The 288,358-nt window shown below is 38.5% G+C and overlaps 14 protein-coding genes across 21 annotated transcripts in view; 7 read left to right on the top strand and 7 right to left on the bottom strand.

The window, feature by feature from the left end:
* vps50 (VPS50 EARP/GARPII complex subunit) overlaps positions 1-97,884 on the bottom strand; it is a 101,281-nt gene extending 3,397 nt beyond the window's left edge. Inside the window, exons 1-27 of one of the 2 annotated variants that reach the window (XM_055058920.1) lie at positions 97,745-97,884; positions 97,167-97,235; positions 89,515-89,637; positions 88,315-88,386; positions 80,990-81,043; positions 72,579-72,649; positions 71,959-72,076; positions 68,017-68,052; positions 67,607-67,689; positions 57,723-57,765; positions 56,026-56,124; positions 52,140-52,280; positions 46,860-46,992; positions 41,498-41,586; positions 41,268-41,362; positions 40,086-40,184; positions 38,874-38,964; positions 37,293-37,478; positions 35,950-36,071; positions 34,396-34,502; positions 33,225-33,346; positions 27,851-27,928; positions 27,340-27,420; positions 8,994-9,142; positions 6,827-6,923; positions 6,143-6,301; positions 2,834-2,955 (exon numbers count right to left, since the gene is read on the bottom strand). In XM_055058920.1, coding sequence (XP_054914895.1) covers positions 2,834-2,955; positions 6,143-6,301; positions 6,827-6,923; positions 8,994-9,142; positions 27,340-27,420; positions 27,851-27,928; positions 33,225-33,346; positions 34,396-34,502; positions 35,950-36,071; positions 37,293-37,478; positions 38,874-38,964; positions 40,086-40,184; positions 41,268-41,362; positions 41,498-41,586; positions 46,860-46,992; positions 52,140-52,280; positions 56,026-56,124; positions 57,723-57,765; positions 67,607-67,689; positions 68,017-68,052; positions 71,959-72,076; positions 72,579-72,649; positions 80,990-81,043; positions 88,315-88,386; positions 89,515-89,637; positions 97,167-97,235; positions 97,745-97,777 — 2,672 coding nt within the window. In that variant the 5' untranslated portion in view covers positions 97,778-97,884. The remainder of the gene's footprint in view (positions 1-2,833; positions 2,956-6,142; positions 6,302-6,826; positions 6,924-8,993; positions 9,143-27,339; positions 27,421-27,850; positions 27,929-33,224; positions 33,347-34,395; positions 34,503-35,949; positions 36,072-37,292; positions 37,479-38,873; positions 38,965-40,085; positions 40,185-41,267; positions 41,363-41,497; positions 41,587-46,859; positions 46,993-52,139; positions 52,281-56,025; positions 56,125-57,722; positions 57,766-67,606; positions 67,690-68,016; positions 68,053-71,958; positions 72,077-72,578; positions 72,650-80,989; positions 81,044-88,314; positions 88,387-89,514; positions 89,638-97,166; positions 97,236-97,744) is intronic. The other variant, XM_055058921.1, reaches the window with a different exon arrangement.
* Positions 97,885-100,134: 2,250 nt separating this feature from the next.
* Positions 100,135-112,415, bottom strand: hepacam2 (HEPACAM family member 2). Its single transcript, XM_055058923.1, has 9 exons — positions 112,214-112,415; positions 107,989-108,348; positions 107,614-107,901; positions 105,110-105,409; positions 104,043-104,162; positions 103,694-103,715; positions 103,583-103,617; positions 102,087-102,160; positions 100,135-101,960 (listed from the first exon to the last, which is right to left on the bottom strand). The coding sequence occupies exons 1-9, from the start codon at positions 112,269-112,271 to the stop codon at positions 101,850-101,852; spliced, it is 1,368 nt and encodes a 455-aa protein (XP_054914898.1). The 5' UTR covers positions 112,272-112,415; the 3' UTR covers positions 100,135-101,849.
* Positions 112,416-132,151: 19,736 nt separating this feature from the next.
* cdk6 (cyclin-dependent kinase 6) lies at positions 132,152-172,917 on the top strand. 3 transcript variants are annotated; one of them, XM_055058925.1, is made up of 8 exons: positions 132,152-132,365; positions 133,300-133,692; positions 139,580-139,715; positions 145,758-145,925; positions 161,519-161,628; positions 169,270-169,320; positions 169,455-169,590; positions 169,700-172,917. In XM_055058925.1, the coding sequence occupies exons 2-8, from the start codon at positions 133,469-133,471 to the stop codon at positions 169,850-169,852; spliced, it is 978 nt and encodes a 325-aa protein (XP_054914900.1). In that variant the 5' UTR covers positions 132,152-132,365; positions 133,300-133,468; the 3' UTR covers positions 169,853-172,917. The 3 variants fall into 3 exon arrangements, with proteins under 3 accessions (XP_054914900.1, XP_054914902.1, XP_054914901.1); XM_055058927.1 differs by lacking the exon at positions 132,152-132,365 and adding an exon at positions 132,374-133,162; XM_055058926.1 differs by lacking the exon at positions 132,152-132,365 and having other exon boundaries at positions 133,173-133,692.
* Positions 172,918-173,163: 246 nt separating this feature from the next.
* Positions 173,164-177,984, top strand: fam133b (family with sequence similarity 133 member B). The gene is given in 12 exon segments (XM_055058918.1): positions 173,164-173,295; positions 174,350-174,447; positions 175,186-175,264; positions 175,449-175,550; positions 175,636-175,668; positions 175,907-175,975; positions 176,470-176,568; positions 176,658-176,696; positions 176,780-176,869; positions 177,131-177,143; positions 177,146-177,192; positions 177,328-177,984. Coding segments are annotated over 12 exon segments (789 nt in total). The 5' UTR covers positions 173,164-173,271; the 3' UTR covers positions 177,424-177,984.
* Positions 177,985-179,085: 1,101 nt separating this feature from the next.
* LOC129378586 (progranulin-like) lies at positions 179,086-181,457 on the top strand. The gene is made up of 6 exons (XM_055058919.1): positions 179,086-179,200; positions 179,385-179,534; positions 179,618-179,920; positions 180,250-180,423; positions 180,831-180,962; positions 181,163-181,457. The coding sequence occupies exons 2-5, from the start codon at positions 179,385-179,387 to the stop codon at positions 180,957-180,959; spliced, it is 756 nt and encodes a 251-aa protein (XP_054914894.1). The 5' UTR covers positions 179,086-179,200; the 3' UTR covers positions 180,960-180,962; positions 181,163-181,457.
* A 2,146-nt stretch (positions 181,458-183,603) lies between these two features.
* Positions 183,604-187,179, top strand: LOC129378553 (progranulin-like). The gene is made up of 6 exons (XM_055058866.1): positions 183,604-183,697; positions 185,311-185,460; positions 185,574-185,876; positions 186,016-186,189; positions 186,386-186,529; positions 186,754-187,179. Exons 2-6 carry the CDS (start codon positions 185,311-185,313, stop codon positions 186,832-186,834), a joined length of 852 nt encoding a protein of 283 aa, XP_054914841.1. The 5' UTR covers positions 183,604-183,697; the 3' UTR covers positions 186,835-187,179.
* A 1,631-nt stretch (positions 187,180-188,810) lies between these two features.
* LOC129378551 (neurotrophin receptor-interacting factor homolog) lies at positions 188,811-193,634 on the top strand. Its single transcript, XM_055058863.1, has 7 exons — positions 188,811-189,065; positions 190,501-190,665; positions 190,902-191,054; positions 191,391-191,516; positions 191,649-191,681; positions 192,358-192,504; positions 192,594-193,634. Exons 1-7 carry the CDS (start codon positions 188,876-188,878, stop codon positions 193,295-193,297), a joined length of 1,518 nt encoding a protein of 505 aa, XP_054914838.1. The 5' UTR covers positions 188,811-188,875; the 3' UTR covers positions 193,298-193,634.
* Positions 193,635-194,245: 611 nt separating this feature from the next.
* Positions 194,246-215,683, top strand: LOC129378535 (serine/threonine-protein phosphatase 6 regulatory ankyrin repeat subunit A). 4 transcript variants are annotated; one of them, XM_055058846.1, is made up of 29 exons: positions 194,247-194,465; positions 202,440-202,523; positions 203,132-203,210; positions 204,614-204,684; positions 205,135-205,335; positions 206,080-206,167; positions 206,256-206,398; positions 206,997-207,104; positions 207,184-207,288; positions 208,330-208,408; positions 208,510-208,624; positions 208,729-208,811; positions 208,896-208,959; positions 209,095-209,163; positions 209,627-209,767; positions 209,867-209,978; positions 210,062-210,088; positions 210,184-210,258; positions 210,370-210,571; positions 210,683-210,770; positions 210,871-210,988; positions 211,753-211,966; positions 212,051-212,138; positions 212,227-212,310; positions 212,392-212,540; positions 213,144-213,226; positions 213,681-213,763; positions 213,836-213,927; positions 214,010-215,683. In XM_055058846.1, the coding sequence occupies exons 1-29, from the start codon at positions 194,439-194,441 to the stop codon at positions 214,306-214,308; spliced, it is 3,171 nt and encodes a 1,056-aa protein (XP_054914821.1). In that variant the 5' UTR covers positions 194,247-194,438; the 3' UTR covers positions 214,309-215,683. The 4 variants fall into 4 exon arrangements, with proteins under 4 accessions (XP_054914820.1, XP_054914821.1, XP_054914819.1 ...); XM_055058844.1 differs by lacking the exon at positions 194,247-194,465 and adding an exon at positions 199,715-200,479; XM_055058845.1 differs by having other exon boundaries at positions 194,246-194,465; positions 208,729-208,959.
* Positions 215,684-220,219: 4,536 nt separating this feature from the next.
* Positions 220,220-223,635, bottom strand: btd (biotinidase). The gene is made up of 6 exons (XM_055058770.1): positions 223,393-223,635; positions 222,695-222,844; positions 222,433-222,581; positions 222,164-222,341; positions 221,527-222,081; positions 220,220-220,591 (listed from the first exon to the last, which is right to left on the bottom strand). The coding sequence occupies exons 1-6, from the start codon at positions 223,588-223,590 to the stop codon at positions 220,319-220,321; spliced, it is 1,503 nt and encodes a 500-aa protein (XP_054914745.1). The 5' UTR covers positions 223,591-223,635; the 3' UTR covers positions 220,220-220,318.
* A 4,575-nt stretch (positions 223,636-228,210) lies between these two features.
* dmac1 (distal membrane arm assembly component 1) lies at positions 228,211-229,527 on the top strand. Its single transcript, XM_055058852.1, has 2 exons — positions 228,211-228,633; positions 228,712-229,527. Exons 1-2 carry the CDS (start codon positions 228,438-228,440, stop codon positions 228,777-228,779), a joined length of 264 nt encoding a protein of 87 aa, XP_054914827.1. The 5' UTR covers positions 228,211-228,437; the 3' UTR covers positions 228,780-229,527.
* Positions 229,528-230,040: 513 nt separating this feature from the next.
* On the bottom strand, positions 230,041-254,694 carry snx13 (sorting nexin 13). 2 transcript variants are annotated; one of them, XM_055058850.1, is made up of 25 exons: positions 254,512-254,694; positions 241,763-241,875; positions 241,572-241,674; positions 241,333-241,422; positions 239,654-239,775; positions 239,453-239,571; positions 238,935-239,039; positions 238,507-238,595; positions 238,233-238,316; positions 238,014-238,152; positions 237,783-237,871; positions 237,340-237,439; positions 236,788-236,981; positions 236,537-236,641; positions 236,284-236,454; positions 235,375-235,444; positions 234,678-234,856; positions 234,476-234,583; positions 233,936-234,046; positions 233,650-233,811; positions 233,082-233,153; positions 232,831-232,976; positions 232,678-232,746; positions 232,487-232,599; positions 230,041-232,316 (listed from the first exon to the last, which is right to left on the bottom strand). In XM_055058850.1, the coding sequence occupies exons 1-25, from the start codon at positions 254,626-254,628 to the stop codon at positions 232,081-232,083; spliced, it is 3,006 nt and encodes a 1,001-aa protein (XP_054914825.1). In that variant the 5' UTR covers positions 254,629-254,694; the 3' UTR covers positions 230,041-232,080. The 2 variants fall into 2 exon arrangements, with proteins under 2 accessions (XP_054914825.1, XP_054914826.1); XM_055058851.1 differs by having other exon boundaries at positions 234,678-234,820; positions 254,512-254,691.
* A 12,685-nt stretch (positions 254,695-267,379) lies between these two features.
* On the bottom strand, positions 267,380-269,499 carry twist1a (twist family bHLH transcription factor 1a). The gene is made up of 2 exons (XM_055058854.1): positions 268,718-269,499; positions 267,380-267,848 (listed from the first exon to the last, which is right to left on the bottom strand). Exon 1 carries the CDS (start codon positions 269,297-269,299, stop codon positions 268,751-268,753), a length of 549 nt encoding a protein of 182 aa, XP_054914829.1. The 5' UTR covers positions 269,300-269,499; the 3' UTR covers positions 267,380-267,848; positions 268,718-268,750.
* A 3,710-nt stretch (positions 269,500-273,209) lies between these two features.
* Positions 273,210-274,079, bottom strand: LOC129378582 (fer3-like protein). Its single transcript, XM_055058914.1, has one exon. The coding sequence runs from the start codon at positions 273,633-273,635 to the stop codon at positions 273,210-273,212; it is 426 nt and encodes a 141-aa protein (XP_054914889.1). The 5' UTR covers positions 273,636-274,079.
* An 11,490-nt stretch (positions 274,080-285,569) lies between these two features.
* polr1f (RNA polymerase I subunit F) overlaps positions 285,570-288,358 on the bottom strand; it is a 5,136-nt gene continuing 2,347 nt past the window's right edge. Inside the window, exon 4 of the mRNA XM_055058772.1 lies at positions 285,570-286,510. Within this exon, the coding sequence (XP_054914747.1) occupies positions 285,976-286,510 (535 nt within the window). The 3' untranslated portion in view covers positions 285,570-285,975. The remainder of the gene's footprint in view (positions 286,511-288,358) is intronic.

The raw sequence follows: 288,358 nt of genomic DNA, 5'->3' as shown, positions 1-288,358 counted from the left end.
GGCGGTTCCTTGTAGTCCTGCACAACTAGTATTAATGTTACTGTCACAACAGCTTAAGTTACCTCTTTGATTTCAGTAGCCAGGCCTGATTACAGTCTGACTGGGAGAAATCATCCAACTAGAACCTGACTAACAAAATAAAGCAGGTGAAAAGCGACTGGTTTCGGTCTTTTGTTTATGCATTTCACAGTTGCTTTCATCCAAAGTGATGATTTGGATCACAACACTTTGGAAAACCCAGTAACGACCAGTTTTTCTTGCAGAGCTCAACAGTTTATTTTATGAAACGTTTTTTGTATCTTAAATAGTTTATGAAATCATGCATTCAGATTTCCTGTTTACATTTTAAACTCCAGTTACTGAATGTCGCTGTCCATCTCTGATCACAATAAAATTCTAAATAACAATTTAAGTCATGTTTCATTTACAGTTTTTTGGAGAGAATTAGGAAATCACACTTTTACCTTTCTTTGAATGCACCTAAATGGTTTATTAGATTTAATGTGTTACCGTTAGATGAGTTGTGTGTGTGTGTGTGTGTTACAGCGAGTTAGCGGGATGTGTTCGAGGCTCAGCGTTCACATGTATTTCACTCCTTTGTGTTTGATGGCAGAGACTGCTGTCCTCATCAGTATGTTAACACACACATACACTGGTTTCTTTTAATTTTTAGTGTTGCTTTCTCTCATTTATTAGCCCTCTCCATTGCCTTTTCCTTCTCCTTCTCTGTCTTTTTTTTGCTTCTCAGGCTTGTCAGAATTTGTTGTGAAGTGTTGGAACTCCAGCGCAGAATGCTAACAGAGTCATTTTTGTGCGCCTCGATGGAAAGGGAAAGAGCTCTGGACAGAGAAATTAGATAAGAGACTGAGGGAGGCAGAGCACAAACAAACAAGTATGACCACTCTATCCCGGAGAGGGCTGGGAGGAGTGCGTGTGTGTTCCTGTGTAGTTACGCTGCTCGAAGAAGTGTACTGGGAGAAGCAGGAAGGCAGCAGAAGTCTGAGTCGTAATGGCACATTTACTCACTGGAGTGGGTTCAAAAGTTCTCTCACAAAATGAGAGGAAATGTGTTTAGCAAATATCCGGGGAGGTAAACATGTTTCCCCTTCGCAGCGGGTAAGGGCAGCCCTTCCACCCTTCCACCTACGCTCAATATTCAGTGTTTGCCCTCTGCTTGAAAACACTTGAGCGGCACTAAGCCATTTAGGTGAATTTTCTTCAACCTAAATCATGCTCTGCACCCGCAATCCCACCCACAGAGTCGCTGTAACTAGTTTAAGAAAAACCCCTGAAGCAGCCAACATCTACATTCTTTCTACATCCCATTAATGATGTGTGAAAGCCCAAGACAATTGATAGCAGGTAGCTCATCTCTTTGTCACCACCCGACAGAAAGATTTATCACACCTACCGTCTAAAAAGCCCACTTCACACACACATTCGACATGTGAGTATAAAGACAGTGGGGATGCTAATGCTCAGAAAAAACACACACACACACACACACACCCCCACACGCGCACACACCCCCCCCCCCCCCCCCCCCCCACACACACACACACACACACACACACACACACAAAACCATCGCTGCTTTCCGTCACGTCACATCCCATTTTTTCTCACTTTCAGGGGAGGAAAGTGGTGAAATGCATTACAAGGGACGTGTCAAGAGCAATGTGCTGTTTTGTGAGCTCAGGGCTGAAGTCGTCTTCTGATGGGAGTTTAGAGAGGCTTAAGAGAGGAAACCGGCACCAAGGGGGTTCCTGCAAGAGTGGAATTTAATAAATAGGAAACAGTCTGAAGAGCGTTAAGTGGTTTCTTTAGTTTAAATGTAGTTGATTTAGTTTACCTGAGATGATTTTGAAGCTTTACACTTCTGAGAAGTTACGATAAGAGCAAAAAAAAAAAAAACAAATACATTTCGTAAGCGGCGTGCTACAATAACTAAATTATTCCATAAAAAAATAACTAAAATCTGCATACACATTTTTAAAACTTGACTTGTCCATCATCTTCAGGCAAAGTTTTTAGGAGGCCTTATGGACGTCCACAGAGCCACAAGTTTCGAGCCACTGAATCACACCTTTGTTGATCAGCAATTCTTTAGGCGATTTGATTCTGATTCTGTTTTTATGTTTGGTCCACAAGTCTTCGCATTGGACTTTAAAATTCTTTAACATACAGAGTAGTTCATGTACGATCCAACCAATTTTTGTTTTTTGCTTTGGTTTTCACCAAACCCGAGATTGAACCTCATTTTCTAATATTCATTTAGAAAATGTTGCTTTCAAAATTGTCTTGTAATCCTTCCCTGATTGATCGACAGCAAGAGTTAATTGGTGATGCTTTTCCTCCTAGCTATCATGGTGATATACATCTGTTAGCCTAATTTGCATTTAATTACTCACACCCGGCTGCTTCTTTCCCTCCTAAATTCAATGAAAAACAAAATGCACATGCCTTCATTCAGGCACTTAAACTATTCCCTATATGTCAATGACCTATGTTAGTTTTTACCAGAACAGAAACTGGTGACAACATCACCTGACACTTTTGGTGTTGCCACTCTTTGAATTTACTTTTGCTGCTCAAACTCCTACAGCACAGTTCAAATTTATACTCGGTGACAAAAATAGTGCAACACTCAGAATGTTTGGTTCTCCTTTAGAGAATTTGTTCAGTAAAAAAACTGGAAAGAAAACAGAGGCGTTATTGATTCCATGTTGACAATATGTCACCACAAAATTGTTCTGACCACACAGTCCAACCAGAATAACCAGGGATCTGAGATGCTTGTGTCACGCAGAGGAACGGCTTCAGACTCTCTTACCCTTCAACCAAAGTCCTGTTAGCCAGGCGGATGCAGTGCTCCCAAAGGACGTTGGACACAGGCAGAGGAATGCGCACATGTCTGGAAACATCACCGAGCCGCTTGTTAAATTGCTCAAACTCCTAAGAGGATAGAGGAGATGGCATATGAGAAAAACCCCAATAAAAAACAGATTAATTGTTGGTATTTCGCATCCGACATGGTGGAGTTGCACACTGGGAAATTAATTAAATCGAAAGGTTATCAGCTTTTCTGATGTATTCCAAATTATGCTAGCAAAATACAACATTTTGCTAAAAAAGAAGTGATTTCAAAGCTAAAGACCAGGTATATTTCTTATTTAGCTCACTGTCTTAATTATGAGGTTCATTCAATCAATCATTGCTGCACATTGGTCAATTGAAAAAGCTGTAACACATCAAATGTTCTTCAAAAATATTAAAACCATTATTGAGAGGAAACTAGAGAAATCCATGCATCACTATTATGAAGGTAATGCTATTTTAAATGCTAGCAGACAGCTTGGGTACACATACTTTGTTCTATAAAAATACAATGTTACTAAACTGAGCAGGTTATTTTCATGTAAAGCAAATGCTTCAGACAAAATTACTGTACCAAATTGGAACAGGGAAAAGCCAATGAATCAATTCACTTGCTTTACTATTCTGATTTACTTTTTGGTTTAAATACCACAATACCATTTTATTATCCTCAATGCACTGTAAGGAATAGAGTGAAGAAAGGACTGGACAACATTAATCCACTAAGGAACAAATAATACACCAAGCAACATCCTAGTCTAATAGTGGGCTTTTAGAGTTCTTTCAAACTAAATTATAACTGCACAGGGATTTTAATTACGCTTCTAAAAGACATACTTTAAGTGAACCTTTGAACCCTTTCCACATTGTACCTTATAGGCAAGGCCAAATTAACCAATTAAAGCACAGCCACTCACTGCCAGCTTTTTATGTTTTGACACAAATCGTTAAGAGAAACTGTCCCAAAGGACGATGCAAACTGCAGGATATAAACATGTACGGTGCTGTTTTGGTCACAAGAGGCCATCAGCTGCATTATGTGTGCTGTGTTTTGATGTTTCTTGGTTTGCAGCCATAAAAACTCCCACAGAAGGAGTTTGTGTTATGTACTTTGCTGCTTGCTGAAATGTTCAATTATGGATGACAAACACTCGTGACATTACGTTTCTTTTTATAGAAGCAAAAGTAGAGGCTATGTAGAAGATGCATAGATAAGATGGATGCTCCTCAGCACAGGACTTTTCTATTTAGTAGGTGTTTGTTGACACATCTTACAACTTTAATTTAAGTCCACGTTTTTAAGTAAGCCATGAACCAAGGATTGTAAAGCTGACACAACTTTTTGACGAAAGAATTAAATGTAATGTATTTACAGAGCCTCATAATGACTTCTGGCTTAAGCATTTTGTCACAGAAGTTATTCAGAGCCTTCTGCATTTCTGCACCACTTTATATGCAAATCATCATGGAATGACAGCGATCAACCTGAGTTCATGAATAAAATATGCCTGTGTGTTTGCATGTGTGCGCAGTGCAACAAAATAGGGACACTATTTTCAATCAGTGCACCGTAACTCAGCCCATGTGCATTAGGTTTGTCTGACAGGTTGATGGCGCATGGTATTAGCACCTAATGGGGGGAAAATACACGCTTGATGCAATGTGCTTCATGCCGACCATCAGCTGTACTGGTTTGACACATTTAGCCAGTTAAAGACAGAGCCTGTGTGACAATTTTCCTCTCACAAAGCGTTGAATTAGTAGAATCGAACATGGAAACTGAGTCACAGCAAGTTTGAGTTCTTCTTAAACCAAACAAAGAAAAAGCATCTAACTAATATGCAAAATTTATTTTTTAGTTTTAAATTTATCTATCAGTTTGGTAGAGGTCTGCTCATAATTTCTAATACAATTATAAGGAGTTTATTTAACAATAAATAAAATATTCAACAAAACTTCATCTTTTGTTAGTTAAGTAATGCATTCTGGTTTTCTTCATTTCATATGGAAAGGAAAAAATGTGAAGTGGACTGTGTGTTCCTTGCCCTCCATGAAAAATGCATAAAGGAAGCAGGCAGCATGCAAAGAGACTTGCGTTCAGTGAAAACGTTTCACTCTAAAAATAACTGAGGGCAATGAGGAGGTGTATGTAACAGAGATGACACTCGCATAGATTCACACTTGACTCATAAAAGCTTCACAAAAAAACTACTAACTATTTAACAAAGTCAGACTGAAGAGTGACAACACAACTTTAGACAAGTCTGACAAAACACATAAATACAACCGTTTGAGTTGTTTTCTTAGACAATGTATGATTGAAAGAACAAAACCCAGGAAAAGGAATTTAAAAAGGCTGGAAAAGACAGTTGTATTAATATTAAAAGTTTATTAGACATGAGAAAATGCAACCTTTTACTTGCATTAAGATGTAATAATCTTAATGACTGGACCTCATTAAATAATAGTATAAGTTGTTGCACATACATCCTAAGACTTGTCCCTACTGCAGTACAAATAAGTGAAAATTAGGAAACAGCAGCAAGGCTATTTAACAACATCATTGAAAACAATCAATCAAAAAATGTCACTAGGGTTCAAAGGTTTACACATAATGGTGCATTAAGACAACGGGTTGGTTTGAATCAGTGCCTTAACACTTTTTTTCTTTATTTTGCCCTGCATTTTAATCACATTTGCAATCTTTATTATTACTTAATATTTATGTAGGTGTTTCTATTTGTCATGTAGCTGCTGAAATTTCCCCGGTGAGGCGTTAATGCATTCTAATTTAACAAGGCTCCAAAAAGTCCCGCAGGCTTTCCTATCAGGTTTTTGATTGAAAAATGCAAGACTGTTTTCAGTGAATTTTCCATGTAAAATAAAGACTGTTTAGATATTTTTTCACTTTATTTATTGTGTGCCTTTAAGTTTGTTTTTTGTCATCTGAATCATCACCTTTTACTGCAAGCAAGAACCCAGAATATATAATTTTTACTAATGTGAGAATATGAAAACAGATTCAGGAACACTCTCACATTGCTTGTTTTCAACTATAGCTTTATCTCTGCTGAAATCCTCAATTAATATTTCACTACAGTTTCATAGTCACCTTAAAATTGTATCACTTTTGCCAAAATTTGTCAAATACATCAAAATAAGCTGCAGCACAGACTCAACCTTTGCAAAAACTGATCATAAGCCACGAGATTATCATTTGACTCTTCACAGTAACCTTTACATACTGTATTACAACTACTGTTACCTTCAGCAGAACATCCACATAAACGTTGTGCTGCGACATTATCTCCTTGATATCCCATTTAACTCCGGCCATCATAAGCAGCATTTGCTCGTAGTCTATAGCCTTGGCTGCTACTATCCAGTATATCGGTTTACGCAGTTCGCTGGCTGTGGACACAGTCTGTGAGAGGAGAGAGGAAAAACAGATGTAATTTGGTTGTTTTGTTACATTAGGTAGGTCAAAAGTTGATGAATGTAAGCGGCACGTAGTCATCTGACAGGAGTCACGTCTCCTCGAAGGTGAATTACTGCTTAGCAATTAAATGCAATCAACATAAAATAGATGCATTTGCTGATGAATTATGATTAGACTCATTATGATGAAACATTTCTTGTGAAAATTTTATATAATCTTGTACTTTGACGGTTTTCAACAAAACCTCAGAAACGGGCCCTTAACAACACAGTATACCAGATATGTTATGCATGCTATCTGGTAACAATTTATTTAAATTACACTATGGAAAATGCTAGAAACAATTCTCATAATAAGCCCTTATTTGAGTTGTTGAAAAAATGAAAAGAAATAGTTAAACTCATGAAAGAAGAGTGGAAACGGTTAATGATGATCACGCCATCAAATTCATGGTGATAAATCTGACCCATGCCTGCAGATAGATAAAGGAAAAGCTGAAATTTCCAGTACCTGGGAATAAAACTGTTGCAGGAATGGTTTCTTGGCAGCAGGCATCATTGTGTCCAAATGAGACTGCAGGGACTCAAACTGCTCAGCCAAAAACACACTGAAAGAACACAAAGGTAACATATATCAGCTCTGTGGTGAAGTAATGCATTCTGAATGAGTTTCTCAAGAGCCTGATACCGGAAAATATTTATGATGCAAAGTCTTTTAAAATTTAAATGACACAGTTCTATGCAAAACTCTAACATTTTGTTTAATTAAAGTTGGATCAATTGTTTTTATTCACTTTGGGATTGAGAATTTGAACAAGTTTAATATGAGTAAAGATTTCTCTACGTTTATTGTCCTTTCTGTTTTATGGGTGGATTTAAATTTTCAGGGATGCTCACCAAAACCTTGAAGCTTCTTAGTTTTGCAGTCCCTAAAACATGTTTTTTTTCTACCCTGTTATTGCTAGACTTTATGTTATGTGGTGCAAAAATATATATTAACCTCTAACCAATTTCTTCTGCTTTTAACTTTTCTTTTAAAATGTTTTCAAAATAAATTCTTCAAAATGTGAAATATTTTAACTGGAAACAATGATTCTAAAAAGCACCCCCCATATTTTACAGACATGGAACTTTTATTCTAGAAACACAATTTTTTTGTTTTATATTAAATAAAGATGAATATGGAGTCTACATAGACAATTTTGTTTCAGTCATAAATGTATCACTAACACCTTACAATAAATACAAAAATAAAGTTACTGAAACATTTATGGCATTCAGATTGCACTAATTTATTCTTTTCCTAAATCAAGGCATCCAATTGGAATAGATGCTTCTTTGAGGTTTCTGTTTCCAGTTTTATTTAAATGAACAGATGAACCTGATGCTTCTGGCCAGACACAAGAAACCTCTCCAGAGGGCCATCACCACAGCCCAGAAGCTCATCATCTACCCTCTCTGCTCCCTGGATGATCAGCTTATTTTCCACAGTGAAAATAAAAACATTCTGTGAGTCCTATGTAACCCGGGCGTTCTGTGTTTGAACTGCTCCGCTTGGGCAGAGAGTTCAGGGCCATTAGAGCCAAAACAAACAGACTTAAGAGCAGTTTCTATGCCAATGCAAAGCACACTCACTTTTGCGTATGGGCAGTTCATTGAATGCTAATGTGCAGTGACCCCGGTTTGGTAGAAAATTTATTTAGAATTTCTTAAATGCATTATCTAAAAGATTGCTTTTCTATGTGTCATACTGTTTACAAAAACACATTTTCTAATTTAGATTGTGATTCAGCTCATAATGGGATGCACTAAAACAGTTAATACAAGCCATTTATGGAGAAACATCACTCATTAGAATCTCTACCTTGAAATGTCTTAGCATTCTACTTAGGTCATAAATGAGCTCTGTGAACTCTTGCTCTGATCGTAGAGTAGAGAAAACTATGTTACGTTAACCTGGAACATCTTGTGTCTTCCTCTGTTCGGCGCAGGGAAAAAATAGAAGCAGCAGCGCGCGCTACGGTTCACCATTATCTGATCACACTCGCAGAAATGTGACACCACATCAACAGCCGGAGGGCTCAACAACACCCAGACGGCCAGCTTCCTCAGTTCGGCTACCACGTCTAATTCCTTACTCCGATGTTTCTCACACCTCCTTAGTTTGCTCAACCAGAAAATTGCTTTTGCAGTTAAACGTAACCTATAAGGACTAGGTCAGAGGTCATCTGCTGCCATTTTGAGTAAAAAATTAAGATAAAATGATAATCTGCCTTATTCTCTTCTTTGCAAGGTTTTACCTAAGATATACTGTCATCTCTGTACCTTAACTTAACTCTTTTGTTTCCGTCATTATTGTTCAACAATGCACCGAAGGCACTAATGTTTAGATAAATTTTGAACAAATGTTCTATTAAGTTGTGCTTATGTTTTGGTAATAATTAAAGGAAATACAGCTACACAAAGAAATAGAGGGTGTACACAGAACAAAGAGTAAAAGAGTATAAGGGCTTCAAATAAAGTTTTGATTTGTCTAGGTATCGCAGTGCGCATTAACACAATACATCTGGGCACGATGATGCAGCATGCGTCATTGTGCCCCGACTACATACCAGATGCTAATACAATGACTTGTTTATGAAATGCTGTGCCGTAGTATGAAGTGATATGATGCTTACAGAGACTCGGTGGCCACCACTCTCTGTGCCAGCCCATAGAGAGTTCCACTGTCTGTGAGGATCACCATCTGGCTCAGATGAGGACTGGGGACTTTCTCCTTCCTGTCCTCAGGGGGGGCATGGACTCCTGCATTCTCCCCGACAGGATCCTGGAAAGAGAAAAGACACAAAAAGAAGCAAAGTTAGGGTGAAATCATAAATATCTCAAGAAACCTGCATAATCCAATAAATATTAAAGGACCACCCAACGAGGAATACAATACAAGGAACAATGTAACAACGCAAAGCGAAGTGAAAATGTTACTCCAGCCTTTATTTATAGATATCTAACCCCGTTTATGAATACTTTGCTGGAGTCAGTTAATGTTTAGACATGTGGCTGCTAACAGGACACAGAGGCTATTTGGATATTATTGTGTAGCTGACAGCAAGCCTGTCATCTAGTAAAGAAACAACGAGTGATACGATGACTTTACAAAGTAATCATATGGTCGGGTTCACACTGAATTATTTTGTCAGCTAGAGTCAACATTCAGATGTAAACTTGGAACTGCGAGGACGATGACAACACAGGGCTTCTGTGCTTGTGCCAACAGTTAACCTTCCAGTGATGTGGAGTTTCTTCCATACAGAATTGATTTTGAATACAATCAACGTTGTGGGAGATGCAGCCAAACTAAACAAATTCAATCTAAAAATCTGCTGACCAAACATTCTTCTAGTGGTCAAATGTATCTTCCTTTTTGGATATCTTTCAAAACACCTCTTTATCCAACGAGCTTTTTATCCTTTTATTTAAAAAGCAGCAGAAATAGAAAACGAAAGAAAAAAAAAAAAAGTCAGCCCCAGTCCCTTCCCATCAATCACAATAATCCGTATCTGCATAAAGAAGACATAAAGTGAGGCAGATCATCATAATATATCCATAAGGCACGTCTTGTTGCTGTAATGGATCATACTGGCATACAGAGATTCAACACTGTTGTTGCCGCAAGCCTCTGTAAAACTGCCACTAAAAGACTCGGAGAAATTACCCAGCTAGTTAACAAATAGGAGCTATCAATGAAGAGCCATATTGTCCACTTAGATACAGTAATCCTGTTCAGCCCGAATTTAATCATGACTGGGCATTTTTTGTCTTACCCCAGGAAGCTTTTATAGCTCAGGCAATTCCAAGTATGTTTTGCAGAGGAAGTCTATTTGAGGACTGGGGAGCAATCACGGAGCAGTTTAAAATAGTGGTAGGACTCGATGAGTGCCTAAGTAATTAATTAATTAATCAAAACACATATATGAACGACATAAGAAACATTTTCAAGTCAAAAAGCAATTTTTCTGCTAAATGAATAAATACACAAATGACGTCGACAAGATATTGTTTTCAATCTGTTACTTAAGTTATTCAATCATCAGGTTTATGAAAAGTGCCATTATACCAGCTTTCAGAAACCACTGGTCACTGAAAAAATACTTGTTTAGAAATATGGACATCTGTGCTTGCTTCAACATGTTTTGCATTGAGATGGTATTTTTTGCATGAATAGCTTTGGTGATCGCTAACTCTCTTTTGCACAACTCACACACAATGATAGACTTTTCCTGCATCCCATCAGGTTGGTTTTTGATGCAAAAATAAACCCCAGTGGGCCAAGGGAAGTGGATTTGTTGTTTGTTGATTATGGCACATTTACATTGAAGTAATAGATTTTATTAAGATGTTCAAAATTAGCAGTTGATTGTTAGTAAAAACTTGACACTTTGGAAATATGAGACTATCAAAACTTGAACAAAGTAATGCAAAATTTGCTCACTAATATTAAAGAATAAACTTAATATAATGCAATTATTTGGTAATACTATACTGATGTTTTCATTCTAAAAAACAGAAAGTTAATAAAGGGGATTCATTCTTGGGGAAATAAATGGCAATAACCAAATAATGAAGCTTGTATGGATAATTCAGATTGTTGCCTCCATGCCTCCATCCAGAATCACATCAGTCAAGAGTAGTCGTTTCTAAATTAAGATTTCAATATTTCTTTTTAAAAAACAATTTGAATAATACATATAACTTGACAGCGTTGTTAGTATCAACTGGAATGGATCTACTGAACTTTGAATCAGCCTCTATGTTTGGATTGAATTAACTTTTTTTGTAAAGTCTCTTAAAGCGGGTTGTCAATTGAGTTTATATGAAAATATAGAATTTAACTGAATTGTGTTTTTCATGCCAACTCATTTTTTCCAGGTTGTTTGTTAATGCAAATTATTCCCTGCAGTAGATGCTGAGAAAAATATGAATTTATTCATTCAATCATTTCCTTCATTCCTTTATTTCCTTTAAATAAAACTGCACATGCAGTCGAGATCTAGATATCAAGGGCATAAACTAACAAAGAAAGAGTTTTAGTTTGTATTACCAAATTATAGTGAAAAAGTTAAATGCCTGCTTGGGTCAAGCAGGCATTTTACTGGTATAAAGGAGCTCTTGGTAGAGATTAGACCGTGGAAAAAATACTAAGGGTTTGGGGTGAAATGTTGTAAATCAAGGAAGACAGTTTTTTAAAAATACAGCCTGTAAACCTCAAACAATAAAATAAGTAAATGTGACAGTCCAGCATACATACTGCATAAAAAATGAACGGTATGTAGCTCTGGAGACAATTTATAGCTCCGATCTGCTGCTGCCTCCTAATATGTGAAAACTTCAACCTTTCCAGAAACTTGAGGTTATCTCTCTGCAATTAGTCCAAACATGACTGCTGCACCATTTGGCTGGAAGTCATTCCTAAGATTAACATGTTGACATTTGTAATGATAAGATTTTATTTTATTTAGCTCGAGAGACAACTTTCTTCACTTCAAGTTGCTCAAGGTTTTTTGATGTTTGTGCATTCATCTGGTCTTAGAGCGAATAGTTATACATATTTTTTCTCTGAAGTAAGGCTTTTAATTTTAATGTTACAACTCATGCTCTGTTATAATTGGTAACTTTCCAATTTTAAAGAACTTCATTATTTATGCAAAGCTGAGAATAAACCCATGGTAAACAAATATTGATTCATGTCAAGTTTATAAAATCCCAAATGAATTTTATTTTGGAAACATTTCTACCTTCTAAAAATGCTTTCTACTTCCACAAAAAAAAATAATAATAATAATCTGCTTTATGCGACTGCAAATCTGTCATTTTGGTCACCTGATTCAGTAAAGAACCATCTCCACTGAGAAAGAACTTCTCAAAAGCATTTCAGATGTAACAAAGAAGATAAGAATAAAATATGTGCAATAACCCCTGCAATTGCCAGAAAGGCCATTAGTAAGATTATTGAATAATAGCAAATGACTCAACAATCTGGAAAATAAACAACAACTGGGGGCCATTTGTTCACACAATGTGGCAAACAGAAAGCAAGTGATATGCAAACTGTAAATCAAAGTCTAAAAAAAGAAGTATGTCTACTTGTACAAACATTTAAGTATTAACAAATGCTCAGTCCATTTAGCAGCTCATAAATTTATGCACTACACCAATGTCCCTATTAATGGCGGTTCAGATATTTCAGGGGCTTTTTATCTTGTAATTCAGTCAAGCAAACTTATGCGATCTTGCCTAATATCACCATTACAAAACAACAATTTACTTAGCTGCAATAAAACAAGTGGGATGAAAACACATTAACTTTATGAGGGAGGTTGTTTGTTGTGGACTAAAAGAGGAAGCTTCAAACAGTGAAACAGAATGGAAAATGGTTATACTGTTTGTGGCAGTAAAGACTACTTTTCCCATTAAACATGTCTTATTGCAGTTCTTCTATCAATGTTTCTGAAGGCTCCTTGGAAATGGATAAATATTTTAATGACGATTAAGAGGAATAAAAAGGAAATTTCCTCTCTAGTAAGTGGCCATTTCTGCTAAGCAATCATCTCTATTTCTACTAACTCTACTTTTTCTCCCTCTTTTTTACATCAAAGTATAATTCACAATGTTTCATCTCTTTTCCACAAGCATGTTTTTTCAAAGAAAAAAAGACAACACTTCTTAAAACCAACCACTCCTATTGGCTTTGTAAGGCACAGTAGTAAATAGTTTTTTGTTTTTTTTTCATAAACAGATCAAAAGTAATAACAGGACTCTTTTACCTCAGTTAAAACAAGCAAGTACTCAGGCAAACAAGGTAAACAAAGGAAAAAGCAAAAAAGAAATAAAAAAGTAATACATTTAAGATTATATGTACTGTTTTGTTTTTTTTAGTTCTGCACCAAAATAAAGACTCTTAATGCAAGACCAGACAACTTGGACAACTTTTCTTTTAAAAAGCTTTTCTTTTCAAAATATTTTGGACAAAATGAATAACTACATTTTATGCAAACAAAATGAGGCCCGATATCCAATATTACCTCGTAATATTACTGACGGATACTGCATAATTCCTAGGAAAAACATAATCGGACTATCTAAATCCTTTTGGGGATTATAAAGTATGCAAATTCTTAGGAAAATTGTTTATTAAAATATTTGAAGCAGACACTTAATTTACAAATGAATTCATCTGTCATGCACAATGAGATCAGGCAGTTTTTACTATAAATAAATTAACTTAAAGCTAATTTCTTGTTCAAATATTGAGGCAAACGGTTAATTTTTGTAAATATATTATTCCTAAGAGTACACTTTCTTTGCACATTCATTCGCCGGTCATATTTTCTGTATCAACCCCAGCAATCGTTGGCTTTGTTGCGGTGCAACAAACCACAGCTGGTGAATCTTCAGACTTATCAGAAATCAAATTTGAAGCAACAATTCCACCTTCCGCACTTTTTTTTTTAATCTTATTTTCTCAAATATAAAACTGCACATGCAATTATGTCTTCACTGTTATGACCACACTCAATCAAAATGGCAGATGGGCTCGATGGGGGGAAAAGTAAACCAACACCATGTGCTTCCGTCTTTGCCAAGTGTGTGTGCAGAAGAATGCCATATTGGATAAATTAAGTTTCTTCCATATATTGTTTTAAAGTCAGGCATGGGGCTGAGAAAGGGGAGATGAGACAGAACTTTCTAGATATCTTGACTTAGTAGGATGTGGCCTTGCCTTGGTTGGATTTATGTTCTGCAGCTGTTAAAGATATAAGCAGGAGTTTGTTTCTTTTAACAAAATAGTTAATTTTTCTTTTTCGCCATTAGCCATAATTTTTCTGATGCCTGAAAATATAATAAATGCATTGACTTTAGTTAGGTTAATTGACTTGGACCATGAGTAAACAGTGTAAATATGGATCAATATTTAATATAAAGTTGAAATGCCAATAATCATGACAAATTCAAGATCACTCATGGAACAAAAAGAAGCCATTGTGATATGGGTGAAGTTTGTGCATTATAAAGTCATGGCAAAGTACAATTCTTAATTCTTCTTTCGTTATTCATTTTTTTACTCAGGATAAGAGCCAATAACTCATTTGACCAAAGTAGGATTTTAGCAAAGTCAAAAAAACATGTCATCCTCAAATAAAATGTCAGGCTCAAGAATATAGTTTTAAAGTGAAAAGCTAAACATGAAACTTTGATCAAAAACAGTTTAATAATCCCCAGATGCTTATCTTACTGAACACTAATTGAATGAATCAAAGTAAAACTTTATTACCCAAGAAGGCATCTGGGAAATTGAGACACTGGGCTGTGTTAGTTCAGCAGAGCAACAGGAACATGCCACTATTTTTCTCACCGCATTTCTCACTGGGTTTTTACACACACACACACATGCACACGCGCACGCACACGCACACACACACACACACACACACACACACACACACACACACACACACACACACACACACCCCACACACCCACACGTATATTTCATTTTGCAGATGAAAAGTGTCCTTTACCTTACAAATTGAGAGCTCAGAACTTTTGCAATTGTGCATTGTTCTCAATACAAAGAAAGGAATGCATAACCACTCTATTAGGAGCTAGTGACTGCAGCAAAAAAAAAAAAAAAGACAATCTCTTAAAAAGCAGTAGAGAGAACTAAAGGTAGCATATAATGCTGCCTATGTTGAGATCCTGCAGTTCCTCAATCAACAAGCAAGGGAGTAAAGATTTTCAGGCACTTAAACTTTTAGAAGCCATTCCGAAAGAAGAGATAGCTCACAATAGCGAAATAAAGAGACCGACACTACAGGAGGTTGAGCAGCAGTAAGACTGGCTCTGAAAGAAGCAGTTCCTAAAAAGAAGGAGGTAATGTCAGATCAAACTACTGGAGTTTAGCAAGTTTAACTTTGAGAAAACTGCCTCTCATTGTGTTGTGCACACAGGTTGCCTTTTAAGGGACAGGGGTTCTTTAAGCAATTTTATCCTTCATTTGGCAACTTCATTATGTGGTAGTTAAGTCAGAGTCTATTGGAAGCAGTAGAGCTTCTTATTTGTCACAATAAATCCATGACAATAGTTTTAAAGAAGAATTCAAGGACTGCTGAGGTGCTGACCTATGGTCTTACATTAAGGTATCTCTAGTAATTGTTGTGTTTGAAGTAAAATTAGAAAAACATTTTTGGTACCATTAACACTAAACAACAGAGTTTCAAGTATTTCATTTTAATCTTCTGAAGTTGTGCTTATAGTTTAACAGAAAACAGCTGAAAGTCATCAAAAAAGGCAAATTGTGCCTCATTTTCCTTGATTTTATAAAACCACTAATGCTGTAAGTTTGCAGAGAAGCTAGACTTCTTAAGCAGAAAGACACTTAGGCAGAAAGACCTCCTTGTGTTATTTCAGTATGATGAGGACAGCAGCTCTTTGTTTCTGTGACAGGAACGCATCATTTTTACAGCTGTTTCATGACAAACTGCCTCTGCCTCCTTGCTTTCTATTGCAGCCTTTATCTGTGAATTCACTATTTATTTAATATCTTGTGTCACCATCGTCTCCAAACAGAAGATGCCTGACACCAATCAAGCTTGAAGCACCTCAATCTCTCAGCTGCAATAAAAAAAATAATCACATATATTGGCAAAATCAAAGTTAAATCTTTTGTAGAGGTTATTTGCAAAGTTGTGATTCAAATAATATAATTTTACAAGTTTCCTTAGAGAAACGGCGTAAATATCTGTGTCTTATTTTTTAGCAATTACGCCAGCCACGTTTTAAAACGTATTACAGACAAGCGTTTAAATCTGACCGATGAGATAACTGTTACAGCTGGTTTAGCATGGCAGAAAGGCACAAGCTGAGTCTCCTATAACCAGAACTGTCAAAGAATGATCCATCTAATGAGAACGCTCCATTAGATCATCCCCTGATCAGTAAGTGAGAAATAACTCAAGCTGAACTCAAAGTGATGAAACAGACCCTCCCCTTTACATTAGAAAAAGAACTTGGCAGAATGTGCCATGACACCATAAAGCCAAAACACACTGTGAGGTTCAGTGTGTTAATTATCTGTCTGGCACTGACACTCCGAAGTGGTTGTCTGGTTAATGAGCCACTTAAAGATCCCCTAAAATTTATAGCTTCTGACTTTTATTATTTTACTTATATAATTGAGGCCATGCTGTCTCTGAATGTGTCTGAATAGGAAATAACAGAAACACTTGTATAACAAACAAGTTCCTGGGGCCGATATTTATGTACCTCAAAAAACAATACAAAATAATTGCAAGACAGGTTTTAACTTCATTCAGCTACTAATAGAAGATTCAAATTAAACTAATGGCAATATTTTTAAAGGAATGTGTCTTACTAACATTTTTATATATAAAAAATCTATTGATTTTAATGATTCATAAATTTAAAAAAATATTGCTACTTTGAAATTATTTAAAAAAATATGAAAATAGAAGGATAAAACTAAGAAAACTGTATTTTGAAAGCTACGTTCAGCCTAAAGTATCTTAAGTTTCTCTAAATTTCTGCACACTGCTATTCAGCTGGCTGAAATAAGACAGTTTTATTTCCTTTAAAAGGTAAGATAAAGTAAGGTCATTTTATTTATATAGCACAAGTTCAGCAACAAGCCAATTCAAAGTGCATTACATTATTAAAAGGAAATACAAACACAATAACAAAAGACAAGAAAAAAAATCTAGATACTTCTATTCAGCGTTGCTAGATAAGTACAAATAAGTATTATCTGGACTTTCTAAGCATGCTCTAAATTTGTAAAATTAATGAGTACTCCGCAGTTTCTAAGTAATAATAAAAACTAAGCATTCCTGTGAATTTTTTCTTCAAGACAAATTTCCTATTGAGGTAAAAACTGTGAGAGAAGTACAGCTGCCCAGCAACAAGCTAAAGTCAGTTAAGTGGTCGACTGCATGGTGGCTGCCTGAGCAGGCAAACAGATTAAATAACTGGTTCATTATACCTGTGTTACTGTCGAAAGAGTAAAATGTATTCACTGCATAATAAGCACATAAAAGCAACTATTAAATTTACCAGGATGTTTGTTTTGAATTTGGACAACAGCGTTTGTACCCAAATCAAAATAATATGGCCTATTGCAGATAACACTAATATGAATGCAATAATATGCTACTTTGAAACATCCGCAGAGATACTGGTGAATAGCAACAAAAATAGATTAATTTGATTGCATCAATTCAGTTATGCAGCACATTAAATTCTAAAAGCGTTGGCCGAGAACTGGGATGAAAATTACAAATTGTTAGGATGGGATGAGAAAACTGTTTGTCTCCCATCGACTTCTATTATTTCGGTATGGTCAATACAAACCCAAGCTATTTCACAATTTGTCTTCAGATGCGTTTGTTAATTTACATTCATCCCTGCATAACACATCTCCAAAACAACAACACCTAAAGATTTGACTCTTTTTTAAAGCTGACAAATCATTTTTGCCTTCACAAGACCTATAATATGTTTCGACATTGAAGACACCAAGCGATAACGTTTTTCAGGTGTTACTCTGTCACCGACTCCCAGTGAACAGAATTACGGGTCTTTGACAGAGAGTTGCTGTTTCACACAGTTTGCTTCACAATTCTCAAGATGTTGTCTGGCACAGATCACAGGTGTCTGCAGCCAAGTCCCCTGTTTGGGTCTTCTTCCACATTTTTACCTTCATAATGTGCAGAGTATTGTCTTATAAATCTGACTGACCTTTACCAGGGTCACATGTACAGCCCACTCTCATCATGCCGACTGCCGCTGGCTCGTATGTCTCAGAACAAAATGGTCATTATACAATAAACAGCATTGAAAAACATATAAAAAACTAGTTTTTCAGTATCTAATCAATAATTCACAAGAAGGCTAAATATACTGACACTGGTAAAATGGTACAATTCAGAGAGGTTTATCATTAGGGACAGAACACCGAGCTAATTGGGTGATTCAGTCCCTGTTTAAGCATCTTCTGAAACATATACCTCTAAAGCTACCAAAGCAACAGGCTATTAGATGAAATGTAACCTTAATTCCTGTCATTTATGCACAAAAATTTCTAAAGATTTCTAAAATAATTTTATAATTCCCATTTACTTAATTCTTCTGATAACTACAAAAAAGCAGCACATCCTCTTCAAAGCTTAATGAAGTAGGAAAAAAGAAACATTATCATCAACAATTTAGAAAAGAACAATTTATTTTCTGACTTTGATGCCAGTCCTAAATTGTACCTGCCATTGTTTTTTTTAAAGACTTGAAGAGCTGAAATGACCTTCTTTTGCCAAATAAACTCAACGACCCTTAAAAAATAAGCATGCTGCTATCAATTAAAACCCAAAGCTGTGCCTTCATCTGTAAATTAGTCAACAAATGTTTTACTAAGGTCTTCTGTTCCAACAAGAGGGTATGAATAAAAATAAATCTGCAATAGCAACATAGTAATTTCAGGCAATCTCTGCAATTGACTGCAATTATTGTTTTGATTCACTTTCTTTGAAGCTGACTAATAGAGAGGAACCACAGCAAATGCTTTGGGAAAATATTTTGCTAAATCCTCTGAGACTTGATGCCATCCACCAGTTGAGAGACAACAAGCTGCTTAAATGTTTGCCTTTGAGAACCACAGTATTCTGAGCCAAATATGATATGAGTCCCAAAGCTTCAAATACTAAGATCTGCCTAGCTGAAGAGTTAGAAAACTAAGATTCAGAGAAAACGTGACCGAAAACTCATGAAGGATCGCAAAAGAGATAAAAGCAACATTTTAAATTAAAGAAGAAAAAAAAAACTGGGGTATTTCTTGATGATGATCTGTCCCTAGAGTTTTCTTTCAGAGATCAAAGGGACGAGGCTGGAATATTTATCCATCTGAGGAAGGATTCTTAATAAAGATAAGTTAAGACAAATGACTGTGTGTGTGTGTGAGACCATATTTTTGTAACTTTAGTCTAATGGGATCTCTTCGTAAATAAAGAAAAACCACATGGGACGTGTAATTCCTGTCAAGAAGCACCTTGGGGGAGAAGTAGCACCAAAGCACTGAATTGATCAAGCATAACATTTCTTTTCAAGAACAGAAAAATGTTGCTGCTGCCCAGAGAAAAACGCGAGCAGACTTGATATTTCTCATTCTGTATTTTTTTTGCATTGAATTGAAAAATGGATTGAAGTATTGAACAGAAAACCACCAACAAACATATGGTCAAAGTATAAAACATGTTCAGAAATCCTAAACAAGAAGCGTTATAAATGCAGCATGTTTTCGGAGCCTCAGCACACGACACACAGCAAAGACAAACAGTCGGCTTAAGTTTGTTATCAGCTTTAAGTCAAGAAACAACAGGGTTCATTTAGAAAAAATAAAACAATAAATAAAGCAATTATTTGAATCTCACTAGATGTTCTAAAGCCAATATTAATAATCTGCAGAACACAGTAATACTTTAAAATAGTAATTATGAGCAATTAAAAAAAAGACTGAAAATTTGACAGATTCAGGGAACCTGCGCGGTGTAGACTTTCATAACTCTGCTTTTAAGATTGCGTCATGCTGGGAGCTGAAAAGTTTTGTCTGACTGTGAGTGCCTCAGTCTTTCATGACTGACTCAAATCTGCTCTATGGAAATCTATATCCAAAGTCAAATGGACTGGCTGCAAGGCAATTACTGTTAAGTGGTTCCTATTGCGACTCTTTGTCACTCTAATTCTTGAAATTTGCCTTTTATTAGATAAATGTCATGAGGAATTAGACCCTTCATTTATTTTGTGTGACATCGGCTGCCTCTCTTAGCTTATCTCAGGTGAGTTTCTCTTCCCGCTGCTGCTGGTTCTTTCACCTTCTCTGGGATGACAAACAACCAAAACACTGAGACTAAAGCTCCCCTTGAGGCACATGGGATGAAACAACTAAACAGGGATAAATCAAAATGACGTGTATTGAGCCGTGGTGGGGAATAAACACAATGTAAAATACAAGTGAAACAATTTAAGCCGAAGCATTGGGCTCGATTCCTCAGAGTGTGTCACAACGTTATGTGTGAGGATCGAAGGTGAAGAGGGAAAGAGCTGAGTTAAATCCTCTGGCGGGATAAACTGTGACCAGGTCAGATTCAGAGATAAGCAGTTTGGCTGAGAAAGTGTCCGTTCCCAGGTTCTCTGAGTCAACAGCAAAGCGTAAGGCATGAAGATTTCCCGACAGGTACTGGAAAAACGTATCGACACTTTGGCTCTTAATTATGATACATAATTCCTGACCAAAATGGTCCTCTCTGGAATAAAAGACACACACTGATACATTTCCAAAAGAAGTAAATACTTTCAAGTAAGACTTAGTTTGAAATTTAAGGGAGATTTCAAAAGAATTTGCAGTGAGTATTTCCAAAGAACAGAAAATAGTCTACAGGTGGAGAGCAATTAAAACAATCGTCCAGATGTGGGCATCAAGCTACTTTATTCTGAAGGTAGACTGCAAGATGCTAAAGGAAGTCTCCAAAAGGCTGTTTATATTGTTGGTATTAAAGTGAAAGAGTCAAAACTGAAAGATGTGAAAGTAGGAAACAAGAAGTCAAGCCAAAAGTCTAGCAGAGAAAATCTAGATGAAGAACACAATTTTTTTGGAACGATGAAACTGATTTTATTTGGTTTAAGACAATATAGAAGGAAAGAAAATGCACCAATAACAAAGCTTGAAGTGTGATGGTTTGGGTATGGTTTACTGCAACAGGACTTGAGTAAAGTCCTGCTTAATATCATAGAATCTACCATGAATATTGATGTGGTGCTTAAAGAACATTTGAGTATTTCCAGCTAATGAGATTTTCCACTGAGCTTTTGCTGTTGAAGAAAAAAAGAAAAGAACTACAATCTCACGTAATTTCTGATTTCGAAGTTACAAATATAGCAATATAATCACACAGATGGGTCCAATAGTTTGCCAAAGAACAGATGGATCTTTCCTAAATTGAAAAGTCAATTAGCAATACGGAGTACGATGCCGTCTCTTCAGGAAATTAGTTCAATCATATTGGATAATGCAAAAATTGTGAGATAAAAATCTTAAGAGAGCATTCAATGAGCAGTGTGTGTGCATGTGTGTGTGCATGTTTACCCCAGAATAACAAACGCCAACTACAACACTGTCAGAGGACAAACAGAATTCAAATTTGCTCCAACTAACGTTCCAATTTGTCTGCTGACGTTCAGATTGTATCAGTCTGTGTTTCTTTTCTCGCCTGTCAATGTGACTTTTTTTGTGTGCATCTCTGCCTGAATCTGAGCTGCCAGAATGCTGATGCCAACACAGAAATCATCAAACTTGTTGCTACCATTTCAGTGCCAGCTGGGAGTGGGAAGGTGGATGCAGCCAAACTCCACGGAGAAAGTTACATTCCCACGAGCAATCAGACAAACGCATGGAGTCGGCTCATCAGACTAAACTCCAGCTTGCACAGAACTAAAATTAAACGTGATCTCGATTCATATGATCTTATCTTCTGTCCTGGCCTGATGACGAAGTGTGAAAATAAACGCCTCATTGTGCTTTCAGCCAGAAGCACCACCGGAATTTGGACCAATACAAGAAGATGCTTGTGAAGAGAGTTAAATGGCATGAAATCACTGGGCACACAGCTGTGGAAGAGCTGGCGATAAGACAAAGATAAGAAAGAATTAAAAGATGTAAAAAAGATGGTAAAACAAGTAGGAGGAATGAAACAGTGAATACATCTAATCCGAGAACCGAGAAAAAGTAGAAGGTTGGTGAACCCGAGGTGACTTCTGTTATCAGCTCCCTCCAAACGCGAGCCTTTGTCAGCTCTCTTCATAACGCTGCCTGCAGCAGCAGCAGCAGCTCTCAGTAGCTGCCATGGCTGAACTTTCTGGCAGCGTTAGTGTGACCACAGATGGGTTTCACTGCATTACTCAAACACATCATGGTCAGAAAACATGTCCTCAAGGAACATCACAGGACAGTTGGAAAACTCAGCAAGTATAGAAGTTGATCCACTGACGGACGATAGCTTCATCTCAAAGCATCACTTTTAGGTCCAGTGCCTTCCACAATTATTGGCTAATTTTTAATTTAAAAAATGCATACATCATTTATGGCAATAGCCTAAATTCTTATTGCAAAATTTGGAGAAAAAAAAATAATGATGAGAGAAAAAGCCCTAAAATATAAATCTAGATATTTTGTGATCACAGTAAATGACAAAGTCACTTCTTTGGCCATTCATCTTTGCATATTCTCTTTTCCTCTTTACCTCTATAAGAGAAACACCATCACCGACTGTCCATTTAACTCTAGAGTAGTCAAATAATGCTTTTTTTCCCCACATATTCAGCACATTCATGGGGAAAAGCATAATTTAAAATTTTTGTCTTGTCCCTTAACCAACAGATATGTTTTCACTTAAAGTCCCAGCAGAGTTCAGCAACCTGCACATGTGATGATTTGAAAGAAAAAAAAGCCTTTTTGTGGCTTGCCTTGCAAACAACTAACGTACAGAGACCTTTTACTGCAGTTCTCCAACAGAGTTTTTATCTTCCCTACCATCTTCTTTGCTATTTATCCTGCGGTAGTAGGATGAACATGGGTCCTCTTTCCCTTTTGGAAGATTGGCTAAGAAAAATGGGTCGCCGTTACACAATATTCAGAGAAATAGAAACAAAGATTGCTAATTAAAAGTACAGAGACCCACTGATAAACTTAAAGAAATTGTGGAGTGGACTGGACTGACTAAGTGTAAAAAACAATACTCAAGCAATTCAAATTCACAAAAAGAAGTGCTAACAACCATGGAACACACTGTACTAGATAACACAACACCAGAAGTTTCTCCCAATCCTCCTAAAGTTGTCCAAACAATCTACAAGTAATAATCAAAGTTCAAAGAGAGAAAATTTGAAATTAAAGTCTCAAACTCAGACAACCAAAAGGTTCTGGAAAGGTAATTATGAAGACAGCAGGCAGAGGAGAAAGCAGGCACATAAACTAAGAAATGTTTTTTTTTTTTTTTTTGTTCTCTGTGGACAGCCCAGTTTAAACTATAGCTACTCTGTACCTGAGACCAGATGAGATGAGATGTCACTCTTGTTCATCTGGGACTCCCGACTCATTACCAGCACATTGGCTCTGGAATCGAAGAGTTGCAACAGCAAACCGGGGAAACAAAGCCGCATGGATTCGGCGGCTCAACCGGCGTGCAGCGCGCAATTAACTCTATAATGTGTTTACAAATGAGGTCTACCCAGTCACAATCTCCAGTGTGTGACGGTGAGGTATTTGTATGCAGGTGCAGGAGCTTCTGCGTGCAGACATGACTCCAGAGTGAAAATTACAACATCAAGATTACGTTTGGAATGAGAAGGAAAAAAAAGTGGAATGTTGTTTTGGAAGAGATGTGCCTTTTCATTATCAAATCCTTTATTGAGAGGAGTTACAACAATTTTGCATATGAAATAAGACAGGCTAAAAGCATTTGCTAATGCACTAGAGAGAAAGGACAGGTGTGGTTACAAAGCCTGACTGTCTTTCCTCTGAGGAGGATTTCAAAAAGCTCCTAATCAGGCACAAAGTGATATGATAATGCTCATCTGAAATGCATGCTGGCTGCCATGCGACTTAGGTTTTAGCGCCAGAGAGAGCCCTCTCACAGAAACTCAAACATGTCTCGGTGCATTGCACTCCTCTCTCTGCTTCTGTCCATCCAGCCATCCATCTGAGTCCATTTGATGGGTTGAACAGTTCAGAGGGTTCCCATATTCTCTAAAGAAGGGTGCATGTCAGCTTCTGCTTGTCTATCATCTGAAAATGGCTCATAATTTACCCTGAAAATTACACAGGTGTAAATGGCCACCTGACGAGAGAGCACATATTGTTTGTTAAAGGAGAAAAAAGCTGTTTAAAGTTTTCAGAACTTATTTGGCTCCGGTATATTTAACTTGTGCTTGTTTTCTTTCACAACCAAGATGCCAGCTGTTGATTATTGGGTAGTCAGCGCAGGACAGCGAAATGATACTAATTTATAGAGAAAAATAAATCCTGCAAAGTAGTCATTTGAATCATGTGTGGGTAAAAGCTGTGGAAATTATTATTTATTATTTGATGCTTTGATAGAACAATTTCCAGATGCTTCTGATGTGGTTTGTTGTATTGATGGATGAATTTGCAGGTGTGGCTCAATAAATCAGAAGGTCATCAAATAAGTGAATCAATACAGTCTCATTATAAACAGATATAATTATTTATTATTATTTTAAGGATTATGGCCTACAGCAAATCACAAACATTCAGTTTTTGAGCAAATTTTAAGATTCACAAGTCATGAACTGCAGCTGGAGTTGATGCTTTTAGACACATCCAGAACTTTCATCACATCAGCCACTTCTGAACCAGAAACATCTGGGAGCAAAAGTGAGTGGACTGTTACTAAATGGTCTTATGCCCTCTTTTCTTTTTAAAGCACATTTTTCATTTCAATTTGAAATCGCAGTCCCACATTCTGGAGGAAAAGAAGAAAAACAGATGAGCTGAAGCTGAATCTGAAAGCCACTTGGAATTCCCTTGCAGAGCTAAAGGTTCATCATCTCAATCCCACACTGTAATTGCCACAAAAATGTGGTAATTCATGCAAAATGAGCCCCAATCAAATAATGAGTTCAAATGCTATACAGTACATGGTCATGCTTTTAATTAGGACTTTGTTTCTCTATATATTTATTCTTCTTTGGTCTTAGGTGATGTTTCTGCTTTTAGCAAAACTGTACTTTCTTTTTTTTTAATAATCATTAAATTTATAAAAATAAAAATCTCAAATATATCACTGTAATGAATCTAGATGTGATTAACTGACTTTAAATACTCAAATAAATCGACTTTTTGATTCTAAGGCTACAGAAATGCTTCTGTAACCTTCGAAGTGAGGTTTGCAATTTTGCTTTGAGGAGACGTTTTTTGATAGAGGAGGGAAACTCTAAGAAATAAAAAGGAAGCTTCTTCTGTTCGACTCCACTGAGTTGCAGAGAAAAATAATAACGATTTTGTGCCACACTGAGAAGTCTGCTCCTCAGTGAGTTGCTTGTTGAAAATTGTGTGACCTCCCCCACAACGAGCCTGCAAGACGCCACTCTGGAGCAAACAAAAAGACGAAAAGGGAGAAAAAAAAAACTTCCATTTATTTGTAAAGCTATCATTTATCAGCTTCTCACCCAACAGCTTCATAGAATATGGGTATGCAACCCAAGAGTTGCTTATGCCTCCATGCTTTAACACTATGGAAGTTGAAGGCAGATTAGTTGGGTGTGGCTAAGGCAAAAAACAAAACACCAAGAGGCAAAGGTGAAAACCCCTGAAAATAATAATATTTTGCAATTGTTTCTTACAAGTTTCACTGCACCACAAGCTGAGTCTCTTCCCTGGCCAGAGCTCCCTGCTAATGCCAGCCTTTGTTGGCTCTGTTTGTAACGGTGCCTGCAGCTGCAGTAGCTTAAGCTTTCAGCACCCACTCGAGCCGAACTGGCAGTGTTAGTGTGAACACAGAAGAGTTTCAATGCATTACTCAAACATGACATGGTCAGAGAATCTGTCCTGCAGCAGCATGAGAGAGATTGAACACTTTGCAAGCACTGACTTTAATCAACAGACAAATCACAACGTTTAATGGAGAGATGACTGATAAGGCAAATGCCTCTGTGCTGTTTTTCTCCAAGAAACGACCTCTGGATCACAACTTAATTTATTTCAAAAGGTCTAGTATCCAATGAGAGTCGGATACTAGACACCTTTTAAAAACAACAACCTATATGCAGGTCTTAAAAATACCTTTTAAGGAGCCCACATATCTATTATTTTTTTCTATTGGTCGTCTTCTGAAATATTTACAACTTAAACGTGTTTTCATTTGCTGCGAGCAGAAAATCATGAAAACTAAAAGTAGTGAGGGCTTGAAAACATCAGACTACGTTTTATTAATCTATAATAAATAAATAAATTACAGTTTCAATAATAATTAACTGAGATGCACCTGTTTATGCTATTAAAAGTTAACCATTAAGCCTTTTAATGGCTTGATGCTAATGTTAACACTTAGTGGTTAACATTAACCATGGATGTTGAACCAACTATAATTTTACGTGTTTTTTAATTAATAATATATCACGTGCAAGTTAAGACATAAAAATAGTATTTCTATTGACATTTTATGAAAAACCTATATTCAAAATATGGATGATGATGACAGAATATTACTATGTTCCTCTTACTTTCACAAAAGAAGCATTAGTAGCTTTGTTGATGGAGATTTAACCACTTATTGCCTGATGTTTATAGTAGCACAAGTTAATGCTGTTTAGAATGTAATAAATATGGAGCCACTCAGAAGAATAACACAGTTTGACTAATTTCACTAAAACTAAACAAGCAAAATGCGAGCCAATAAGACATTCAGAATGCTGGCTTAGTGAGCACTGACACCTACAAGTAGTCATAATCAATCACATAATCAGATAACATTTTTGAAGACCAACAACTGCACTTAGATTAAGTTTTTCTATGAAGTATTACAAAAGCAGAGAGCCCTAATGGACTAACATAACCCCCGCCTCTGAATAAAGAGAGGGAGCATGTCCATGTGTAAAAGGGACGAGGTGATGAATGTCCAGATAATGATGACCTATAATGCTTTTTTGTGGTGACACTGGCGTAACAGTAATACTGCGCACAGAAATGGCCAAAAATGGATAAAGTGGATGGAAGAGATCTAAAGGTAGAAGCATAAAGAGAAAAGATGAGCGCAGGTATAGAGAATATAGATGGCGAGAGCATGGAGTGTCAGAAGGGAGATGAGTTAACAAGCACTGGTAAAAGCGAATGAGGGAGGAAGACAATGAACAGAGGAAAAAGTGAGATGGAGCAGACAGGAGCTGTCCTACCATGTCAATGAGACTCTCCTGGATCCGGTTCAGTGTGGTTCTCAGTCGGCTGCTGATGAGGCCCAGACCCGATGACTCATACTGTGGAAGGCACACAGAAATACATAGACAATGAGGGTCTGCACAGGGCATGGACACCTCACTATACAGGAACACACACAAACTGCAATAGCTGCTTTCCTCTTGTGACAGAGACAAGGGGGTTGCCACTGTCTGCCTCAAACTGACTCTAATCCCTAAAGATGGAGGAGCAACTGTGAAGAGCAGACATCAAAACCAAACAATCGTAGAATTGACAGCCCAGAGAAAATAGTGGAGAGGGTAGAAGCACTTCAAACTCAACAACAGAAGTCCGTTCAATTGATGTAGATGTGTGCTTGGGTCGGGGGGACGGGGAAAGCAAGTCACACATATCCGAGGAGGCTCAAGCAACACATGCTGGCTAGCATTCTGATTAACAAGTTACCACAGCCCATACATTAGTCATTACATGTCAGGATGGAATGCTTACCAAGCAGGCAGGGCCCACCACCCTTGCTGGGACAGTCTCTCTGCCACCGTAGGTGGGCAGAGATGGGCTTGGGACGGGCTATGGATGTGGTCGAACAGGCAGCAGAAAGGAAAAAAAAACAAGAAGCAAAAGCACACAAACTTTAAAAGCAACACTGAGGAAATATTGCAACAAGACTGAAAAAAAAAAGCCAAACAAACAGAAGCAGATTAATGGAGGTAATGAGAGAAATAAATTGCACACCAGTACTGCCTCACATTTAAACAGTCTTTTAATTTAGGAGCAACAAAACTCAGCCGAAACTAATTGGAAACTGCTAATGAGGAATTGGGCCGTACAGGTGCTTCCTAAATCAAAAGACTGCTGTGAAAGCTTGACTACATGTCGCTTGCATATCTCACAGTTCAGTAAATAATTAGGTTTGAACAGAAAACACGCTAAATAAAGGTTCAATTTAGCATAGGTTTCACTGAGCTTAAAACACCAAAAATGTTGATGAAGACCCACTCATGTCCAAAATCAAACCCAATGTACATTGTTATGGCAGGATCTTTAGCAGGAAGCAAGTTTTTTTGACCTTGTGAAGTTTCAATTACGCACGTATGCATGTTGATGGGTAGAGGAGAATGACTGCTTATCTGTGGTGTCTGGCCTGCCCTCTCTCCTCATGGCTTGGCTTCTTACCAACTTAACCACACCGACACTTGGAGGAGCTAAAGCAGTGATGACTTTTTATTCCTTAGCTGATATAATCTTGGCATCTTACCACTGATTGGGTTGCATCTAAAAAGGTCCATCAATGACGGTAAGAAGATATCCCCAAGCAGATTTATTCAGCAGGGTAGAAAAACTGATACGATGGCCAAAGACTCATTTTTACATTCCCCTTGAAATGAGGTTTTACTATATTTGTCATGATCCAGTGACATTAAAATGATTGTGTAGCCTGGAGGCTGAAGGGCAGTCGTAATCCGATGTAAAGAAAAAACTGAGAGGAAAAAAACGGTCTCGGTTGTAAGTGTGAGATGATTTGACAAACTGCATATTTGGAGCTTACATGACACTCTTGTAAAATGACAACTAAAGTCCCAAGTTTTTCACAAAGGAATTTGAGCAATCTTCAAGACATGCCGAATAGATAATAATGCGTGCATCATGAACCGAAACCCAACCTTTTTTATGCACTAACAAACTATTGTTGTCGACTAAAGTCTGTGGCATTTTATGATATATTCTTTCTTTTCTTCTGTTGAGTCTTCCAGGTCCAGTGTTTTGGTAGACAGTCTTTCACCTCCACTTTTTCTGCTCCCATATTTTTTACCTTCATCTTTCAAGTTTGTAGCTTATCATGGAAGTCGTTTTTGTCTTTTCTCACCCTCAACTGTCTTTTTCCAGAGAAGACATAGCTGATTTATCCTTTTGGGAGCAACTTTCCAGCGTTTTGAAACAATCACTTTTTTCAAAAAATGTGTTTGTAAATCTGCCTCTCTCAACCCCCGCAGCTGACTGACTCATTACCGTTAATAGTGATGAAGAATCTGAGCGAAGCACATCACGCATCTTTAGCATATGTGTGACAGTGTCAAAGTGTGGTTGTTTAAATGGATAATGGATTTATTTACTCTTTTACATATTAATGACCGACCGTTACTCTCTAAGAGGGAGAAGTCAAGCAGCTCAATCATGATTCCAGTGGCGTAAAAGAGAGCAAAGTGTGAGGAGCATATGTGCGAGGTAAATTTCCACAAGCTCTTTAAAAATTCATAAGAACATTAACATTTACTGGGTGTGTGTGCGTGTGTGTGTGTGTGTGTGTGTGTGTGTGTGTGTGTGTGTGTGTGTGTGTGTGTGTGTGTGTGTGTGTGTGTGTGTGTGTGTGTGTGAGTGCGTGTGTGTGTGTGTTTCAATGAGATCCATAAATGTAAATAGGCAGGTTCACAATATGACGCTGAACTGAAACATTATACATCCAAATAATGTAAAACAGCTGAAATTAGAAGGGATGCCATAAAAAGATTCGGTAATACTTTGGGTATTAATATTGTTTTGTCGAAATGAAGTCTGCCATAGGAAGAAATAGTTAGTTGTCGTCAGTGTGTGATTTTCTCTAGTGAAGAAGTAATGGAGACCTATAAATTTAAAAACATTTTATGAGTGCTGTGAGAATACTGCAGCCAGCTAACCTTTAGTTGCTCAGAAGGCTAAAGTTGACTTCCACTTCAGGGGATTGTATTAGTGCTGCACTAACAGGGCATTTGACAGCTTTTTATAAATCTGGACCAGGACTGGGTATTGCTAAAATCCTCACAATTCAATTCAAGTATAATTATTTGGGTCATAATTCAATTTGATTTGATATTGGTTAAAATACTTTGATACTGGTTTAGTAATAAGTAGCATACAAGTAATTAACCAGAGCACCTACTATTAAGCTTATCCAATACATTTTTCTGCCAATATGAATAGTTACTTTTGAACAATAAAATATTTCAGAATATTATAGTGTAGCACAGTAACATTTGTACTCAACTTGAAGTACAAAATTTAAAATGTGACAGTACTGTAAAAAACTGAAGTGTATGTAAACATAATATTTTTTTCTTGTCAAAACAGATAATTCACGTCATCTAGATTTGAACAGGATACATCTAATTACTTTCAAGCATATTTGAACAATACTGCTGCCATCCTGACCACATGCTTCACCAGTGGGTGGTGTTGATGCACACTTAGCCATCAATGAACTCGAGAAGACAACTTCACATCAAGCATTTGGTGACAAACAAATGGTGCCAGGTGTTCAACATCAAGTAGCAAGCATCAAACTTGCCACTATCAGTGCCCTTCTTCGTCCCACTGATGAAAAATGTGGCTAAAATGTGGTTCAACTGGAAAATGGTAAATATTCCCGGACTGTGCATACACCTCTTGAAAGTGTTGCCCAACATGGTGAGACACCACTGGTCAGGAGATCTAATCAAGTCACAGGTTTTCCGCATCAGTATTCATTTGGAAAATAATTAATTGCAATGCATTAATAAGTTGATTTTGTTACCCACACCTTGTATGTATATACTGTTATCATCTCCACTTCAGATTCTGAATAAATCAAACTTGAGTGGATAATTTCATACTGAGAAAAAAGTATTTAAATGCAGTTTGAGAATCCTGGAGGGCGTCACTCAGGAAAGGGTTGCATGTATGTATGATTGAATGATTCAAAAATTTTTGTTCTCGAGAAATGTGATTTTTTTAAATAAAAACCATAACATATGGACCACTCATGCATGGACTGGCAAATTCTACATTAATGTCAGATTGTTCAAAATGCAGTGCATAATTTTTAAAACCATTATCTACGAAACAAAAACATGGATATTCTTATACTTTCCAATAATACTGCTTAAGTCTTGTTTCACTCTTGTGAGCCCAGTATGATGTACTGCCTCGTTTTTCTGAGCTGCAGGTTTCATTAAACCTCTGGCAAAATGCAAATGCACATACATTACATGGACACAGAACGCAGGTGAAAAAAGTAAGCCAATGACAAGTCAATCTTCAAACTTTTTCTGAAATTCCCTGAGCAAACTGTCACACACACACACACACACACACACACACACACAGCAACATGCCAACAATCAGACTCAAAAAAAGCCCAAAGGGTGAATATTTTGTCTTTATCTTTCCCATTTGGAAGAGACAGAAGTCATTTCACCGTTATCATTACCACTTCCCTGAGGGCAATAAAGACATAAATTTTGCCTTCTTCCATTCTTCATGAGGAAAAGTAAAACTGACAAAGCTTTTACATTCAGTGAAGAACTGGGCTCAGTAAATTCAGACCTATTGCTCGGCTGAAACTTATACTGCCATAAATGGCAACAAGGAAACACAGGAGCAGTTCTTACTCAGCGTGTTACTGGAGATCATCCAATAAACAAAGAATCTCTAAAGGTGATATATACAATTTGAGAGAATATTTTAACAAATTTACAAAAGCAAAACACTATAACAGGAAAAAAAACTGAGCTGTACACAAAAAAATACAGTGTAAATATATGTTTATGGTGACTACTCACACCACAACACATGTTTATATAGTAATTTATGCCTATACAACATAACAAAATTTCTCGGTTTGTATTCATGTTTCTATGTTTGGATGTGGGATTCTCAGTGTTGCTTCAAAATACAATGAACAACAGAGGAAGAAAATATTTCATACAAGAATGTTAGTCTACTGAAAAGTATGTTCATCTACTGCATCAAATATGCACTCAAGAATAGGCTGAGGTTCCTTTTGCATAATTTGTTGAAATAGGCAAAACTGTGGTGCAGCATGGAGGCGATTACCCCGCGGCTCCGCTTAGATATTAAAGAAGGCCAGGTTGCTATTACAGTGGCCTTAATCTTGACTCTATTGTTGGGTCATGTGCTGGTCTCTCTCATCTTCGTTTCAGATGATTTGGAGAGGAAGGCTCTCTCCAAATTATCACCAACTGTGGAAACTTCACACTGTACCTGAGGTAAAAAAGATTATCTGCCTCTTCAATCTTTCTGTAACTCCTAGTCAAGTTTGTCTCTTCTTTGGCTGTGGAAGTTGCTTCATACATTCTCTCTGCTTAAGGACTGTTTTAACACAAGTCAGGTTATAGTAGTACCCTGTGTCAGTGATTTATGAATATTTCCCAAACAGCTTTGCTGCACATTCCATTTACAGCAAAGTGCACCTTGCTCTACCACTTAACTTTTCATTGATATTCTCAAAGAAAGTTCTCGATGAACATCCAGCTTTGTGGCTTACCCTCTTTGTGAAGGGTGTCACCAACAGCCTGTTGAATACTTCTAAAACGGAGCAAGGGTAAGCGATAATATATAGCAGCAGTATAACACTTCTTCACTAAAATAGTTTTTATTGTTTTCATGTCATATTCTAGTTCTGATTTTAGAACTTTACTAGCTCTAATAATGTAATAATCATCACTGCGTAAAATTAAATTATATGAGTTTTTGTTTCAAACAAACACCAATTTATTGAGCTGCATTTAGTGAAGATTACGTTTTGTTGCTGATCTGTAGAAGAATGAGGGAAAGTTCATACCAAGCATGTGTCAATTGTATGAATGCAACAATGTAATTTTTGTGTTATGTTTTTAAAATTGAAAATCATAATCCTGAGCTTTGAAACATTGCATGGTTACTTTAATTAAAAGGGGACATTGGACAGCTTAAATATAAACAGCCCCTTTTGATGCAATAAACCGAATCCTAGCTATAAACTAATGCACATCTGGATTATGGACATCAAGAATTAACTTATTTTGATGTATAAATCAAAAAATAATACTGATAAAAAACTATAAGGCTTTACCATGTCATTGCGTCCAAAGAAGGTGTATACAGCATAAAGGTAGTAGTCAAAGAGCTGCGATACACAGTGGATGACATCAAAGGCAATCGGTTTCAGGATGTTCATCATCTGCATGTACTTTCCTGAATAGAGAGATTGCAAAGGGAGAGTCACTTCACATACTTTGATAATCTGAATCAAGAAAGCAGCTCTGACTATGTTCCAGGTAGTTTGGTGTCATTAAGACATGAGCAATTTCAGAGCAAATATTGATTGAAGGTTCAAACCTTAAGTAGATGTTTTGGGACATTAAAAATAATAAAACACAGTAAGTTGATCTTAAGGGAGGTACATTATTTAGAAAAGAACCTAAACAGCTACGTCCTTCATTTCCCCACAAATGGCAAGGACTTAATTTAGCAGAAAGGTAATAAAGGCTATAAATACAAAGGAATGGCGGTATAACAAGGTTTCTACCGAGTAAAAACTGATGAGGGGAAGAGAGAAGAAGAAATAAGCTCAATCTTACTCCCTTTGCCTCTGAGACAGAACTATTTCTCTAACTCATTTATTACAGACTTTCTCTTGAATTCGTTCTGCGAGCTTTGGTTCAACCTGATTCCATCATAGCTCTGCAGAATATATTGGGAATAACTTCAAGTTTTTCTAGTCTGCAGAAAAGTCAGTATAACAAATCCAGAGAAGTAAAAAATAAAATGGTGCAAGTAAGTTTTCAGATTATTTTTTTTTTTTTTTTGCTCTTCTTGCGCAAGAAAATTGAATCGATCTAAATTCACTTGGTAACAGTTCTAACAATACTGCATTAAAGATAAGTATCTACTCTACTTTTGATTTGTCCATGAAAATCCTTACACGTCAACCAAGATCAAATTTTATCTACCAGGGTTTGCAGAAGTCTTTAAAGTCTCGTCACAAAAACATGCAAGCAACATCTTGTAAAAAAAGAAAGAAAAAAAAAGGCCAGAGCTCAGGGTAGAGGCTAACCGTTATTCGAGCAGTTCAGTCACATAGATACAGCGCATGTCAATCGGCAATGATTTGCTTAATTGATGAATAAATTGAAATCTCAGCAGGCGGAAGGGAACACGCGCTGCAGCTGAGTCTGAGCTCCTCAGGAGGATATAAGGTTACGTGGAAAAAAAGGGCTTTCATGTGTGCGTGCAGCACCTACCAACAAGCCGGATGACGTTGAGAGTGGTGTTGGTGAGAATTGGCGCGCTGGCCTTGCTCAGGTTGTAATCGGACTTTTTCTTGCTTCTTATGGTCTCTCGGGACACGCTGAGCCATGCAGCAGAGGGAGAGTGAGAGAAAAAAAGGAGGAGACCATGAGAAAGTAATTCACGTTAATATCACTAATCTTTGGAAACGATTGGATGGTGTGGGTCAAAGTCCTATAATTGATCTATCAGAACCCATTACACATGGTAAGAGATTCAGCTGGAGCCTGCTGCTGGGAAAAGCTTTGAACTGATGATCCTGGAGCTCTACATCCCTGACACCAAGCTCAATGAGCCAAATTAGCCAGAAGTCATTACCTTGGCTGCTGTCATTGCCGGAAATGTCATATACCTGCATGTGGTCACGCAATCCATTCAATGATCAACCATCAGTAAGTATTGCTTTCATTAATAAAAATGAACATTTTAGTAAGCATTTTGTATAAACAAAGATGGAATTTCAATGGTTTTGATCTCTAAAACCACTGCAATGTCAGTGGATCGTGGCAAATTTAGGAAACTTAATTTTTATGTCACTAAAACATAGGAAATACTAAAATGTTGTATTTCTTTTTTGTACAACATATGGGGCATTTGGGATTTTTGATTGTTAAATTAATAAAATAAATCCTATCAGTTGCTGTTTCCACTTTTCCATTTACAGCATGAAAAATACATTTTGTCAGGTGTGTGCGCTTTTCCTCAGCAGTGAGCTATGTATGTGTGATCCGAATGCACGAGGGGTGTCGATTCTTCCGTCTCTGAAACCAAAAATGTAACATTCTGTTCTTGTCGACTTGGTTTGGAGGTTCTTGAAGCTGTGTCAACTTTTTCTTCTATGCGGTATCTGACAACTATTATACACAAATGCTGTAACCGGACAAATCTATAAAGAATTCCCAGACCAAATTGCAGACAATTTGGTCTGCAGCCAAGTTCTTGAGAAGAATGAAAAGTCCCAGCCAGAAAGAACTTTCTTCTTGTTCTAGTGGAACGTGTACGTGCTGGTGGAGAGAAGGCCTGAGCTGATGATGGTTTTTGCACAGGTGACAGACCCAGTTAAATTATCACATCCTGAGAACAGAAATAAAGTATAGAAAAAAACCCTCCAGCACTGCAATTGATTCATTGTACCTTTAAAGTTAAATAGGCCTATAAATATATGCAGAAAAAAAAGAAAAACATTCAACAGTACTAAATGCTGACTCATTCTTTAATAGAATAGAGCCGTCACTTAGGAGGCAGTAGTAAGAAAAAGGAAAATACGCTTTTGAAAGCTTTTTGGCAGTAAAGTAGGGTTACGCAGAGGTGAACTAAACTGATTGCCGAAGGGGTAAAAAAAAAAAAAAACAGGAATAATTTCACACTTTTAGGAACATCGTCAGAGAAACATTTAAGGAGAGATTGGTGTGTGCTTCTGTGATATGTGAATCTCTACACACACTTAAAACGGCCTGGCCTGTGTGTCAGTTTGACGTGTGGCACTGTAATAAGGCCAGATATCTTACCTCTTCAGAGGGGCGTCGCCTGTCTGCTCATCAACGTAGTCTTGCTTGAGCTCATCTGGGACGTCGCTGTCACTGTCGTCGTAGTCCTGATAGACGCTCTTCTCCAGCTCATCTGATTCATACTGGAAAAAATTTAGAAGGGATAAAGATCAGAGACGATTAATATCAGGTACAGAAAATTGAGAAAATGTCAGATAAAGAAACAAAAACTCACTTGATTCAGGTAGAAAGGGTAAAATATTTAATAATGCCTCAGATGAAAATTCAAAGAAATAATTCCTGAAATAGGATGATGTTTAATTTTCCTAAAGAGGATTTTAAAAGAAAATCATTCAGAGTTGCTTTGAATGATTAAAATATGTTACAAAACAATTGGAGAAGCCTGTATTGACCAAGGCACCAAATCAGAAAAATAAACCCATAAAACATTACACTTGTGTAACAAGAAGCCAAAAACGGTTGCCTTCATCAAATAAACCTAAAAAATACCTAAAAGATACATGGAAAACTGATTGCCAATAAATCTAACAACTTGTTTTCTTAATCTTGACGGCAACAACTCCCATTAAGTAGTTCTGATAACCGGTGATGTGTCTGTGGAGGAATTCAGCTCTATTGAGGGTGTTTTAAAGATCGTCTGTTACAGGTCATAGGAAAGTATCTCAATCAGATTTAAGTCTCGAAAACTCCAATCTTTTTTTTTTTTTTTTTTAAACCAATCAGGGTTGATATGCTTCAGATTACAAGCCTTCTGAAAAATTTAAACATTTTCCTTCAAGATTTTCTGGTGACTATAAGAATTTGTGTATGGCAAGTTGTTCAATGTGTCAAACACACGGCTCACCACTTCATTTCTGTCTGATTAAAGAGGACCTACTTTAAATAAAAAGGAAAAACATGCAGTGGAGACTACTGTTGAGACTGAGGTCTGATTTTTGTTCCACTGTTTTCTGCTTTCCCTCCTAGATTTGGTCCTGGGTTTTGTTATTTTCCTTGAGTCCTTGATACACTCATTTTATTTGGGTGGCCACTCCTGGGAAGGTTAAAAGATATTCCATCATATCTCTGTTTTTAGATAATGTATCCCATTAATGTTCACTAGAGTCCCAACACCTTATCTATGCTTTGTAGCTCTTTCCAGATTAATGGATGTCAGTGTCTTCATCTGCTTTTCTACAACTTCTATAAATATATTTTGTCGAGATCTTCTGGTATACTTTGTGTTGTCAGACAGGTTCTGTTTAAGCTATTTATGAATTTTACAGAATTCAGAATCAGGCAAGGGAAGTTTAAAAAAGATCAGACTTGCAACCTCGTGACGACTCTTAATTCTGAAGCCGTACCCCGTTCGATGCGAGAACATCCTCCGTCTCCTCTTCCTTGTGCTCAATGTGCATCTCAAAGGGGTTCCCATCCTGATGATACTGCTGGAAAAGTGACAGCTCCTCCAGAGCCGGGCCAGCTGAGGAGGCAGCCTGTCTGCTTGGGGAAACGGAGGGAGAGCGGCACTGGCCCATGAACTTGAACTCCTGCATTAGAGAGAATGTGACAACAAAAATCTAATTTTCATCTTAACTCAACATTAATTATACTATCTCACACACACACACAAAAATAAAAACAAACAAACAAAAAAAAACCAGTAAGGGACAGATAGATAATATTTTTTTTTAAATGTCTTTACAATAAGAATATTTTAGATCTGGTTAAAATTGAACCACAATTTCCAGAACATCCATGACTGTTTGGATGTACCTTGGACTCTTGTTTTGAGTGGGATGGTAGCCTTGGAAGTGAAAGATTTTTTGTTACCGACCAAAGTACTATACTACTGCCACGAACTGATATTGATATCCACACAAGTAATACACAAAATTCCCTTATAAATATGGTTGGTTTCTGCGATATGAGAGAATGCAGGTTAAGGGAACAGCAGCCAAGCACATCATGCTGTGTCACTTCGAAGTGGCGCACAGTGACCTTTGTTGAAAGACACCAGGCAGGAAGGGGGTGGAGTGAGAAGGTTTGAAGAAATGCAGAGCAGGTCTCAAGGTTGAGAATCAAAACCAGGACAATCGTCTCTGTATATGGGGTGCCCATTCTGCCACCTTGATGAAAACATTTTTGCTTTTAGCTGCAACCTCATTGCCAACTTACTTGAGTCAATAAGTACATGTGCAATTTGGAGATGTGAGTAAGTTTTTTTAGAAGAGAATCAGGGAGGGAGACTGACACATACAGATTTGCATGCGTAAATTTTTGTACAGATACTTAGATACTCTTTAGAATTGGGGTGATGTGTTTAAATCACCTGGAGCACTGCCAGCCAACTGTGGGTATGTTAGCTTGTTGCCTTGAGTTGACTTGAGCATGGCAAATTCTCTACTACAGGCATGCCACGATCCACATTCATAAACCATTGCAAGCTTAATAGCATCCATGTTTGCTTAAATCAGTCTGGGAACACTCATGCTACATCACTCAAAATCGGGAGCTTAATGCATACTCAATGCACCCCATTGGACCAATTCAACCACAATCTGGCTGATTCCGAAAGTGGTGGAAATTAAGCTAAATATATTAGACACAAAGTTATAATTGTTGGTTATCCTATGTGAAGGACATCTGGTACAAATGAGGCTGGGCTATTAAACTTTTCACTTGCACTAACTATTGCCCAAGAGCAAGGGGAAAAAAACAAAAAAAAAAACAATCTGCATACCGCCGGGGACAACAGTCGTTTCATGTTCATTCAGGTTACATAATGAGCACACTCCGACACACATACTCATTCACCCAAAGGTGGAAAATATAAGGAGATTTAGATTTTTATGTAAATTTGTAATGGTAATGGGTTGCCATATGTGAACAAAGCATGCATAAAAGTTATCTTAATCCATCTTTTTTTTTTTACTTTCACTTACATGGAGCTGGGCAATGTTAAAGTTGGACTTGACTGGACATAGTTCCCATGTCTCGTTTTCCAGAAACATCCTAAGCTCTTCCAGTCGTGCTCTGGGCAAAAAAAAAAAAACAGAAGAAATGAGCACAACAATGAATAAAAAAACAAAACAATGAATCAATAAAACATTATCTGTTAAAAAGCTAACATATGATTTTTTTGTGTCAAGATCCTGTGTTCAGACAATCTGAGATTAACTGTGTGAACATGAACAAAAGGTCACCGAAACTCAGCAGGAAGGAGGAAAGATGTGTCCGGTCAGTAACAGGTTTCGATGTGTTAACAGTTCAAAACAGCCACCCTGGCTTTCACCTGCCAGGTAAATATCATCTCATACTGTGTAACATGTCATCACAGTGTTCGCTTTAAACTCTGCAGGACACCTTTTATGTCTTAAAAGGTGTTTGAAATATAAGGAATGACAGAACACAGAACACGGAAAGAAAAAACAAAAACAAATTGCACGCTAAACTAAGCTTGGTACGTCCACTAATTGGAAAATGTAGCTACTGCAGATTGAATTAAGAATTAAAAGATGATTAAACTAAGAAAATAACTCAGTCAGCGAAAAAGATAACATTTCTGTCATTTTTTACAGAAACGCTCATATTGAACTTAATGGTCACTAAATCATTCTCAAGGTGTCATCATCTATAGTGTAGACATCTGCCCCTCGTGTTTCTTCACATCCTAGAATCTTTCGATTACAAGTAGGTTTCATACCCAAATTATCTCCATTCCATCTCCATAAACCCTAAAATGTATTCATTATGTCTGCCTTGTGTCATCTGATCTTTGGACGTTTCGTCAATGATCACTGACACGTAACCTTAATGCTGATCAATGTGCGTCCTCTCTGATGACAGGGTGCCGCCTGTGACTGTGAGCACATATTCATGAGGTTGGCAGGCTCTAATGTAATCAGGATGTAAAAGGGATTTTTTTTTTCTCCTCATTGAGTGTTGCCATGTAATTACACATTTATTCCAAAGAGGATTACGTAAGTGATGGAGTGTGTTAGAATTAGCCGATGGCTACCATTTTGCATAGAACGTTCTCTCCTCATTGAACCACTTACAGTCTTGAAGGCTATTACTTTTACAGTATATAAAGACCTTTTTTTTTTTTGTCGTTAAGTTTCATATTATTGAAAAGAACAATTAGTTCTTCTCACCTGTGATAGTTTTTGAAGTAGTTCACACTCTGGCGTTTGATAGATTCCTGCAGAACCTCTGACTTGCTGCCACAGAACTCCTCACCAACCTGCATCAACCTGAAAAAGCAGAATGCGATAAGGTCAGAGAAAAACAGTAGAAAAGAAATCCCCTCAAAAACATTTAATGAGAGCTTAGTTATTTTGGATTGTGTTGTGTTGTATTTTATTACATAATACAACAGAATTTTATCCTGGCAAAATGTGATGCATTATGTGCAATAGTATGGAAAAACTGAAATTTTGGGTAGATTAAAAGGATTTTGCTATAGAGTAGTACAAACCTATCACCTATTGCCTCTGTGCCCACATCAAAAAGTCAATTTTATTTCATATCTATATTTGTATTTACCCATTTAAGACACAAAAAATGAAGACAAACAGAATTTGAAGGCTCTGGAGTATTTTTTGCAGTGTGTCTCTATTTCAATATAAGCTCACTTTCCACATAACAATAACTCAGCAGACATGAGACAGAATAAGAGAGAAAGAAAACCTAACATAAGGATGTGTCTAATAAGCCAAAAATGATTCCTATCTCCAAAAATTAAATAATCTGACATTTTCATCTACTTCCTTACACTTGTTCACAATTTTATTGAACATGCATAAACTTCTATTTTTAGTCACATATTGAGTTACTGAATGTAATTGCAATTTATTTAATTGTCTGTTTTTACTTTTATCTTGTTCATGCGGTATTTCATTCTTAGCATGTTTCGAAGTTTGTTAAAGTTTCTGATTGAGACAGACCAGACAAACCTGGAGGTCAACCAGATTAATTAACTCAAAAGAGCAGCACTGTACAACATTGTAATGAGTAATATAGCATTATTAATAATATAATATGAAAATAGATTAGTGGATAAGGAAGGATAGGTATAGTCAGAGTAAATTTAGCCAGTAATGACAAATCTAAATATACATTAATTCATAAAACTTTCTTAGGCAGTGGTGTAGATTAATTTCCCTAATTTGAGAATTTGCATCAAAGATTAAGTACTCAGATGGAGACAAACCACACTGAAAAATCCTGCAGGTCAACCTGATTAATGTAAACCAAGGAGGAGGGAACGGCAAAAGCAAGAGAATGAAGCCCAATTAGCAGGAGAGCGAGCTGTCTGGACCGACCCTGACACGTACCTGCTGATGACATCGAGTACCACTATGAAATCATCGTATTTGAAGTTTGACATGTCCGTTCCCAGAATATACACCTTGACCTTTAACTGGACATCCTGAGAAAAGACACGGAGACAGGGATGGACTGGGTAATTTGAAAGATGAAAGCTGTAAGTGGAATCAGAACCTGATAGAAAGCTAATGAATTGGGAAGAAAAAAACAAGACAAAAGTTAACGTTTGACTGCAAACCTGCCAGATCCGCGTCAGTCCATGTTCCAGCTTTTTCTTCACATAGCTGCGGTCCACAGTCAACTCATCAGGCTCTCCTGCTGCATCATCTACAGGAAAAAAAAAAAAATCAAAGAAATTACCCAAAAAGCATTATTAGACATCAAGACAATGTCTTTCCATTATGGTTTTCCACTGAAAACTAGATCGGTTAAGCAGCCAGTTAAGTTGAGCTGATTAAAAATGCTAATCACTGTTTGACAAAGAATACATACAAACATTTCTACTGCTCCGATAAATAGAAACATGAATGTGAAAATGCGGCCTTATTTGATCAGTAAATTTGCCATATTATTAAAGTCCTTCCCTGTCAGCTGATGACTCAGCTGAGAAAAGCTGTCAGCCCTGGTTGTCACTCAGCATCTAAAAGGCATGAAGGTCACAAACTCCCAGCACAAATACATGGCTGACAGCGGCTCAGAGGCCAACAGTACAGGCATGGGCGACCGCTAAATATTGAGTCCTGCTTGCTGTCAGACACGATTCCTTCTCCATCATGATCATGATCCTCTTTGTTGTGTCTCCATTGTTTTTGTCCCCTTAGATCGGCTGACAGCGTTATGGCAACATCAATACTCCTCTTTAGCTGAAAATTGCTTCGATAAATCTCAAGCTGCTTCCCTCACAGAAAATAGATTTTTAGGAAAGCCAGCACCAGTTAGCCTTTAAGTCAATAAGTAGTCAGCGGTCATTCTTAAAATAAATCACATTACCAGAATTGGACTGCTGGTGTGGTTGGTTATACTCCATTTACAAGGTAATAAATTATACACTAGCAAAAATATGAAAAAGATATCCCATATCTATCTGGCAAAATGTAATAACTGACCATTACAGTGGTGTGAAAGAAAAGATTTGCTCCCTAACACTTTTTTTTTTGTGCAAATGTTTTGTAATTTTAATACTGAAAAACCATAACACTACATGAAACCATAACAGTTTCATATAGTGATTTTATGCATTAAGAGAAAAGCGATATGCAAAAAATCCTGACCGTGTCTGAGAAAGTAATTGTTATATAAATACAGGGACCAGCACAAGTACCACAGCTACTTATTGTAACTCATTGAGGCATCAACCAAAGACCCAGCAATGCAAGGAACATCAGTAAGATTACTGATGTTCTTTTTGATACCCCAAATTTTGAGGAACTAGTAATGAGGGCAGAATTTTTCCAATTAAAAATTACCAAGTTCAAGACAGAGTTGAATTAACTGGTAGGTTGTCAGACAAGTACTGTATATAGATCCTCAACTAAGAACATGTACCCAATTTTCTTAATCTTTTACTTATATTCTCTGTGTTGACAGAAAGTGTCTGATGGCATCCAGAACATGTATTATGACAGACAGATAAAGTCAGACTTTCCTCTGTCATGGTTTAAGTTAAGTAGCAATCTTTTAATTACATAGCATGTCTAACAGATAAAAATAGTCTATGTATATTTAGAAATATGATTTGACGATAAGAAGTCAATTACATAAAAACATAAGTATAAGAACCACAAACTGACAATGTAGAGAAAAGTGAGACTTTCTGCTGCTTCTATTAACTGCTCCTATGATGAACACAACCAAACCACTGCAGTGTTTGTTACCTGATTAAAAAAAATAAATAAATTTGGAAATTGAACCATCACTTTTTGTGAGTGATCACTGTGTCATTCATTGGTGGCCAATGTCTAACATCCTCATTCTATGGCAACATTTGGCAGACAAGTAATGATGGAAATAACTACTTTTGTCTATGAGCTTGAAACTCAAATATTTAAAATCCAAATGAGATGGTCTTTAATTGAAATTTATATTTTGGTTTATTGGAGCTGCCAGAGGTAAACATCTTCAGCAGTTGATAAAAAAGTGTATGTCACTTAATGCATTGTTTTTGACCCTTCATTCTTGGAAATTGCATGAATTACATCAGGCTTGAATTTGAGTATTGTGGCAATTTAAGAAGCTGCAAAACTTTTCAGTATTTTTTTCATTTATTCTGATATAATTCAGTTGACAGTGCCATTCCATTTTTCAATTCTACCATTTATGGATAATCAACTATTTCCTCCAATGCAGTGCAGAATATTTTGATTCCCAACTCTGTTCTCTTGACCCTAATATCACTGGTCAAATTTTTACAATTACTAATATTTGACAGAGATAGTGGAAACAAGTTTATGACCCATTAAAAGATGAAAAGTAAGAGGTGAGAAAGCAACTTGACACATAAAATTCGATTTAATGAGCACACTGATGGCACTGTCTGAGCGGGGCTGTGAGAAACAGTAAAATAATTTGGGGAAAATGAATTGAAACTGATTTGGAGAAAGCACCAAGCTCAAAAACAAGGAGAGAAAGCTGAAACTGCTAATGATTAACTGATTAGGTAATCTACGAAAACTGAAATCGATCAGTGCTACAGAATTAAACATATAAAAACAATCAGTGCTTTCTTAACAGTCACCTCTCTTCCTAAAAGTTGCGAGTGTTAATATGTTTGCAGGAAACAGATGAGAAAAGCCTTTGGACTAACATTATGCAAGTGCAAATTGAGTATCTGCACTGCACTACACTTGCCAGTAAATGCACCACAAGTGACCGTTAAGAGGACAGCCTCCTTTTCTCCAGAAAATTACAGATATTAATAAAGCTTTACTCTCATTCTACACCCAAACAGACGACAAAGTAATAGGTCAGTAATTTATTTCTACAAAACCACCTAACTTATTTCTGAAATCACAGAACGATTTCAGAACTTTTCCTGTCTGCAAACAAGAGGCTGGACAATGATTGTAGCAATGTTATCTATTTTTTTTCTTCCTGATGGAGCGCAATTGCATATGGGTGAGTATAGCAGAGCTAGAGAACAACCTGAGTATTTTTGAAAGTTCAAAACCTTTTTTGCAAAAGTTTTCTATGAAATATTTCTATGCCACTGAAGCGGCTCGAGTGCAGGCTGGTTTACTTTGATAGCTGCCTTATTTTATACGTGTCACACTGGGAGAAAAGATAGGGTTTAACATGCCTTGTCCCTGACAAGTCTGTGTCAACATCAGTAAAACAGGACTTCATTTCCTCTCAAATCAGTAACTAAAAATGCACACAGAGCCAATAATGTGTTTTTTTTTTTTAATCTCTTTTCCAGCTTGTGCAGGTCGTTTGACTCAGCACCCGCCATCTGTTTGCTGTTCTCAGTGTAGATAATGAATGTTTTCAAACTAAAAAATGTTTTACACAACAAGAAAAAAAAAATATAGTATTAAAACACCAACGGAGCTTTGAATGTAACAGTACTACTTCATGCACTTTAGCAATGTTCATAAATGTCTCTGTTAAATCAGATAAAGGAGCCGGTGATATGATTACAACATATGTGCTTAATTCTTGGAAACTTTTTTCAAGTCTGGTCATTTTATTAACATAACAAAGCAATAATTTCTAACACACAATGAAGAAATGAAAACCAAAATTTATTTAAAAATCAAGATTTAAATAAATCATACAAAAATAATTTATTTAAATCATACAAAAATGAAACACAAATTTTCTAAAAGGCTTCAGGAAACAAGTAGTTTTTTTAAACCAACAAGGAACCTTTCATCCATATGGCAGCTACCTGGGCATTTTCTCTTTTTCAGACATTTCTCTGTAAACTACAGGAATGTTTGTATGTAAAGATCCCAGGAAAGAAGCAGTTTCTGAAATACTCAGACCAAACTGCTTGGTTCTAAGGCTATGCAACATTCAAAGTACCTTAAATCATCCTTGTTTCCAGTTCAGGCGCTCAGTTTGAACTTCAGTTTCTCACAGTCTAGCTATCTAAATCAAGTGAGTGGGTTTAGCTGATTTGCTGTTTGTGTTGACAAAAGAAAACACCTTTTAAATGTCCAATGAATGCATAAAGAACATATCAGAAAACAAGACTCAAAGGACTAGCTATCAGGCTCTGACTTAGCATGACACCCCAAGCACCTTCACTGTCTTTGCCCTGTGGACAAAAGAGACTGACACATTATTAAGCGCATGATTTTTAATATCCCACCAAAGTAGCTCCTGTCAGTTTTTACTTACTGCAGAAATATGATTGGTAAGTGGGGGACGTTTGGAGCTTTGGCATCAGTGCAGTCAGAACATCATGTTCAATGGGATCATCAAAACCTCTTCAAGAAATCTCTACATAACAAAAACCCCACCCAATTCATTCACACACTTCCTCCCCAAAAGCAAAGAGAAAAAAGTGAAAACCACTACAAAGCCAGAGCGGAGGTCACCTCTGCACTGAAGACATAAGTGACAGCCAATCAAGTACTGAGATGATAGATGTGACTGGTGAAAGTTAAATTAGAATATGTCCTTTACCCTCAAAGGATGAAGGCATCTGTTGAATATTGAAAAAAAAGGAAGACATTACCCACTAATAGTACTTTATTTATCTTTGTGTTTTCATGTTCTGAATCATGAACATGGTGTAGAGGGAAAAAAAGCTTTGGGATGTCAAGAATGCAATAATAGATTTACATGTACATCCAAGCAACGATTTTGTGTAATTAGTGCACTAAGATGAAAGGTCTATCAAGAAGAAAAATAGATCTTCCTTTAGGAATGTCAGCCTCTTCATTGTACAATAGCTGATAAAAGCGTAAAAGAAATAAAAGAGCGTTGACATTACACAGACCATCAGTCATACTGAGCATTGACTGATGGTCTGAGCATTCATTCTGCTGGCAATGGGGTCCATCAATGCGTTCTGAACACAAAGTGTTCTTGTAATATTTGAATGCATAAGATCCTGAGAAATACTGTTGCTGAAATGTGTGGTTAATAAAACTTACCACCACATAAACAAAAAATCTCATTGCTATTCCAAATTGTAACTAAGATGCACTGAAATTAAGTGGGAATTCATTCCAATATCCAAGCAAATATCCAAGTTGAACGCAGTGTAGAGCTTGAGGGCAAGCAATGCAATTTGTTCCGCCTCAAAATAAACAGAAATTTAAGCTGTATTTTTCGTACATTTGTCCTTTAGGCTTTTTGACATGTGATCCATGAATAAGAATAACAAAAATAATTTTATGCTTTTTTTAAATATCTTTCAATTTCATTTTCTAAACCACTGGGCCTAACAGAAACTGCATGCAAAACAAAAGATCAATAAACAAATCAAAGGATAGCTAATGTTGAAAAGTCAGGACAAAGCAAAACAAAACTTCATTTCTGTTATTTCCTTTTAACAGATTGACTGAAGCCCCACCCACACATAACTCTAGTTGAGGGAAACCTAGCCCAGCTTTACAAACTAGCACTAATTACTCAGAGAATACTGCTACCTTGTGATGGCACGGCCTTCTGTTTATCATGCTCTTCGTGCCACTGCATGGTGCGGTGGTAGCTCAGCATCACCTCCCAAAGAGCCTTGCAAAGATCTGTCAGGCAGGGGATGTAGCTGTCGAGGGTGATATGCTGCCAAAAGAAAAGCGCAAGGAAGACAAAACTAGATCAGGCATCATTTCCTAGAACTGTTTTCTTCTCAGCAAGTCATAAATACTTCACTTCTAAGACCCACATGAAAAGAAATTAATGGATAGGTTACATGAATGTTCTAAATACAGTTTTTGAAAATGTCTACGAACTCGGCTAAATATTTGTCATGCATACATTGCAATCAAGAAGTGATCTGTAATTGTTTTGAGATGAGATGGACAAACAAATGTACACACTGAAATATTTTATGACAACAGGTCTTCCATAGACTTTAATTATTGATTGGAAGTCTTATTATTTTATAACATCTAATTAGCTTGTTTTGCATTGCTAGTAAGTGAAAAAAGCCAGCTTTACTGCCACCTTATTTTCCACATATAACTGGAGTTGTGTGGATTTTACAGCAATACAACAAATACCCTCATCTGCTGTTTTCTGGGTTGTTTCTGTATTGAGTTGGTGTAAAATGAAACTTCCTTACAACTCCAGCTCTGAGATTACATCCACAACAGACAATCTTCTGTGTTGAAGCAACCCCAGAAATTGTCCTGTCAAAATCATCCAATCATCATTGGTTGAAAACAACTTAAACTTAATCTGAAGCAGAATGTCAGAAAGGAGCCGATTATTAGGGTGAGGAGGCGTCAACCATAAAGACCTGGAACTCGTCACCAAAGATAAATATTCAAGACACAAGTGGAAGGACACAAAACATGGTTAGAAATGATAAGCAACTACAAAAACTGTTTGACTTGTCACTTTTCAATGGGTAGCCATTACTGTATATCGCTAACTATCATCACCTGTAATTTTTCATTACAATGAAACAGGAAAAAATAGTTTCAAAACATTTAAGTAGCACCCTATAATTTGGGCCTTCATTCTTAAATATTAAGAAAACCCCTGCCTGCACCAATATTTTTTTAAGGTCAAACACTATTGCACGTCTGGCTCTAGAGGTTTTCCTCATTGCTTGAGAATTCCCAGGGAGGATAATAGCAGTCAAACTTTTAGAAAAAAAAAAAAATCTAATCTTGACAGAATAAGAGTAGAGCCTTACACTGATAATACAGGGAATTCACAAACCTTACACATGCACGGTCATGAAATATTTGACATTTGACAATTGGATTTTCTTTGACTTGAATTAAACATTACATGCTACTTTTTTAAAAGTAGCATGAAAAACAGTAGCAAAACACAAGTACCGTAGATGAATGAACTAACAGTCAGAAAATAAAACTGTGCCAGCAGTGAAGCATACACAGCTTTCAGAGCAGGATTATAACACTTAAGTGGAACCGCCATTTCATAAAAATGTACAAAATGAATCTAACTAAAAGTCTAAGATTTTGACCAACATTCCTGACTCTGCATCTTTGGTCCTAGAGTGTGCACAGGTACGTGTCCTGACTCACAACTTGATCCAATTAGGACAAATTCAGCTGCTAACAATAATTAGCATTGACACAGTTCAAGGTCCTACCATCAGAAAGCAGAGTCCTGCAAACAAGCTCACAAACAAATGAATCACAAAAGGGATATTTTGAGGCAAAAAGTCCAAGGAATGTGTTACAATGCTAAAGTTATTTTTGTTCCAAGATGCTGTCACAATATGTTTGTTTTTTTTTTGTCTTACCATGAGGGTCACCCTATTTAATATATATTCTATGTGAAGAAATTAAGAATATTTTGTATAACAAAGTCCAGTAATGTCTTTGACATTCATGTTTCATTTATAAAGCATCCACATTTCATACATTGCCTGCATATTGGATCGAAGATTTACCTGGTCAGGTTAATTTTGATGTGACTTCACAGTTTATTTTCTTTGCAATCAGCCTGAGCAACCAGGACTGAAAGGTCATGCAACTTAAGAGCAACCTGGCATAATAATAATTACTCATTGAACAAGTCACAGACAATCACAAGAATTTGGCATGTTGAGGTGAGAGGTTTCTTAATAATACAATTATAGAAGGTTGGAGACCATTAGAGCACAGTAGCCAGTTAATTCAGTAAATTTCTAGCATGCATTAAAAAAACTCCAGGCCAGTTCGGACGAGACCACTCCAACACTGACTTTTTATGTTCTCCTTCGGCCACAGGAGTGTGTTGCCAAGGAACTGGGGTGACAGGTGTTTCAGTGTGTGGGTGGAGATCTTCTGCACAGGGAGCCTTTAATGAGAAGAAGTAACCTAAGCTACACCCACACAGAAGCGCTTTGCTGTTCTGTTTGTGTGTGATATACGTGTGTTTGTAGATTGTTGAAGGGCTCAACGGACACAGACCGAGACATAATAACTGCACTTAACTGGACTGAAGACAGTCACTTCACCCATCATTGTGAACAAAGCTTAAGATGCTTTTCCAATAGCAGCATGCGGTACTTGAACAAATTGGTGCTACTTTTATGAAGCTTCATCATTTTGTTGCATTTCCACTAAGTATCTAAAGCAGAAGGGAAACTGAGTCAACTAATGTGTCATCACTGCTGTGCTGCAGCGGCAAAAACTTTTTTTTTCCAAGAATACATTCAAAAGTTTTAAAACTAATGAATATAGGAAAGGTATTTTACATTAACAGCCCATCACTGCTTTGCTAAGAATAAATTAGGAAACTTTTTATGCTTACGAACAGCAGTAACTACAAAAATATGATTTTTCCAAATTTCAAACTTATTACATGTCAAAAACAACCACATAATAAGAAGCATGAAAACAAAAATAAACTTCTGCACACAAAAGATATTCAGGTCCAAAAAGGAAAGACTCTTTAGTAAAGGCTTATAATTTATAGTTGCTGAAAGTTCAGAAGAATGCATAGCCAAACTTCTCCACCCACCTATGTTTTTTTTTTTAAAGAAAATTCTCTTATTTGCATTGACGAAAAGGAAGACCAGGGAATGAATAAGATGTGAAACTATCTTTTAATGAGATGTTGTAAAATTAATAAGACCCTTTCACAATCAGAACTGACCTTTGCCGATGTTCCCATTTCCACTGAATTTTTAAAGAGCATAACTTAGCAGCAAGTTCAGGGGGTTGGGACACTTTTTGAAGCTTTATTTGTCTAGGGAACATGGTCAGAAGTTTGTTCTTCTCTGCAAACAGTGACTTTTTATTTCTTATGTCAGGCTTTCACAAGATCAGTACTCTCACCCCAGCCCAAATGCTTAGGGGAGAAATGCGACTTTAATGTGATATTGAACAAAAAAAATCATGTTTTTCACCAGACTTTATTTTCTCAACATTCATGTTCTGTTTAAAAATAAAAGCTTATACAAGGAGAGAAATATACCATTCCCAATGCCTTGTAGGAATATTCAAACCTACCTGTGTGAAAATTAATCTTAGAATACATACAGCTGTTTTGCTGAAGTCTCAGAGGTTTGTTAAAAGTATAAGACAACATACAACATTACGAAGACCGAGCAACACGACAAAAAGGTCAGGAACAGAAGGTTTAGTAAAGACGGTTTAGAAACAAGCATTCAATCCATCGTCTAAAGCTCTAAATATAGCGTTAGTATACAATAGGATGAGAGAGCAGAGAATTAATGAGTTACGCAATCAAGCACCAAATAATTTTTTGAAAAGTTTTATAGGCTCTAATAGCCTTTCTTTGATATCGAATTGACAGGAAAGTGGGTATTAGGGAGGAAGACATGCGGCAAAGGTCATCAGGTGAAGACTCGAACCTGTGACGTCTGCATTGAGGACTATGGCCTCCATGAGGGTTGTGCTTCACCCCTGCGCCTACACAGCACCCAAGCACCAAATAATTTTAAGATGGGCAGACATGGCCTGGAGAAACCAACCTACCATAAGATAATGAAGCAAGGAAAAAAATTCCCAATAATTTCTGCACACAGGTTCAAATTCTTCTCACTGGCAGAGATACAGTGCATGTGGGTGTTTGCATGGACCTTTATTTGAGTGTGAGAATGTACTGCCCCTTTAGCATCACATAGCTGGAACAGTAACAGGACATTCTCACAGTCTGAAAACAGAGAGCTTGAACTTACAGTGCCCATTTTAGTGTTAGGAGAATCAGCCCAGCAACACGCTGTGTGAGAGGAAATCTATCACACACAACTGAAGTCTAAGATTTGTCTGTAATCATGGCAGAGTTTCATGCACACCATCGGTCAGATCCGCACTTACTCTCATAGGCAGTTAAAGGCACACAAAAAAGAAATGGAATTGCAGGGAATATTTGTACAGCCTGAATTGAGAACATGGAGCACGCTAATGACTCTGCAGAGGAGGTTGAAAGAGTGGATGCAAAAAAAAAAGTATCAAAACAACAAAACTGGTTCACAGATTTCGTTGAAGACTTGACCTTGGGCACTTGATAATGCCAAGGAGAAGCAACTTAAAGAGTGTGACAAGGACACATGCATAAACATAGCAACAGATGATGGGTGACAGAGAAAAGAGGTAATACAAAGGTAAGAGGTAAAGGACGGGCCATTGCTGACACAAGTACAGCTGGTAATGCCCCCTGGCAAATGTTGTGCTCTCACACTGCAATGCCAAATGGAGCAAAGAATATTTCACCATAAGGATGCGATAACATTTACCGTCCCACATTTTCTTTCCATTTTTTTGGTCAGATTAAAACAGCCTCGAGGGGGATGCTCTCTCGACAAGTTTGTAATGTATTGGTCAAGTTATGGCTTACTGAGCATGCAAATAAAATTTGTTTGGGAGGAGGAGGGGACAGAAAAAGACAAAGGGCGACTTAGATGTGTGGGCCTGACAAAGGGTGCTACCGCAGCAATATTATTCTGTGTTGGGAACAAGATTAATTATCTTGTGAGGAGCTACAATGCATCAATCACTGGCTACACTATCTCATCCTTCACTTCACCCTGCAAGGTAACTGTGAAGAATTCCCATGTCATAAAATGAAGCATATTTATGTTTGGCTGTACAGTAAAACAAATGTGAAAGAGGGGTTGAGCTGCAAGAGAAAATAAGAATTTGATGTGTGGTTGTGTGTGCTATAAATGATACATCATGTTAATTTATCACAGCAAAGGCAAAGGCTTTGCATGTGTTATAGTACTCACTTTATCCCATTATTACACAGACATCCTGCACACACACTCCTGTCCTTACCGTGCACAAGTCCTTATATTGCATCTTCTGGAACTTGGTGTCTGCGTTGCCGGCACATAGCTCAACATACCCCAGGACGACCTGGAACACTGTGTTGTGGATAGCCTGGGTGAAGTGCATGTGCAGCTGATCCATAGCAGTCTAAAGAGACAGCAAAGATTAGTAAGACAACAGTGTGTCAAGATATAGTGTAAAAAATTTAAAAACTGAAAACAAAACATTCATTTCGGCATCTCAATATGGGACGTGACCCCGGTGCCTGTACCCCAGAAGGTCTATTACATTATACACAACCTGTCCACCTGGTGTTTCAAATTGAAAAACTGTGTAGTGAAAAACAACAGATTAGACTGTCCTTTGCACCTGTTGTTCACACTGAACTGATTGATAAAGCTGCTCTCAAAAATGTGTAGCAATCAGTAATGCTATAGGGTGAAAATGTTTGTGCTGGGATGTGATTGAATTGAAATATTAAATGTTTTACCGTAAGACAAAAATATATAAATTAAATGTAAATAGTTGTAAAGTTGGCAGAAATGTTCTTGTCAAAGATTTGCCAGTCAAAGTACTTTTCTAAGACTGACATAGAAACAAAAATGAACAAAAAGAAATAAAATAAAAAACAGTTTTGTGAAGTTGGATTTCAATAAAACTCACAGATTGGCTGGTGGATGGATGGTTTAGGATAAATTGATTAGCTGGCTGTTAGATGAATTTGATTGGTTGGAAATTGGATTAGATTAGTTTGGTTTGATTGGTTGCGTTGAAGTGATTGCCCAGTTGTTAGGTTCATTTGAAGGTTGGGTCAGACTCTCTGCTTGTCCCATTTTACTTCTATACAAAATACTTTTCTGTTTTATGGGTATTTTCTTTGTCCATTAAAAAACTACTATAAAAATTAGAGACTGTCTTTGTAAGTCAGAGGGAATTGACATATTCCCCACTGCACTGTACAGGCCTTCACATTGCAGGGCTACCCTTCTCATTTACAATACAGCCCAAATTAACAAAACCATATTGAATTACTTAAATCAAAGCATCAAAAACCTTCACAGTTTGTCAGTTTCAGATATATACATTCTATGTATTCAATATATTTCTAAGCCAGACCATTTCTATTTTTCTTCACATTAAAATTCCGTATACATTCTAATAAGCTGAAGGGTTTAAGTAAAAAAAAAACTCTCACTATCCATACACCAAGGTTTTTTTTCCACTCGTAAAAACAGTGTGAGCGTCTGTATGGGACAGTAAATACATGTGCTCCTCTCTTATGTTAGGTTTAACTTTCAGATTACATCACAAATTACTAACATGAAGTATTTCAGTAATAACTACCACATCATCATCTAGAGAAACTAATTATCTTCAACGTTACCCTGGTGAACCTTTGCCTTTGCTCTATTTTCCCATTATTACCTTTCACAGAAAATTGCTTCAACTCTGTAAATAATTTAGCTTTTTTATCATAGAAGTAAACAGAAGTTTCAAATTCCACTCTCCTGGTCCCCCCACTGTACCCACGTAAGAGCTTCAGTGTGTCTGCTTTCAATTTAAAGGAAAGTAATAGTTGCAGTGACGTTCTCTTTTGCATCATCCTGCCTCCCGTCCTCTCAATCTCAACTGTCTCATCTTTGAACCCTCCAGAAATGACGACACCAGAGTTTAAACAGACGACGGCATGCTGCTGAGTGATGCCCTCGCTTAACGGATGCTGGAGTGTAATTAGATTTTCTTACATTCAGGCCTTGACCACAGACTACGGCCCTCAATCCTTTCAGACATCCTGCCAACATAAAAGTAATTCAAGCACCTCTTTCTGCAAGGACTTTCACCTCACCAAAACTCAAAATACACTGAAAATTGTTTGAAAAGAAAGGAAAGCAGGGGGGAAAAACATGGCATACGCCATAACAATAACCCTACTCTACTGTACCTTTCTTCCAAATCCTGATTAAAATAAACAGCAGAGAAACAAATCCAATTGTCTGTATCTTGATAATAACAAACATACCAAATGCTACCTGCTTTGTGAAGCTTGTAAAGCATAACCAATTATCCAGCCAGAAAGTATTAAATCAAAGTGTCTAATCAACAAACAAACAATTCTAACCAGATACGTCAGTAAAATGTAGCAGCTGAATTTCAGACTAATATAATAAACAGATGATTTTGGAAAGGTGTAACAAACCAATCAAAAACACCAAACACTTCAGCATAATGGCAACGCACAACCACCAAAAGACCTCTTTAGATTTTATTGTGCCTGAAAAGGCTTGTTGTCCTAGTAACAATGACACTTTTTTTTCAACAACCCTCAGTGACGCAGCGTCCACCTCAAGGATGGCTGCTGGAGCTAAAAGGCACACTAAGTATTCACTGACATCATCACAGGTGCAAGCTAGTGGTACCTGTGATTAATGATTATTATTTAATTCAAGAAGTTATAAGAAACTCTGTTTTATATTCATGCTTTCATGAGGCAAATACCCACAACCTTCCTAACATATGCTATGTAAACCAGAGGATACAGGATATTTAGATTTTGTAATGGCAATCCTGTGCCACATAAATTAAACCTGCTGTATGATATCAAAAAATTATCAGTTAATTGAAAATGAACAGGGGATGCAAATGTGTGAACTTAGTTCCTCTTTCTAAAGGTATTCTGCATAATAACTTCTCTTTTGAAACAGAACGGTCTTACTAAATCATTAACTTTTCTTTAAATCATTTCAATGGAAATCTAAGTGCATTCTTAGAGTTGATAACTTTTATTTTGTAAAGTACATTTGGGTATACATATGCTCAGGACCAGATCCTCCCTGTTGTTTTGACATTTAAAAGAAACATGTTTTATATTTTCCAAAGACTAGTGAGAGTAATCCGAATCCCACCTAAGGGGAAGGTATGTGCCTGACATTGAGCTGACAGGCAAAGACATTATAAGGGGATCACAAAAGATAACATACATGCTCCATAGCCTTGTTCATTCAAAGACTCTGAACTTTTCTGTACTCCAAGGTAATGACAGCAAATCTGTGGAGCTTAAAATATTACAGCACCAGAGAAAATATATGACAGCATGTCACAGATTGTCACAAATATGACAGTCTCTATGATGATTTTCATTGAAATAACTGACAAATTGCCTCTCCTTTTCCATTTTTAGTCACTCTGGATTTTGCATAACCTTTATATTTAATTAATATGTTTTAACTCGTGGGCAAGATTACATGTTATCAGGAAGAATTTTGTTATGAGTGTGTATCTAAAAAAATTAACTCCATCAATTAGTCACTTATTGAGGCACATATTATATTCATTTAGCTATTGGGGTGTTGAATGTATGCAAACTGAGAAGAATTATTATTGGAGCTAAGACTCCAATAATACTTTAAAAGTAAAAGATTTATTCCAATTATCAAACTGGATCTCATTATAAGCTGTTGTTGTTGTTTAAGAGCTACGGACTCTAGAAATAAAACAAATTTTAAGTGGGATTGTGCATTTTCAGACAAATGGTTTGAGAGACAACCCAATCACAACCCATTGGGTTATTTCCTCAACTTTTTTAACTTTAAAACCAAAAAGTTCTGGGTTGGGCAAAGACACTTTTGCTTTATTTGAGGAGGGTAGTTTGGTTTTTAAGGTTAAAGTTAATTTATTAGATCTAAATTACTTTTAGAAATAAATCTTGACTTGATCACTTCAGCTGAATGAATGTTCTGAAGTAATAGTAGAAGGGAAAAGAACAAAAGAAAAATAAAGTGTTATCCTCTTTGAGTCAAGATGAGAAACTCAAACTATAGGCAGAAAATAAGGACAAGTATAATTCTATTCAGACATCAAAATGCCAAAGGCACAAATTAGACAAACCACTGACCTGGGTTTTCCCAAGGAGCGTGTACGCCTTCTGGACCTTGGTGTAGTGCAACACATCAAAGTGCTTACAAGTCCTTGACAGGGCGACATCAAGCTGCTCCTGGAGACAGAAATAGACAGAAGGCAAAGGAGAGGAGGAGGCAAAGTAAAAGGGAGAAAGAAGAGAGATTATAAGTATTAAGACAGGGTGATTCAGAAACACACAGATGTGCAAATGTAAAACTATCAAGCCAAGGGCAGGGTAGCAGGATGTGGATATGAGTGAATATATAACTAAGTGAAAGATAAAGAGATGAAAAGAGAGGCGTTGCAAGTAGAACATGTTTTGGAAGAAATTAAGAAGTGGTGAGATGTGTGACAGGTTTGACGCAATAATCTGAGCTCAGATGGCAAAGCGCCTACAAAGGCCAAGTGATCAAATGTCTTGCATCGCCCAATGTTTTCTTAAGCCTTGTGTGAAAATGCTTCACAGGAGGATAAAGTAAAAATCTGCAACTGATGCTCTAAGCCTAATGGACATGGCTGACGTGAATTGAAATTAAATTCATCCAGACTTACTGGTACGACAACAAGGCAACATGGACTCAAAATTTAATTGCAGTATTTTATTGTATTTCCTGTGATAATAATCATAAGAAGTGACTTTGGAAAGTATAGCTGTATGCTTTTGACAGTATACATTTAAAGATGACCAAGTCCGTAAACACAAAAATACACCTTCTGCAATTGCTACACCAAATAGTACAACTTTACTGCTAGACAGTCCACAATATCTACAGATCCTCTTGTGAAATAATCAGTGTATTAGTGAAATCAGCAATCCCTCCCAGTTTATTTTTGAAGTGTGAAACCATCATCATCAATTAGAATTGATACTTTTCCATACCTTGTGGGTATCCCTGGTGAAAAATGTGTGTGTTAAAAAAAAACAAAGGATCTGCTGGTAACGTCTTGTTGCCAGATGGTGATCAAGTTCAGGCCATGCCTTGATGGATCCAGGCTGTTTGACAGCTAAAAAGGGACCAACACCCCATTAAGTCATAGTGTGTCTGTGTGTATTGCTTCCAAGGCTTTGCTGCATTTTTTTTCAACCATGGTGTTATGTAGAATTGAAGTCTTTTCATGCTGCTTCAGAATACTTCCAGGGCTACAATTAGAGCAAAATGCCCCTCACTGCAAACTCAGTCAAGGGCAACTGGTGGAAATGTGGAACCATGTATATTTGTTCATGTGTTTATTCTTATGATTTTAGAGGATTTTGTATCGCTTGCTTACCGACTCAAGCTCATAGGTAAACAAGTGGCCATATGTGTGTGCATACATTCAAAACTCCCCCCCGTTCACAGACACAACTGTAAGCACTTAATCTACTGGGGCACAGCAGCAGTGGTTCTGTCATAATAGCCTCTTCATTATCATTTATCACACACGTACATCAAGACACAAGCAGAGATGACACAGATACGATTTACAAGGTTTGCATGCTCATACTGTTGACTCTGAGATTGTGTCAAAATGTGGCAGACACAAAATGACAACGCCAAACAATCTGAATGTGAAATTAAAACATAATTTGCTTTTTTTCAATTGAAATCTTTAAAAACACACAAGGCAAAAATCACATATTACTTTATATGAAGTTTGAACATTTTATTTCCAGATAGCAGATTTAGTAGCAAAAACTAACTATTCACATACCTCGATTTGCTCAAGAGTGTCTTGTAGTTTAGAGTTCAGCTCACTGTGGAATGAAAACAGATTTATTTTCAGTTTCAGAAAAGGTGTCATTTCTTTTATCTACTACTTGTTGACAAAAAAAAAAAAGCAGATGTAAAACATCATTCATGCTCTCCTGGAAATAATTCTCCATGAAATATGGTTCAGTTATTACAGTTATTATTATTTTGTCTCCTTTCCATAAACAAGGTAGGCATGGATGCAGCGGAAAACTGATATGGTGGTTGTCCCTGTCGCCCCACAGCAATAATGTTCCAGCTTAAATCTTGGCCAAACCCTTTCTGTATGATGTTTCCAAGTTCTAGGCTGGTGGTACTTATCTGAGGGTACACTGGATTCCTTAGGTAAGTTGAAAAAAATACATCTTACGTTATCTGAAGACTGCAAAGGGTCACTTGGCTTTGCATCACACTGTGTCAGATTGGAGATCAGACCTGACTGGGTGAGTTTGCCACCTAGTCAGGTCTCCACCTGTGACAGACCCTAAAGTCCACTAGGACCATTAGGATGTTGGTGGAAGAGTTGTGCTGATGCCTTGAGCAGAATACCAAACCAGGCTCCATATCTAGTATTCTGGTAAACACCAGCAATTTAAATCTAGTACTGTTATTTTCTGAAGCAGTGTTACCCAAGATTCAATGTTGCTTGCCAGAATGAATGCTCAGCTTTACCAGCCTGCTGGTCCATTTGCTTCTACAGGAGCCATCCAAATATTTAGCCTGCATGTTCATTTTCAATCTTCCAATCCAGGCTCCATTTTCCTGCCAGAGCATTTTCCGGTTCTCCAACACTCCTCTTGCCAGAACACTGTTGAGCCTGGCTCCTTTTTCAGGGGGTTTCAGCTTCCTTTTCTCTGCCTGACTTCATTTGTTTTCCTAAGCCCTGCACTGTTACAAACAATTCCTGAATTTTTCTGAGTGTCTTAAGTTACATCTGAATGCACAACTTGTTTAATTAATAACTCAATATTGTATACGAGACATCTTCATAATCTTTGTGCTGTTCTGCTTTTGCCTCAACTCAGAAAATGAATTCATTTGGAAAGCTCAAAAATAGCAGCAAGCTTTGCGACTGTTTTACCGATCCCGAGACACCAAGTCATTTCCCTTGTGACTCTGCCACCCTTTACCTTCATTCACAATCATCTGCTGTTCCACCATTCCCCTGCCTTTGTGCTTGCTTGGCTTGCGGTCTTTACCAGGTCAGCTTGCTCTTATGTTGTGCCTTGTGAGACTGCGGCAGCCTAAGGGAGTGTGTGTCCTTAACAGATTGCTAATGAAGCATCTTGGTTTTACTTGGAGAGAGAGTGATGAGGAAGTGGCAGAGAAATTACGAAGAGATGCTAGACTAAGTCATAAATGTTCAATTCCAGCCAGAGGTTTACCCGCACTCATCGTTGTAATGAATATCATAGTAATTTGGGGCTTTTATTGATTTATTTGAACCGTTTTCTTCAAGAAAGAGAATAGGATTTAAATTATCTTCGCAGACAAGAATTGGGAGCAGAAGTATAAAATATTGTTGTTGAATTTCTCTAAAATTAGACAAAGACTAATTTTATACCTAAATCACCACTAAGATTTTGTTAATATTCCTTTTAAAGTTTCACACACTTTCTGTAGGCATCAAAAAGACTTGAATCTTACTGGATATTTACTTTTGCTTTCTTTGTCCATTCCAAAACCAGTTCTTAGTTGATGAAATCAGTCCTGTGACGCATCACCTTTAAGTGTACAGTTTTGATTTATCAGATTGAGGGTACTCCTCTTTCAACATGACATTCACCAGACACTATGCACATCATCACTAAAACTTAAAAGTGACCCTCAGCATTATGTAACCACCGATATACTTGGCTCCTGATGGTATAAAAGCAACTTGACTCCTGCAGTGGTAAAATATTTAAATCCTTTTCTTTTTTCTTCAAACTCTCTGGGAGTGTTCATGTGGATACCCGTGAATTTCATTACAGCTCAAAGGTGTCAATTTTGAAGCAGGGGTTTCATGTCAATTTATGCTGGTTTTAAATTCACCTTTGGTGTTACAGGAGTTTCTAGTTCATGGTAGGCTTGAGCCTTGGTGGATTGTTTTTGAATAGCTTAACCAAATCCCTTTTATTTAAGAAACATAAGATGCATATGAAGATGGTAATAAATTTAATATCTAAACCTAAACTTTGGTGCTGAAAATTAAGAAAAATGATAAAATTCTGAGATTGTGGTACCTATAATTGCCATTAGTGGAGTTGGATCAGATTAGATTCTCAGCTACAATAGAAGACAGCAAGCCAAAGCTAATACCCTCAGTGGAGACAAAGATAGGAAGCCAAGGCAAAGAAAATGGAAAAAGTTAGAAAGCTGGCTCAACTACAAAAGGATGAATTGATCGCCGTCAGGTCCAGACTGTTGAGGAAATACATCAGAATGTTCATAGGCGAGACCCAGAAAAGTGAAAAGCAAAGGCTTTAGACTTCTGGCAACCACAAAAAGGAGATACACCCAAGGAGCTCATGCCAAGAGGATAAACATACACTGGTTCGTTGCAGAATATTTTAGCTGGTCCCGATGTTCCAGTTTAGCAGAGTAACTGGAACTAAACCACACAGTGAACAGTATTAAAAAGAGCACAGGGAAAAGAACAGGAGTCAGTCCCCAGAAAATGACAGTAATGAATTGTTCATTAGCAATTTGGGTAAATGCTAATGAACAACGAAAGCTAGGAAGAAGTAGATCTCAACATGGCTCACACTAAATACTTGAAGTTCAACATGTGTATTCAGACATTTTTTTTCACAGCTGGATAACATTGAACTGGTATCTGTATTTACTTATGCTTTGATTTTTCACTTTCATGTAAAGACTGTATTTATTTTTTGAGCCTTTTCAGGGTTGAAGCCGTCACAGAAGGACATGCCAGTTCAATTTAGGAAATTAAAACATAGTAAGGCTTTTTGGTTTTTTTCAGCAATTCATACACTATTGACATCACCATCATCTCAAGGCTTTGGTTGGAGCTCTTGATTGAGCATTTTTTCAACCAGTTTCCACTCAACTTGCAAAACTTTTATGGGTTGCCCGTGTTCTTGAGAGTGTCAGTAATTGCCTTCAGGAAAACTGTCAACTTTTCTTCTCCACCATTGTCAAGGCCATAATTATGTTTAAACTAAAAAAAATCCTGCACTAAAAATAATTGCACTAATTTGTCCTCTATCCGTCCAACATCCATTGCTTTGTAAGCTATACTCATTTAAATTAGAAATGAATTCTTGGAAAGCATCATTCAATTGCAATTACTGTTTATAGAGCTGTTTTTCTTTTTGAACGAAACTGCTAGAATGGATTAACTTTCAGATGACACCAATTTACTGAGATTAACTTGCGAAAAAAAAACAGCTAAAAGGCATTCCTCTAAAGCTTAATAGTATCACCAGGAAGGCTTACACATATATTACTCACTGAATCTGAAAAATGGAAACTGAACCTGCGTGTTTCTCACCATTATATTTAGCACACTGATTATTATAAAAACAATCTCTCACTTTCTGTTAATCCGTCCATATCCTGCATAGACGTAGAATAATTATTGTGCATTCTTGTGTGCACAGCTGCTGTTCCTCCCTAATACAGGCACTCTTCTATGATCAGAAAGAATTCATAAATAACATATGAGAAGAAAAAGCTAATTAGTGATCTGTTCCCTGCAGCGGCCACTGGGTTTCAGCAGGGTCACATACAAATCTGGGAGATTTTCTCCCCCCTTTTAACTAGTTTCAATTAATGCTGACATTAGGAGGCTGCAGGGCTTTGAGGCTTGTCCCTTTACACCGATTTGCTGACTTGCTAAACAAGCATAAGTGCCTTAAAGGGTCCTACGGATATTCATGTTTTGTGGGAGCACCATTTTTGGCTGCAGTTACGTTACCCAGTGTTACAAAGCAGGTAGGGAGGGAAATAAGAGGTATGGGGTGGGCCTAAAAAGGCCCACCCCATGCTATCACAAGAGCACATGAGACTATATGCAGGAGCAAAAGGTCAAAAGGTGAGACTTTCACCAAGGTTGGAGAGGTTTAGTCCAAATGAGAATGCTTGACAGGCAGAACCTGCTCAAACTAAATTATACAAGATTTAGTCATTTCTACTCGACGCCTCTGCAAATGTTGGTTGTTTTTCTGCACAAGTTAAGTTCTAGTTGTAGATTTCAAGGTGAAAGGAGCAAAAGGAGTAGCTTTGATCTAGAGTTGTACTTTGCTTTCGTTTTGTTTTTACAGAAGAAATCATTTCAACCTTGGGAACGGTCTTAAATCAAAACAGATAACACATTCACAGAAACAGATCTGAAGGAGGCCTTCTCTTATTTCAAATAGCTTTGACAAACAAAAACAAGCCCTGTAGAATCTGGGTAAATGCATAAAAGTGATTAATTTATGAGCAAAATTAAGATGTAGTTCTCATCTCCTAACTAGTTGATTTGATTAGCGCACAGTCAGAGTAAAAAAATAAAGCCAACTCTTATCCCAAGCAAATATCTGAATTTGAATATTTTATCAGCACTAAAGAACAATCACATTCACTGTGCCCAGCCACCCCTGCTCTGCTGTAGGGCATCAAATCTGTTCAAATGATAATGTGATGTCCAAATGAGGAAGCTCTGCCTTGTAGCTCAGATTGTTTATCTCACTGCCACGTTAACAAGACTGACAACATTTTCTAACAAATTCTAAAGCAATTTAAAATTTCAATTTCAAATATTCTCCACGATTCCAAATAACAATCACACTGAGAATTTTTTGTTAGTCATTATTATAATATCCAATTTACAGACACTTTAAAAACAATATGATTAGAGTAGATACATTTGATTTGATGTTAACAGTAATACTGAATAGTAGTTATACATAAGAGTACAAAACTTTCAACTAGTTTATGTATATAAAAGCATACATATATATATATATATATATATATATATATATATATATATATATATATATATATATATATATATATATATATATTTATTTATTATTTTTTTTCCCCCTACCAATAATGCAACATAATGCTCAACTGGCATTGCATGCAACTCCTCCACAGTCTGTTTTTAGTCTTCTTGGCATCTCAATAACATTAAATCAGACTAAATCTTAAGAAATCTGGACTAGATTGGACTTACCCTAACCAGTGTAGGATTAGTAAAATATCCATTCCATCAATTTGTAAAGAAATAGTCATTTCAATGTGTTTCAAAAGAAAGCAGTGACATTAGCCTGTTTTTATTTCTAAGACAGTGTGTATTTATCTGCTAGTAACTCAAAAACCAAAACTTTTCATGAATCAAAAATAAACTCAAATTTGATGTGGTAAACTAAAGGTAAAAGTCTTTGGGTTTTTTTCTTTTCGGAATGCTGCTATTTGGGGTTTGTTTTTTGTTATTTTTTACTTTGAAAAATTAAGTAATTGTAATCTGTAACCTTTTTTATTGCTGGATTTTAATTTCCTTAAACTTATTTAGCCCTGAATAATAAACAAATACCAAACATTGTTAGACATTTTTTCACAACGTCTGAACCCTGGAGACATCGAGTTGCACACTTGCGCCTCCACTGGTACAATTAACAGAAACAGATCTGATGAATGTGCAAGCATTTCTCACCAGGAGTGTTATTTAAACTTTTATATACTGATTGGTTTATGCTGTTTTTTTCAGTATATGTCAGCCTGGGGAATTTCAAAGTACATCCCATGAGGAGGTTTAATAAATGAGACCATATAAAAAAATGGGATTCCCACAGCGAGGGGTAACATTTCATTTGCTTCGTGTTGACTCAATTTATTATAGAAGCAAAGAAAAAGTCAGGTCAACAAATATACCTTACTACATTTTGTTTTCTCTCTTTTTGGCATTGTAAATTTCCACAAATGTGCATTTAAAATGTAAAACAAAACATCTAAGCAACAGTACAGTATATTATTATAAAAAATAAATAAACTTGGACTTGTCTGTTCTCTGGTTGCATATTCTACTGATTCATAGAAAAATCCTAATAAATTTATAAAATTAGAAAGGAACTATATTGAGGTATGTTGAAATAGACTGGGCAAGAATACTATAATATTTTTCTGCATAAAGTTAAAAAGAAGTCAGATTTCAGTACCTACCTATTTTTCTGAGTGGGGAAACTTTATTAAATGCAACACTACAATCACTTACACTTCAAAGTCTGTGCAAGAACAAATTCATAAAGCAGCTTAGAAAATCTGTACAATTTAAAGAGATGATTAAAAGCATTGTGGGAATAAATAATATGACAAAATATCAACAGGAACAGGAATAACAAATTTTAGTTTACTGTAATTTTTGTAGATATGAAACAGAAATAGTTGATTTTAGGGTTTAGTTTACCGAACAGATTAAGTTAAGGTGTCAGGATCAGATGTAAGCCATTGCTAAGAAACATCATTATCAGAGTATAAATTACTAAATTATGGCTAAAAAAATATATCTGAGGTCACAGTGAACTTTTAATTCATCCACAAGTCCAAATGAAAACTGATGCCAAATATGAAAAATATTCCCTGATGGCATTCCTGGGATATTGCACTCATAAAATGAAATGGACGAACAGACAGACGGGCCCAAAGCAAAGCATCCTCCAGCCAGCTACATTTCATTTTATAATGATCCCACAGCATTTCTACAGACACACCCATCAACAAGTCTGAGTGAAGGATTTTAAAATCAGCATCAAACATATGTAGGCTGTTGCCAAAGGTCCATCCAAAGCTGATTAAGCCTATCACTGGCAGCTAACTATATCAGTGCACAGGAGTTTTGAACCCTGGCACCTGTGGTGAAATTCCCAACACTGGTAGTGACGTGTTTTATAATTGCATGAGCTACAAAGTACATGCAAGGATGAAGAAAGAGAAGGTTCATGCAACAATCTGCCTTGAGAGGAACAAATTATAGCATGGAAAAGACAGCCATATAAGACATTAAGCAAGTATTATTGTAGAGGATTTTATAATTAGGCTTTATGTAGTTATTGTTACTGCCTTAAGGGGGAGAAAAAGTTCTAAATTACTGGAATTTGAGAAGGTTGTCTAACAGGGATTTCTGTGAATCTGCTAAGCAATTACTTAATAAAAACAAACATAATATTAAAATAAAACAAAACCTACATTGTGATGGACAATTCATTAATCCCTGTCTGATTAGCCTTATGTTCCACTAAACCATCTTAAGTGAATTAGAGTTAACAAGAATCCACTATGATTCAGCATCTAGAGTCAGCCAGGATAGTTGGTCTCTTCACTAAAAGAACTGGGAGGAACCAACCACGCAACCAGCAACTGTGGAAGATTTACATCAGAGTGAAACTAAAAAGTTGTGAGCAGAAAAAGAGAAATGCTTGTTTTGCAGAAATGTCAATTTCTGCAATGTTATTTTGTACTATCACATTCCCATTGTTAACAAGCACAATCTACCAAAGTGCATGAGTTTATTTTTCACTGTCGACAACTAGTTTGAGGGATTATAAATATATACAGTCACAACATGCTCAAATTCCACTTGCAATTTAAGTAAGTTGTACATAATTTAAATTTTTTATTCAGACCAATTTTTGTTAATTTTGACTATTATAAAATATTTTGGATTATGATGCTATATGCTACATATATATTCTGTAGACAAACCATTTCTATACATTTCTCCACGATATAGCTTTTATCCGGAAGGAAAATCCTCCAGAAATAAAAATGCATTTTTAAAAAGTTGATGATCTGTAAGATTGCACAGTTCTAAAATGAGGAATATTTTATGGAACATCAAGCATTCTGCATGACGAGGTGAGTGAAGCGTTTTGGACAATGTAGTATTACAGAAAGTAATTCACATCAACTTTGCTTGATAATTGCATATATCAGAAAGCACTGTGGGTCTATCATTTTCCTGACACAAAACGCTGATATGCAAAAGCCTGACAAGAATTTAAATATGGAGCTTCAAGAAAAAAAAGGGTGGAGATGCCTGGCAGATGACATGCTGATCTGATTACTTAAGTAATAAAAAATATTATTTAATAACGTTTTGCATCCTAAAATGTTTAACACATTTCTAAGAGACCAGAACGACACAAAAATTGGATAGCTATTCTGAAGTGATTGTTATGTTCTTTTCCCTCAGTTGTACTTTTTCTCTTCAGAGTGGATAACTATGAGAAGATTTCAACATCCCTTTATTCACATGTGTATAATATTTATTCATGGGTCAGATTTCCCTCTTTTTCACAAAGCTGGTATTGTTAAAATACATCCTTTCATAGGGATAGGACAAGTACATTTTTATTAATGACTATAAAAGCTTCAGTTAGATTAAGTGTTCCAATATGAGGATTTTTTTTAAAGTTATTTTGAATATGACATGAATAAGAATAATGTCAAAACAATAAAATCTGGTGGGGCTCCGTGAACAAAACATATTTCATCAGCTGTGCCTAATTGACCAACATAAAGTACATGTGTGCTGCTTGCGGTCTTAAAAGTTTGATATATTTACATCCATTCATCTTAAACACAACCAATTATATTCCGATTCTACATACAAAAGCAGGGAAAATAATTTTCTTGGAGCATCGCAACATTAGGGGTGGATGTTAAAAAAGTTAGTGAGTTACAGTAACATTTCCTCACATGTAAATGAAAGTCTCCTGTGATTTAGTCGTTTCTTTTAGCTGCCTTTCCGTTGAGGTGTTTCACAGTTTAGCCATCTGCATGTCATAGCTCACTGGCTGCCTGCCAGAGTCTCTAAATCTTGTAATTGGATGTTTTCTCAATAGGGGATAAGGAGTAATAAGCTTAAATTGGAAGCTGCCAGATGTATACCAAATATGCCATCGTGTCTCAGAAGAAAACTAGGTCTGCTGTGTGACAACATACACTGAACTTACTGCCTTGCAAACTATTCATAGTCCTTGAACCTATTTACACTCACATGCAATTACAAACTTCAGTGTATTACAGTGATTTTAACAAAAAAAAGAAGCAAAAAGGAGTAAATAATTGAATAATGCTGTATTTAAATGTTTTTCACAAAAAAAATTGAGAAGTGTAGCATGCATAATCAGTTCTCCTGTGTCAATTCCTTGATGATTCAGCTTTCAATGAAAATAAAGTTGCAAGTCTTGGGGTATGTCCGTACGTGCTAAACTTGTCTAGATACTCAAGTTTTTTTTGTCTTCATACTCCAGTATTTAAGGACCTTCAACTTCTAGATTTGTCCCTGATCAAACATACCTGAATTACATGGCTGAACTGCCTGGGACTTTGTTCATATGTATTAGACTTACACAGTTCTGATTTTTTCTTTGCAAAGTTCTGCAAGCATATTTTGTGTTGATGTATTGTCATAAAATCCAGTTAAGATGTATTTGATTTAGTTTTTTGTAAGGTAACGTGAAAAAAAAAATCAACAGTTATTACTAGTTTTTCAAGGCACATTGTAGGAGGATACACACTGCAGTCACAAAGAAATAGCAAGAGGAAACAATTCCCTAAGTGAGATGTCTCAAAGAAGATCAATCAACTTCCAACCTTGAGAAAGACCGGTAAAAATAAAAAAATGTCTGGCGCTCTTCGATCTGCTACATCAAAGGAAACACAATTTTAAAAACAATATAAAGATCTGTGAATGTCTGAGCGAAACTGAAATGTGATTTTGCCAAAACCACACAACTTTGATGTCATACTTCTATCATAAAATGTTGCTAGCAGTCAATTCCACAAGCAAGCAGGTTTTCCCTACCCTGGACTGAGCTACACCACCACATCAATCTGCTCTTACTGTACCTGATGCAGCTGTAGTGTTTGAAGGTGCTGGCTGCCTTTTGACATTCCAGGCAAAGCTGGATTGCACCTGGATAGTCTTCCTCCTAAAAGAACACAGAGCAGTAAGGTCATTTAACCCATTTTCAAAACAGGCAGAAATTTCACAGCATTTTTATTGTAAAAGCTTCCTGCCACAAAGACCTTAGATATAAATAGCAAAAAGGGCTTAGTTGAGGCATTGATATGTATGCCCTTCTCTCTATATTAGCTTCCTGACCCAGAGAATTATTGTTTATCTAAAAATAGTCACCACAGCGGACACCGTCCTGGCAACCTTGGGCGGAATAGCAATTGTGAAAACCACTCCATGATGTTTGACCTTTTAAGTCATTTATGAACATTTCTGTGAGAGTTTGTAGGAATTACAGTACCTCGAGCATCTCGCTGAGTCTTACATCTGTCCTTTGCTGTAAGGTGAAAAGAAGAAAAAAAAAATTAAGAATATGAAGAGCATATGTGACATTTATCAGTATTCAGTGATCAGTGCAAATATAGCTGTTTCTATCTTTGCACTAATAGAAAAAAAGGAAAATAGCCACTGTCAGTGCACAGATGTGTCTCTATGAGATGTGTCAGAGAATATCAGATCAAACAAGGAATGCACAATACATCTGCATACATATCATGTTTTACTTATCGTGTCAGACCGATAAGTAAAACCAGGTGGAGATAACAACCAACGTTTATTTACATTTTGTTGCGGTTTGTGTGCCGGGAGAGAAGAGATTTGGCCATGTGGTATTTCTTGGGGTACATGACAGAGATGCAATACAAGATTGCAGAATGAAGTCTGCAAGACATTGTTCTGTTTAACAGAGCAATGTCAGTGTTGTGGAGACTTCTTCAGTGTCAAAAGTCGGGAAATAGAAGTAAAACTTATTACCTATTAAATCAATATTCATGTTGATATTGTCAGAAATATCACTGAGTTTGTTGATCAAACTATACCTTTAAATAGATACAAATTATGTGGCACTGAAGGTTACTTTGAATCATTTGTCAGGCAAAGCATGAGCCAGTTACTAGGTTTTACTCAGTTGCGGATTCAAATAGCAAAAGTATTTTGTTCGTTTCTATCCTTCCAAGACGTCTGCCTGAAGCAAAGCCACAATACTTTTCCATTAGCTGGGAAGAAAAACAAAGTTTGGCTATTTAGAAATCTTTCTGGTTGCAAGAAACATTCATGGTGTGGAAACAAAAGGCGTACTTTTTAGGGAAAAAGAGTTTTAAATCCTGGCAAGACAAAAACAGCATCTCATTTAATTGGTGGACTTAAGGCATTCCGCATGACAGCAAATATCGGCTTGTTAAATTTGTGTTGCTCTATGAAGAAGAGAATGGCAAAAATGAAACAATATTCTGTGCAGTTATCTTTAGAAAGTACTACTTAAACTAACAAAAAATATTATAGCTTTATTTTAGCTAATATTTGGAGCCTGCCATAGCAGAGAACAGGTAAGCCTTGCTTTGTGCTTTACTCTGCACCTTGAAATAACTCCTGCATGCAGCTTGTACAACTGTGTGCACCCCAACCATACCCAACAATGTATATATCAAAACATGCGGCTGGATCTCGGCACACGGACTGTTATTTCTGTTAGCGTTTTGATTCAAAGCAAATAATGACACCGTTTTGTGTCCGTTAGCTCAAAATAGAGAGAAAATTTTGTCTCCCCCTCTGTGTCTCACTCACACATGACGATTTTCATGGCGGATTAATTAGCATGGCAACAGAAGGCAGAGATGAGGAGAACTACAAAGATGGTGGAACACTTAGTTCCAACAAAAGGGAGCAAAGATTACAACTACAGACACAACCTGGGCAGGATACTTACCACAGAAAAGTATGTGTTTTATAATATGTTTACCACCAGCAACGAGAATTTTTTTTCACTTTTCTGCAAAACTCCTCAAAAGAGAATTAGAAATCCTATGTTTTTCAGAACAATAATATTTGTTGTTAATCTGTTGCTAAGAGTTTTCTGACAACCAAGTGCAAAGAAGTAAACATCTGATTTTTACTTTTGCAAAATTTACCAACTGAAAATATGAACGTAAGCAGTATTTCTAAAGAGCTTATGTTTATAAACAATAATACATTTGGTGTTAAGTTTTTTTGCAGTAACGAAATGTCGCGAAAAATAAATTAGATTCTTACATTTGTGTTGAATGTCTGTTTTATAAAATATTCAACACCAATAACAAAAAAACAACCTTTCACTTTTATGAAAAATTCATAAACTGCACAATTCTTGTTCAGTAGTAAGAGTGTAAAGTAAGACAAATAGCATTTCAAAAAATGCTTTTTCAAAAAATATTGTTTTTTAAAAAAAAACAATATTTGTTGTTAATCTGTTGCTAAGAGATAAGGGCATTTTATGGTAACCTAGTGCCACAAAAGTAAACATCTGATTTCTATTTTTGCAAAATTTACCAACTTCAAATTTCTTGTCTAAGCAGATTAGCAGTATTTCAATAGAACTTATGTTTTACAAACAATTCTACTTATTAATATTGTGTTATTTAAAGATTAGCTTTTTTTCTTGTAACAAACTGCCACAAAGTATGAATAAGATTTTCACTTTTTGTTGAATAACATAATTACCACCAATGACAAAATAAACATTTTCACTTTTCAGAAAAAAAAAATCACCAACTGCACAGATGGTGGAACACTTTGTTCAGTCGTATAAGGTAAGTAATATTTCAAAAGAGTATAAGAAATCCCATTTCTGTTGTTTTTAACAGTAATGTTTGTTGTTGATCTGTTGCCAAGACATGAGGGCATTTTATCGTAACCGAGTGTCAACATCTTATTTTTACTTTTGCAAAATTTACAAACTGTACATTTCTTGTCTGAGTAGATTGGCAGTATCTCAATAGAGCTTATGTTTTACAAACAATATTACTTCTTAATAATTGTGTGTTAAGCAATGAGCATTTTTTTTCTAGCAACGAACTGCCACGAAGTATAAATCTGATTTTAACTTTTGTGTTGAATAAAATATTTACCACGTATGACAAAAAAGAAAACATTCTCAGTTTTCTGAAAAATTCACCAACTGCACAATTCATCTTAAGTAGTAAAATATAAGTAATATTTCAAAAGAGCAGAAGAAATCCTCTGTTTTTTGAACAATAATAATATTTGTAGTTAATCTGTTGCTAAGAGATGAGGGCATTTTATGGTAACCGAATGCCACGAAGTAAACATCTTATTTTTACTTTTGCAAACTGTACATTTATTGTCTGAGCAGATTATCAGTATTTCAATAGAGCTTATGTTTTACAAACAATATTACTTATTAATTTTGTATTTAGAGATGAGTGTTTTTTTCTAGCAACAAACTGCCACGAAGTATAAAACTGATTTTAACTTTTGTGTTAAGATATTTATCATGTATGACAAAAAGAAAGCATTCTCAGTTTTCTGAAAAATTCACCAGCTGCACAATTCATCTTGAGTAGTAAACGATAATATTTCAAAAGAGCAGACAATAATATTTGTTGTTAATCTGTGCTAATGTGTGAGCGTGTTATATCGTAACCAAGTTCCATGAAGTAATCATCTGATTTTTATACTTTTGCAAAATTTACCAACTGTAAATTTTCTGTGTATATGCAAATTAGCAGTATTTCAATGGAGCTTATGTTTTATAAACAATAATTAATTTAGTGTTAAGAGATTAGCATTTGTTTCTGGTAACGAAATGTCACGAAGCATAAATTAGATTCTTTCACTTATGTTGAATGTCTGTTTTACAAAATATTCAACACCAATCACAAAAAAAAATTCACTTTTATGAAAAATTCACCAACTGCACAATTCTTGTTAACTAGTAGAAGACAATAGAGCAGAAAAAGACACGTTTTTTGAACAGTAACAATATTTGTTGTTAATCTGTTGCTAAGAGATGAGATACACTGCCTGAAGTAAACATCAGATTTTTTGTTTTTTCACTTATGTTTTCTTTGTGCAATGACTATAAAATAAGTCTAAGTCTAAAAATAAGTCTAATAAGTTTTCTCTTTCAGAAAACAATACGATCATATTTAGCTTTAAATGTGCTAATAAAGGCTCTGAATCTTTTATTTGCTCCCTTTTATCCCACATGTTACAGGACACATGATCAGTACATTTCACATGACTTTATAGAGGCCAAAATAAAATTTTACTCTGACTTACAATGAATTGTATTTACAAAAAAATCCTTAATGAATTAATTTGTACAAAAATGACTTTGCTGGATAGTGTAGTACTATTAATTGCATTTGAGTATATTAAAGCTGTAGCAGTGGTTTGTTAACATTACCAGGGTCTTGATGGTCCTCAGTGACTTGAGCAGGCCTGTCAGCAGCTGTCGCCTCCTCTGATTGGCTAACAGACCCAGGCTGGCCTCCGTGAACTCTTCCTTGGAAACTCTGAGTTGTCTTTACAAAAGAAGCCCCCAGGGTGAGTTTGACCAAGTTTAATAATGTATAAGGCACAATATATTCAAACAGGAAGCAGAAAAAAATACAACAAAAGGAGAAAAGCTGGTATGTATCTACAATGTCCTTAATAATTAAATCTACCCACAGTTAAGAACAAACATCTGTGGTAGGTGTTGAATTATTGATATCATTTTGAGTTCAGATAAATATTAAAAGAACACATTTCTTAAGTCATAGTATTTGACAGGCTTTTTAGATAAAATGCTGTAAGTCAGCAGTCAAATTTTGACTCCAGTCAGGCTGAATCTACCCCGAGTTTATCTGTTGCCACATTTCCAAATCTTCTTCATTGTGTTATCAAAGTCGTCTCAAAACCATCAATTTGAGCAGAGAATACATGAGAGAAAATTACCATGGTCATGAGACAGGCATTTTATTTGCAGGGGCAATTTCTGCAAGAAAATTGGTCACTGAGTCGCATGTTACAGTACGTTATTACCTTCTTGCATTAGTGCAAATGACTGCTGCCAGCTGCAGATTAGTCTGTAATGCTGTGACTCTCTCCAGTTCCTGTGAAAAGAGGATAATGTTTAAAAAAATCATCATTACTTTCTTCAATATGAAAGGTTTACAAACACTTATACGCCTTTTAACAAATTGGGAAACTGTGGGAAAATGTGGGAATTTTCAGTCATTATGTCATTGAGTAGGCATTCAGGTTCTGTGTCCCAGAGATTATGTATTGAGGAGCAAAATCTGCAAATCAACCCAAAGGCAAAAGAAAAAAACCTGGTGAAGATTCTTGCTGAAGGTGGTAAGAGAGCATCACTACCTAAAAACCAACTGAGTCAGGAAAAAGTCAAATTAGTATTTGGAGACATGTCATAAAATCCAATGACAAAAACAGTTGATGTAATGGTAATTGCATTTGTAGGAAAAATGAGGAAGCTTGCAGGCCTTATAAATGCAATTCTAGATGAGAAGTAACGGGGAGTAACATCACGTTTTGGGAGAGTTGCTGAACAAACCATGTCATCATGAGTAAAGTACATGTTAAAGAAAAAGTCCTCCAATTTGACAATTACCCTAATAACACTGCAAAATTGGGTTCAAAGTGGCAGAACAACAAAGTCAAAGTCCTGATGTCAGTCCCATAGAAAATGTGTTAGCCTTGAAGCTATTGACTCAGTCACACGCAAGTTATGAAAGGAAGAAAAAGCCAAAACTTTGGCAAACTGTTGTATCAGATTTCAATTGCATATGAAATATCAGAGCACTTCTGAATTAGAAGGACTCTGCTGTGAGTAAACACACGATTCAGTTATGGAGTCATTGTTTCAGTGCCAATGAATAATACTGTGCAAGAAAACAATTCCTAAACTATATATGAAAAGAGTGAAACCTATTGCTCTTTAGAGCTGTGACATTTAGAGAAGCGTCAACGATCAGTCTGCTCTGAGAGTTCAGCAATCATCCCACTTCAGTGACCTCTGCTGAGAACAAGTACACCCTCAGACAACACTGTGCAGCCTCTTCTTGTCTTCTTTGTCCTTTTATTTTCCTGATCTCCCAGATGTCATGCCGGAGGTGTAAGATGCTGGTTGCTTGATCTTATTTTCAAAACCTTATCGTCCTTTTGCAAAAAAAAAAAAAAAAAAAAAAAAAAGTTTCAGTGTTCTCAAAAAAAAGTCTCTCATAACACTGTCAGATAAAAACAAACCTTTCATCAGGAGAATATGATCCAAGGAAATCAATTTTTAATGGTAATAAAAACAGAACAACAAAACTGCATATTCAGCTGTGGGCACAAGTTCAGTAACGCCTTTAGACCAATCTGGCCTCATGATCTTGACTGTTGACGAAGACCTTGATAAGAAGCAAGATTACGTTGCAAGAGCTTATTTAGTAGCAAGGATTTTCTCCGGAGGGACTTGCGTCTTGTGATGATTTTGTTTTGTCAGAGAAAGAATATGAAAAAAAAAAGATCATGTTTATACTTCAACCAGAAGAAAAAAAAAAACTTAAATCTCTATTCACTTATTTCTAGAAGATGTTTTTGAGGTAAAGCATGCAAACTCTTAGTCATAAGCAATATTGTGACTTTAAAAAAAATATGTTAGTAAAATTAAGGTCTGGTAAAGTACATAAAAGCTTTAGATTTATCCTTTAACCAACAAGAACTGTCTTCCCTTTAAGTCCCTTCAAAATGTCCTTATCATACCAGAAGTCTAACCAAAATAATCTCTCTCAGGTCATTTGTGGTAGAATAATCTTTTCTGGTTGAATACCACCCTCGTAGTACACTTCATCTGATCACAGTCAGAAATGAGTTCAGGTTCAGAAAGTCAAAACCTTAGTCAACAAGAAGCTTGCTTGTCTCCAAGTGAGAGACTTAATCAGCCTTTTGGGTTTGTGCATGTTAACAGTATTTTGGTTTGCATCAGGCAAAAAAAAATAATGGCTGAATTAAAGCGGCCTTGACAATGTTTCAAACATCTGGCGATGTGTCAGGATTTGGGTTGATTTAAAAAAGGAACAAAAACAAAATGTATACCATGTGAAATTGAAATCAACAAGCTTATCAAATGTTTTTTGCTTTTCTTCCGCATGCGTTTGATTATTATAATTTTTTTTATTACTATCTAAAATGACAACAGTAATTCCTTTAAATTAATGCACCAAAAATGCTTTCATAAAATCATCCTTCAGATCAAAGATAGAAAGGACAACGCTGCATCCATTTCTTGTTTAATGAATCTCCTACACTGTAAAAGAAAAAGATTATCACTAAAATGATTCAGATAATTTCAATACATTTTATTATTTGTCTATCTAGAATGTATCTATGTTCTGGATTTGTTGTGTGTAGTAAATACCCACAACTAATATGTAATCTAGGCAGCAATCCTGCATGAAAGGAATATAATAAAACACTGAAAGGGCATGGAAATGCTTGCATTAAAATAATCTCCAAAATGACTATGTCTGCTAAGTAGTAACAGGTACAAAATGACCTGCCAAGTCCACCTGAGGAAAAAAATGAATCAATCTGATTGCATCCAATATTCTGATCATGCAGCCAATTGAGTCTTCAGAAATAAGACTCAATTGGCTTATTTCTTGTATGAAGACTCATACATGCAGTCTTCAAAGTAGTGCAAAATTCACTGAAAAACAACCACCAAAAGACCGAGGGTGCACAAGCAGAGGTTTTAATGATGATACTCTTTATGTTCAGTATGGTTACTGAACATAAAGAGTAAATGTTTTAGCAATTTCTGTTTTTATTAAAGCTTATCTTTAAAGGTATTTTTTTAAAAGCCCATCTAGGGACAAATGCTGTAAATTAGATGTTGCTATTGCACTATGACACAAACATGGGGCTGCTGTTTTGTTCAGTTTGTCTATGTCAATGTGTGTCTGTCCCTACCAAATAAACTTAAATAATAAATACTGTCATTACCAACACATAGCAGCAAAGAAAGGAAAACTGAATCTGGAAAAGGCCTTGTTATATGTGCACAGTGGCACACTGGAAAAGGAACAGAGAACTTTGATTGAAATGAAAGCAGAAACACATACATGCACACACCCCCGCATACACTCACAACACTACATGCGCTGAACATGAAGAGAGCCTAGAATCCTGCCTGAGGCTCCAACTCGTTCTTATATGACACCTTCGAGCCGTCTACCCTGTATTACCCTGATTACTCTGTGAGCTCATTCTGTGTGAGAGGAAATTATGACCAACAGGTTTTAAGCCCACTTTCAACATACAGGAGAACAAAATCTAATGTAGTATCATTAGTATCTAATGTAGCTCTATACAGTCTGAGTGGGAGAAAGAAATTATTAGTCATAAGGGAAGTTTTTCTCCAGGTGTTTTATCCATATATTCATGAGAGGTCCACTCTGTGACCCCTTCAGCACATTAACTTTGCCCTGCCTCCTTACATTTATACATACATTACATCGTAATGATGCTGCAGTTTGGGCTTTGCCCAACTCACTTTGTTTTGCTGAGGGAAGTAAAAAGTAAAATAGGGAGCCATTTTAGGCACAAACTTGCATTGTCTAGGAAGCCATGAGTTATAAAAAGATAGTCCAGTATCTGAAGGGTGCCAACAACTTGCAATATTATATATTGCAATATTCATAACCTTTGATTTTCTTTTTTTCATTTTATTTTCTGTAATGTTACAGGACCACAACCTTCAATGGATTTTACTGGGTTATGATGTGACAGAGATATACAAATTGTGCAAAAATGTAAAAAAAAAAACAACACACACAACAACCAGCTTTTCCAGATTTTCAAACATTTCACAAATAAAAACAACAAAAAAAAGTTGTAAATTTATTAAGCCATTTATTAAGCCACCCTGCATCTATAATTAATGGAACCACATTTTGTTGCCAGAACAACAGCAAGCCTTTTGGAGCCTGTTGTATGTTTTCTTCCAGGTTTACCGTGCGATTGGCTCCCTTTCTTCTTCAATCTAACTTCCCATCATCTCTGACCAGTTTTCACATTAGTGCTGAAGGAAAAAGAACCCAACAACAAGATGTTAACCATGGGCATGGTGGATTCAGGTTGAAATACAGTGTTAGTTTTCCACCCCTGGTCTAACACAAGAATTTCGAACACTAAAGTTTGTGGTTGTAATGTTTGCAAATTGTGAAAACTTCAAGTGCATGATTTTTTTTTTTTTTTTGCAAGGCCTTCAATAGAATTTCAAATACTCTAAAAACAATAACTGCAGTGCCGCATGCATTTTTTCCTATCCTGCTAAGTCATTTCAAACCCACTCATACCTGGAAGCTACAATCCCAAGTTTTTGGTAAAGTAGAAGAAAAATTCAATCAAGGAGAAAGGCAGGATGAGTAACTATGTAATGTAGTGGATACTGAAGTAGTCACAGTGCTTCACTGTTTTCACATTTTATGCAACAATCTTTTTCCAAAATTGGATGAAATGTATTAATTTTCCTCAAAACCACATAATCACAAAATGAAAAAAAAAGTTTATCTCTTATTCTTTGCAAATATATATGAAAAAATTAACAGCCTTTGCTCAATAATTTGTTAATGCACCTTTGGAAACAATTATTATCTCAAGTCTTCCTGAATATGGTCCCACAATCTTGGTACACTCTGTTTTGGTAGATTTGCTAATTCCTCCTTGCTCTCAAGTTTTATGAGGATAGATGGGAAGCATCACTGCACAGCCATTTTCAGATCTCCACAGAAATGTTTATGCAGATTCAGGTCTGGGCTATGACCAGGCTTCTGAAGAATATCCAGAAAGCTTTTACGAAGCCACTACTTTGATACCTTGGCTGTATGTTTTTTTAGCATTCTCCTGCTAAAAAAGTTAAGATTCACTCCAGGCAGAGGTCAACAGCTTACTGAAGCAGATTTTGTTTTGCAAGTTCCATCCATTAATTTGTAGCCATTGAAAGTTTTAGTTACCGTATTTTCCGGACTATAAGTCGCTCCGGAGTAAAAGTCGCACCAGCCATAAAATGCATAATAAAGAAGAAAAATACATGTATAAGTCACACTGGAGTATAAGTCGCATTTCTGAGGAAAATTTATTTGATAAAATCCAACACCATGGACCGACATGTCATCTTGAAAGGCAATAAAAATAGAATAGAGGCGACAACAGGCTGAATAATTGTACGGTATGCTAACGTTACATGACAAACTACGAACTGAGAACGTGCCTGGTATGTTAGCAGAACATATTAAGAGTTATTCAAATAACTATGACATAAATAACATGCTAACAAGTTTACCAAACCATCCATATCTCTCCAAATCACTAAACACAATGAAATCTTCATCCTCGATGTTGCTTTTAAACAACTCTGTAACGTAGCTGTGACCTACTCCAAAGGTAGAATGACACAAGCCTTGGACTTACAGTCCGGAAAATAAGGTATTCATGAAGGACTTGTACAAGTGTACATAATTACTCACCACATCCAATAAAAGTTTCTCAAAATATCTATGTCTCCTCCAAATACCAAAACTAGATTGTGAAAGTGGACAATTTGAAGTGAAATAACATTGCTGTCTGAGCGTGAACCTCAGACAGCAATGTTGTGTGATTCTGACCAATCACACAACACTTCGCACATAGCTCTGTGGAAATTGTTCAACCTGGGCCTGGAGTCGAGAATGAAATACAGACCCTTCTCTGCAAACACAATGACGCAATTTCCGTCATGCATTTCTGTCAATGAAACTCGATTTTGGCACTTCGGATGAAGTATGGGGCCTTACAGCTTCAGAAATCATTATGCACTCTTGCCCCTACTTGCATTTTGAAACAACCCTGTCTCTGAAGTCTACAGACAATTTCTTTGACTAAATGCTCGTTTGTGTTTTGACATGACTGTTATATGGAAGATTGTGTGCCGTTCAAATTCTGTCAAATCAACTTAATTTACCATAGATGGACTCTCAATTAAGCTGTGGAAACATGTCAAGAATTATCATTAGAAACAGGATTCACGTGAGCTTAATTTTTAGCTTCCTGGCGAAGGCTGTAAATACTTATACAAATATGTTTATGCAAAGTTTGAAAAGAAAAAAATGAATTTAATCCACTTGGAGATGAAGCTGCAACATAGAAAGAAAAACTGGCACTGTGGATACCTTCAGGGTGCTATGTAAGTAAACACTGATTCAACTGTACTCTTTTGCGATGGTTTTGATGTACCTCGACCACCTTATTTGGAGGTAATTTATTTGAATTTTGAGGAAAAGCAAACAACCTATTTTTGACACATCTGAAGATGATAAAGTTTGAGGACTTAATTTCTAATCAAAAATATACAAGTGGGAACTTTTACTAAAAATCCCTGCTTGTTTTGTTTATTGATCTTGAGTATATAGATTACACATTAGTAAACAAATTTCTAGAAGATAATTATAAGTGAATCAATAGTAATGGTTCTGGCTTCTGTATAATTTTTTTTCACTTTATAAAACTGAATCACACTATCTGAACACAAGTGAAGGCCAATGATCCCCACAGGGCGTCATCAGAGATCAAACTGACCGCTGTACAGCTATGAATCATATTAGACGCTTAGCAGCCAGGCATTTATGTAGCTCTGTGATTTATGGGTTCATTTGATGTGTTACACTCAACAAAAGAACAGATTAAAGTCCTGTGGATGTGCTGTTCTTTGTGAAATTTTTGTAAAAGATCACCAACGGTTGATAAAAAAAAACTGTAGAAAATCATAATACAGCAAGAGAAGAGAGAAGATATCACCAAGGATTATGTTCTTAGTTATAAACATGCAGCAGCAACTGATATGAAGAACTGAATAAAAGCCATCAATGTTTTTAAGTGATTTTGGACACAATGTTTTCAACGTAAAAACATAATTTTAATAGTTACACAAAGTAGTACCAATTTAGAAATGTCTCTGAAAAATTGCAATTGTGAACCAATGAGAATTACTGTTTTCCTGGTTGTGGGATATTGGCATAACCTTCTAAAAAATGATCAGTGTTTAAAAGCATCAACAGATCTTCAAAGGCCTTAGCAAGGTCAGACATTTCCTGATAATTAGAGTTTTCACACATCATGAATTTAGTGAGATTAAAGATGTGCTAGCAAAAATTAAAACGTGGAACTTGTAAATTCTTGTGGGCATATTACATCACAGATCTTGCACCATAATTCACAGAAAAAAAAATCAATGAATTAAATTGAGGTATGGATTAACTCCTATGCCATCTGAATGAAGCAAATACAACATGTTCAAGCACAAGTGAACGCAGCACATAACTATCTGTTTGGCCAGTGGTGGAAGCAAAGGGAACAGGAGACAAATGCTGTTTAGATTTGGTAAATTAGGAAGAACAAATTTTAATACAACAGCCAGTCAGGTCTCCTCTATTCTTCAAGAATATAGTAGATTAAGCAAAGACGTACAGGAAAATGAAATGTAAAAAAAAAAAATTGCAGTTAAATGCAGTTGATCATTAAAAACCACCAGGCAATCACATGAAGAGTGTGCCTGGCTTAGGTTTTTATGAATAAATACAACATTACTGACTTCCCTCTCTTGACTTTTCAGGGAAAGGAGTCTAATTTCCTTTTACTATGGTTACCAAAGTTCTGGTAGCTGACATGACACCCTGGTAGCATCACAATAAACTAATGTCCAATCACATCGTGCTTTGAGTTCAGCAAAGAAGCAATTACACAACACAAAAGAGCCCATACAAGGAATATGTCTTGAAACTACATTTCAGCTGTTGAGGTCACAAAGAAAAAAAAATTACATGGTGAGTTTAAAATCTCTTTCTGAATCAACCATGTAAGAAAATAATAGGTACGCTGTTTCAGATGGATCTAAGTTGCTCTGTAAAAAAAAAAGTGTCAAATGTACAGAGTTTCTCACTGACATTGTTATATATGCGTATATTGTTTATCACTGTGCTTTCTCTATTCTGTTTTTTGTAGAAGCAGATTTATTGTGCGTTTTCTTGTATTCTCTATCATTCTTCCTCTCCTCTATTCTTAACTTTTAACTTATTATCCTAGCTCTCTCAATTTTCTTTCTTTTTTCCATTTCTTTTCTGTCTCTGTGTCCGTTGCATTTTAAATAAACCTGGCATATTCTAAGATGAAACTTTAAGGTATCACTTTGCTCAGATTGCACTGTAAATACACTTCTAACCCAATTTAGACACAGTTTCCACAAAATGATTGGCTTACAGAAGCAAAGGTTGTTGCACTGGAGGCACTCACTGAAATGAATGGCACCAATGTAAGCTAAACCTGGTCCCTAAAAGAATATCAGGAACAGAAACACTTTGATGGTCCAGCAGAGCATTTGGGAAGATGGGAATATTCAGCTGGCAATGGAAACCTACCTTGACATAAGAAGGCTGCTTCTCCAGAATGAGATCAGCGACCCTTTTAGAAACCTAGGGAAAGAAAAGTAGAATAAAAAAAATGAAAACATGATTAAAAAAAATAAAAAATGCAAAAGTATTCTCAAGTTCACTCTACAGAAACAGATTGGGAACCGTAATTGTATTTTGAGAATGGGGCACAAATAATACAAATGATGTCTGTATCTAATCACCAAATAGCCATAGCATTTCAACAGAGTGCATCTCTCTCTCTCTCTTGCTCATGGTGTGACTTCATTCTATATTTTTCTTAATAGAAAGTCTTGTTTCTGTGTGGGAGATCTTTGCTACAGCTATTCAGAGTCCAGTTTTCACTCTCAGCATTGATCCTTTTACCAACTCAATACACATACACATATAGCATGAACGTACATATAAAACCTGCAGCAGCTTTCATTTTCTGAAAAGCTTGCATTGTGCTCTTGAAGTACAGCGCAAAGGGTATGGATGTAAAATCAGTACAAGGACACTATACTGCTGCTTTCTGTTTGAATGGAAACGCAAGGATCACAAAGTGCTTCTGAACACTTAAAGTGGATATTTAAAACTACTGGAGTACATGATTTGAGCTTTGTGACTTGGTCTGTTACCCTGCTGGAAGTGGCAATCAGTAGTATATTGTGGTTGTGAAGGGATGGATGTGTTCAGCGAAAAATACTCAGTTAAGCTGTGACAAACGATGTTGAGATAATACCAAAAGGCCCAATATAAGACCACAGACGTAAACTGTTGGTAGAAAGCAAAATGAATCCATTCAAAACAAATAATTTTCTTCTCATTCTGATACCTGAATGCATTGAGTTTCTGTAAAGTGTTTTGCTGATGCATTTTATGTGTTAACAGGCAATTGATGAGGTGTAGGTGAGTTAACTACAATATCACAAGGTATTGCTTCCCAGCATTGAACTCCAACTGCAAGACGGCAGACCAGAGGGCCATGCACAGGATAGTGATGAGATCTAAAAGGATCTTCACTACTTTATGACAAAGTTCTGTCTCAGAGTTACTGCGGGAAGAGACCTCTGAACACAGACTACGGACTCATACTCCATGAACATCCTAAACTGGAGCTGGGCTTGAACTGATAACCTCCAAACCAGAACCACCAGACTGCTCAAAAACTTTCTGGCATAAGCTGTTAAAATGCCAAACTCCAGTTTGAGTTATATACCTTACATAAGTGCAGTGGTTTAGAATATTTTTCAATATTTTTTTTATCTGTTTCTGTTTGTGTGCTTCAGGTTTTTCACAGTGATATATTTTATCTTCCAAAGAAAAGGTGTCTCCTTTTGTTGTATATCCTCTAATGATCAACAAAATGACAAGTATGCATCTAATAAGAATCTCTTTTTGTGTTACCAAGCACAAGTATTTTCAAAGTGGTGAGGAGGCGGTCAAGTTGTTAGTATGCTGTGCATGAAGTTAGGGGTGGAGATGACATTTCAACATGTGTTAAGCATGCATGGCTGAAAAGTGAAGACCTGAACAGATGGAAAATGTGGCTCCACTTGAAGATTGAGAGGTTCTTTCATGAAATCTTAATAAGGGGATTGCTTTTACATTTAAGTCCATATTAGAAAAAAAACAAGATTACAAAAAATGGTTGGAAGAAAAGAAAAGAGGACATCGAGGTAACAAGGGAGAGGGGGAAAAAAATCAAAAACTAACTCCTAAGCTCAGAAAAATGTGCCAAAATAACCCCACAGCGCCACCTATCGGCATATTTCACCTTTTTAATACTATAACGTTCTAAAGTGAAGCGGTGTGAACACAGAGCAAATAACCAGCTGTGAATAACTGAGTACTACCTGAGCCACAAGGCCAAAGTCATTAATTCTCAGCTTGCTCCCACAGACACAAACTGAGGTTAATAGTGCAGTAGGTGGGCAGCAAAGCAAGCACGGTGCATTTGATATTTAGCAGACGGAACAAATATTGTCCGAAACAAATGGCTGCCAATGACGAATAGTCAACAAGGAAACACAACAAAACAATTGGGGAAATTATTGGCTTGCCATGACGTAATAAAAAAAGGAAAGAAATATCACAGGAAACAGAAAATGTCTGTTGGACTGTAGCAAAATATTTTAAATTCTGCAGACAGAAGGAATATTTGTACAAATTGTTACTTAGTAATTATCAAGAAGATTTCAACATATAATCATGTTAAAGGTTTAATATAAATGCATATGTGAATTTGCATATATTTGCATTTGAACACATAAGAATTTTTCCAGACAGAAATTAACATAAATGTGTGAGGTAATTAGACCCAAATAAGCATGCACTAATCCGGGTTCGCAGCTGTAAAAGGTTATTCTAAAGAGTTTCAACTTTTAATGCCATGGAACAAACATGACTATTTAAAATTACGTTTAAAAATATGCCCAGATTTTTAAATGAAGACTGCTAAAATAATATGAATCTTTACTTTGAAGCCAGTGATCTCTATGGGTCTCTCTTTTCATCACGCATTGACATAATCTCTTTCATTCACTCGTACTTTTCACTCTGCAGCGCTTCATCGTACCACCCAAATTTAAGCATACAGATGCAGCCCAGCAAGGTTCAGGCAATGATTGCATACGCATCACTGTGAATAAGGAAGCTGATCAGAGGGACAGAACTCATTACTGCTAACTTTCAAGTTCCATTAAAGGGAACTGTTCTTCTAATTGGATTGGGAATGCAAAGGCAAATTAAAGTTTATGTTAAAGCGTATTTGATATTGGGTGGTAAGATGCAGCAAGAAATACACTACTGTTAACCCATTTAATACAGAATTTCAGAATATTCCAACATTTAGATTTATTTGTTTCACTTTTCTTCTCATTTTTATTGGCATCACCAAAAAGTTGCTGTGAATAACAGAAAAAAAAATTATAGTTTTCAACGTTTTTACTCAGAAAAATTTAAAAGTGTGAGATTTATTTCTTTTCAGCCCGTCTGTCTTTTTTGTTTTCCTCAACAAATTCATTTTTCAGTTTTTTGCAAAGTAGGTCAAAAATTAGAGCATTTTTTGCCACAAACTTTCAATTGTATTTCATAACTTTGACCATGTCTATTTTAACACGCATATGCTTTGATCTACACAACTCCTTCACAGCTCTAGTTGTGTACATGTTTAGGGAGGTTGTCCTGCAGGAGAGCTGAACCGCCTCTCAAGTCTTTTACAGTTTCTAATAGGTTTTCTTCTATGGTTGACCAGAATCTCCTTTCATTTCACTTCTTATCAATTCTGAACTAAAAATCTTTCATGCAGCACGATAATGAAAGATATAAAGCAATTCACTTTTTATCTCATCTGCCCAGAACACCTCATGTTTGGCTGGACCCTTTTTCCCTAGTGAGGTCAAGTGGGGTGCTGGTGCCTATCTCCAGGGGTCCTCAGGCGAGAGGCAGGGTACACCCTAGAAGGTCGCCAGTCCATCACAGGGCAGTTGGAGCCTTCAAGAAGGACATTTTACCACCAACTTTCAGCAATTCTGTCCTATTTTTAAATCTTTTTGTGGAAGTTTACTCCACAAATTGTGGAACAAATGACTTAATGCTTGTTCTGTTGACGGAATCACTGAAGCTGTGGATATCTGCAGATCTTCAGGGGTTGCTAGAAACTTATTGGCTGATTAATACTAAGCATTAGCTGCATGTCATTGTGCCACGTTCAATCTATATTTAGAGTATGGATTGTATAGACCCTAGGCTGCGTTTTATGATCAAGCCATGCTTTTTAAAAACCTCTGGGGCCTTTACAGAAGCGCTGTATTTATATAGAGCTTGAATTCTACACAGGACATTTTTTTTTTTTTTATTAGCTGACTTCTGAAGGTAATTGCTTCCCTTGTATTTTATTTAGAAGTTTTGGAAAAAAAGACGGAATGCATTTGCATATTTATCTGCGAAACATTTTTAATAAACCATGTATTTTTCCTTCCAATTCACAAGTGCACTATGCTTTGTATTTCTCAAGTACTTCTTTCTTCACGGAGAAACTTGTTCTCCATCAGCTGGTGATTAACATAATGTGGCTTTAAAGGTAAAACAAGGCAATGTGTTAGTCACATTCGTGGACTTTCAGGCACAGCAAGAACGAAGATAAAATAGTAAACACTTATTGTCCAATTGGCAGACTAGCTCTTATTTCAAGTACTACAGCCATAGAGTTACATATGCTCATACCAGCAGTGTCACTGTTGGTATGACAGTTCACTGAGCAGCATGAGGAGGACTCTCCACATCAGCTACCAGAGGGAAAGGCCAACACAGGGCAGCCCCTATGCTGACAACCTAAAAACATCATTATCGCTTCCTCAGAGGGAATGTGGCCTGTTCAAAGCTGGCTGCGGGGGACCACCATTAGTTTGATGAACCACAGTGCATGCACAAGTCACGATCCTGACTTCATATTTTCAGAATATTCCAGCAACATTTTGATTTTTTTGTTTCACTTTTCCGCTCATCCTTGTACGGTTCCAAATAAAATCTACCAACAACACAAAATTCAGCAGTCTCAATAAGTTGGCCCTATTAGCATATTTCTGAATTTGTCCCACATCTCAAGAGCAGGGAACGGGATTAATCTTTGTGCCAAACAACTATTCGAGCTCATCAAACAAAATAAAATCAGAGCATGGAATCAATCACAAACTCGCTGTAACTCCTGCTGAGTTGCCTTTCTGATGCAAAATGTTATTTATAATAAGCTTGCTCAAGCACAGAAAATCTTCTATAGATCAAAAGAAATGAGAGGTATTTTTTCTCCCCCCATGTCAAAAACACGTGGGATGTTTATTGTCTAAAAGCTCTGTCTTAAGTTGTATCTGATCAATGCACAGAGTCCTCATTAAAGTCCAAGAAGAGTTTACCAGACTCAACACCTCTCCATTTGTGTTGCTGGGAAAGATACACTTATTTTCTTCTATCCCTTCCGACTATACCTGACCTCTTTGAATACATAATGACTCCCAAGTGCAAGTCTTTCCTGCTGTTCTCTAACAATGAGCTTCAGAAATACATTTCTGTCCTCCTTAAGCATTCTCACAATGTTTATGGTGGCAAGATAATTATGAGTTCTTGTCCAGGCTGGTGTGTCACAGTTCCAGTTGTATTAAAATGTATATTTGTTTGTCCCAACTGTAATTATGGGCAACATTTGAGGAGACAGTCATATTCAGTAAACTATAGAGTATGCATTCCAATGAGGGCTGCTTGTCATATTAAAACATACCTTTAGAAAATATAGCCTTTAAACAGACATTATACCCACATTTCTGTAGATTTTAGGCAGATCAAATTTTATTCTAAGAAATTAAATGTGTCTTTATTAATTATAAGTAGAAAATGCTCATAATGAACATGGTTAAAGACTTGAAAACAGTATGTAATCAGACAATTTGTAACCTACTTGGTTTTGCTTAGTGAATAAAAAAAATATTTCAACATATACCTCAAGGTGAAACCTGTCAAGAAAAAGGAAGATCATAAAAACTTCATTCAGACTTTCTAGAAATTAATCCAAAATGATCAGAGTGCTCAACAGAATAGTTGGTCTAAAGAAAAACTCCAGGTCTGGCAGTAGATAAAGCAATGTATGTCTTCCCAAGATCATGAGGGAAACCATTGCACAAGTCAGGATGTCATGGACACCCAACACCAAACACAAACAATTAAATATCCTGTCTGACACAAGCCAAGACCAGTTACTACACCTCACCAAATACCTAAAGGCGGAGTACCACAAACAGCCACAAGCATCTTTCTCTTCATTTCCAACAGGAAAGATGTGATGCAGCTTATGTACGCTTATGCTACAGGCTACTGTTTCTCCATGCCAAAGTGTCTGGAGCAATGTCTGATTTAAACAGCTAGTACACCAGAGGGCAAGAGGAATAGAAGTGTACAAAAAAACTAAGGGATATGTGATGTGAAAACATGTGGCATACAACACAAAGAATGGCTGTGAGGTAACTAAAAATAAATATTTAAACACTAGAGAGACAGCTGGATAACATCTATGTTGGTTTTATGTGGTTCTATAAACAGAAAGCGTTTGACAGGTCAGCTTTGTGAAACACCAAATAACTAAATGACCTCTGTATAAATGGTTTTATGAATATGATCCAGCTGAGGAAGAAAAACCAAAATGCTAAACTAAAGGAACAAACAAGTGATTCTATGCAGAGTGTAAACCATGATGTAACATTTAGTCCTCCCTATACTCCTCTTTGTATAGAAAATACCCATATTTTTGGAGCTGTCAAAGAGCCTTTCAAGACAAATGCACCTGACAAGACACATCTTGCTGTGGAGAGGTGTGGCAGGTCCTTGAAATATAAGGCAAATTTTAGATGACAAGATGAAGCAAAAGAACATTTGAATCTTCTATCAAAATGAAAAGAAGAGCTTTTAGGGATCTATTAGGGATCTATTTTTTCAGATGTTTTATTGTTCAATTATTTCAAAATTAATGCCAGCACAGGAGGGCAGAGTGACAAGATAGGAGCATTTTTTTATCACTCCAACTTTCCAGAGTAATAAAATAAAAATTAAGGTCAGCACAAGTTTCTCTAGACCTGTTGTTTTTATGTTTTGCTTGTTTTTTGTAATTTTTTCTCTTTAGTACCTAAAATAGAACTGTCTATAAAATACTGTTGCATTTAGTTTTACAAATGATTAATCTCAACACACAGTTAAAAACTAATATTAAAATACACTGCATAAAACCAAATACTATACCTTACAGTCTAACATCCGAACAGAATAGAGATCACTCCTTTCTCCTGAGTTCATTTGTCAAAATAATTTTGAGAGTTATTTTTAAATGTTATTTTGAAACAGGACGTAACATGATCACCCACTGTCATCAAAGTAGAGGGGGAATGTGACTGATTTCTGCCATTTGACTTTTTATGTTGCTTTTGGGTTTATGGCTTCTTCCTCCCTGAGTGGCTGACAAGATTGTTTTCTTTTGTTCTGGAGTTGATGCATATATTTTACACCAAAACATGTTCCTCTATGGGACACTGAACTCTTCACTTCTGTGCTTAATAAGGTTCTGAAGTCATCATTTTCTGCACTCTAATTGGCTTTATGATGAGCAAAGATCTCATAATTGGTGTTTAATTTCATTGCAAAATAAGTTAGGTCAATTATGTTTCCCTATTGAAATATTACTCCAAAGCCAAAAAATGCATTGAATCAAATAAATGCAAATAATAATAGAAAATCTTCCAGTGGTTGGTCTTCTTGCCTGTGTGCTTCTATCACTGAGACTAGATACTTACTGCAGCCTGCTGTCTCTTGAGCTTGTCTCTGTACTCTTCCAGTTCCTGAAGGTTCAGCTCAGGTGGGAGCTTCTATAAAAAGAGGAAACACAGACAAACATTAAAGCGCAATGAATATGTACCTCGTATTCTCCAATATAAAGCCGTAACAGCCAAAGCTGCTGTGTCCGTAAACCAATTTCCAAAACCTTTCTCACATTTGCAAGATGGCATCCAGTCTATAACCCAAATGAGCATTTAACGTGAAAGAGGTAATCTACCTCCTAAGAGTCGTTTGTTTTTGTTTTTTTGTTTTACAAATTCTACCATGAATTAAAAAGATTTTTAACCTTTTTAGCTGTTGAGATGAAAGATAACTCACAAATTTAAAACAGAAAATGAATTTAGTTAATAAATACAGTTTGTCAGGGTCTTCTGTGGTAAAAAGCAAACATGTCTTCTGCAGCCTTTGCAGCATGTTGGTGTTTCCTTTTCCAGGATTATTCTGACTTTCTTTCAACAATTTTTTTTTTTGCTGCACAGGATCAAAAAAGGGATTTCATCTTCTCTCTCGTCTCAAAATCTGAAAGAACTATGCATCTAAAAAAATGTAAGCTTTTTCAGCTGCTGTGACTAAAGGTAACAGCAAATTCTTTACTCAAGAAAAAGAACAGTTTATTCCATAAATACACATTGTTAAGTCATAAATCAGATTAGTCAAGATGGAAGAGGATCTTATTTGGTAAACAGCAAACAAACTTTGCTAGAGAAAAGAAGAAGATATTACAAATCTATGGCTCAAAGCATGAGAGGTAATTACTTTCCTCTTGACTGAAAGTCTCATTTCGGATGGTGTAGCAATACCAAGATAAATCTAATGAGATTTCACACCTTTCTTGTGTTGTGTGGATGCAATCCATCAATCCAAACCTGGGTGATGCACACACAGCTCAGTAAAAGCGTAAGAGACAGCAGCACAGGTAAGAAAGAACTTTTACTCCTGCCAGTCAGATGTGGCTCAATGAGCAGCGGCAGAACATATTTATTCCCATTTGATATGCAATGCTACTGTTATTAAAGTCGCTGAAATGTGGCGAGCTTTGATGCAATCGTTATCCTAAAAATATAAAAAAAAGTAGGAGGTCGATTGAGGAGCCAGTCTCATCGTTTTGAACAGAGTGGGACTCCTTTACGCGATAACAGGATCCCGGAGCGACTGACCTCCAGTTCGTGCCGCACCATGTCGAAGGAGTCGTTGGAGAAGTAGACCTCTTCGATGCTATCGATGATTTCCTGCTCCGCCTGGGGGTCGATGGGCTGCTGCCTCAGCTCCCGCATCTCCTCCTGGAGGACATATCAAGAGAGAGCCACAGGAAGGGAGACATCTGTAAAAAGATGCTGTTCACAGAAGCTTTTGTGATGCTTGTATTTCCACATTTTTCAAAAACAAAACATACAATAAAAAAGGATAAACTGCAAGACGCAAACTTGCCACAGGGAAGAACAATAAAAGGAGGAGAGACATGATGAGAAAAACATCCAGGTACGTTTTGGGAAAAGTTGAAGGTGAAACAAAAGGCAGGAAGAAGTCAGAATAGCAGAAAGTGAGGTGCAAAGAGTGGCAAAAAACTTTAAAAAAAAAAAAAACACATTAAAGACAGATTTTGAGTGAAGCCTGCACCTGTATTACTGGTCAAAGGTCAAGGAGAAACAGAGAGCAGAAAAATAAAGGACTGCTATCCCTGAGAAACATCAGACCCTCATTGATTAACACACTGTGTATCCATTGAGCTTTTTTTGCTGCAGCTGCTCTTTTAGGAGAAGGAGCCCTAAGCCCACATCCTTAATGAGCTGTGATGCAGTCACATGTCAATACGAGGGTGAAGGAGGACATGCAGTGTTGCAAAATACAAGAAAAAATGGTTGCAACTAAAGCAAAGACACAAAGTCACACTGAAATAATGATATTTCAAATGATAATAACTGGGTCACTTATGTTGAAGGCCTCTTATAGATGTGTATGTTTGATTATGACATATGCTTTATACGAGGTCTTGCAAAAGTATTTGTATACATTGCAATCACAAACGTTATTGTATTTCATTGGTTTTCTTGTGTTACACAGAACAATTCAACTTATAGACAGAAATATATATAGTAATTCAATTAAACCATGCAGAACAATTCAAAATTGATCACATGCTTTCCACTTTAATCATAGTTTTAAAACAATGAACCACAGTTTAGTTTATTATTGCAATTGGTCAAACATTTTCTATCTCAGGAGACTCGCCCAGTTGAATTAAGTTGCTCACTTTGCAGCTACACGATCACATGCAAATAAAATGGTGGGACTCCATTTAGTCGATACTTTGAAGAGCATTACAGCTGCAACTATTTTGATGCATGTCTAAAAAGTAAATATTTGATCTGAAGCAATCTCCTACTGCCCTGTTTGTGTTAAGGTTATTTCTCCTGCTGGAAGGTGAACGTTTGTTTTACAGCCTACTTATCCATATTTACACCAGCAGGGATTTATACTTTTATCCCTGCTGAATAAAAGTATTCTGTCGGTTATAACGCTGCACTCACCATGGAGGCCATTTTTTTTTCCTGTACTTTCTTCAATATAGATCACAAGTACATCCTCTAACTCTGGTATGGTTCTTGTCGATACAATTGTGTCTATTCACTACAGTATCAGTGTATTAGACTAAAGGGGTCAAACTAATTTAATTTTATTTGTAGAAAAAGAATGAATAATAAAGCTTTTTCCTTCTACTTAATTATAAACTATGTTTTTATAGTTTAACACAAAGGACCAAGAAAATACGCTGAACCTCAAGGATGTAATATGACAAAACATGGAGGAGTTCAGATACTTTTGCATAAACTTACATATTAAGCAGAAGGAAGCTTTATACCTAAAATAACCTGAAGCACAATCTTTAACTTTCAGAACATTAATATGCACCAACATAATAAACAGATCATGGGGTGAAAATAACTTGAAAGTACATAAATATAGGTGAAACTCAATCAATGCATCCATAAAAGTTATGATTTTGCATGAAACAGGAGGTTAACCAAAAATAACTGATAACAATAAGCATGCATCAACAGGGCATCCAAGTATTTAAATATTCCTCAAGCTGGATGGCATTTCTACCCCACAATGCATGTAATTTCATTTTCCACTCTAATACATAGCATCATCTCGTTCACCATTTTCCACCCACGGAGTCCCTGTTACTCTTCCGTAAATAGATTTTCTTATACAGGGCAAAGGAGGAGGATTAAAATCAGCCATCAGATTATCTACTGTTGTGTGTGCAGAAGGCTTCAGGTGCATGCTGCTGCTGTGTTTGAATCAGGTAAAAAAGGAGCAAACCAGAATCCCAGGGGGTGGAGAGAGTGAGGAGAGAAATGAGAGAATACACTCAGCTACCAAACGGGTGGGCTGGCAAATCGTCTCAGAAGAGAGGGAAAGTGTAAAAGAGAGAAAGAAAAGATTGAAGGGCAGGATGGATGAGTCACTCTGTGCAAAAGTTAAAGAAGAAGAGGAGGAGCGAGAGAAGGACGATGGTTGTGTGTTATCTGTGAAGTTAGTTCATGTTTAGTTTGGGAAATTAACTTCTGCTGTGTAACACTGCTTCCCTTTGCCCCCTCCCCACTCTCAGTCTCATAGCTGCAAAAACTGAAACACCTTTGAGAGAATGACTCATCGTGAGGCTACGCCGAGTTAAATAATTCCCTACCTTCCCTTCTGCGAGCTGTGGAAATAACACAAAACAGACACCCCTGCATGTCCAGTGAAAAACCCCAAACAGGAACCTGCTGGGATGTTTTGATCAAATTTCACATTGAAGGATGAGGGACAAACAAACCATCCTTCTTCTTCATCAGTCCCCCCGCCCCTCTTTTCTGCAAATTAATGAATTTGTCATCTCATTGCAGAAAATGGAAATCTTTTTGCATCCTAAGTGTAGGATGTTTAGCAAGCTTTACAATAGAGTCAAAGTGGACATTTTATTGGAGTGGGGATGGAAACAAAAAGGTCCCTGCTTGCCACAAAAGGAAGTAGAAACAAAAGGACGTCACATGATGCACCGAGAGAGGAAGAGAAGAGAGAAAAGGTAAACAAATTAAAGCCCTACTCGTCAAAATCACTGCTGAATATGTGTCTTATGCTAACTGGGTTCATCTTCTCGTCTGCTATAGACGCAGCAGACGGCTCAATTTGGGGCCCGAACTGCTGATTTAAAGGATAACAATATTAAAGTCTCGCTTGGAAGCGCATGACTTTCATATGTTCCATTTAGCGCCGTCTCTCATTGACCTGACAAGCTTGAAAACTGTGATGTTGTCATTTTACGGTTTGCGTCAGAGGACAGGCTGACTCTTGAATGCATAATCACACATTATCTGAGACGTGTCAATATACGTTTGTACACTATAAACACGTCTTCTGCTCAATTCAACATATATTCCTTTTTGTTTTGTTTTTTGTTTTTTGAAAACTCACACAGTGTAAATTAGCATAATCAAGAATATGATTTATGTTCATTCAAAGAGTGGTAAAATACATTTAATAAATAATCTGATTAATATGGATATTGAAATGGTTCCATGTTTTATCAATGTGCAATATACATATAAAGAGTGACCCCTGCTGGCGGCTACTAGTAACTCCCTGAACTCCGATGATACTCTAGTTCAAGCTGCTTTAACTATCATGTCTCTCAGCAACATCATGAAAGGATATAGAAATTAAAAACATTTGCATTTTTTTCCCCTCAGCACACCAGTGCATTACACAATATAAGCACAACACCAAAACTGCCCATCTCTGGTAGAATATATTAATTAAAACACAAATATTTACACTTTTTGTTCAGATAAGGAGGAAAATAAAACTCTTGTTATTTTGAACTTGTAACTACTTTAAGCCAAGTAGATAAATAGGGAAGGTGAGTGTGTGTTGATCTTCCAAGCTCAAAAAGGGCTTCAAGAAAGCAGCTTCTTGCCCAAACTTGCTCTTATGTACAGATGCTTAAAACACTAACACTGTTGAAAACAAGGCAAAACAAAGCAGATGTATCCAGATATCCCCAAGTCCCCATGGCAACCTTTAGAAACCATCTTGCCAGTCGGTTTGACACAAGAATAAAGTCGTTTCCTGACCTGCCATCTGAAATCTAATTGTGTGCATTTTGATAAATAATACCAGGATTTAAACTGGAACAATGTGGCTGCTATTAAGGTTCTTGACGACAAACGAAACCAGGCATTGGCCTACAGTGGAAAAGCACCCCAGGACCTTAAAACTTAGTGCATGGTATTATTAAATCTTTAAAATACTAGTAGATTTTAGAAGCTTTTCATAAGCTCAGTTGTATACTGAATGTGTGCCACCTCTGAGACTTTCACCAGCATAATGATTCAAAACCCATGGTAAAATAAACAGATGAGGCTGTACACAGTCCAAAGTAAGGCTCTCTGAGTAGAGAACCAGAAAATAAATGTTGTGAAATGTTGCAGAAAGAAGCTAGAGTCTTTTCTGAAATCTTTTCACAAATCACAAATAAAATTAAATATTTTAGAAAATGATCAAAAGATATGAGCACATAGTATTGTAGAGCTGATTTTTTTTACAGTACGTTGAGTACTGTAAAAAAAATCAACTCTAAACAGAACAACACACATTCAAAGTGTGTAACTGTCTATCAAATTCTCAATCTTGAGTCTTTTCAGCTACTCAACAGCATCATTTATCAATCTTCAGCTCCAGGACTTCTGCCTCTCAGTCTGCCACATACAGCAGCTGGTTTTTGGAAGATGATAAATGATTCAAATCATGAACAAAATGGTTGGAAACCCATGAAAGGCTCCAGTTTCAGTACAATAGTACCATGTAAAAATCAAGTCCACTGGCCTCCCTCCACTGCACACCACGGCATGCTAGGTCACAGTCCTCCACACTTGACAGTAATGGATTATTCTCTAACACAGAGAAAGAATCATGGGTGTGTGTGGGGGGTGGGAGTCGTTTCATTTTTTTCTAACCTGAGGCATCAAGTGTTAAGGTAAGTGAACTGAGAGCATGAAACAAATCGACCAATGACTCTTTTTGTTTTAGTTGAACACACAGGGAGGATGTTAGCAGTGAACAGCATGTCACATATATTACTGAGAAAAAGTATTTGACGCCCAGATTTTCTTCATTTTCATTTATTTGTCAAGCTTCGATTAGAATTTATTGTTTGTCAATGAACACATGTACACTGAGATTATAAACAACTCCAAAGCAGTGCAAACAATGTAATAAACATATGTAATATAAACATATATAAGCACGGGAATACTCACTACAAATATATACATATATATAAATATACACATATATACTCTGTGAAATTATGATTTTTGATTTTTTGAAAGAAAAAATATTCAAAACAATTTGCACCAATTTGGAAAACCTGTTGGTCCCCCTTATGGAAACCATGTGTTTACTGATAAACCACATATTTTGAATAGTCAGGTCAAATCCCACCATCCACAACAACTTGAAGTAAACCACTGATGACTCTTCCGGTAAGATACAAAAAACCCATAACATTTTCAGCAAGCATTTGTTACCTCACTTAATGTGGGTGTTCATGATGCCACAATACAAAAAGAATTGGCAAATAAAAAGCTAATCTCACAAATGCCCCCAAAAAATGAAAAAAAAAAACATCTTCACAAGACTTTAGGAAGATATTATGTGGACTTACGAGACAAAACAACTAAACCCTTGAATTTAAACCCTCCAATTTGGCTGTCTTAAAACAAATCTGCAAACCGGGTCAAAATTACTTACAGTAATGTAAAATACTCGTTAGTTATCACATACACATTACACAGGGAATCATCTTTTAACAAACCACATTTGCCTTTGTTCAGGTCACATTGGCTAAACATCCATGCAGAATGCTGACCATTATAATCTTGTTCATTATGCGAAGCTGCTTCACAACACGGAGGCCAAACAAAGAAGGTGTGATAACATCTATACTCAAAGCAGTGTTTGGTTACTGCATTTCCAGTTTGGCCAAGCCACCTGACACTAAAGCATCTAATGAAAGTAAACAAACATTACTTCAAAAACTACCATCTCTTTTATTGTAGCTGTGATTACAGCTGAACAATGATTTCCTTTCAGTCATGCAGCAACATCAACCATTTCATTTTATTATCAATAACTTTCAAAGAAAATGTCCACCAGGTGTTTACATAACAATTAATATGAACTCTGGTTTAAAATATACATAAACATTAGCTTCCTAACTTCGAGTTTCCCAACCCCTATAAGTGAACTGACAAAGAAATTACTTCCCTTTCTGATCCCATCATCATGCAACATTACCTGGAAAAAAAAAAAGTCAAAGAAAATATGACTCAATTCTGAGTGTTGTGGTCGAACTAGACTCACAACCCAAAGACCCACAGGCAAACGCTTAAAGCTAAAGGAGGAGGTGCTAAATGAAATGTCTACTCCAATCACCCAGGCTGTTTTGAGAACAAATTGGGTTACTCAGTCACATTACAAAGAAGGTCAGAGTCGCTAGGAGTTGGCAGTGCATTGAGGTATATCTAAGTAATTGTACATTATAGAGAGATAGTGTGCAGTCTTGCTATATTGGGGCGTGATAAAGTTGGTGAATAAGAAGTACTTCCTGTGACAAAGCATGACTCAGGACATTTTAATGGCTGCTTGGCAAAATGATTAAATAAAATAGCAAAGGCTGACTATGTTTCACACTAGTATGCTAACTTTCACCATAAACTTTCCGTTTGTGATAATCAGGAAACTGTATAATGATTTAGACAACATTTTATTCCTCAAGAATGAAAACATGATAGTTTAATGAGGAACATAAAGGTTTTCTTTGCTCATTTGGTATATGGGAAGTCTCTCACATTGCCTTGCAAAAACATTTAATAATTAATATTAATAGTTTAATATTTTCTACACTTTTTGTAAGCTACAACCTTAAAAAACAATGTATTTTTGAGGGATTTTATGTGATAGACCTCATAATTGTGAAAGTACCAGCAAATCAGCACAACACATCATCATCCAAACTGTGAACAACTGTATTGGCAGCATGCTTTGAGGCAGCAAAATATTTGAGTCTGGCTGTTCAAGACATACCCCCAAAATAACTCGCTGCTGTATTGCAGCTAAAAAGGTTTTTACTGAGTTGCACTCATTGGGAATGAATACAAATACACATTTTTTTTTCCAAATGATTTTTTTGTACAAATAAAATAAGTAGTTTTTATACACATTTTTTTTTTCCAAATGAAATAAAGTACAAATAAAATAAGTAAAAATACAGTTTACTCCCTTCCTTTCATTGTCAGGGTGTGTTGGTCAGTTACAAAAATCCCAATAAAATAAAACAAAGTATTCTGTTTTTTTACATGACAGAAATAAGAAAATGTGTATGCATTTGTAATAACAATTGTAATAATATGTTAAGAGTTTTTTGTTTCTTTTCAAATGTCATTACAAAATATTAGTAAAGACTAATATTTTGTAATATTAGTCTTTACTAATGATTGTATGTGTAGTTGTTGTCAAATATTAGTAAAGACTAATATTTTGTAATGAATATAAAATATTAGAAGGAATGATGGAGCTTTTGTTGTATGTATCTCTGAATTGATGCAGTTCTAATGAATTTGTAAACAAACTTTCAGCACTTTCATGAATTCACAAATTGCATTTCATTTTCTTTGTTGGACAACAAAGACATTGCAGGTGGTTTTCGTTTTAGCTGAAACCATAACATGTACTGCTCCATCATGTTTCACAGAAAGCTTACCGTGCTCGGGATCCTCAAGTTCTCCACTGGACTCAGATCAGCCATGCTCTCCTGGGGGCTTTTGAGGCCCTGTCACAAAAACAAAAACAAACCAAAAACACCATAAACCTTTAATTTATGTTTTCTCTCCGTGCAGCCAGCTCCCCTTTCTCATACGGCTACCATGACACGACTGCAACACACACAACAAAAAGTGGAACTGACGGTGCAGATTACTGACAGTGATATGCTCTGTTGTGTCCTGAAAATGACTCAATCTAACATTACTTCTTGTGCAAACTGAGAACTTACTCAGCCACCCATGATTCATTGTTGTTGTGGGCAAGTGTTGTGTGCAGGTGTGTTTTCGCGGATTGAACGTCTAGTGTTCCTCCGGAGGAAAAAATAAAAAAGGCTATTCTTTATACAAAATACTAAGTCTAAACCTTCACAGAACTAGGTGAAAATACTTAGTATTTCTCGTATCGCCCCGCCTGTTAAATGCCACACGATGAGCTGTCAAATTAGCCAGTTAGCTAGGTTAGCTGCCACATACAAACGACCGGCTGGTCCTTTTATATAAGGATGTTTTTTCTCACCTGGCGGGCCATAAGAGACTTTATCTTCTGCATAGTGAATCCAACTTGTGTGTGAAAAAAGGCAAGTCAATGAATAAGTCTTTAATATTGTCTTGTCAACAGTAAGCCTCTATCACTGCGAGAAGGAAGCCATAGTTAACTGTCACGTGACTGGGAAGCCAAGCGCTGGAAAAATCCTGCAGCATCTTGGGTAATGTGGTTCTTACGACGTGTAACGAAAAATTCTACCTGTCAGTGTTTCTTACGGATAGACTTCGTTAAAATGTGTGTGTTATTGAAGCCAAAAGTGGTAATCTTAAAAAGAAAGAAGAAAGAAAAAAGAAGTTATACATATATTTTTGATTTGCAAAGGACTTAAGATGACTGTAAAATATGGATTAAAAAAAGATTATTATTGCAGCCTGGTCTTTCTGCCACTGGATGTCAGTAAATTTTCAACAGAGTACAAGTGGCTAACTTGTTGCTTAAGTGAAAAATGAACAAGACACCAAGACAGATAAATTTCATATTTTCGTATTTCATTCGATCACTTCAAAAATGTTGATAGCAACCCCTGATTACACCACATATGTCACTTGCTTATTTTAAATCAAGGATGAGTAATATAGTTATACCAGTGGGCCATTTGTTGATAATGCAAGGGTTTCACAATGAGTTGGAGATGTATATTTTCCAGGAAGCTTTGATGAAAGATGCTTCATTGTTTTGTCTCTTTTTCTCCAGATGGTGGGTTTAGAAGGCATAGTATACTCAGTCAAAAATAACTACTGCTTTAATGAAGTGATATTTTCTTGGCACTTTAAACATGATCTATTTAAACTGATGTATATTATGGTGTAAATTACTGGTCAAGTGATGAATTAGGCTTTGTATGTGTAGTTGTTGTCATTGTTTGTTTTTATTCTTCCAGGAATGTTCCTGAACTATTGCAAATAAAATATTTTTCTCCCAGATACAAGCAGTGTCATACAAAAATATGCAAACCTATAGAATGAGGTACTTATTTGTGCTAATCTATCACACAAAATCAAAAATAAAACATGCATTAAAAGTTGGAATGTGACAAAAAAAGAGGGAGAGTGGGGGACAAATTCATAGGGTTTGACAACAGTAGCCAAATAAACTAAATCAAACCAGATGAATATTATGATTGAAATTGCAGTGGGTGTGCTGTTTAGCCAGCCACATTTATATTTCATTCACGAGAAAAGAGATCATGTCATGCCATGTTTTCCATGATTGAGTGCCCTGTTTCTCCATCTCTGCCAAGTTATTAGACCAAGCTCCGCATTGTGAGCTCTTCCAAATAATTACCAAAGCGGTGCACGCAGACCAACTCAGCCTGTTTGTAATTGCCCTGTCAGGGCTTCTACTGAAGGCTGTGCACTGGAGGCAGAGGGAGAGCTAGTTCCTGGTTAATCATGCTTTAGGCTGATTTCCCAGTCAAATGAAGGTGAAGCTTTTCCCCTTAGGTGAATTTACTCCACTGTTGTTTGTTAGGCAGCCATCCATAAGGCGGCGCCTCCCTTAAAGCATACACTGAGACGGAACAGATGGCCGCTGCTACCCGGAGATGCCTCCACAAAGAAGAGACACAGAGAGTTGGTCAGCTCATAAGCTATAATTAGAACAAGATTAAAAAGACTTCTTGTTGTTATGCAAGGGAGCATCATATTGAGACTTGTGGTTAATTATCTCCGCAGTTGGTAGGTAGCTACAGCTTCTGGCAAGTATTGATTCCACTTTATAGATGTTGTATTTCCAAGTGTTTGAACTCAAAAATACTACTGAATTCAATCTTTCATTTTGTCATAGAATTTGGTCTTAATGGTTCATTTATACAGATACAAAACCTGACTATGTGTCAGCCAGTTTATAAACTCTAAGGTCCTCAGAAACAGAAAATCTTAAGCATTTTGCTTGTCCTTTCTCTCAATGCACATATGCACAAACATGAGCCACATCAACACTCTTATTTACTCGTGACAAGGTGTCAGCAGGAGCAGGTGGGAGGGCACTCTGCCACACGCTGAAGTGTCCGTCTGTCCCTGCCAGTAGGCACACAGAATACCAGCACACCAACTGCCGACAGAAATGAGCGCTCTGCTGCAGATTTGAAACAATGCATACAACTCATTTAAGTGTAACAGGAGAGATTAAATTCAAAATATTAAATATCTGATAGGTTTTTCTTTTTCTTCCCAGATCTGTTAAATACAAAGGGACCTTTTTCTGCTTTTCCATTTTATAAAAATGTAAATAACTTGCATGAAGCACAAGGACAAAGTTTACATTCATTTTGTTTCGTTGTAGACGGCCAAAAGACTTTACAATGACCCATAAAAGTAAATACATACATATTTAATAAAGTAAAAAACACATATACACAAACTGTACAAACATTTCAGAATTGTTAATATTTTTTTCTTAAAGCTTTTGATGTTACTCAGTTTGAGCAGGAAAAGCAAAGGAAAACAAGAGAATACTTTTTTCAGAAACAGACTCAAGTACATTAGCACAATGACAAAGAAAAGGTAGAATATTCAAAAATTCCGTTTGTTTTACATTTTTCATCTATTCATTGTATAGTTTTAACAATTAAACTTGTCCAAAATGGGAATTGCAAGCAATGAATATTGGTTTTCGAAATGTACTCTCTGCTTTCTATGCGAGTTGCATGTTTGACTAAGTTCTCCCACAAAACTTTCCCTCAACTCATCTGACTTTCTGTTTGCAAAACAAAACTACAAAACTTGACTTTCGGTAGTGGCAAGAAGGTTCTCCACGTTGGAGAAGAGAAGAAAATGGATAAAATTCAATCCGATCCAATCCATCCTTATTGTACAGCACTTTAAGAAACCAAACAGGACCAGTACTGTACAGAATACATAAACATTACAAATGGTGTGTGATACAGTTTATTGTCTCAAAACAACCTTTTATCCCCATGACAAAGCAAAACATAACCTCGGTCGGGTCTCAAAATAGCCAACAAGAAAAAACAACAGCGGCTATAAATAAAGTAGACTGGTACATTGTTTTCAAGAATCTCTGTATATCATGTCCACAGATAGAGGAAAAAATCAAAACGGTTTTATACATCACTTTTAAAAACAGCTTCAATTTTTTTTGTTTGTTTGTTTTTCCTTCTAAAAACTTACTTTGCATGTAGACAACTGGCTGACGTGCACATCAAAATGTCTACCTTGCAAAACATCCCCGTTTTTGATGGTTAATGAACCCCCTCAACCAGAGCAATAAGTTACATTCACTAATAACTGGTACAAACGTTCAGTATGTGAAAAATACAAAATTTTTATCTCGACAGTAAAATTCTCTACACCTATTTCAGTATGAGCATTGTATACAGTCATAGGAGGTGGTAAATTCAAAACTTAAAAACATAGAATACAAATAAACAAGTAAAATAACAAATTTCTTGTATTTTTCTCCTGGAAAAAAAAAACTTGAAAAATGTATGATTTTGACTCAGAGTCACTCTTAAGACAAACATATTGACATTTTTGTGTGCTTTCTTTTTCCATTTCTAGGAACCTCACAAACAAGAAAGAAAAAAGTGGAAATAGAATATTATATGAAAAGTCTCTTTAGGATAATCCATGTACAATATTTACAATAAGGCAATTATTGTTAATATTAAATGCCTTCATTGTAACACTTGTCAGAAAACATACGTCAACATAAGGGACTGTTTGAATTTGCAAGTTAATTTGTTTCTTAAAGCAACAATGTTACATAGGTTGCAAAGTTTTGGCTGTTTATGCATTAAAAAAGCTCAAATATGAAAATGAGCTTGGTTTTTAATGATCTTCATTATTGAACACTAAATAAAAGACAAAAAAATTAATCATATTAAATAAAATAAAAAATAAAAACACACAATCATATGTCCACTTTTTACCCATTTCTAGTAGAAGATGATAAATATAGGTCCCAAACTCTCGACAGTAACAGTGCATATTCAGGTTGTGTACCCCAACAAGTCTCCTTCATTTTGTGTGCAAAAAACAGTTCGGCAGCAAACACAAGAATAAGGCTACGCAGCAGTCTTCAAGTGTGACAATTGAATCTACCCAGCAAACAATTACTTCAACAAGCCGGTACTGGGGGACTCTGGGACGTGTCTGATCACATCGTAGATGGTGGTGTGCATATCTTGAATGGACTCGAGCCGGGCCAGAGATTTGCATGATGACTGTGAAAGGGGGGGGAGAGGGGATAAATAATGACGACATAATGGAAAATGAGAAAAACAGAAACTAATTGAGAATGACTTTTACTTCCTTTTCAAAGTGTCATCAGAGAACAATATGTAAATCACCTGTGTGGAATCCATTTTTCCTGGTATGGAGACAAACTCATAGATGCCGAAGTCCTCTGCTGCATCTTCATGACCTTTGCAACACATTTATAATGTAAGAATCACAGAAAGGCAAATGATCTTAATGTGCTAAAACATGTTTGTCCTCTTGCATATTTCTTGTATTTACTCACAATTAATTCAAATGTATATATTTTTTTTTACATTTTAACAGAAAAGTGTGCATTCATCAGGGAAAAAATAATACTTTGACAAACAGGTTTCTTTAGTGCAATAGTCTGGAGCCACTTGTTGCTTCATGATCTGAGCATTTGTACCAATTGAAGGAAACAAGGATTCTTCTCTTTCTCCGGTACTGGGGGAGCTTTTAAGAAGAGCTTGTCCGACTAAAAATTTGTGACTTAAGCTGAAGCTCCCTTGGGTAATGCAGCAGGACAATGACTGAAGGGACAGCAGCAAGTTCACCTTTGAACTTCACATTGTTTTCAAAAAAAGAAAACAATGTGGAGGTTTTGGAGTGGACTAGCAAAAGTCTAGTCTTAAATCTGATTGACACACTTTTTCATGACTCACAAAAGCCTTAAGTGCTGGAAGACCCTCCAATGTGGATCAATTAAAACAATGCTGCAAACAAGAGTGTTATGATTCTGGCCCGTTTGCCCTCTCCGTTTCCATCCTCAGCTCTCACTGGTGCAATCAAGCTCATTGGGCCAACCGGACCCTACCGTGCTGCAGTGCAATCAGGTTCATGCCATCCACCTGTTCACCAGCAGCTATATGCAACACTCAGACAGGGAGATGGTGCCAGATTTCTGAAAGCCTTTGTGTGAGTAAATATCCAGCATTCTTCTCTCTGCCTTACTATGATCTTGACCAGGTTTTTTCCTCTTGGATTCCCCTGCCTTGCTTAGCCACTCTCAGACACTCTTCCGGTTTCTTTTTCCTGGACACGACCCTACTTCTGCTTCGTCCTTGGATTTGTCTGCTAAGATTGCCTTCACATGCCTGATCTGTTTCTGTGCCTGGACCTTGGATTCCTGCCTGACCTGTAGATAAGTTTATCTGCTTCTCTGGTTCTGACCCTGCCTTGGCCTGTCGACATTCAAGTTCTGTTTTCACCTGAGTTGTTCTCCTCCTACCAAACCCCTAGAGATGACTTTTTATTTTTATGTTTTTAGAATAACTCACCTTATGTCTTGGATATTAAAATTTTTAACAAAATACAAGAAACTTTTTCTCAGCATTGTACCATGATGACATAAAGTTTGGTATTTCTGTTTCCCTGACTGTGTTTACTTTTACTCTTCACCGTCATTTCAAACCACTTTTTCAACTTTGTTGGGTTATTAAATAAAATCTTAACTGTGGTCATTCATTACTTCCTGTGCTAATGCCTAACAAAGATGATGTAATGTGTTTGCCACATAACATGTTGTGCTTTTATGTTTACATGTCAATAAAGGCATTTTCCATTATGAATGTGTCAACCTTGTTACCTGAGCGATGAGATCGTTTCTGCTCTGAAAACGGCCTGTAAAAAGAAATTTGAACAGTTATTTAGATATTAGACAATAACTGTGATCTGATTTAATAATCTGAGTCCATACCTGTTGTAGATGTTCATGAGGACTGTTGATATTAAAGTGACAGGGGAAAAAAAATACAATTATTTCCAAATCCAAATGTGAGAAACATAACGATTCTGTCATATTCAAATAGAGAAGTTACTTTGCCTGTGTTACATTCACTTTGACTAATATTTGCAAGTTATTTAAATATTTCTGTGGAACTTCAGCTTGTATGATCCAAAGCAGGAAGGTGGCAAAGAATACTCTAAATGTTGCTACCGTCACATCGGCTCATTCTGATTTAAGGCTTTCAGTAATAATAGACCGAAACTAACATGGACAAGATCTTTAAAAATGATTAATAGTTAATAAAAGGGCATCACTTTACCTCTCTTTGGATGACATGCTCTACGGAAGAGGAACAGTAGCATAAAGCCAATGATGAATGAAGAACAGACCGCAATGACTGCCAGCAGAGACGTAGATCTACCGTCATGGGCGTATTTCGCTGTTCACAAAGACAATACATAGTTATGTATAATTTTCAGACAAAAAAGCATCATGCACGACAGAGATTTTAAAAAAAATTTCCCTTCCTTGAACTTGTACATGCCCTCAGTAGATGGGTCTTTTGAATGCATATAACTTGCAGCAATTAAAGGAATGCTTATGGGTCACAGTGAGTGACAGCACTTAAAATTAAGAGACTTTGTGTATGAAATATGTCTTTAAAGTGGGATATAATGAGGTAAAGAGACATAATCATGTCGATAAAGCAGATGGTTGTCGGCCATCCATGCTTGGTGTAAATTTATTTACTGTGCTAATATAAATCAATTTTGAAATCTTGAAACAGAGTGTAAAAAAGGCCCTCATTCAATCTAAAATGTATCTTAATATTAAATTAATATTGACTTTTTTTTTTTTTTAAAGGTGTCTTCTGTTGACTCGCAGCAAACTGAGTTTTAAATCAAAAGCAGTATCAGCAATAACTGTCACTGTGACGCTTGCTCTTACTATCACCAAGACAACATATCAATGCCCCATGCAGCACACAGAAATTGCCCATGCTATAAAACTTAGTCAATAAACACAACAGCTGTTATGCCCTGTTGACTTTCCCAGCCACTGAACTTTAATACAGACTGCAGCTGACAGGAACCTAGCAACAGAGATAAAATCTTAGTTTCAATAACAGTCATGTATTTTTTATGCTATATCCATAACCTGCTTGTGTGACCCAGCTGCTGTGCAGAATACTGCTCGAGATGCAATGTTATCACAAACTAGACAGCTTTATCATTTGGAAAGTGACATCTCTTTTTTTTTTTTCAACGCTTCATCAGGCTCTTCTGCTTTCGGCACAAAGCACAGTTCACAGAGTGTTTATCTTCGAGTATTCCCAAAACCAACCCACGCTCTGCTCTGTCCTGCCATATTCCACCCTCCACCCACCTGTTCTGTAGCTGGCCACCACCAGCGTGAACTGTGCCTCGTCCTGCTTCTTGGTCACGTTGTTGAAGGCTCTGCACAGGTAGTCCTCAGTCTGGGCCAGCTCGTCGGACTTCACCTGCAGCTGCGGCCCCGTTGTGATGATCTTTGTGGCATTGGGGCTCTTGGAGATCCAGACGTAGCTGTTAGGGGGGTTGGAATCGGCTTGGCATTCGAAGTACACCAGCTCTCCGGGGTTAATGGTGAACACTTTTCCTATTCGGAGGCCCTGGACAGAGTTCACCTCCAGGTTGTAGGGACCATCTGTGTGTGGGTCAGGAAAACATGACAATTTGCTTTGCTAAATAGTGTTCTATAGTTTAATGAACAACCTAATTTCATTGCATGATGGGAACTTTTCAGGTCATTACTTGCAGGATTTTAATAATCAATGAGTGAATTGAGCCTGGTTTGCCTGAACTTGTTTTTTATAATCAGGTTTCATGTGGTGGTGTCAAAACTAGACCTATGGGTTTGTGTCTTGATGTGTTTCTTCAAATGGACACCACTGGTTTCCATTGGAGCATTGGAGCAACAAATTTCAAAATAAACGTTTGTTATTTTACAAACTTTTTTTTTGTCTCTCCAGATGCAACAGTTTGCGTCAGTAAAGTTAAATATAAAAACACCTGTTATGTGGGTCTGAAAGTGAGAAATTAAGTAGATTTGAACAAACTCAAGTCTTGGGATATTTTTGAAGTGAATCCATGTTCTGAGATCACCCAGGTGTAAAAGTATTCTGCTATTTCATGTTCAGGTACAGTACTCTTTGTGGTGTCACGTTCCAGTAGTTTTTTTAGATATATAACAGGATCAACTGTGCATCTGAGAATAAAATTTAAAGGCTCTGCCTGACTACAGGTGGTCAGATAATTCAAATTATGCCAACAATAAGCGTTGGCATAATTTTCCCTTTCAGTTTCAACCCACATGCCCCAAACAATTAAAATGTTTATACTTTTGGGGTGAAGTGATTTAACTAAATCCTGTGTCATTGGATTTGCAGTTACATTGTTTTAGCAGTTGTGTACATGTTGGTACACATAATGTGTCTTTGACACTTATGAGGTAGAAATCTATAACTGGTCCCAAAAAAATACATTGTAGAAATCAAATTGTGTAGTTAATACTTCCTACTGCTACTAAAACACAAACCTGATAATCTGTAGTGTGACAGGACTGACAGAATAAGCAGAGAACGCACTTTCTTTTTACCTAAATTGTATATATTTATATCGGAAGTGATGCTTCAAACTTTCCATGCTAGAAAAAGGCAATACTACCTATTTTAACCCCCAAAGTGAAAGGAAAAACTAAAACACTGAAGCCTGAAACGCTTGTGAGTCTTGTTTTTAAACACTCAATAATCTTGGTTGCTGACATGCACAAGGACAAGTTTGGCCTTAAGGGAAAGACATATCTTCCTACTCTAGTTTCACTGTAAGGAGCACCACAATTAAATCAACAGGTAGCACACTCCTGTGAACAACACTTCAAGCCAAAGTTTGAACAGCGTCTATTATTTTTGAAAATAGGTGAAATGGGTGTTTACTTCAAGAAACACAAGAATCTCATAGATCCCTTTTGAATATGTTCTCCAAATCCCAGCATAAATTGAGACTTATCCAAAAGTGGCTGCTGCTTTAAACCAACAACTTCAGACTATGGCAGTTACGCTTAAGGTCAGAAAAATCAGAAATACTAAATAAACGAAAAATAAACCTTTGTGTTTTTATCTTTGGTTTCGTTGAAATTGACACATATTCAAATTAATTCACAAATTAGACTCCATGTTGCCTCAGACTCCCAGAGTTAGGAGAGCTTTATCAGCACTCCTGGTAAAATATCAGAGCCCACTGAGATAAGTCTGTTCCCATGCAAATACTTTCCCGTAAGAGAAATATGTTTTCAGGTGACAGCAGCAGGTAGCAACAGGAGTTTGTGAAAATTTACATACACCTGATCAAACACCTCGGGGGAAATTGCAAAAGAGAGAACTAAAAAAAAAAAAAAGTAGACATAATATGTTTATAATTGTCAGAACATTCGTGTTGGGACTGTAAAAACATATTTGTGAGCACTTTTACATATAGGTGATTAAAATAAAAGAACAGATTTGCTGTGGTGTATAATTTAAACTAAGTGGGAGGATGCTAAATATATATTTAAATATATATAATATATGACCCATTGGACAGCATGTAAGTGTTTTGTGGGTGAGAGTTAAATAGTTTAAATAGTGGTAGCATTGTGTTCTCAGCCATCCGCAAGTTTAATCTCATTGATATTTGTTTTCAAATTATAAAAGAGGCGCTGTCAAAAATTTTGGTTTGCAAGCACAACATTTAAATGTTGAATTTCAGTCTTTTACTGAGTGTGAACTCAGCTAAACAGATTCAGGAGTTTCCCAGGTGAAACTAGTGAAATAATAAATGGAAGGCAGATCGAGAAGATGGACGTCTACTCACAGTAAACACTGAGCTCCACTCCCCTGCTTTCAATGATTTGGCTCACAGGGTTGCTGACAGCACAGCGATAAGTCCCTTTGTCCTCCTTTCTCACAGGGCTAATCATCAGCGTGGACTTGTCTTGAGTAAAGTGGTATCTCTCGTTGGGAGTAAGTGAAACATTATCCCTTAGCCACCGGAACACAACTCTTGTTCCTTTCTCGACAGAACAAGTCCAAGTTACATTTGCTTTGTCTTCTATGACTGTATATCTTGGCTTCTTCTCAATGACTGGTCTGGAAACAGGCTCTAAATAGGAATGAAAAACAAAAGATTGCTAATTGTCTTTCCAATCAGCATGTCAGGAAGCATAAAATCAAAGAATTGATAACTTACCGTCTACTATCACATGAATAGTTCTTTCTTCTTTCTTCACCTTTCCTTTCTCGTGACGAAACTCTATGTTGAGGCTCAGCTTGTAATATCCCTCGTCATCCTCTTTCAAATTCCGGATTGACAGAGAAGCGTTTGGCTCTCTGAAGTCCAGGCGCTTGCGGTACATCATGTCTACGATTTTGCTGTCTTTGGTAAATGTGACCAACGTGGTGCTGGCACCGCTCACTTTAGTGTGAGACCAAGTTCCCTGGATCTCAGCTTCATCCAGTGGGAATCTGGCATCGACAGAGAGGAGAAGATCCTTCCCTTTGGTTCCATGATGAACCGATGAACGAATGTGAATCAGTTCACAGCCGACATCTGAGATAAAGGACATAAGATTAGGACAAAAAAACTAAAGATGACTTGTTAAAACTTCAACTAAAGATATGAACTTGTGTAATGCTAACACAAAATAAATTAAACGTGAAGATATTCAATAAACAAGCAACAATTTACAATCAGGGGTTTTTCTCAATTCTTATCAGTTATTTAAGGGGTAGAAGCAGCTCCTCCATCTTCTTTTCGGTCATCACCCAACATAGATTATATGTAAATAAAAATGAAAAGTTGGTGATAACAGAATCCTGCCAACAAAACAATTTCAATTTAACGATCCCCTTCCACAATAGTTCAGTACTAAAACACAAAATGTAATTCTTTAGATCAAACAACGCAACTTACTGCGTGTATTTTCTATTTATGCTTTCTATTTCTGTTACCCAGCAGAATGTTATTGATCAGCACTGGTTGCTGGTGTGTCGATGAAACCAAACCAGTGCATCCAGTTTGTATCCTGCTTTTCAAATTGCCCACGTCCTGAAACTGTAGTGAGTTAATATTGACCCAGCTTACTAAAGGGTGTCGTTGTTGTCAAGCATGAGGCCTGTCTGATCTTGACTCGCTGTGCGGCAAACGGTCAGGCTGTCTGAAGTTACAATAATTGCTGATGTATTGAGCGTCTCCGTCTGTGCAGGCTTCGGTTTAGTTGCCATGCAGTTAGCTATCACAAGCCCATAAAAAGACAAGCTGCAAAGAACATGAGACTCTTTAAAACATGTGCAAAACAAGCTCAAATATTTATAATTTTATTGCGTGTTCTGTTTCATCTTCCTCTTTCTGTTGTGTGAACCACACTTCTATTTGTGTATCGTCTTTCTCTGGAATTCTCTGGAGTTCTTCATTTGTGCTAAATTTAAACAAACATAGCATAGTTTGATTTACTTTTGGCCCAATAAGCTTTTCTTTCTTCCGAGGTCTAATTGGTACAGTGCCCTGCGAATGTATTCACACTGCATTCACCTGAGCGTAATTTAATCGCAGATTAAATCCATCCATTCTGTGAAAGCCACAGCGGGTTGAGAGAGAATGTTGGTGAACAAACAGCGTCACGAAGACCAAGGAACAAAGCGGACAGGTCAGGGATCCAGTTGTGGAGAAGTTTAATAATTACAAAAGAAGCAAAAGAGGTCCATAATAACGTTAGAGGAGCTGCACAGATACACAGCTCAACTGGGAAAAACATTGCAAGAGCAGCAAGAAGTCAGCAACTGTTCAAGGAGAGATGTAAGAAGTCCAAGTACAGGACACAGCAAATGTGTGGAAGAAGGTGCATTGTTTAGATGAGACTTTGAGTGAACTGTTTGTGCATATATGCATTGGTATGTGTGGTGTTCAGCACCCTGAACACATTTTTCTCACAGTGAAATATGATGGTAGGAACATCATGTGATGCTCTACTTCAGCAGAGACAGACGAGATGGTGTCAACTACTGTAGTCGGAAGCTGGATAGAGAGCACATACAGATCAGTACAAGCAGAAAATGTGCTAGTCGGCAAAAGATTTGAGACTGAGGTGACATAATGGCCCTAAACATGCAACTAGAGCTACAATTGAATGGTTTGCATCAAAGCATTCAAGTGGGATAATGGCCCAGTCAAACTTCTCATTCGTATGGAAAGTACTCACCCAGGTTCGCTAAGTTTAAATATGCATCCCAGTTCTCTTATTTGTCTTTCTCTTCACCATGATAATCTGTGTTGATCTATCACAATAAAAGTTTGTGGTTGTGACCAAATGCAAAAAAAAAGTTAAATCGCAAAATAATTTTGCGAGACACAGTTTCAGCCTGTCGTGTGTTGACTGCCGCCCACGTTGCTCATCACAATACATCTTCTGTGTGTCTGCAGTTATGTCCTAAATAATACATGCAGCGCAAAAAGCCACAGAGACACGTTCCACTCTCCAGCCCGCAGGCCAGTTTCTGTGTCACTGTGTGTGTGTGTGTGTGTGTGTGTGTGTGTGTGTGTGGGGGGGTGTGTGTGTGTGTGTGTGTGTGTGTGTGTGTGTGTGTGTGTGTGTGTGTGTGTGTTTACACCAGCTGAGAGATGGTTAAAAAGGGCAGAATGAGTAGAAGTGTGCCCAGCCCGCTCCCTCGTTGTTGTCCCCAAACAGCTTGGCAATTGTTGTGGTGATAGAGTGTAAGATTGCTGTGACAATGGGCTTTTAGGGGAGAGAATATCTTCGCTAAGCGGACATGCCCTCACACAAAGATTTTAAACAAGCAACATGTGGAGAGCGACCAGCACCTGCACCTTATCGCCCTCACACACATCCAAGATGTTTGGACACTAAATAAAGTCAACAGGTGCATCTCCGAACACCACCATCCCCTGTGCTTTAACGGATAAGACAAACAGGCCTTCGTTTCCAGGAGGGTTAGCGGTACAAATATCAAAGCAGTTAGGAAACTTTGTGCTGGATGAATTTAATGTAGTTTACAATGAGTGAAGTACACTGGTTCATGACTGCAGTTTCTGAGTCACAGATCCTCGCGGCGGCTTTCCACTAACCTCAACCAATAATAGAACTTAAGCTAATTCTGTCAAGACACATTGCGTTGCTGACGATGGGAGGACATATCTAAAATTTCATTTTCAGCGAGAAAACCTAAGATTTGCATCAATAAAGTTCTTTCATTTGAGAAAATTTCTCAAAATATTAACTTTTTTGTTATAGGAATATAAAGACATTTTGACAAGCACTGTGTCAATCCACCCACCCTACAAGGCAAAAATGAAACTCAGCTTCTACTCTTTTTTTTTGTTTTCATTTTCTCTCATTCCCAAGAGTTCATTATTTATCTATTTTAATAAAGTCAGCTGAGCAATATTCCACACAGCAAAGAACAAATGTACTCCTGACTGCACAGCCACCAGTCCCATCATGTAGCTGATCTTAGCGGCAGGCATAGGACACATTTTAAAAAATAAATAGATAAATACAATAAGGCAAACTAACAAAGAATAAAAATAATGAAAATTGAGGAGGACACAAAAGAATTGTCTAAGTTTCCATTTTTATTTTTTATGTTTAGAAATAAATTACTAACTATAATCCAGGAGATTATGCTGTTTAGAAACCCTTGCAATCATTCTATGCAGTTGTTCAATATTATTATTTCCTGCTTCCTTGATAAATAAATTTCCTTTATTAACATCAAATAGTGAACAGAGGAAATATTGTGTGTTTCCCTTTTTGTCCAGAAAATCTGCTGCTGACACGGCAAAGCAGCAAGTTCTATTTAAAATACATAGAAATACAAACAAAAATAAATTGTCTTTGCAGACCCACTGTGACGACAGAAGCGCAGGAACTTGTCGCTGTCAAAAACAGAAAAGGTTTCCGAAATATAGCTTTTATTGACAAACTTTGCAGCACCTATTAAAAGCGTTCATAGCTTTTCAGCCAGAAGCTAAAGAGATTTTATGTGATAGACCAGAACTTTGCTTCTTCGCACTTTGTCATTAATCCATCACCACTTCTTGATTGTGTCATCATGACTGTAATTAGGCAAACGCATGAAAATTCAAGCACAATAGATTAAATGTTTTTGGAGAACTACTTTGAAAAAATAATAATAATATGGGGGAAAAAGCATTAAAATAAACAGTAGAAACTTGTCTAGCTGTTGTTTGGATAGTTCCTCTTATGTCCCAACAATTTACATTTTATAAAGTCCATTGTAAAGCAGCACTGACCCCCAGTTTCAGAACAAATCTGCCACTCACATTGCGAGGCAAGCAGTACCATCGTACTTGCTCAGTAACAGTAATAGTCATAACCAACACAACCATGATGGCTCATGGTCGGCATCCCGCCACAAAAACACTTTGAAACTCTCACCTGTTAGGACAAACAGGACGGAGCAGACACACAACAACATTGTTCTGGTGGCCTCCATGGCATCTTATCCTTTGGGGAATATGAGGGACTTCCGATGTGCAGGCAGGGCGTGTGGGACGTCGGTCAGAGGAGAAAAAAGGAAGGGAAAGAAGAGCAGGAGGAGGCGAAGGAGGAGGAGAAGAGAAGTGAGACTGGCTGTGGTGACAACATTTGCCAGGGAAATAAGAGAAGCTGCAGAAGCTTTCCTGCATGCAGCTTTATGCTCCTCCCATGTGACACAGAGTAAGAGGTCCACCTGGCAGAGAGGAGCTGCACAGTGTGGCCCTGACACTCACATGGAAACAAACCTGCCCTGAGGATGAGGGTCTTAGTCTGTCAAAGGGGAGCCGAGACATGAAACTGTAAAAGGATAGTCGAGAGCAGAGTTTCTTTACACTTTAGCACGCCAGCTGTCTGCTGCTTCGATGCCCGGGGCTGCGAAACAACGCTTTTAACTTCTAACGTCATGTGGCATTGTTGCTCAGCGCTCAGCAGTCAGCTATTCAGTCTGGAATCATGCTGGAAGTCCAGAAAGATTAGAGCTGAAAGTCAGAAATTCTGGAAAATAAATACCTGTCAAATATTTTCCCAAGACTTTCACCTGCGAGGAAAACACTGGGGAGGAGAATGAGTCTAAAGTTAGAGGAAAATGTTCACTGAGTTCCCTTCACAATGTTTGCTTTGAAAAAAAGGTGCATTTTGCTTTTCATCTGTGAAAGGGCAGATGCAAATAAGGAGATTACTGTGGAAATGTCTTCCTTTCCACTAAAGATGCCAAATATCTCCACAGACATCCTCCTGTCCTCCTCACACAATTGTCCAGATTAAAACGAGGATTTGTCTTAATTTGATTTCCAGAAGGCCAAATTAAACATTGGCTCTTACACTTGATATGTCCCCTGGTTGTTGCTGCAGAAGGTTTTTTGCTTGGATGATGTAATTTGTTCGGTATTGAACAGCACAGGGAATGAATTGGGTCATTGTAAACTACACAAATAAGTCCCTGACTTGATGATGGCACTATTAGGGAAATCGGTTATTGCGCTGGCAGTTTTTATCCATCCTTAAGCCCAAACATACTTTCTGGTTTTGAAGTTTTCATACTTAAACTGAATGAAAGTCAGATGTTCTTTGTGTTTTCCCTTCTAATGAACTGAAACCTCTATGTGTGTCTCTCTGTCTTTTGGTCACCAGAGACTGCATGGTTCTGTTTTGCCTGTAGATGGGGTCAACACATCAGTTATTCAGTTATGTGTTCGAGCTAAAAGCCTCCGCAATTTAATCACATTTTGTGTTCTGGCTGCTCAATTTTGGTCGGCTTTTTCTTGAGAGCTGTTTGCTATTTTTACTTTGACCTTTCTGAAGAGTGATTGTCAATGTTTTTTTATACATACTTTGGAAAGATATTTTCCAGTTCCATCATTTTTTAACAGAAAAATGTATTATTGAGGCAACCAATTTCATTATCGCCTCTCGAAGAACTGTCTATTAAACTGTCTCTTGATCATCGCATCAGGGCAGACAGGATTTATCACGTTTTGTTGTTGTTTTTATCTTTAAGCTGCGATAAGCCAGCTAAAAGAAATCATTTTGTTAGACGCTCAAGTAGATTCAATGCAAGACTATGTAATTGATGTTTACAGTTACTTTTCATTTTGCAAAGAAAAAAAGAACAAAAAACGTTTGCATGCTTACAGCAGATGTAAACATAAAAGACTTGCAGCGGCAAATGCAGTTACAAGTGGCTGTACAAAGTCTTGATTCAGGGCAGCGAGATCCAAAAGCAAGTTGTCATTTGTAAAAACAGAAAAACAATTAAGCATTTCCACCTCGCAGTCCACTGACTCCCGTTACTAATAGCTACAAAAGAGCTTACAAGTCAGTTGTGTATATTTTCAGTAAACACTGAACATTTCAGCATACAATGAAGGGATATTGAGAAACACACATAGTTCTTACCTAATGATGTTTCTCCTTCTACTCTGAGCTTTTGACAAGACTCTGAACTGAAGAAAGATCAGTCAGATCAACCATTTAAAAGATGCAAAGTGAAAATGTTAAGGAAATAGCCGGCATTACTTTATTTGACAGTCAGATGCACATATCTGCCGAGTGATCTGATTAGAGACTGAAGCTCTGCAGATGCTTTTCTGTCTAAAATGACATTATGTATCGGTCTAAAATCACCCAGTTACTATTTTTAAAGCAAATATAGTCACCACTGCGACGTCCAAAGGGTTCTCGGATCTAAAGTGATCTGCAGCCAATCAGCTTCCTCCTCAGATATTTCAACTTAACTCTAAATCTCCTTTCGACATCACCGATAAACTGCACTTCATCTTCACTTATGGTGCCTCATTACTTATCTACTCTCCCATGAAACTTCTCATCTGTTTTCTCCTCACTTCTTAATCTTAGCGTTTGTGCATGCTTCCTGCTTTCGTTGCCTTCTCTTTCATTTCTCCTCTCTTTTAGCAACCTTGGCCCTGCAGCTGCTGACACTGAGAGCAGACACAGCGCACCAGCCCACATCAAGGCCATGCTATTGGCATACGAGTGTCTGGAGCAGTCGTTACGCTGGGGCCCCATGGGGTGTCACTGCAAGCTCTCATACATATTTTTTTCTCCTTTCATTGCGGTAAAGAAAAAAAAAAAAGAAAAGATATATATAGCTGTGTTGTAATGCTAGAGGCCCCAGCAGTTTCATAAGAAAGGATGCAGAAGTGTGGAAGGAGCCACTGAACATATATGCTAATAATCTAATATATTACTCAATGCCTTGCCAAATTATTTATATGCATTAAATTATTGAAGAAATGCCCATGTTACATCCTCAAGGCTGAATTAAGGTCACTTTAATCAAGGAAATAACTAGCTGGTCTATTGTGACAGCTGAGGAGAAACAATTCGTCAGCAAGACAACAATTAGTCGCAATTTTATGGTAAGCAGATTTTATGGTAAGCAGAAAGCCACCGGTGAAGAGAAGTTACAAGAAATCCCTTGTGACGCATGGTAAAAAGGACACATAGCTTCTCTGTCCTTTTTAAAGACACAGAGGCCATGTTTAAGAGGCGCTCTGGTCAGAAAGGACAGAACTGGAATATCTCGACCTACAGCTAAAAACACTGTGAGGCAGAACGCTGACTCTGCACCTGAAAATGCCTTCCCCATAGTGATGTATGATGGTGGCAGTGGTGTGCTGTGGGAAAGCTTTTCTTCAGCATGGACAGGGAAGCTGGTCAGAGTTAGTAGTTTGAGCAAAAGAAAAAAAAAATGGCAGGATGCAAAATAATTGAAAGTTTATCTTCCAGCTGGTGCGAAATGCACGACCAGAGCCAAAAAAGGAATAACTGGTTGCTTTTCTGCAACTTTTAGACACACCACTGGTCCAACGCACCTTAAAAGGGTCAATTACTAGATATTTTAAAGCAGAAACATATTTAAAAGTTGCATGATGCTGGCGGTCACAGACTGGAACATCAGATACTGGATTAAATTAAAGCATCTTCCTGAGATAGAATAGCACAGTCAACTAAGTGAAAATTTGTTCACAGATGCTCTTCCACTATTCTGATTGAGGTAAAATTATTTTTTCTTACGAAATTGGCCAGGTTTTTGCGAGATTTGGTAGGAACACATCCCAAAGCTGTAATTGCAGCTTTCAGATACACGGCAGCTGAATTCATATGCATTCCACACCTTTCAGATTTTTGTATGTCAAAAAGATTTTTCTCCCTCCCTTTGAAAATTCTGTGCTGCTGTGTGTTTGTCCAAACTTCCAACATTAGGTAACTTTCAAGGCTCTAACATCACAAATGTGCAAACATTCTTGGTGCAAAGATATTTTTACAGGGTGTTGTGTATGAGGTTGACTGTCAGTAGCAACACAACAAAGTCTCCTTCATTCTGATTTATGTGAGCAGGAAAAACTGAGTGATGGACTGTTTTTCTTCTTTCTTTTTTTTTTTTTTTTTTACTGCTGCACCGTTGAACCCTTTTATCACCTGGGACCTGACTTTTTTTTTTTTGCCTGTCAACTTTTCAACAAGAACTGACTGTTTTCCTCAGAATGAACGAATCAGGTGCATCTTATAGAACTTCTTTCCGTCCCCCCTGTAGCAGTCAGTCAGAACGGTGTGTGCTCAGACTGTTGTCATGCATTGAGTTGATAGTTTTTCCCCTTAGCATGTAAGTGCACAAACCTCACCCCTTTAACTCATTACGCTATCTTGCGCCCACGCAACATGTGACCAGCAGTCAATGACAGGAAACAAGCCGACGTCGAATCCTGCCGCCTGCAACTCAGATCCTCTTCCAGTTTAACGCTGAACTTTGAATGTTCAAAATTGCATCCAAGCATTGTAAAGCTCAGCGGAGATCTGTAATATCTGGTCAGTGTGGGTTCAACAACATCATTTGAGTCATTGCTATACTTAATTCAAAGGCAGAGCTGTGAAAATAATTAAGCTTGCACCTTATCTTGATCTCTTGCCAGCCTCAATCCACACTGACCAAATGCACGTGACAAAATTTATCAATGACAGGTGTAGCACTGATAAAGCCTTTCCTCAACAGTTGTGTTTGCATAGTTTACACCCATATAATCCTGTTTCCTGCTCTTAAGGATTTAAGCATATGGAAAATCACAAATTATAACTCGGGATGGATGTTTTTCCTTTTTTTAAGATGTATTATAATGCAGGAAGGTAGTGAACATTAAAAAGTTTAGTGTTTGCTCCAGATATGGCTAAGCAGTATGTCTGTGCAGAGCAACATTTATATTTACTAAACTAGAGAAATGAAAGTGCACGCTTGTTCCACTTAAGCCGCAACTCTTTGATGAAAACTCCAGCAGGATTCGGTTCAAAAACACACACATGCACACTCACACGCATTCATATAGCCAGATTCATCCATTTGAAAAAGGTGACCAGTGTTTGTGTGTGTGGGTTTGTGCATGTTCATGTGCATGCAGAGCTGAGTGGACACAGCCTCCTCTATGTTCTCTGCTGCAGAAAACTGCTGGCCTTCAGGACAGATCATGATCCCAGTGTGAAAGTCAGTTCTGGCTTTACTCAGACCTGAGCTTTGTAGTTTCAACTTATACTGCCGCCCAGAGCTCAGAATCACATCATGTCTGCAGTGAGGTAAAAAAAACTGACCAGATTTTCAAGAGCAACCTCAAGAAGAAGACAGAGCAATACTTTAAGCCTCGCTACATCACTCCAGCACACATTTTCAGGTATGAAACACTACCAAGATGACACGTAAACCAAACAAATGCATAAGAGTGGTTTCCTCTGTATTGTTGCTGCTTTACAGTAGATTTATAGGGCCAGAGTGTCTTTCTTTAAAAATTACAGCACTGTCAGACCTCAGTCACCTTGTCCTCTGTGTAAAATAGCAGTGCCTCATAAAAATACTCATTCTGCTTAAACTTTTTGATGCATCACAATCTCATAGTTAGCTATTTTGATCTTCCAATTTTGTCCTTTCTTCTTTGAACAGTCACTCCGACTCGTTCAGATGGGATGGAGAACATATCCGGACACACATTTTCAGGTCTTACAAGGTTCAACATATTTAGGTCTGGAATTTGAATTTGAACCCTTCTTGAAATATTTCGGCAAGAACTGTGGTAATGACAAGCAAAACACTTAAACCTCACCCGATCTTTTTAAATGATGAGAAAAGGAAGCAGTATAGTTGCACAAACCCTGGTTTAAACAGACACTGCATGACCCTAACCTGCTGTCAAGTTTCCGTTGACTGATCGTTCAACCACAAATATGACTAAGGGGTTATTCCCAGCAATTACTGCGCATAAACCTGTCATCAAAATACATTTGTGTGCAACTAAATTAGAATATTATTGTAATGTTCATTTATACTTAGAAAACAACGTTTAGACTATTACTACATTTAGAAACAGAAATATTGGCTTCGTATAAAGTATGTTTAATACCTGTTAGAAGGTTAAAAAGGTACTTTTAATCTGACATACAAACCTCATCAGAATGCGTTTGTGTATGTGATAGTTGATATTTATGGATATTTTAGACTTGTATTACTTGACTGTGTGATGTTAAACGTAATCAGGAAATCAATTTCATCCAGATTCTGTGGAATCTGCTTGTTAACTGCAGCATTTTACACAAAGCAAAAAGCAAAACAGGGAAAACAACAACATCATGTAAGCTATCGAAAAGGATCAATCACCTACATGCATCCTCCTCTTTTTTTGGCAGGTTTTAGGAGATTTAAGACCTCAGACAAAACCCAAGTCATGCTGTGAGCCTGTCATAAGATAAAGTGATGCACAGAAAGCCAAGAAAAGCAAATTATCAACAGAAAACAGTAAATAGTGAGGAGTAAATTAAAAATGTGTGAAAATAAATCCTGACCCTTGGACTCTTTGGATGTCCAGGCAGGCATCTTTTGATAAGAATGTGGGTTTAATAAAGTTGTTCAAACCTCTATAAGTCCAAATTTTGTGTTGAAAAGCAGTCCATTCTTCAAAATCCAAAATGGCTGCCTTGTGTATGAAACTTTATGAGACGGCAGAAATAAACTGTTAATTTGCACTTCTGACAGTAACTTACTAAACCAGTGAAGCATCTTATACTTAACTCATGAACATGTTGCATTCATTTTTGAATACATGGAATAGAGAAAAATACGTTCTGCTGTGTGGTTACCTTTTTAGCTCACTCTAGCTATCAACCATTAGCAGATCATTTTGGGTCTTGGCTTGGTGTGACATAAAAATTCAGCAGTGATGTCACTCCTAATTCCTGCTTTTGACCTTTTGGAAAAAAAACTAAGATGTCGTAAGACGGGTTTAATCAAAGAATAAAAAACAAACAAACTCAAACACAGTTCGGGCCGACTCAGACAAAGCATCTTTTCCTCAGCTGAGAAGAAAAGTCTCGTGAATGTAGAAGAGTTTTGAGTTTAATTCTGGCTCCTCCGAAATTCCACTTTGCTTACAATCTCGGAATATGTGTCTCAATGGATGAGCGTGATTTTTAGTATAAAAGGGCTGACGCGATTAGTACCTTATGGCAATTACCATAGATTAACCTATAAATCCTTTTTTTGGGTGGTTCATAGTTTCATTCCCACTACATTTCTATTATTTTGAGTTAAAACCTTTCAACTCTGCTGTGCCATAATTTTGTCAACATGTAGAAAAATCTCCACCACCTACTCCAGGCTATAATTCTGCTTTTTGTGCTGCTTAAAATGTAGTACTACAAAGAGCTGAAGGACCCACAGTGCACTTTACATCCATTATAGTGTCAGGAACCTGTGAAAAATGAGTTTTAAGATGGAACCCTAGCTGGGAAGGTTTGCATGTTAAGACATCTTTCTAAAGAACTGCATGTGTGCAAAAGTGTGGTCTGAAGGTCTTGACATTCTGGTATAGTGATGGGAAACTGCATGATTAGATTTGTATTTCTTTAAAGCAGTGACAAATGAGTACCACTTTGGTCAGGGTCAGTCCCCTTCACCCCCTCCAATTGCACACAGATGAACACAAAAACACCTCTTCTGCTATTCCACTGAGAGGGACGCAGAACCGGCACAAGGACAGGAGTGCAGCACATATGTGTGCGGTTCATATGCAAGTATTGCATGACTTAACATGAGCTGTACAGAAAAGGACCGAATGACTAATCTGAACCAAGTGCAATGCTGCAGCATCTGGATGCATCTGTCGAAAACAAGTGAAATGTATTTGCCAGAAAAACATGGTATTCAAAAATGTTCCCCAAAAAAATAATTAAAAGGAATAAACGAATATAAAAGATCAAATGTGAGAACAGTCCGCACATGTCAATTGAAATTATAATCAACATCCTGAAACGATTCTAACTTTGATATCACAACAATAAAATATGTTTCTATTTTTTTTTCAACAGATAAATAGCTCAATAATGAATCACAAGACAGGTTTATAGGAATAACAAAAATAGACATCAGAAATATATTGTATAAATGGCAACAATTTGACAACAAAGGGCAATATTAATGTTAATAGAATACTTTTGACAGAATATCTGTTGTTAGTTTTTTTTTTTTTGTTTTTTGTTTTTTACTTTTAGTGAAACAATTTTAATCTGGCTTGCAAGGCATTTCCAGCAGAGGAGGAGGGAAGAGCCAAAAAACTTTCTTTCCCTTTTCTATTCTCACATGAGGAACATAGAGAGGCAAATTGTCCTTACAGCACAAGGGGTAACTGCAGCCTGTTCTCTGAATGACAGTGCATAAATATTTAGGAGGCAGGCTAATAAGAAACTAGTTGATCAGAGTCATCCAGTGTAAATATCGCCTGATATACAGGAAGACACACCAACTACAGATCAGATCAGAAGTGGTGGGTGACGTTGTTACGACTGACAGCTGTTTAAAAGACACATATGAACAACATCGTCATGATCAAGTGCATATTTAAAAAATAAAAAAAACATCTCTAATTGAATTCCCTTTTTCTTTTTAATAATTGATTTATCTGTTGAATCTGTTCAACATTTAATGAATTTCTGCATTTCATGGTCTGAAACATTTAAATGTGACCAAAAGAAAAAACTATGTGACCATCTTTTCACTTCCGAGAAGATCGATTATTTTATGATTTCCATCAATTTTCATTCTGCTTAGACTGTGTGGAACACTTTTAGCAAGAATCAAAAGGAACTGCTTTACGGCATTCAAATAAAGTGAGCCAAAGTTATTCTTTTCTTTTTTTTTCCAAGTCTGATGGGTGAGATGTCATCAAACAGACAGCAATTTAAAGCTCCAGCAGACCCAATAAAAGCTCCAGTCAACAGTTGTCAGCTTGGGGTCAGGCAGCAAGCTGAGGCTTCCTGCGTCTTCCTGTTGAGGGCTGAATCTTCTGGAGAGACAGAGGAGTGAACCTCTGGTGCCTGGCTGCTGTTCATTATGAGTATTAATGATTAACTAAGAGTGCTATTGTCCCCCTGGGCCCAGCTGTCCCCGCTCTGCCGTTGATCCACTCTGATGCCTCTGGGCCGCTAAACTGGCTCCATTCATGTGCTAAAGTGACAGCTGCTCCTTACATTCCACAGAAAATTAACTGCAGGCACCGGAAAACAAGCCGGGAGAAAATAAATAACATTTGACAGATTTGTTTTGTCTTTTCCTGAAGAGATGGATCGGTGATGAATGAGGGCATCGGAAGGATTATTTCAAGCCTGTCTGATAACAGTTAAAGAGGTGCAGGGGGGGAACAGATAGCGTCTGCTGGTGATTCAGAGAATGTGCAGGCAAAGAACCAAACATCTTTCCTGGTGAGGGAGAAGCTGTCAAAATCGTCAAGCAAATTGGTACATTCTGAATTTGCTTTACAGCTAAATTAAGTTGTTTTTAATCTACAGTGTGCGGCAAATATATTCATAACCGTTCTTCACATACCTCGTATTTATACCTGATAGGTAAATGCAAAACATAGTTGTGAAGTGGGAGGAAAATGACACCTGACTAAATCTTGTTGACAAAAACACAAACTGTGCCCACATCTTCTGTATTCAGACCCCCCTGAGTCAGAAATTTTGTTTGCACCGGGAATTACAGCTGCAGCTTTGCACAAATAGAGACTGAAAGTTTTGTTCATTCATCTCTGAAAGACAGTTCAAGCTTAGTCCGATAGAATGGAGAGGTTACTGTGAAAATCAGCTTTCAAGATTTTCCATTAGTCAAATCATATCAACTTGTTTATGGTAATGAATAATATTACAACATAAGAAGCTCCAGGTTTTACATGTAGAAGTTTTGTGGCTTGCATTTTAGGTGCCACAAATAGAAGTATAGAGACAAAAGTGATATCGTGAGTGTGAAATGAATATTATTTTATTGATTAGTGTGCTGGACACAATTATTTAGCTGTAAGAGTACTGGTGAAAATAAGGTAAGCCAATTGGGTTTAATGAATAGACCATAAATCTAGACATGCTCAATGTATTGCATGCAGCAGTGCAACGTGGCAAACATCAGAGCAACCTTCTATTTTGGCAACCTCATAGGTTGGGTTTAATATGTGCAACGGGAAGAGGACAAGGAACACTGTCAGTAATGTAAACCTGTATCACGTTGGATTGTTTTACAACAGCTGTCGATAAGAAATCCGAGTTGCTTTATCTTAGCGCAAAGAGGACTTTAATTGCCCCTTGAAAAGAAACCGCAATTTGTTTTATTGGCATCTGCAGCTTGTATATAGTCAGATGCTTTTGATTCTTTGACCTGGGAATGATTACTCTATCCTTCTTGTTTGTAATTGGTTGAGTGTTCACAGATACCATGACTCTCTGAAGCAGGTTTGTGTTACTAATGCATATGGGCGTACTATTTTTACGCCAACACTCTTTGCTCAGAGGTGGGATGTCACTGCTGGCATAATGGTCATTTTCACTTTCTGTTAAAGGGCCTCAAAGTACGGTACGATTTTTGCATGACTGTAAAAACGAACAAACGCGTTGTATTCCAGGGGTTTACCTGGATCTAGCCAGAGATATGCAAAATGAAAGCACGACTTACAAGACAAAACAATTGGATTTACAAACAACAACTTTTTATTCAATCAAATGTTTGTCTATTTATAAAGGATCATTTCAAGTCAGTTCAGACTCCTCCTGTGTCACTTCCTGCCTGAGTTCTACAGCAGATCTTATTGGATCTTCACGTGGCGGCTCCACCAATCCCTGAAGAGGCCTCCCTACTTAAACCTCAACTTCCTAAGAAGATGGGGTTGTTTCTTTGTTGGAGCAGCTTGCCTCTGTTTTTGATTACTTTAGCAGCTTTGACTTGGAATTTTGTACCTCCAATGTGCTACTGGATTTTGTTTGTAGCTGGATTGTGACCCATGTCTAGTTTGTTCTTATTATTTGTTTGTTTGGCTGTGTAAGTCTTTCGTCAGGTTATGTTAACAGCTCTCGATTACAGCTTTGGTTTTAAGACATAATTTTGTTTAGTGTGTTTTGGTTTCTGAGACCATGACTTTTGATCAACTTTCACTCTACTAAAAAACTGGAAACTGGATACCCAGCCAGATACATCGAGCCATCAACCTTGCAACAATCCATCCTGTATGACGGATCATATATGCCGAAAGTGGAAGGTTGATTACACTGAGTGGTTAACCTTGCAGCAATCCCTCACGCCGACAAAGTTTGTGGTGACTGTGGGAAAGAACAAAGAAACCTCCATCAGAACCAGATTCAGTTCTAGTAGACTGAGGATTAGAGGTGACAAACAAAAACACTTAAGCACTTTTCCAGGATTACTTTCTGTGTTAAAGAAAAAGTTAATAGCAGCAGAAACATTTAAATGACTTCACCAAGGACAGAAACACAGGCAAGCAGATTTTCATTAAATATGACTGTTCATCAGACGTTACAATTCTATTCTAGAGTTAAAAACATGTCTTTCACAGTTGACTGTAGTCAAAATGTAATATTTGTCACTGGTTTTATGATTGTTGGCTGAAAGTTGTTTGTACGACTTCTTAGTCTTGTTTTTATGATGTAAATCACTGAATAGCCTTGTTGCTGACATTTGCTTTACAAATAAACTTGATTATTTAATTATAAAAATATTATATGAGTGGGATTTGGCTTCTAAAAGATGATCTTGCCACATAAATAATTTTTTGGCAACAATTTTGTTGATCAAGTTGAGTCAAGTTGAAAGTACCTCTGTGGAATAATTCTAGAAAAACAGACTCTTGCAATATTATTGTTGAACACTGGTTTGCATTTTCCTCTATCTCCTCACTCGCTCCAATGTGCACTATGTGTACTTCATCATCTCAGCCCACACATGATAAAATGCTATGAGAGTTCACCTGGCTGGCCAGGTATGTTATAAACATCCTTTGGATCCATATTGTCCGTATTAGTTCTGGAGTCTTTTTTTTTCCTTCCCATTTTCCAGCTTTAAAATTGCTATGAGTGCAATTTTCAGCAAAAAAAAGTTTTGAATCAAGTGATCAGAATTTCTTTCCTGTTTATGCTTTATTTACTTTTTTTTCCCCTTAAACTCATCTTTGTATTTATTAAAGTGACAGACCTAACTGGAATGAGTTGCATTTACAAAATTACAGCAAAAGTAAGGCTAACAGTTTACAAAACAAATTGTTCTGATTATTGTTCTTTTTACCATTATCTGATTTTTGTTTGTTTGTTTGGTTGGGTTTTTTTTTTTTAAATAAGAGACGTAAAAGGCCACAAAATGAACATTTAACTTCCTGAGAAGGACAAAACATCATTTACTGGACACTAAAAATGATTTTATATTAACTCTAACAATATTTCAAATTGACCATTTCACCAAACACCAATTCAACATTCTCTTGTTGGTACTTTATTTGTTTTTAAAAAAAAAACAGGTAAGGAAATCACACACCCAGCCCCGGTCTTCCTGAAGGAGATAAACTAGCTTCTGAAGGGGAGCAGATGTTAGGTCTCATTTGAATGTCACACTGACTCTCTGTTCACCACTGAATATGTGACTGCATGCATTTGTATGTGGCTGCGTCCGCACGTCGCTGCTGCGCGTCCAGTCCGGCCCTCCCCGTTGCCCGAGGTGGCAGGTGTTCCTGTGTCCCCTAAAAGAGCAGGTTTTATGTCGCCTCCTCAAGTTAGTGGCTAGGTTGCCATGGGGATGCCCCAACAGAAAGAGGCCTGTGTCTGGGGGGCCGGTGGTGGGGAGACGAACAGGACGAAGCAGAAGAGAGAAGGGGCTTGTGGCACACTCTGCGCTTCATCCTGAGGGATAATAAAAAAAAAAAAAAAGAAGGAACAAGCCAGAGATACAAAAACATAGTCATTGAGTAACTGTCAGGACTTTCTGATTGTGATGCTTGATATTCCAAACATTGATTACCGTAAGCTTAAGTGATGCCTGTGAGTCCAGACAATGGCATCGGAAACTTGAAAGGGCGTCAGATATCACACATCCTATCGGTTTTCCCTGTAGGTGTGACAGCTGTTTGCCTCAAGACATCTGCTTATTATCACTACCCAATGCCTCGGAGCATGGACGTCCCCCTCCATTTAGTTTGGATGCTGTGGACCGGCCCTACAGTCAGTGTCTCCTTCTGAATTCATGTAGATCCTCTGCTGTGTGTGGGCAGCGGGAGTAAGCAGATCTGGGACAGACTGGGAGTCACCTGTCCCTTGTTGGCCTCTATCATCCCCCCCATGGGAGAGCTGTAATTCTCTCTTGGCCAGGCTGGTCAGCAGCTGCCATGTGCATGAGCACAGTCATACAGATACACACAGACACATCAGTGATGCACATTTGCAAAGTGAGAACTGCATTGAAACACAAGAAACTTCTTGCATTCTTTTCCAATTTGGCGCGAGAACAAGATTAAAGTTGATTATTCTACATGCAATTTGTGTTTTCAGACTTTTTTCACAGTGTTGTTAATGGTGGAAGTGAGCCTCTTTGTGCTTCCTGTCATTCGGTGGCCTGCATTGTGTTTTGCAGAGCTTGGCTGAAGCGCTGGTCTCTAAATTTGTCGACTTTCGGAAAATCTCTTGCCTTTCGATATTTGTTATTGCCTTATTACACATTTGACAAAGTGACATCCACAATTTGCTCCCCAGCTAATCAAAGCCACCAAGCATTTATCAGTTTTGTCCAAAGATTGTGAAGTCTGAAGAGCCATCTATCTACTGTGTATTTAATAAAATAACACACAGAAGTCCAGTGCAAGTACCAGAGCAAACATTCAATATTCAATTCACTTTCTTCCTGCGATATGCAGACTGTCTGTCTGCTCCAATGAAGCTTCATCTACCTCCACATGCTGAACAAGCAGAACAGGTAGACCTGTCCAGGTTAAAGATGGTGGCTATCATTCAGTTGGTACTTAATCAACTTATTAATCATTTTAGCAGAAGAACAGATTGTCTTAATACTGTTGCATAGAGATTGAAAGGTGTGTCTCCATCAAATGGCATTCCAACTATGCTTTGACGAAGGTACCAAACCTTTTGGGCCATGCTGCAACTTGCATGTCATTCCACTTACACTCTGAAAGTGTTTATCTAATGTAGTTCACATGTGTAGCCATGTTGGTACTTTTTATAGCTTAGTCCAATTAAACCAGTCACTTAAGTTAAACTAACTGTTGTTGAATAGTAAGCAATCCTTTCTGCATTGCAATTCAAAGACATTAAAACATTAGACACCACCGGGTGAATTAAACCAGTCACTGTTCTCCTTTATTATTGTGCTCGGCTTATAACAGTGTTATCTATTTAACATTATTGTCTTACAGATAAAAACAATAATTGTGGGTTTACTCAAGGGTTATTCCTCTGACTAATTTTCACCAAATCAATGTCTTCATGATATCAATCAGTGGATAGTTCAGTGAAGATAGGACATAAATCATTGTGATCCAAAAGTACAAGAACCAAGATGAAACTCAATGGTGCTAAGCACCACAGGGCATTCAGGAGACCTTGGCACTGCTTTACTCTTTTACATATCTACATTTTAACCACCACAAAATGTCTGTCACAAAATTGCCCTTCCCTATTCTGAAACAAAAAAGACTGGAAAATAGTCAATTTTTCCCGTTTTTATTTGTTTCTTTAAAAAGAAAGAAAAGAAAAAAGTTGGCAACAAGTGTTAAAATTGCATCTCAGCTCAGGGCTTTTGACAAGATGTACCAGTGGCTCTACTCCAAGATCCTCCAATGATGGCGAGCCTCCTTACAATATACTGTATTTTTTGGACTTATTGTAACTATCTTGCACAGGATGTACTAGTAGGAATAATCAGGTATTAATAAAGAAAAAGATTTACAGCCAGGCACTTTGAAAGACTCTTATAAACTCACTTATTTTTGCTACTATGAAGTGCATAGAAGAATTTTAACAATCAGAATTGCAAAGCCTTTTTTTTAATCTTCAGACGAACTCTCACAAAGGAAGAGACATTTATCCCAATTCTCCATAAAGTGATTGTTATCAGAGAATATTTAAGAAGCTGGTATTGTATACAATTCTTATTAATAATGTTAGAGCAGTAAGGTAATGTTTTGTGCATGTGGGTTGCATTTTAGAACATTTCCAACACTGCGGCAGAACTATAGCTACATAGAACTAACTGGAGCTTTTAGTTACTTATCCCCTTGTTTTCTTTCCCCCTATGCAGGTGTTAAAGATGAAAAAACCCAACATGCTTTAAGAGGCCATCTTTGAGCAACGACTCCTGCTTTAAAATCCAGATTAACTGGCTTTAATGTTCTCACCATGCTCAGATCATGATGACAGAATTATGTTAATAGATCTTCCCAAATCTCTGAATAGAGAATATAAGGCTATGATGAAGCAAAAAATGACTGTGTTCTCTTCAGAGGTGGATTTTTTAGAAGTACTTTACTACATAATGCTTTTACTTTTTACTTGAGTAATGTTATTGTGAGGTATTGCTGCTCTGACCAGAGTAAAATGTCTGGGGGAAAAGTGTTTTTTTTTTTTGAAAGTGTTAGTTTGTGATGATGTTGTTTATTTTACTTTTGTTTCTCATTTTAGTCTTCAAACTAATATAAATTGCAAAAAACAATTTATTGTCTGAATAATTACAACATTTTAAAATATTCAATCAGATGTTATGATTAGTTATTAATCAGCTATTTTGTACTTGAGTACCCTTTCTGCAGAATGCTGTTTTACGCTTACTTGAGTAATTACTTAGATGGTTATATTTTACTTTTGCTTGAGTAAAATATGCTGAAGTGGTATGACTCTTACTTTGATGCAACGTTTGTGTACTGTTTGTGGGAAATGAATGGACAGGAAACTACTTTGCACTTCAAGAAATTTGCAAGACTGCACATAAAGTTATATTCTAACTATGCAATTCCCAGTGCAGGATGTTCTCAATTTGGACCACCCTGTTCCTGCATATTTTCAAGAGAAAAAAAAAAATCCCTACATGAGTCCCATCAAGGTAAACATGGGAAAACCAGTTACTGAACAAGTGATCACTGCTGTGAGGGTTTATGCAAAACAGTTTCACTCTCTTCTACAATGTAAATGTCTGAGGTCTCTCGCTGCTGCTCCACACATCTAATTGGTTTGTTCTCCTGCCAGATCAGATGTATGCTTGGTAATATATGCAGTCTGAGTGATGGCTTTCAGAGCTGATTTCACATGAACAATAATAACGAAAAAATGTAAATGCCCCATTTTACAGTAATTGGTCCCCATGGTATTGTCTATATTTAGTCTTTTGTGATGGAAATTTTTTAAATTTTGGGTGGGGGGGAAGGTAGCCCAAAAAAAGTTGGGCATGAGAGTTTGCCGCAAAGACTTCCACGTCATTATCCTCTTTGTTTTACATGTTCGGTAGAAATAAGCGGACTCTGCAAACGACATAAAAGAGGAGTTTGTATGAAAACCGCAGTGTTGGGGCAGGGAAACAACATTCTTCTGATCTGCTGTGCTTCTCTAATGCATGCCTTCCAATGAAGCTACAATAATGGGGCTTGGTTACACGCCTGTAATTGGCCTTTTATTGGGATAATCCGACATCAAGCCTTGTCACGTCTAAACCGTGTCCAGAAAGAGAGAGAGTAAAAAGTTTGTCAAGAACTTCCCAGACAACTTTAAATTGTATAAAACAAAAAAATTATATCATAATCATATCAAATTGAGTCTTTACCTAAGTGATAAAAATACAATTAAAATGCCCTATTAATTAATATTTTTAAAAATACCATTACCTCATATTTTATTATTTTTCACAAGGACATTTTCTAAAACTACTACAATATCAACTAAAATTAAAGAGAATGATTATTACAACCTCCTTAAAATATTCAAGATAAACAAATAGTCTATATAAAAATTTGCTTCCTACTACGTAGCTGATAACATTTATTTGTGTTTTTTAGATTTTTTTTTTTTCTATGTGGACGTATTTTTGTTGGTAACAAATGATTCAATGAAAATATTTTTGAATAACCATCAAATATAGTATATCATAATGACTCAGCTGATTTTATTTAACACAGAAGCAAGACATATGATTTAAGAACACTTTTTAAAATTGTTAAATTGAGTCAGTGTCAGTTGCTCAAACTCATACAAAATTATTATAAACTAGAAAAAAAGGATAAATTAGCGATAGCGATAAGATGATGATCGATTTACTAGCATAATTAGACGTTGAGCCTTAGAGTAAAGATGAACACTCTTTATTGTCGATAAATGTTGAAATGAAAACAGTATTTTTTTCCCCTCCTTTCTGTATGTTTGCCTGATAGGCTATGCTTATGGAGGGACAAACACTGTAAAAAATATTTTAAATATTAGCTATTCAATTTATTTCTATTTAAATTTAGCTTTCTCGCTTATTCCTCATAAATCCCATAACATTCTGGTTAGAATTTAAATGAAGATGTCAACTGCGATCATTTGTCATGCATGGGGTTCAGCAAGGACAGGTGAGCTTTTGGTCTCTATGTGAGCTCTATTTTAATTGAATTCATTAAGTCACTAAAAGTTCAGAAAGTTCCTGTACTGGAGCAAGACTTTAAATTTACATCTCCCTTTAACTATAGTCAAACCTGAAAATATGGTCACCAATGAACAGGACTTCTTAGCTGTTGTCATCAAGGAAAAGGTTTTTGTTACACAACATTTAGCAGGTTTCTGTAACATTTGTGTCATAATCAAAACCAGATCTATTTTTGGTTTCTTTCTTTTTAGAAGGCAAACCCGATGACTGTAAAAGTGGTCATGAATCTCCTGTGAAGGAGGACCAAGAAAAGCAATTGATTGTAATTTTTTTGGATCCTTTAATCCTTCAAACCAGACTCTCTGCATGTAAGTTATTGTATTTATGACAAGGTATATTTGGCATTGATCAAATCTGAATGGGTAACTTTTTATTTATTTTAAGGCAGATGATTAAAGACAAAGTATTTGTAAATAGCAACACTTAATTATTACATATGCCAGTTTGAAGCTGCTGGGTTTACAGTGATGGTATTTGGCTGTGTTCTGCCCTAGAGAACCATATTTTATTGTTTACTCTCTACGTTTAGCAACATGATGGTTTGGTGAAAAAGTTTAAGTTATTAGTTACAATAATTAATTGTTCGGTTATTTATTTTATTTTTTTTTTCCAATAAATGATATTACACAGTTAAACTGACTGGATGTGTTCAGTTGTTTAATGAGTTTGGACAATGTCTGGTTATCTTTCATATTAAGCAATTTTTTTTCTCAATTGTTGGGAGATAATTTATGGGATAATTACAAAATAAAAAAATATAAAATTACAAAACTGAAAATTAAAAGATGGTTCAAATTTTTTTTTCTTTTTGTTTTTTCTTACAGAGAAATTCCAGCTTTTAAAATACTGTGACTGCTTTGGTTTTTTTTTTTCTCTTTTACATATGTTTATTAATTTTCATTTTTAAGAACAAAACACAGCACAAAACAAAAGCTCAGTCTAGAGGAGAGAAAAGACAAAGAAAGTAAGGGGGCTCATACATTTTCATCATTTTAAAGTCCAAGTTTAAGAGTTAATAAATGCTCGAGGTAAGATGGCGGACATGTTTTCTCCAGCAGCGTCCAAGAAGGGCTTCCATAAACATCCAAAGAGAACGAAAGTCAAATGGAATATATTCCAAAATAAGCTTCCTCCTGCCTCACTTTATAACCTGCATGTAAAAAAAAAATTTCATTCATCTTACTGATGAAATTATTTTGTTTAGAAATTGAGCTCTGTTGATAATTTTGCAACAGCAACACAAAAATAATCTTATGCGTATGAACTGAGAGCAAAATTGAACAACAAATTAATTAATTAATTAATTATAAATGGAGGCATACTTTGTCCAGAAAATAATGTCATTAAAATAATGTCAAGAGAACAACACTAATAATAATAATAATAATAATAATAATAATAATAATAATAATAATAATAATAATAATTACGAAACGTTCCCCAGTGTTCACATCTTAAAAACTGAGTGGAACTTATTTACTGAACAATCTTAATTTATAAATTTACATGCATTTTTCCTCACGAATTTTAAATAAACGGTTTCACTGATTCACTGGTTGAACTCTAACATTTTGTTTTATCAGGAGTCATGCATCACGACCCCCCCCCCTCCCCCCGCCACAGATCAAACTACCGGGCCTTGAACCTGACCCCCCACAGGACCATCTTAGGGCGAGCTTGTCACATTGCATTCCCGCAGGCGCCTTGAATAATAATCATAAAAAAATTAAAAAAAAAAAAAAAAAGTTCATCAGCGCTTTGAGGCAGATAGATAGTGTGGCCGGTGGTTCCAATACACCTCCTCCTCTGCCCCCTCCCCACCCTCTGCTCCCTGCGGTGCTCCCGGTTTTGACACGGGGGGGACAAAACCCAGGGAAGGGGGCCACTGTGAATGGCAAAGCACTGAGGAGGCCGAGGGCGAGCAAAAAGGAGGCGGTGTGCCTTTGTAGTCGCGGAGGAATGCGGAAATGTCCCCGCTCCGTGTCAAACCTCTCTGAAGGGGGTCAGGCCACATTCAGCCGGCGTGGGAAAGCCAGCCAAAGACGTAGCTCACACGGGCGTGCGGGGCCGCGGCTGCATGGGCCCATCCGCGGATATGCGCAAGACAAGAAAAGAAGCAAGAGAGGAGCGTGGTTTTTGGAGGGCTACATCACGCGTTTGCCTTTGTCCTGTGACCCCCATCCCTCGCCCCCCACACACCATCACCACCACCACGTTCACCAAACACCCACCAAGCAATCCTACACACCCCTTTTCCCTTCCACACCTCCTTCCACTCAAGCTGCAAAGAGTGTCTATGCGCAAGTTTTTTTTTTTTTTTTTTTCGTCCAACCCTCCCCTCGCTTGTTTGAGAGTCCTCTGCCGGGGCTGGTGCAGTCTGAGGAATGGGGGGTTAGAGCCAGCGACGTCAACTACCTGTGTGGCCCCCGCATGGAGGAAAGTGGACAGGGATGCGTTTGATGGAGCAGTTTTATGCGAGACCCGAATGCCTCCTCAGCATTTCACTGGGCATGCCGACGTCACCACATTTTACTGACTGCCATAAATAAGGTAAAAAAAAAAAAAAAAAAAAAGTCATAATAATAATAAGAATAATAGTCGCTGATATTTCTGCAGGATTTCTTCAATGAACGGCTGTCTGATGCTAAAAACCAAAACACTTCACTAACAATAACGTCCCAAAGTTTACATGCATGTTTACAAATCTGTTATAATTCGGGCCATTTTATTAGGCTCATATCAGGGTGCGCGCACAGATAAATTAGAAAAAATTCGAGGGAGCAAGGAAAGCTCATGGAAATGTGATCAAAACTCAGCAGACACACTGTTTCACGCATTTAAAGCGGTTCGAGGCCGCAAAAGCGAGTTTTTGGTGCGTTTTAAATGGACTATTGCTGTAGGAAGTTAAAACAATGCAGCACGTGCTCACAGTTTGGCTTCTCCTCAAAACAGAAACTTTCACGGACGGACATTGGACAGTCGCGTCCGTGTCCGTTTTTCAGAGCTAGACGTTCCCGTGTTCGGTGTCTTTTCCTGCGTTTTCCATGTTTTTGAATGTTGTGGATTATTTTATTTTATTTAATTTTTTGGGACGGCAAGTGAACACGCACGTGAACAGAAGTTCTGCAACTCCGCACGCGGGCGTTAATTGATAAAGAAAAAGTGCTCGAGACGGTTTATTTAACGCAAAAGAAAAAGAAAACTGCCTCGGTGTGTGAGCTAAAGGTGTCTTACTTAGATTTGTATTATTTTTATTGTTATTATTATTATTTTCTGTTAGTAGGAGGACAGGAGTTGTAATGCGTAACAGGAGGAGGAGGAGTGGAAGCTGGGAAACGCAGCGGAGGGTCGGTTTTTTTTTTCTCCCCCCCGATAGTCCGAATAAAAACATGATGACAGTCCTGTTAAAGCCCACCTAGAGCTTGATTTCACCAAATGTGACAGAGATGGTCTCTTCCTCCATCTGTGTGTCTCTGTCGTCTAGGCATTGCATGTGCCAACTATATTCTGTGAGTATGCCTTTGTGAAGAAAGCTCGTCACCCTCGCCGGGATTCCCCGTAACATTTTCAACAAGAGAGAAGGGAGGAAAGAGAGAAAAAAGAACATCAACAAAAAAAACAACAACCCCAAAACAAACAAAAACCCAGCAAAAATGGACAAAGAAAGTGTCGGTACGCAATACGAGCCTGTGGCCGAGATTGGAGAGGGTGCATACGGGAAAGTGTACAAGGCGAGGGATTTGAAGAACGGGGGACGCTTTGTAGCCCTAAAAAGAGTTCGTGTCCAGACGGAGGAAGAGGGCATGCCTCTTTCAACCATCCGGGAGGTGGCGGTACTGAGGCAGTTGGAGGCCTTTGAGCACCCCAATGTTGTCAGGTGAGTGAGTGGGGAGGTGGGTACTGGTCTATCTGTTTATGTGTGTGTGTGTGTGTGTGTGTGTGTGTGTGTGTGTGTGTGTGTGTGTGTGTGTGTGTGTGTGTGTGTGTGTGTGTGTGTGTTTGCATGTTGCTTTAATAGGGGTCCGGGGTTTGGGGATTTGAGGGGGAGGAAAGTTTGCATGTGAACACTAGACGAACGCTACTTCCTTTTTGATGGTCTCATATGACCTTTGTGGGATGTCTGCACTGAATGTTACGAAGGAGAAGTCCAACTTTGTCAGTTTTTCTATGCAAAAAAAACAACAACAGCCAGTTAAACAGCAAGGTACATGTGCGTCACTGTTCAGATGCATTCATGCCATTTTTTAACACAAACACTATTGTGTTATACTATTGATACCTTTGGAAGAATTGTATGTGAGAAATCAAATCACAGCCACACATTATCCAGAAGTGAAAGGAAAACAATACGTGATTCTCTAAGCATTTTGTGAATGCAAATCTGAAAAGTGTGGCATGCATTTGCAGTAGGTTTCTACCAGCTTTTTTCATATATTGTAAAACTATTGGCTAATCTTCTTTACTAAGACACTCATGAAGACGATAATATGGGTTTGCAAGTCTTGCCACATATTCGGGGTTTGACTTCGAATCACTCAAAGACGTGAACATGTTTGGTACAGGGGTCTCATTAACCAAATGTTTTCCATCTTTAACTGTTATTTTTTTGGGGGGAGGGGTTTAAGCCATGACAAAAAAAAAAAACTCTGATGGCCATCTGTCATTTTTGACAGATTACAATTCACACCCCTGACCACTTGGTACAGACAAGGAACACGTTTTTAACTGTATGCGCAGAGTTTAGGTAACCAAAGCAATCAAAACAGATCCTCATGAGAGCCTCATCTCTGTCCTGGACACCACACTCAATACGTCTAGCTTGAGGCTTCGGAGTGAGTCTGTGACCACTACAGTTCACAGACCGATGCAGAAGGAGCAAGTTCTTGGGGGATCAAGGAACTGCTCGTTCAGAGGGTCTTGTCGCCTTCTGATCACTTCAGTTGAAGAAATGTTCCCTGATTTTAAAACTTTGAAGTGTTGCTTGTAATTCCAGTCTCAGGTGTGTGAGCAGAGCGAAGATTCAGCCTGTAGAACATCAAAACGAGACGTCGTCTGTTCAAGGCAAAAGTCCAAGACCTTATGAGCGTTGTCTCTGCAGAAATCCTCTTTGAGACATTTGATTATATGCACAAGTTGATGCACAATTCAGGTCAATGCAGACCAGGAGGACATTGTAAGACTGTGTGCTTAGGCCACAGCATGTCAACTGTCCATATTTTGAGTACAATAACTTAATTTGATTGTTTATAGTTACTGGAACGACAGTAAATGTTTTGGGGGTTTTTTGTCACTGTGGAGAAAACATTTTCTGCATTCGTCTTCTTGATGTGGGATGACGTGACGTGGATTCTCTTTTCAGCGTGTTCGGGTTGAGCATTAAACTGGATGAAAACTAATTGCTATTGAATATGTCATTATTATAACAAATTAATAAGTTAAAAAAATAGGTTATGACAGGATTTTTTTGACCCCGTCAATCAAAATGACAGTGAAAAAAAGTCCAGTGTGACCTCTGCCCTGGGTTTATGTTTAGGGTTGCTGACCTAATGGAAGGTGAACCTGCAGCCCAGTTTCAAGTCTTTACAGATGTTGTTTTTGAACTTTTCTCCTCTTTTCTGCCAGTCACTGTTAAAGAAAAGTGTCTACACAGTATGATGCTGCCAACCTCACGTTCTAACTTCATATGACAGATAGAACGTTGTGTGAAGGCTCAACCTGTTGCAATTGTCTTCAGATAAGATTAAGCATTCTGTAAGTAGACTCTATTTTACTGATTATGTGACTTTTGAAGGCAATCGGGGTATCAGAGTAAACCTTACACTATGATGTGGCTTCTAGCCTGCAACTGTTCTGAAAGGTCTACTCTGAATAGAACATACTTTTTTCACTTGACAGTCAGTCTATTTTCCAAATACTGACTGTGTGACTTGACATCAGCTGAAGACTGGATGTTTTCTATTCAAGGGGCAAATTTCCATGTCGTATGCAGTGCTGGTCTCAAGTTTCCATTTCACACCTTTGTAAATTGGCTGTTTGAACCCCATTTGCATCTAAACTAGTTTTGAAGACCTGTTTGTTGGCACACGCCTCAAACACCTGCATGTTGCCACTGAAAAACCTCTACTATGCTTTTCAGGTTTTCTCATTTGGAAAAAACCCTTAAGGCTCTGCAAATACATCGTAAAGCCATTACATTACATTTAGTGCATTCTAAATGTAAAGCCAACAAACTGGAAAGATGCCAACAGTTGCAAAATTCTATATAACTCCCCAGATCCCAGTAATTTGTACAAAATACTAAACAACAAAGTAACCTGTGGTACAATAGTTATTCACATGGATACAACTTTGTTTATTTGCATAAATAGAAGGGAAGCTCGAAGAGGTGAACTGCCAATGCACGGATATAAAAGAAGGAATGTAATTGGCAAAGCTGCAAAAATATTGTTGTTTAACTGATCGTTGCAAATCTCCACAGTTTGCGTCACTAAAACTGACTTCTTTCTGCATACAGACTGCATTCATGTTACTTTTGTGATATTTCCTTGAAAAAGTAGCAGTAGGAAATAAAGGACCTGAGCTTTGACTCTACAAACCCGACTCTAATTGAAATAGATATGATTATTGGAGCAGCATAACAGCAATTGATGGCTTAGTTTTTGTCTGTTCTCCAAACAGATGTCATTTGCTTTCAGTCTTATTCGTTCTCATGGCAGTAGTCAGATACTGCGTCACACATTGGCACAGGCCAAGGTCTGACCTTGTGCTTGTTTTATTGTGGAATATTAAGTGCCGTGGGATTGGAGAGGAAGTTCTAAATGAATGTTTCAGAGGCATGGCTGGTGGCCTTGTGCCTCCAACAGTAAATCTCGAATGTATCCGTAAACATTGGAGGATAATTGTAGGCTTTTATTTTACTAATACCATGGAGGCTTTTGTCCTATTAGGTCAACAGACACACCAAGCGACGTATTTGCAATAAATCAGTCAGATTAAGCAACAGCATGTTTCTCCGTTTGCATGCTCAATTATACATTGAACATTTTGTATACCTACGAAAGATTTTTAAAGGCTTCTCAGAAGTTCTCGTGCCCTAACCTGTCAAGATTGTCCTGTACTTCAGGACTGGAAAAATGCATTGTGGGGCATGTGTGGGAGTCCAGGCAAACCCTGGATGTTTGTAATGAGGTCCATTATTTATTCCATATGTTCAGAGTCTGCTGAGAGCTTCCATTGTATTCCAACAACCAAGCTGTGAGGGGCGTTTAACCCCAGCGCTACAGAAGGAGTTTGCCTTCCAGAATGACATCACATTCAGCACTAATACCTTGAACAAATCACATCTTTTTCTGGACTCCATTGATCCCGATGCTCTGACTATGGGACCCATATGTTGCCTCGTTATATGATAAAGAATTTTGTGTCATAGTTCCGTTTAGTTACCCAGTCAGATTGAAAAACAAATATAATTTAATACACTGTTGTGAGATGTCGCAAATGCATCTAATAAATTCAAATGGTAGTTTATATTAGATAAAGAGTTGCTTTTATCAACTTATACCAATTTCTGGTTCACTTTAAGCTCTGACTTGCTTATTCTGATTTTGGGGAATCAAACAATACTAACAATACTATGAGCTGTTTACTATGACCCAACTCAAAATGATTTCAAATTAGTAACAATTACATTTATTTGTGCATCACTGTGTCAGATCAGTGCAGTCTGGTCATATGCAACCTAAATTTATCTTCAGCTGCATGCATTTGATCCCGTCACAATGCACTGCAGCTAGATCTACTTTATCCCAGCTGGTAAAAAGTTATCTTAGTCTCTGCCTTTGCAGCCTCTCGCTCTCCAGGTTAAGCATGTGGTGACAGTGAAAAGGAATGTCGCTCTCTTAAAATGATGAAACCTCCAGCAAAACTCATCTCAGTGTGAGCAGACATCTGCTGGGACTGAATGGGGATTTTAAAAGACAGATCAGACATTAAAAAGATGGATACACTGACCTAACAGTATTTCCCACCTTAAAGAAAAAGTTCTTTTTTCAGTTGCTTTGTTGGTGACTTCATCTGAAAGAGAAAACAGATCAACTGAGAAGCAACAAGTCGTGGATGTATGGGTGGAAAGAGAATACGTATAGTCAATGCAGAAGTACTTTCAATGCTGTTGTGCAGACAAGAAAGATGACTTTATCGATGTTTAGTGAAACTATAAGCTACAAGATGTCAGATATGAATCCATCATTCAGTTTTACATCCTCCGTATTGTTGTGGTGCAAGTTCCCAGTTCTGCTGTAGCTACAGACATGCTTTTCTAGACTACTCAGAGTTTGAGGAGTTGTCATAGCGCTGGGTGAGGAATGCTGTTTATAGTCCCCAACCCTTTGAGTTGAACATACTGGGTAGCTTTTTTTTTTCTCAGCTTCTCATCAAAGCTGGCTTTGGCAGGTCTGCCGACATAATCGGGATTCTTGGCTTAGGCTGGATGTGTAGTAAAAACATGTCCAGCCTCTAACACCGATCTGTAAGGTTGGACAGTTAATATGTTTGCAAAATCACTGCATCATCATCAGAATCAGTGAAATATACAACAGAAAGTCAAGAGTCAGACAGATCTTTTAAAAGGTTACTGTCGACCAATCGGTTACTGTTTTGTCCAGTCACATGACCACCACTTTGAACTCTTGGATTAGCTCCATTACATACAAAATTCCAGTGAGTTTATTATTGCAGTGAGATACTACTGTCTCATTAATCTCATATTTTCGATTCCTGACTTTAGAACTTAGATTGCATATCCCTTCCACTTCCAGGCTGATTTCTTTACATAAAGCATAAGCCATAACATCTTATAATGTTTTCTATAACTTTATTGCAAATATGTGACTCATATAGTCCTTGATTGGCTGGAGTACTTTTTTTTTAATTCCGTTAATCTTAAATGCAAACTCCAGAGAAAAATCAGAAACCTTATAATCTCAGTGTTCACTCCCAATCATAAATCTTTACGTGATATCTTTTTTTTTTTTTTTAGTAACTGGGAAATAAGAACTTAGTGGGAATAATAATAAACATAATCATTTAATACATGTAATTAACTTGAGAGATGTACCAAAATCTCTTTATTTTTTCATTTATTCAATAAGATTGTTCTTTGATTAGGAGGATAAATTTTTAAGATAGATTTTTTCTAAATGAATAACAAGACTAATATTTAATCTGAGGGATACTTTAATGATTAATAGTTGAACAAAGCCTGTCAGTATCTCTCTATTTGTTTATCGGTTTAGCTGTCTGTTCTTGTCCATCCATCTTCCTTTCAGTCTTTGATCTTTGTATGTTTGATGATGAAATACTGATTACTGTGCTAATATTTTAATGTGAACACATTTCAACACAAGATTATTTCCTAATGATGTCCTGTATGTGGCTAAAAGTACTATTCCCTCCTCCAGCAAAACACTTATAACATATGCTGCCTCCACTCTAATTAACACCTGAGTTGGTGTTAATAAGTACGAGTTTATATATTTGAATTTTTGAAAAATAGAACTTACTTTAATAATCCTAATTGGCCAAAAACAGGTAAAGATTGACTTATTTTTGTATAGTTAAGAAAAAAAGATTGCGTTCTACAAAATATTTAAATATGTGGTTTCACAGTGATCTCACTTTCATGGTGAAAATGTTGTGTTAAAAAACGTAGAAACCTTATGGCAGTGACGGTCAGTGATTATTATCCCCTTATTCTCTTGGTGTAGGTTGTTTGATGTCTGCACGGTCTCTCGGACTGACAGAGAAACCAAGCTCACGCTGGTGTTTGAGCATGTGGATCAAGATCTAACCACATACCTGGAGAAGGCTCCTGACCCCGGCGTTCCACCTGAGACCATTAAGGTAAACCACCGTCTGTTAGAACCTTGTAACATTTGGGCTACACCTGTTTGAACATCAGCGAAGATGTACAGTTATGCTGATACCCAATTTAAAGTACTACGCTGTTTCCGTTTGAAGTATAAAAGCAGCTTTGGGCTAATCCCCTGTGGCTGCAGCTCTGGTTGAACACAGCTATGTCTCTTTGGTTCTGAGAATTTTTCTTGACCAAAGTCATAGCAGACATGAATGACTTCCTCTAACATCAGAAGAACCATCGCGTTTGGAAGGCTAGCACATGCGGCAGATGGACTCCAAATTAGAGGCTCCCTTCAGTCTCTATTTTGACTCTGCCCGCCAACTTTCTTACAGATGGAGACAGAACAATTAAAAGACAGTTACTTTTGTACTGATTACCAAGTAGATCAGTCAGAATCATGTTTTTGTCAACAGTTTTATTAAACCTAAAAGGAAATCTTTGCTCTTTTGTCAAAAAAAAAAAAAAAACGCATTTAAGAGGTTTCCACTTACAAGTTGCTGAAAGGTCGGAAGTGAGTTCGCCTCCATCTTGTTTTCTCAATTACTGTCTTCTTTTATTTAGGCCTCTCTGACAAAAATCCCCTTCCTCCCTTTTAAACATTTGTTTATCAGGTTTCTCCCCCTGAGGTCTGCAGATGTGCCCCAAACAATATTGGAAATTAATATTATTTATGTTTGAATGAAGAGGCCTGGGAAGTGCGGAGTGTCAAATTTAAATTGGAGACGTTCTAGCAGCACAGCAACCGCCGATTGTCACCTGAGGGCCAGGTTTATGTGTGAACGTTTTCTGTCAGGGAGAAATGTTGTTTAAGTGCAGATGATTCAGCTGGCTTACGCCAGAGGCTTAAACCAAATTTGATCCCAATTGTTGATGCGAAGTCTCTTTGAATGTATTAGTTTATTGTTGATTTTTGTGATCACAATGGCCCTCTGTGTAACTTGGCCTCAATATAAATACCACTGTTCAGTGGGGGCCTTATAAATTTGTTGAAAACATTACTGAACAAATAGCATAACAAAGACGAAGGATCACACCAGGCAGCTCTGGGATGAAGATGTGGAGATGTTTACAGCAAGGTTAAGTTATACAACGTTATTAAAAATTTCTAAGCTCTTCATAAGCACTGTTCAGTCAATCAATTGAAGCAGGAAAGAATATGGCGCAATTGAAAACCTGGGGTCCACAACTCCTATGAGAGTCCGTTCACAGAACAAATGTCAATCATGAATCCCAGAAATCTTGCAGTGATATAAAAAGTATAGGAAGACTATCATAGTCTAAAATAAACACAACATGGAAGTACTCCCTTTTTCATTTTTTAATAAGCCATGTAGGAGATATATGACTACCTGCAAAACACAATTTGCTTGCGTAGAAAATTAACTTTGCACATCACCTTGAACATATGATTACTATGGTGAAACGAGACGGTGTCAGCATGATGCTGAGGACATTTTCTGCAGCGAAGGCTTTCTGCAAAAATGTGAAAACTGTGTAAAGAAATTTGTTTGTTCCAATTATGAACTAACATTCATCGATATATGCCAGTAAAATATGTGGTTCAACTTGAACAACGTGGACGTTTTAAACTTGCCTTCCCTTACTGTATAACTTTTGCATTAAAGCGCAATAAAGCAGAAATGGACCTTTGAAGACACAGTCATCAGATCAATGCTCTCCTCAGGAACGATAACTCATACTGTGAAGCTGAAATTAGCAACAAACATGTACCCCGTCCTGAGATGTTACAACAGCACTCATTTAGAAAGGATTGGTTTAGGTCTGTATGGTTGCTCTGTGTATGACCATGCAAGCACACTAAGTTGCTTCTTGAATGTAGTTTTATGCCTGAAGCAACTTATTGAACCACTTGGGGATTTCTGGATCCACAAGGCACAACAATCTTGTGTCCAAAAACAATGTTAGTTTTATCTACAGTTATTTTTGACACTTAATGATCTATGCAGTAGCAAAATTTTTACTGTACACTGAAGGGCTTACAGTTGTTCTGTCATAGTCAAATCAGTGGTAAAAAGGGTGAAACACCTCTGGACATCCTGTTTTTAAGGGAGTTGGACAAAAGTTGACTGTTCTGCTTTAAGACCAAAATCTAATCTTCACAATACAATCAACACAAAAAGGGAAGGAAGATGGCACAAGGAAGGAAGGGAAATAAAAAAAGATTCAATCCTGCCTTTTTTCTTAACCCTATCATTGCAGTCCCAAGCTGCATGACACACTGTAGTTTTCCATTTTGTAAAAAAGTCATGCATTCATACTATTTCAGTTTGGGAGAAGTTCAAGGAAGATTTTTAAGCACCAAGGAACGATCAGACAACTTGCCTTTGCAGCATGAAGATTCATTAGGCACCCACCTCCTTGTGCTTTCTCCCAGCATCTGTTTATCTGGACTCTTAAGAAGACAAAAGGACAAGAAGTGTCGGCACATCATAGACACAGTCCTGTTATTTCTAGGAGAGTGGACACTGCATACTGACCTGAACATGACCCCATTACCCTCTAACCCCTCCCAAACAACTTTAGTTGCACTTGGCTGTACCATCTGACAACATATTGTTGACCCGGCCATCCTATTAGTCCCTATTTGAGTTTCAGTGTTGAATATGTGCACATGTTTTCACTCCAGAAACTTGTTGAGCCAAAAGCCCGAAACTAAAAAGAACAGCCACACTTTTCCTCAAAACCATCTATCCATCCATCCTCCACAAGAGACACCCCCACATCGGCCCAGTTTGTCCACTTCAGCATCCCCATCCTCCACCACCCACTCAGACTCAAGACCCACCACATGGTCATTGATGAAAGAGGCCCTCCTCCAGGAATCAAATGAGCTGGAAGGACATCAAGCAGCCGGGTTGCCCCATGCTCGGCTCTCCTCAGCCGGGCCGGCGCTTGGGTCTCACCCACCCTCCTCGGCTACCATCATCCAAGCTTCCACACTCTGTGGGCCAGAGATGGGGGAGGTTAATGAAGCATGGGCAGGGAATTACACTAACGTTAACCGGCAGATGTCCTATATTGTGCCAAACTACAATAAACAATATGGCTGCCTCTGGTACATTTGCATCAGAAAAGGAGGGGACCTCCAAAAGCCATGTTTTGACTGATTCTTGCAGTGAGCTGACTTTTTATTATTATTATTATCATTATTTTTATTTTTTTTAAATGCTGTTCCTCTTTTTATTTATTCAGAGTCTAATGATGTTCCTATTTTTTATTTCCCATTCGTGATGTTTAAGATCTTAAACACAAATCCACATCAGATGAAGCAAATATTGTTCTACCTTTCACCATGCTGTTAGATATAATATCAATAACATAGTAGGTAATCAATATTACACAATGACAGCTTCATTATGTTTTGTTGGGATTTTACATGACAGACTACACAAAGTAGACAAAATGCTTACAATGAAAATCTGTGAAGCGTTGAATTAATTTGTGCTCAATGCTTTCTGTTCTGATACCTATTAAAAATGCAACCAGCTGTCTTTTAAGGTCACCTAATTAGTAAATTCAGTCCACTCCTGTACATTTTAATATGAGTACAACTACAGGTCTGATGGCATCAAAGGTTTTTTAGAGGACATAAATGAACAACCATCATCATGATGACAAAGGAACACACTAGACTGGCTAGGGGAGAAAGCTGTGAAAACGTCTAAAGTAAACCAAACTCTAAAACTTTTTAAAAGGTTTTAACATCTCACAAGACCCCAAATGTACCATTACTTGGTCGTCCATCTAAAACTTGACAGAAAAACATTGTGTAGAGAAACAGTCAAAAGTTACGTGATAATTTAGAGGCAGCCACAGAAATTCTTATCTCAGGTGAAAGAATCTGCATAATAGTTGTGCAATTCACAGATCTGTCCTTAGTGGAAGATTGTCCAAAAGAAAGCGGGTCAAAGAAGGCCATTTGGAGTTTAGCACAAGCCATGTAGCGAACACAGACAAACAGATTTATGATTGCTATGCATGATTGCAAATTAACACTTCGTCTCATTGTGAACACACCATCCCCACTGTAAAACATGGTGGGGTCATCATCATTATGTGGGGGTTCTTCTGCAGGGACAGGGAGGCCGGTCACAGGAAGATGGAAGGAGAAATCCTGGGAGAAAATTTCTGGGAGGCCAGAAGACATTTGACTAGGGTCATTGTTGCAGTTCATAATGCACAACTTTGTTTGTCTATCGCAATACCAAAATATGCAAAAAAAAAATAAAAAAGGCAGAGAAGTTTGTGGTTGTAATGGGATAATGTGGAAAAGCGGAAAGGATAGAAACACTTATACAAGGCACTGTAAGTGATTCTTTAAAGAAGGGCAGGAAAACTTGGATTGTTAACATTTAAGAGTCACACTCATGAGATAATTAGTGTTTACGAGGAAATGCTGTTGAAAGGAAGCACGGTAAAATGACTATTTAAAGGAGAGAGGAACTGATGGGTGGGGGAATGCTATTGTGTCAGCCCCCAATAATACACACACACACACACCCAAACACACATGCATGCAAAGTGACCAACTGCCTGCCTCCGTCCTATGGCCCTGTCTGTCTGTTGGCCTTCTCTGTGGGTCATGGCTGGATGGAGATGCAGAAAGGAAGGTCTGTTTTTGCATCCTGTCCTTGGTCATACATACGCACATGCTAGCGCACAGACCAGTGATCCCTTTTCTCCCCACAAAAACACACATACGATAACAGATATCGCATTTTTCTGTTTGTTTGTGTACAGCAGCACGACAATCATCACATCCAGAGTTGTGTAGTGTGGCCAAAACAGCAGCCAGCCCAGTACCATTTGCTGATCATTTTTGCTTGAGTGCGCAGACCCCTTTCCTTTGACTCACACGCCAGCTGGTGGGCTACTGAATAGAGTTGTGGGCTCAGGTCCATGTCACTTGTGGGGTCTCGATGTGGAGCTTTGAGGTGGTTTACGGGGTGTACATCTGTAGCAAGAATGTGTTTCTTGAACAAAAGCAGATTACAGAGACTGTGAGAGAGCAAGAGATCGGTTGAACTCTCTGGTTTTGCTTTGTCAAAACTACCTGTAATAACTTATTTGTTTATAGGTGCTGGACCTGTTTGAGAGTATTTCGGTTTCAAAAGGACAAGTCTGAGCTAGTTTCGACACTGTTCATTCGTTTTCACAACAGTTAACTCGGCAAGTTCGCCATAAATGTGGTGCCTATGCTACAGCCGTTTGAGGTCAGGTTTTGGGCATATAAAGAAAGCAAGCACCAATTAACTAAAGAAGGACAGCTGCTTAGTAACAGAGATCTGTGCTTGCACAAAGCAGGGGCCTCTTTCTGACGCTGGTGTATGTGTGTGTGTGTCAGTTATCAAACATCTGCCACAGTCGATGAGAAAAGACACGGGCCTCTTCACGTTAACTCTCTCACTCCCAGACTGTCTCAGCTTTTATTTTGAAGTTCACAGGTTAGGTTGTTGTCTGTCAGGCCGTTTTGTTGTTGAATACTTTGCTGCACAGCAGAAACCACATTGTTTCAGAGGGTTTTTGAAGATACCTGTTGCTAGCATTCAAATTGAACAGCTCACACTGAGTCACTCAAACCTGCACATGTAAACAATTATCTAACACCAAACATCTGGTGTGTGCTGTGAACCTTAAACATAGACTAGTATAGTGGTTCTAAAACTTATAATTACCAGTCTAGTACATACTAACTTTTCTAAGTAACACCATATTGCCGGGTCACGAAAAAAAGGAAACATTTGGAGCCTTTGGCACTTCATCTTTTAGATAAAGATGCAACAATTCAAGTGGAAAAGGTTAATTTCCAACTAACCATGACTTTAAATCCAATATGGCTGCCATGCACAGAAAACTGACAGAAAGCCAGAGTAAAAAACTATCCAAGAGTCTTTTTTTGTTTGTTTGTTTTTTTGTATTTTTGTTTTTAATGACCTCCTTTTTTAAGTGTCTTTGTAAAAGCCATAATCCTGTCTACTTTCTCCTTTCATCTTGTTGACTCGCAGGATATGATGTACCAGCTGCTTCAGGGGCTGGACTTTCTGCACTCGCACCGAGTGGTTCACCGTGACCTGAAACCTCAGAATATTCTGGTGACCAGTGCAGGTCAGATCAAACTGGCAGACTTTGGTTTAGCCCGCATCTACAGCTTCCAGATGGCGCTCACATCAGTGGTAGGTTTCTTTGGCTGTCTGAACAGAAATGTTATCAAACCAAGCATTCCATGACTAACAACTGTGTGGTTTCTCTGGTTAGGACCTTAAAATAGGAACGCTCAAGGATATAGAAGTTGCTACCCTCCAGACTATCAATCTGTGCAGTCACTTTTTGATTGAAAGGAAACATGAAATTGAGCTCAAGTTTTAAAATAATAAATATTTACTTTAATACTTGCTTTCACTTGTACACTTGACAAAGAGCGGATCCTTTCGGGCAACTTTTTTTGATTTTCCCTCGGACACCTCCACATGTGAATTAGAAAATGTCTAATGTGTTAAGGTTGGCACTTCCAGAGCATCATCAGAGAACAGCTTATAAGAGCTCTGCCAAATGATCGGGTTTCTCTGTGTAAAGTGAGAGTGAGGCACCCCCCTCCCTTCCTTTGTGGCCTGCTTCAGCAGTCCCTCGGAGGCTGTTGCAAAGAGGAATGGGACAGACGAGAAGAGACAAACACCCCTCCCTTCCCACTGTCGGCCCTTTGATGCCTAACTGTTGCACTCCAGGCTCTGATGACCTGATAATATATAAAGAGACTCTGAAAAGAGTCATTGGAAGAACTTTGAAGGAAGAGAGAAGTGACTTTGAAGATGAGTGTGGGCAGCCACAGAAGATTCTTACCTGAAAAAAAAAATAGTGTCACCAATTGTAACATCAACAAACAATAAAAATCTTCTGGACCTTACTACAACTCTTCCAACAAAGTTGAACATATCTAGATTATCCAGGCTCTTTTAGTTCAACATGTCAAACAATTTACATTCAGCGTCTTGCAAAAGTATTTATACTCCTTAAAGTTCTCACATTTTAAAGAGAAGCTTCAATGCATTTTATATAACATATAAAATTTATTGTGTAGAACTTACACCATAATTGTTCGTTTTTACACTTATTCTTAGCACTCCCATCTGTTCCAGTGCATTGAAACACTTTGTCATCTCTGCTCTTTTAAAAGGTGTCAGGCACTCCATGTCAACTTGAGTTGATAGAAAGTCCTGGACATATTTATAGCTGCCCTGTTAAAGATTTGTAAAAAGTCCTAAGATATATTTTATTATGATAGCATATTCACATGTTGACTCAGTAATATAGGAAAGTACAGTGTTGGACTTTATCCAGAAATTTCTGGTACCCCTAAAAATATATATTTTTTAAAAATAAGTATATATATAAAAAAAATCTTGACAACTCAAACGACTGCAGAAAAGGTCATCTTGGGGTCACCAACTCTCTATTACACACCATCTACTCATAAACTGGCTATTTTAGAGTGTTACCAGGGGAAATCATTCTTATTGTGAGTTTGTTAAACTCTACTGGATATTTAAGAAGAGGCCAGATTGATTTTTCAATCTAGTTGAGTAACAAAGAAATTATTAGGAAAGCATGTCATAGCCAGTGTTAAACATAGTGGAAGATCTGTGATGCTGTGGGCCTTTTTCTTTAACAAATTCCCTGTAAACTGTAACCGTGGATGGGATCCTGAACTTTGTATAACAGGAGCTTTTAAATCAAACTCCACTGGAAACTGCTGATGAATTGAAAATGAAGCATCATTAGCTCTTTCAACAGGTTAGTGGTCCAAAACATGACTAACTCTACACCAAGATTATGCTATAGCAATAAAAGATTGATTTATTTTAAGGCTAGTTGCACATTGCTCCTTGGGGTACCAATAAATAATGTCAGGACAATACACTGAAACTTCCAAAGCTTCCAGAAAATAAAAGTGCTTCCCCCGTTATAGCAAGAAAGAAGGCCTTCTGTCAAATGTTGAGCAGCTGGAATCGTACGTAAGTGAGTATGAAAGGAAAACCTGACAATTCATATCTGCAGTAGTTACTTTTCTCACTTTTTGTTTGGTGTTTTAAAAAAAATTGTGGCCACAGTTTCAACACAGAGGAAAACTTTCTTCCACAGTCCAAAACATTTCTGATAGGTTAATTGACGTGTCGAAATAGCCTGGAGGCGTGTGTGTGTGTGTGTGTGTGTGTGGTGTGTGTGTGTGTGTGTGTGGTGTTGTGTGTGTGTGTGTGTGTGTGTGTGTGTGTGTGTGTGTGTGTGTGTGTGTGTGTGTGTCCTGTGTCTCCGTACAAAGGGGATGGATGGATGGATGGATGGATGGATGGATGGATGGAGGGATGGAGGGATGGAGGGATGGAGGGATGGAGGGATGGAAGGAGGGAGGGAGGGAGGGAGGGAGGGAGGAGGAGGGAGGGAGGGAGGGAGGAGGGAGGGAGGGAGGGAGGGAGGGAGGGAGGGAGGGAGGGATGGCCCATTTTTCCACAAAAAACCTACAAGGGTGTATATGCATTTTTAACAGTTAAATCAGCATTTAGTGTCATTTAGAAAAAAAATGTCACTTGAAGTTCTTATTTTATGAAGATGAAACTTGCTGATTTGACAAGTTTTCAAAATGTCAGAATCAGTGTTTTTTTTTTTTTTATGTTTTAGTCAAGACTCCAGTCAATTATGCAAATCAAAATTTCTCTGAATTACAAAGGTCTTTTTTTTTTGATTGAGTTATGTATTTTGTCAAGTATTTCTATAATTTGTCACCACGCTTGATGATTCACAGCTAAGATTCAGGGGAGCACACGGTTTACTATTGAATTTACATATGTGTTACACAGTCATCATTGTACCTGTGGTTTCACTAAAGGGTTAAGTCTTCATTGGCTTTGTCTATGACTAGACGGGGACACTTTTTGCTGCTGGTTAAACACCTCCCCGGGAATTCACCATCAGGTCGAAGTAACAAGATAGCGAGTCCCGAAAACTACTCTTAAACACCACACTGCACTTTTAAATGTGCTTTCACACTCATTCACATACTCATTTCCTTCCTCGGTTTTACAGATTGAGCCACAAAAATTAGATGGTTGCGTGTGCGCATCCATGTGCGTGTGTGCGTGCGTGTGCATGTGTGTATGTGTGTATTCGCAGAGCACTGCAATGTGAGCATGGGATCTTTGGTTCCAGATGAATGTTCCTGCGTCTGGAATCCCCCTGTCAACCGGACACACACACACACACACACACACACACACACACAAATCTCCATTCACCCGTTCTTTGTTTCCTTTTGCTAATAAAAGCACCTAATCTACACTGCGCGCTGTGTGTATGTAGACAAATACGCACAGTTTAAGAGGATCTTCCCCTTTGCCCAACAGACCAGCAGTTACTTATTTAGTCACCTAAAGCCACCGTTACTGGCAGACAGATGGGCTTTGGAGAACTGCTGTTGCTTAAGCGAACTGGGCGATTTTCTCACTTTCAAAGTGATTCATTTAGGGCTTTTAGAATGACAAGATGGCTGAAGGAATCATTTGCATGAAGATATCAAAGAGTCCCTCACCCGCTCTTTTAATGTTTTTTTTTTCCAGTGTCGCGAACTGAAAGTAGCGCCGTTACTCTTTCTGCTGATGAGATACCAACACTTCTCTTTTTGCAATGCATTAGCTTTCTCACCCAGCCACATGGCTGCTTGTTGAGATGTCATTGATAAAGTGTGTGGTCAGCATTTGCATGTATGTATTAAAAATGTCGGAGCGGAGCTTTGGTGCTGCTTCGGGTGACCTATGGCTCCTCCTGCATCAGTCACCGATCATGTCGTATTTCCCCCCCCGCACCCCCAATGGGGAGAGGAAAGGAAAGGAAGACCACCCATTGGCTGGTCTGAGGTCCAGATTAGCCTGCCCCGACAGTCCCTGTGGGATTGTTGTTTTGTTGCTGGTTTTTTTGTGACCCTATCCTGGCTACAGGCTCTTTGTATGGCTCTGAGTGACGGGCAGAAAAAAGGACTGGATGAGTTAAATGATGCTGGTGTGTTGCTGCGGATTTATTTCTCACTGGAGCACTTATATTCAGTTTCCCTTAAAAATTTGCAACGTTTACATCTTTTTACAATTGCTGTAAGAAAATCTGTCTCATCTTTGCGCATATGATCAAAGCATTACCTAAACGACAACTATGTCATTGGCCACAGTATGACTGTTTTGGATCTTTTGACTCAACTCCAACTAAATTTGTAGCCGTCCAGTTAAATCCTTGCTCACTTAATTATGTTGCACATGAGTTTGATTAACTTATCTCTCTCAAAATTGTTAAACAGTCATAACAACTACATCAGAAAATGACGTTTTAGATTGAACAATATTCACAAAAATATATTTGCAAATATATTTGTAATGTACATTCTATAATGCTAGCTACAGAATAATCCTTGCTGCTCCCTGCTGCTGGAGAGAAAACCTGATTGATTCTTTTGCAGCAGATTTGCAAGATTTTTTCTTATTCGGTTTCCATATTATTTTTGTGATGCCTAAAGTACTCACACCCCTTAACATTTTTAAAGTTAAAATCACAAAGCTTCTTCTTTCTAGTTTTTTAATGTATATAAAATGCAAAGTAGAGCACTACTGTGAATTGACATAAAAAAAACTATGTACAGTTTTTAAAATATTTTCTAAATCATTCACATTTTGTTACCTCTATCAGTTTTCTCCCCCCGCCTCCCTCTATTTTTTAAATTAAAGTTCTGGAGAGGTTTGAAGCAAGAATAGGCTTTCAACATGCCAAGGTGTGAACACCTTATAAAAATCACAAATAGACATTATTCAGAGAAACCCATTAGGCCATGATCATTCTAGAGGAGCTCCATAGATCCACAGCTCAGCTGGGGTAATCTGTTGACAGCAGCTATTATTAGCCTTGCTTTCCACAAATCTGACCTTTTATAGCAAAGTGGCAAGTAAAGAAAAGACATTGTGAGAATAACGACTCAGGAACCTCCATTTGTAGCTTGCTAAAGGCAGTAAAGGTCTGAGTCTTCATGAAAAACAATGTGCAGACGTCACCATGATAGCACCCTCATGTAGCCAACATGTTTCATAGCTGTGGCAGGCTATGAAAAAAGGTATTTCCTTCTAACACTCATAATTAATGAGAAGACGGCCTGATCAAACTTAAACCCTGGAGGAAATGTAGAGCCTAAAAAAGGGCTTGAATCCAGGGTAAAGATTTACCCGCCAGCAGAACAACAAGCTACAATTAAATGTCTTAGGTTAAGGCTACCAAATATGTTACAAATTTAATGTTAATGTCAAAAATATTTGTTCAAAATATGTTTAATATTATATTCCAAGTGCAAGGAATTAATGCTTTGAATGGCAAAAATATTTCTAGCTTTTTGAATGAAGCCCCACTGCAGTAGATGACAGAGAGCAACTGTTGACTTCATCGCAACGATTGTCCTTCTGTTTATATTTCACAACGCAATCATTTTATGACTGATCTAATGTTTTAAAGCCCCAGTATAAATCAAAGCGTCTTTGTGTGTCAAAATCCTACAACCAAACTCCAAACTTCTTGAAAAGTACGCAAAAGCCATGCAGACAGTGCACACGTTATTAAAAAGGGGGGGCATAATGGTAATGTAAGCAAAGTAGGTCTGCTGTACATAACAAAGTCACCATTTTCACTTGTATCAGTGAGCAAGAAAATAATCTATGCATTTTATAAGAAAATTAATAAAGAGAAGCTGTGCTCCATTCGGGAAAGCTCTTCCTGTTAGAAGATGTTCAGTTGGGAAAGGAAACATCCTCGGATCTTAAGGTGACACAGGATTAGAGGTCAGGTGAGGTTCTGTGTTCAAAAGATAAACTCAATTATTTTATCCATGGGAGGTCCATCCACACAATTTGAGCACTTGAAACTATTGTGATATGAAGTGGAAGGTCCCATGAATCTCATTAGTTTGCACTCCCATGCACATCATGCGCATGTGGTCACTTGTCAAATTAGATTTTGGAAATCTCAAGGGGAATGCCATCAGTTTTTGTGTGTTGGCTATTTATGTTATTTATGTATTCACAGTAAAAAGAATGAAGGGGTTACGTTTCCAGACTAGATCAACTCAAAAAGTTTTCTTTTTTTGTCTTTCTTCTTTACTCATCTAAAGTCCTAAGTGACTCAAAAGCCAAAGGGAATTTCAACACTCTTCAAGCTAAAGCTTTTTGAGCTTTGACTGAAATGAGGCCGACTTAAATGTGATCAAATGAACCATTAATTATCGCTGTTTTTGTAAGCATCGCTCAGATCTGTACTGTCCCACTGCTGATTTCCTGTAAACTTTAGCTGTCTGAGTCTTATGCAGAGGAGTGAAATTGTTACCTGATTAAAGGTATTTTCCCAAAGCTTCCCCCCCTTTGGTTCCTTCTGCTCACAGCCCTCCCACTGCTCTTACCAGAATAAGACACCCATATCTCAGACGACATTAAACAAATTGAAACCAGATTTCCTGCCTGCGCTTAAACAGCAGACAGGCTTTTACAACCCAAGAGAGGCAGACTCACTCTGTGCAGTATAGATTGTTATTTTTACTCTTACAACATTTACTTGTTTGACTTTGCAGTCGCAGACTGTTGGCTCATTACAGCAGTGCAGATTGATGTGTTCTCACCTGTCCAACGTTAAGTTCATCCTAAAAGTCATGCTGATTAGGAGCATTGTTGTGTCTGGGATGTTTTTACGGCTCATCGCTTTTGCAATGCATTTATCTATAGCCCCTTTAGCGACTAGCGGTTTTGACAGGTGAAAGTGAATCAAGTCTGCAATGATGAGCCTGGATAAGCTGGAGAGTTGTCCTGATGCTCAGGACAGAGAGAAAGAACGGAAAGCAGGCAGCAGCAGGGAGCAGCAGGGAGATGGAGGTGGGGAAAACCCTTGCACTGCACGCAGAAGAGCACGTGCAGCTCACTCTGGGAATGTTTAGATATCTCCTCAAACGGCTCCATATGGGAAAAAAGGAAAAGTCAATCCTCAGTGCTTTGACTGCAGTCGACTGGAGCAAAGAGAACGGCCTCGGCTTGACTTTAGCAAACATCCGCAAAGTTCACGTACATATGATTAGACATACTGTGCTTTGTGAAAGTATTTCCAAATGCTTAGAAGTTTTGGGGGGGGGGTTTCATTTATTTATTTTGTTTTATGTAATTTTCATAATTCATTTTATAAATAAAAATCCATAAAGTCTACTACACATTTGTAGTCGTGCACCTTCTCTCTGATATCTCTAAATAGAATGTAAAAAAAAAAAACAGTCAGTTGTCATCAGAAATACATAGTTAACGGTCCAACTGGGTCTGATTTAATTTCAAACCATTTTTAAAGTTAAAATCACAAAGCTTCTTCTTTCTAGTTTTTTTATGTATATAAAATGCAAAGTAGAGCACTACTGTGAATTGACATAAAGAAAACTATGTACAGTTTTTAAAATATTTTCTAAATCATTCACATTTTGAGTGGTTTAGTTTACTAACTAAACCACTTACCCAGATGCGTGAGTGGTTTAGTTAGTAACTAAACCAAATATGACTCTCACACATCACTGTTTAGTGATGTGTGAGAGTTTGCTGTCAAAGTAAACTTAGAGGACAGGCAGCTAAGATGTGTGATTTGAGCAGGTGAAGAGATTTCCTGGTCAGGTGCAAGCATCTACTGAAGGGTCAAATATGTGCAGCTTACAGATCTGGCTTCACTGGAAGAGAGGCAAGAGGCAAACCACTATTACAAGACAACCAAAGCAGGTGTTTTTTTTATTTATTTTATTTTTGCATTACATCTCATACCCAATAGACCATCTGCTCTTGAAAACATGGTGGTGGCTGCATCATGCTGTGGGAACGATTTTGCAGCTAAAAGCCATTGGGAGGCTTCAGACTGGGGTGGAATTTCACCTCACAGCTTACTTCTGAAAAAAGCATTTTGCGTTTATTGATTATTAATATCATTATTGATTTATAAATACAGTTTGATTGAACTTTAGTCAAGGGTTAGAAGGACCCAGTCAAAGTCCAGTGTATCTGAGCTTGAGTTATTTTGTGAGTACTGCCACAGATTACTGTCTCTAGGTGTGCAAAGCTGGTGGAGACATAAAAGACACAAAAGACTTAAAGCTGTAGCAGCGGCTAAAGGAAATGATTCATATTCACTCAGAGGAGCTCACTAAAAACTCTCACCACACTTTTCTGGATTTTAGTTGCAAAGAAAAACATTTTCTCTCTACTTCATAACTGTGCACCACTTAGTTAGTCTGTCTCTTTAAAGGCTAATAAAATGCGATATTTGTGGTCGTAATGGGGAAAAGTTCAGAGGTGTCAATACTCTTAAAAGGGACTCTCTCTCTTTTTATTTTATTTTTTTTTTACTTTGCAGAAACACATGTAATGAATTATGTTACACTTCTGTTCACCAGCACACTCTCATGCACACATCACTTTTACAATTCCCTATAATGTATTCATTGGTCGCGGTGTCTGGGCTGTCCTCCAGGACAGTCGGGGCGCTGCGCTGGTGTGCATGCGCTGCGTGTGCACACGGTCACCTGGATGTTACAGCCCAGTCTGTACCAGCATCAGAAAGGGGAATAGGAGGAGAAAAAGAGAAGAAATTACAGCATATATCAGGAATTTTCCAGCTAATGATGTGCGGATGTGGTAGCACCGGGGAGAGAGAGCCACTTACTGTGCTGTCTTTGTTTCATTCGCTGAGGGCCCCGTGCTGCATTCCTGTAAGCTGTGCATACTTTGGCAACAGTTGCAGTGCTCCCCCTTTTTTTTTCCTGTTTTACTGTATACAGTCTGTGTGCTGCTCTTGCACTTTTCCTTCTCATGCTCCCCCCAGCAACCCCTGGTCTCCATCTATCCCCTCCACTACCCCACCTCCATCTTATATTGTCTGGGGAGGCGACATTATTAGAGTTGTGATTGTCTTTTTTGTTGTTATTTTTTTGTACAGAACAAGTAAAAGTAAGTGAGGAAAGTGAGCGAGGGGATGAAATAATGGTGTTTACAGCATAGCTGACTGCTGGAGATTCGGGCCTCTGGAGACACAACATCACAGCCTCTGTTCTGCCGTGCTCTGAATTCGGTTTTATGCTTATTATTAGGACATCCGCTTTCCCTCTACGTAATGCCTGCATTCATGCTTTGTATCCTTCTGAGACTCAGAGAGGAAGGGTTTAATTAGTGATGGATCTCTTTCTGGAATGTTGTCGTAAACCAGCTGAGGGGACGAGGAAAGGATCACGTTTCCTGAACTTGGTTTTCCTTTTAGGTAGGGATCGAAACTGATCATGATGTAGCTTGGTCACTGTAACGTCTAGGACGTATAAAACACTTTCTGAGTGTGTGTGTGTGTGTGTGTGGGTCTGTGTCCAGTGGTGTTTTTTCATCCTTGGTTTCTTCAGGGGGAATGTAAACATGGGCCCCCTGCCAAACTCCACCAACCTCAGCGCTGTGGTCCTAAACTTCAGTCTTCCTAATCACATCAGGTCACTTAAAGGGTCCTTCTTAATGGATCTGAGCTTTAAGGGGGAATAACGTCATGGGGGCCAAAGTATGTGGCCTTCGTCATTTTCAAACAGCTGAAAATATTTTGGGAGCAATGATTTAATCCCACATTTTCTACTGTTTTATTTTTTGCTCAATTAAAATAAAACATTTTTGTTACTATATATGACAAGAATTGTAAGATAAAAGAGTCTTTTATTCCAGTGGGAACATTTTTGTCTTATCTTTTCCTGCCAATCCATGGAGAATTTAAAGACATGTGAGACGGATTCTGACCTCGGACCAGGGCGGTGCAATCCACCTTGTTTCTTATTTAGTACGCGGGCCTCAGACTTTAACAGAACTTATTAACGCATATCACATTTATCAATATTTTTGTAAAAGATTAAAAATAATAATAATTTAAAAAAGGTTTTCTTGTTTTATTTCAGGACTTACTTGTTAATTTGGTCATTAAATCTTTCCCACTTTTCAACTTCTACTGAGCAGGACTGTCTTCAAAAAAGAGTCTTCAAAAGTTATGCAAATTGTTTTCTTCCTCTGGTCTATCTGCATGCAGATCAAAAGTCTTCCCAAATCCAACAGAAATTGAGGAGTACTTGAGTTGTTGCTACAATCCTTGATCCAAGGGAGTGTAGAAAATACATTGCAAAAAGAATATAAAAAAAAAAGAGGTCAGACTTTATTAAAGAAAAAAAAAAAGGAAGTGCCGATTGTTATGTGCTAACGTTAGTCTTCAAACACATGGTGCAATTAACTTTCATGCACTTGCAGATACCACTTGGCAACGAAACACATTCATCCAGGCAAAAAGCAGGTGCTGTCCAAATCACGTGCGAGCCCTCACACATAACACCAGCCAAACGCCCCTGTTCACTCACACTCATGCGTCCTATTGTCATACCAGCCCATTGTACTTGCACAGGGCTCATATAGCAAAATCCCGGATGTTGCAAAGCAGGCAAACTTGGAGGTCTGGAGGTCCTGTGGGGCAAGAGAAGCCATTTCCTCTGTCATGGGGTGCGGGAATGAGAGAACAGCAGTGCAGGCTGTGGAAGATCGTCCTGGTGGTGAGCGGGAGGATGCTCTCAGCAGAAAGGAATTCACAGAATGTTGTCCTTTTAATCTGGAGTCAGCCCTCACACACTCTGTCTCTCAGTCTAACCTCTTTGCTGTTTTGTTTTTTTTTTGTTTTTTTTTGTCTCATTTGCCTTCATTTGACCTCTCTTTAGCTTTCAGTTACCATGCCAAAGGGAGCAGGGACATCTGACAGACAGAAAGGGAGACTACAGAATGCAAAGCAGCGGCCTCAAATGCAAAACAATTTAACTTTTCCTTTTTTAAGGCCGGCGCTCTCTCTGTCTATGACTCATCTAGAGCGTGCTGTATGCAGGAGCCTGTATCCGCTTTCATGCAGCCAATAGAAGGGAGGGAAAACGGGAGTGGGCAACGAAGGGATATGTGAAGCAGAACAGAGAACGAGAAGGGTGAGAAAGGGAGACTAAGGAAGTAGGAATGCAAGCGTGGTCGGAAGAAGAGGAGGGGAACGGACACACGCAAAAAAGGGAACATTGCAATTGGGGAATGTCCTTTTCACTGTACCACAGATGTGTTGTTATAATCATCTCAGTGAAAACAGTTGTTAAGCTGTTTGTTTAGGCTATGACTCAGATCATGCACCTCTTGTGAGAATAATAGTTTGAGATACCTATTTGGACAGACTTAAGATTCTGGCACCCTACAGAGAGTATGAAGCTTAGTGTGTGATCATAATCCATTCATGGATATTATAAGCTCACCAGCTGTTCGGTGCTGGCTCTTTATGCATCTTGGTCTCACAGTATGTGTTTTACAGACTCAAAGGGAGTTTCACAGGAACAGTTAAAAAGTAGATGTATTTGGAAGATTGAGGATCGCTCTATCCTCCAAATATGGGGAAAACGAATCAATAGACATGTTTTGAGGGTTTGTTTTCATTTATTACGTCTGAATGTCTCAGACATCTGCATGTGCAAATTTATACAATTCAGTTTTCTGATATGTGGCCCTCCAAAACAATTCATAACTAGCCCCTAAAGGGCTAAAAGCATGAATGGGAACACATTTTGCTTTAGAAACCACAGCTGCTGATCATCTCAGTTCCTCTGAGAGCTGAGGTGATGCAACATAGTGGTAAAGTTGTTTCTGTCTTAGCTTGTCTTAAATGGGCTGCTTTGCAGGCACAGATATTTATAAACATGCATGTAAAAAAGATTTAAGCTGTTCAGGAGTTGCACATCATTATGGTCGCATTCTTTTATGGAAACAAGGTTCCTTCCTGCAGCTAAAGTGATTGTTTGATTTTAAAAGTTTTATTGTCTAAACCTCGAGCTGGAACAAATGGGGCATTGGGTTCAGCGTGAACAGCTTATTAGGGAAGCTAAACCCAGTTGCTATGTTAAATTTGAGGTAGTTAATTAAAAGATTTTTGCTTCAAGAGAAGCAGACGAGTTGTAATCTGACGCTGGATTAAATCTTTTTGCGTCTTCTTTCCGTAGCCTCCCGTGCATGTGTTTTATATATATATATATGCCTTAATCTGCACTTGTGGTTGTGTTTTCGAATAACTGTGAGGCGGATATACTCTGAGCTCTAGGTCTGTGGTTCTTCCTAGAAGGCTTTGTGTGTGCTCATATCAGAGCTGTCTTTTGACTCTGCTGGGTGTGAAATTAATGCAGTGTGCTCGGGTCGTGTGCATTTGAGCTGCAGCTGCAAGAGTTTGCAGGAAGAAACTTATTTTTAAAACGCCAACCCACTCTTCTTACCACAGTAACATACTGTCATCTTTTAGTTGGGAATTATCTTATTATCTCCAATGACACCCTGATACAACAAGTTAGATCCTATGAGAAAACAAACAAAGGAACCAACTGGAGATAAACGGTAAAAGAAAACATGTAAATGAGACTGAGTAGCTTGAACTGTGGTGTAACTTCATTCATGCTTTTCTTTGAGTTTTCATTGTTTAAAGATTCGTCGATGACCCCTGGTATCAGGGTCTTCATTCTAGACTCGTGTTTTGTTTCTGGTCACATGGCCTACCCCCCCTCGCTGCATCTCAGCCAACTTGCCTCAACTTCCGCTCCGTTTCCAGTGAAGCAGGAAGCAGAGATGAAAGTATCACCATCTGCAAATGCACCCTCTGGCTCTATTAATAGTGTCATTCAGTTTTTAAAAAAGAGTGACCGAATTTTATTTTGTCTTTTTTATTCTGTTGGTTTGCCGTTGATCATCAGCGTGCAGTATTCTGTATCACTGCATTGCAAATGCTAAACACTTACTTTCTTTGAACAATTTTTGAATCATTTTGATTTGCACAAATCTGATATTCCAAACAAAACGGCCCTGCTTCACATGACATATGTGTGGCAGATTTAAATTTAACATGGGTTTTTAAAACCCATTTCTAGTCTCCTATGTTTAGAAACTGTTTCTAAACTGTCACGCCAAACGACGTGCTAGTTTTTTTCCGTCAAAGTCATAACTGGGAAGATGAAACAGCTATTGAGATTTTTTTAAAAGAAAAGACAACACAGAAGGAAACATTAAAGACAAATTGGAAAGTGAAAAGCTTGCTCAGTTAAAACTGACTGCAATGAACACCAGCCATCAAGGACAAAACCCCTACAAGCTAAGAAAAAAAGAAACTTTTCTTTGCTGTACCGCATCTCAAACAAGGTGGCAGTAATAGATCAGAGAGTTTTCCCTTCTCCAGCGGTCATTAGAGTTGGGAGGTCACATGCCGAAAAAAACGAAAAATTGTCACTCAATGTCTTGTACATACATCAATTATTTGTTTCTAGTAAAAATCAGATGAAAGTTAGGGCCACATGCTATGATGCATAAAAGAAGACAATACAGGAGCAGGGAAGTGTGTGTTATAAATCATAAGTTCTATCAATTTAGGTTTTTCTTTAAGCAGTAAAAATCTGAAACCTAAATCTGTACAAAAAAAATATTATATTTGCAAAAGTTGGGATAAGTTTGGCAACTTTTAGATCCTCCCATTAATTAAGAGATTAGGATTGCGTTGGAGGGTGTGGTGGAGATGTTTGCGATGACAAGCAGGTTTCATAAAATGATTCCTTTTGGACACTTTTTGAACTTGTGGGATCAGATAACTGGGTCATCACATGGAGAATAATAGACGCTGCAGACCTCCCATCTTTGGTTCCTTTGCCTCATGTCTTTCCCCCCTTCCTGTCAGAATACCTGGGGAGATAAAGGCCAAAAAAGCTGAAAAAATTGTCTAAAAAACATTTTGTTTACATTTAAGTTTTATGTAATTTTGAGTTATTATGTTCTCAATGTTTTTGCAAATTATAAACAACATAAATTTATCAAAGAAACAAGTCATAAACCATTTGTTGTCCTCCAAGGCTTTTTTTAAAATTTATTTTATTGTATTGTAGTTTTTGGCCCTTAAAAGGTTGTGATGGTGTCTGACAACACCCATCATGGACAGACATCATGGTTGGGTGCAATGACCTGTCAATCAGCTTAGGTGGCACCTGGCGCTTCTTAAAATGAAAAAATAAATAAATAAATAAAATTGAAAGGAAAGAAGAGTTCTCCCTCTGTTACTGTTAGTTACCAAACAGAGATCTGTGATTTTTACTCAAACATAGTTTTTATTCATTCTTGCAGGAATGAAAACAGCAAGATGTCTGTTCAGTCTTTCTGTTCTTAGACAGAAATTTAGTGCCTTCTTAAGCCAGTCTTATCAATGAGGCTTCTCACAAGGAGTCTGGGAACCAACATTTCTGGCTCAGATTGGCATCATTGTAACTCTTCATGAGGATGTTGACAAAGACCTTCGGAACCTTGAAAATAGAGGAGCGCTCCTTCGTTATCGCTAAACCCTCCCTAAGTTCCTGCAGCATGAAAGTACCATGAGATTCACATGAATCTTAGTCACAGCTGCAAAAGGTAAAGACGTACACAATAATGCATTTTAAAGCAGTGTGTAACACCCACCTCTCCCAATGTGAAAGCCTTTGTCCAAGAATACCAAAGTCCATATGTACCAATTTGCAAATTTTAGATGCATCAATGCTCAAACACACCTGAATAAAATAGTCGAATCCCGTCACCAGCAGTTATTCAGCACCGTAGAGCCATGGTAAGTAGCAGTCCATTTGATGTGTATTGGAGAAGAGATGAATCTAAAAGTTGCAGGGTTACAGCTCTTGAGTACCTTAGATCTTTCAAAGGTCGGGTAGCAAGAAAGGACAGCTTTTCTGCAGTCAGTTAAAACATTGTTTTGAGGACCAACACAACAATTTCACTGGTTTCATAAATTGATCGTGAAAGGAATCAATGCAGTGTGTTTTGAGATAGGATATTTAAAACTGCTGTTACCTCAAGAGTTTTGTCACGGATGAATAAAACCAGTCAGGTTAAAAGTATCTGAGTGACACTGCATACTTTTTGCTTACAAGCATTTGCCTCAGAGCTTAACATCCTGATAAGCACTCTTCAGTGCTTGAAGAGGGAAACTGCAGCCAAATGCTGTTGGAAAGAAACACTACAGAGTTTAGGAAAGCACCTGGAACCAGTCCACTCTCTTACCAGGGGTCACTGAGTTTTGTCTGGAGGCTTTCCCTACTGTAGCTGTTAACAGAGGCAGGCTGCACACACAATCACTCTGAGAGGTCCCAGGAGTTTCAGGGACAAATTTGGAAACCACACTTGGTGTGAAGTGACACAAAATGGCTGCCGTTAGACCTCAGGAGGTATGGTGAAAGACAGGAAGAGCTATTTTCTTTTTTTTTTTTTTCTTTTATTTGCATGTTTTCTACTGCATCTATCACATCAATAATACATACGTTCTGTCCGCATATGAATTTTGCCTGTTTCTAAATCAGCTTAAAGCAGTGTGAGTAGCTGGTAGACTGCTGTGAAAAAGAAAACAGAGACTTGTAAATCAGAGCTGGAAGCATGTCCTGCCAGATATGATTTCATGTGTTGTATAAGGCCAAGATGGAGGCAAAAGCTTTTAAGTGTGCTACTTGCGTGTGCACGTGTGTTTGTGTGTGTGAGCCCGCATCGACGATGACATTTACCTAATGCTGCTGGCAGTTGATCAGCATTCAACTCTTTGTGCTCCTACAATGAAGGCTCAGTAGGTTTTTTTTCTGCTGTTTGCGGTGCAGGTGGTGACGCTGTGGTACAGAGCTCCTGAAGTGCTGCTCCAGTCCAGTTACGCTACACCGGTGGACCTGTGGAGCGTTGGCTGCATCTTCGCTGAAATGTTCAGGAGGAGGTGAGGTGTGCACAGGAGCAAACACGGCCAGCAAGCCTCACGTTTAGAAATGTCTTTGGAATCCGCCCAGCCTGTGTAGTGTTGATATCTCTGATAGGCTCATGAGAGGATGAGCAGAAATTAAAATTACAAGAAGGAATGAGCAGAAATTAAAATTACAAGAAGGAAAAAAGAAACCTCAACAGTGGGAGTGAAGGCACCAAACAGTGAATTTCTGTATCAGTACCAAATTACAGTGCATTGGTATAGGTACTGTTTTTTTAATAGTTTAAGACTGTGTGAATCTAACCAGTTTTATTCCAATATAATCACATGCTCCACAGAAACTTGGTCAAGTGCCCATACTGGTTTTCAGTATGCACAAAACCATACTGAAAACTACTGCCCCCGTTGAGTAAATTTTAGATGCACAGGGTCCCAGAATACCATGGAACCCGTTCGCATGGGAATACTTTCTGTAAAACATGTTAAATGTCTAAGCACAACATTTTCTTAACCTCACCAAGTTCCATTGGTGTATAACAAAGAAAAATAGGGAAGTACAAAAATAAACTACAACTAAAATTTATAAAAAACAGTCCCATGGGTGGTTTGAACAGGAATCCAATGTCTGGGAGCAGAGCTGCTGTCCTCCTGTGTCTCCTCTCGTCGTCCTGTATTTTCCCTTTGTGACATAGATGAGCACTGTAGACTCTTTATGTGTTACTCAGTGAGGTTGAGCATTAATTACAATGTTGAGGACCTAATATGTTAGGCTATCTTTCAAAGTAGTTGTGTAGAACGTCTTCAGACAATAAGTAAATGCAATGCAAATCTGATTTTTTTCCCCCCATATGGAACCCATACTTGACTTTTTTATGATAGTCTAAATAGACCAAAGCCAAAATTTTCCTCCTTCCTTCCTGCTCCCTTCAAAAAAGTCCCAATTTGTGATCCTTTCTATAGGTAAGTACATGTCGAAAATGTATTTCTTGGAGTTCCTAAAAATGTTCATTTAGTAAACCATGACTTTCTATTTCCCTGGGATATAAATACAAAATGGCACAAAAGCCCATTTCTTTCAACCACTGGTCACAAGACTAGATGAGGACCCTTATTCATCCTGTCACCACCCACAATGAGCAGGATTGTAACAAAGATTAAAGAAAAATTGAATAAAGCTACAGAATACAGCAAATAGTTACATCTTGGAGTCACTCGGTCTTCCTAGCAGGCACTAGGTGCCATCTGCGTGTTGTTTTTGGTGTGAGACTGGGAAAAAGACATTCACTTCCTACCATAACAGATATATTGCTTTCTCTCATTTTTTCTGGGAATTAACCACATCTTAGGAGGGAAAAATGTGGAAACACACCACATAGCCACTGCAATGCATTGTAGAGGGAGGACCTGTGATCCCGTGGGCCTTTTCCTCAATTATTAACCGTGGGAACCTCCTAAGAGTGTGTGACATTGTGGAGCCTTGAGAAGCACTGGTGGCTTCGTCTATCTATAGCGTAATGGTCAAAACATTTCTCAGCCATCGCAAATAATTTGCTTGACAAAAATAACCTTCTTCCAAAGTCTTCATCATGAATGTGGTCGGAACTATAGCTGTGGATGAGCTTGTGCAAAGACACGTTGTGTTAAAACCTGACATGAAGGCTTGCTGGGCAGTCATGAGGATGTGATGACCTGCAGGACTGGAAATTGTTCAGAAATTGTTCACTTTGTGTTTTTTTTTGTTTTGTTTTGTTTTGTTTTTTGTTTTTTTGATTCATTTGGTAAAAAGAAGTTTCAAATCATTTTCAGCCATTTAAGATTTTTTCAAATCCCCAAACAGTCTATATGGAGCTTTATGAATGTAGTCTCCAACTATAAGCGATCCCTTGAACAACATGGGAATCATAGCTTTACTAAAGCTAATGTTTTAATCATAGTTTAAGTTAACTTTATAGTCACTAACTGCACAGTGTTCATGCGTTAGATCACTGATCATGATTTCTCCTGCTTTTGGAAAGTACCTCTTCTGAACCCAGAAGACCCAGAGTTTCCCCTAATAGCTCTGACACGTGATCACTCGACGTTTGCCTTCACGCATTGGTGGTTGTCTGTTTCCTTTCAGTTGGAAATTAATTTGAACTTCTTTTTCTTATAATGAACTTTCACCCATGAAGCAAATTATCAACACACTACTTGTCTTACACATTCCTTTAAGAATAGACTTAATACTGATGGGCTAGTTGTAGCATTCCTAACTCAGAGGTCATGATAAGGGTTCACATTTTACATTTGCACAAACTGGAATGTTTGGAAATTCTTTCCACTATGTCACTGGTTAGACTTGGATGTCCCAGCACTATACTGGGACATAGTGGTTGAAAAAGCCTGTTGAATCAAAGACTTATTGATAATTATTAACATTTTTTAAAGTTATATATATATATATATATATATATATATATATATATATATATATATATATATATATATATATATATATATATATATATATATATATATATATATATATATATATATATATATATATACATATATATATGTGTGTATATATTGTTTTTATTTTATTTTATTTTTTTTGAAAATTTGTGTAATTATTGAAAGGGAACTTAAATGTCCACCTTGTATTCTGTCCAGTCCAAGCCATTTAACCCAAAAGTAGGAAGTGAAGAAAGTTTGAAATCTCTACAGGCTTCGTTCACTTTTGATTTTTAGCTTTCGATGGTCCAAACAAAGTTTTCACACAGTTTACACATTGAGTCATTTTGGGAATTTGCTAAACCACTTATCACCACCTCAAATGACACCTGACAGATGTTTTTGAGTAATAGGCAATCACATTTCAGTTGGCTTATCAAACCATTACAGCAACACAGGCTGGCTGTTGTGGTTGAAGCTTGCAAGTTAAGATTCTGGTTCTTGGTCTAGGTATTTCAGTTTGTGGTTTAACGAACTTCACACTGGAGAGGCACACTAATAACGGATTTTGGTTTTGCAGTAGGAAAAATACACATGGACTTTTTTCATGTAGGCAAGAAATTTTTTAAATTTATTCCATAAACATAGAATAAAAACTGTTCTGTGCAAGCCTATGTAAAGAAAAGTGTGTAATCCAAAGTAAAATGAGTTAGCTGGTCTTGTATGTGTGTGTGCAATAGCAGATAAGAACTGTCGTTCTGGGGCAGGGCTTATTGCCAGGAGGAGCAGCCCTGCTTCCTTCCCCAACCGTCCTCTCACCCCATCATGCAAGCATGTGAAAGTTCACGAGCCAAAAAGGTCACACAGGGTTAAAACAATTTGATTGGCATTTTGTTTTCCCTTTCAAAACATATTTTTTTTCCAGCTTTGCAAATTTACCTTAAGAGCCCAGGAGTAAAACTATTTGCCTGCGAACTGCACCCACTCTCTTCTTCATTTGTTTTTTTTTTCTTTTATGATTTTGTTTGTATTTCTAACACAAAAAAAGGGAACAAATATTAGCAAATCACTTTATATGTAAAGGTAGACCCCTGAAAGCTTTTTCACATCCAAATGGTTTCCAGCATGCCATAATGATGAGGATTTGCTGACATACTTAAATAGACTCCTATTTGGATTGAATTGTCTGCAGCTAGGTATAGTTTTGCATGTGAGAAATTTGAGAATTAGAAGTGAGTTTGATCTTTATTATAAATTCTACTTGTAATCTATAAAATGTTTGCACTCTTACTAATATCGGCATATTAGCATGAGAAATCTGGTAACTCGAAACAATAATTTTTTGACAACACCCCTTTTAACTTGTGGTTACCCACAGACTGTGCAACAGAGATAAATGAAAGACTGCAAAGCAGATGTTTCTGTCAGACATTTTAAGTTGGTGTCTCAACAAATGATTATTGGCTCCTTAAAAAATTATCAAATGAAATTGCAAATGTGGTTTCTTACACAAATTGTGTCTTCTGTTTAACAGAGTGCATACCAAATTAAAGCATTGAAAAATGCTGGATAAAACAGCATCAGTCCATCACTCTGCTGGGCACCAAAGTAAATCCAACTGTTCAGTGCAGGTATTGTGGAGGAATTATGTTCACTGGACAGTTTTTCCAGTTGAACCAAGGCAAGAATAATTTCCCCTTCAAAGTAGTCCTTTAAATATTTGCTGCAATCCATAAAGCATATAGAAACGTCTTTTACTGTTTGTTTAAAAATTTTCTTTTTGTCCAAAAAGAGATTGTCTGAATCTGTTGGAAGTTCTTTCTTGACAGCAGGTAGTAGACTGTGTGTGTCATCTAAGCTAGGGCTTCCTTTTGTCTCTCAGTTTGACAGAGAAAGCTGTTAAAAGCTTTGCTGTGCATTTGTAAATGTGGGCGTCCTCATTTTTTGGCACCTGACCAGTTTTTCTTTGAGCTGGAAGGTAAGGCAGAGTCCTTTGATGACCACAAATGCAAATATCACTCTTTCTTAGTGATAAAGATGGCTTTTTAAAAGGACACCTGTCGGAGATTAAAGGACACCTGGAAGAAGTGATGAAAGAAAGCAAAAGGAAGATTTAGGGGAAAGTGCAGAAAAGACAAAGATGAGGAAACACAGTAACTCATATTAGCTTGCACCTAAACTGTGTTTAAAGGTTATAAGTCAAATGTCTCTGGAGCTACGTTTTATAAATTCCATGTTTTGTTTAAATTTTGTATGGGTTGCAATCTTGGTCAAGAGTATTCATGTTCTTTGTTATCTCATATTACGGAAAAGTCCAAACTTTTACAAGGAATCAATATCTTTACATTTCCCCATTACTATTTTCTTTTATCTTCTTTCCAAACATCCAAACATGCCTTTGTGAAAGAAAAAAAAATTAAGCAAATATTATACAAGTCTGCATCTGCAGACTTGTGTAATATTTGCAAGGATGGTTTCTGACTCATATTTCAAGAAAATAAGGGAGAGAATGTCTGCTTGTTGACATTCCACAAATCGAAAAGCCTGAACGTGGTGCGTTAATGGTCTGGGAGAGGCCCTACATCCTTGTTGACTTTCTCACAGCTTGAGACTCGATTGAAAAATCCTCTGCAGAGCATAGTCATGTGCACATGTCCACACAGATTGACACGTAGGAAACAACCAAAGATTGCGCAGCACTTGCTGGTCCATGCAGTTAAAACGGAATATGCATTTTCTCAAAAAAAAAAAAACAACCAAAAAACACGACAAAAAAAGCTGCATTTCTGTCTATTTTGCCCTCAGACAGATTGACGCTCTCACGTGCAAACATGTGCACACATTCCAGAGGTTGCTTCAGTGGAATGTGGGACAGTGCCGAAATGGCACTAAAGGAAGCATGACTCAGCTGCCTATCCCAACTTCGTGTCACCCTTCGACTACTCATGCTTTTGTATGCGAATGTGTCATGCACTTTGATAACTTTTGAGAGGACTCTAATCCCATTGCTTGACTTTGCATTTTCGCAGTCTATGTATCTGCATTTTATTGAAAATGTGTAGATGCACAGTTGCGTCAAACTGTTGACTCTGCACATGCCAGTGGTCAAACTTAGGTGAGCTATTCCCACTTATCCTCCACTGCAAACCAACAAAGCACTCTAGATTTAAAAATGGACCTCTCGGAATTATCAGCCCTACTTGTTTTGGCATAATAACTTGCTGTAGGTGTTTTTTTTTTTTTTTGCAACTGTCAGAAACTGGTTTGGTCTGATCTTGAAATGTGTATCAAAAGCTTTATTCAAAGGTCTTCATGTGGGGCATTTTGTCCTTGCAGTGGTTCAGCAACAAAAAAACATGTGTTGATTTAAAAAAAAAAAAGAAAGAAAGAAAAAGCGATAGACTCACATAATTAAAATTAAATCTCATGCCAGATTTTAACTTCTAAGCCAGAGCTTAGAGGCTGCTTTCATTGTACAGTCTTGGGTGAAAAATATCCCGGGACACTTTGATTGTGTAGGAAAGTGTGGGTGTTCAGCTATGCAAAGCTTCCGGCAAGTGGGAAAACACAGGGAAGTACAAGGTGGCTGGCAGGTTACTGCTGACTTTGCTCAAGTGAGGTGCACTTGAACAATACTCAGGCCAGAAGATAAAATGCATGACCAGCACCTTGCAAAAATATTCATACTCCATGAACTTTATTTTCCTAATTAGCAAATGTGCTACAGTTAGCTTTCATCTTAGTATAGCAACAGTACTTCTGGAAAGGCCTCAGAGGTTTGTCGGAGAATAATAATGATTAAAAAGCAAATGAAACAAGAAATGGAAAGAAGTTTGGATCCGGTCCTTAAAGTATTCTAAAAGAATACTCAGGACTCAACATCTCAAAGAGCTCTGCTCAACCAGCTCTTCAAAAATGAAAAGACTATGGAAACTGGGCAAGACATGTTTTTACCTGTAGGGCAACTACTAGCTGTGCACAAATCTATTTTGAATCAAAAGTAATTCCATTGTTTTAAGAGAAAGACTATAAAAAGTGCTGTGTGGATTTTGACACAAAGCACATAGGAAACTAGGCAAATACATGGAAGAAGGGTTTGTTCAACAAAAATCTTAGTTTTTGACCAATGTGGAAAAACAATGTGTCTGGAAGAAAACCAAAATTTGCACATCATCTTCAACACACCTCCCATGATAGGGCATGGTGGTGGCAGCATCGCGCTACGCTGCTTTCTAAAACAGAGAGAGAGAGAAGTTGGTTGGAGTTGTTGGAATGATGGATGGCGCTAAAAACCAGTGGAATTCTGGAATTGGAAGAAAACCTGTTGCTGGTTGCAGAAGAATGGGTGTTTTCATTTGCAAGAGATTTTCATTCCACCTCACGGTCATGCCCCACTTTGTACTTTTTTATCATAATGTTTTACTAAAATAGAGAGATTTGTAGCTGTTCAATAAAAATTTGTGGAAATGTTCCTTCTGTGTAAATGTTTTCAAAAATGCTGTGTGCATATTAATCTGGGTTTTGGTGGTGACTTATCGTTGTTGTGTAGTGACATTTTTTTACTTTGACATTTTTTGCTACACTTCAGTAATTCAGAAATGTCCAATTTCCCCTGCTATGCCTTGAGATTTGAGGTGAATAGGTTCATTGAAGCTCCTCTCCCTCCTTCCCTTTCAGAAAATCTTGAACAGGAAAGTCTCATTTCCATGGCTCTTTCGGCATTACAATAATCCAACTTTTCTTTCATAAGCGTTTCAGTCCCAATTGCCTACTCACATTGATGAAGCAGGGAGCCAAAGCTGACGCATGTAGGAGCTAAACAGACGTTTTCTATTCTGCGAGGCGACTGGTAGGCCTGTGCTGATGATGACTACTGGAATTTGTGCGAGTGCCAGGCCCGAGCCGTGACCGCCCACAGGTATCCGAAGACTGCCCAAAGCCACAGGAACCACCAGCAGTCCTGCTACTGCTCCCCTCCCTCTTTTCATCCTGGTTCCCTCCTTCCTGTCTTTAGTGGTCTTACCAACGCTGCTACACAATCCTGACAACATGTGGACTTCAAACGTTCACATCAGCCTCTCACATTCCTACTTCCTCGAGTCAAAAGCCTGCGTATGAGTTCTGCTCACCTACAGCAGAAATTTGGACTCTGAAGCAGAGAATTGGTTGCAATGTCACACAGATGGCAGCGAAACTGACTTGTTCTTTTCATTCCCTTCCTAGACCCCTTTTTCGAGGAAACTCTGATGTAGATCAGCTGGGAAAGATCTTTGAGTAAGGATGAGTATAATTTGCTTCAAAACAAGACAACAAAAGCCTTCTCAGGACAATGGATTGTGTATAAGTCTGTTACTGACACAAATGCAAAAAAAAAAAGCTTATTACTCATAATCTTTATCATTTGACAGTGTTGTTGGAGTACCTTCACCAGACGACTGGCCTCAAGAAGTGGCCTTACCACAGAGTGCCTTCACACCCCGACCCCCAAAACCAATAGAAGACTTGGTGCCAGACATGGATGAAGATGGACGAGGCCTGTTAATGGTAGGTAAATTGAATCTCTCTTCAAATCGTAAGAATGTTTCTGACTACTAACTATTCTTCTTTTTTTGTTTTTATTTTTATTTTTTTCAATTTTCTCCTACCTCTGTAGCAATTTCTCACCTTCAACCCCTCCAGGAGGATATCTGCCTTCTCTGCGTTGACTCACCCCTACTTTCAAAGCGTGGACAGTGACAGCAGGAGTCTGTACGCTACCCACTCAATCCCCAGCAACAAACCTACTATTGAGGAGAGGATAGCCTGATAGTCCTACTTACACCTGCAACTATCCCAAACAGTGACTATAAGAAGTATTTTTGGACCCATTTGGTATTTCTGAGTGTTTAGCAACCAAAAAGCATTAATTAAGCTTTTTGACACTTACCAGTGAAAGACAGTCCTTAAGATGCCCTTTACATAAACGTCAGCCTTTTATTCTAACAAACTGAATCTTTGTGCCACACCTTCATTCTGTCATAATACATTTGATATGGACTCCAGTATTGTTTGTTTTATTTAACTGGCTAGTTTTAGACCACTTGAAGATCCTCCTATTGCCCTGGGTTGTAAGGTTTTTTTCTGGAGTTGTATTTAAATCCTTTTTGATCCTAACAAAACCTAAGCATTCTGTTAAAAAAGTTATTTCAACGTGGCATTTCCAGCATCTGGGTATGCATAAGTTAGCATGCCAAAAAGGTGACATTGATGCCGTCCTCTTTTATCTTTACCTCACTTTTAATTTCCAAAAAGAAAATTAACTACAAAGTTTGCAGAAGCTCCTTTTTAATTGAAGAAATGTGAGTCTGATTCCCACAGCCAACAGCAACGGCTTCAATCAGATGTAACCTTATTGATGCACCCTTTAATTGCCCTTTTTGTCCTTACCAAATCCTTAAAAGAACATTGAAAGAATAGAAGACAGAAATCTTATTTTATTATTATTCTTTGAATGTATCCTTGGATTCACCATGATGCTGAAAAATATCAAAACTGCTGAAATTGAACCTAAACATGCTTTCACAAACCTTCAGTTTAAGGCTGAGGACATTTATGCAACAAGATCACTGCAGCTTTTCTTTTTTTTATTTTTTACCCTTCTTCCGCTAATGCTTTCACTTGACTTATGCAAGATAAAATTTCACATTTTACATTACAAAACAACATTTTATCTGCTGTTTTGAGAGCCAGTGTGTCTGTATGTCAAAAAGCTTAATTAACTGCCGTTTTATGTGTCATTAATGTAACGATGGGAGGGAAATACTTTTTATAATCAATGTACAACACTCCTGAAAGTACTCAAAAAAACAAAACAAAAAAAAAAACAAGGATAGCAAGAAGGCATGAAAGCAGATCATGCCCTTGAACCATGCACAAAAGCTGCCCCCTCAAGAACCAATGGATCTTAATTGCTGCTTTTAGGTTGTGAAATGTTATCTAACAATGCAAATACAGGCCTGCATCTTATATCGACTCCTCGTCGAGAGGCCGGACACGTTTTAGGGACTGAAGCTTCTTTATGACCAGTGTTTAGACTTTTGAGACTGCCCTCCTGTCTTGAGGACCAGACAGGGTCCGAAGAGGACAGCGTGGATCTTACCTGCCTTCATGCTCACTATGGAAGTGTGCTATAAGGGGACGAACAATGGGAGTACACTTGCAAATACTCAACCCAAGCACGCTCATGTACCTATAAAAGTCACAAGGAATCACAAGCCAGCCTTTCACTGCCATGTTCCTCGTCATTTTAATGTTAACTATAATACTGCTGCCATCTTGTGGATATCTAGAGTAACTGCAGACAAACCAGTAGCGGGATTCTAATGGTTGCTGCGCTCTTCAAGAACTCTATGGGCTGATCATAACGGTGCTGAGACAATGAAAACTGATCCTGCCACTTACTTTAAGACTTTTGAATGACTCTTTCTTCGCCATTGTGGGATTTTATCATTATAAATTTCACCTATTTGAAATCTAAATGATAGTGTAATGCACAGGCTTGCTTTCTGGGGATAAAGACCCACCAGCACCATTCAGTCTGAAACATCTGGCAAAGTGTTATCAAAAAATAATCTGTATTTAATTTTAATTTTATTGACAAGTCTTATATGCTTTTTACTGGATTTTATGTATTTCTTTTAAGACTTTTTCTTAATAAGCTGGGGATACGGTATTCTTACACCAAGTGCACCAACTCTGCTCAGAGTTTGTGCAAGGAATGTGTAGAAAACTAGGTATTGGTACTGTACAGTGTATTCAGCTAGGTGCAACGACAGAAGCTGTTGATAAAGCACATAGATATGTCATAAAAGTGGCTAGATGTATGTAGAGTAGGCGAAGGTCTATGGAAAGTTGTATGATGAGAGCATTTTGTTTCTTGAAATTGTTGGGTGGAATCAATGGCTCTGCTTTGCTGTGGACTGATCGTAGCTATGAATTTTACAGTAGTGTTAATGATGAGATGATACGTTTTTATTTACAGTTTTTGCTTTGACATTAATGTGCCGTTTTATTGCAATTCCGTTTTTTGTTTTGGTTTTTTGTAAATGATCAAGGAAAAGGCAAGTTATGCAGAGCTGTATTTTTGTATTTTGTAGTTCTTGCAGAACAGTAACAATTTAACACTGGTTGGTTTATGTTTTTTCTAACAGGTAGTGCTACTAGCACACACACAAACACACTCATTTTTCAACTCTCTCAGGTTTTTTCTGGATGTCCAAACCTCTTGGGCACAGTTTGCACATCTCTTGGCTTACTAAGTGACCACATAACGATTCTTTCAGGTTTCCTATCAAGCTGTCTCATAATGGTGTCTTTGATTATAGTCTACTGTTAATACTATTTATCCATTATGTTACTGTAGTCGTTTCTGTTTGAAATAGACTGTTATTACCAGCAACATGTATTTGCTGAACGGCAAGCATAACAGATCTGCTTAACTAAACACTGTGTTCATTTTCTATTTGATAGCAAGATTTCTGATGCTAAGTGCTCCATAATAAAGCTGCATAATTATAAAGCTATAATTACTTTAGAAATAGTGTTTTATAATTGAACTAATGACAGTTTTGGTCATCAAAGTTCACGCAATCATTTCTAGAACTCGCCATGTAACACATTTAAATCTCATGTCTAAAAGCAGTTTAACAGTTTCAAAACAAGGAACATGGAATACATAAATACATCATATCAGTCAGATTGGCATAATGTATGAATGCATTGGTGTCATAATATGGTGTTGCACCAGCTGAATAAAGTGCAGAATTTTGCTAATGTTTTTTGGATTTGTCTATGAATGTGATTCAATAAATCACCATGACACCCTTTTCATTATTACTTTTTAGTTGTACACTGTGTTTGCTACACGTTGTTATTATTATTATTATTATTATTATTATTATTATTATTATTATTATTATTATTATTACTGGGGGTTGGCAGCAGCTTTGCCCCAGTAAAAGCTACATTAATTATAAAGTATAATTTTTCATTTGTCGCATTATGTAAAATCCAGTTTATAAAGAAAAACCTATAAGCCCCCGGAAGGTGGCAGCATTGCCTCTACACTGACTAATGTGATTACCGTACAGCCGAAGAAGAGTACATGTAGCCGTTAGCTTTATTCTATGCAGTGGTTAGACCAATGCTAGTAAAGTAACTAATGTTTTTTCTCATCATTGGCTGGATATGGGCAAAAGAGACAATCGAGTGGTGAGTGTAACTCAACTTGGCTTAAATAAACGCAAAACAATAATTTGCTCAAAATCATTTTGTCAAACGTCTCAGGTGAAAAACAGTTTTAGCATTAGCATTGGTGGCAACGAAGCATTTTTTTTCAGTAAATATGCCAACCCTAAATATAAATACGTCGTTGTTAAATGTAAAAGGGGAGTGCGGTTGATTCAACATATTGTCTACTTATTTAACGTAAGGGATTGTGTTATTGAAATGACTGGCTTTACGCTACAATGCTAGCTTTAGCTCTTCATTTGTGCAGCGCGTAAACAGGAGCTGATGCAAATATGCCAAGCTGTCACATTTCAGCTTAAACCTTAACAAGTCTTCTGATGTGTTTTCCTTGCCGATTTTGTTTCTAATATTAATATTGCTCTAATGGTGATAGATGTTAGCGCAAAGCCGATGTGTGGGCTTTTTATTTATTCCGTGCATATGAAGGAAGCCCTTAGAGCACAGCTACCCTAGTTTAAATAAAATCTAAATTATTTGGTCATGCAGTGCATGTATTTCCATTAGATCTTTAAACAGTCACATTTAGAAATATCAATGGTTTTTATTTATTTGTTTGTTTGTTTGCTTAATTTCATTTCAGAATGATCAAGTTTAGTTTTTGACTAGAAAAGAAATATAATCACTCCGTTGTCTTTTGTATCCTATTTGGACTTTTTAAAAATGCAACAATTAAAATTTAAAAACACTTCTTTGGTCCCCAAGGGAAAATGAATAACAACATCTTATTTAAGTTGTCAGTAGCTTGCAGATTGTTGTTTTTCATTTGTTCATCGAAAGGAATTGTATTTTTATATTAAAACACAAATTTTTATATTAAAACACAAATAGTCTAAAGTCGATCGCCAAAAGACTTTTTTGTTTTTGTTTTGTTTTTTTTGCCCAGTTGTTTTCTACTTAGAGGACAGGAGTTTTGTTGAATTTGTGGGATCGTGGTTCTTTCTTTCAGTAATAATTTTGATATCTATCCAGAGTTAATTTCTTAATATTATAACAATGGTCTTCTGTCGTGTTTCAGGCATACATAAACCCCATTGCAGCTGCTCGAGCCAAGGGGCCTGTCCAGAACTCCGGACCAACTATACAGGATTACTTAAGCAGACCTCGACCAACATGGTTAGTTGGCAACAGAAAACAAGATGAAACAAATGTGTTTGCTTACATGAGACCGCCTCCAGTGTGTATGGGGTTTCGAATTTGCACACTGTGAATTACCGATACTCTAGATGTAATAGCAAACATACTAGAAGTCCAAACAATATTGTGGTATTCTTGAAGAAAACCGTCTAGTCATTATTTTGTCTCAGCTTTATATCAGGGCTGCCAGAGAGAAGAGGAAATAAAGCTTTTTTTTTGTTGTTGTTTTATTTAAAAGCTACATGTGACTGCTTTTTTATGGATTCCTTTGTAATTATAAATTGAGTGAATTAAACCACAAGCACAGTAATCTAGTAATCTTTATGTGCCCATCTAAAATGTCCCAAGCTTTCCTTCTGCAAGCATAAATGGCAATAAAAGACAGGAGGTGTAAAATGATTTTGTTGCCTGTCAGCAGAAAACCTCCGTCTTGCAAAAATCATCTCATGACTTGACCCACTTATAAAAGATGTGAATCTAGTGTCATTCAGGGCATTTCTTAAGTGTTAACCATTACTTAACTGTAACTTTTGCACAAAGTTAATGCTTGTCTGGTTTGAAGTGAACTCAGTGCTTAAAAATCATTGCATGTCATGATTTCATGTGGCTGTTAAAAATGAAAAGGTACTTGCATCTTTTTTTTCCACAAAATGAATGTGTTATTTTGAACATTTAAACTTGTCGCATCCTGAAACGTATTCACCTTGTGTTGAACAGGGAAGAGCTAAAGGAGCAGCTGGAGAAGAAGAAAAAGGGATCTCGGGCCCTGGCTGACTTTGAAGACAAAATGAATGAGGTAAAAGTGAAGTAACCTCCACTGATTCCACAGGCCTGTCCATCAATCCACTGGTTTGAAATGATCACCACCAAATATTTCACTCGCTTCTCTTGTTCATAAATGGATAACTTTGAAGTTGCAATAATGTCTCTTGATCTGCATGAATCATATCTATTGTTAACCTCCGTAATGTTGTTTGCAGAGATGGAGGAAAGAACTGGCTAAAAACCGAGAAAAGAGGCTTGGGGACAAAGAACGGGACAAGAAGTCCATGGATAGCGAGGACAAGAAAGACAAAAAAGAGGTGTGTAATCAGATTTTTGGATGATGATCCTATTGAAACATGCTTACTCAACCAAGCTCTCCTTTGCTTTTGCACACGCTTCCAGAAAAAGAAGAAGGAGAAGAAGAAATCTAGCAGGGTGAGGAGAGACTTCCAGTATTTTTGTTGGCAACTTTACAGCGCTAATCCTCTTCCCTCCCACACACACACACGCGCACACCCACACACACACGCACACACCCACACACACACGCACGCACACATACACATAAATACACGGTTTCCACATTTAAAAAATCTGACTTTATCCACTTAATCACAGTCAATTGTATTGGCTCAAATCTCATGAACCCTGCTTTTAATGTGTTTTGCTCAAGCATTCTTCATCTTCCTCCTCATCGAGTTCTGATTCCTCCAGCAGCTCTTCTTCAGAGTCCGAAGACGAGGTAAGTCATGCCTGAGGTATTTAGCAAAAACAGTCGTATAACTGAACTATTCAACTTTAAATCTAATCCTAATCTGGTCCCTGGGATTGTAATTGCAAAGTTTTACTTGTTGTGATGTCTGTTGAGCCAATCTAAATGCATATTACACACCTCACATTATAAACAGGTACCCTGGTCAGATCGGATTTTATTAATGTCAGTAATTGAAAGTGTCGACTTTTTGATTATGTAAATTCAATATGTTTTTGACAGATTAAGAAGCAGTTTCTTCCAAAGTTGATTGGAAATAAAGCTGACTATCACTAATCTAATCTAATAAGAGCTATAGCTATTTTTTAGCTGTAGACGAGGTTAATGCTAGTAATCCTTAATCTAGTTGAGGATTTCAATTTTGTCCCAGTTCCAATCCTGCAAACCAATTGGTCAGCCATTTTGTGACCACTGGACACAAATTTAATCACTATTTTGAAACAAAGTTGTATGTTTTAACACAGGGTGAAAAGAAGAGCATAAAGAAAAAACGGAAACGCAAGCGATCATCGGCCAAGAGACCATCGGACATCTCTGATGATGATTCGGATGCCGAAATCAAGGTTTTTCTTTTTAGAATGATTCATTCTGCCCTTTTTAAGGCACTTGGGTCAAAAAAATAATCTTAAAACTGTTCTATTTTTTTCCGAAGAAAAGGAAACGAATCAGGGAAGATGGAGAGAAAGACAAGGTAATTTGCCTGAGCCATAAACTATAGAAGATTTAAAGTCAATGAAACTTTGCAAAAATGATAGTAAACCTTGCCTCCATCAGGATGAAAAGGAACGTAAAAGGAAAAGGAAGACAGAGAGAAGTCACAAAGACTCCTCATCAGAATCGACTGTTTGCTCAGATTGGGATGAGGTACTAGTTATTTTTGCATTTATTATTATATTATTACAGGAACTGCATAGTATGTGCAGATGTGAATCAGTAAAATGCAAATAGTATTTTATTATCTCAAAACAGGTATAAGCATTCATACATCTCTACTGTGTGGTTAGAAGTTCCTCTAAGACCAAACTGCTAAAGTTTCCCTCATTGTAAATTAGGAAACGTTACTGACAATAACATTTTAGGAGGAGTTGTAGCCGAAACATTGATCAACTTTTATTACTTTTATAGGCTGAACCCAAGAAGAAAAGAGAAGTAGCGAGGAGAGGGAGAAATTCACTGTAAAATTCACTGTAAGCAATTTTAGTTATCACCCCTCCCCCCCAAAAAAACAAGTGTCGTCTTACCATTTTATACGTTTTTAATTCACTGAGAGAGCTGTAAATAACTGAAATTATTTGTTGAAGAAAATATATTTGTGGTTCTAGGTAAAGTCCAAGAAGAAGAGGAAAAAGAAGCACAAAAAGCACGGCAGAAAAAAGAAAAAGAAGGCAACATCTCAGTCGGACTCAGAGCTTGACTAAAAGCCGTATCATTACAATGCTCCTGTTTTCCTCACACTTCACAGTGTCATTTTGCCTTTGATTGTGGGAAACGTTTTTCATCTGGCTGAAAAAAGTGAAAAAATGTCCACTTTTTTTACAGGTTGAAAAAAGTGGACATAAGATGTAATGCTGAGATCCTTCTGTATTTGGAGTCGAGATGAGGGAACGACTGGTGCATCTTTTTCTTTCCAGCAAAGGTTTTTTTTTTTAATCTTTTTTTAGATTTTGAGGAATGGGATGATTTAATATTTATGTATCTTTCCCATGCATTTGGCTCTAAGTCTGTATGCTTTTTTCCACCCCACTTCATACCTCACATCTTCCACCACTACACAAGGCTGTTCTGCCGATGCCTGTGTCACGCATGTAAATCCTGATGTCTTGCCAGCCTCATATTGAAGTTGGATCTGTTATAGGATGTTAGCCACGGAGGTAATAGTGAACTCAAGAGATTCTTGTTTTGTTCAGCAAGATGTTACATTGCAGTGTAAACGTATAAACTACAAGAATTCAACAAATAAAAATGTTGTTTTAACTTTTTTTTTTTATCTGGTTGGGACTTCATGTGTAATACAAGTGATACTTTTTTTGTGTGGGTGTGATTGTGTAACATGTTTGACATCGCAGTATCATCCAGGTCAAGTTTCACTGAAAATAAACTAGATGTTTTATGTGTACAAGTAGAGCTAAAAACATAAAAATACTGCAGGAAAAAAAAATCAATATTGCATCAGTCATTTCAAAAAGGGTTTGTAGATTTTTTTACACTTTGAAATATTTCAGGTCTTTATTTTAATTTGTGAAGTTACAGACAATGGAAGAAAACTGTTTCAGACAACTTGTAAAAAAAAAACAGCGTATTCATAGGAAAAGCATTTTGCTCAACAGTTGTGCAAAATTGTTGCTCAATTCTGGAAATTTGGTTGACAATTGTTGAGCAAAATCCATTCGACAATTTGGTAGATTTTTACGAGAAGTGAAGTGAATTAAGAACCACTTTGTACAGACAAATTCTGTGTATGAGCTAAAATGTTGCATTTCTTGTATCAGGTCACTCGTGAGCCATAAATGGAAGTCAGAAGCAAGCCTAGGGAAATTGAACTCGGCACAAAGTTGGAATATGGACGAGGAATATGTAGGACAAGCAATAAGGCACATGCTCGTACCGGTTAGAGATCATTTACCCAACAGTTATGTAGAAATTGCATCATTGTGCTGTTGACATGAATGTAAAGAGTTCAAAAACAAAATGGAAAAAACATTTCAGAGTGCTTCAAATTTGCTAGAGAAGAAACCCCTTACACTTAAAAATAACACTTCGGCTATTAAGACTTTGGAGAATTTGTACTTACCAAGTAAATTACGTAAACCTAGAGGAATATGTGCTTGGGATGAGACTAAAATAATAAGGTTGAATTGCTTTAAAAACAAAACGGTCTGTAGTTGAAAAGTATTGCACAGGCTTTGGGTGTACAAATCCAAGGTTTATTACACTCGGTCAGCTTGGTTTGAATTGCTATTGAGTTTCAGTCTTGTGACTGGGAAACCAAAGGTCAATAATACCACCTCATAATGTATGTCATGCTCATCAAGATAGGTTTTTGTGGGAGTGTTTTCCACCCTGGAAATAATTAATCAGCAAACCTGAAGAAAGGCTTTTCTGGGTTTGTATCAGTGGGAGTGTCCAATGCTGTATATAAAGAGCAACGTTCCAACCTTGTGACAAGAAACTGTCATATCACTTCATGTGCAGAAGGTAAGAAATTGCAAATATCTTAAAATTAACTTTTTTTTCTTTTGTTTTACTTTGATGCAATGTATTATACACTATCCAGTTACTTTAACTGTGGGCAAAAGTTGAAAAGTTGGGCAAAAGTTGAAATGCGAAGATTATGGCGCAAAAAGAAAAACAAAAACAACTCTCACCCTTTTTCCACTAGATGTTGAGCAGCACTTTGTGGCTGTGTGTCGGAGTCTTTCTGTGGGGCTCTGCTTTTTGTGACATCAGATGTCCCGATGGCACTTCCTGTGCTGATTCGTCGACATGCTGCCTGACTGATCATGGATATGGCTGCTGTCCATATCTAAAAGTAAGCCACATGCCTTCAACCATCATGTCCTTTAAACGCCTGGTGCCAGTTATTCTTATTGAGTGTTTTTGATGTTTCTACAGGCTGTGTGCTGTGCTGACAAGGCCCACTGCTGTCCCTATGGATATCGCTGTGACCTTGCTACGCAGATGTGTGTGAAGCAATACCAGCCCTGGATCAGGATACCAATGGTGGAGAAAGTGGCTGCAGAGGTTCCGAGCACACCTGATCTGTCTCTGACCCCCTTTGAGAAGGTTGAAGACAACAACGTCCCGGACCAGATAAAGAGCACAGTTGTCTACTGTGACCACTTTCGTTATTGTCCTCATGGTACGACTTGCTGTAGACATCCAAAGGGTGCCTGGTCCTGCTGTCCATACTCACCTGTGAGTAGATCTGTGAGCTGAAAAATGTTTCTTGTCACAAAGGAATTTATAGGAAATATAGTGAGGATAAGTATTCAGCACATTGATGTTTGCACAAGTTTAAATATTTCTAATGAGGCCATTGGCATAAAATTCACAGCAGAGCAACTTGAGCACTTAGAAACATGTCAAAGCAGATTAGCTCACAAATGGAGTAAAGGGTAAAAAAAACAGCAAAAGCTGAATGCAAATTTGACCTGCTGTATTTTCTTTCATCACCTATTGATCTGTTTTGAAACTTTGCAAAAGGCTACCGTTTTTTTAATCTCACTGCATCTGTTGTCTTATAGGGAAGATGTTGCCTGGACGGCTACCACTGTTGTCCATACGGTTACGACTGTGATCTCACTTCCACTCGCTGCACCAGGCAAGGCCTGGCGTATCCGTTCAACTACAAACAAGCTCTGACTTCAGTCCCTGCCTCTTTCCTTCCAGCCAATGAAGACCAAAACAATGAGCAGGAGGTAAAACCTATGACTCTGTCTTTACCCATGATCCGTTGCATAAGTATTCAAGAGCCTTTAATTTCATCACATGTTATGATGTTACAACCAAAGACTCTGATGTAACACATCATCCCCAAGGTGAAACATAGTAGTGGCAGCATTCTGATTTTTAGCCATTCTCTTTTAACTTTCATCTTCTTGTTCCTGCTTCCCCTAGTGGTCAAAATAAGTAGAGGCCCTATTATGTTAAAATGACACATTCTGTAAAACAAAGACACATTTTTAAGTGCTTGGAGGATTAATATTTCCGAAAGTATCGTATTAATGTGTTGTGCATGAAACATACTGATGCTAAAATATGTAGCGAGGAGACGAAAAAAAGAAAGAAAAAAAAACATATGATGACGTTGTCCTTATTTTCACAGACAGTATTTACAGCTCTAAGAGAAGCCAAAGAGCAGGGAGTCATTCGCTGTGATGAACACTTTTACTGCCCAAATGGTTCACGATGCTGTAAGGGACTCAACGCCCAGTGGAACTGCTGTCCTAACTAACGGGTACGGTTCATTTTTCTGTTCAGTTGTTCAGCAATAACTGAATTTGGACATTTAGCCCTGCCGTACTGCACATTTCCAGATGTGGTGGGACAAGTAATAGCAATTGTGGAAATTTACAGTCTTTCTTTACCACATATACAGATATGAATGTGTAAGAAAGATTTGTCCTTATTTGTCTTTAATACTGCATATAATTTCAGGGTTTTTGCTGTTCTGATGGTCAGCGTAAAATTATGGAGCCTCCTTCTCCACCACATGCGGAAGACAGAAGATGATGACCACAGGAACACAGCAAAAATACTCAAATCACATTATTCATTTTTACTTGGCCACTTCTTCTCTAATGATAAGCACACACTCCCAATAAAATCTCTTAAGTGACTCACTTATGTTTTGTAGTGATTATTATGACTGTCATATGTAATCTTCCTGCCTTTATGTTACTTCAGGTGAATGTTTAGCTACAAGAAACAATAAAGAATTTGTGTGACTTTCTCCATTGTTGTAGTATTCTGAGGATATGAATTACTCATGGATATAATCCTTCAGTTACATATCATCTTTGATCAAGTTTTGAACCACACCCTTCATGCACAGGAAGCTGCACAGTTCAGATGAACGTGGCTCTAAGTGCAAAAACAAGACAACATATTTTATAGTATATGGTGCTTATGAAAAGTATTCACCCCTTCAATGTTTTACCTTTTTGTGTCGTTGGCTTGAGAAATCAGTTCTGTTCAACAAAATTTGTGTTTTTCAAAACAAATTACCAAAACAAAATTCAAATTGAAACTGATTTCTGCAAAACAATGAAAGTTTAATTACTCGATTTAGCATAAAATAAGTGACTGCACAAAGGTTCACCACCTTCATGTCAGTATTTATTAAATGCATCTTTGACAGCAATCGCAGCAAGGAGTCTGTGTGGTTATTCAAAATGTCAGATTTGTTGATCGTGACTGATTTGTTAAAGCAATAAAAAGGAAAAAATCAGACAAGGGGGCGAATGCTTTCTATAAGCATTGTATTTTATATTTCCCAGGCCTTTTCTAGGCAAACTTGAGGCAAACATCCAGCACCGGGTGTGCAGAAGAGCCAGGCCGTACAAGCATCAACATGTAGGATATTATAAGATAATAAGGTATCAAAACATTCCTGCTAATGGTGGTGCTGAGGCTTTTCCAAAAGTAAGTGGAGTGCTGTGTTTTTAACTCTGTTCACTCTGATTTAAACCTCCAACTACACACATGCAGCATTTAAACCAGCAGTGCTGTTTTTGTTTTCTGAACCAACTGATCTAATAGCAGCATTGGTAGCTCACTTCCTTCTGTCCGGATGGAAAAGCAACAAGTCTTCTGCCTGATTTTCTGATTCTGTGGGGATTGTCTGACTCATAACGCTGTGCAACCATGGAAGTTGCAGAAACTTGCACAAACAGAATCAACACTGGTCGCCAAATCGATAAACTGCACCTGGGCAAGGATTCAAACTGATTCTTTGATACTTCCTCCTGTTAATGCCATAAAGCTGCTTTACAAAAACTATTTTTAAAAAAAGAAGATAGTTTTCTATTTGAAAATAATCTAAATTAATATATTTTTGGTAATACATATCCTCCCTTTTATTTGAACTTTATTACCACTGAACATTTTTTTTAAGGGTGCATTGCTCATTTAGCAGTTGGAAACGAAACTTTAGTCTGAAATGTTTAATGGTGATTGATTCAGAACTTCCTCTTAGACCTGAATGTAAAAACTTTGTTATTGAGAAATAGTAAAACATTCCAGGCAGTCATGCTTTTTACTTCGTCTTGGGGTGCACCTATCCCAAGACTTCTTCTTTCTGCAATGTCATTTAAATGATTATTCTTCCCAAAGACTAAACTGAGGAGGAACAAGAGAAGCAACAGAAGGAAAATGGATTGAGGTCAATTTGCTAATGACCTTCACCACACAACCATGCAAACAAGATCCTTACAGTAAAGAAAAGGTCTTATATAAAGCTGCAATAAAATGTGGGCTTCTATACTTAGTTGAACTTATTATAGGTTTTTAAGTTTCAGACATAATGAATACTCAAACTTTTTTCATTTCTTTATCAAGTATCAGGTCTAGACATGCCACAAACCCAACAGTTTCATTTCTCCAGAAATAAAAAATGCGTTACAGCAAAAGCAAAGTGAAGTGTGTTTCTTAAGGAGGTAATTGTATTGCACTGACAACATAAAATTATTAAATACCAAATGGAGGAGCTTAACTCTTTCACAGTTTACTCATAGGGATAAATTGTTGAAGAGTTTAAAGAATTAAGATATAAAAACCTCTTAATTATATAACCATTTCAGACATGGAAAGGTGGATATACAGGAATAAGCTTTGGATTCATTTGCACAAAGATTTGTGAACTGTTAAAATCCAGGAATAAATGTCTGTAATCTTTAAAATTAAAGTCTAAAACTCTGGAGTGCTTTTGGCATGTTTCTATATAACTCGAAGCTTCATTGTGTTTGACTTAGACGTTTTGGACCAGTTTTATGACTGAATGATTGCATGTGCGCCTGCAGCCTTGGACAAAGGTCACAACACCCATCTCCTCTCTTAAGCCCGAAAACATTCATCTTGACTCTATGCAGAGGGAGGGCCTACTTTCTGCTATAAAGAGCGAGTGTGGCGCACCATTTAAGGGAAGTGTGAACCTTGTGACAGGAAGCTTTTCAATCACTTCATTGGCAGAAGGTAAAAGTAATAAATCTTCTTGAATTTTTTTTTTTTACATGTAGCTGTTTTATCAACCATAATTTACGGCTTCGGTGAAAGCTTTACTTAAAAACGTCATTGGCCCGAATATCCTGTTCTGACTTTTACTGATTTATTTGAATCATTCTGTTTTGATCAACTTGACCTGAAACACGACATGCAATGCTACTAACTTGAATCGGGTGAGTGTGTACATACAGGCTCAAATGTACACAAACACCCTTCTATTTGGTTGAATGTCTCTTAGCAAGTTTCACTTTGACTGCAAGCACTTTGTCAACATCAGCAAGCGTGTGGCGTAACTCTGCCTGGATATATCATCTTGGTTCATGATTGGAATTGGTTGCCACAAACTTGACTTTAATGGCTGTAAATTGTATTCCTAGAATAAGTGGCATGAAGTTAGGACCACTTCAGGAGCATCCTGTCAGCCTGGTTTATCTGTTTCAAATCTTGTTTTCATCTTCTGTGTTTGGGATTATTTCTCCAAACACACATAAAATTATTAAGCATGGTGATGGCTGCTTAATTTTGTGTTTGATCTTTGTCTCATTTGAGCATGAAACATTTTTCTTGATACAGTTGACTTGTCGATGGAGAGTGTGAAGTGAAGCTAGAAGTTGTCCATTTTGAGGCAGGTGTTTCTATCTTGTCTCACATCCTCTTAGCTTATTGTAATTTAAGACTGGCTTCAAAGTAGACTAAGAGAGCTGTTTCTCTGCAGTTTCTTTTACACTATAGGCAATGACTCATTTTTGGAATTATTTTCCATCCGATGGTGGTAGATCAGTGCAGTTCGGATTAATGATTGAACCTCGGACACAGTTGGATGTTACAACAGAAAACTGATCCATAACACACTGGCAAGCTTGTTTCTCAAAGCCCCGACCGTAACCCCACTAAAGATTTATGGTGACTGCTTAAATGCTGTGTTCTTTTTTTGGTGATGAGGCTGGGTAGTAAACATGACCCACATTTCTGAGTGGGTCACTTTTCATAATTTTGCAACAAGGCTTAAAACAGGGTTACAATGATCACTAATCTGTTTAGGAATGCGGAATAACTTAAACTTGTTGAGTCATAATGAAGTGAACACCACAAACTAAGTGTCAGCAGACCCACTTCTGTGTTGTCTTGAGAAGGTTTCTGTTGGTCGTGGGAAAAATGATTCGGCCTCTTTTAAGCCGTGAACATGAAATGGCTCAGAAGGTCTTGGCTTTTGTGTCGTTGGGTCATATTTGTGGCATAAGCTAATCAAAATACAAAAAGAAGAAACGGGAACAAGAAGGAAGCAGAGTAACAATTCATATTGGTCATATTTTAAAATTATCTTGGTGAAAGTGCCTGGGTTTACCCTGGTGGGAAAACTGATTCATGTGCTGTTCCTTAAGGGACATCAGTAATCTAGAACTGGTCCCCAATTTGGAAACCTGACATCAGGGTGGTCCAATAAATCAGATATTATGGTTCTGGAGGAAGCCTTTGTCAGACAGGAGCTGTGAACCGCTGTTGTCTTGTTGAAACAATCAAATATCTATAAACTGCAGCTGCTCATACTAGAAAAATTAATAGTGACTCTCTCTCTCCATTAGATGTTGAGGATGACTGCGTGGCTGTGTATAGGAGTGTTTCTGTGGGGCTTTGCATCTTGCTCCATCAGATGTCCTGATGGGGTCTCCTGCTCTGATACGGAAACCTGTTGCCAAACTGCTCGTGGATATAGCTGCTGTCCGTATCCAAAGGTACGTCACATTCTTTTAAACGCTGAAATGTTTAAGTCGCTGATGTGATGTAGTAGGCTGAAAAAAAAAAAACTTGTCTCTGATTCTCTCTCCTTGCATTTGTCTGGGTGAAGGCTGTCTGCTGCAGTGACTTAGCCCACTGCTGTCCCTCAGGTTATCTCTGTGAGATTGCCACTCAGATGTGTGTGAAGCAATACCAACCATGGATCGCCGTACCGATGGCGAGGAAAGTGGCTGCAGAGGTGTCGAGCACCCCTGATCTCTCTCTGACCCCTTTTGAGGAGGTCAAACAAAACAATTCCCCAGAAGAATTAAAAAGTTCAGGCGTTTACTGTGACAGCTATACCGTGTGTCCCGATGGCACGACTTGCTGCAAACACCCAAAGAGTGGCTGGACCTGCTGCCCCTATTCTCCTGTAAGTAGACCTGCAAATTGATAAGTAGTTAATCACTTTCTGGGAGAAATTCTTTTTTTTTTTTTCTTCAATCCAGTTCTTGAAGACATGTTTTGCTGTTCTTTAACTAATTTCTACATACGTTGTTTTTGTCTGGTAGGCAAAATGTTGCCTGGACGGCTTCCACTGTTGTCCGTACGGATACGACTGTGACCACACTTACACTCATTGTGTCAGAGAAAGACTGGAAGATCTGTTCACCTACAAAAAGTCTCTGACTTCAGTCCCAGCTTCTCTTCTTTCAGTGTCTGAGAACAGAAGCACTAAGAAGGAGGTATGCAACAGTATGGCAGTTTTTCTTCCCATTTATATTTCTGGTCCCCTCAGCGGCCACAAATGTATAGCACCTTAAAGAAAATAAAAAGATTGACAAAAATGAATATTAAAAATAAATTTAAACAGATAGAGAAGAATAGCCAGCTTGTATGTTTAGTTTTTATCAAATTTTATTTTCTACCTTAATTTTGCAGACAGCACTGACTGCGCTGACAGCAGCCAGTGTCAACCCCTTCAATCAGGGAGTCATTCGCTGTGATGACAAATTTTACTGCCCAAGTGGCTCAAGCTGCTGCAAGGGACCCGGAAACAAGTGGAACTGCTGTCCTTACTCACTGGTATGACTTACACAACTGATCTGTTGTTTGGGAATCATTGGCATGCACTTTAACAGTTATGTGCTTCACAATAGAAGATGGAATGGTACAAACAAAAGGATAAAGTAAAAAGTAATTTGGGATACAGAAACTCTATCTATTCTGTCCAGAAATATAGCATGACTATTGCTTGATTGTAAAACCTTTGTGACTACTTTTGTTTTAACTCTGTGAATAATTTTCAGGGCGTGTGCTGTGCGGATGGTAAGCACTGCTGTGAGTATGGATACCAATGCAACCCCTCTTCCTCCAAATGCACAAGTTAGACCACCTGAAGACAACTTGGACACGCCAAAAGCACTGAAATTGCATTATTTGATTGTTTTGCATAGTTTTACTCTTGGTTTTGCTCAACATTTCCAATGCCTTATTACCTCATGTAGGTTGTCTCCAGATAACAGTCTTCTGAGATTATTGTGATTAATATAAAGAGTCAATCTGCTTGCAGGCTTGCTCAGCTCAAAGCTTTTTAATTGAAAATATATTTAGAGATGAAAAAAGGACCTGATTTTGCTTTGCAAATTAAAATCAGAAATGGATATTTTATGACATTTCAAATCTTGACAATTAGAATTGAATTGCAGACTGTTCTTTAAATAAAGTTACCTACATTTAAGAAAAAGGTTTGTTGTTTTTTTTTTTCTTGTCATTTGTGTAAGAAACGCCTACAAACATGCAGCAAACAGACAAACATGAAGAAGTAGGCAGAATAATTGAGTAGGACAATGTCACAATAAAATATACAGCAACACAATGTATTGGGGTTGTGTCTTTACACATGGACCTTAGTATCATACTATTTTTAAAGCACAGGCTGTCCTGATATGCTGCTAGCCTAATTTTTGCAGCCACAACAACTTCAACCCTGAGAAGTCAGTCGATAGCATTTATTCTTTTATCATGGCTTTTGTAAGGTCAGGCACCAACGTTGACCAAGAGCGCAAGGCTGCTCAGTTCAACTGACTGGAGGACTAATTAAAGACCAGACAAGTTCACGACACCAAACTCACTCATTCATGTCGTCATGGTCTTTGCTCTGAGCACTGATGCACAGCTGGGTTGGAACAAGATGGGGCATTACTTTTACTACATTTACTAGACTGTGACAGCTGTCCCTACCGTCACACAGTAGGGACATCTCTTAACAGAATCATTTCCTGTTCATCCTTAACATTAGTTTGCCAATTGATCAGTGAATTGTTTAGATTTTTATCTTTAAAATTATGTTCATTAGCCTGACTCTTTAGTTAGCTATTTGCAGTGCACACATTTAGTTCACTTTATCTGTCAGTTCTTTATGTTTTTTGTTAAATGCAACAAATTATGTTTCTTCTTCTGTTGAGTTACCTGTTTCCTTTGGAGCTGCTGCTGGAATCACACACAAGAGTTCCAGCTAATTGCTGTTTTTATATAGCTGGCAAACCTCCTCAGTGGATCATTCCATTTGTTTGCTAGGGCAAAAAAGAAATAAAGGACTCTTTAAAATATATGCCATCCATTGTGATTTACCTCCATTGCATAGCTAAATTGTACACAGTAATGTACTGCATTACGATTTGTAATGTGTATTAAGTGTACATGAACTTTAATGAACTGTTTTTTGCAGACTCCACTGACTAAGTTGACTGAAGCCAGTAGCAAAGCCTTTGAGGAGTGAATCTTCTCTTAGGATCACCAGAAAGTTCCAAGTGGACAGTTTCTATCACTGCTCAACATTTTTCAAAAAATGTTATAATGCTCTATTGCCACTGCCAGTTTCAGAAAAGAGCAAATCTTGAGAACTCTGTTTGGCTCACATAAACTCAGTTGAACCAAAGAATTGCAAGCCCATGTCCTGGATGTGTGGTTGGCTGACAAAAGCTACAATTCCCTGAGTGGTTGAGATTGCTTTTTTTCCCTTCAACTCTTAAATTAACTTGAAATATAAAAAAAATGTCTATTGACACAATTTTTGGCCAACTTTATTGTCCTGGTATTGTAGACCACAAAATGTAACTTAAAGTTGGGTGTATTTTATTAAACTGGCATAAATAACGTTTTTTATGAACGTCACCTGAATTTATTTAAAATTTAAGGTTCTGAAAATTCTTAATATGTGGGGAAAACGACCTGAAATGTCACTTTTCTTGAATATTGCCTTCTCATGTTTGGGTCCAACATACTCCGGTGCGACAGGGGGCGACATTTTTAAACCGGTACTAAGTTAAAAGCGGCTTGTCTGTTTGAATGCGAAGAGCGGAAATGTTCTGTGACTAGAGTCGCATTTCTCTTGTGTCGGAACGATCGCGAGTGGGTAAAACTGCGAAAATGAGCCAACTGGAGGAGCTAAAGCTGTTTGTGGCTGGGCGACTGCGAACTGCTACATCGGAAATCCTTGGTGCCATCGACAAAACTATAGAAATGTACGAGCAAGAGGTCACCCGGCTGAAGGAGGAAAACAAGCGCCACTCGTCTCTGTTGGAGATTATCCTGAAGAAAAAGTTGCCAAAGAGACAAGGTCAGTCCATGCCGTATTGGTTTGATTCGCGTGGTTAATTCAACAGAAATTGTGGCTCGTTGTGTCTGCCTGTTTAATTAATCGCAAGCGTCCGGTTTCAAACAAACTAGCCACCCTTTTCCCTGCCCCCATGAGGCTTTGCGTGAATTATGGGATGCGATTTCCGTCTTGAACCACTTGTTTACATGTTAGTGACTGTTTTTGTTTTTGCTATAGAATACATGGCAACACCAAGCACCGTTGTTGAGTTGTTGGTTATTGCAAGTAAACACCTGTACCTGTTTGGCAATTTTTTGTTTGCTTTTATATAGAACTCCTAGTGCAAGCAACATTAAATGTCTTCACTTGAAATGATCTCACCTCTTGCGTTCACTAAACCTGCACTATCGTGCTAAATCAGTCATGACAAAGTTCTGTCTTGGCTTCTTCCAAATAAGTAGAGTTTGGCCCACAGCAGGCATTCCTGAGAAAGCAGGAGCAAATGGCTGAAGGCAAGACGCAACTCTGTAAAAACATGGAGTGGAATCCGTGACCACAAGATGGAGACTGCAAAACACAGACTGCAACAGAGCCTGAGTTTGTTGGAAATGGTGCACTCATTCCACATCTGAATTGTGGGCCTTTTTAAATATATGTCCAATTTTGGGAAAGCTTTAAAAGATGTAAATAAAGAATTCAGCTAACCTTTTAAACTAAATCAATAAAAAATATTGCCTAAAATGGAATAACCGGTTCCTTTCGTAAACACATACTCATTTTACCAAATGAAGCATCTGCAGCTCAATAATACTTCTAAGATAATCATGTAAAAAGCTTAGCCTACTGTTTACTTTTTTTTCTTTTCGATTAACCTGTTTAGAACTGAATAACAAAAGGTGCAAATAGGAGATTTTTCTCCATTTTGTTTTTTACAAAAATGTAATGGGTGAAACTAAAACTAGGCAACTTAAGGAGTTCTGGGTAGAACATGTTTACAGAAAAAAAATCTAATCAAACATTTTTTGTGCAGTTTTGACGTAATTACTGCTCATAGTATGTTCTTTAAGCAAAATAACTTTTTTTACTTTGCTATTATTCCAATTAATCACTGCAGCCCTTACACACGACCCAAAGTCAAGACCTAAACTGTTCAGACTTGCTTTTGTTGTTTTTTCTAAGACATACACAGATTCAATGGCAAAAAAATGGTAGTTTCAGATATAAAATAAGCAGCTGCTTAAAACCTTTCTGTGTTAAGTTTTATGTTGTTCAAATATTATTTTTGTTGTAGACACTTTGGTTTTGTCTCACAAAAAAAAAATCCTGAAAATTTGATTAATTGTGATTAATAGAAAAGAGAGTCACTCCTTCAGTGTGTAGAGTACGTGGTTCTGCTCCCAAACATACGAGGTGTGCTCTTCATTATTTTTTTTTTCTTCTCATCTCTTCTGTGCAGGTTGTCATGTAACCAACACTACAACCACAGAGGTTGCTGCAAATCTTGCCACTGACTGCAGTATCACTCCTGCTGTTAAAGAAGAAAATTCTCCTTCTGGCCCTTTTGCTCTGGACTCAGGAGTTAACAGCAAGAACCAAACATCTACCTTCAGCGCCACTGTTGGTGAGAATTATGTTTATTTTGCCAAAAATTGTTGCTGATCGTAAAGTAACTTTCTTCTCCGTAAACAAACGCTTAACACTTTTCTAATACTTTATTACAATGCATAGTTTGATTCATTTTTGGCGTACCCTATATATGAAATGCTTATTTCACTCAATGTCTGAAGCATCAGAAATGTCTTCCTGATGCCACCCATCCTTTCTTTGAGCCAATCAAATCTTTTTTTCATCTCCCAGGGCAACAGACTGTCTTCATCTCCAAAGAGCGCCTTCTCAGGTTTTCAACCATGGAGAATTGTTTCTTCTGTTTCAAGCAAGTGCCTGCCTCAAAGTACCACCTGATGAAAAGACATTATGATATAGCCGTCCATTTTATTCAGGATGAAATTGGTAGGTTTAAACATCACATTGGAGAATTTTGTTGAACAATATTTCATACCGTAAGTTTTTCAATGTCCTTGAAACATTTTATGTCATGCGTATTGTCTGCTGGCAATAAAACTCATACTTTTACTATGCATTAATTATATTCACATCAAGCATCGTTTTGAAAACATTTGTTTTTTATGGAGTAACACATATTTTTTTTTTTTTTTTTTTTTGACAATAAATGATTTAATTAATGGCTCATTAGCTGACTGTGAAACTATGCATGTTTTTTTTTTTAAACTATGTGTTTTCTAGATGTTTTCCCCTAATCAGTAAACCTGTTTTGTTTTTTTGCAGAAAGATTTGTGATTCCATGTATGTGTTCTGACAAAGTTCAGGAACGAAGTCACTGGCACTGTCCGTGCTGCGAGAAGGTCCTCAATCGGAGATGCATCTTTAAAGTCCACCTATCAAAACAACATTGTAGGTTTACTTTTAGATGTGTTTTTACTTTTGCACCAGTTAGAAATACAACTAAACATGCATAATGCTATATGTGTAATATTTAATACTGTTTTCATTCACTTAAAGATAAGTGTTCATCTTTTCTTCCAGGTTATACTGTTCTGCAGACAAAACAAGTGTCAGGTCAGTATGTATGTTTTTTTTTTTTTTTGCGTGGTTAGTTACTGTTTTTTTTTTTTTTATGGTCCAGAAGCGTCTATTCCATTGTGGTTGTCAGATGTAGCAATAACTGATGGATAATTTTCTAAATTTGATTTTTTTTTTCCTTCTAAATTTTGACAAATTCTTTTGTGAGTAAGATTTAGGTGATGCATAAAATGACCCACAGTTGGTGACCTCATGTTCTACTGGTAAAATCTTAAGACTTTACCAGAGAAATCTTCAAATTTTCTAGAATTTAAATGGGTGTTTGAAATTGTTTCACCTAATAGAAAATTTGGTATTATCATTTTTATTATTTATTCTAATTCTTTTTTTTTGTCTTGTCAAAAAGGAAAAAAATTAAACGAGTTTCTATTCTGACCACGAACAGGACAGTGTTTACTATTTAATTTATTTGAACAATAATATGTTTATTTTGAACATAATGAATAAGGAAAGATTGTAGAAATTGATTTTTGAATATTCGCATTGTTCAAAGGTGCAGCAGCAGCCTGATTTCTAGGTTTTTGTCATAGTGTGTATTTGTTCCCATTCATTTTTGCTTTCTGGAAGCCAAAATTTTCTTTATTAGGCACTAAGCCAAAAATCCTACCATTTTTTTGTTGCGATAATAACACAGCAATGCTTTTCTCTCCAGGGAATCATCGTCTGCCTTACACTGTCACGTTTGAAGAAGAATCTTCGGACCTCGACGACTCCGAGGAAGATGAGGAAGAGCTGAGCAGTTTGGAACAGCAGCAAGAAACGCCTTCACCTCTTCTCCAAATGAAAGAAAAAGCAGCAGGTATCAAACTACAAGCTATGATCTGTCAATGGGACAGCTACATGAACAGCCCATGTAAAACATTTTTTTCTTATCCTCAATTTTCTCAGGCCAACTTGTAAATGTGGTGGATGCCCAACATTCTGGTAGCAGTCAACCACAGCAACACTGTCTGTACCTAAATCAAGACCGTGGCATGGACATCTGTTTGAACACTCGCATCCAAGATGGAAGGGAAGTTATTGTTGTGGAAAGTTGGCAGAATAATGACTTTCGTAAAGTCCTGGATTCAGCTGGCAAAATGCAGCATACAAATGAAACCGGTGTTGTAACGAAAGGCAAATCCTGCAGCAATTCCAAGGAATCTATCCCAACCAAATCGGCATCCTCAAGTTCAGTTGATCCTAGTCCACCAAGCAAAAAGCATGCAAAAAATCAATTAGCAGAACTAAATCTGAGTGCAGGGGAAACTGAGCCATCTGCCACTCAGAACCGTTTTGGGTCGTATTACTGTAAGGCATGTGGAGAAATATTCCATTACTTCCACAAGCTAAAGGCACACGTGCAGAAACACGCAGGGGACAAAATCTGTATTTGTGGGGTTTGTGGGAAACGTTTGATGCGCAGTGAAAGTCTACACAAACACCTGCAGAACCACAACACCAAGAACATTTGTGGGACATGTGGTAAGCAGTTTTCAAACCAGTCTCGCTTGCAGCAGCATAAGACTTTTCATAAATCAAAGACTAAATACAAAGTCTACAATATGATCACACCTGGATTCACGCAGGGCTTTGAAAAGTCTAAAACTTGAAAATCTTGTCCAACTGAAAACCCTTAAAACTGAAATTGGTGCTAAAGGGAATTAGCTCAGACTTAAGTAGGATAAGGTTGTGTATGTAGGTAAGTGTTTTATTGAGAAGATTACTTTGGTTAAGATAGCTGTTTTGATTTAATAGAGAGCTAAATTGATCGTTTTATAAACTTGAATCTTTAAATTGATAACAATAAAAGGTTTGCTTATTAAAATGTTAATTTGAGTGTTTCTGGTAACATGTCATGTTGGTCTTAGCTTTAATTCATGATGGTCTTTTAAAAGTCTTAAGCTTATCCTACTGAAACCTGAAAGAACCCTGTGATGCATGGCTGAAATTCTCCAGGGATCAAATCTTCTGTGATTGTTGTCCTTTAGTAGCATTGTTCTCGTATATATAGTTAGACTTTCATACTGTCATTTAGTGTGGAAAACTTAGTACACTCAAAATGACAGGATTGCGTTGATAATCAGTTTTTGGTTGAGACATACAGCTGTGCTTAAAAAATGCCATGACTGTTGGATATAGTTAATAACCAGCTTCAAGTATATCTATTAAACTAAATGGTTATTGGCTTATGTAAAGGTAAAAGTCATTTTCCAGTGGCAAACATTTCGGATAGTTGCCATTCTTTCAAGGTGTGGACGCTCCAGCAAATTCACTCAAAGATTTAGACTGGCTCAGGAAAAAAAAAATGACAAAAGTAACTTTTTCTTAATTCTACAGGGTTTTGTAAACGTGTGGGCAAATTATTATTTTTTGTTTGTTTGTTTTGTTTTTCAATGCGCGAGTCCTTGTGGAGGGACAACAAAACCCATTTCTGTTAAGGATGTGTAAGGAAAATGTGTTGCACAGTGTTGAATGAATCCCCTGCAGTCTGACGGTGCAGGCTGACGGCGCGCCGTGCTCACTGGTACGTAATGGTTCAGCTCTCGGCTGCGTTCAGTCGTTTCGTCTCCCATAAAAATGCGGCGAGTTTATTCCTGACAGGAAGAGGGGGGTTAGCTGCTCCGCTGCAGAGTCTCTTCCCTATCAGTTCCCTCCCTCACGGGAAGTCAATGTACAGTAACTCCTGGGCTAGTTACTGCTAATAAGGAAAAAGGAGAGGTCCTTTTTCCTTAAATTTTCATTCTGGGAGACATGGCTGTCTTAAAGATCCAAGAGCAGGTAAGCTAACATCTGGTTAGCCAACGCGAAGTCGTCTGGAACTGATAAACAGTAGTTTATTCGAGTATATTTTTTACAGCGTTGTTCCTTCCCAACATGTCCAATATATCAACTTTATTTTTATAATTTTTTTCATCCTAGCTCAATTTTATTAACGGAGCACATTTTCTTTAGTTTGTAGTGGTAGGGAAATGTATCTTAAAAGATGAACGTCCAACAGCTAAGCTAATGTTGCGCCGCTTCTATCATTAACTTTAATATCTGACATGTTAGCAGACCAGCTAGCGGTAAAAGTAAACCGCGCAATAGCAGTCCTCTTTAGTCGCATGCTAACATCATGTCACCTGTTGCCTTAAATTAGCCTCTCTTTCAATGGTCGTTGTTGCATATCGAGGGTGATTTTATGTTTTTGATTGCTTGTAGTATCTGTTTTTTTGTTTGTTTGGGGTGCTGATGCACCTCTGAACACAGCTGGATGGATGTGACTAAGAGGTAACCTATGTGGCCAACCCTGTCATTTCGAAACGCATATCAGTTCCTGTTCTGCTACGCGTTTCTTGAGACATTAGCGCCGAGTTAGTGAGACCGATTAACTCGATTCATAGCGGTTCCTTTGTTTGCCCCCCGATGCCCCTCAGGAGTTTGCTTGGTCAGCTGTCTTGGTTTTTCTCCGGGCAGCTAAATGGCCAGCTGGTCACCTGTTGCTGCTGATAAGAAAGGCTGTCGGACTGAAATGGCAGGTGAAGTTGATCCAAAACCTACAGCTGCATCACACTTAAGGCACAATCCACAGCTGCTTACAAAGTAACGCTTCCCCAGCTCATAGAGAGGATTTCTCTTTATTCCCTCAATATAATAAGACTGTTTACAATTTTGAGCATTGTTATCATTTGAGCTTACTCTATACATATTATGTGTTATGGCTCACTTAAAACGTCTTAATTTATTTTGAAAATAAATTGATAGAAATGTAGCCAATGCATGCCTTTTCCAATGACTGAAATAATCCAGATTTATGAAGAAGTTTGCGTAATTACCTTGCAGGGCGAAGGGTACTGCAGAGATACATTTGAACAGATTGTGTTCCAACTAATCTAGGAGACATAAAATAATGATATTGAGTAAAATAATTCAGTATCTCTGGTCAGGTGATTTCAAAAAGAGTGATTAGTTACAAACACAGCATTTGGTGTTTCATCAAGTTTAAATTATTCACTTTGAGTCTCTGTCGGAGATTTTTTAAATAGCTTTTATAGGCCTATTTTAGTCATAATGCTACCTTTTTCACCCACTTTTTCATTTGCCAAATTGTTTTTAGCACACAATATGCTGTACCACCATAGGTGGTTTCAAAGTTTTACTAAGGACTGTATTTTTGTTTGTTTTTTGTTGTTGTCAGTCCTTTTATGGAAGACTTTCATTCCTCCACATTGTCTAAGTATTTTTAAATTCTTTAATGTAATCAAACAAAAATCCAGAGCTGAGCAATTTTAAAAAATCAAGCTTAAATTTTATAATACAAAAATGATAGAGTAAGGCCTGTAAGCCATGAAAGATACTTATTCTAATCAATCATAAAATACATTCTTTAAAACATTTGTTTGTTTTGAAAACAACTCTTGGAACTTTCAAAAATATATGTCTATGTAAATTGGAATGTATATTCACATTACAAATATAATTACTTACTCATTGACATTTTTTTAATGTTTTTTAATTTTGTGATGCATATCAATCTTCTGTTTGGTTTTATCAACTACAGTCAGAATATAACATTTTCAAATTGAAAACCTTTACTTTGCCAGTATGGTATTTATATATTATTACATGGTCGACAGTTCATATGTTGATGGTTAATACTTGATTGAAGTTAATGAGTTTTTTCCTTGTATTGCTGTGAATTTTGGAAAAAAGATAAGATGTGTAATTCCTGTTTTTTGTTGTTGTTGGTTTTGTTTTTGGATTTTTTTTTAACCTTTGTCAGATTTAAAGTTGAATAAATCTGGAACAAAGTTTACCAAAAAACTTTTTTTTTTTTTTTTATGTGTTTACGGACAGAAAAAACATCTTCACTTTGTTGCATTTAAAAGTCTGCAATAAAAGTCTGGAAATTTCAGCCTTTGCCCAGACGACAACTGGGAAAATACAGACCTATTCTAATTATCGGCTGGTTGTTTGGTCAATCACTAATAAATACCACATTGATCCCTGTTAGGTTATTGATTTTGGTGTCTTCTTGCTTGTGCTGAGCGTTCTGTATCCACTGCTCTGAGCTGTGGAGAAGCACACAACGAGCGGAAGTCTGTGATTCGCTCCCACTTTCTATTCTTTATTGTTCTCTTGCTTGTTGACAGAGAAATGGGGACAAAAATAGTTACACAGAGGAGCTGGACAGGAGAAACATGTAGAGAAATGTACTTTTTTAGGCCTCTAGAGGGCATCCTATTATTAAAAACATCAATGTTGTTGACGTTTAATAAGAACCCATTTACCACTTAGCAGACAGTAGTTATGCTTCTCATTCATCTGCAACATGAATCCTGACCAGATAAATTATTTGTACCTCACATGAATTTGCAGAGAGCGCTTTTACTGATTAGTTGTTTTTTGTTTTTTATTGTGGAGTATGTTCTTTTGTATTCACACATGAGCAAGATATCTGATTATGTAAACATGATAATTAGTTGTTTTGGTGATCTCTACAAAAAAGTTGTTTTATTTGATCCTCTTTAGCCATTTTCTATTTCATTTGTGTCCAGTGTTTTAACAAGGCATTACAGGACTATGGTGCTGGTGTAAAGTTAGTGGCTTAGACAGTCAAATCTGGGTTTTCACTGTCCTTGTTTTTCATGCTTAATGACTATTTTGCTAAATGTCTCCGCTCGGCTTTATGCGTCTGAACAGAACAGGCATAAAGGATTCCAACTGACTGGAACTGCTTTCAAATATGTTGCAGGCCAAGATAAGAAGAAACCTATTAGTTTTTTTTAGTAGGAACATAACAAAATGTCACATTCATACATAAAGCCGAGCATGAATGGAAACAAGGAATCACAGTCTCAGGAGCGCTCGTTTGAAACAAGTTTATCCACAGAGTTAAAGAAATAAATGAAAGTGTTGAGATATAATCTGGCATTTTAATGCCTTTTTATGATGTTTATACCTGGGAGACAATGCTTTATATGCAATATTCCTCATAGTAAAGTACTCCCGCTAATCATAGAGTTTGGAATTGTGGGTAAAAACCTTGAGTTGGATAATAACGAGCTTCATCATATCTAATTGGGACCTTAATTTGCTCCTCTAATCAGTGCAACCAAAGAAAATAAAAAAAAAAGTCCTGCTTGGAGTGAATGTGGAGAAAATGTTGGTGGTTTGCTTACAAGCTCTGCCAAAACAGTATTTGCATTGTTTCTCTGTGGCTCTCTCAAATAATGCTGCTGACATTAGAAGGTCCTTTTAAATGAGCGAAGGTGCTGGTTTGTGGGATAGAGTTTGTCTGTTTGCAGCAGCTGTGTTGGTTTTGTTTGGGAGAATATGCGCACCAGCACAGACAAACACACGCTGCCCAACACGTGCGGCCTTTTGTGTTTCTGCTCTGCGATCGCATTACACACGCATCTGCACACACGTAGTACTGCATCCTGTGGCAGTGCTGGAGCTGAGGTCAGTGGTGTCCATCAAACTCTCTGTTACACATGCTCTCTGTCACGTAAAGCTCCACGTGAAGTTGTTAGTGAGTCGACTGCATTTGCGTCGTCTGATAAAATGCTTGGCGCAGTTTTTATATAAATCGACACTCTCAGTTTGAAGATGTAGTTTTATTAAATGAGGGTTTCTAAATGGGGAGACTGTTAGAGTTTAGGCCTGCAAAAAAACACTCCAATCCACCTCGTTCTTTCATTTGCCCCTGCTTGCGCAGTTCCTCCCTCTGAGTTAATGGGGTTGTGCGGCCTGGCAAGATTGCCCCTTTTTGGATCTGGTCTGAATGAAAAGACTAGGATACACACACACACACACACACACACAGTCATGCACACACAGACTGGTGTTGTTAACCGCCCTCACATTCCCTGGCGAAGCCTGTTTGTTCCAGTTTTATAATGAGATGGGGACTTTTGAAGCTGTGCCGCTGATATACCAAACAGGATGCCAAACCACACGTACATGAAGAACATGAGCTACTACTGGCTATGCATTGTTATTCATAAATTCAATCAATTAAATTCAAGTTACAGCTTTCTAAATGCCTCAAGTGTGTCCAGCTAAGATATGAAAAGCCATCATATCTGAGTTTATTGTACCATAACGAGCATTTGATCCATGCCGAATTGACACTAAATCCATAACATGACTCATCCAGGATCAGATGAGTCATGTTTTCTGGTTATAAAGGCTTGACCATCCATAAAGCTCAAGACATACAAAAATACATATTGGTTGCTTAATTTAGAAATGAAGACTTGTTCACTGCAAAAAGTATTGTTGCATTGTAAATGTGGACACATTTTCATACCCCTAGATCATTGTCATATTATAACTGCAAACTTCGGTGTATTTAACGGGACTTTATAAAATAGACCAACTCAAAGGGGTGCTAAATATTTTACAGGTGAAAATCTGAAGTGTGTTTGTTTGTCTCCTTGCAGAGCAGTGTTTTGGGATGATGCCTCTACCAGCTTTACACGTCAAAAGATTGATACTATCTGTGAACTATTTCGAAGTATTGGCACAATTTATCAGTAATGGACTTTGACTAGGCCATTCTGACACATAAACATGCTTTCATATATAGCAATCTTAGCTTCCTCCCTCAGTCCCAAAACTTGACTGTTGGGTTAATGAGTTTCTCCAAATTGCCCTTAATTATGAATTTGTGTGTGGTTGTTTTATCTTGAGTGGCGCTAAGTTGTTCTATGATGGACAGGCAATCCTTTACCCAATAACTGCCTTTTTTTTCCCACTAATGTTCTCTAAAAATCATTAGAAAAGCTGGATTTATGTTGATGACATTGCATGCAGGTGTCTAATGAAGGCGATTGGTCGCAGTGGACTTTGAGGCAAATCAAAAGAAAGACACTTGAATGCCATGCTTTTCTGAGTTTTATTTGTAAAATGACTTGAAACATATTATTTCCCAATTCTGCAATACTTTTTGTTGATTTTTTTCCTCGTGGTTTCCTCAAAACCACACTGAATTTTCTGTAACAAAAAAATGTAGAAAACCGGTTTCGCCCCTTAATGTCCTCCGCTCCAGTCGTCTTTACATTTCTTTGTTTTCTGTATAGCACCTGCCTGCAATTGTCTCCCTCACTTTCCCTCTGTCCTTTCATTTTCTCTGACTCTGTCACTCCCCTCCCCTCTCCTTCCCTTATGAAAGAGCTGGCTTCAGCAGCCTGACTGAACCGAGCGATGCATTCCCACTCGCACACCGAGTGCTGCTGCGCCTTACGAGCTAATTGCTGGGTCCGTGTGTGTTCCTGGCTGCGGCTCAGCACCGGTGATATGGAGCTTCCTGCGTGCTGCTAGGCAGCCCAGACTCATTCTGCCGCATTCATGCCTCCTACCTCCACCATTACGCAGAGGAATTCCCTGCCGTCTCCTCGACCGCTGCTCACAGACAGAGTGAGTGTTGGTTAGAGAGAGAGAGAGAGAGAGAGGAGACGGGCTGCAAAGCGACACTGACAGATAGAGGACAGAGCTGGATTTCGTGCTGGATTGACACATGAAGATGCATCGCGTTTGTTTATGTGGAAAGTACTTTTTATGGCATTTATCACTCACCTTTGTGCTATGGGATTGCGCACATATGTAAGAAGGAACACAGTGTATTTATGCGTGCGTGCGAGTGAGTGTGTGAGCGGCTGTTCCTGATGCGGTCAGAACGGGCGAGTCGTGTGTGTATTGTGGTGCTGGAGGAGGTGGAGGAGGACGAGCTCTCTCCTTCATCCCCACCTCCTCGGCCCAAAGTGTCTCATCAAGTCTCTGGAAGGGCTGTCGCGCAGGACGATAAGGTGAGAATGCTCAGTTTTATTTAGTTTGCCATTTTTTAAAATTTTTTTGCAGGTGCACATTTCACAGGCTTAGAGATGCATCTGCAGTTTTTCGGGAAGATCAGGGAATCTTTTAAACGGGATCTGATTTTAAAACTTCAATACTTGTATTGCAGAAAACTACAATGGACTGCCAGCACCTGTCATCCAGTACAAAAATAGCACAAGTATTCCTGGCCCATGAGAACAACATTGGTTTCTATAGCTAATCGGGATTGCCTGGTCTTTGTAGTCCTCTTTCTCTGTGTATAAAGGAGGAGGCTATGGCTAAAAGTAAGAAGAGCCTCTTTATGTTGTGCTGACATGACTGGATGTTTAGGTTTGTAGGCAATGCATGGTTGTGTAGATCTAACTGTATTCAATACAATTTGAAACATCTAATCATCTCTGTTAATAAAACACCTGTAAATATTACAAATATTAGTGAGCCTTGATGTTTCACAGGCTAGTGTTAGCTTTACAGAGCTGGATTAAAGTTTAAAAAATTCAAAACAGTTTTAAAGTAGTTACGTCTTAGACTGCAAGTAATATTAAATTAGAAATACATTAATTTTAGTATGTTTAGGGTTTTTTTCAATAAGAAAATCACAACATTATTTCTTAAAATGAAACAATTTAGCATTTCTCTAGAACGCCTCATCATTTGTAGCAAAGGATGCAGTGTAGCTGAAAAAATACTTCTAAGATCAACATGTGAAAAGCTCATCCTTTTCTGCTTGACTTTACACAAATACATGATTATTTTGTGTATTAATCGATTTTGCCATAAGGGGATATCAAGAAGTGCTCAACAGATTTATTTTGAAGACTTTGAACCAAGTGAAACTAAAACTATAAGGTTTTATTCATCTTAAATGTGCATATAAGTTTTACATTTTTCGCTTAATTAGTGCTCTGACTGGGTTGTTGTTTAGAAAATTGATATTTTGAGTTCATATGTTCCAGTGAACAACTAAATTAGTTGATGATTATTTCAATGAAAATGATTGCGTCATACTTGCAAAACTATTCACCTCTTTTGAAATGTTCACATTTAGTTGCAAAGCATCGTTAAGTTTTTACGCTTTTTTTATTTAATTTTTGGAACTTTGTCATAAACCAACAGCTTGAGATGAAAAGGGAGTAAGTAGTAAAAGGTTCTCTACAAATACGTGGAAGCAAAGGAGTGTCTGTGTCTTTCAGAACCAAATTCTGTCATAAACACAGGTTCAATAATTTTATTTTTAATAATGTTGGAAAATCTCAAAGCAGATTCTTCCATTGTGAATTCCTTGTTTGATTTTATTTTTAACATTAATTTTAAAAAAATCTGAATTTGTACTACAGTTTCTACTTTAAGATGAAGACTTTGTAAATGAAATGAGTCTGTGCGTTGAGTTTGCTTTAGGATCTCTCGAAGGTTTCTCATGACTGCAGGGAAACGCTGTTTATGAAGCAGCAGCATGCTGCTGGAATCATGCCAGTGCTTCACAGTGAGATCCGTAAACTAATATAAGTAAATGATTGGTACCCTGTGTTTGTACACTTTCAACTTCCTCTTCTTCTAGTTTATGCAACCTGTCTAAATTCTGTGTGGCTGTCATTTTTTTTTTTTTTTTTTTTACATTAAACATACGTTTTGCATAGTATTTACATAATAATCTGCTCTTCTGGTTTTACAAGGCAAGTGAGTGCAGCTTTATTCCGCAGTTGGCCTCAAACAACTATAAAGTTTTAGAAAGATTGTTTTTTTCCACGCGCTGCATCCTGCAGCTGTCATAAAGAGATGATCTCCAGCCCGGTGTGGCGTATGGCTTTGCCCAAGGCTGAGATTATACTCTCCCGAGTGTGAACTGTACCTTACTTAACTTTCAGAAATGTGATGAAGGGGTAGGACATTTCTGCGTTTCAAATGAAAGGTTTCTGTCTTCTGTCTCCGAAGCCATCTCTGCTGAGAGCCATCTTTAACGTGGACCCAGACGAAGTTCGCTCTCTTATCCTTAAGAAAGAGGATGTCAACGTTCAGGCAAGTCAAAATCCTTCCCCTTACACCCATCAGAGGTTTTAAATATTAATCGGCTCCACTTTCTAAAGAGCTTTGCAGAATTGCGCTTTCATCATTGTCACAGGTCATAGAGGTCTCAGGCCTGCAGGACACAAGGACATGACCTTTACCTTCCCTGTGGTTTTACTCTTCCCTTTCCATTTTCTCAGTTTATACCCTATTGTTTTCCATTTATTGTTCCTGCACAGTGTACTTCTGTCCATCTGTGGGTATATATTGCTGGTGTCATCACACCAAACTCTCCAGAGTCAGCAACACCGGCCCAGACCTCTCACAGTCATGTGACCTTCGTTTATAGCCCCACTTTGCTGATTACTCTTCTCTGCACCGAAAGAGAGAGAGATGGAGAGAGAGAGGGTGATGATGATGCAGCAATCTGTGAGCGGGATTTGATTGAACGCATTGAAGAATAAAAATGAAGATGAAGATATTTTTTCTCCTTGTGGCTCAAGGCTCTTGTTTCCTGTGGTCTGTAACAGTGTAAGGTCTATAGATTTCAGATGTGTGACCTGTGTTTATATGAAAAATTGTGCTTTTGGTACTGATCCGTTCTCATAACATCTCCCCAGGACAATGAGAAGCGAACCCCTCTTCACGCTGCAGCATACCTCGGAGACGCTGAGATTATTGAGCTTCTCGTCCTTTCAGGTAAACGTCACAAGAATGTTAAACTTCTCAGCTGCCAATGAAATAATTGATGTTTTGTTTTAGGTTTGGTATATGTCTTTATTCGTTACTTTGTGACGATTTCTGTCTCTTCATACTCCTACACACGAAAGCTTAAGAGTACTTACGCCTCTTCAGTATTCTCACAAACCACGAACTTTCATGGATTTTATTGGGTTTATTTGTTTAACTCATCAATGATATTTTTGCCAATCCTTCTTTGTAAAACATCTTAAAATGAAGGAGATTTGATGAAGATCCTTTGTAAACACCAATTATGAAGTCTTGGCAATAATTCTCAGTTGGATTTAGGTTTGGACTTTGATCTAAATAATTAATTGTAGCTCTGACCTTTGGCCATTGTTTTGCTGAAAGGTGAACCTCCTCCCCATTCGAGTGTTTTGTAACCTCAGACAGGTTTGCCTCTTTTTAACGCTTCTATCCTCTCCAAACCATCTTCACTGTCCTGGCTAAGAGAAATTATTTCTACAACATGATGCTGCCACCTCTGTGTCTCATTGTGGGTGATGTCTCTCCATAAATTGCCCTCTACTTGTCGGTAGAGAAGATAACTTTTAATTTGATTTAATCAGATCATCGTCCACATATTTGCTGAATTCTGTATAGCGGAAAGTTAATTTGTTTTGGTGAAAGTAATTAAATTAATTCTTAAAGGAAATACGGCGTTTTTCTTTACAAGACAAGATACCTTATTAGATCATACTTCAATGAGTAAAATGCTAATGATTGAATTGAAAAGCTAGATAAGTAAAATTTACCATAAAGCTGTAGTTTATTTTATCAAATTGAATTAGTCATTTTTTTCTCAGCTTCCTAAAGAATTTTTTATCTCATTCATTCACATACGTCGCGCCCTGTTTTCTTATTCACAGTCATCATCAGCTGTCACATCGCCACAGATGACATTTCCTGCTAGTAGTTATCAATCACATGATATGTGTTGAACATAACGAGGTGCGGCTGCGTAACACAGGAGTAGGGACAGAGTGATTGCGTCAGCGTGTGTGTGTGTGTGTGTGTGTGTGTGTGTGTGTGTGTGTGTGTGTGTGTGTGTGTGTGTGTGTGTGTGTGTGTGTGTGTGTGTGGAGTGTGGAGTGTTTCTCAATGATATGAAGAGCCAGCAACAGGTGCAGCTTTAGACCTATTTTAACCCTCAAGCTGTGCCAAAAAGAATCATCTGAGACGTTTTTGCCCTCCAGGCACCGCTGGCTCTCTCTGCCTCAAAGCCATGTGAGAGCTGTGTTTGTACACTCAGTTTCTCTGAAGTCATTATGTTTTTCTAATTAACTGAACATAAACGTGAGGCTAGTAAAATATTTTGTTTCTTTTTTTTTTCTTGACTCTAATCTGTTCTCTTATTTAAGGAGCCAGGGTTAATGCCAAAGATAACAAGTGGTTGACTCCTCTACACCGAGCTGTGGCTTCTTGTAGTGAGGTAACCTGTTACACCGACACACTTTGTCATTTAGTTAAATGTAATTTTGTGACAAGCGGTGACATCTGAAGTGTGGTTAATTGACCTTTTCCTGCAGAAGAACCCCAGAAAACCTAATAAATGTAACCACTTTTAAGTGACCATCTCCTTACTGATACAAGATACTTTTGCTAGCTGTTAAATTCAATCTAGCTATTTAGACATAAACTTATTGAGAAACCGTAAGAATTTCTCTACTCATTGTTCCTGGTCCTGGGCAGAGTTCCCACATTAACGCACCGCTCTCGTATTCTTTCACTTTCTTTGTTCTATTCTGAGCATGAAAGGCCGCTAAAAATAGCAAAGAATTTTCAAAGCGTGACATGGCCACCTGCAAACATTTTATTTGAGCGTCGCCCAGCTGACCCTCAGTCTGGCCCGGCCCTGACCCATAACTCCCATTGTCTGCAGGATGCGGTGGCGGTGCTGCTGAAGCACAGCGCAGACGTAAACGCTCGGGACAAGAACTGGCAGACGCCGCTTCACGTAGCAGCCAGCAACAAAGCGGTCCGCTGTGCCGAAGCTCTGGTACCGCTGCTGAGCAACGTCAACGTATCGGACCGTGCAGGACGCACTGCGCTGCACCACGCTGCCTTCAGTGGCCATGTAGAGGTTGGTAACTGATGCAGATGGATGAGAATGCAAAACCCTTTTTTTAAATATGCATTTGTTTCTGAAATGTAACAAATAACTAAGTTGTTTGAACCTCTTTTTGACAAACGCTCAAATACAAAAAAAATAATTGGGTTCCTTCTGACTCACAGACTTTACTATATGTCAAAAACAATACAACCAGTTGGGTGAAACACAAGAAATTGCTGCTCTGCTTCATATTAAGCTTTCTTTTAAATTAAACTCTTTCTAACTGTGACAGTTCTGCAAGAAGACCACATGACAGTTTTTCCTCATACAGACTATCGGACATGTGGACTCATATGACCACAGAACAAGGATTTACTTTCTTTCAGTCCGTCTGGGATGACCTTTAAAGTTGATTATATGGCTTCCTTTCTGCATAATTCAGCTTGAGGTTACATTTCTGGATCTCTTTTTGTGAAAAGAACTAGAGCTTTCTGCTCTTACACCCAGCTGTATACGAGCAGCAACTAAGTGTCTGCCTATCAAGCAGTTGACTGACATGTCTTTAAGAATGCAGACTATATTGTCATATTTTTCCCCTCCTATTTGTCTTAATTAGTCTGAAACAAACACGTTGATCCGATGTAAAGAGGCTTCATATTAGTATTAAAGGACCACTGTATACAAACTGTTTCAATTGCAATGCACACCACTTCCTCTTTTTCTGCAAATGGGGCCTGCACATGAACATTTTTTAAATCAAAAAAAATTTGTTAGATGGTGAAGCTGCTGCTCTCCAGAGGAGCCAACATTAATGCGTTTGACAAGAAGGACAGGAGAGCCATCCACTGGGCAGCCTACATGGGTGAGATTATAGAAAAGTGATCTGATCCATTTCGAAACAGATGACTTTTGTTTATTCAATTCATCTGTGCCCTAATTGTCTTCATCAGGTCACCTGGAGGTTGTTAAGTTGCTGGTGGCCAGTGGTGCTGAGGTCGACTGTAAGGACAAGAAAGCTTACACGCCGCTTCACGCAGCCGCCTCCAGTGGCATGAGCAGCACAGTGCACTACCTGCTGAGCCTGGGTGTCCATGTCAGTGCACATGATTGCATGTCATTCATGTATTTACAAAGTTGTCCGTGCTTATTTAAAGTCTTAAATTCATGTATCTGAGATTAAAACCTTAAAATGTCTTAAATCCATTACAAAATGTAAGTTGGCCTTGAATACATTAATCACAGATCTTAAATGTTGCTCCCCTATATTCTCTGTCATTTTTCTCGCAGTTTTATTGTCAGCAAATGTTTGAGTCACACGGAGTCATTAGGCTACCACTAATTAACCACTAATATACCCTTGCTAGCTAGTTAGCTAGCTTTTTTGCATCTGTCATGGGTAAGAGTAAATTTATTGCCAGTTGGCTGTACAACATTTGTCTTCACCATTGGATCACTTCTGTTCCCAATCAGTACGATGCTACATGCATTCTGGACAGAAAAACATGCAATTTTCTTTTGTGCATTTCTAGATCTTATTATAGTCTTAAAGAGGTCTTACAAATTCTTACATTTTAGTTGGTGAAACCTGTAAACTTTGTTTCTTACTCAGATTAGTGAAATCGAAATGGATTTACACTACATGTACTTTAAAATGTTTTTTTTTTTTTTAAACAAGATTGTTCTCTGCTTAGGTGAACGAGGTTAATGCCTATGGCAACACGCCACTCCATTTAGCCTGCTACAACGGACAGGACGTGGTGGTTGGCGAGCTCATTGAGGCAGGAGCGAGCGTAAATCAAGTGAGTGCGAACGACTCAGAGAGAAGCTGCTGGGTCGTTCGGCTCGTTTCCCTTAATTATTTTTGCTACATTACTCCAGGTAAACGAGAGAGGCTTTTCTGCACTTCACTTCGCTTCGTCTTCACGCCAAGGAGCGCTGTGCCAGGAGCTGCTGCTGGCCCACGGAGCATGCATCAACTTGAAGGTTTGTCGATATTTAGATGCACTTTCTTACAAATGCTTAAACACACACGTTTAACCTGGACGCTGTGTTTCCACTACACTTGTATATCTGAAGCAGGTTTATACAAATATTGTTTTGGTGAGCTGTGAAGTATAAATTTATCTTCTTAAGAGCGTCTTCAGCTCTTAAAGTGCTTTGTTTGCATTTTGTCACCTTACAATTACAAACTTTAATATATATTTTTTCATCTGTGTGATTGACCAACACAAACTAGAGCAAAATTGTTACTTGTTAATTGTTATTTATTTTATTTTTTAATAGTCCTACGCCCCAGAAGGTAAGCTAAACTGAGCTGTGTGGCTTGCGTGCAGTAAGCTGTGTTTGTATGTAAGCAAAATGCAGTGTTCTGTGTAGTTTCCGCTTTGTGCGGTTGAACGACTGACTGTGCACAAGGACAATGTCACTAAACATACAACCAGGACATGCTTTGTATTGAAGCATATTCATAAGAAAAAATGGTCAAGCCAACTGAGACCTAAATATTACTGTCCACATCAACTCTCTGTCCAATCTGACTCAATTTAGGCTTTTGTGTGAAGAATCTCTGACCCTACATGTGCAAATGTTGTATATCCTTAACCTTCCATTCCAGAATAATGTGCTGCCTTGTGTTGGTCTGTCACTGAAAATCTCAATAAAATCCCTTGAAGTTTGTTGCTGTAATGTGACAAAATGAGAATGTTTTCCTATTTTGTTTCAAGGCACTGAGCTGATGATGTCTGTTCTGCTCAGTGTTGAGCAGAGAGCTGAACTGGCAGTTTGCTTAACACTCTGGTAGCAGTGATGGAAACTGATACCAGTGTTTCAACAGCCTCAAGATGCACCACCATATGGCAAGTTGCAGGGGGAGGAATGGCTGCCCGAGGCAGAAAGCAGATTGTTCGTTGTGTTTGGATGTGTGTGTGTGGGTGTGTGTTGTCCACCAGGGGTCCAGTTATCTTCATGTTTGTTCAAAGAACAAGTCACAGTAACTTAGTTCTTGTGAACATCTCATCTGTCCAGAGTAAGGATGGTAAGACTCCGCTTCACATGGCCGCTACACATGGGCGCTTCTCCTGCTCCCAGGCCCTCATTCAAAATGGTGAGTGAGCACCATTTTGGTTTAAAGATGAAAATTTATCTGGATATTATTTTTTTTGTAACTTGTGCATATCTGAGTCTTTTCTGTTGCTGTGTTCGTAGGAGCTGAGATCGACTGTGAGGACAGAAGCAGGAACACTGCCCTTCACATCGCAGCCCGCTACGGCCATGAGCTCATCATCACGTCGCTCATCAAAGATGGAGCCAACACTGCCAAGTCAGTTCTGCTGACATTTAGCCATCTGTGTGTTTCCCCACAATTAGATTTTTGTTTTAGACACGCGACGTTTGCCTGCAAGGACTTGTTTTATCTTATTTCAGGAGAGGCATTCACGGGATGTTACCGCTACACCTGGCAGCTCTCAGCGGCTTCTCCGATTGCTGCAGGAAGCTGCTGTCCTCAGGTACAAGTCTCACTCACGGCGTCTCCTGCCAGCGGAATCACCTGCTTGACATCCAAATTGATGTCGACTGCATATTTTGTACAGGATTTGTCATAGACACCCCCGATGACTTTGGAAGGACCTGTCTGCATGCGGCTGCAGGTGGAGGGTGAGTATTCCTGCTTACTGCGTTGTTTTTTTTCACTGTTCATGTATTTTTTTTTTTTTTTTGTGCATTTGTATTTGGTGTGTTGGGAATCATTTATTCACTACTGTCAGTTTTAATCAGCGTCTTTTCAAACAGAAACCTGGAGTGTCTGAACCTGCTGTTGAACACAGGAGCTGACTTTAACAGGAAGGACAACTTTGGCAGGTAAATTCAAGTAGGGCTGCAACTAATGATTATTTTAGTCATTGATTAATCTATAGATTATTCTGATTATTAATCAAATACAAATATTGGCATATTCTACTTATTTTTTATTTAAGCCTTTTGTACAGTTTTATAAATGCATTAAAAGATGAAAATAAACAAATGATTCAATTACTTAAAAAAAAAAAACAATAAAATAAAATAGCCTAAAATTGAACAATCAAGCATTCCTTTAGTCAATGCTTGAATGTTTCTATTAAACTATGCAAAAAAAAAAAACTCTCGTCAATGATTAATTCATTACTAAAGTAGTTGAAGATTTTTTCAATAATTGATTCATCCCCATGAATTGTTTCAGTCCTAAATTTAAGCATCATTATCATTTCTAGAAAAGCAGTATCAATATTCCAAAGCTGTCACTGGTTCTAACTGGTGTTGATTTAAATTTTTCCAACCCTCGCAGGGCTCCGCTACACTACGCATCAGCCAACTGTAACTACCAGTGTGTGTTTGCTCTGGTGGGCTCTGGGGCCAGTGTTAACGATCTGGATCAGAACAGCTGCAGCCCTTTGCACTACGCGGCGGCTGCCGACACGGAGGGGAAGTGAGTTTATCTTTGTGTTTATTGCGACCCATTCACATATAGTTCAAAGTGCTTTAATTAGAAAATAAAAATAAAAACACACCGTTTGGTCTTTCCTAGATGTGTGGAGTACCTGCTGAGGAACGATGCAGATCCAGGCGTGAAGGACAGACAGGGTTACAACGCAGTGCACTACGCCTCTGCCTACGGCCGCACACTCTGTCTGGAACTGGTGAGCACAGTTCCTGCAGTCAGTGCAAATATTTTGAAGATCAGGTGCATATTTATAATTGTTTTTGTTTTTATTCTCTTCAGATCGCAAGTGTGAGACCGCTTGATGTGGTAAGAAGAGAACTCACTGGCTTATTGAGCCAATGACACGCCACTTCTTTGATATGTAAATCGTTCTTTTTTTTGTGTGTGTGTGTGTGTTTCAGTTAATGGAGACCTCAGGATCCGACATCCTGAGGGACTCGGACAGTCAGGCCCCTCTAAGTCCACTCCATCTGGCGGTTAGTTTGAAGATTTAAGACGCTCTGGCTTTGAGCGTCCACAACTTTAGTTGCCTTTTTCGTGCTCCAAAGCCAACTGGATCTGTCGGTGTTTGCTTTTCATTTAATCAGGCTTACCACGGGCACTGCGGGGCGTTGGACGTTCTCTTGGTATCCCTGCTGGACGTGGACGTGCGCAGCCCGGATGGACGCACCCCGTTAAGTTTAGCCTGCTCCAGGGGCCACCAGGAATGCGTGTCCCTGCTGCTCCATCACAGAGCCTCCCCCATGACCCGTGATTATATATACAAAAAGACAGCCTTACACGCTGCAGGTAAGGTCATTAATCTCCACATCAAATGAAGTGGTTATATTTTCTAGCTTATGAAGTTGTTTTTCTTTGCAGAAAAATGAATGAAACTTGTCTGTATCTGTCTGTCTGCAGCTATGAATGGCCACCCAGAGTGCCTGCACCTGCTTCTGAGTAGCAACAATCAACACATCAATGTGGACGCACAAGACAACAACAGGCAGTGAGTGTCCACAGAGAGAACAAATGACTTTGGCTGGATGTTTGCTTATTTTATTAGTTGTCTGGACATGAGAATACATGAATGGATTATTTCCCCACAGGACTCCCCTGATGCTGGCAGTGCTGAACGGACACACAGAGTGTGCGTACTCTCTGCTCAATCAAGGAGCCTGTGTGGAGACTCAGGACCGTTGGGGTTGGACAGCCCTGCACCGCGGGGTGAGACGATCAAACTAATGCCGTGACTCTTAATTGTACGGTGCTTTAATAGACAGAGATAGATGGCAGAAAGGTTTTGCATCTGTTGCAAAACGGGTTTCTGTGTAACTTTGTTGCGATTTTTATTATTTATCCAAACTTTATTATTTATGTCTGATGGGGCTGTAGCAAATGTATTCATACTATCAGAAATTTCAACTTTTTCTTCCACTTTACAGCTCTGCACTTTTCTTTATTAAAGTATAAGCCTGTTTGTAGAACCAAAAATAAATATATTGATAAAAATTTGCACAATTTTAACAATCATCTTCTAAACCCCTCAATGTGGATTTTTTTCAATTTAATTTTTCAATGCAAAAACACAAAATGTTACAAAGTATTTTTGTTCTTATTTGTAGTTCAAATATCTTGGCGCACTTGAAATGAGACAAAATGTACTTATAAATAACTTTTCAGGAAGAAATATGAGCTTGTTTTAAGCCAATAATCACTTCATCCTGATGAAAACGTGAAAGTTGCACTGGCAGATTATTTCACCTACATTGTGGGAAAATTGTGTTATTATAAGTGAAATAATCTGCCAGTGGAACCAATTACAGAATTATTGACTTTAAACAAGCTCATGTTTTTTTGTTGTTGAAAAGTCACGCGTTTTTGTTTTGTTTTTTACCTTGGTTCTCATTGACTATTCAGTTGTATTAAGTGTCATATCTATAATATAATGAAAGATTTTGCTCCATTCCGCTCCCCCCTATATTTCACAGGCTGCCACAGGCCAGGATGAGTGTGTGGAGGCCCTCCTCCAGCGAGGGGCCAGTGTGTGTCTGAAGGACATCCGGGGTCGCACCCCGCTGCACCTGGCTTCGGCTTGTGGCCACGTGGGAGTGCTGGGAACTCTCCTGCAGACCACGCCCCCCTCCCTCGATCACCTCACAGACAGCCAGGGTTACACGCCGTTACACTGGGCCTGCTATAACGGTACAGGAATTTGACATGCCTGCGTCTCTGTCCTTCACACTTCTCGCAGAGCATTTATGTTCCGCCGTTCCTCCTGTCTTGCAGGTTACGATGCATGTGTGGAGGTTTTGTTAGATCACGAGGCGTTCAGGAAGATCAAGGGAAACTCCTTCAGCCCTCTGCACTGTGCTGTGTAAGACTATTTGTCCTCCTGAATGTAGGGATGTGTGTGTGTGTATGGAGGTGTTACCTAAAGGTATAGGACACTTTTCCTGTTTCAGTATGAACGATAACGAGGCCGTGGCCGAGATGCTAATCGACTGCCTGGGTGCAGACATCGTCAACGCCACAGACTCCAAGGGAAGGTAGGAAATGATGTAAAGTGCGGTTTTTATTATTTTTATTCACCCTAACTCAAACTTTAATACGAACCTCCGTTATTGCAGGACCCCCCTCCATGCTGCTGCGTTTTCTGACCACGTGGAGTGCATTTCTCTTCTCCTGAGCCACGGAGCTAAGGCCAACTCTATCGACACGCTCGCACACAAAACACCGCTGATGATGGCAGCTCTGAACGGACAGACCAACGCCGTGGGTGAGCGCGCTCGCTGATTGTATGGGGGCTTGAAATCATTGAAAATGCTTGAGCTTCAACGAGGCATATTCAAGTTTTGGAAAGTGCTTGATCTTTTATCTGGATGGTTTTGTTATAATGCTATAATAAACATTTAGGAGCCACTAACCCTTACAGAAAATAAAGTGATTATTTATACTGTGTTTAAGCAGAATGCTCATTTACCAGGCACACAAACCAATTTGTTCAATGTAATGAATACTTATTATTCCTAATGACTCAGTGGGTTATTGATCTGCGTAATTGACGTAAAGGTGGTTTTATATTTTATACATCAGTTACATCAGGATTTTTTTGGGGGGTTAAATTTGATTTGTTTTCAGACCAATCAGATGTATCAAGTATGTTTGAGAAAATTCCCCCAAAGATAAACATTTTGTTGTATTTCAATTTACTTCCTACCATTTAGAATACAATCACAAGACATCATTAATTACTATAATAAGTCATTTCAAATAATAGTAATTTTAAACTGTCCTCTTTGGTTCATTTCTGCTGTTTTCATCTCCAATCTGTGACGTTGGAAATGTTGGGGTTACATGTAACTTTTTTCGTTTTTTGCAGAGGTGCTGGTGAGCAGTGGGAAAACAGACTTGTCCCTGCAGGATGCAGACAGGAACACTGCTCTGCATCTAGCTTGTAGCAAAGTAAGAACCTTGCCACAAAATTGTGTCAATTTTGTGGCAAAATTCAGTCTTTTTTTCCTTGCTTTCCATGATTATAACAAATTTCATTAAAGAACATGTTTGATTCTTTTTGTTGTTGTTGTTTTAAAATCTGAAAATGGATCTTTAATTTAAACGGAAAACAAACAAAACACATTTGATGTAGTTGGTAAATTTTTTTTTTTCCTGCACACAAAGGTAGAGGTTCTGAACAACAAGAGAAGGAACACGAACAGCTGCTTGTAGTTTGCGCTGCATATTTTTGAAGGATTGCATGCGTTACTGCAGCTGCACATCTGTGTTGACTTAAAGATGCTAAACTCAGTCAGGTTCCGTGCTAAATCTTAGTTGCATCGGACTGCAGTAAAGACTTTTGGGTTGTTTTGCAGATGCGATCAGTTTTGACAAACGCTTTGTTGTTCTCTGTTCTCCTCAGGGTCATGAAACGAGTGCGTTGTTGATCCTCGAGAAAATCAGCGACAGGAACCTGATCAACTGCACCAATGCTGCTCTCCAGACGTATGTAGTTAGCGAAAGCTGAACACGGCTGAGCTCCAACTGGACACATTTGACACCGTCTTCTTCTTGCAGGCCGCTGCACGTAGCAGCCAGGATGGGGCTAACGGTGGTGGTTCAGGAGCTGCTGGGAAAAGGCGCCAGCGTTTTGGCGGTGGATGAGAACGGTCAGCATCCATCTCAGTGATTTCACCAACTACAACAGCATCGTGTAATTTTTTATTATTTTTTTCCCCACTATCTTCTCAGGTTACACTCCAGCTTTGGCCTGCGCTCCGAATCGCGACGTCGCCGACTGCTTGGCTCTCATCCTCAACTCGATGATGCCCACATCCCCCATGGTGACGATCGCCGCCATTCCAGCTTTGTCTCTCACCCAGACGGTGATCAACCACCACCCGACCTCAAACCACATCTCCAAAGGAGTTGCGTTCGACACGCCGCCGTCTCTGAGACCCGACCACGCCTCATACTGCAGGCCAGAGAGGCCGCTCGCCTCCGTTTCTGCGGAGGACGAACTGAACGACTCGGACTCGGAGACCTACTGAGGACTTTTGGAGACAGCCTCACAATCCTGGCAGGCTAGCCAACCACTCAGGAGCCTTAATAGATAACTGACTGAAAGATGGGGAAAGTAGAGCAGGTGATTTTGGGGGTAAGCTTCCTTGAAATAATTTTAAAAATAGCCTTTTATACAAACCACATATGGTGCCTTGCAACTGCATTCCTACCCACTGGCGTTTTTCAGATCTCGTCACGTTACAGAAACAAACTTCAGTTTATTTAATTGGGATTTTATGTGAAATTTTTGTCTGTTATTCTCTGCGAAATAATGCAACCTCAGAGCTTAGAAGTTTTGTTGCAGAGTTTCAGTTTGACTTCAATCTAAACTTCAAAATAAATCCACTTTGATCTAAAACATTAAACGGCAGCTCTTACTGTGTTTAGGACCATTTTATTGCTGTGTGCTAAACCCCACATCCAGTCCATTGAAGCTTTTCACAGCTTTGTTTTCTGTAATGTTTTCCCAACCTGTTAAATATTGATCTCAACTGCGGAGTTCACCCTCCTGTAAGAACTGGAGCAACTGTTTATAACCTAACCTTGTGTTAAACGTCTCTGCTATGATTCTATAAATGCAGCTGATGTCAAATCCTTGCTGCGCTTCCTTCTACTTTATGACCATTCACTACCTTTTGTTGCTAAATTGCATTTTCATTGACGTCTGTCATTGTAAGATGACAAAACGTAAAAAAGCTGAAGTGGTATGAATACTTTTGCAAGGCTCTATACTTTGTTCCCTGAGGTGCATACCAATGCGGGGCTGGAGCATAAACACTACACTTCTATGAAAGCACTGTACGGTCAGTAAGATGACCAGTATCTTTTACAACTTAACAGCAGTATTTCCTTTTTTTTTAATGAGTTAAGCCTGTACTGTATGTGGATTTTAACCCTTTTGAAAGGTTGTTCCTCCAAATGAGCCCGGAGTGAAGCTCAGAGGGAACAGAGGGAGAACCTTATGGGACCAGCTGACTGTACTTCAGTTTGTTTCTTTGTTTTTTTTTGTTTTTTTTTTTACTTGGTTCTTTGAGCCATCATGGCAGACGCTAACGACCGTTACTCATGAACATTAATAATGCTGCGTTGGGTAGCCACCTTTCCCAGGAGGATGACATTGGTATTGATATTTTTCGTATTTATTTTTAAGTGTAGGCTAAATCTTTGAGCTGATTCTGACACCCGGTGGATGTCAGACCTCGTTACTGTACAACGCAATTCAGACGTCTGTTGACTGACGAGCTGAACGAACCCTTGAATCCTGCAATGATGTAACTGCTTCATGTTTGTATTCTGTACTGGAGACTGTGTGTGTGTGTGTGTGTGTGTGTGTGTGTGTGTGTGTGTGTGTGTGTGTGTGTGTGTGTGGTGTGTGTGTGTGTGTGTGTTGTGTGTGTGTGTGTGTGTGTGTGTGTGTGTGCGCGTTTGAGAGAGCTATAAAGACATGACTAAATATTGCCTTTTGAGAAATATGCAAAGTTCAGACAGGTTGGATGCCGTTTGGGGTATTGTTTGTAAAAAGAATTAAGTAACAGATGAATAAAAAGATTTGTTTTATTTAGTTTGTACATCGCACGACGTGAGATCTGTCATCCATAATCTCAATCAGAATTCAATTAAAGTATTCCGCAGTGATCAGGCCTCCGCTCAGGTTGGAGTGTTTCATCTCCCACCTGCAGATTTCTCCAGTTCATCGGGTTGCTCCAGCGCCATGCGGTCCACCAGAACTGAAGGGTACACGTAATCTGTCTGGAAAGTTGCCTCCAGCAGGAAGTCCATCTTAGACTCCGCCTCCTCCACTTCCTGCCCTGATGAGCTGGCCTCCAGTCCTGCACAGCAGAGCGGATCACTGCACATACCTGTAATCTGGCGAAGAGCTGAACCCAGCTGCACATCGACACAATTTTATATAGGAACATAACTCGTGTTTTGTGGGTTAATTTCAGTTGGAGGAATACATTTCCATAGTTTAGATTTGTTAATCTTGATTATGGCCAACAGCAAATGATGACCCAGAATTCATATTCACAGCCTCTCTGTTTCAGTCAAGACAACGTCCACAAGGAGGTTAAGCCACAGAATGTCCTTCACTGGCTGTTTTGTCCTACATCAAAGATTGTCAGTGGATTGAAAAGAAATGGTTGAAGTGACCTTAAACAATAAGGATACATGCCTCCTTGAAAGGATTGCATGACAATTGTTGCCAGGCACATTCAGAAAGGGGACAGAGAGGACTTGACCCACTGCTCCTTTTGTCCCTTTTAAAATGGGCACCCCAAGTGCCTGTTGTTTTGTTTTTCATTTCTCTTACCTGTGTGGTAGGAGGCCTGTTTGTGCCCCTCAAACAATAGTATTTAGCTAACAATAACAATTTAGCAAAGACAAATTAGTCCGGCTGCCCTCAATGTAATAATGACTGAACCGATTGTCCGTGTTTCTGCCTCCTTGTTAAGGAGGACGGGGGACGGCTCTGCGCCCTCTATTAAATTATGGCCAGGAATATTTTCTGAACATACACTTGTTTGTGTGCACAGGGCAGGTCATAATGATGAAAAGAAAACTTAAACCTTCTCAATATATGTTTTTGGTGTAACAGTATATTTTCAATCAAATACCTTTGAGCTAAACAAACTGGAAAACCGATAACCCTTTATATTAATTAGTCACACTAATCTCATGAACACATTATTTACATGTGAACAGCTGTTGCGTGTTAACTGTAGCAGTTGCCTGAGTGATTTATGGAAATGTTGAGAAAAACTGAGAGTAAAGCAGTGCTTCTGGTTCCCAAACAACAGATCAGTTGTGTAAGTAGTTCCACTTGTTTTTGTGTCGCTTGCAAAATTTCTCATGACTCCCTGACTGAACACTGGCTTCTGTGGTTGCACCTGTCAGTGCTGTCTGCAAAATCCAGGTAAAAAAAAAAAAAAAAAGATGCAAACAAACCACACAAACTGACTTTTCTTCTGTGTCTGTTTTAGTTTAGTTTTAATATTTTTTTTTTCTTTCCTTATAGTTGTTACATTTATGGCCACTAGAGGGAGGAGAAATATAGACATAAAGAAAAACTCTTATCAGATAATTACCTCAGAATCAGGACATCAGACAGGAGACTCATTGCTTTTTCATCTGGACAGAAGGATGTGAGCGTCCAGCGCTGCTAATGGACTGGTTGGTACAGAAAAGTTTCAATGGAGATGGTCGAAAAACAAACGCAGCAAAGCTGGTTTACATGCTGCATGTGTGCAGTTAAAGGTTCACAACCAGGGTGAACAGACACAAACACAGCACTGACTGCACTTATTGTAGAAACGCCTGAGGACCACCAAGTGCACCAACCACCATTAACAGGAATGTTCTGATTCTTTATTATCTAAGAATGTCTTTCTTGTTGTTGCTGGTACGGTCTGGGACTTTTGCACGTCATGTGCAGAAGAACCAGGTGTGGTTGTTTGTCTCAAGCTTGCCTCAAAAAGACCTGGAAAATATAAAATACAATGCCGATAGATGATTCAGCCATTTACTGCTGTAACAAATTAGTCATAAACAACAAATGTGGCATTGTTGTGTCGTGGAAGAAAAAAACTTAAAAGTTTATCTACAAGTTAAATATTTAGTTTGAAAATTAAATGTATTGTTTGGCTTAGGTCTAAATATTTGGTTTGCAAAATAAATACTCGATTTTGAGTTAAATATTTAGCGAGCAAAAATAAATATAGAATTTGTACTAAATATTTAGTTTCCTAAAAAAATATTTAAAGCTAAATATTTTGTTTGAATTTGCTTGAGAATTTTATATTTGTAGGAACAAAATAGTGCAAACATGACTTAGAAAAATAGCCACATTTTTTTCTCTACAATAGGTTAAACAAACCATATTTTTTGCTGTTCATTTTTAATGTGTAACTACAAATGGCAGTTACACATTAACATAGTCTCATTTGTTGCCCAACCTTATTTTTTTAGCCATCACAATGTTTAAGTCGTTGTGAATGTGTCGTAACATGTTTATGCCGCGCCGCCTTTACTCGCAATCATTCCTGCTTGAAGTGGCGTTTTTGTTTTGGTGATGTGTAATAATATAGAAAAAGAAAAACAAAATGGGCACTTTATCAAAACTAGAATGTCCTATTAAAAAAATAAATACCTGACAGAAGCACAGTTAATGTCAGAAATGACATTAACTGCAAATGAGGCAAACATATTTGGAACAAACCCTGCAGCATCATCTTCTAATGGACGTTTCGGGTAGAGCCTCAGGATGATGTCAGTGATTTGCACAAACCGGCCAGAGAGACACTGGATGTTTTTGAATCATTTTCAAAAACAAAATCTTTTCTTTATTATACCTTTTTAACACTCAAAAGTGACATTTATTGACAGATTTATATGATGGCATGATAATTTGGGCATGATAATGCCACCATTCCACACACCGAAAAAAAAAGGACAAAGTGGGTGAAATAAAAACATATCGGGATTTACGAAATATATTTTGCAGGTATCCATTATTCACTTTACGTTATCTCCTGCATAAAATGTCACCAATTACATGAAGACTTATTGTGTTTTCATTCTCTGTGAAACAAAGTTTTTTAACAATACATGCTTCTCACAGGCTGACAAATGAATTCCATGGTTTTGCAGAGTGTTTCAATTTTTGGATGTAGAAACTGGGTCAAATTCAAGCTCCCAACTTGTGACATCATCTGCCAAAAACTGATCTGGTGAGATTGACACAACGACGACCCCTGACCCCAACAAAACGGTGAGCTGCAGTGGCGGGACAGGACTGCTTGTCTGGTCAAGTTGAATGTCTAACTGTAGGTCTTTTAGACAAACCTGTTAATACCGACCCTACACATATAGTTTGATGTTCAACCATGTCTAACTGGACAGGCAGATCATGGCTGCTCCTGTGGCGGCTCGTTTTCTGTAAACGTGTCGCGGGAAAAAAACAAAACAATTTCCAAGCAACGTTCAGGTAAAATCACTCAATCAGGTTTATTCATGCATTGTGCACAGCTCAGAGAGCTCATAAGATGATCGATAATGAAGCCAGGCTGGATGCGAAGCTTATGAGACAACACGAGTTTTATATAAATATGAAAGATCTGTAGCGGTCTGGTCTGGTTCCCATGCAGCTGTGGGAAAAAACGTCCAATCTTGCACATGTAACCCAAATATCTTGGTGGGACCATGCAAGAACTTAGAATAAACATATAACAATACAGATAGCAGATGTGACCTTAGTGTAATTTTTCCACCACAAACGGTATGATTGACGCTTCAGCACTGTTTGATACTCTAGTTCAGGAGCTCATTAGATGAATATCTACTGTAGAAATGTTCTTTTCGCACGCGCTCCACGTGCGATCAACACTGATCTGTGATGAATGCAAGTCAATAAATGAAAATGAACAATAAAAGAGATTTTTGACTGTTTTTTCCATTGTGGAATTTGAAGCAGAAATTGTAAAGCAACTTCTGCCTGAAATGATTTTGTTTCACTCAGGAATTACAGTGCACACATATAACTTGAATGCATAACGGCTTCACACTTCAAAACTGTTAAAAATGCCTGACATATGTATTTTTCTTCAGCAAAAAAGTAATTAAAGCCCATTTACTGCCCAATTTATTTTTTTGTGGGACGTAAAGGTTGGGACAGTGAAGACTGTCATTCGTTTTTCTAAATGCCCGCCATGCTGTCAAGAATAGAGCTGAGACTGATGCTCTCAGAGCATGAATGCCATTTTGTGTTTGAGCTACTGAATGGCAGGAACAAAATATTTATGTTAGTTCTAGCCAACAAAACACTGCCTTTTTAGAAATATACAAATTCAGAGGAGTTAGATGCTGTTTGGTGTATTTTTTTGTAAAAAAGAAAAAAAAAGATGAATAAAAAGATTTGTTTTATTTAGTTTGTACATCGTAGATGTGAGATCGGTCATCCATAATCTCAATCAGAATTCAATTAAAGTATTCCGCAGCAGATCATTCATCATCCAGCTGGTACATTCGTCCGTACAGACAGGCAGTGATCAGGCCTCCGCTCAGGTTGGAGTGTTTCATGGCCAATCTCCCACCTGCAGATTTCTCCAGCTTATCGGGTTGCTCCAGCGCCATGCGGTCCACCAGAACTGAAGGGTACACGTAATCTGTCTGGAAAGTTGCCTCCAGCAGGAAGTCCATCTTAGACTCCGCCTCCTCCACTTCCTGCCCACATGAGCTGGCCTCCAGTCCTGCACAGCGGACCACTGCACATACCTGTATGGGAGAGAGGTAAATGCAGCAGGACCTCAGTGAAATTGTTTGTTTAGCAATTTGACTCAGTAAGTGTAACTCGTATCCGACGGGTTAATTTTACGCAGTGACATTTTTCCAAAGCATAGATTTGTTGGTCTTGATTATTGTTTTCAACAGTGAAATTAAACCCACAATTTTGATTCACAGCCACTCAGTTTCAGTTACTGAAAACTTCCATGAGGAGGTGGACAGATTGCTGAATCCAAGGGTGTCAATAGAATGTTGAGTGGAAGGAAAACCTATGGTCGAGAAGGTGGCCAAACAACAAGAAGAAGTGTGGCCGTGGGAGGATTATGTTAATAACGGTTGCAGTTCTTGCGGTGAGCCACACCTAAAGCAGAGTCAACGTTAAAAGTCTTCAATTGAAAAGAAACGTAAATTTAACATTCCGATTGAGTGAGTCTGTGTTGCCTGAGGTCTCATATCAATTTCTACAGTAACAACAATTTGAAGAGCCGTGCCATCTCATGGTGTTGATCCACTGTTCTTTATCAAGTCCAAAGTCACTTCTCTCTCGAGATTATGGTGTAACTGTCCAGCAGGACTTTGCACCGGTCCACACTGCCAAAATGACCAACGTCCACTTTAATAACCATGGTGCGATTGTGCTTGATTGCCTGGCAAGCTCACTTGACCCTAAACCCCACAGAGAATCCATGGAGTATTATCATGATGAAGATGAGAATCAGCAAGAAACGTAGACAAACTAAAGTCTGCTATCAAAGCAACCTGTGCTTCTATAACACCTCAGCAGAGCCATGACTAAGTACTGGGTATAGACTGTGCGATATACATGAACATCAGGCCTGCGCTTGTGTGTGTGTGTGTGTGTGTGTGTGTGTGTGTTGTGATTCCACGCTGTCCATGCAAGGTTGTGGTGATATTCTAATCCCTACCTGCAAGGCATATTGTCCATTAAAGGTGTGCGTTCCTGCAAATGCTCCCAATGCATACAGTTCCTTCCTTTCGTCATGTGCTGTCCACTTGTACTGAAGGTGGCAGCAGAATTTACCATCACACACTGTGAGATTGCCCTCTGCCTCCGTTATGAGGACAAATTTATAAGGGTCATGCATCATGGTTCCAATGAAAGTGGGGTAAGAGGAACCAGGTGAAGGAGAATCGGCACAGCGATCTTTGTGGCAGTGATCAGAGTCTGCAGGCGTAAGTAACATTGATTCAGTCACATCGTTCATCCCAACTGGACCTAAGACTGGGACTGTGGCCACAAGCAGTCGGCCCTCCTGTGGGTCTCCCTTCACGGCGTGGTGGAAGGTAGCAGAAAATGGGGTGTAGATGCCACTTCCGGTCATTCTGAGCTGGTCATTACGAAGGTTTGAGGACAGAACCGTAACATTGGCCCCCAGACTGAGGGCCCTGTGAAATTGGATTGAATCCAACAGGGGGAGCTCATTCATCCACGCTGTGGGGAAAATCAGCTGACGCACACCCTGGAAAAGAAACAAAAGGACAAGTAAAGAGAGAGAGTTGGCTCAGAGAGTTGGACGGGTCTGTGTGGATGAAGTTTCCTACCATTTTCACCAGGGTGACTGTGGGATCGTGGAACAGGATGTCAAAGCAGATGATCAGACCAAACTTTCCAGCAAAGGGTGTGTCAAATGTGATAAGTTCAAGATTTGGAGGCGTATCAAAGGATTCTTCAAAAAAGAGGTTATGTTTATGGTAACGTGCCACCAGCAGACCATCAGAACTGTGTAAAAAGGAATAAAGACAGGTATGCATTAACTTCCACAATGCATTTGTGTACTCGATCATTTTTGGATTCAAGGGTTGCCCAGTACTTGAAGGCCACATTGGTGTTAAACTGCCAGTGTCCATCAGGGGGGCATGTGGACGGGGCTGTCTTCAAGGGACAGGGTTGCAGGTCAGGCATGTTTGCCACCAGGTAGAGGTTGTTGCGACGGGCCATGCAGCTCAGTCTCTGGAGAACCTAGAAGAAACTCATAAACTTGATACAAATGCCCCTTTGGTCCAAGTAAAGTTATTGGTGTAAAAGTGTCAAAATTACAAATGAGCCAGAAAAAAAAAAATCTATCTCTTAACCTCAGTGTTGTTGTGTTTGCCAGGCTCGGTGCAGGGGTTCCAGCTCTCCTCCTGAGGGTCAGGAATGGTTTCCAAGTATCCGGAAATGGATGAACGGCTGAAGTTAAAACCGTGAATGCCGTCTTCTGGAAACACAAGTATCTGGACTCCCTGAGAGAGCAGAGGAAGAAACGACTTGTGAACTAAAGAAGATAACAAGTTTATCCTTTTCACACACACAAAAAAATTGATCCAGTAAAGGAAGAGGATTGCATCAACTTCCCTTCTTTCACCTAAATATTAAAGGAATTCAGTCTGAACACTGATCCTTCTTTCCTTCCATCCGATGTGTGATGGATATCCAAATAATATTTTAGAATCTAAATCAGCTTGAAATTTCTCCAAAATGTTATTCCTCTGATGGCTTCACTGAGCAGTTTATAATGAAATTAAACAACACAGTTTTCATATATTATTTGAAAACTGTGTTTTCAAATAATATAGTTTGACATTCTCCCACCTTATACTTTTTTTAACTAGTTGGTCTCAGTAAAATAAACTGAAAAGTCAACAAGAGTGTTTTTGCTAAGGATCGATAATAACATTGATTTGTTATTTTTATTTGTTTGTTTTTTCTTCTTTTTTCTTGTAGCAGTTGACTTTATTCAACAGCTTCACTCATGGACGTCTCCTGCAGCCGTCCCAGTCCAGCAGCCTACCTGCTGTGCCGCCTCGGCGGCCCGCTCCTCGTAGACGTCCAGGTTCTTCTGCATGTGGATCAGGGCTTCGCGACGGGACGCGGGGACGCGAGGGTTCGGGTTCAGGATGACTCTGTGCTCGTACACGGCAGCCACGTACGAGTCCCCGGAGGACCCGGTCGCGCCGAGGCTGAGGAGGAGCAGAGCGACGCGCAGCATCTTCCCCGGTTGGAGAGAAAACTGACGTCGCGCGCTCCTTCGGGTCCAAAAGTCGGCACAGCTGAGTCAACGTCACGTCATTTTTGTTTGCTAAGGAGAGCTTGGCTTATTCTCCTTTTTTTATTAGGCCCGAGCAGCTAAGCGCTGCGAAGGCCTATTGTTTTTGTACTGTTTATTATTATTATTCTTCCATCCAAATGAATTGGCTTTTTGGGGCTTTATCATATTCAAAAACTCACCAAACTTGGCGGAGGCCTTAAGCCTGTTTAAAATTTATGTATTTTAAAGTCGTCGCAAAAATTGCAACAGAAATGACTCTACGGCGCCACCTAGAAATTGTAAAAACACCCTTTTTTACCCTCTGCTATTCACTTACTTCATCGTAGAGACATCGTACAATTAATGTCATAGTGCAAGTATCACAGGAAGTCGGCCATTTTTGATTGAAGTTCCCATTTTGACCCCATTTTTGCCGTTTACAGCCTTCGTATTTGATCTCCTCCTAGGGATTTTGATTGATCGGCTTCAAACTCGGTCAGTCTGCTTATAAGGCATGTCCCATCTAAAGTTATCAAAACGGTGAGTTTTTGAGTATGCTGAAGGGGGTTAGCAGGGGTCAAAGTTCACCTACTCACCGTAAAAAAATAAACTGCTATATCCTACACAGAAACTCACAGAGGCACCAAAGTTTCTGTGATTGATCATCATCGGGTCTACACAATACCCTATGGTCGAATGATGACATCACTTAGGCCACGCCCCCTGAGAACAGGAAGTGTAATGTTTTACTGTGAACTGTCGCTATCTGACCCCTTTGACCTCATCAACATGAAACTGTGCCGAGACACAGAAGACATGTTGGTGTATTGAGGATTCCAACCCCGACCAGCTTCGATGGAGCAGGTGGGCGTGGCGGCGTGGAGAACGTTGACTATTCGCCGTGAAGCATGAACATTCAATAACTTCCAAATGCAAGATTACAGCTGCTTCACACTTCCTATGTCTCTCTACAGAACAGTTCTGAACACATTTACATGGTCACTTGATGACATCACCTTAGCCCAGCTAACACCACAGTAGCCCATGAAATACAGGTTATGTTATGCACGTTAACATATTAATTATTTAAATATACATAATTCTAAGTTTTCTTTTTTTAATCATTTTGTTTTGTGGGTTAGAGAACAAACATTCATTAATTTTGGCTAGAAATAAAAGAAAACATAATTCTATAGAACTGTTTATAAACCATTTCACTAATTCGCCACTTGGGGTCAGTATCACTCCACGAATTAAACAGCGGATAAACAGGATGAAGAACAATATCAGTATTTCGCCAGTAGGGGTCAGTGTTGCTCCACCAATTATAAAAACAGATCGACAGGGGGTGAAAACTTTGCGAGAGCGTCTGCCGTGACATTTTCAAAAGGATAGCGGTTAAATATAACCTGAAATGTTATATGAAAGCCCCCAGATAATTTGTGTTGGCTTAAAACACGGAGTAAATGTAGCGTTTTGTTAATAACTGTTATTTACTACCGCAAGTAAATGCATCAATTCCCTCGTCTGTGCCTTACTGGTCAGTCAAGGGCAAAAACAAATTTAAGCAATTTGATTGGTTGTGAAGAACTGCACTGTACTGTAGCTCTGCTAATACGTACTGTACGTACTGGCAGTCGGCCGGAGACCGTTCATGGTTGAGGTTCGGCGCATTACGCTGTGGACTGTACATTTTTTTTGCTAAACTGTTGGAGCAGCTAAGTTTTCATGAACATTTTGCATGGTTTATGGAGCCACAAAACCGGACCACGCTAACGTTTTTGGAGCTGCAGACCCAGCACGTTCGTGAGCCGGAACGGACTGTTGGAGAGGAGTTTTATTGCCGTTCGTCTTAAAAGTGGTAACTGGAGATGCGGTGAGTGAAGCCCAGTTCACACTACACGATTTTAGAAAAGTCGGCCAATTCTGAAAACGTGAGAGAACACACACTAGCCTATTTAAAATCGTAGGTGTAACGGGTTCGTTCTAAGAGTGTGAGGTTTCACTCGGAGACATTCTAATACCAGCTACGAAATACCTTCAAATTAAAATTCTGCGCTACCACAGCTGAATTTGGAGTAAACAAACAAATATGGACATCGACGTTGAAGTGGAAACTTTAGTTTGCGGACTTATTTTAACCCAAAAAAGACGTAATCAAAAATCAAAGCTTTGGATTAAGAACTGGAGATATCGTAAGCAAGGATTATATTTGTTGCATCGCAACATGAGGTGAGTTTTTTTTTTCATAAAAAATACTGTTTTTAATGTTTTCGGTTTTTGTCATTTAATTAATCGTTTACGTATAATTTTATAATTTTTTGCTGTGTTTATGTTGTTGTAGAATCTATGCATTTAAAACAGAATGACTGAAACATCAGAGCAGCTTAAGGTAGAAGAAAGCATTTCCTGCATATTCGTTTTTAGAAAATCAAACTGACAGCGAAAGCTTAACGTAGCCTATTCCAGCTCCTTTAATTGAAACTTATTATATTGTTTAAAACTGTATTATGACTGCAGATTAAAATCAAATGCGCCATTTCAACCAAAGATTGGAATGCGCTTCCCAACCAGATGTACTCTGTGCAATAATTTTATAATTATCTTTCATTAAAAATAAAAAAAAAGTCGGAGGAACTTTTTCCTCCGACTTTGTCTCGTCCGGACTCTGTCTCGTCCGCACAGAGATTGCGATGAATGAGCAAAGATGATTAAAGACAGTCAATATCCCCGATTTTAGATGAAAGCGGTCCCGACGTTCCACCGACTGGACCCGATCAGTCATAACACACCACACACTACAGGATGATCGGTTACAATTGTCGGGAGCGACAATCTTACAACGTTCTGAGTTCTAAGACTGATACATTGGGGTTGTAATATTTACTTGGACCACTTGCTGTGATTAATACCTAATTATTGAGAGGGATTCAGCCTGTGATTTTGTTCTAATGTGCTGAAAGTTAACTGTGCTCTCTGAATGTGCATTGCCCTTGGTTTGTTACTGACCAGAAGGGTTTATTAAACTGATACATCTTAACCTTTACCATTTTCCTGACTCATTTTAGGAAAATGTTAAAGTTGCACTGCATTTAGATCTCAGTTGTAGTTAACATCAAAGCATGTGGGTGTGGCTTAGTGTAAAACTTTCACTATTTGCCATGAAACATAAACATTAAAAAAACTTCCAAATGCAAGATCACAGCTGCATCACACTTCCTGTGTTTCTCTATAGAACAGTCCTGAACACATTTCCATGGTCACTTGATGAAATCACCCTAGCCCCGCCCACTTTTCAAAGGCAATCACCAGTTTTTTCTCCTGGGAGTTTTACTGTTATTCTATCATATATATGGGTTTCATCATGTGAATACTGACTTAAAACGACAAGATGATGAACTCTGTGAATGCTGGCTGCTGACCAAACCGCATTGGGGTGTAGAAATGGCGAACTGCAGTTCATCACCATGTGCATATGATCGGCTCTAAATGATACGTGGATCATCCGACTGGCGCCAAACTGGATATGTATGACCTTTGTTGACCTCTAAACACCCCAACAACATTGAAATGTATTTTGACTCCACTGCGTCCCCTTCATTAATCCGCCAGCTATATTTCCTCGCTAAATCAATGAATCTGCACCTCGTTTTTTTGCATCGTGAAGGATACCCGCCGAACGCATCGATGCGTACCGCCTGGTGGACGGGCGCGGAAACTACGCAACAACTTCTGTGTTAGAACGTGGGAAGCGTTGATGGAAACTTGGAAGTTCCGCGGTGCGGGCGGAGGCGCTGAAAACTGTGACAGTTTCTGTGGTGGCTGGCGTCAAGCGGCGGTTGCTCGTACCCCGCGGTGGACAATAGGCCGGAGCGGCGCTTGGCTGCGAGGGCCGTTCGAGGCTGCTTGCAGCTTTAATTCCTTTTTTTTTTTTTTTTTTTTTTTTTTTACCTCGACTAGGTTTAGATTTCGCTTTATGTTTTCGTGTTTCTTTCTTTTTTTATTTTTAAGTCACTTTAAAATAAAAGTGCTCTAAAAGTGATTTCAACTCTCAAATTTTTGGCGTTAAAATGTTCTTTAAAAAGAAACGAATCGGAAATTGTCTTCGGTTGAAGTTTAAGAACTGTATCAAATAAATTCATGTTTAGTTTCAAGCTTACTTTTTTTTCGTTAAGGAAGTTTTATGTTACGATTGGCCTTTTCGGACCGACGAGTACATTTTCCGACGAATTCTAATTAACATAATTAATTCTAATTAATAGTATTAATAGACAACCGTATTGTCTATTAATACAAAACAAACAATGGCGAAAATAGAGGAAAATGTTGAACAATTTGATACATCGTTTTTTTAAAATTATTATTATTAATTTAAGCATCGTTAAGAAAAGTAATCCAAATCCTTTTGTCTTTCAATTAATCTCAAAGTAGCGGGTTTCCCCCCGTTACCCACAAACCAACAAGATACTTTTTTAAGTTTTAACACAGCCCTTTTCTACAGAATAACATCGACACAAGTGGTTAAATAATGCTTTCATTTTGAAAATAACTAGAGCGGAAGCAAAATACAACAACCTCTTATTAGCCCGGAAACAATTGACCAACTCGACCTTTCCATGTTAAGAGGGTTTCCGAGAAGGACTACTTGGGGCTTCCTGCAAATTTAACAAATTGAATACTTAAGCTTGGCGTTCTAATTGAACCGGAACTAGGAGCCGGTCTTAATTCAGACGAACCAAACTTAATACAGTTTGGTTCTAATCGCTTTTAGCCGTTAGCATTAGCGTGCAAGCTGCCCTACACGTACAATGTCAACGGCTCCCGAGTCCACCGCCGCTCCGTCGAAGTCCCTCCAGGCTTTTAAGGACTGCTGGGGCTGCAGGGCCGTCTCAGGCGGGGGTCTGATTCTGTCTGCGGCTTATGTGTTCCACGCAGCCAGGAATGTAATGAAGAAGGGAGCTCCTACCTCTATGGGGACGGTGGCACAGCTCACGTTCGCTGCAAGTAAGTCTCAGCATCGCTTCACGTTGTTTTTACCCGGTACAACCTAAAGCCTGAAATGTTCCACCGTCTCTCTGACAGGTCTGGCTGCTTGGGGAGTGGTCGTCATCACCGATCCGGTTGGAAAATCGCATCGGAAGACCCCATGAATGAAGAGCTGCACATTTTGACGAGACGGAACTCGCATGTGGACATCGAGAGCCTGGTCCCGAGCACCAGCAGAGAGAAGCAGATTGCTGACTGGAATGTCTTCTATCGTTGATTTATATTTTTTGGCTATGTGAATAGTCACTGTATGGGAGCTTTGCATTCGACACACAGAACAATGATTGGTCTTGTACTCCAGCAAGATGATGCTGTTTTGAAGCTCAGTTGGAGATACAAGAAGTACATGCAGAGTTTACTGTACTAAAACCGACATAAATGCACCATTTGATTGAAGTATTACACATACAAAAAGTGCTAATGATCTAAATAGCTGTATTTCCAAAGGCAATATAGACAGGATTTGCAATAGATGTTGGTAACCATCCATTCAGTCCATGAAAAGAAATCAAACCATTGTGGTCCATAAATTATGTAATAAAATGAAATGTCAGGGAAAGGTGCTTTTTAAAGCTTATTAAAATGTATTTAAACTTGATATGAAAGCCTCTGTTGGAAACACCCTATGGAGAAACTAGTCATGTGCATTGCTAATTTCTTCCACACTGGCCATACATTTTCAGCTGCATTTCATTTTTCATGGAACCTTGTTTGTTGTCTTGGCCCTTTGGCTTAAAGGTCTTGCTGAAACGGCCATCTCCATCACTCCAGAAGAAAAGAAAATTCTTGTTTGTGCATTAATCCTTCCTTCAATTACATTCCCTACGATAATACACCTACTTCCAAGATTCACTGACTGTATGTTTTTTGCAATGACACGTGGTATTTTTGACCCCCAAACATGTGGCATCACTGATTAGTAGATACTGATTTATTTGAGGAGACCAGGACATTTAACATGAACATGTTCCTAATATGGAGAGTAAAAGCTAAACTGTTGGGAGAATTTTTGCAATTTGTTCTCATTGCACCACCTACTGGACAGCAAATTAAGACTAAATCAGCTATTAATGTATTTATTATTGAAATCTGAAGGCATGCTCCTTACAGTGTAATGCAGGGAATCAATGAGCCTCCTAGTTTAACTGCTCAAACTACTTCAAAGAAAGCATTCGTAATAAGATTCAGTGTTTTTTAATCCCAGAGGATTTGTTAATTAAATGTTCAGATACCCCATAAAGCACTACTTTTAATTCAACAAGGGGTTTCTTATGTATCAGAAAGAACTATCTGAAAGAACACCCGATGCACTGTGACCGCAGCTCTTTTATGAATGAAAGCAAACACACTGAAGACAAAAGGAAATATGGCTCCTTTAGTCTGAGTTACCTTTTATTAGTGTTATACTGATTTGAGCACAAGTGCTCAGCAGGAGACGTTTTTGAGTACGATGCCAAAACACTCCCTAAAATCCCAAAGCGTTTTCGAGTCACGTAAAATGATCATGACGTTCCGATGGATTTTTTTTCTTCTCTTCTTGGATAAAGAAAAATATGAAAATAGAGTTGACAGTACATTTAGGCACACTATTAACACATAATGTACACAGATATGCACTCATTTTCTGTATCATAGATTCATATATAGTGGGGTTTCAAAAACAAAAGAAAAAAAAAAAAACACTTCCTGCATGGAGAGTTGAGCAGAAAGCTAAAGGTGACAACCCCCTACCTTAAAGAGACGCCTCACATCCTTCTTGCTCCAGCCAATCAGAGTCCACCCGGGCTTGCCCAGGCTTCCACAATTGCTACAGTGAGTGCTAATTAGCAATGATTCTATTGGCCACAGTCTCTTCTGTGATTTTGCTGGACCTGATTTTAGCGGGTTGGGGGGAGGGGCTTCACACAAAACAGGCAGTGGAGGCAGTCGGGTCAGAAGATCTCTGCACTGACAATCTTGTACGCATGAAACACCATTGAGGAGGTTAAAAAGAAGCAGTTCGAGACCACCTCTGAACTAGCTGTAGTGCAGGAGCTGATCGATCATTGATTACTAACTTTATCGATACCCACGGCAGATACTCTGTGATAGTGAGCATGGGATATGTGGACATATTCTGCACACTTAAAAAAAAAAAAAAAAAAAAAACGCAGACTTATAAAACAAGTCTGTAAAATAAACATTTTACAACAACGGAATGTTAAGTTGTTGGGGTTAAGACGACGCCTTGATGGTTCTCCTAATAAAAAGATTACGAATGATCATTTTCAGTACACCGTGGATCAAAATGCACATGCATTACACAAAAATATATTGCACTAAATCAAAAGATTTTTTTTTCCTCTCAGAATAAAAGTGATAATATCTCCGTCTCCTTTTGATTTTCTCAGAAAGTCCGATCGCGTGACGGAGAGCTCCCTCTGCCGTGCATCTCTTGGTCAGTATACACTGTATGTGTATATATTTATATATATAGTTGTATGGATTTAAGGCTGGTTCACTCGCTCACACTGGCACAGTTTCTGACTGAAGACGGGTGCGTCTTTCAGCTCAACACACACACACACAGACTTGCGCAGAAACCTACGCCGATCGGAAGCATACATTCCCCTCACCTTTTAGCTCGTTAAAGGTTTCTTTCTTTGCATGATCAGCAGTAAGAAGCGAGCACACACACACACACACACACAAACAAACAGCATGAGCTTTGGTTGTCACAGGCTATTGACATTAAAGGGGATGTGGCTCATACGTGGAGGGAAGGAAAACTAGTGGCAGGGGGGGGAAAAGAAAAATGAGCAAAACGTTCAGACTCTTTCTTGTTCGCTCACATTTACAGGACTGCGCCCGTTTAACCCAGTGCTTCTGACATTTGCTTGATTGCAGTGGAAACAAGAATATGTGCTTCTGCAGCTCATGTGTCGACTGCACGGTGGTATGCATGAATACGGCTCTGTGGCTTCACAACAAAAGAGGACTGAAGCGGGAAAGTAAGGCAAGGTGTGGGTCTGCACTATTAAGTCCTGTAGTTAAAAACAACGCAGTATTTTATAATCTGCGCGTCTAAACCACAAGAAAGCAGCATTGGCTGGCTAACGTAAAGCTCAACAAAATTAAAAAGTCCCAAAAAATAAACAAGAAAAAGAAACTAAAAGAGAAGACTGTCATGTTCAGCTTCTTGGTGCAAATGATATAATTTGTGTTAGAACGTGTCTTTCAGTTTCCGTGTCAGCGGAAACCATCAGGAGTGTTTTCTCCCCCACTATAGGAGTGTGTGAGGGCAGGGGAAGGGTAGCGACCACACCTTCCTTCCTCACCACACACTCACTCACTCACACACCCTCACTGTGGAGTCTCTGCGCGTCTGTCGCCGGCCCGTGTCCCAACGCCGCCCGTGCTTTCCTGTCACCTCTTCAGCGAGGCGCACTGGAGTTTCTGGCTGTATCTTTGAATGCGCGGCGAACGGGAGTGCAGCTTGACGAACAGCTCGGGGAATTTGTACTGGGGGAACATGGTCTCCAGGAAGCCCTCCAGGAACACGTAGACTAGGCGCCGGTTCATGGGCTGGTACTGAAACATGTCGAAGACGCGGAGGATGCCCTTCCTCGTGGTGTCCGCTCCGATGATGTGCTTCAACTCGTCTGAGGGCAAAAAGAGAGATACGCTGTGGTCGTCAGTGCTGGGCTGAGATCCAAAGGGTCACGGCTTGACACTGGGGCTCTAATATGATTTTTTATTTTTTTTTTACAAAGTATATACTGTATATGAAGAGAAAATCAGAAAAGCGTGAAAATGCATGTGTAGTGTTCACCTGGCATGATGCCAAGCAGGCTGGTCTTGGCAGCGACTCGCGTCCTCATGCGGATGCACTTGTCCCGGCGCGGTGGGGTCTCGGCTAGAATCCCATTAGGCCAGTAGGAATCCCTGAGCAGGCAGGGAAACACTCGGTTACTCAAAATTCCTCTTAAATAAAACCAGACAAATCAGGAATAAAATGGCTACCTGAACTTTTTCACATATTCCGCCACCTGTTCTGGAGATGTCATATAGTCGACATGATCCACAATTTTCCTTCACAAACAAAAGAAAAGGTGTCACCATTGGACTCTTTAGGGAGTTGGTTATTTATTATAATCTCTTCGACGTTCGTCTCACCTGTTGATCGTGTCGCCGTAGGTGGCTCTGATGAGCTGCTGCAGCAGGTTCTTAATGTTCCTGCGCAGCCACTGGTTTTTCTCTTTGAGATCAAACACCTCGTCCATTAGGAGCAGCATGACTCGCAGAGGGATGTTATCGTCCACCTGGACAGGCGGGGGAAAGCTCTTACTGTTTTAACTAAAATCTTAAATAAAAAAAGAAAAAAAAGAAAACCAGGTCAAATAGAAACGGAGCAGCTGCAGACTCACATTGTCGTCCAGCTGAGCAGAAACTCGACAGTGTTCTGGGTCAATGTCGGATTTTGGAAGAAGTGGAGGCACCTGTACAAAAAAAAAAAAGGCCAAGGTTAGAAAACTAAGTGACACTGTGAGAAAACCAACAGTGGACAAGATTACAGTTTCAGTGCTGTGACAGATGTTTTCCTCGAAATAATGTTTTTACAGCAAGACCACAGCGAAGGCAGTTAGGTGCAAGTAACAGAGTCATTCTAGCAATAGACTTTTGGAGAGAAAATAAGCACATTTCACAGTAACAATGATGTCAGAACAGGAGAAGGAGTCAAAACATACTTAAGTGTTACCAATTTTTCAGGGTTTTGAAGGATAGTTTTTGTGACGAATGGTGAATTATAGACAGATGAGGCTCACAGATTATTTTCAAATCTCTGGATAGAGTACTGGTCTGTTAGCTCCTGTCTTAGAAAACAAATCCATCCCTTTTGCTTATATTTCTTCCCTTTTTAAAACAAATTCAACACCTTTGGAAACTTAAAAAAATAAGAACAGATATATTTCACTTAATAAGGATCTTACTGACCTTAAATATGTTCTGTTTGATGTCCTGACCAAGCCTTTCTGACATGCGGCCCATGTTGTCAGAGACTTTATTCATTCCCTCAGCCAGGCTGTCTGGCAGGGATTTCACCGCATTGGACATGTTCCTCATGGAGCTCCGCAGAGGATTCACAAATGTGTCGATCTGAAGACGAAGCACCAAAAACACAACACTCACATTTAGTGTTAGAGATCCCGACAATGCACAATGTTTATCAGATTAAATAAAAATAAGAAGAAATCATTTTCATGTGGAAAATCGCAGAGACCTTTCGTGCAAACTCTCCTTTGCCCTTGCTGTAGGCCTTGTTTTCTAGGAAGTCATAGACGTAGGGAATCAAAGTTGGACAGGCCTTCACCATCTCTGGGTTTAGCAGCAACTGAAACACACACACACAGAAACACTCATTTACACACGACAATGCAAATAGAAACTAAAGAGTACTGACATAGTCTGCAAGTCGGAGTTCATGTGTATTTTTAAAATAAAAATCTCAGACTTTTCCAAATTTGAATGGAAGTGTAGGAAGTAGATATGGATAGGAAGGGAGGTCACAAAGGAGAAGAACATGAGGAACAAATTGAGGTATGAGGGAAGTAGGATACAAGGAAGGAAGGAGAGGATGGGTGTAGAGCAGAAGAGAAACTGAGGCATGGAACAAGAAAGGAAAGGAAGAAGTACGGACAAAAATTTCAAATTAGGAACAAGAAACACTTTTTCATACTCTTATTTTCTTTTTTCAAACTTAAACACAACTGGAAAAATACTAATCTGTATTTCCAAACAGCATAGGACTCCTAATAATTACCTGAAGGTAAGCATTGAGGTCTTTTTTTCTCTTCTCCAAGAAGTCTCTGTCCATATTGTTGAAGGTTTTCTTTCCTGGAAGCCTGAGGATCGACGTCAGGTTCTCAAACTAAAACACATTTACCACATTTGTGTAAAGAAAAAAAAAAGTTGAAATGTTGCCATTACACATTTGAAACACTGCAGTGATCCATTATAATCACCTGCTCTGTTATTCTCATATGGAAGTCATGGAAGTCTGAGTAGCGGCGGTATGTCTTCCAGCAGTCCTCGCTGCCGTCTGGGTTGCGTCTTATCACGGTGATGGCGTAAAGTGCGTAGGTCTTACCATGATCGTTGCAAACCCCTGCGGCACCCCAGAAGCCAGGAAGAAAAGAATCAGCTACCCCGTCCAGGAAAACATCCCAAATTAGAGGAGTTGGAAGATGAAGGCAGGGTTGATGAAAGGAAGAGAAAGTAGTGGGCAAAAAAAAAAAAAAAAAAGGGGTGTAAAAGGTGGGAGAGGAAAAGGGCGAAAGAAAGAAGAGAAAAATGTGTGGAAATGAAACAAAAAGGAAGAAAAAGTAAGGGAGAGAAAAGGAAGAACAAAAAAAAACATTGAAGGTAATGGAATGAGAGAAATAAAAAATACTGGCACAACATGAAGTGAGATAAACATGGAGAAGAACAGAAACTGGAGGTGAAATGTTTAGAGAAAATGTGGGGAGAAACTAGAAGGAGCTTAGTGGGTTCAACCGGACAGTCACACATCATTCTGCATGATAGATAAGATGCATCTGAAAACATCCACACCCAAGTTTTATTCCTCAATCGTAGAAAATATATGTTTCCAAAACCGCTACAAAGTAACGTCAACTTCAAGAACAACAAAGCTGCACTACGAGAAGTTAGCGGACATACCCGTGTCAGATATGAAGGCATGTAGCTGCAGGAATTCATCATGGCAGGCGTTGCTGAGGTCATCCAGTGACTGAAATCATACACAAGTCACTATAAACTAACAGAGCAACAAAAAAACTCTGTGTTCATCTCTGTCCACTGCAGTAATAAAATAAAGCACACCTATTGAGTGACTCTTAAATAAATAAAGCATCTGGATTTGGTTGTCACTCTTTTTAATGGACGATGATGCATACAAAAGGGTTTCTGCAAGTTTCATCAACTCAAATTTAAGACTTCTTATGACCATTGTGAATGAAATTTAAAGCCTAAATCAAAAATGTGCGAGTTGCATTTACCCAGAACAGATGCAAAAAAAAAAGCTGGCTCGCTATGTTAGCATTGAGTTACTTCAACTGTCTCGAGTCTCAGACAAAAACACAATGAAGGTATCTGAGTGTGACAAACTGTAGCCTAACAGAAAAGTACTGCAAAAAATAGTACATAGAATATGAGATTAAATACTCCTATCAAGGCAAAATTGAGACCTATGATTAACATATGAAAGGCCGAATCACATTAAGTTAATTGAAGACATTTTAAGCCCTTAATTTTAGATACATGAGTTTAAGACCGAATGTGGACAACCTGGACAATAAAAGTGTGAGTTCCCTTCTCAGCTGTCAGATCAGTTCATTTTGTTTGTCACAGGATCTTCCATTGAAAAGGATATTAATATTTTTTTTGTTAATAATTACAGCCTTATTGATGTATCTCGATTATTCAAGCACGGGTAAAACAAAATCAGAGTCAAATATTTTTTCTTATAATTATTTTTTCATTTCTGAATTATCTAATTCAAAAATGATTTGACTTCTAACTTTACCAATTAAAATGAAACCCAAACAGAAGGGGAATCATGCTTCTCACCAGGTTTAGGCTTCCTGTAGGCGAGCCGTTGAAGGACTCTCCATCACCATCGTCAGATCCTCTGTAACTTGGCTCTTTCAGCATGTCGAGCTCTGCCAGCATGCGGACGTACAGGGGACTCTGCTTGAAGGACGGGTAGAAGCGCTCGTCACGTAGCATCATTTCATAGACCTGCGGCGTGGTCGAGAAAATGTTAGCAGGTGGAAGACGGTTGTAAAAGCCAGTCTGGAAATAAGGTGCAACACTTCAGTACTTTTCTCTGAACTTCATCAAATATTTCAGGCGTGGGGTCTTCTTTCTGCAGCTTCTCTCCCAGTTTTGTTACCAACTCCTTGTCCACCTGTACCTTGGGAGACGCCTGTTGGAGCAGATTATGCTTTATTAATATCAAAATAATGAGTTCAAAATACCAAAATGTGTTCCTCTTTCTATTTTTTTAGATGAAGCCAATAGAAAATGCCTGACGTGGCAAAAACATGCATGAAATCTGCATGTACTTCCTACCTTGTCAGAAAGGTACTGCTCATAGACCCCCAGTGCAGCCGCCTTCAGCAGGCCCTTGGTGGCCCCCGGCTGCTTCTTGCCATCTTTCTGCCAGCTCTGCATCACCTCCAGCTGCTGCTGAGCCGTCACCCTGTATCCCTCCACAGTGAGCCAAAAGAACAGCTCCGCCTGAGCCCCCGCTGCCTGCATGAAGTCTGCGTGAAAGGACGGGTATAGCTTTGTCTGAATGGCGCGGTTCTGCGATTGATCTTCAATTACAATAGTGCCTGAACACGAGTACAACAGTAACACATTTAGCTGCCATGTTTCGGTCTGTGGCTCTGCTCCAAACCAGATCTAACGAGACTTGGCTCGGCTCCCTGCACACATGCACATGCGATCGTAATCTGATCTGTAAGCGGAGTAAGCTCTTAATGTCAGTGGTGAGGTCAGGAGGGAGCAGGCTGGACTTACGACATCAAAAACTGGGATAAATCAAGGATTATAAGGATGATTATCAGAAGTGTTCTGGATTAACCACAGTGAACATTAGCGTCCGAGTGATGCAGTTACCCATGAAGAACTGCAGCGCTATGTTGTGGACGAGGATGTGATCCAGTGGGATAACGCACAGCTTCCCAAAACTGGCTGCCAGCTTCAAGGCATCGACTTCCTGCATGAGAGATGGACCAGGATGAGCAAAACTGATGACGTACACTACAGTACATAGAGGAAAAAGTTCAACTTTGGTCTACTTTGATTGAAGCAGCTTCTAATACAGGTTTGCTGTGTCACAGGCAAAGCCTGTGGCAAGCTGTGAAATCTGACATCTTCTGACTTCTGTCAAGGCCAGATTTGTTGAAAGCATGACTAACGGATGTCAATTTTCACTTCAGAATTACATACTTTCCACTGATGTTTGCGGTTGTAATGTGAAAATATGCGCAAATATTCAAGGGGTGAGAATACATTTGCAGAGTACTAGATGGAGATGAATCTGTGGTGCAGTTTCCCACCTTTCCTGACTGTAGTCTTTGGATCCTGGTCTCACACAACTTCTTCACAAATAGAAGACTGTTAATCTGGTTTTTGATCACATTGATGTCTAAAGAGGAAGAAACAGAAGAACCAAGCAACCGATATGTAACTTAGCCAACATTATTTTTAGTCATTTGTTCACTTAATCAACTGGTGTGACGAGTTGATCAGGCGTCTCTTGATGCAAGTGTAAAAAATTGAGAACCCACCGTCTCCAGCTGTGTCCAGTGAGCGGAGATACTGCAGCTCCTCCACCACCTTGTCTTTAACAGCTTCCAGTTCGGCCGGCTTGTCTGTCAACTTCAAGATGTTCATGAAGGCTTCGTAGTTGCAGCTTGAGTCCCGAATCTAGCAGCAGAAATGTTACATCAAGGGATTTATTCCTATTGAAGCACTAAATTAAACTGTGTCTTGGTTTGGATGCTCACCATCCAGATGACAAACTGGTTAATATAGTCCGGGTCACTCAGCTGATTGATCAGAGGAAGTAGCACTCCGTATGCTAGCACCTCCTAAATAAGAGCGGATTTTCTTGAATAATCAGGAAATTACACTACAAAAATGCCACTGCACAGACATTGTAGAACCACAGCTTATTCAGCATGACCAGCACGAGTTGCTGATTCAAACTATGACTACAATTTTGCCTTTCTTCTCTTCAATTTGCATTTAAGACTAGATAACATCCACGTGTAAACTCACCCTCAGGAAGTATCTCATGCTTTTGTTGTGGAAATCTCCAGGAGGTAGTAACAAATACAGAAGCAACTCACACAAGTCTCGAAGAAAACCTGAAAATGTACACACACACAAAAACAAAGTTAAATAAAGCCATTCAAAAAAGGTCTTAAGACTCACCTTTTTAAACAGGCCTTTTAGAACTGTAAGTTTTATTTTAAATTGTTAGTTTTAATGTTTATTTTGGTACCACTTGGTGTGATATGTATTATTTTATGTTTTACTATAAGCTTTACAATTTATCTTTTTTAGACTCTGTAGCACTTTGAGATTTATTTGAAATATAAGGTGCGTTACAAATAAAATTTATTATTATTATTATTAAACCCCGAAAGTGATTCATAATCTGTGACAAAACTCCTTCAGAGAGAGTTTGGCTTAAGTCCGCTTACCTTCTTCATCGCGGTGGGATGTGCAAACTACGTCTCTACAAATTTTTCTTTCCATCTCCACTTCAGCCTCAAAAAATGAGTCAACCAGCTCATCCGTTATGTCTCCTGTGAAGACATTCCTCTTATTACTAACCACTAAATTCATCTCTTGGATTATTCTTATATTAACAGTGCCTGGCATATGTATTGCAGTGGTGCATTAGAATGATCTGGTCATTCTAATGGACTTGATCATTCTACAGTCCATAACAAAATCAAATCGAGAATCTGTAGCTTCACTTAAAAACTGATGATCACTTGCATCAAATAGAAGAAATACTTATCAGATTTTTATTTACTGAGAAATAAAAGCCCATTTTCTTTCCACTTCCCAATTATGTATAAAACTCAAATTAAGGACATTAAAGTTTGTAGCTTTGAAAAAGGGAAAGGTTTAAAGGGTGTGAATACATTTGGCAGGCCACTGCAGACACAGTAAATGAGTAAAACAGGAAGTCGGTGTGATCGTGTGTTCGTACTCTGCTTGTCCTCTCTGTCGGCGAGGCGATCCTGGGCTTTTCTAAAGACACGTAAATGGGTGGCGAAGTCGTCCACCAGGCGGGTGGTGAAGTAAGGCTGCCAGTCCACCTCTTTGGATCTTCAGATGTAAAACACACAGGTATGTTAAATACCATTCTTAAATACGGCCTTCAGAAAGACAGCAAACGTGCCCCACATACCGCGTGGAGAACTGAATGAGAGCATTCTGTAACGTTTGTCTGATCTCCAGCAGAAAGGACTCATCTTCACTCAGAGTGTAATACCAGTACTGGATGTAGTCTCTCAGCGCAAACTGGATCACCTACAAAACAAATAAATAAAAAATGGAGGATTCAAGAGGAGCACACAAATGCCATTCATTTATATATTAATTCTGTCTATGCTATCTTTAGAAGACTCCTACATAAACTAAAAGGGTATTAAGTAGATTGACTAGACAACTTGGTAATCATGGCCAACATTAACAACTCTTTGAAGCACAGAGAGCGTAGGATTTCTCACAGAAAGTCGCTTTATTAAAAAAAGAGACACAAAATAGATAGCTGCATTTACATGGATGCAGTTGGCTGCATTTAACTCAAGATTCAAATGCAGCTGAAATGCCAGGCATGCATTCCCAGGGGTGAGGAAGAGGAGGAGGGCCCAGCGATACATTGATAGTCCAGTCATTGTCATCTGACCATCATTAACTGCTGTGTCTGCACTTGTCAGAGACAGACTGAGGACAACATGTTGTAATTTTGTTTCCAAAAATCCAAGTATTACAACCACAGGAAAATGAGAAAATGACCAAACAGAAACTGCTTAGTTCGGTGTCCCCGTCTGCACTGCTATATTTACAAAGGTTATCACCAGCAGACTGAAAATGCGTCAGCAGTGCAACAGTCGTTACTTTTTGCTGGAGGCAGATGTTACTAATTGTTTTATGAAACAAAATTGAAAGCTACACTTCCCCTTTTCATCATGTTTTAATCGGATCAGCTCTTTTTTCTAATATACTGAATAAGATGCTAACAATGATTTTTTTTTTGTTTTTAAAAAGCAAGAACGCCCTGAGTTTAAGTCCGAACTTGGGATCTTTCTGCAAAGTTTGCATATTCATGTACACCTTTTTGTCCCCAAAATCAAATGAATGCTCTAATGTAAGCTATCTTGTCAGGCTGCAGCTGCATCTCTCAGAGTTATGAATTCAACTACTTTAGTTTGTTATTCTTGTGATTAGTTTTACACATATAATTTTATTAGACTTCATCTGGTAAAGCATAAGAGACTATGATGAGTCACAAATAGAAGTGTGATTTCATTTTGAAATCCTCTTATGTGTGTTTGAGACTCTTATTTTGAAGTTAGATAGGCAACATTTCCTCCTTCGTCGCACTTTTTGTAAACAGACCGCTCACTTTGCTCATCAAGACGAGACAATGGACCCCCGCCTATTCATGGTTCAGTATTTGTATGGGTGTGCTTACTTAGTCCAATTCTTAGTTAAGTTCAACACTTCCTTCAAAGCGCAAAAATGGAAAAGGCCAAGTATTGACCTCATTAGCTTAAATATTACTGAAAGACAAATAACAATAAAGATAATTTGTTTTTTTCTTTGACATTGTTTGATGACTACGCCCCTTTTCCCGAGGCCTTTAAACAAGTTCAAATTTAATTTAAACAACGGGTGTAAAAGCTGTCCCCTACAACGCCCTGTGGCCTTTATCACCCGTCTGTACGACTCCTCAGCCTACAGTCGCTCTCACAGTTACGGGTTTCATTATCGTTATCGCGAAGAAGCAAAAAGAGGAAATAAAACAAACACAGGTGCCAAATTAACAGGATGTGGTGCTGGAAAAGAAAGACTCCAACACACCTGTTGTAGTGGCTCATCAATGAAACTGGATCCAGTCAGTCTCCTGTCAATCTTTATTGGCTTTACCTCCAGTTTCATGTCATCCAGTGTCTGAAAGATTCACAAGGCAAAACGAGAGAGGTGAGAAGTAAGTGGCCAGCCTGCCTTATCAGCAAAAGAGTTTGATTAATGAGTGATTGATGTGTTTGTTCAGGAGAGGTTAAAATATGCATGCGGGTGTGTTTATGGTATGTTCTTACCTTGGGTATACCAATTTGTGTGGGTGGCAAATAAGAGTGTTCGCATTTTTCCAGGTGTTTCTCTGAGTTTATCTTTCCATATAGCAAAGTGACTGCGAAGCCACTGTAAAACAGAAATCATCAGAGGCAAAAAAAACGAACATGTTAGGGAAACTTTCTGCCAAATTTAGAATCCAGGTCACGTAACTCACCCTCCAATGAAGCAAAAGATATAAAAGGCCAGGTAGAATATGGCAAAAGGTCCAAAGGTTACAAAGAACAGCACAACTCCAAGACCCCCCCATCCCCAGATGGACAGACTGGCCTAGAAGACAGAAAGGAACAAAAATTATTCATACTTTCCACTTGCTTGTGCTTAAACTAGACTGTTTTCGATCACATTTTGGACACCCTTGTTTAATTCAGTCTTCATAGCTTCATATAAAATAGTGAATATTCAAACCAATCATAACTCACTGACACCAAACATTGTTTTGAAGTATTGTGCTCATAGAGGAAGAGTTTTGAAGTGATACCTTTAACAATCATATAACCCAACATAATTGCTTAAGTTGGTTTTCCTGTGGAAGGAAAATGTGACTTTTTTATTCAATGTCCTTCAATAACTGATGATTCATTCATGCATACTTTCTTAGGCATAGCATTTGTTTCACACAAATGCTACGTAATGTTTAGAATTGATTTGCACCATTTCTAATTTAGAGGAAAATCTCAAAACATGTGATGTCAACATATTTCAACCAATCTCCTGGATGATATGATCACTGACCTTGTTCTGTTTATTAAAACGAGACAGTTTTCGAGCAGACAGAGGAGCATAAGTCCTCTCTTGTTTCATCAGGATCAAAGAAAGCTGCAGACACTTTTTGAATACTCCAACAAATAATTAAACTGATCAATAAAAAGACGACAAACAGTTAATATTTCTATTTACTGTGTATGAGAATTTGTATTGTTTGTACTGTTAGGGAGCAGCAGACAAGAAAAAACTAAACTAAAAAAAACATGATTATGTGTGTAACTTCCAATGGTTTTCCTGTTATTGTCATTCCAGGAAACAAAGTTCAGGTTTTGAACCGATATCTCTTCCATTTGCTCAAGGACACCACTTTTTGGGATTGTTGGAGAACCCTGCACATGAAACAAAACTTTAACACTGTTAAACATAGCTGCTATTTTTGTTTTGTTTTTTTGTTAAGTTAACCTTGGGAAACACATGATCACAGGATATTGTTATATAAAGGAAGGGTACTTGCTTGGACTCGCGTTGAAATCACTGGAAAGTAAAATACCTGTAAAATTTTAACCTGCAAAGGCTTTCTCTCTATGTCTAAGTGTGAAGCCACACAGAGTCACTGCCCAACATGACGATCAGTGGCGATGATCTTCACCTGACCTACATTTTCTAGATAAGAAGCTAGGCTGATGGACCAGACAGGAGCACACGCCGCTTCCTCAGGACACTGATCCATTGTTCTGGAAGTCAGCTTCGGCCTGCCGAATGACACACATAATATAAGCTGCCAACTGTGTCACATTTAGAACCACAGGCCAGATAAATTGCTGCTATGCGCTATGGTTGAAAATATCTCTGTCCTGAAGGAATACTACATTCTTTAAAACCAGGGTGATCTGGATTGGAATGTATTTACTAGGCATATAATACATTTCACAACATAAATTAACAGAAGAGCGTGCTGCTGGATGTCAAGATATTTTACTGGAAATTCAACAATTTTGAACATGCATTTTTTCGTTTTGTACAAAAAGACTGGAATAAAAATGAGATGAGTCGAAGCTTTGTGCTCAAACTTGCTAAGACTACTGGCTGCATCACAAGTCATAAAGTCACAAAGAACAAAGCTGGGAAGAGAAATAAGACTGACCAAAAACAATGCGATGCATTGAATCAGACAACAAACTTTGAAAATCTTAAACAGACCGCAGGGTCCTGAAATGAAGACATGAGCAAGTAGGCCTGTCACAATACCAAATTTTGCCAAGCAATCAATTGTCTCAAAAATTATTGCAATAAACGATAATATTGTTTGAAGACCTTTTCACACTGATTTAATGAAAATGATGTAATAATGCATGCCAAATATAGATACTCTGTTTTCAAAAGAACAATAAACACTGGAACTGATAAAACAATCAAATACAAAAATAAAATGGATTCTCAGTCTATCAACAAAAATGTACTTGGATAAAAACTAAGCAACATGAAGCCAAAGTAGAAATAAATACTGCATTCAACCAAAATTGTGCAGATTATGAAGTCTGTTTACTATATCACCCAGTAACTTTTCAGCTGTTCTTCGTTAAAATGACATAAATAGGTTATAATGATTTTCATTCAGTCAGGACTGACACTAGCCACATGCATTGATTAGTGCCTGGTATAAAATTAGTTAACTGGACTTGTAGCCATTATTCACACCATGTAACAGACATTATTTTGTTTGATTCCTAGAGATGAGCAGGTATCACCACAAGAGGGCGCCTATTCCCTTTTTCCTTTGTTGTATTATTGTGCAGCGTGAGAACTCTTGTAGAGGAGATAATCTGTGATGATGATGAGGAGCAGAGCGGTAAACTGTCGTTACTTTTCCCATATATGAGACTAAAATCTTAGTACCATGGACATCTGGCTTTAAATGGACGAAGCGAAATGAAGTGAAAGTGTGGAATACTTCAACGATGGGTCTTGCTGTTTTGGGTTAGCGTGGCTAACCGCCATTGCTAACTTCTTCTCCAACCGTCACAACCACACGATCGAACCGTTATACCTCGTGTTTCTGACGGCTAATGTGTGGGCTCTCAGGTTTTGAAAATGGACTGAGAATCGGTCGACAGCTTTAAGATTGTTAGTGTATGCTGGGCATTAAGGAAATGAGGAAGGGAGGGTCAGTGGAGAACACCGGAGTTCAGCCTTTTTCATTCAAAGTCATCAACGGAAAGAGAAAAAGGCCCGGAAGAAACGATACAGCCGATAACTGAAATGAGATCGATAGCTTTAATTTATCGTGCGATTAATTGATTTACTGTTTATCGCGACAGGCCTATGAGCAAGCTACCCCAGATTGTCAGCCACACTGTTAGCGCCATTTAGAATAAAACCAAATGAACTTGTAAGATCAACATCAATGGAAAGGGAGAACCACAAGACAAGACAACCACAAGAATAAAATACAAATCTCTCTCTCTTGTCCAAGCAGCCTATCCACAATAATACTTCCCTTCCCAGAGTGGTCAAGGAAGTTAAGCAAGTCTGAGATCCACATTTCAGCTGGATGCCAAGTCCCTTCATAACACAAAAGGCCTTTCAGACATGAGATATGTAGCATTAAGGGCTTAAGCAGTCTATGAAAGCAAAAGCAACCATTGATTCAGACTTCACTTTTACATAATTGTCCTTTATGGATCCATTGGTCAAAGTGACTGAATAGGCTACAGCCATAAAATTAGACAAGAGCCAAATATGTCTACGTGAACAACATATTAGGGCAAAAAAGTCACATCTCTACATTCAAAGACCTCATCTAACCACTGTGAACCTCTTTTCAATATTTTGCGTTATTTTGTACAAAAGACAAATATTTTGACGCTAGCTAGAATATTAGTTTAAGAGCAAGAAACAAACATTTGAGAAGGACACAGAAATGGATAAACAAGTGCTTATATTCACCAACAGGGTTAGCGGCAAAGTGGGGGAAAAAACCCCCAGCTGTAAACACTTCCACCCAAATGGCTTTCTGCCATAAAGTTTTAAGAGGAGAAGCACAGCATTGATTTCCTTCAAGTCAGACCGGGAGACACTGAGAGAAAACTATTATTGCCGTATGAACACATGTGGAGGTGCAGCAGTTCACGTATGAGCCAAAACAAAGGGAAGGTGGAGAGAGGACTGAGCAGCGTACAATGGTACGTTGCAACAGAGTTTTATGTGGGACGAGAGGAACGTTTAGTAGATGTTTAGCAGCACTTTCTGTACTGATCTATATCTTTAAAGTTCAATATCTTAATCTGACATTTTTTTAAACTGACACATAAGCCAACAGGAAGTGGTACTAAAAGCAAGCTCTTCCACTCTGTCCTTTATGACTGCAAATCTAACAGGAATCCATTGAGAATGATTATTGTTCATCTTCATTTATTATAATTAGCCTGAATTAAACAATTGTGAATACAATTTCTGGATAACAGCCAGGGCACTTAACAGAATCTAGCTGACACTTGTTCCTGTGTTAAGCATTCGGTGCTTCTTTCTACATAATGTTTATTCTACAGTTAACAGGACTGATTGTGTTCATTTTCAAGTATTGGAATGTTTGAGCAAAAACCGGAATTGGTGCAGGAAGCAGAAAGGTGCTGCTTTGTCGTCTTTAGATGTGCCTGGTTCGTATATTCACACGACTTTATAGTGTTCCAACAATCATCAGCAGCACAACATTTTGGCATATCTTCAACAAACTTAACAAGAACGAACACGGACTGACTCAATTCTTGGGGATGCTGATAAAAACCATCCACAACCGATCCATGTATCACGATATGACAAGGTAGGTTTTGTCCTCCAACAATGTTGATTGGAATACAAGGTAGAAATGAGTGCTTTCACCATTCAGCTCAAAACTCTAATAATATTTTTGACATCTTTATATTTGTTTGAACTTCATTCTATTTTTTCTTGTTTGTTTACATTTGTGTTGTGATAAAAGACCTGGAGAAAATTTTAAGCTTATTAAACAAATCCCATCACACTTCCGACGGTCAAAGGCACATCATAGACTAGAGTGTAACTAATATGAACTAAACACCAGTTTGATGTTTTACTGAACCAGAAGACATGGATTTATCCCTCATATTTTATATGAAATTGGAAATTGCAGTGTTAAACATGTCTAAAATTACAGCATCAATCTATATCCAGCAAAGAAAGACATATTCCATAATGTTAAACAAAAAGCATATATTTTTTAAAATATATGCAGTTGTTCGGTGTGGCACTCTTCTCTTATTTAAATACATGATCATATGGATTTTTCTGAACGGCCAATCAGAATTCAAATTCAAAGAGTGCTTCAAATAATACAGAAAAACGTTATAAAAATAAAAATAAAGCACATCTGCTGACTGTTCCTCTTCATAAAAATACCTTTTATCAACTGTTGGCCACGTTAACCTGAAACAGCAAAGCTGACGACTGATTCTTTGCAGGTAGAACCACAGCGTTGTGGGACGCTAACAAAAAACTTAATAAGGTTTTCAGAACATGAGGAAGCCAGCTAGCGCTAGCAAAATATCTGTAAACAACATTCCAAAGAAATGCTTAGACCAGATACAGTGATGTTTGCCAGATTTGGTTTTTTTTGTTTGTTTGTTTCTCCAATAAAGTAGCATCACGCTTCCTCCTTCTGTATATGGATATGAGCATTGCTTTGCAAAAGTAATAATAGATGTGTTAAATCAAAGCAGATTCATGTGTTGGAATGGCCCAGTCAAATTCCAGGCATAACTGATACAATTTCTGTGGCATTGCTTGATATTTGATATTTACAACTGCTACTCACAATTACTCAAAAGCACAGTCTAGCACATCATATCTGACTGGGTTTGAATTATTTTTTAAAAATGAAGACATAAATGTGATAGAGACAAACCCTAAAAGACTTTCTGTTAAAATTGCAACTAACAGTGGTATTTAAAATGATTGACTCAACACTGAGTGCATGTTGGCCATGTTTTCCTCTGTATTTTTTTTTAATTATTAAAAAAACCTGAATCTAATAGAAATCAGCTCTGTGGCTTTGATCAGCACTGAAATGTCAGAAATGTTGTGAGACGAGACTGACCGAGGAGGCTGGACTCAGACGGCAGAGATGGTAGCTGACACTCCTGAGTCATTATAGCTTACACAAGGTTTTAAACATGAAGCACCTGTTCTGAAGATTAACACCCAGGGACCATCAGGACACACACACACACACACACACACACACTCAGGACAAATCCTAACACAACCCATGTTTAAAAACACACAAAAAAGCGACAGAATATTTAATTGGATATGCAGTATGAACAAAGTTTCTCACAATAACTCCAAAAAAGTTGTCATTATATCATCAAAACTACATTAAATTATATCATTATGTCATGAATATTGTCATTTTTCTATAACTACAAATTTAAAAGAATAAAACAAAACAGTCATTTACAAATTAATAACATCTGGTAATTTAACAATTTAAATTAATTATTGGAATTTCAAAGCTCTAATTACTGTCTCAGGGCTACGTTGTAATTCATGCAGTGTAAATCCAAACCCATCCATCTATATTTGTACATAAATAGATACACGTAAGAGGCTGTCTATTTTATGGCACATTTCTATTTATGTGACTCGTGTGAGTCTACAAATAGTGATCAGTGAGTAGGTTAAAGATTGTTTAGGTCACCAAACTCTTCCTGCAGAAAAGCCTGAGTCCTCAAGAGGAAGAAGTGTGACAGGGTGACTGTCACACTTATGTTGGTGTGAGCCAAAACCGACCCTCCTTCAACAACAAAGAAAATAAATAAGTCACCAAATTATGGTCTATTTCTAAAAAAAAACGAGGCAGTTTTACAGTCCTGCTGACACAAAAACTGAAAATTGTTTTACTAATATTCTGATAACTCTTTAAATGTTTAACTCGTTTTGAAAATGTTCCCTGTAGCTGTAAATGTCTTGTCAGTCTGCAACTTAAAAAAACTCAGTTGAACATGAACAGTAGATGATTTCCTCACATTGACAAGGAACAACACGTTTATACCTAAACTATGGGGCTGTAATACTTTTACTTGCAACAAAACAGCTTTGAAAAAATCTAACTGAATTGTTCAGCCTTAAAAGTTTTTTTTTTTTCACCCTGTACAGGCCAGCTAAAAATCCCCAGCAGGGTGTTTCCTCATCTGAAAGTGATCAGGAAAAAAAAACAAAAATAGTATAGCGTCAGGCAAAATATATGAAACTCTGGACATGCTTAACATTGTTCTTCAACAGCTCATTATGTAACACACTGGAAAAATGTGATTTTAAAATAAATTAAAGGAAAAAGTAAAGAATTAATAAATTCATGACATAATATCAGTACTTGTTTTCTCTTAAAGATGTTTTTTAACAATACCTTGAACTTTCCAAACATTTAACAATAATCTTTGTCAGTCAGGTTCCAATTCTCTCATGTAGCTGGTGACATATCTGCTGTGCAACACAGAACATTGCCATAGACTAGTAGTATTCAATTTCCACCACAAATCTGTAAACAGATTGATTTCCAGACGGTTTACTGGTCATGTCATTGAAGTGAAGCATCTTTTCTGTAGAACAGGCTTTAATCTTTGGCAAAATCGATTTGACTCCTGAAAATGTACTTACTTTTTTTATAATTACGTACTATTCTTTTAAAATTATTTCAACACTCACGCAAACGCAACTGATGCAACGACTGCTACTACTGGAGAAGAAACACCCATCTTCATCAGAGTATTTGGAAATGTTTCTTTTAGCCAGTTTTCTTCGTGTTATTCATCCTGCACCAAACAAAAGTCCCCAACTCATCTCCTCTCCTCGCCAAAAGTAGATCTGTGATTCATCACTGAATGTCACTTTCATCTCCCACAGAATTGCTTCTCTTCGGGCAGCGGGAGCCGAGTTTTTATCCTCATAGGTATTTTTATGGTTTACATTTGAATCTGATGATATATGAACTGAATTTTGATATGGATTCTACCTAACTGGATGTGAATAGAGCAATAATTTTATGGTAGTCAGTTGGAATTTGCATCCCATAAAGCTCCAATCAGAGCTTCATAAAGTGAGAATCAATGGCCAAGTATGGGTCTCCATTCAAGGCTTACATGACTGAAGTGTAGGATGGAAAGCATGTAGCCGGTGCACTAGTGAAGTGGAGTTGTTTGTACTGGGGTAATTAAGCATGTCTGGTAATCAACTGGATGAGTCGAGGTTTGGCACTTAACTGACTATTATGTAACGTGCAAAGTTTGATGCTGAGAGGATTATGGTGTGGGACAGGTTTTAAGGAGTTGGACTCACCCGTCACCCTTCTAGGTGCAGTAAAAGGAATTCAATGTGTCACCACAGCAAAACATTAAGGGCAACTTAATGCTTCTAACTTTGCACAAAGTCCTGACCGCAACCTGATACAACACCTTTGCGATAAGTCAAAGCACAGACTGAAGGAGCTGGTGTTACATGTCCAACATTCGTGTCTTAAATCACAAATGTGATTTAAGACACGAAATTTAAGACACCAAACTCACTTTGGTCTCCAAAGTGAGTTTGGTGACCAAAAATCACCAAACTCCCAAAAGCAGTAGAAGACTTTCAAGAAGAGTTGAAGTTGTTATCAGCTTTAAGAAACTATAACAGAGGTAAATATATGGATAAGCTTCAGCACTCAACTGCAGACATGTTCTCACACACTCCAACAGAAGATGCATCAAAAGATGTATCTTCAGATCTTCAAATGTTGAACATGTGATTAAGAATAGAAATGACAGAGCCTCCAGAAAAGCAGGACTCAGACTGGCTTTACTCCAAAAATGTATCCAGGTAGACAGATGCGTGCAACTTCAAAAGTGAAACTACTGAATACAATCCAAGAATGTGACATGCTAACAATTAGTAAAACAAATAAGATATTCCTTATAAGATAAGTTAGTCTCTAACTTACAATTCAAAAGCATGGGTTCTTTTGAAGGAAAAAATAACAATTTGCAATGGCCATTGAAACATATCACTGAACTTGGTTTTAAAAACTAAGAGAGCAACCTGCAAGGATGGTCATCAAAGAATTCAAACATTTGTCTGGTTGACGATCAGGAGGCAGCTAAAAGGAAATGTACTAAATAAAAAAACAAAAAAATAACATAAATGAACTAGTTGGAGTAGCTTCTAGTTCTGCGGTTCAATAAATCAATGTAATGAACAACATCAGTTACAGACTGACAACTGTCTGGACCAAAAGAAAGCCCACGGCACAGCTTTCAGCATGAGGGAGGAGATAATACAGACAAGAATTATACATATACCGGTTACGCACTTCTGTAAGGGGATAATATGTTAGACCAAGGTATAATGTAAATAAAGAAATCTAGAGAAAATGATGTTATTTCTGTTTTTTTATTATTATATGCCTCAGCAGGCAGTTTGGGGTCTTTAAGAGACCCCAGAGGAGAGACAGACTCATAAAGCTCACAGCATCATTAAACTCTTCAAACACAACACTGTGACACCAACACACATCTTTAATAAATTATATGACCCCAGAGTTTGCTGTGGGGCCTCAAAATGAGAACTCTCAGACCATCAGTACACAATGCAAAAGATTTTGTCAGAATTTTTGGCAAAGTTTCACAATGTTATAAGTTACATGGTTTTAGTGGCGTAGGTGGAAGCTGTCAATAAGCTGTGACAGCTTATTAAGGTCTACATCAAAGCTTTAGTTTCAGTCTAAGCAACACATTTTCAGTTAAGCTTTTATTTCAGAGATAAATACTGGTGGATTCTCCATACTTAATCCACAATATTTTCTTAACTTGAGCTAAAAAATATAAACAATTACAAATTAATTGTATATGCCTCATAAAAGCAGCAGATACACTTTTCTGAACGTATATGTACATTAAATTGTTTAATGTATATTAAATAAGAGAAATGTAAATTTTCTTTCCTTACATAGAAAGAAAGTTTTTTTGTAGTACTTGTAAATGCATTACAGACAGAAAGTGAGCTATTTTCTGAACTATATGTCATGTCCATTTTGTTCTATCTGGTTCTTTTGATATTTTCCAAAAATCAATGGTACATTTATCTGCAAATTATTACAAAAAGTAGTGGTTGTTAAGTCAACATTTTTGCTTTGTTCAAATAAATGTCATCAATAATTTTTATCATAATTGCAAAAATGAATTAGTTACAGCAGCTGATGGGGAAATGATCGCTTTTATGTGTTGGATAAAAATAATCACATCATGGCACACATTGCCATGTGACAAGTTTTATTTTAGAATATGGTAAAAGGCTTTAAGGTTTTAAAAGTTAATGTCTCAAAATTGTAAATGCTTTCCATCATCTTCCTGCCATAGTTTAAAGTCTATTTAATGACAGGCCACATCAAGGAGATGTAGAGCAAAGAGCTATTTCTCTACCACTTGTTGCTGCCGGTCAGCTGGCTGAAAGAAGGCTACTGTTTTTTTTTTTTGATGACTTATAAAGAGAGACAATTTGGGTTATCTGAAATAGATTTCCAGTTGCAAGAAATTCTGGATGGACAGGAAACCAAAACGCATATTACTGACATTAAACTTACTATGTGCTTTTTAAAAAGCTTATTTGGCAAGCTACAATAAACAAGAAAAAAAGCAACTAAAAAAAATTGATTATGTTATACATTTAATCTAAATGTCTGCATATTTACCTTTTAAGCTTATATCGTGAAAATCTCACCCTTGCCTAAACACACTAACCACATTTAGCTTGTGCATGGCACAGCCACTCTTGTGAATGCATAAAAACAGGTCTGATCAGGCCTTTTTCTCCTCGGAAGTGTCCAGGTTGTCTAGCAGGCTACCCAACCTTAAATTAGGAGAAAGGCAGGCCCGCCATTTGAAAAGCAAGCCTGATGTGACAGCAAACTGGCCTCAATGTCGAGCAAGCTTTTGATTAAGACGGCTTAATGAGGTTTAGCCAGCTGTAAAAAGCCACTGACAAAACTATGTCTGCAACATCTAAGTCTTATTCATTAAACTACCATCAGTAGTGCCGGGTAGGTGCAGAAAGAGAAAGGACTGAATTGGTTTGAATACCTGCACATGCCATCATCACCCATATCTTGAGTGTTTGCTTTTCCCTGGTATCTCCCAGATAAAAAACGTGAGTAGATTATGTGAGAATTGCAGCAAAACACATGTAATTACACATCATGCAGAAAATCTCGACACTCACTGAACAACTATTCACTCAAGTCACTTGAAAAATGTCAAGACATTCTCTATTTTAGGCAATTAGCTTATGACTAATAAATACATTTTAATGGATTCCAATGAAGCAAGCAATCCCCCAAAACAATCGACAACAATAATTTCCCGACTGAATTTGTACTATAACCTGAGTTTGTTCAGCAACAAACCGACTTTCTTTTTAGCTTCCCGAGAGCAGCAAGTCAGCTAACGCCTAGCTCACCTGTGTCTGCTGTAGAAACGTAGAAATGTGCTGGAGAGGGACCTTAAACATAATCTAAACGCACATTGCCGACATTGCCTGTGTCCATCTAATTCCAGCGCAGTGTTGACGGGACGGATATCTTAAGCCTTCTGTATTAACGCAGTTTTATCTGTGTAATCCGTGGTTGACAACCACTTATAGCTGACAGCCTCTCTGGAAGCCCAGCGTGCCATCCTCTCCGTGTCTGTCCGGGCTCTGTGTTTACCTGCGGGGGGACTGACGCCGAGGCGCTAGCCGCTCCGAGCTAACCAGCCATGTACACTGCTTAAAAACAAACTACCGTAACAACACACGCCTTAGTTTCACCGGCGCCAGCTTACCTCTGCAAACATGTTCTAAAAAAAAAAGCTGTGCGCGTCGTGCCTCCGACTAACCCCACCACATCGTATTAGCCGGCGCTGAGGTTATTTTTCGCAGCGAGAAAGCGGTCGTTACTCCAAACCTCTGTACTCTCTTCGGAGCGTCGCCATGTTGGCAAGGTTTACGTCTTTGGAGCGTCGTCTCGGGACGTCGCTGCGCCATTGGCTAGAAGGAGATGACGCAGAAAGCATCACTAATCATGACTGACCTAAATAAAAAAACACTTCTAATGAAGTTATACTTGATAACAGAAGTACATTATTTAATTGTATGCATAATTCAAATCTATATACTGTTGGACAAGTTCTGTAAGCGCAGAGTCAAACAATAACTGAAACAATAAAAAACTGTTACCAAACCCTATTTTGGGATTTGTAGTAAGATTTGCACTCGGCTCCCTTACTCATACACAGTTATCTTTTTATGGGTTATATGTTTGCTTACATGCACCTACTTTGTGTAGGAATTTGTTTTGCTCTATTTTTAGTGCATCATAATTTGTTTATGTATACAATGTTCAATTTACAAGAAGAAAACATTATTGTCATAATGCATGTTGAAATAATTTCACCATTTCACCATATTTGTGTGTGTGTGTGTGTGTGTGTGTGTGTGTGTGTGTGTGTGTGTGTGTGTGTGTGTGTGTGTGTGTGTGTGTGTGTGTGTTTGTTTTTTCCAAAGTACTCACTAAAAATGAAAATAAACAAACAAACAAAAAAAACAGGGCATTACTCATTTACATAGATACATTCCTAAAACAGAAAAGACCTATTTTTACAGATTTGTATTTTTGCACCCAAAAGTCCATCAGATTTAAACAGAAATAAAACAACAAAGACAAGATCTGCATGGTCTTTGTGATGTAAAGACCCTACCTAAAATCAAGCACAGCACAACATCACATTTCAGCATCTTGTTATAGAAGTGAGATTCTGGATTTGTTTTTCAGCCACTTTACAAAAGTGTTTTAGATTCAACTAAACCTTGAAAACAAAAATGTTTTTCTTTTAATGTACAATTTAGTAAAACTGAGAAAAAGCTTTTAATCTCCTCCATTTCTTCTGACTGAACAAACTAAGAATTTGCAGTTGGATTATTTGGTTCACCGGGGAATGCAACACAAACCTGATCTTAATGCATAATCTATTGACCTGGAGCGCCTTCTTGAAGCTGAGCTACACTTTAAACTGCCTTTCGTACAAGAATGAACAGAAAGAAAGGTGAAGAAAAGGACCTTTGAAAAATGTTGATAGCTGCAACAGAGATAAACATTGCTGTTGTTGGCATTTGTACCTGTTTTATAGCTGACAGAGTTTGAGCCAAGCCACACTGCAGCAACGGCAGAAGAAATATAAGCCCTCTGCCTCCTGCATGGACAATAGAGCGCAGCGCCCACGAAAAGCTGTCCATTCATTTAATGTCCAGATTCACAAAAAGGAAAGAGTCGTTTATCTCTCATGTTCCTTGGGTCTTGCATTACTTTTCTTTACCCTAACAGAGCCAAGCTCTCAGTCACATACAACACGCAACCAAGATATGAGTAGACTTTACACCCACATTTTATGATTTACAAGATGAAAGGCATGTGATGAGTTGGTTGTGGTTTCTGTTTCTGTAAATCTAGATCAAGTATTTTCTAGATTTTGTTCCAGAATGCTGGAACAAAGAAAATAAAAGAAACTCTCTGATTAACCTGTCTAAGATCTTTTAGGTGCATTATGTCTGACTTGCTTTTAAAACAGCATCAATAATAATAAAAAAAAGAATAAAAATACATCATCCCAACATTTAAAGCCTCTAAACATTTTCAAAAGTTTTCTATAATTAGTTTTTGTGGCAGTTCTGAAAACAAGTTCGAGTGAAACCCACTCCTCCAAACATGCAGTGCTATATTTTAAACACTTGGGGTCAGTGTCCACAAACAGCACATAGTCGGCACGTATTTGAATGCACCAAGAGTTTTTTTTTAACAGCTAAAGTATTTTCCTAAACTCCAACCACAAAACCCAAAGTAATAAGGCAAACTGTATTGAAAAAAAAGTGATTTATTTGACCAAAAATGTAAATTTAGACTTTGAACTATATGCATATGTCGTTGAAAATGCAGAAAATGTACTTACATGATCCACTGATGAGCAAGTCAAACTACTTTCACCTTGCCAGTTTTTTACTCAACCTGCAGATCAAAAAGTTGTACAAGAATGAACAGAAGTTTGCAACTTCTGAACGTCTCTTCATTGTAGATGACAGAAGAACCTCTCTGAACAAAAATCTAAAAGTTAGTTTTGTTTTCCGAAACTTTAAGCTGTTTTAGTATGCAGCAGTTGAGTGAGGAGAAGTTGTGCAGCACTGAGTTGAGTCGTAACAATGTTCAATTCAAGAATTCACTGGTTTCTATTTGACCTGCCTAATTGCATTTTTTTTTTTTTTTTTTTTTTGTGCAGAACTCACCATCAGGCACCACATTTCCCAGTAGATGTGAACAGCTCAACATGTTTAAGTCCATTTTTAATTTTAGAAGATGTGACTATTTCCAAAAAGTGACATCATCTGTTGCTCTGCTTTAGGAGACAATAAGTGACCTGAGGCAACAGTTCGGCCTGGAGGAAGAGAACCGGTGTGTCATAGTTCAGAGGTCAGGAGGTGGAAGGTGACAACCAATGGTTAATTTAATGACCAAGGAAATGGTTGATGTAGCTCCAAAGATTTTGGGGTTGGGATTGGACACCTAAAACGAGTGACAACTCAGAAACAAAAAAAGAAAACAATTCAGAGAACTTAGCATAGTGCATTTTTGTGGCAGCACAACGCCAAGTGGGCTTTGTGGCAGCACAACGCCAAGTGGGCTTTCCACTAGATCTGAAGTGCTGCAGAATATTTAACAAAATATCAAAGTGTGTGCATGTGACAATCTATCATTACAACAAGCTGATATTAGCACGTAGATGAAAACTCGCAGAAGCCTTTTCATTTAAAAGACGTGCCTCACGTGTGAGGTTCTGATCGACATCTTCTATCATGCAAAATTTCTTGTCTTTATATTTGTACATTAGTTAGTGCCACAGGAATGCCAATTTCTTGGCTGTGTGCGATCCTGTTAAGTCTTCTGTGACATGATGGTGACACAAGGCAGATTAGGGGTGGCACTGGCTAAATGTTTGCAGATGAGGGCTCCTAATATTTAATCACCACAGTTACAAGGGTCACTAGGTTGGGCCAGGGAGCCAAGTAGCCCACGGGTGTGATCAAGGAAGATGTTTTCTTTTTTTTTCAGACATCTATCGTGTATTTTGAGAATGTGCGCATGAGGATGAGAGTGCGCTTGTGTGCGAGAGCCCCTGGTTTTCTTCTGACCACTTGCCCCAGGAAAAAAGTGTGCTTGGTCACTGCTCTCTCAAACCTTGTTTAACACAGCGCCTCACCCCTTTGACCTGAGCTGAATCCTCACAGCCACTCATTCCTAGCAGGAATGAAAGTGAGGACACTTTCTGACACATAATCTCCAGCTGTGGAAAATATAAAGATATACAATTTATTTATTATTTTTATGGTGCATGTGAGAGGCTCCGGATCAAACTATCTGTAAGCACAAATAATTGTGCATTTAAATATTTGTAAAAACATACATTTGTAATCTCTTACAAATCAGTTCTTGCTTCCAATGGAGCGTTTTGTCAGTGCCTGCCACACAAGCACAAAGCTGAAACAACATACTGTGTAAATGGGTTCAGTAAATAAATGGCTAAACAGTACTTCCTTTTTTTTTTCTAGTAGGTTGTGTTTCATATACAGGGGTTGATGAATAGCTCAAAGAAATGATATTTGTAAACCAGATTTATTGTGGTTGCATTGCTGGAAAGTACTTGGAAGGGCCTGAGGGTGTTGCTTCCAGTAGGGAGGGAACATGTCGTGCAGGAATCATCCCAAATGTAGAATCTGAGCAATCAGTTTTAATTTAGAAAATCGAAATAAGAGAGTGCAATTAGAGTCCAAACAAGTTGTTGTTCTTACACTACATAGTGAAATTTTTGCTTACTGTAACTTGTTCTGAAATATCAAGTTACAATAATCTTTCCTTTCTCTGTATGATGCTGTCACTGCTATGTTTGACATTGAGCGTAGTGTCTTTAGAGAGTAAAGTGAAGTGCTAACTATAAAGTATTTTTTGGAAGCTATGTTCTAAATATCATCATTCAATCTTGCAGTCTGGGAATAATATCTGTGTGTTCCAAAGAGACGAAAAGCAAAATTGTACATGAAATAGTGACACGAGAACGAGATTTACTGCAAAACCAATACTTCTTTTTTACTTAATTTACTGGTGAGTTGTACAGTAGCATGTTTAAAAAATATATATATGCTCCCATTTAGAGTTTGGATATGTAGTTACAACATTTTTTTATCCTCTGAACTAGAATGGTGCACCTTATTTTCAACAACAACTAGCAGATGTGCTTAGTTTTTGAGTGTTTCCTCTGTATTTTCCTCCCGAGAAACTTGGCTTCGTTAAAGTCTTTTTAAAGTCGATCTTTATGGGATTTGTTGTTTAGCCGGTCCAACATTTGGTTGGGAATTTGATCAGGAATTTTGCTCGGGCAAGGAAGATGTATCCTGAATCACCCAGTAAACACTGTCTGGCAGACTGAAGCTCTTGGATACTATCTGCGGTTACGTCACCAAATAAACACGAGCACAGATACGAGACTTGAAAAATTGCATCACAAGGGTGCACTAAGGTCTCAGATATGTGTCATAAATCCCAACTTGTATTTTAGGCTTGTACTGGCTAAAAAAAAAAGATGTAATTTAGTGGGTACAGGGGATTTTGTCTTGAAAATGTCTGAAATTCACATGGAAGGTTCACCTGTAAGATTGTGCTCTGTCCACTGCTCTACTGAGCTGTATCCAGAGATCTTGCTATTACTAATCTACAATTCAGGATATCACTGTCCAAATAACTGAAGGGGTTGATCTCATATATTGTTTTATTAACAGAAGTCACAATTTATATTAAGAAACAGAGCTGCAAATTTCATGGGAGCGTCATAAACCAAAAATATTGTCGTTTATTGAATTCCTCCTTTGCAAATACACATGCATCCATAAATAAGACTTTGTTGCAAAAATAAAACAAAAACGTTTTTGGATAATTTTGTTCTATTTTTTGTCTAACTCTAATTCAAAGCAACCCATCATTATCTGTTCAGTAAAATGGCTCAACCATTCAGAGATATGGCAAAAAAAATACCTGAAATAAACCTGCTTTATGTCTGTTTGGGAAATTCCATGGATGTGTTGCACGGATACTGAGAGCAGGAATACCTCAGGTCTTCTGGGAGCGAATATTTCCCGGAATTAGGGGGCCTGTTCAACCACAGCGACTGCTCGTTTCATTTCATTTTCTTCAAGCTTAAGTGCAGCTCATTTTTTGAGATAACGCAGGTTGAGAAGCATTCTATCTCTCCCGATCATTCCTCTCTTAAGGGTTTGAAATCCAAACAATAAATGAAGGAAAAAGGATGAGGGAGGAGGAAAATGTATTGGAAGAGAAAAAATGAAACAGTGAATAATTTGTGTCTCCTGACATGATGCAGCGCAGGCCCACTTCCTGTAGCTCAGGTTTCACTGAGTGTGAGTGTAATCTGCTGCAAGGAGGGAGGAGGAGAGGGTCCACTTCCTGCCGCAATTCATGATTTTAGGGACTTTTGATTTGTGTGAAGGTTATGGTAGGTAAGAAAAGCAGGACGTTGGGGAAAAAAATGAACAGAGGTGGATGTAAAGAATTCTGAAAACATGTACTGACAGTAAATAAACAACTTAAATAACCATACATGAGGGGCATTGTAGATAAAAATAATGATGCTAGAGACTTTTAAAGGATCCTTTCATGCGTTCTCTGTGTCATAAAAGTTGAATGGCGTGATTTATGCACTCCTACTTTCCTGAGGAAAGAAAAGGGGTTCATGCATTAAGTTGTGCAGGTGTGGATCATGCGCGTGGGTTCAGGAAGAATCTGGCTCAGTCATTATGCTTTCCCATATTCATAGTGAACCATGCAGTTCAGAAGTTTTGATGCTGAGTAAAGCTTCCCTCCTCTGATTTTAATCCACATATGTTTTGTGCTTTGATTTGTAATGCTTTATTTTTTGAACATTGCTTTGGGTCTGCATGTGTTTGTGTGTATGTGTGTGTGCGTGTGTGCGTGCGTGTGTGTGTGTGGGTGTGTGTGTGTCTGTCCAGCCTGGGGCTCTGTGGTGTCTGTTCTGAGGTTTCTGTGGCTGCAGGTAGCGGACCTGTTCACTTAAAAAAACTGTACCTCTAATCTACTCCAGATGATCCCGCTATTTATAACTTTCTTGGATGCATGTTTTCTCTCTCTCTCTCCTTCTCCCCCTTTATAACGAGTACACACACTGCACACTCCCTTAGCTTGATGTAATCCTGGCGCCTGCCCTTTTTATTATGCCATCACTCCTGGAGGCTGTTTTGTAAGAAACAAACACTTGCAGACATACAACCTGGGTTCTGAAGAAGTTGGAATGCATGTGTGAACTTTAAATAAATAAATAAAAAAAAGGCTTACAAACATTTGAGGGTTTAAGTAACAGCTGGAAAAGCATTGTAAATAGTCTGTACTTGCATAGCTTTAGTCCTCAGGACTTTACAAAAGAAAAAATCAACTGGGCACACGCATCATTCAATGAGACATAAACCTATACACATATTTTGTTTTCATACTCCATTGAAGTTTATTTCACACTTCAGGTTGTAACAAAACACACCACAAAACCCATAATTCAGTGCTTCAGAAAAGATGTCTATATATTTCTACACTCAATACTTTGTTGGGCCTTCCTTGGCATCACTGCATCAATCAGCCTTTGATACCTTCGGCAGTGTGAAGAAGTGGCAAGTCCTGCTGGGGAATGAAATCAGTGTGTCCATGAAGCTTATCAACAAAATATTGAAGAGTGGAAAACAAGTTAAGCTGGAAGCAAATTAAATTATTGAAAAAACAAAAAGAGAGAAAATAGATACCCGAACATCATTTTTCCTGGTTAATGAGTCCTATGGTGTTATGTCTGTTTTTCTGCGCTATTCCATGTCGAACCAGTAGGGGTGCTCCTGCAGTTTTAGTTTTATGGGTCCACAGAGGAAGAATAAACTTTCATGTTGTAACAGGAATGCAACATGTCTGTCTCATCTGCTCAGATCATCAAAGATTGAAGGAAGCAAACGTTCCTGGTAGATGGATGTGTTGTATGTGGACTTCAGAAAACACAGTGGACAAGGACTAGCAGATGACACGACACCCAAAATCATCACTGACTGTGGACACATCATTCTGGACGTCATGCAATGTGGATTCTGTGCTTCTATAGTTTTTCTGCAGACTCAAAGCTATTTATTCCCAAATAAATGGGTATTTTTTTCTTCAACTCAACTTTCTATGTTTACAGTACATCGAATTTTGCCAATATTCTAATTATCTGAAAGACTGGATTTTGATTTTCCATTATTTATAACCGATAATCGTCACACTTACTTGAAACAAGCGGTTGAAATATTTCATACTACGCATAATGAAGGTGTATGCGATTTGAGTTTCACTTTCAGAATTGAGTGAGAAAAAATGTTGAACATTTTCTGCCATTAACATTTTTAGCTGGACTTGCAGTTTGTAGAGTAGAGCCCAAGTTTACCTTCCAGCAGGACCAGGAAACATACAGCCAGACCAGTAAAGGAATTGGGCTCTGCTGTTATCTTTAGATGAGGTGGTGACATAAACCAAAAGTGTAGTAGCTGTATTAACATTGACAACTCCTACACAGTTAATGCAAAGTGTGGGCCCAGAACATCTGAAAACCAGTGTTTGTTTCTTCCAAAATGATTGAAAACTATGTTTTTTTTTTATTAATTGTATTTCATAGTTCTGCAGTACTTTGTGTTATTCTCTAACCTTAAAACCTATTTTAAAAAAAAGAAAAGAAAAGGTTTTCAGTGTCAAATTGTCAAAAGTTCTAGGCACTTTTGCATGGAGGCGTAAATATTGTAAGGAATTGGGTTTCTTTTTCTTACGCAAAATGAATGATGTGTGCTTGGAATCAAAGACCAAAAGGACCATTTACTCTGTTATCAACAAAAGTTCATGATCCAGCCTCTGTCTGAACTTCGGTTTGGAAACAGAGATCCCTGTTTCTACCGCGCATCTTTTTTTTTGTTTGTTTGTTTTTTACAATATGTACTTTTGGTCCCAGGGCCTTTTTGCCTTTCTTTATTTTTCTTTATTTTTTTTTTTTACAAGGCCGTTCTACTTTACATTTGCTGTAAGAATGCCAAGAAAACGGTTCAAATCACTGTGTGCATGTGTGCAAGTGTGTCCATGTTTGTGTGAGAAACTTGGGAAGTTGGCACTAATCTTAACCAGGCACCCGGAGGGAGAGGAGAATTATGGGGCATTTAGGCCAGTTTTACAAGAGCTGAGAAAACACGCGAAAGGTTCAAATGACACCAAACACCGGCCCTATAAAATCGCACAACCAACACCTTTCGAGAGCCACGCAGACAGAAAAACACCAGCCAGAGAAGCACATATCATGTTCTAATATTAAACTTTTTGCAAAGTCAAAAAGAAAAACAAGAAAAAAAGAAAGAAAGGAAGAAAGAAAACACCCACACACTGATTCAGAGCACAACTGGCTAGGAAAATGCTGCCTGGCAATTACCACTGCATCAGCAAGACTTTGTTTTCTTACAGTCCCAACATCGTTCTCTTTGTCTCGCTGTGGTTTTCGCCCTGTTGCGCGTGCTTGCACAAACTTTTCAAGAGTGGCACAAGGTAAGTAAAAGACACACAGAGCGTTTTGGAAAAGCTAAAGAAGGGAAAGAAAACGGAGTTTGAAGCAGAGAAGGAAGTGAGCTTGGAAGATTATGTGATAAAATGAGAGAAGACAGAGAAAGGGGGTTGATTTAAGATGGGAACGGTGGATCAAGGGAGAGGTAGAAAGACCACCTCAAAGTAATGAGAGAGGGAGCAAGGAGATAGAGGTAGAGAAGGTGGAGACGGAAAAGGAGAGAGAGAGAGAGACCACCCCACATTTAACACCAGAGGGAAGACTGTACATTTTTAATGTCTATTTTCTCTTCCAGCTCAGCTCCCCGTGGACCAACACCGAGGCTGGAGTCTCTCTGCTGCCAAGACGTCCCTCTCTCCGCCCTGATGTGTGTGTTTGTGCACACTCACTCATGTTCCCCCGGAATGCCAATAAACTACGGCTGCGCTCTTCTTATTGCTTTCAACAGAGAGAGGCTCGAAAACCCTTATATAATCCCAGGATGATGCAACTGTACGTGTGTGTGTGGGTGAGCCTGTATCGGACGAATCAAAGCTGCTCTCAGCAATCTTTCACACGAGGAAGCATGAATTTCCCCACACATTCCTCACCTTGTCCAAAGGCCTATGTTGAGCGAACAATGTCCTCTCTCAGATGTCATTCTGTGTGTGACCCGAGGTCTTTTTCATAGCAATAGTCTGTAGATCTGTCCATGATAAGAAGCCGCTGTGGTTTTAAAAGGTAAACACAGAAAAACCTCTTTAACCTTAATCAACAGACCTCCTAAAAGGTCCCGAAATTAAACATTCTGAAAGCTTGAATTCAATAAGGGCACTTTGTGAGAGGAGCGGTAAATTAAGTTAGGAGAAAGAGCCCATGTGTTTGATTGAGCTGTGCTGGTCTTTGATAAAGCGCTCCGTGTTTATATTTGTAAAGCGAGGCTGCTGCGATATTGTCTGGTATGTGGAGAGTCATAAAGGTCTTCTGTTTAACTCAATCTGCAAGATAAACAGCCGTGGGCAGGAGAAGCTCAAAGGATTCTTATGAGTTTGTTCCCATCTTTCTCAGATTTTTTTCTTTTCTCATCGCTTCGCTGGCCTGGTCCTTTCCATGGTCTTTGCCAGTTTTGTCTGTTCTCCTGACGCTTCCTTCGCCTGTGGATTGTTGAGTTTTAGCAGACCGAGTGTGGATTTTGTGGGAGTGAGCATTGTGGTCCAGCTGGGGGTCACTTCATTCCATGCAGGGGAGTTTGAAAGGTCACAGGTCAAGACTGATGGGTGCTGTTGGCACCGACCTCAGGGTATATGTGTGAGCCGCTGCTCCTCCGATTGATGGACAGCCAGGCCAACAAGGAGGTTACCCTCATTTCCTCTGTCGGCAATAGCCCCATTATTCATTCTGACCATTTTTAGATGCATTTTGGTCTTAAATACAAATAGGTTGCATAAACAAATTTAGAAAAGTCACACTGAGAAAAAAAAAGATATGGAATTGCTAATTTTAAAAAAACAAACTTTTAAACCTCAGGCAAAGAAAATTCATTGATGAATTATTACCACAGATCGGTCTCTGGCACTGCTTGTTTGACAATTATGTTGACTGACGATTGAGGCAATTTAGAAATCATTTACTTAAGAGTCAGGAAAAAGAAAGAGCTCCTCATTTTCAGTGGCTTGCAGCAACAACAACTTGATGCTTTACTTGATGGCTCAGACTGTCGCGTCTTTTGGAGACAATTTCCACAGCAGTGTTTTAGTTAGATTGAGATCTGGACTTTGACTTGGTCAAGCCTTACTTCCTGCCAGTCATTCTGGTGTAGACTTATTGCTGTGTCACAAAGACACAGCAAGAAAAGTCCGGATTGATGGCCTGACATTTGATTTCATAGTTCTGTGGTTGATAGAGAATTTTATGCTCAACTTTCTAACCACAAGACCCAGTATGTGCAAAACAAGCCCAAAACTTTCCCACCGTGCTTGACAGACAGTGGAGACCATCTGTTTCTGCCAGGCACCGCATTTTGTTTTCACTGAGCACTGCATGATGTAGTTTTGTCAAAACTCATGATGTTGTGTCATGGATACCTTCCACACCAGTCACATCTAGTGTCAAGACTGATGGGTGCTGCTGGCACCAACAAACAGCCTGCCATTTAACCTGCTGATTGAGTTCTGTAAAGTCAGATTGAACTCTATCATTCATTCCAGTTTCTTTGAGGACCTTGTATTGATCTTTTCTTTTTTTAAAGATTGGAAAGCTTCATGCTTGGCAATTGTCTTTAATGTTTTACACTTATGTCTAAGCAGTCTGACGGTGAAATTACTTTAAATTCTTTAGAAATGATCTTGTGATCCTTTGCTTGAGTAATGTCATCGCTATAGTCTTTCCATTCTGGCATTGTTTTAACACGGACCTTTTCCGGGATTGTGAGTTGTGAAATGTGCTATTCTACAATGTCACTTCCCACTTAACCTGGATGCTGCTATTCTTCACAGAAAGAAGTTGAGGTATTCTTAGTATTTTTTCCCCCTTTGCTGCTTTTGACAGTTATGAAAACCCTCAATCCATCATCACACTTGGGTGGTATGAACATCTAGCCCCATGGGAGTTTTGCTCAATAATAATTTCAGCAACCAAGTCGTTTTTTTCTTCACTCCCACTCATGCTTTTTCAACAACACTACTAAACCACTCTAACCCCAGGCCATCAGTAATTCTGACTTTAACTCTAATTCAATCAATTACAATATTAATTCCAGTGAGGCTCATTTGTCAGATTAAAAGTATGCTTTGAACATTTTGAACATACTTTTCATTGAGACTAAAACATTTTTTATTTTGAATTGGTTTTAAATGTCATGTTTTCATTAACTTCCAGCAGAAAATCACCATAATTAACTGAAATAGAGTCTTTAAAACACAGATTTGTCTGTAATTATCTATCACTATGTTTCACTTAGTGATAAAGTTTCTGAAATAAAATAATTTCTCAATAATATTGTGATTTATTGAATGGGAATTTACATTCATCCAGTGTGAAAGTCTATCATTGACATGTCTAGGTTCATGAGGGTCACAGGAATATTACAATTTGCTTTGGGTTATTTGCAAAGTTTCCCTAATCCAAATGCGGTTCTGACTGCTACCACAGTGTGATGCTGCCACCACCGTGTCACTGTTCAGATAGTACGTCCGGGTTTTTTTTTTTTTTTTTCCACAAATAGTGGTGTGAACTGGTTCAGCTTTGGTCACATCTGTCAGGGACACTGTCTTTCACATCTGCAATTTCTGGCAATCGATGAGCCTGCCTTTTTATGGCTTTCTTCTTCCCGCTCTGTTAAGGTCAGATTTGCTGATTGCACGTCCCATCTGAACTGTGGATCTCTGTGGCTCCTCCACAGTTATCATTGGTATGTACACCTTTGCAGGGCACTGTTTAAGTGTAAAAAAAAAAAAGGTTGCTTTTCAAAAACGTTCATGCAAATTTTCAAGATAAAGACTTTGGAAATGATCAGCAATGAATCTGAACGTCTGGCTCTGAAGCAAAGACATTCTGTGCTCTTCCAACCATTTTTCATTGATTTATTCCACAGTGACTCACATTAATAGAGGAGTTAAGCAATGTGCCCCAAAGACTGGCTGGAGGCACGAGTACCTCTACTTCAGCTGCATACGTGAAACCTATCTGCAGTACACACATAAACATGTTCATGTATATGCACACACTGACTCTTTAGGTTGAGATGAAACACAGATAATTAGCTCTAATGGAAACCAGACTTCCAAATCAACTCTGCTTCTCCCTCTGTCTGTCTCAGTCTGACTTCCTTCCCCCCTCGGTCTTTTTGTGGTGTTGAGGGTTAATGTAAACCAGGGCTTGTTGGTCCATAATGGGGATCTTCACAGAGACACTGGAGAGAAGCGGCGCTGGGAAAAGCAAAACGAGAGACAGGTAGACTTTCTGCTGGAGTGTTTAAACGGCCAAACACACTTGAACCCAGGCCTGTTTTTAGGGTGTAATTCATCTTTCGGCCAGCGTGTCACACACAGAGGCCTGCGCCTTTGGTTTGGATCAGGTCAGAGACAGCAAATCCAAACGTGAGGCGATATAAAGCAGTGATTAATGAGTGGGAGAGAGTGTGCGTGAGTTTGTGTCAGTCATCAAAGAGTCTATAAATCATAGCACACTTAAAACTGGAGAGCCAGATGCCTTCACACTGATAACAAGCGGTCAAGCCATTACTTTCGAACATCAAAGAGGGCAGGAGCCGGGGTTGCAGGACCCCCTCTTTTCCCTGTCTCTCCTTCTCGGCGTGGAATGTATTTCCCCATTTCATAGGCGTGAGAAATCTCCCTCTTTGTGTTTATAACCTGTATGTGTTTGTGTGCGTGTTTGGGAGCCTTAGAGGTGACATTCCTCTGTGTCAGAGCAACAGCCTCAAGTTTAAGATAACACAGCCACGGTAATCTAAGGGTGGGAATCGATTCCCCCCTATTGGTCAGCGGGGGCTTCAGGGTCAGAGCTGATGGCTTTTCCTTCTGCACGCAAGCTGTGGCGCAAAAACACAATGACGCTTCGATAAGCATCTCCTAACAACCATGTAGAAAGGTGGATTTTCACACAGCATTCACATCAGTGTTACTGTAGGCCTCTTGCCTAATCCTGCTTGAAGTTTTATTTTTTCATGAGAATCATTACATTGTGCTTTAGTTTGTCTTAGTTCAACAAACTTTTTTCATAAAATTCCATGAAGGATTACAAACATTTTACAACACCTCTGCAAAGTGTTTTGCCATTTGATTTTTAAAGATTCTACCCCATTCTTTATAGGCTGTTAAATTCTCGTTTTTATTTAGTGGAAATTGCTCACAAATACATTTACAAAGACGTTTTCGATTTGCTTTATTAACTGGAGCATGTTTTTTTTTTTTTTTTTTTGGCAAAACTCTTGAGAGCTAGCTGCTGAAGCACCTGCAGCTACCTCCCCCAATGCTGGCTTGGAGGACATCTGGGAATATCATGTATGCCTTCCACGGTTCTGAATTCAGCACGTTCAAACAGACCACTAGATAATTATGGCTTTCCCAGATCCCCGAGCTCATGAAATCACTGCTGAATATGCCAGCAGTGTGAGATGTTTTCTTTTGCCCCCCGCCCCCCTCCACCCGGCTTTAGTTCCCTTGGGTTTCATCAACAACCAACGAAAATGATGTTTACTCAAACCTTAAAATTATTCCAGAAGTCCTTGAAGTGAAAGCCCTGCCATTGTTCAGCTTGTTTATGCTCGCAAACGCTTGAACGAACTAGCAAGACAGCCGAAAGAGATGAAAGATTGCATATTTTTATCTTTATTTAACATATCATCAAATATTTACAACAGGGGAGGGGAGATGGTTTATCCATTCAACACTGTTTGATAACCTGAAAATAAATAAGCTTTATTGGAGAAAGGGGATAAAAGGAATTTCATACCTGCGTACAAAAATAAATACAAAATACTTCTTTTTTTTTTCTTAAAAAATTGTCACGGAATGTGGAGTTATTTTTTTTCTCTCTCTCTCTCGTGTTTCAAAACAGAGCAGTTCGTCAGGGGCTTGTTTTGTTTTTACAACATTCATAGTCGCAGTGGTCTCTCTCTTTCTTCATATCCGTCCTGGCAGTCCAAGTGCTCCCCTTGCAAACATTACAATCCACGCAAAGGGAAAAGTAAAAGGGGCTGCTTTCCTCAGAGGCCTGAAGCAAAGCAACAGATCCTGGGCCTTGGCTGTCTTTGGCCTGAGTCACTCGTTTGTCAGTCTGTGAAAGAAAGAAATAGAAATTGTGCGTCAGGACATCAAATATCTGCAATCAAACACTGATTTTACGTTCCTTGTGGATGACGTCTTGAGATTTCAACCCAAAGTTGGTTTCTGTTCAGTCTTTAAGGAGCAAAAACCTGGTGAGTAACATATTCCTAAAGATTTTTGTTGCAGGTAAAACACTTTTTATCTGCACTGATACAGAATGCTTTAGGGATAAAATTTTGTATATAGCCTATATATATATATATATATATATATATATATATATATATATATAATATATATATATATATATATATATATATATATATATATATATATATATATATATATATATATATATATATATATATATATTTTTTTTTTTTTTTTTCTTTTCTTTTTTGACAGAGAAAAGGTCTGCATTGTCTTTCTAAAAAGTGACTTGCACTTATTGCACTGATAATCTGTGTCAGCAAATGGACGTTTGCAACAAGATCTCTGCAAAACATTGTTGGAAGTGCAATGCTTTGCACTAACCGAGCCAAGATTGTCAGTAGTCATTAAACTAAAACCTGGTATGCGATGCATTCAAATACATTGTACAGATGACATAATATAAAATTTAAATATGATTTAGCAATAAGTCCCTAAAGCCTTTTTGCAGGTAAACACACATTTATTTTCACTGCTTTTCAATGATATGCACGTAATATTATATTTTGCTGTTCAAATGACGCCTCAGCACCAGCTGCCAGTTGTCCGTTTCGCAGACTTTGACTTTAAATGCAACCCCATAAGTGTTGAAGTAGGTGCCATGCAGACGTTGGACTGGAAACAAGCCCAGGTTCCAGCGGTGTGGAATGCTAAAGAGTCCCAGCTTACCCTGATGCCTCATCGCAGACATCCCCGGTCCAGTTAGTGGGAAGTGGTCGACAAGGACCACGCGCCCCCCATCCTCCAAACCGAGAACGCGTAGCTCAAGCGCTCGTGCGCCACGTAGCTGCAATTGTTCCCTCTCGCGTCCAGCTCGTCGCTCTGGAGAACCTGGCACAGAAAGTCAATGTAGCGGGCCGCCAGCTTCAGCGTCTGGATCTTGCTGAGCTTGTCGGAGGGCAGGGTGGGGATGATTTTGCGCAGCGACGTGAACGCTTCGTTCAGCGACTGCGTCCGCTGTCGCTCGCGGATGTTGGCCATCACGCGCTGCGTCTGCAGGTCGTCGAAGGAGCGCGCGGGGCTGCTGCCGCTGCTGGCCTCGCTGCCGCCGCTTCCTCCGTCGTCGCAGATCTTCCTGCACTTCTTCTTGCCGCGGACGGAGCTCTCCGCGCCTCCCTCCTCGTCCTCCTCCTCGTCCGTGCTCCGGCGCGCCGCCCGCCGCTTCCTCGCCCCTCTCCGTGGCAACTGACGGTCACTCTCCTCCTCGCTGTTCCCAGCGCTGTCCATCGGGGAGGAGTCGTCTTCCCGCATCGTCTTCTCAGACTGACTTTTTCTGACTTTTTCTTTTTTCTTTTTTTTTTTTTTGTCTTCCTTTTTGAGGATATGGTACGGTTTTTGACCCCTGACCCAGGTAACTGTCACAAATACGTCAACAAACAGGAGAGCTGTATTTAGGCGTTTGGCTCTCAGTGGTTTCAGGTCTGAATTGTGAAATGTGGTGCGCCACAAAGAGGGAGAGGTATCTGCCAGGCTGGGACGACCCCAGGCTCTTATAGCGAGGAGAGAGCTGGAGGATTTTTGGGGAGGACTCTCCGATTGGGAGAGGAGGGGTGTAATATAACACTGCGGGAGAAGGAGGCTTAGGGAAAACTCCTCAAAACACGAAAGCTTCTCCACACAGAAGTGGGAGGAAGTGGTGGGGGCGACGTTATTAAATCATGCATCTTGTGCAAACACGAGCTGTGTGGAGATAATTTCTTCTTCTTCTTTTCTTTCAGTCTTGCACAAAGTTAGCAAAAATAAGTGGAATTCCTTTGAGTTGGAAGGCCCCCACCCATCCATATTGCTCAGTTTTCATCCACAGGTTGCTTTAGTGGCGGCCTTCAGCAGGTCTGCATTGTTGGGTCTGGCTAATCTCATCTTCCTCTTGGCGATATCCCACAGATTCTCTACGGGGTTTCGGAGAGGCAATTTTGCTGTCATGAAGCACACTGGCTCCATGGTGGTTACCTGTGTGAGGACAATTGCTGGCCATTTGCTGCCGGAAAAGGGAATCTGTATCTCCACACTGCAGCTCCACTGACTTGTAAGATGCTTTTAAAATCTCCTTTTGATTGGACATGTGGCACAACGCAAAGAAGGTGACCAGCGAAGCGTCTGGCCACTGTTAAAGCTCCGACTCCCATTGCAGCACACACCTTATGAATGTTCCCCAATCTTTTAAATGAGCTTGGATTCACATTAGTTTCAAGGCTGCAGTTGTCCCTATCGCCTTTGGACACATTTTCCTTCCACTAAGCTTTCCAGTAATTTACTTGAAAACAGACCCTTTACCTTGCAACAAAATCTGTTTGCTTTCTTGGCCTTATGTGGTATTCTGGGTTTGTTATAAACTTAATTGTGTTTTAATAAGCTGGTGAAAGTCTTTCACTTTTTAAATTCCTATAACTGAAGTTGTTGATCATATCAAAATGTTTTGAAATGACATTTTTGGAGCAAAGGTGGCCCAGCTCAAAAACAATTCATTTGCTAAATGAGTTCTACATCACAAAAGGAAAAATACATACATTTTACATTTAAGATATTTATTTAATCTAAATTGCAGCAATTACACATAGTACGGATGTAGAAATATTTAACGATAATATTTACTGACTGCATCTTAGAAGAATGTATATATAATGAGTATTTATTTACTTATCTCGGATCCCCGCTTTGTATTCTGAATTCATTTCTTTTTGCTCCATCCTGCAAAGTCAGTGGGCAGAGCTAACTTCTATAAACAAGGTGATAGTCCAGGCGCACTGTCTGGTTCACAAAACATAGTGATACTTTAAATAGCATACAACAACAACAACAACAATAAAAAAAAAAAATAATAATAAAATAATAATAATAATAATAATAATAATAATAGGCCATTATTATTATTATTATTATTATTATTATTATTATTATTATTATTATAAAAATCTAATTATGAAATAAATAAAAATATTTACCACTAATTTTATTATATAAAGAATTCTGTTTTTACTTATTACACATTGTGCATTTAGTAAATGTACAGGTGTAAATTCACTAAAACATTCTTATTAGTCACTGTGTTTTCTGCGAGATAACACACACATACGAGTTTTCACTTCATTCATGACAACGCGGCCTCTTCCCAGAGCTTCTATTTTCCAAGTAGAGATCCAGAGATCCTGATGTTCAAAGTCTCATCCCCTTTTCTTCTTCCACATTCAAAGCAAACAGAAAACAGCCAAAAAGTCTCAGCGAGCTGCTGAGGTTCAGACGCCTCAGAAGGGAACAGCGGTGGTTGAAAAACCATCAGGCCACTGAAACGCAGGAGGTTGTCCCAGCAGGAGGTCTTTGCTCCTATAAGCAGACCGACGTGTTTATTTTCCCCGTCAGCTGCCCCGCGTCGAGGTATGCACTTAAATGGGCCCGACGTCCCCGCAGGGAACCGCGGCACAGCAGCTCGGGTTTAAAGGAAGATCCGTCCTGTCCAAGGGCGCTCTCAGGGGCGGAACGCTGCGCGCAGCGGGGCGCGTATGTGGGACTGGAGCGAAACGCAAATACGTGGTAAAGGTGGAACCGGAGGGAGGACAAGAGTGGCCGTGAACATACTTGACCAGTGAGCAAAAGTCTCTAATAGAGACAATGTTATTTATGGATACAGTGATGATACTGATGAAAAAATAGAATGAATGAAGACGCAGTACTTCCTTTTTCTTTTGCTGGCTGTGTGTGTGTGTGTGTGTGTGTGTGGGAGGGGGTAGGGGGGTGGGGGGTGGGGGGGGGGGTTACGGTGTGTGTGCTTGTGGATCTTATCAGTAAATAATCCTGAAAATGCAAAAGATTTGAAAGCCAAATCCAAGATTCACTGCGTGAAGCCGGGAGATCATCTTGGTCTCGGAGGTGCGAGTTGACGGAGGCTCCGATTGATTCCTTTTGCGATTTGACCTGCCGCTCGACTCTTGATTGGGTTAAAACGATTCATCTCTTCCCTTCACAAAACCAAATCGTCAAATTATAGAATAAAAAACAAAACAAACAAACAAACAAACAAAAAAAAAACGTCAGCAGCTCACCTGCACAGCGAAAGCCAGGTGAGACGTCTGGTTGCGTAACTCTCCAAGGTGCTGAAACACGCAGTACGATCTTTACCGTCAACCTTTTGAAGTTCTGATCTGATCAGCAGGTTTCACAAGCAAACATTGAGCTGTTCACATCATCGTAAGCAAAGGCGGGGAGTTTTTTTGTTGTTGAAGGAACAAACAAAAAGGTAGAATTTTGTAAGCAACATCATTTTGGGGGAGAAGACAGCGGTTATCTTTGGATGCTTTGGCCTAAACCCAAAAAGTAAAAAGTAAAACGTGACCATTATAGGTTGATTTACTGCTGGTGGAGTGGCGTTCCTCTTGCTTACTCTGTGTTTGCGTGGTTACGTGTCTCTGTTCCTGCCCTGTGATGGACAGGAAATCAATCAAAGTTGACCCCGCTTCTCAGCCAATGGCGACACTGCGAGGATAACTCGTGGACACCACGCGTAGTGCCTCCGGGCCAGCAGGGGGCGCTCATGAGTGCAGGACTTTTAGCTGGTATTTCAAAGTTTTACAGAGTTGGAAGTCATGTAAAAATGCTTTTTGACCTTTTCGAATGGTGGTTTCGGTTTTAAACGAACTAACCAATATGGGTTAATAGTTATTATCAAAGTTTCATTTTAATATTCACAATTTAATATGGCTGTCCATTAATTTGTCCAATGGAGTCCACATAACCGGGGCTTAATCAGTAAATAATAATAATAATAATAATAATAATAATAATAATAATAATTTTATTAATTTTGGACGTCCATGGTAACACAAGATTACTATCTATCAATACAAACTATATCAATAACTATCAATAAAAAAAGTTCGATTCATTAAGCGAATAATTGAACGGTCAAGTGAAACACGACTGACCGAATCCATTCCCCTTTCAGGCCTGATACAACACTCACACGCTGAGTGCTGTTGGTAATGGTGCAGAAAAGGAACAAACCCAAATCCAATCATGGTTACCTGATAATAATAGTAATAAAGCAAAAATAAAAACACATACGTTTCCTACTACTTAACTGTGCAGCTGTTTATTCCTTTTTCCCCCCCAGAAGCCACTTATTTTTGGTCTATACGCACTGGTGTGTAAGACATAACGTCGCTCTGTCTCAGGTGTTCTCCAGCAGGTCCATCATGAAGGAGATGTAGACGATGGCCAGGCGCAGCGTTTCGATCCGAGACAGCCTCTTCTCGTAGGCGAAGGTGGGAACTTTCCTCCTCAGCGCATCAAACGCCTCGTTCAGGCTGAACATCCGCTTTCTCTCCCGCACGTTGGCCGCCTGCCGCTGCACTCCGGTGATGATCCTCCGCCGTTTGGACCTGCCGTGCCCAAACGGCCCGCGGCTGCAGCACCGCGGCGAAGAGCTCGCCGGACGCCCCGCGCGCCCTTCGCCGGGCGGAGACATGCCGCGGGAGGAGCCGCTCGGCCGCGGCGAGACGTCCGCCTCCTCGGACCCTAAAGCGCACTTCTGCGTGAACCCGATCAGGCTGATGTCACTGACAAAGTTTATGAACACGGAGTCGTGAATGTCCATGATCGAGTCTGCCTGCAGCTGGCAGGGCGAAAGGGAAAAAATAATAATAATAATCAGACTCCAGGCGATCACCAAACCACGACAAGTGCCTCCAACGTTTCTCCACGGGATTAGATCCTCTTTGGCTGAAGTCCAAGCGCCTTTTTCCCCCTGCGGTTTTAATAAGTCACCCACACCTCTTCACAGCGCCACATCTTTCACGCCACCTCTGCTTTTAAATCGACCGTATTTCTCCTCTCAGTATGGCCTTATAGAGGAAAGCTGGAGGGCTCCGCCAATTGACGCGTTGTCCTCCGCACCCCAGAGGCCCCCAAATGAGCTTCTGAAGAACCGAGGCTCTCGATAGAAGGTCACAGACTCTTGTTTGCGCTCTTCTCTCGGCCTCTGCTGCTAAATAATGACACTTTTAACACTTAAACTGGCCCAGGAGAAGACCAAACAGAACGTTCTCTGACAGTCAAAAGCTTTTCTGTTGCAAATCAAAGCAAATAGCTGTCCGTTCCCATGGCAAGAAAGAGTCCACACTGCAGGAACTGCTGAGAGAATCACTGGGGGCTTCAATGCTGCAAAGAAATTCCTCTTTGCCTTAAGTTTATTGACTTTCCACTTGCTGTTTTTAATATGTCCAAGTACATACAAATTGTGCACTTGTTTAAAGTAACTTTTTTTGAGTAGAGATCATTGTCACGTTTCTTTCAGTTCAACAAAAGCTACAAAACTCTAGCTGCTGATTCATGAATGGCCGACTGCTTTTCAGTATGAATTTGGGGATGGGTCTCACAGAACAGTCATACTGCTCAAACCTTTTTCAGTTTGCCACATTTTATTGACCAGCTTGTTTTCATTCGAAGCAAATAATCCCACAGCATGACGAAGCCACCACTTTGTGTCACACAGAGAGGACGATGAGTTCAAGGTGAAGTGCGCCATCACATCACCTTGACACTGCAGGTGCTGATTTGTAAAATAAGATCGATGCTTGTGTGAAAAAACAACCATTTAGTTATTTGGAAAACCTCAACTTAACGTTACAGTTAATAGAAACACGCTGAAAGCCCTTTTGTTGATAATTTCACGGTGTGTTTTACGCCACTGAGACAGAAAACACACGTTGCAGTATATTAATAAACAATAAATAAGGCAGCTGATCAGGAACTGCACTTGTTTTATTCAGCTGCATCCGAGTGACCAGTTTTTTTTTCCTTCTACTGCCATCCTGAACCAAAATATTACACTGAAATGTGATAAAATTTTGTGACAGTTCTCCACTTACAGGAAGCAGATATCCCATATACAAAATATGGGACCTGTCCAGGGTCGCCCTGGACAGGTCGCCAGTCTGTCGCAGGGAAACACAGAAACAAACAGGACAAACAACCATACACACACACACACACACACACACACACACACACACACACACACACACACACACACACACACACACACACACACACACAGTCATTTTGGACTGTGGGAGAAAGCAGGAGTACCCAGAGAGAACCCACACATGCACCGGGAGAACATGCAAACTCCATGCAGAAAAGACCCCGGGCTGGGAATCGAACCCAGAACCTTCTTGCTGCAAGGCAACTGCGCCACTCTGCAGCCCCAAAATAATAATAATAATAATAACAATAATAATAATAAAAAGAATGTGAGTCTGCATCATTTTACGATTTTACGTTTCTTTTGATTTTGAACATCCTACCCGTCACTCGGACTTTATACCTTCGTCTCACTTTCGTTTTGTGTATTTTCCTGGCACACAGACACTCATGACGGGACATTCCGTCGGTTGCTGTGGAGACGCTGTGAAAGCACAGCTGGCCCGTGGAATATGAGGTAATCTCACCCTGGGGCTGCTTAGCAAATATTGGTCTTGAATAGGGAGTAAAACCCCAAAAGAGGCATGCAAACAGAGTCACAGGGACACACACGTACACACACACACACACACAAACACACACATACCTACCGGGGTTTATCCCAGTTTTAGTCAGGACATACCTAAACACAGACACTCAGAATGGCTCATTTCCTGCGCTGCTCTCTTATTACTGGCAGTACAGATTAAAATTAATGATGGTTGTCTTGTGACAGTGTTGAAAGAAAACCCTGTACATGTAATATGTCCAAATTTATTACAAACAGAATGCCCTTAAGAGGTTTTAATTTATGGAATTAGTTGTCTTATGTTTTCACAACAAGTTAAGGAAACCATCCAAATATGCTGACAACACATGCAAAACAGTCTGGATAATTTTTCAAAGGCCATACAGCGCCCTGCAAAAGAAAATGTTCAATCTTCTTGGGCTTGAACGTTTTTATATTTTGTCGCATTACAGCCACAATCTACTGTGATTTTTTTTTTTTTTTTTGTGATTTAATGTAAGAGACCAGCACAATGTCGGGCAAAATTGTGAAGTAGGAGGAAAATGAAAAAAGTCATCCCTGACCTGTTTTGTGTGTTCCTTGCTCATCTTGACGCTCCTTGTTCGCTTATGTTCTCCAGCAAACATCAGAGGGTTTTATAGAACAGCTGGATGTAAAATGAGATTATATTACACACAGGACTGGAGTGCATTTACCATCTAGGCAACTGGTTGGAAAGGATTTTATTTCAGCGATATCAGAGGAAAGCTTGCACTCAGTTTGAAAAACAAAACCAAAACCAAAACAAAACAAACAAAAAAAAAACCCGACAGCGTCCAGCAAACATGGTTTTTCATCCTACAAAAGAAGATATTTTGTGGTATTTAGGGAATCTGAATCTTAACACACAACTGAGGCAGAAAAAACCCCCAACAAGAACCCTAAATGCTTGTTACATAAAGTGCACTCGTTTTGCCCAGAGGAAACTGAAGGTTTTGAATATAGAGATCACCAGAGAGCAGTGCGTGTCCAATGAGCTGCTGCAGAGCAGCCAGAGCTGTTCTCACAATGTAAATCTGTCTCTCTCTACTCCTCCTCTGGCTCTACGCTCAGTTTCCTGTCAGAGCTCTGCCAAATTGTGTCGACCACCTCCAACGTAAATCACACTCGAGACGCTCCCCTTTGGTTGCTTCTTCCTTTTTTCCTTGTGCTTGAACCCGAATCCTAATCACTCGCTCTCTCTCTCTCTCACCATGTTTCCAAATTTTTCCTCATCTCATTTTGATTACTTGCTCTCTGCATGTTCTCCACACCGGCAAATTAGGAACACGAGACCACACTTGGTACTGCAAGTACACAGTTATTTGCACAGTACTTACATTTGAAGTAGGAAACAAGTTAGCAACCCTTTTGTAGCATTAAGGCTGACTTAGATCTGGAGTCTAAAGAGAAAAGGAGTCAAAGTTGGACAAAGGGAGTGGAGAAGATGTGTTTAACTCCTGACCTGTCTGCTTCTCCTTCATTGTGTCACTCTGAATTACTCCTCAATCCTTCTTGCTTTTCCTGGACCCTAAAGCTGACTCATGGTCCCTCTTGTCCAATGCTACATTTCTCTCTCTCTTTCTCCCTCTCTCTGATCGGTGGGTCTCTTTTGCCAGTGGCCTGTTATTGGATGTTTACACAGCTGGGTGGCTATGTGAAACATAGGGCTCATGACTTGGACACACTCCAATACCACATCATATATCTTCTCAAGTCTCTCTTTGAGATTCTCCCGCCCCACCACATACACAGATACACCCACCCGTTCGCAAAACCGCTGCGTGCCTTCGGTTCTCCATTTTTTAAATAAACATTTCCTTCAGCCCAGTGTCACTTGAAATGTCACCACGTGGCTCCTTCACCCAACCGTAATGGTGTCAGCACCTTTTTCGTTGACTCTAAGCAGACGCCCCCCCACCCACTTCACACCCACCTCTGGCCTTCTTTTGGTCTGAGTAATCCCCGGGTTTGTTTTGAAGGGAAAAAAAACTAACAAAAAACTGGGTTTCTTCCGCCTCTACTTGCTATCTTTACTTTCAAAGTGAAAAATTCAACATTTGCAGGGAGTTACATTCTCAGTCAGTCTCTGAATTCAGTTGGAGACTTATGTCGGCGATAAAGGCGATATGAGCACGTCGTCATCACTTTTTACTGTGTTTTGGTCCTTTCACTCTGTGCATAAGTGTCGAAGTGAGAGTCTGTTGTTTTTTTATGATTATTTTTCCCTTTGCAGAGATATAACTTAGATACCACATGTTTTACACATGGACAGGGATTTTCTTTGCTCAACATGATACTGGTAGCACGTAAAAACAAACAAGCTCTGAAATACGGCGCGCATAAAGAAGAAGCGTTAACAGTTCTTGCATAAACAGCAGAATGTTTACCTTCTCCGTGGGATTTCTGACGTTGTTTCACTGCTTGACGAACCAAACGCACCAGATCCATTTTGAACACATGTGCACTTGATGCTTGCGTGTACGTGTGAAGTTTTCCGAGCCAATTTCGGAAAACCTGTTTATGTGCTGTATTGATAACAGTGAGAAAGGTGGTTATTTTTTTTAGCTATTTGTAAAGTATTAGACAGTACCATTTGGCAAGGATAGAGGGGATTTGTTTATTTTTTATTTCATGTCAGAGTCTGGCAGCTGAGTTTATTGCTGCCAGTTAATCCGAAGTGGCTGAATTATCTCAGGTTAAAGGAGTCGTAAATGACTGTTGACAAGCTGTATTGGTCATTTTGAGGCCTGCTTTGATATGAAATGAACTTGTTTCCATTTTAATAGTATTAATTAAGTCTCTTAAGTAAATAACAGAGCCGGCCTGACAGGATAGTCAGGGGTTCATCAAAACGAACCAAAATGCTTTTGCAAATCAGACTCATCTATCCAAACCTGTGCTGATATTTAGCTTTACGGAGCAAATTTATGCAGCAAGGATGTACAATACTCTACACAGCAATAATTTTGCCTGAAATTTGGATAGAAAATATCTGATAGTTTGATTTTATTATTCACTTTTATGTGTTTTACAAAATGTATTCAGATATGTTCTTTTAAACTTTTTTGTTTGGTCTCAAGACCTTGAAATTCACTCGTAAAAACGGCATAATGCCACAAAATCCAACCAACCACTCATGTAAACGATCAGCCAACCGACCCACAGAGAAAGGGTGAAGAAACTGACATATTAATAACTGAATCTGCACATCAGTATGAACAGATTTATCACGTAAGAACAGCTAAAATAGTTTTGCAAGTTTCCAGTTTCCAGCAGATTGAATGGGTACGTTTATGCAAATCCAGAGATGGGCGAAACCCCTTTGGATTGGGTTACTGATTAATACTGTACCTCAGTTTTGGCCATGTAAGAAAAAAATATATTTATCTTATGTTTTGGGCTAGACTCTAAATATAAAGTGATGGAGTCAACTTGTTACGAGATCTCACTTTTGTCCTCAGTGAGAGCAGCGTTACTCTGTAAATTCACTGAAGAGAGATCTGAGTTTTTCTGTTCATTTTAAATTTTACTGCTTGTGGCTCGTAGTAAATCAAAGTGGGATTTCTGCAAAGTCAGTGAATCATTCAGTGACTTAGGGCGCTTATTTCATTTTCATGTCTATTGCTTAATAAGTTCTTTTCCAGATTTCAGCTCTAATGTAGGTTACACATCATCAGCGGCAGAACTGGCCACCCACATTTCCTTTCATCTTTCTCCTGCGCCTTTAGGTGCTTTCAGCTCTGCCCTGTGGTTTTGACAAGGTCTTCAGAAAAATATCAGAGTAAAATATTCAACTGCGTCCCGGGTATTGTTCTGCAGAGTTACGTGACTGGATGTGAGCTAACTTTTTCCAGTCCCAGAAGTTTTCATTCCTCCCCTTTGGCTTATTTATTTTCCTGTGGTTTTGGGAGGTTGTAGCAGCAGGTCTGATGACAAAATGTGTGTGTTCTTCTTTTTAACCTCTCTAACCTCATATTTGCTCTGCATTCTTTCTGCTTTGCACTTAATTTAATGGCAAACGGGATAGGGAGTGACAAAAATATATAATTTTGCACTATTGTTGTTGTTGTTCCAGAATAACTCAACGTAGTTATCCTCTAGACATTAAGCACGCTCCTTAGATTATCACTTTAATCATTAGGCTCTATCTCTGTTGATGTTAATCAGATACAAATGATTAAGATGAAAATATTGAACGTTTCATTGGTTTTTATAAGCCTCTGTCTTTTCTTTGGCATATTTCCACATTGTTTTGGGTGTAGGAGTTATAGTTTATTTTGAACACAGTCTAGACAGTCTACCTCCTCATTATGCTGAGGTTTATTAATCTAACTTGCCTGGCCGGGCAGGGCAGGCTCAGCCAAAACAATCTCACAGACAGACACGGTAAAAAGAATGTACATTGCATTCAGTGCTACCGCAAACTTCATACTTATTTATAATTTTAGGGTGTACCTTGTCTTTTGAAAAAACAGAATTTGACTTAATTTGTCACCTGCAGTTCTTCTTGTCTTATTTTATTTATTTACCTATTTTTTATATATATATATATTACTGGTTGCCTCCATTGTGATTCATAATCTTTCGTTTTGTATTTTGATTTATTTGTGTCGGGATCATTTCTAGGTATCTTTTGGAGTGAGATATTATTTTTTTTTCCCCTTTAGCTTTTACCCTCCTGGATACGTGTGCAGCTCTTTAAGCGTTTTTGACAAATTTAGACCCTCGTTTGATTTAACGTCTCTAGTTACGCCGTCATTTATTTTCTTCCACATCTTTTTCCGCATGCTCATTTTTCTGTCCAGTGGTCTTTTTTCCCCCCTCATCTCCTCTCGGTTTAGATCACCACTCAGCTGCATATTCTGCTGAAAAGACTCCGTGTCACTAGTGTCAACAGCCGTTGACGGATGTTGTTGGGTTGCAGCGGAAACCATTGGGAAAAAGATGGAGCGCAGCAACGACGCCTGATGGTTGAAAATTCAGAAACATGTTTATGTGAGTTAGTGTTGTTATCAACAACACTAACTCAGATGGTAACTCTCACTGTCCCCCCCAAAAAACACCTTCCTTCCACAACAAGCTAAGTACAATGAGGCCACACAATATTGACACACTGCTCTGCTGGAGTTTTCGCTGAATGAAATTCAGTGATAAATAATCCTAAAGTAAATAAAAGCCACTTGTGAGTAATTCAACATTAGTGTTCTGCAGCTGCAATTTATTAGAGAACATCTGTGAAGGCGAACAGCATCATGAAGACCAATGGAGGCTTAAAAGTTGTGGAGAAGTTTAAATTGGTGTCGTTATTAAGCAAAACCTCAGAGTTTAAGCACCTAACAAGGCACCGTTAAATCATCCAATTATTAAGCACATGGCACAAGCTACCAAGACCAGGCCACCTGCTACGTCCAGAGATTGACAACTCGGGCGACTTGGATATGAGAGAACGACTGGTGAGACACGATGGTTAGCGACCCTGGAATCTACTGGTGGCTGCGGAAAATCCGAGACCGCGGCAGATGTTCATCATCACAGCCGTGAGCACACGTTCGGCCCTGCAATGTCCAAGATGTTGAGGGAAAGTTTGAAAAATGACTTGGAATCTGAACTTGAGATATTTTGCACCACTTCTCAGAATGTAGATGTGTAAATCTGACAGACACTAACCCCTAAAGAGTCACAGAAGCAGCACGGATTTGAACACTTCAAATTTTTATTTGCAAAAAATTAAAAAATAAAAAAGAGAGAGAGAAAGTTGAGACCCATTTGTTTCATTTTCCATCCTCTTAACAACTTTGTCTTGTCTGAAAATGAAATCCCAAATGCAGTCTGCTGGAGTTCGTTGAAGTGATATGAAACACTGAAATGAAGTAACTCAGGTTGTTCCCTGGATAATACAAGATCTGGTTTTTTTTTGTGTTTTTTTTTTTTTTTTTGCCAGGACTCGCAGAAGCGGGACTGGTCAATGCTATCCACCTATTAAACCAAACATAAAGCTGCATGTGGTTCTGTGTGAGTCTGCCCACCGTTAATGAGAAAGACCACGAATCTCTCTGAGGATTTCACAGCTGACTGTTGATCTTCAAAGGACGGACTCTGACAGAAAAGAGCTCTACCCAACCCGAGTCATGTCGAGAGCGAATGTGGCAACGGTTGCACCTCTCTGACTGGTGGAACACTTAAGGTTTTATGACCTGCTGCCATTTGGGGCTCTGGGACAGAGCGGCGCACCGACCACATAACTAATTAGGCTTGGCCATCACGGGCGTGTAAGGTTGGGGATTTGTGGACTGCGGGTTGTGGATGTGTCTGCATGAGTGAACGAGCTAGTGAGCCAGTAAATGTGTGCCATGGGCCGTTGAACGTGTGAGTCCTGGACCAGGAGAATTGCGTCAGGCCGTCGTTTGTTCTCCATAAAGACTCCACGGACCCCTTTCATGTAGAAGCTGCCGCCAGGCCTGGAAACTTTGACACAGGAGATAGAGACCCACAGCCAACCAAGTCACATACACACACACACACACGCACACACACCCACACACACACCAGATACTGCTCCTATCGGGGCTCAACCCAACACTCCTGCTATCGTCTCATTTCTCCGACCCTCCTTCTTCTTCTTCTTCTTCTCTTCATCAGAGAATCACAAAGATAAATGGCCACGCACAGATATGAGGGAGGGGCGGGGGAGCGGCGGGGCGAATTGGGTGTCAGACGTGGAATGTGTGTGAACTGCACACTGCCTCCTATAAATCAGGGAGACAAGTGGGAGGAGGAGACAAAGAGGGAAGAGAGAAAGCAGGGCAGGAGAGAAGAAGGCCAGTCAGCATGAGGGAGTGATAGGAGGGACGACAAGACGAATGGGAGAGCAATGAGGGAGGAGGTACAGGTGCAAGAAAGGGTGCAGGCTGCAAGTTGGGGTTGGATGAATGACTGATAACACCAGAGGGAGGTCATGGAGGGACAAATTAGAGGTAAAGATCACTTTAATGTTCCAATAATAATAATAATGATAAAAAGACATTCGTAGGTTGAAATTTAATTTTGTTTTGCCCGGTATGAAGGCAGTCAGGACACACCGATACCACTCTCTGACAATCAGATGATCTATGAATCATCAAAAGGGCTTTAACTGGAACATACACCACTCCCTCAATAAGTCTGCCTTAAAACAGCTTTATGACTTGTAACTGATGTCTTTTTCAGATGGTAATAAATCTTAATTATCTTTTGATTTGTGCTCATTTCCAGCCTTTGCTGAAGCAGTTAAATTGGTGCCAAACTCAACAAGTACATTCCTATTAACTCATGGATTGGATTAGTTGGGAAACAATAAAAAGAGGACAGCATGAAAAAGGCCTGGCTCAAGTGAACGTAAACTTTTGGCAAACATAACGTTGTTGGGTGACTGCTGAGAGCGTGTGTTGATGTTTTAATGGACAGAACCTGATTAGCTGATCATGTACTTCCCGCCTAGTTTGATCAGCTGCTCAAAATACGGTATAAAATAAGAAATAAAGCCCAACAGCTCTTTAATTCCCTTACAAAATGACTCATTCAGCACTAACTTTTCACATTTCTGACACTGCATCTGCAAACTTTAACATTTCATATTTGGATTTTTTGATTAAACAACAAACTTAGCCAAAGTGCAGAAGCAGTTTGCAGGAACAAATCAGAGACTTGTCAGCCAACTTTCGAGAAAGATAATCTTTTCTGTGAACTCACCATTCTTTCAGATTATCCCGGCGGACTTTTTGGCCCGCTTTTCTTCGCATCAGTTTCATCGGGTAGTGCTCTTGCCTTTAGGCAACTCCAGTGATTTAATTCTTTCCACTTTAGTCATTCTGCTCTCGATCAATATCTGTTTCCATGACCCAAGCCTCAGCTGTCCCACCCTCGAATTTGACTTCCATGTCACCGTGGTGTACTGATGAATTTCTGATTGACTCAAAGACTGTAACGTACCCGGGTTCTGTGGTGGGAAAACGGTCCGGTGCCATCAGCGCTCTGTCACTTTGCTTGACAGTTTGACAGTTTTTAGGTTTTGGGGCTTAAATGCTGGGCTGTGTTCACAGAACGTAGTCGTGTGTATTCTGGCCAAACATCCCGAAATTTGTTCTCACATCTTCAAAGCGCATAGTTATGGAAATCTTGTGGCATGCAGACGTTTCAGAGTGAAGGCTTTCTCTTGGGAACCTTTACAAAACAAATAACAACCGTTCAGTCTTTCCCAAAACTTTTGTTTAACCGTTTTTGATATTTTGCAGCATCATATACCTTATAAAACCATAATGTTAGTGTGTGCAGGTGATAAACTTTACCACTTTCAAATTTACCCTCAATCTATTAGAATGGACTTTAGATTCAGAAGTGAGGGTCAAACCAGGGTTGATGGGGGTTTTAGGGAATGTCAGTTTCTCACCACATTTGCTGCGGTTCCCGCAGAGAAAGTCACCTGCTACTATTTGAAGTGCTGAAAGAGAGAGAGAAAAAAACTGCATAAGTATGATTGTGTAGTTCCCTTGACACACAGATTTTATGTCTTCAATTATTCCCTCTCTTCTGAGAGATGACTCTGAAGGAAAGGAAAAGGCAGGTACTCATTTCCATGTCAAGTTGCAGGCAGTGGAAAATGTCATCTGGATGAATCCAGAAACAGAAACTCTGAATACTTCTACAGCTCTTCCTCCCCTCACAAACCGTGACTGAAGTGAAAAACACAACAGGAATCAATGATGACCGTGTAGCTTTTGGTCTGAGTAAATGCATAAAACATTTTAAATACTTCTCTTTGAAAAAAATCCAATGTCCATGCAAGATGGATACAGCAGTACACCTACCAGTGACTGCATGAGAGGCTGACATCCCAATATTTTTGCAGATCAGGAAAGATTGTGGGGATGAAAGAAAACTTGTTCGATTCTGCAAATCGACCAACAGCTTGGGCGGAGACTCGTCCTCCAGTAGATCGACATTTATGTTTAATGTTTGAATGGCCCAGTCAAAGTCCGGACCTACATCTGAACACGTGGCAAGATGTGAAAAATTTGGTGTGTGAGAATAAATACATTCTCACACACCAAATATCACCGGAGAAACACTTTTCAGAGTTGAATTTGTAAAGAAGTTGCTAAAACCTACGTATCATTTGGCTTCCATGTCACAATTACATTCCGCTTTATTTCCTTCCATCATATAAAATCCCAGCAACAAATAGCAAATCTCGTGGCTTTAATGTGAGGAAATTCAGAAAGTTTTTACAGGTGCAATCATCAGCTTAAAACATAAGCTGGTTATCATGCACTAAATATTTAAATGGGAAGATATTTTGACTGGGTTGAGTTCATCCCACCTTGTATATTTTCCATAAAATGTCAATATATAAACACATAACCTGTTCATTGGTACCTTAAGAAATGTGATGATTTTGCAAAGCAGCCATTGCTACTTACTTGGTTTAAGAATTATGTGCGACAAAAGGAAAATAACTTACAATTTAAGATTATTTTATGCAAATATATCTAATTTCTCATCTCTGGATTTAAAAAAAAATAAACCTAAATGTTAATGAAAACCTCCAACCTGAAGTTCTTCACAGAAATCTACCGTCACGTGTGATAAGAGAAGATAAGCTGACTTAATTGAAGCTCCTTATCTTTCCTCTTTTAGGCAGCTTCCGATAAGCTCCCTAACTCTTAGCACCTCACAGCTAATTAGGCTTCCCACTGAAAGGCAGGGAGATCCGAGTGTGTGGAGGCAGGGTAAAGAAAACACAGGGATCTTTAGTGCCGTCTGTCCACGCTACATCAACCAACACCAGCAGCTTAGCAAAAAGAAAAAAAGAAAACAAAACAAAAAGCAGCTTAAAGTATGAAAAACACAGGAAAATTATGCAGAAATGTAGGTTTCTGAATGTGAGGCGCCAGATTGAAACAGACGTGACTGAAAATTATTTCATTTTTGCCCAAACCTGTCCATAATGCTGCTAAAAGCAAGAATACAGGAGACATGTGGTATGAGAATCATATTTATTTTAAATTTCTTCAGTTCTCTCTCAAGATAAAAACACACTGTAAAGCACAGTCACTGGCTTCCCTGTGACTGTGCTGCATTGATTTTAAGCATGATCTTTTAAAAAAAGCACACATTTTCATTGGAGCTTTTGTCATAGCAGTCTGTCTGTAAGGAAGAAATCTTAGAAAGGCACATGAGGAAAATGAGTTGAATTCATGTCAGAACTGAGAAGTTTCCACCCCATTGTTGCCTGCCACAGTGTTCATCTGTGGTGGTTTTGCTCCACCATCAGGCAACGTAGTGGAACTACAATCCACTGAGAAGAGACACCATTGATCTTTTTTTTCTGCAGGACTTAATTTAAACATTTTAAAATTGAGTTTGTCTTAAAGTCTGCAATTTACCACTAAACGTCCCTCTTTTTCTTCTTGGATTTTTTCGGGGTTACCTCGCCCCATGATGGTGCATCTGTCCCACTTTCAAGCTTCCTTTTCTTGCTCGGTTTGTCACCGAAGCCACGGTGGTTCTCCATGGCCGAAACCTCCATCTGCTCCTCCTCTTCTTTCACGCGTTTCTCCTTTTTCTTTTTCTTCTTCTTCTCTGGAGGGTCCGAACTGTTTGTTTGCTCCGTGGATCCGTTCAGACTGGGTGGCGTCTTTGTTATCTGTTCCTCTGTCTCCTCCTCTTTGATTCTTTCCTTCTCCTTTTTCTTCTTCTTCTTCTTCTTGGGCGTGCTGTCGTGGGTCGGCTCCGGCTCTGCTTCCTGTGGTTCTGGGGCCGGCTCTGCTTCCTGTGGTTCTGGGGCCGGCTCTGCTTCCTGTGGTTCTGGGGCCGGCTCTGCTTCCTGTGGTTCTGGGGCCGGCTCTGCTTCCTGCAGCTCTTCCTGACCAGCAGGAACGCTCGACTCCGAGTTCTCGCTCATAGCCATCAGCTCCTGCACCCTGTGATGCACAAAAATGAAAACACATCAGTCACAAGAGAGTGTAACAACACAACGGAGGGCCAAACCTGCAGAATAACTTTTACTTGTTGCATGAGTGCTTTCATCATAGGACTTTCTACTTTACCCCATGGCTGTACTGCTGCACTACCGGCCAGATACCGCAAGATAGTTTAATAAATATTACTTGATAAACATTATTTCTTAAAAATGTTTTAAAGGGCTTCCGGCTATGGCGCTGAGGTGAGCAGACGCACTGAACCAGAGCTCCCAACTAGGTCGTCTAAATCCCCTTTTCTAGAGCTTAATTAACCCTCTAAATTCGATTATTTTATGATGAAAGGGGGAAAGGCATCAAAAAGTAACGATAAATCAAAGAAAGAAAGTTTTAAAACCCTATTTGACGAGGGCGCTTCGGACCAGCACATGGCTATGGAAGGGCTACAGGCTAGCATCGGCGCTATCCACAAAGAGATCCTAGCTATCCGGGCAGACGTGAAGGAAGAGCTGAGCCACTTTCGCGACGACTTCTCCGCAGACATGAAGAGAGAGTTAAGAAGTTTCCAAGAAGAGATTAATGGAAAACTAAACGCAATCGTGTCGGACATAAAAGAGAACCAAGAAAGGTCGGAGGAGTCGTTAAAACGTGTGGCAGAAATGGAGGAGTGGACCGCGGCGGCGAAAGAAGTGCTAACTCGAGCAATAAACAACCAAGATAAACTGCAAGCCGAGCTAACTGATTTAGAAGCTCGCTCACGCAGAAACAACATCCGTGTGTACGGGATTCCGGAGGATACAGAGGGAGACAACTTGTTGGAGTTTATGGCCGGTTTCATTAAAGCCGAGCTCTCCCTCCAGTATACCGATCTAGCTATACAACGCTGCCACCGGGGCTCTGGGTCCCAAACCACCGCAGGACGCGAACCCCCGCTCTGTGGTCATCTCCTTCCTGGCATTCAGAACCAAAACATTTTTTCTTCCGCGTGGAAGAAAAAAGGAGATACGCCTCAACCAACAGCGGGTTTATTTCGACCATATATATACAGGGGTTGGACAATGAAACTGAAACACCTTGTTTTAGACCACAATAACTTATTAGTATTGTGTAGGGCCTCCTTTTGTGGCCAATGCAGCATCAATTCGTCTTGGACAGGTGTGGGGCCAAGGGAATGCCATGATATGGCAGCCCAAACCATCACTGATCCACCCCCAGGCTTCACTCTGGGCATGAAACAGTCTGGGTGGTACGCATCTTTGGGGCTTCTCCACACCGTAACTCTCCCAGATGTGGGGAAAACAGTAAAGGTGGACTCATCAGAGAACAATACATGTTTCACATTGTCCACAGCCCAAGATTTTCGCTCCTTGCACCATTGAAACCGACTTTTGGCATTGGCACGAGTGACCAGAGGTTTGGCTATAGCAGCCCTGTGGAGCTCCCGACGGGCAGTTTTGGTGGAAACAGGAGAGTACAGGTGCACATTTAATTCTGCCGTAATTTCGGCACCGTGGTTTTATGTTTTTTGGATACAATCCGGGTTAGCACCCGAACATCCCTTTCAGACAGCTTCCTCTTGCATCCACAGTTAATCCTGTTGGATGTGGTTCGTCCTTCTTGGTGGTATGCTGACATTACCCTGGATACCGTGGCTCTTGACACATCAGAAAGACTTGCTGTCTTGGTCACAGATGCGCCAGCAAGACGTGCACCAACAATTTGTCCTCTTTTGAACTCTGGTATGTCACCCATAATGTTGTGTGCATTGCAATATTTTGAGCAAAACTGTGCTCTTACCCTTCTAATTGGACCTTCACACTCTGTTCTTACTGGTGCGATGTGAAATTAATG

This window comes from Poeciliopsis prolifica, unplaced genomic scaffold, assembly GCF_027474105.1.
Source record: "Poeciliopsis prolifica strain line A6 unplaced genomic scaffold, Auburn_PproV2 SCAFFOLD052, whole genome shotgun sequence".
NCBI classification, from domain to species: Eukaryota; Metazoa; Chordata; class Actinopteri; order Cyprinodontiformes; family Poeciliidae; genus Poeciliopsis; species Poeciliopsis prolifica.
This window is presented reverse-complemented; position numbering and strand designations above follow the sequence as displayed.

Coding starts and splice junctions, on each gene's coding strand:
- snx13 (XM_055058850.1), bottom strand. CDS start 254,628: ATGGACAGCTTTTCGTGGGCGCTGCGCTCTATTGTCCATGCAGGAGGC. Junction 241,423..241,571: donor CACAAATTGGTATACCCAAG/GTAAGAACATAC, acceptor TGAATCTTTCAG/ACACTGGATGACATGAAACT. Junction 236,982..237,339: donor AGCGCTGCAGTTCTTCATGG/GTAACTGCATCA, acceptor CCTTTCACGCAG/ACTTCATGCAGGCAGCGGGG.
- cdk6 (XM_055058925.1), top strand. CDS start 133,469: ATGGACAAAGAAAGTGTCGGTACGCAATACGAGCCTGTGGCCGAGATT. Junction 145,926..161,518: donor AGATGGCGCTCACATCAGTG/GTAGGTTTCTTT, acceptor TTTGCGGTGCAG/GTGGTGACGCTGTGGTACAG. Junction 169,321..169,454: donor CAGCTGGGAAAGATCTTTGA/GTAAGGATGAGT, acceptor ATCATTTGACAG/TGTTGTTGGAGTACCTTCAC.
- LOC129378586 (XM_055058919.1), top strand. CDS start 179,385: ATGTTGAGCAGCACTTTGTGGCTGTGTGTCGGAGTCTTTCTGTGGGGC. Junction 179,535..179,617: donor GCTGCTGTCCATATCTAAAA/GTAAGCCACATG, acceptor ATGTTTCTACAG/GCTGTGTGCTGTGCTGACAA. Junction 180,424..180,830: donor ACCAAAACAATGAGCAGGAG/GTAAAACCTATG, acceptor TTATTTTCACAG/ACAGTATTTACAGCTCTAAG.
- twist1a (XM_055058854.1), bottom strand. CDS start 269,299: ATGCGGGAAGACGACTCCTCCCCGATGGACAGCGCTGGGAACAGCGAG.
- LOC129378582 (XM_055058914.1), bottom strand. CDS start 273,635: ATGGACATTCACGACTCCGTGTTCATAAACTTTGTCAGTGACATCAGC.
- btd (XM_055058770.1), bottom strand. CDS start 223,590: ATGCTGCGCGTCGCTCTGCTCCTCCTCAGCCTCGGCGCGACCGGGTCC. Junction 222,082..222,163: donor CAGTCACCCTGGTGAAAATG/GTAGGAAACTTC, acceptor TTTCTTTTCCAG/GGTGTGCGTCAGCTGATTTT. Junction 220,592..221,526: donor ATGGACAATATGCCTTGCAG/GTAGGGATTAGA, acceptor TCTCCCATACAG/GTATGTGCAGTGGTCCGCTG.
- LOC129378553 (XM_055058866.1), top strand. CDS start 185,311: ATGTTGAGGATGACTGCGTGGCTGTGTATAGGAGTGTTTCTGTGGGGC. Junction 185,877..186,015: donor CCTGCTGCCCCTATTCTCCT/GTAAGTAGACCT, acceptor TTTGTCTGGTAG/GCAAAATGTTGCCTGGACGG. Junction 186,190..186,385: donor ACAGAAGCACTAAGAAGGAG/GTATGCAACAGT, acceptor TTAATTTTGCAG/ACAGCACTGACTGCGCTGAC.
- LOC129378535 (XM_055058843.1), top strand. CDS start 200,339: ATGCGGTCAGAACGGGCGAGTCGTGTGTGTATTGTGGTGCTGGAGGAG. Junction 205,336..206,079: donor CCTTCAGTGGCCATGTAGAG/GTTGGTAACTGA, acceptor AAAATTTGTTAG/ATGGTGAAGCTGCTGCTCTC. Junction 210,989..211,752: donor GGACAGCCCTGCACCGCGGG/GTGAGACGATCA, acceptor TATATTTCACAG/GCTGCCACAGGCCAGGATGA.
- LOC129378551 (XM_055058863.1), top strand. CDS start 188,876: ATGAGCCAACTGGAGGAGCTAAAGCTGTTTGTGGCTGGGCGACTGCGA. Junction 191,055..191,390: donor TTTTATTCAGGATGAAATTG/GTAGGTTTAAAC, acceptor GTTTTTTTGCAG/AAAGATTTGTGATTCCATGT. Junction 191,682..192,357: donor GCAGACAAAACAAGTGTCAG/GTCAGTATGTAT, acceptor TTTTCTCTCCAG/GGAATCATCGTCTGCCTTAC.
- dmac1 (XM_055058852.1), top strand. CDS start 228,438: ATGTCAACGGCTCCCGAGTCCACCGCCGCTCCGTCGAAGTCCCTCCAG. Junction 228,634..228,711: donor ACAGCTCACGTTCGCTGCAA/GTAAGTCTCAGC, acceptor TCTCTCTGACAG/GTCTGGCTGCTTGGGGAGTG.
- hepacam2 (XM_055058923.1), bottom strand. CDS start 112,271: ATGGAGGCCACCAGAACAATGTTGTTGTGTGTCTGCTCCGTCCTGTTT. Junction 105,410..107,613: donor AGTGGAGCTCAGTGTTTACT/GTGAGTAGACGT, acceptor ACCCACACACAG/ATGGTCCCTACAACCTGGAG. Junction 101,961..102,086: donor GAAAAATGGATTCCACACAG/GTGATTTACATA, acceptor CCCCTTTCACAG/TCATCATGCAAATCTCTGGC.